The 288358-nt window shown below is 42.5% G+C and overlaps 4 protein-coding genes and 3 long non-coding RNA genes across 13 annotated transcripts in view; 3 read left to right on the forward strand and 4 right to left on the reverse strand.

The window, feature by feature from the left end:
• Nucleotides 1–99826: 99826 nt before the first annotated feature.
• IPO11 (importin 11) lies at nucleotides 99827–172194 on the reverse strand. Its single transcript, XM_081213298.1, has 30 exons — nucleotides 172035–172194; nucleotides 167190–167333; nucleotides 163299–163399; nucleotides 159726–159798; nucleotides 158141–158344; nucleotides 154402–154534; nucleotides 153543–153601; nucleotides 152404–152452; nucleotides 151578–151648; nucleotides 151038–151230; nucleotides 150769–150921; nucleotides 150492–150535; nucleotides 148025–148115; nucleotides 147079–147126; nucleotides 145659–145764; nucleotides 144519–144645; nucleotides 142149–142182; nucleotides 141983–142023; nucleotides 140842–140958; nucleotides 140153–140266; nucleotides 138693–138808; nucleotides 137319–137395; nucleotides 133589–133668; nucleotides 131289–131369; nucleotides 128975–129070; nucleotides 125333–125446; nucleotides 123674–123795; nucleotides 112926–113021; nucleotides 111026–111110; nucleotides 99827–101259 (listed from the first exon to the last, which is right to left on the reverse strand). The coding sequence occupies exons 2-30, from the start codon at nucleotides 167325–167327 to the stop codon at nucleotides 101095–101097; spliced, it is 2928 nt and encodes a 975-aa protein (XP_081069424.1). The 5' UTR covers nucleotides 167328–167333; nucleotides 172035–172194; the 3' UTR covers nucleotides 99827–101094.
• LOC308597435 lies at nucleotides 111118–112449 on the forward strand. The gene is made up of 2 exons (XR_014012981.1): nucleotides 111118–112181; nucleotides 112288–112449. It is a non-coding gene; the product is annotated as an uncharacterized lncRNA (long non-coding RNA).
• Nucleotides 116440–123665, reverse strand: LRRC70 (leucine rich repeat containing 70). Of its 2 annotated transcripts, none has more exons than XM_081212892.1 (2): nucleotides 120837–123665; nucleotides 116440–120351 (listed from the first exon to the last, which is right to left on the reverse strand). In XM_081212892.1, the coding sequence occupies exons 1-2, from the start codon at nucleotides 120874–120876 to the stop codon at nucleotides 118430–118432; spliced, it is 1962 nt and encodes a 653-aa protein (XP_081069018.1). In that variant the 5' UTR covers nucleotides 120877–123665; the 3' UTR covers nucleotides 116440–118429. The 2 variants fall into 2 exon arrangements, with proteins under 2 accessions (XP_081069018.1, XP_081069019.1); XM_081212893.1 differs by having other exon boundaries at nucleotides 120718–123665.
• Nucleotides 172195–172335: 141 nt separating the features above from the next.
• DIMT1 (DIM1 rRNA methyltransferase and ribosome maturation factor) lies at nucleotides 172336–182980 on the forward strand. Its single transcript, XM_081213112.1, has 13 exons — nucleotides 172336–172682; nucleotides 172856–173006; nucleotides 174606–174679; nucleotides 176096–176182; nucleotides 176912–176973; nucleotides 177063–177156; nucleotides 177257–177306; nucleotides 178797–178920; nucleotides 179050–179142; nucleotides 180273–180337; nucleotides 180965–181028; nucleotides 181151–181257; nucleotides 182522–182980. The coding sequence occupies exons 1-13, from the start codon at nucleotides 172548–172550 to the stop codon at nucleotides 182562–182564; spliced, it is 1149 nt and encodes a 382-aa protein (XP_081069238.1). The 5' UTR covers nucleotides 172336–172547; the 3' UTR covers nucleotides 182565–182980.
• Nucleotides 182981–187423: 4443 nt separating this feature from the next.
• Nucleotides 187424–237605, reverse strand: KIF2A (kinesin family member 2A). 6 transcript variants are annotated; one of them, XR_014012862.1, is made up of 22 exons: nucleotides 237409–237605; nucleotides 220567–220661; nucleotides 218980–219096; nucleotides 218296–218350; nucleotides 216571–216693; nucleotides 215167–215267; nucleotides 213780–213875; nucleotides 212579–212633; nucleotides 208713–208875; nucleotides 206612–206702; nucleotides 206100–206163; nucleotides 204764–204855; nucleotides 204413–204555; nucleotides 201341–201545; nucleotides 196949–197059; nucleotides 195309–195376; nucleotides 193879–193992; nucleotides 193145–193295; nucleotides 191633–191734; nucleotides 190910–191045; nucleotides 188839–189141; nucleotides 187424–187965 (listed from the first exon to the last, which is right to left on the reverse strand). XR_014012862.1 is itself a non-coding variant. In XM_081212809.1 (21 exons), exons 1-21 carry the CDS (start codon nucleotides 237470–237472, stop codon nucleotides 189056–189058), a joined length of 2175 nt encoding a protein of 724 aa, XP_081068935.1. In that variant the 5' UTR covers nucleotides 237473–237605; the 3' UTR covers nucleotides 188497–189055. The 6 variants fall into 6 exon arrangements, 5 of the variants coding, with proteins under 5 accessions (XP_081068935.1, XP_081068934.1, XP_081068938.1 ...); XM_081212809.1 differs by lacking the exon at nucleotides 187424–187965 and having other exon boundaries at nucleotides 188497–189141; nucleotides 216628–216693; XM_081212808.1 differs by lacking the exon at nucleotides 187424–187965 and having other exon boundaries at nucleotides 188497–189141.
• Nucleotides 237606–237797: 192 nt separating this feature from the next.
• On the forward strand, nucleotides 237798–242632 carry LOC308597387. Its single transcript, XR_014012915.1, has 3 exons — nucleotides 237798–238217; nucleotides 238785–240266; nucleotides 242489–242632. It is a non-coding gene; the product is annotated as an uncharacterized lncRNA (long non-coding RNA).
• Nucleotides 242633–285614: 42982 nt separating this feature from the next.
• Nucleotides 285615–288358, reverse strand: part of LOC308597450 — a 6271-nt gene continuing 3527 nt past the window's right edge. The window contains exon 3 of the long non-coding RNA XR_014012998.1: nucleotides 285615–286600. This is a non-coding gene — a long non-coding RNA (uncharacterized lncRNA). The remainder of the gene's footprint in view (nucleotides 286601–288358) is intronic.

Below are 288358 nucleotides of genomic sequence, written 5' to 3' on the forward strand. Positions count from 1 at the left end.
TGAAGGTTTTTCATAAAAATCATCCTTTCCATGCTATAATGGGTGAATTTCAAAGTCAAGCAAACAAGGATTGGATCCTAATGTTGGCCACATGATCCACATGATCCTGGTACCAAAACAGAAGCTTTGGAAGAAGAAACACAAGCAAGGGCTGTCCGCCCCCCTTGCTGGGCTCACTAGGCTGTACACACCTGTGCTATATATTTCAATTTTAGTGGATTGAATTAAACACTTTCCAACACAAGGACTGCACTGCTACACAGAGACTTCAGTCAAATTTTTAAACCACAACACAGAAGCTCCCACAATTTCACCATATCCCCATCACACTCTTCACTGTTTTCCTAAATGAAATACAATCTAAAATCTAAATTTGCAGCTCTACCAACTATATGCTAAAAAAAAGGTGTCTGAGGGATTATATTAAAAGAGGAAGATGTAATCAGATGGGTATCAGTATGTATTAACATAAGGCTTCTTAACCAAATCCCCGACTAAATTACATCAAAATGCATATGTTTTATTATTGCAACTGTGGCATCCTTTTAATTCCCAACTTCATTTGTCTTCTCTTTCAAGTTTTTCTGTTATTATTCACTTATTTTCCAAGTGACAATTGGCATATATTCATTACACAAACCATTTCTTGCCTTATTATCACTACTACTTTCAAAAAGGGGAATGGGTTCTTATTTGTAGATATAATGTGCAGTTTGTTTCCAATTTTTCACCCCACACATGAAGAATATTCATATATCTGCCTTGCGCTGACGGTAGTGAGGGAGGGCTTTCACACAGGGATTGGGGTGAGATCTGTGAATGCAAGTGCAGAAAGCAGCAGGAAAAGACAGGCAATGGCGGGGAAAGCAATCTCCAGGCATTGTTCACCCATTTGGTGTAGGCATGGCCGACCTAAGGCACCTTGCTCTTTCCACCTGTGGACGCTGACTCGATTGGCAGCTGAGTCTTATTTCAACAACCACGATGGGGCAGCATCCTCAACAGCACTCAAGGGGACCAGTCTGATTTAGGGAGCAGACAGAAGACTTGATGACACACATAGCTTTCTCCTCCAACAGAGAGATCTAGCTAGGGAATGGGCTGCTGCCTGAGGTAGTTGCCTCACTCTGCCTAATGTTAGAGCTGGTCAGATATGTGGGCTGAAAGTGGGGGAGGCGAATGCACAAGACCCTTGTTTCCCACATCACTACCACTGCTGGCTCCACTTCATACCTTCTTTATGCTGAGAGGGAAGGTCTGAAAAGAGAATCTAAGAACATTCGTAGAATCCTCCCCCGTCTTCTCAGAGTTCTCAGTCGTGAGGAGGCTTCTAAGTGTGTTCACCTGAACAGGGTTGTCGCCTCTATGGCAACAGCTCCTTAGAGCAGTGGCAGTGAAGTCAAATGGGCTAATCCAGATCAAGCCATTTCAAGATTCCATCAGTCTGAAGGTTCTTTTAAGTATACATTGGAAGTGAATAAGTTGGAGCAGCAAATTCATCAAAATAGCCTTTAGCTTCTGAGTCATCAAGCCATCTCTTACCTCCACCCCACTCTGCCCTGACAGATTTTGTTTTACTCCACATTTATTTATCTTCTATTCCTCCTGTAATTTTCCTGGGATTTCTGCCGCTTCTCTGCCACTTATTTTAAATTGATTTTTGACACCTTTTCTCAGCAGGTTCCTTGTGATTACCAGCAATGGCCCTGAGGGTGTCCCATCCAGACCAATGTCAACAGCTTAGAAACATCCCCTCCCTCCCTCTCTCCTGCCCATTCTCTCTGGGTTATCTCACACCATTTCAAAGCTTTCCAGATGTTTCTTCCCCCTCAGCTTCCTGATGAAAATTCTAAAACCAGCAATAACAAAAGAGAGGCAGCAACTCCAACCTTGAAAGCATTCTGTCCCCTTCATTTGCCATATGACATGCCATTTAATTGAATGGGTCTGCTTGCATGATTGATCCACCATGTGATATTGAAGATGGCAATGTGATGAGAATGATGGTGGTGTCAAGTCCAGAGATGACATATGAAGCTTGCTTAGGTGACAGTTCATCTTGAACCATTATCTTCTACTCTGTCTGCTGTTGACACTTCAAGGTCTCAAGTAGAGATCTTACCAAGCTCTCCTAGTTGAATCCATTTTATTTCATTTTTTTCTTACCATGTTCTTAAACAAAAACGCTAAACCAAACAGCACAATCATACGTGTTACTTACACAAGAAATGATGGTGCATATTATAAAAGTAAACATCATTCCTAAATATACCATTCCAGTGTGCTAAACATTCCTGCCCCCCATTCTGCCATATTTAGGTATGACTTTTCTCTTGATTACTCATCATGGCCTAGATTAGGCATCATGGCCAAGATCAGATCCTGGCTTGACATCCTAGTTTGTTCATCATTAAACCACAGTTTCCAAGTTGAGGAGTCACAGGAAACTGTCCATTAAACTTTAATTAGTTTAATGTTAAGTAAACGTCCAGTGCGCTTCCAACGCCATAAATCTTATCTCAGCAGAGAATTTCGTGCAGCGGTTGAAGAAGGCAGGAGAGTCAGTACCTTTCAATGAAGAATCCTGGAGCAAGCACTTTGGAACTCAGGAAAAAAACTTTATTTACAAAAGAAAAACCCTGGCGATAAAGCACACATGCTTTTATCTCCGGCATAAAGAAAACTTTACTCTAAACTTAACTCATATTAGCAAACACACCCATGGCCACAAACTGAGTCTGCGAGTCAGGTCAGGGGGGGGAGAGGAGAGAAAACACACGGGTGAACTGACTATTTATACAAACTAACTCACATTCCTGGATGCTTAATGACTTCCAGCTGCTCAGTGATTAGAGCGACTTGTTACCACTTAACCCTTTAGTACCAACAGAAACTGTGGTATAACAAGGAAGAAAAATTAGCTCAAAACAGGCTCTTTCTTGAAAAAGTAAAGGAGAAAATTGAGAATAATTAATCGTGATTTATCAAACTGAGATCATGACATCTGAATTAGGTCAATAGATGAATCTGCCATGTTTTAAATTTATAACAATTTATTAATAGTGGAGTTATTACAGATTAATGTATGAGGCCATACCTTTTTAAAGTAATGAATAAATTCTTCATTATCACCTACAATATTATTCTTTAAATAATCTAAATATTTTGGGTGGTGGCAGCAGCAGCAGGATCAAACTAGCTTCCCTCAACACACACCCATCCAATTTCAAACAAAAAACTCCCACAGAACTCAGCCTTAATGACTATTTCATGATTTCATCATGACAATTTGTTTATTTATGTATTTTTAAATGCTGCCAGCTACTGATGTCAACATTAGTAGTAGTAGTAGTAGTATATTGCCCTTTATCCAAAGATCACAGGGTGAGTCACAACATAACTACAAAATGATAACACAAAATATATAATAAGAACAAAAATAAACCAACAAACACCCTCCTAGTTGATGAAACTTATCAGGTGGGCTGAAGTGTCAGTATTTATTCAAGATTTTGTCCTACCCTTTAGAGCCAAGTTTGATTAATTTCCACTCCCCACAAATTTTAGTTAAAAAGAATATCAGCTATGGACGGCATTCTGCTAGAGGCATCATGCGTATATGTGCTCCTGTGTCCTTTGCCTTACAGCATTTCGCCTCTGAAAATCTCTCCCCTCGTCTACTGTTGAGTAGAAAATGCTTTCATTTTCTCCATCTTTTTCTTTTATTTTTGCAAGCGCTTACCAAAATTTAATGAGCTGCGACACTCAATTAGGGATCTCCATCATGTCATCTAGTTTGGGCCTTGGATCTTAGATGACAAGAAATCTATTTTGGTGCAGGGCAACAGGCTTATCAGTTTGCTGGTTAACACAGCATGGCAGATCTTCCAAAATCTCGTACAAAGGAAGCATGGGATTTATCATTAATATTACATTGCGCAGTTAGAGGAATGAAAGGGTGCACCCACTAGAACTGCTTTCAGCTGTCAGATGTCATGACAGAAAATGTCTTTAGCGGATATTGAGAAGTACAATGTTTTATACAAAGAAATCTTCCCTGAGCTTTGGTTGGCTTTCCATTTGTGCTCACCACTCTTTGCCTTATGAATTTGTAACAAATGAGCGACCCTTTCCAAATTACGTGGCGATTGGGAATTACCCCCAAGCCACCTTTTCTACCGTTCTGCTACTGGTTCAAGGCAGATTTTAAGGCTTCCTTTTATTGTTTCTGGATCAATGAAGGTTTCTCTCCTAATGCAAATAGCAGTGTGTACCATTAGGACCACAGCAGGGTTGGAAGTTAAATTCTCCCTCTCCACCCACTGCACTTCCCGTACTTCTCATGTTCCTCCATAGCTGCTGTTTAGATTTAAAAACAAACATGCAATTAATGTCACATCTAGTTTGTCCTTTAGTCCCAGTGGAATACTATAATGGCCACATTTCCCTCCCTTTTAAAGGCCTGCAGTATACTGAGGGTATGTTCTAGTGGCATGACTACTACCAAGAAGCCAAATCACATAGGTACCACCATGTGATATACACACAGATCCTCCAAGTGTCCCTATTTTCCAGGGATAGTCACGGATTTACAGAAGGTGTCCCAGTTTCTGATTTGATCCCAGAATGTCCTGCTTTTCCTTAGGATGCCCCTATTTTCATTACCTTGCCAACAAAGGTCCATATAGTTAAAGCTATGGTTTTCCCAGTAGTGATGTATGGAAGTGAGAGCTGGACCATAAAGAAGGCTGATCGCTGAATAATTGATGCTTTTGAATTATGGTGCTGGAGGAGACTCTTGAGAGTCCCATGGACTTCAAGAAGATCAAACCTATCCATTCTTAAGGAAATCAGCCCTGAGTGCTCACTGGAAGGACAGATCATGAAGCTGAGGCTCCAATACTTTGGCCACCTCATGAGAAGAGAAGACTCCCTGGAAAAGACCCTGATGCTGGGAAAGATTGAGGGCAGAAGGAGAAGGGGACAACAAGGAGAAGATGAAATGGGTGGACAGTGTTCTCAAAGCTACCAGCATGAGTCTGACCAAACTGCGAGAGGCAGTGGAAGACAGGAGTGCCTGGTGTGCCCTGGTCCATGGGGTCATGAAGAGTTGGACACGTCTAAACAACAATTTTCATCAGAGAAGTGTTGGAAGGCCAAGGGGATAAGTAACTATACAACCTTTAGAGGACACCTGAAGGTAGCACTGTATAGGGAAGGTTTTTTTTTTAAAAAAAAAATATGTTTAATGTTTTTATATATGTTGGATTTTGTCCAGTATGCCTTGGGCAACCCAGTCAGATGGGTGGGGTATAAATGTTGTTGTTGTTGTTGTTATTATTATTATTATTATTATTATTATTATTATTATTATTATTATTATTTAGAATGACCCTATTTTCATCAGAGAAATGTTGGTGGGATGCGTACGTATGCAACAGAATTTTCTGAACAGGACTTGGATGATCATACCTGAAAAACTCCATCTAAATGTTCTTTGCTACCCAGGACTCTTATAAAGGGAAGGGTGGAATAATTGACATAATTTTTTTAAATAACAGTCTCCAGGGCTTTTTTTCAGCCAGAACTCACTGGAACTCAGTTCCAGCACCTCTCAGGTGTGTGCCATTGCCATTATAAGAGAACAAGGGAGGTGTTCATGGTAAATTCAGATAGCTCTTTTTCCAGAAAAATAGCACTGATATCCATACCAGTTAAGAAATGCAGAGCTAGATGTCTCAATAAATGTTGAGTTATGTTTGAAATTTTGATCAGTGCATCAGAGAGCTCACAGTTGCTCCATGTGGTTAGTAGTTAAGGAAAGAAGCAGATCAGACAGAGCTAAGCATTCTTGCCCTCCTTTGTACTATGACATTCCTATTCTGTGTTAATTAAAATTAAAAGAAAAATAAATGACTCTTTAATCATTTTTCCTACATGCAGGACAGAAGAAAAAATAGCAATAACTTAAAATGCAACTCCCACCCTTTTCTGCTAATTTCCCCCCATGTATTGAGGGGACAACAAACAGCTTGCTGACTGCTTAAAATGTGAGCCAACATTATTGCAGCTTTGGTGAGTCAGCGAGAAAGAGAATGATTTGATTTTCATCTTGACATTGAAGAAAATGGGATTGGGGGCTTCTACTATCTCTAATCAAATCTTCTGCATCAAGCAGGTGCGTAATTAAATGCTTTGTTGAAATATGAACAAATTCCTGTAAAGCATCTGAAAAACCTGGGCTGTGCACCTTACGCTTGAAAATATGCATGGCCAAGAGCAAATGAACTTTCAGGACTCTTGTGATTAGAAAGACTTTGTTACAGCTCAGCAAGGCAATGCATTCCCTTTTTACAAAGTGATAAAGACCACTTGAAGAGTCTCTATCTTCAGAGTTATCCTGGAAATATTTAAACATCAAAGACTGAAACTAGTTATATGCTCAGGGAGCCCAAAATCAAGTGGAGGAATTCATCTAAGAAGGACAAGGGAATCATCTCTATACCTTGACCTTCCATCATGCTTCATACAATTCTTGTTTTTATTCTTAAAACGTATATCCCACATTTCACCAACTGAGTCGCAAAGCAGCTTATGACAATAAAAATATACATTGTATACCCAACAGCCTTCAAAATAAGGCAAACAGGCCTAGACTGTGCAGGAGAAGCGGGAACTTCTTATATCCTTAAGCAAGTGGTTGCTGTGATTCTTGGAAAGGATGCTGAATGAAGTGGATCTTCATCTGATTCAGCAAAGAACTTATCTCCTTAAGCAAGTGTACATACTCAAACTTACTTAACACAGAATTCCAAAGCTATAAATCCCTTGTATAAAAAGAGTGACTCATCTGAACTGACAACATTGCTCTAGATAGGGTAGACAATGTGATGCCCCCCAAATGTTGCTAAACTACAACTCCCAACTTCTCTTGAACATTCGTCATGTTGGCTTGGGCCTGCTGAGAGTTGGAGTCCAATGACATCTGGAGGGCCACAGGTTAGCTATCTCTGCTATAGCTACATGCTGCATTGTAGGTCCTACACTGAGTAGAGGGTTTGGACTGTGGCCCCCAAGATCCCCACCAACATATATGATGTTGTTTGAGGGCAGGAGTGGGTAACCTGTAGCCAACCTGGCAGGCATACACTATTCCAGGGTTACTGCTCCTTCTCAATTTTCCTCTCACCGCTTCTCAAGGAGAGGTCAGGCACACAAGCAGCAAGAGAGAAGAGAGGAGAGGAGGAGGAAGAAAAGGAGAAGCAGGCAGCTTCAGGGATTGGCATCGGGTCCCTCTCTGGGGCAAGGACCTTCTCAGATGCCCAACAGTGTCAACCTCGATGCCAGCCCTGAAGTGATCAGTCCAGTTTTCACAGAATGATTAGCTCTACTCATCTACCAATGGCTAACCACTCACCACCATGACTTAATGCCATATATTTAATGCCACCATCTTGACACATGCCATATATTTAAAGCACATTCCTCCCCACCCCCCCAAAAACACATGGGAATAGTAGTTTGTTAAGGATGCTGGGAATTGCACCTGTCTGAAGGGTAAACTACAGCTCCCAGTAATATTTTAGGGGGTGTGTGCTTTAAATGTACACTGTCTCCTTTGACGATGACTCGTAGCTGAGTAAAATTCTCTTCCATAAACACGGTTTTAACAGTGAGTCCGTAAGTGATTGTGGAGGCCAATTCTGGAGCCACACATCCTTCCACAGTGGAGACATTGGTTTCCAGGCAGGAGTTGATCACGGTGTGGATTTGCCAAGCGTGCCTTCCTCTTAGCACGTTTCTCCCTTGTGTCCTGAGTTCGAGTGTCTTCAAAGCCCACAACACCTTTGGTAAAGGCTGTTCTCCAACTGGAGCACTCGCAGGCCAGTGTTTCCCAGTTGTCGGTGTTTATACTACATTTTTTAAGATTTGCCTTGAGACAGTCTTTAAACCTCTTTTGTTGACCACCAGCATTGCGCTTTCCATTTTTAAGTTTGGAATAGAGTAGTTGCTTTGGAAGACGATCACTGTATAGCAGTGGTAATCACTGAGCTGGTCACAAAATCAAAGCTCTAATGTGAGATATCTTACGATAGCATTTGGGAACATTCTAAAGTATAATTAGGAATGGAACGAACAACTATATCCAAAAGATGTTTTTGGCAAATGCCTGGACAGGTGGGATCTATCACTCTTGGTAGCTTCTCATAAAGATGGCAGGATTAGTTGTCTGCATCACATTTCATCTAATCTGATGCAAGAACATCCCTATAGGGCAGGCAGCACCAGAAAATCAAGGAGAAGGAATTGAGGAGTTTGAGAAGTAATAAGAGCAGATGGCAGAAAGTTCAGTAAATGGCAGATGGAATAGATGAATGTTAACAGATAAGGGGTTTTTCTTCCTCTGGGTCTGTGCTGCAATAACACAGAATCTTCAGAATTGGTATTTATCATTTATTAAGAATTTCCAAATCAAGTTACTCTGACAGAGCATTAAAGTAGCTCACATCATTAAATAAGGTGAAATAATTGAGTATCTTTCTTGTTTGTATAGGCATCATTAGTGTAGGTTATTGTTGAATGAAAAGGTCAAAAGTATGATTACATTTTAACTGCAAAATCAGTCTGGCTGCTAGTAATTACTGCTCCTTACACTGACTCTAGATCTCTGCCTCTGGCAGCCTTGGCCTGTATTTAGAAACAGAGATGATCTCCAGATTAAATGCTGAGCATATTGAGAACAGAACAAGGATAGCAGGCTATGCAGAGGTGATCATTACCACAGACCAGGAGTGGGGAACCTATTTCAGTCTGAGGGCCAGGGCCACCATGGCTAACCTTCATGGGGTCGGGAGCCAGTTATAGGTGGGGCAGGGCCAGATGCAAAAGTGGGTGGGGCAGACATAAATGTGGGTGGGGCAAAGAATGTGACCTCTTACTTTTGTACAGCAGGCTACCCAGCCACATAAAGGTCAAGGCATTGGCTACCATGGCTGTCTGCTGAATCCACCTGTAACCTGGATCCTGATCTGATTTGGTCAACCAGAGGCAGGCTCAAGAAGAAGCACAAAGCCACAGGCTGCCTGCGCATCTCCTTCTCTTTCCCCTCACCACAAGACCATCCACATTTTGGCTGTGCAAAAGTCCCTGAATCAGTTTGAGGACACCTTCCAGTCAGGATAAAGCAGAGTGTGGGTCTAGTAACAGGTGTCTTTTAGGGACACCTAGAAAGAGTCCCCAGGGCCAAACAGAGTGACCTGGAGGGCCACTTTTGTCTTGAGGTATTCTAATTAGTGCTGAATAACTTTTGGGGTTCAGTTATATTTTGATGGCATTCCCCCCCCCCCCCAGAACTGTCTTGTGCTGTGCCTGGACTGCTCCTGTGTTCAAGAAGTAATATGTCCTCTGAAATTCTCGAACCACGTTTGTACTCCATCTGAGGAAAATTAGCGTGGAAAATTATTCTGCCCTCTGCAGATTAGGCTGATGAAGCTTGGCATCTCGGAAATCAAACCTGGCTACAGAGATCATTCAAGATGTGAGGGAAGTCATTATAGATTTTACTTCTTAATAGCTGCAGCCAGAAACAGAAATAGCATACGCTCATTTCACAAATGCCACTATGTTTACAGATTTGAAAGGATGGTGGCAGAGTGAGAGCTGGGGCTGATCCTGCTCACTTCTTGAGGTGCAGCAGCTTTTTTACACTATTTATTTCCACTTCCACTCACAAAAGTAAAGATAATTAGGGTTGACAGATTTTACTGGCACGTTGGAGCTAGAGTGCTAAAACTCCATGGGATTCCCCCAAAGGGAGAATAACTAGCTATCCAGTTATAATAGCCTTTCTAATGAAAGTGCTGGAAGCAGCCAGTAAAATCCTGATAAGTATCTTTATCCAGAAGCTTTGCATTTTAATTTATCTCAGGTGACATGAAGAAGAGCCTTGCGAGATCAGGACAAAAGACCACATGGTTCAGGAGTGGCTAACCTGTGAGCCTCCAGGTGTGGTTGGACTACACAACTTCCATCATCATTGACCAGACAAACTGAGGCTGAATTTTCCCAGGATTTTCCTGGGATTTCAAAGGTGGAAGTGATGTCTGAGGGGAATTTCCGGCAGCCAGCAGTTTGTCCTGAATCTTAGTCAAGTCAATCAAAAAAAGTGGGGGGGGGGTGTTTTTTTTAAAAAAAGCTCTACAACTTCCAGGGTGTCCTGGTTTTTTACTTTTTGAAATACAGCAACCCTGCAAAACATGATAAATAGTGAATACTGAAATTCATAATGCAGTATTTAGTGGGAAATGCACTGCAGTGGAGTGGAAACAGCGTTGATTGTGGCAAATACAGTTCAAAATGGAAATCACTGCCTTCTTAGGGAGTGACCTAGGAGACCTGAGATCTCCTACTCCTTTCCTCATCCCCCCCCCCCTTGCTTCTGGGTGAAGTACAATGCATGGTAGTGGTGAGGCTCTAACCGCCCAACATTTTAGTTTTCCAAGAGGCATCTGTGCACATAAATTATAATTTGTGAAATGTATGCAAATGTGCATCACGGGCCTGTATCCCAAGCCCTTTAAGGACCCTGCAGTCTCCCTTAGCGACATACCATTATTGTTTTCATACCATTCACTTTGGGTATTGCTTCCTTGTGCTTTCTCTATTCATCACTTCTGTTCAACACCAGTCATGACCTTTTTTTAAAAAAAGAAGAAGAATGAATTCCATCACACTTCTTAAACAACCCTGGTTTCCTCTTGAGCTTGACTTATTGCCATCTGCTCCGAGGCACTGTGAATTGTCTACACAACCACAAAGACTAATCAGGAGAGCCAGAACCCAAGAGAGAGAAAGAGAAAGAGAGGGAGAGAGTCTAAGAATCCTCAGATGAACTTTTTCATTATCAGATGGAACATTTATGTCATCGTGTACATAAACACTGAGCATTTCCCACGCTAATTGGCATCCCATCTCTAATGCATTTATCCCGTAGTAGGTAATAATATGCAAGACCCATGGCCCTATCATGATGTGATTCCAGAAGTGCTTATGTGAGACACTTGACAATGGCATGATTTTATTTTATTTGTATCATCAGTGAAGGAATCCTTTGTGGCTTCTAAATGACAAAAGGTCCCTATTAAACATATGCCTCATCTAATGTGGAGCCATGTGCTCATTCATTCTTAATTACAAGTGGGGAGAGAGAGAACATCGCTTTTGTATGCTTGACGTCTGGCAAGACTGCACATTGAACAATGCGCCATTGTGTTTTCTCAGCAGCATGTATGTTTCAATCATTGGGTTACAGAAGAGCTGCCTGGTTGTAGCGCCACAGATTCCCCTTTGCCATATGGCATCCTGCCCATCAAACAGATTCTTAACATAGACACAACTCCGGGACTTTTGTTCCCTTTACAATAATGATATCATCAGGTTTCGCAACAACAAGGGACTCGCAGGCGGGCCAGGAATTCAAATAGGACCGGTGCTTGTCTCAGAAATTACCGCAGGGTAATTGTGTTTTGGTTCTGGTGCTCTGAATTTAAAGGAATGCTGCTTCCTTTACTGCTATTGCTTGTATGTTGGACCATTTCTAGAAACTATCCTTTCGATTACTTTCTGTGACAAGGATGGCCTTTCTCCCAGGAGTAGTTTTTTTTTTTGGGGGGGGGGTTAGTGAGAGGTGGAATGTTGGGGAATTGTATCTGAGGTGATAGCATAAATGCAGCTTACAAATGCATATTATTATTATATCTTTAGTTATACCCTGCCATTTTCTCTGATGGGACTCAAGGAAGCTTACAGATAAAAACAAGAAAACAGAATAGAAAACAAAACAAAACAATAACATACTATGTTGTTGTCTTCTTTAAGCTATCCTTACTGTGTTGATTTCTTTAAGCTACCCACCACGACCCCAATATCTCTTTGCTCATCATTCACAACCACCTTAGACCCATTAAGTGTGTCTAACAATGAAAAGTTGGAAATGTTGACCTCAAATATACATCACCTAACACTTCCTTACGTTGAATCTCCTTTCCCATCTTATTACCTACTTTGGAAAGGTGTTGTTGGAGCTCCTCACAACCTGTTTGCATTTCCCCCACCCTGAATAATTGGGAGCCATCCACAAACTTGGCCACCTTGCTGCTCACCCTAGACTCCAGGATCCTTTAGGAAGGTATCAGCTGCTAGTTCTTGCCCCAATATAGATCCTTGGGACTCATAAATCAATAGGCAAAGCTTCAAAATGGAAATAATAAGTACTGTTTTGTTGCAAAGGTGCTGACAATATGCTGACACATCCTTGCATTATCATTGGAGGACTTAGCAATTGTGCAGTACAACAATAATTCTGCTGTCACTATATGTTATATTTTTATGGAAAGCGTTTGATTTAATGACACCCGTTCTGCTTAATGTTCTGCACACTTCTCAGAAATCAACACTAAATCCTCACACAACTGTAAATAGTGTTACTAAAAGCAAGAGAGGGGAATCCTACGAACGCTCACCTGCCCTTCAATGACAAGGATCTAACGGCTGCGTTAAATCAGTTATAACTGCTGCATTACACAGGGCAAGACATTGTCCATTTGATATATTTTTTAAACTAATCCAACAACAGATCTTCAAATGATTAGATGGCTTGCTGTCCTCTTATGAACTCATTGAGGTGTTGCTTATAACTTGAAGATTAGTTGATGCTCAAAGAGTCAGGGATTTCAAACGATTATGGATATGTGCTTACTGAGCTTGAGTGTTGATAGCTGGGTTAAACTAAGGATTACCGTATCTCTTTGACCTTGGGCATTGACATGACAGTCAGGCAACCTCGTTGGTCAAAATGGCATCTAAAGCAATTGCATACTTTTGGTTCTCTCTGTGAAGGGAAATGTTCATCATGAAAACAACAACCCAATAATAAATAAAACATGTTCCTATTTCCTTATCACTGTCATTAGGAAGCTCATAGGACTAGACTGTTTTACACGTGGTGGTTTTTTCTCTTAAGTATCAGAGAGTAATGTATGGACCATGATTAAGGATTATCATTATCATCTTGGGAACATGAGAATGGCAAAACACATTCCTCATATGTAAGCAGGGAATTAAAGCTACTTGATCATGTGCAAAAAACAAGCCCTGTTTTCAAACTGAGTTTTTCAAACCACGACTCTTGCCTATCAACACGGTATCAAATTAAAGTTGATGTCATTTATTTACCTAATTTTAAAGTTCAGTAAATTTGTCAGTGCTTACCCATAATGTAATAGCAGTTTCCTATATTGGGCTGTAGTGCCTCTGCAGACATAATCACGGTTAAATGCACGGAATTTTAAACTTAAGTAAATAAATGACATTGCCTTTAATTTGACACAGCTAATTGTAAAGCACATTAGTGAGCTAAAAATCAGCAAGTGTGGAGAAGGGGAGGAATGACTAGATCAAACGATTAATTAACATTTGGTTGCAGGAAGAGTCACCTTTTAGCAGACAAACAACATGAGTTTCCAAGGAATACGACATGCCACTGAGATCACACAACTGTACTCATTGCAGAGGATGTGAAATGAAGAGATCATTTCTAATCAAAAGAAGGACTGCTAAATTATCAGAGCTTTCAAGATTTGAAATGTAATTTTTTCTCTCACACCTGATAGCAGCCAGCCTATTTGATCTCGTTGAGCTTGCATATCATTTAATCCCTCGCTTGAAGATCTTGTCTTTCTCTTTTTCACTCTGCGTTCACCCTTCACAAGACCAACCAACCAGGTTGTATGAAATGTTTCAAAAGAAATAAAAAGTTCTCCTTTTGCCTTCCTGAACCAAAGTGTGCCACAAAAGCATCCCACAAGGGCTTTGTGTGGTTTTCAAACACAGAGGAAACAACGAAGGCAAGGGAACGAAGGGGAGAGGGATAAAGAGGGAAAATAGGCTACTGTTTCCATTCCTTGTGCTCAGGCTTCTTTTCAGACTAGAGATAAAAAAATTTGTCAGTTTCTCATTTCCCTACTCTTCAGTTCTCCATATTTCCCTCTCAGTTTGCAATTTTTAAGAGAAGTCCTGATGAGAATTCACCAGCTTTCTCGTGTGAATTTCACTTAATATACAAAATCTTATTTGCAATGTTGCCCAATATACACAGTTTGCACTCATCAGTTTCCCCTACTATAATGCATTTTTGTATGTTGTTTTCATACACCCCAGCATATGCAGTTTTGTGCACATTGTATGGCTGGAGAACTGCATTGCAAAATTCAGACAAGTGCAGTTTTCGGAGGAAGGCTATGTTTTGGTTTGCATATCGTTTTGGAAAGGTCTCCCTGAAATGCAAACTGAATTGAATTTCTGCCCCATCCCCATTTATAGCCTTACTTGGCTAATAATTTCATAGAAAAGGTGGGTTTGGAAGAGGTACAATAGACCAGAGGGCAGGAGGTGGGGACAGACAAACTGAAAGGGGGAGAGGGTGTGAAAGGTCAGGGCCTGAAACAATAGAGATTGAAAGAGAAATTTATTTCTCTGGCAGTCAGACAGAGAAAAGAGCAGGAATGGTAAAGGAAAGACTAAGCAAAGAATATTGTTACTGACAGAATTGGGGCACAGAAGCTATTTATTAAAGCCTCAGGAAACCTGTTCTGAAACTCCTCTCCTCTGCTTTCTATGTTTTCATGCTTACCTTCTTCCAGAAAGACTGGCAAGTGTTTGTTTGTTTATTTGAAAGGACTTAAAGGGCTTCAGAAATTACAGTGTTCGGCCTTGAAGCCCTGGTCAACTGTGTGCTATCTATATCATCTATCATCTCTGTATCATCTATATCTATCTCAGTAGCAAGTATGCATGTGTGTATATATGCCAATTTAGAGTAGAGACAAGCAGATATAGTTACTAGCTTGGAATACCTGTCCCTCTATTTCTTCCACACACCCCAGTCTCTGGGGGGGTTGAGAGACGTTAGGAGTTCAGTTTTCTTGGAATGAAAATCAGTGGAGAGAGACTATGGCGTCTTTAGGATATGTGTTTTTATTTACACATATATGCAACCTTAGTATCAGACTGAAGGGCTCACAGCATTAACACTCCAACAGATCTTGATTCCCCATTAGGTTTCCAAGAAAGTCTCAAGCCACAGTTTTGGGTCGAGCACAGAGCAAGACAAGCTTCTGTATCTCTAATAGCAGTCTTCTATTGTTCTTCCCTCCCCAACAATTCATATCCAGAGCTGGTTTGAGCCATTGTGCTTCACAGCTAACTTCCATGAATTCAATCCTTTCAAAAAATCTGTCTGAGCTGATGGCCATTACTTCTTTTTGCAGCAGAAACCTCCATTTATTAGTTGTGTGTAGTGCATGGATGGGAAATTTCAATTTTTCAGCACATACCTGTTGCACATGAGTACATGACTACAGCCCCTCTGGTGAGCTTCCCTTATAGGATCTCCGTCTGGAGGGCACCAGCAGGGAGCAAAGTTTGCCTGGGCTTTGGGGAACTATTAATAGTAAAGCCAATGCAGATTCCACATTAATCGGCTGCCAGGAATCCTGTAGTAGCCAATATTTTAGTCTCCATACACAGCCAGACCAGCTTTAGCTGAAATAAATGCAGTCAAACATCTTGAATAAGATTTGCTATCAGAGGGATTATCCTTCATTGCATTTGCATGTACACTGGAAAAGCTGTCTGTTCTATTCCCAGACCTGTTAAATCATTTCGCCCAGAACAGTGGCTAGCTTGAGTATTATTAAGCATGTCTAGAATCTTTTACTGCTGTTCTTTGCACTCTGCCTTATACCTTGAATTTTCTATTCAATTCCTTTTCACCTAAAAGTCAGCTCCCTGTTATTCTTAAAAAAGTTTTACAAGGGAATTTTTCTGCTGCTGTCAGTTCCAGTCCAGATGACAACTCCTAGTGAAACTATGTGCCCATGTTGAATAAGGCAGGGTTACCTTAATTTCATGCCCAGAGGGGTAACATTAGCCTGCATACAGTACACACCATAGGATTCTTTGTGTGCGGTGGGGGGGGGGTGCTTTAATTGTATGGCATGTAGGTAGCCTTAATCTGTTGAAGCAAAATCAACAGTCTCATGGCACCTTAAAGAAAACCTCATTTTATTATGGGGTACTTTTGTAGACTAGAGTCCACTTCATCAGGTGAATAAAGTGTTAACCTGAGTTGCAGTGGGGGGACTGTATGTGAGCAGTGGGTCAGTGGGAATTGAAATGCAAAAATTACAGGCAGTGACTGTTCTATCCTATCTAACCAACTACCAATCCATCTATTTCCATCTACCCACCTGTGTTACTTGTAATCTGTCCCTCCCCAAGTTCCCCACCTTCATAGGACTCCATGGCTGTTCTTTTGTGTGAAGCTGAGCTCTAGAAACCTTCGTTGGCCATTGTCTGTGCAGAGGAGTAAATCTGTCCCTTCCCTCGTACATCCAGGTGTGAATTATGTGCCCATTTAGCTGGAGCATGGCCATTTTGGTATGAATGAGCTATACAGCATCGGAAATTGGTTGTGGGGTTGCACCTAATGCATCACGTCATCCCAATGATTTCTTTGCAGACAAATAAATTTAAACCAAAAGGCCACATAAGCCCCTTATTCATATGTGAGGAGTGATGGAGAGGACTCTAAAGCATAGCAAAAGATGCCCTTGTTGTGACTTCTACATTTGTTTTAAATCAGCAGCCAGGACCAGGAGTCCCTTACAAATGTGCTCCTTAAATCCTTGTGCCTGTGTATTCCATTCATGATTGAAATGGCGGCAAGGCGGCAAGAGCACCATTTGGAGAATCAATGCAAGCCTCCTGTGCAAAATTGTTGGCTCTTCTTTTGGTGATTCACTTACAGATCAATGCCTTCAGCCTCATTTTAATGGTAATAAGCCAAATGATGTGTTCTGACTTCTCCTGACCCTGGTTTCAATGAATTCATTCTGAAATGCCGTCGCTTTATATCTCTGTGTTTCACTTGAACTGCTCTTTATTACTCCGCTCCGTTGCTTAGCCTGGATATTCATGAATAAAGGTCCCTGGCAGATACTCCATAAAAGTCCTACATACATAGGAAATTGCTGAAGAAGGAGAACTTGCCAGCATACTGGCTTCTTTTCAAGTCTTTGCATGAAGTTAATAAATAAAGTAATAAAGGAGGAATGTCCCTCAACAGTGCCGTCTGCTTTCTAATTGGCACTGACAAGGAGGTGTGTACTCCTCCACTCAAGAAAAAAACAAACTCTTATCACTCTACAAAGGCTTATATTTACTTGTATAATTTTTTTGCTGTTTCTGTAATTTGTAATTATAAAGATGAAGGAGGATTGGAATGGCATATAGAACAATATGCTGATTTTTCCCTGTGTGGTTTTTATGGTGCTTTAAATATTTTATTGTAAGCTGCCTGGATAATATACCTAAAGGGTGTAATATAAACTTTAATAGTAACTTTGGTTTAGCACAACACAGCATGGGAGTGAAAAAAGACCAGGGGATGGGAGGAAATGTGGCTGTGAGTTTCCCTCTGAGAACCCACAAATTTACATGGTCTCAGTGAGCCATGGTTTGGCTTACTATATTGTGTGAACCAGGCCACTGTACAGCCATACCTTTGTTGTCAAACTGAATCCATTCCAGGAGTCCATTCGACTCCTGGAACCATTCAAAAACCAAGGCACGGTTTCCAATTGGCTGCAAGAACTTCCTGCACTCAATCAGAAGCCATAGAAGGTGCATTGGACATTCAGCTTCTGAAAAATGTTTGCAAACCAGAACACTCACTTCCGGGTTTGCAGCGTTCAGGAGCCAAAAGTCCGAGTACCAAGGCATTCGAGAACCAATGTACAACTGTATATTGGAAGAGACCATAGTTCAGTGGCCCTATATGTGCTCTGCATGCCAAAGTAGGGTGGCCATGTATTCTAATTTCCAGGGGACAGTCCTCTGTTTGAAGGAGCACAACATTTGACAGGCTTCCGAGTCCAAGTCCAATTTAAAGATAAAGAATTATAAGAAGGAAGAGCAGGAGCTCTGATGCCCATCAACCGTCAGCACCCAGATAGCAGATTGAGGAGGCACGTGGGTCACCTGTGGGTCACAGGTGGCTCCACTATGGTGTGATGTATTTCTGTTTAGATTATCTAAATATGCAGATCCATGCTATCTCTTTGGATGTTGCATCAAAGGATATAAAAACCTCCCTACCTGCTGTAGTTCCAAAAGACCTGCCTCCTGTGACATTCAAAAGCAATAGCCATATCACTTCAATATTGGTCCTCCGAGCTGGCATGCAAATAAGCAGCAAGAGGAAGAAGGAGCGAGGCCACGTGGTTCCATGGACTTTATGGCTACCCAATAATGACAACCTCTGACACCAGCAAACACTGGCTCAGAGCACCTGATCTGTTCCCTTCAAAAAGTGAAGGCAGAGTCTTTGCTCCAAAGTCTATGCACATTGGGAGATGCCAGCAAAAGACCCTGTATATCAGTGGTTTTCAACCAGTGTGCCATGGCACTCTGGAGTGTCTTGAATGATGGTCAGGTGTGTCGCAGGCAACACTGGCCTCTGTCCCTCTTTCCTTCCCTCCCTCCTCTGATGCCCTCAGGCCTGCACAGCTGTTTATTGCAGCAGCCCTGGCTATAAGCTCCACATGTGAATGGTGCCTCTGGGAGTCACCTCTATTTGGGGCGGGGTGGGGGTTGTAGCAGCAGCATCTGCCTGGAGGATTCTCAAGGAGAGGGAGAGGAAAGGAGGCTGAGGGAACACTCCAAAGGGAGGGTGTTGGAAAACGGGTGAGGGGCTGCCAGCTTTGCAGGCAAGAGGTGACATAACTGGGCTCCTGAGCCCCACAGGGCTGCTGCAAAAAGATTGTGGTTGGTTAAGAGAGCCATGGAGTCAAAAAGGTTAAAAATCTCTGCTGTAGATAATTACCGTATTTTTCGCCCCATAAGACGCACTTTTTCCCCTCCAAAAATGAAGGGGAAATCGGGGTGCGTCTTATGGGGCGAATGCCTGCAAGCCTCGCGCGCCCGGCAGGAGGTCCCATCGGGTGCGCGAGGCTTGGGGCGGCAGCCTGTCGCCCGAAGCACGGGGAGCCCTCTGGAGGGCTCCCCCTGCTTCCGGCGAGTGTCTGCAAGCCTCGCGCACCCGGCAGGAGGTCCCACCGGGTGCGCGAGGCTTGGGGCGGCAGCGGACTGCTTGCCCGCACCTAGAAGCTTGGGGCGCGCTGAGCTCAGCACGCCCCAAGCTTCTAGGTGCGCGCAAGCAGTCCGCTGCCGCCCCAAGCCTCGCGCACCCAGCGGGACCTCCTGCCGGGTGCGGGAGGCTTGGGGCGGCAGCGGACTGCTTGCCGGGATGCAGAAGCTTGGCGCGCGCTGAGCTCAGCACGCCCCAAGCTTCTAGGGGCGCGCAAGCAGTCCGCTGCCGCCCCAAGCCTTGCGCACCCAGCGGGACCTCCTGCCGGGTGCGGGAGGCTTGGGGCGGCAGCGGACTGCTTGCCGGGATGCAGAAGCTTGGCGCGCGCTGAGCTCAGCACACCCCAAGCTTCTAGGGGCGCGCAAGCAGTCCGCTGCCGCCCCAAGCCTTGCGCACCCGGCGGGACTTCCTGCCGGGTGCGGGAGGCTTGGGGCGGCAGCGGACTGCTTGCCGGGATGCAGAAGCTTGGCGCGCGCTGAGCTCAGCACGCCCCAAGCTTCTAGGTGCGCGCAAGCAGTCCGCTGCCGCCCCAAGCCTCGCACACCCAGCGGGACCTCCTGCCGGGTGCGGGAGGCTTGGGGCGGCAGCGGACTGCTTGCCGGGATGCAGAAGCTTGGCGCGCGCTGAGCTCAGCACGCCCCAAGCTTCTAGGTGCGCGCAAGCAGTCCGCTGCCGCCCCAAGCCTCGCGCACCCAGCGGGACCTCCTGCCGGGTGCGGGAGGCTGGGGGCAGCAGCGGACTGCTTGCCGGCATGCAGAAGCTTGGCGCGCGCTGAGCTCAGCAAGCCCCAAGCTTCTAGGTGCGCGCAAGCAGTCCGCTGCCGCCCCAAGCCTCGCGCACCCAGCGGGACCTCCTGCCGGGTGCGGGAGACTTGGGGCGGCAGCGGACTGCTTGCCGGCACGCAGAAGCTTGGGGCGCGCTGACCTCAGCTTGCCCCAAGCTTCTGGATTAGCGCAGGGGTCCGCTAGCCCTGGGAGAGGCGCCCGGCTCTCCCACGCTAGCGGAGACCTTGCCGGCACGCAGAAGCTTGGGGCGCGCTGAGCTCCGCACGCCCCAAGCTCCTGGTGTAGCGCAGCGCACCTGGGGGGGAAATAAAATTTTTTTCCTTTATTTCCCCCCCTAAAATCTAGGTGCGTCTTATGGGCCGGTGCGTCTTATGGGGCGAAAAATACGGTAACTATAGGCCAGGGTGGAGTCAACAGGCATAGTCTCAATCATAAGGAGGCATAATCTCCCCACACAATCATTTCTACCATGTGTCCAGGGCTTGGCTGATCTACCAGGTGTCTTTTGTGAGTAGTCCTGACTCTACTGTGTACCATCTTAGCACTGTGAAGCTCACTCAGTTTACTGCAGTCACAGAATCACAAAAGAGCACTGCCAAAAGTAGTGGGCGCAGGGGGGAAAGTTTCAGGCACTTCCATTAAGGTTCGAGCTGAAGTCAGAAATTCTCCAGCTTGCTTTGGGAGTTAAAACTAAGACTTAAGCCCTCTTTCCCTGATCGGCACACTTAGTATCTATAATAGACTTTTAACAAACATGTTTTCCCTTAGCCCCAAGTCATTTCAAACAACAAAACATACACTCAGTTCTATTGCTTTTGTGATGTAGATTTCAATCATACTCCCGACTACCAAAGCAATCCTCCTAGGAATGATTTGTCTCATCCCTTTCATCCTTTCAAAGAGCATCTTTTTTTTTACTCCCCTTGTACTCTGACTCTAACTAGATCTAAGCCTTGTTCCTAGGAGTGCCACCCCTCTTCCTCAAAGAACTCCCTTTCCCCCTCCTCATCTTTTTTCCAATGCAAAACTGATATTTTAATACAACATGACATTTCAGCAAATCCTGCTGTACATTTTAGGTGTTCCTGCCAGATTTTTAATGACTCTTTGGCGACAGGTGCAAAGAGGCATTCTTAGATTAGATTGCCTCCACTTTGCTTCCTCTGTGCTTTGGGCTGAATGCTTTCAGAACTATTTGTTTGGAAGGGATCTCTCAGGAGATCATATGCCATTGAAAGCGCCGTTCACCTCCTCTGTACACTCTTAAAGCGGAAATGGGCTCAAAACTGATAGGCAGTCGCCAGTGAAGGACGATGCCAAGAATAACGTGTTTAGCTGTATGCCAATGATTGCAAAGCAGGAAATGCTATAAGGAGAAGGGGCAAGTAAAAAGACATTTACTTAGATTACATAGAAACCAGAGTTTAATATGAGTCTAGGACAGAGGCGAGGAACCTTTGCCCTTCCAGATGTTGCTCCCATCAGCCTCAGAAAGCATGATAATCCACCATGGATGATGGGACTTGCAGTTCAGTAACATCTGGAGAGTTCTCCACACCTGGCCTAGGATCCGTGGGAGGGATCTGCCTTGAAATCTGCCTTTCACATTGTTTTCATGGGGTTTTATTTTGTTATGTTGTGTATATTGTACACCACCAAGATATTTTACGTGAGTTGGCGGTATATAAATGGTTTTACAAATTAAAGACAGAAATAATGAGTCAGGCTACTGGGCCATCTAGCTCACAATTGTCTACACCAGCGGGTTGCCAACAGATAGCGTCTGTGGATGTGCATGTGCCCAGAAAATCTTTCTAGTGCCTGCAGGCTCCCCTCACACACAATCCATGAAATGAGGCCTGAAACAAGCATTTTCTCTGGACATAGGTGGCAGAAGAGGGTGCTTGATAGCAATATGTTTAGGGGGTGGGCACAACAGTTTCTCCAGTTTGCAAATGTGGGGAAGTGGGAGAAGCAACCCCCCCCCCTGCAGTCTGTCCAGGCTAGTCTTCTTCTTGTCATGTTGAACTTTCTGGGAGGCAGGGGGTGTTAAATATAATTGTTTGATTGACACTGAAGTGGAATATGCCTGTATGTATTTGAATGTGTATTGCTGAGGGTTCAACATTGGGAAACTCTACTGAGCTATACTGAAGTTAAAAAGAGCTCTCTGAGTGTATATGGGTTGATAATTAACTGTTGATGTTCTCTGTTAGCTCTCACATGTTGTTTAACTTTAGATCATGTGAGAGAGGTATTTGACTGCAAATCACCATCTTGGAGAGCTGGTCTTTGGGCCTTTCTCTGGAAGCCACAGTGAACTAAGGATGTGCTAATGAGTTCTCCCCTGAAGAGAAAACAACTCCAGGCTAATGGAGGCTGTGGAGAGAGAGAGACCTCTGAGTTATTTTGAATATGAAACCTTTGCTGGGCATGCGCATGATATTATACAACCATTTGGATGTATCATTATTTTTGTTCTGTTATTTTGAATTAAGTTCTGTGAGTAAAGCTTTTGGATCATATTTATGGGTCTGAAGAGCCAGTTTTTATGCATCCTATTGTTTCAAGATGCAAAATATTAATATCTGCAATAGGGTGTGCAAACTTTGCATGGCCCTTCATGAAGAAGAGGGGCATAAATGTTACTAGCCATTTTTGCTATGTTCTATGTCTGCTGTCAGAGGGGTAAGCCTTTGAATACTGGTTACTGGGAATCACTAGTGAGTAGAGTGTGCCTGTGCTCAGATCCTGAATGAGGATTTCCCACAGGCACACAATGCTGGAGTAGGTGGGCCTCTGGCCCGATCAAGCAGGCTGTTCTTATGTTCCCTTGCCAATGAATGGCAGTAAATGTCAATCATTGATTCCCCTCCTACACCCAGACACATATAAAATCAGAAGATATCATTCAAGACTCGCTTGAGCCTTGGGGCCTCGTTTCTTTAATCAAGCATGGAGCTATATAATGTGTAATGATCTTTCTGTTTCTGCTAATGCAATTAAAAGATACAAGCCGCAAAGAGATAGAACACAGCAAATCTCAACACACACAAGCATCCGCACTCCCACACATGTCACAGCTGTTTTGGCAACTGAAAGCAAGCCTAGCTGAAAGATGTTCACACTGGCTGCTGGCATTGTCCTGCACTGGTATTTAAACGCAGTTTATCCTCAAGTAACTTGTGCTTTGGTAATACAGTACATTCCGATGATGACTTAAGTTAAAATAACCCTATAGATAGGCAAAAGGAACTGGAAATCAATGCCTTTACTGGAATTCATGCATAATAGCTTTAAAAAGGAAGGTTTGATGCATTGGTTGGCTGGTTCTTATTTTCTTGGGTGTCAGAGGAATATGGATGGTGTGAATTTTTCCAAGGTAATAGAGGATATGAGCAGAGTTCACCCAAACACTTTTTTGCTTCCAATATGTGGCAATCTGTGCAAAAGAAGAGACTTTGCCTGGATTGGTAGCTGATTTGTCTGTGTTTTCTAAAGACCACATTGATTTGTACCAACAGATTTTGGAGTAGTCATACAAAATAAATAATATGAAATACTGTTTCTTTCATTTTGAATGTAATGACAGGAAAAAAGGAAACAGCTGTTTCCTGGCAGCTGAAAAATTGAGATTTAGGTATTGATTCCCCCAAATAATTTTTATTGATTTTAGACAGTAACAAAAAGCCACAGAAAAGTACAGTTTCCATCAACACGCAATATAAAATAAAAAATACAAATTCCTTGCAATCTAAAGTAAATATAAAATAAAGAACAACATACAGCTCATTATAGAAAAAAGTAAAATAAAAGGATCAGCTTTATGTATACCCTGATACGTCGGGCAGTCGAGACAATGCTTTTTTATCCACTTTGACGGCAGGTAAGTACTAAATTTTGTCAGAAGGGAAACATAACATTGGCTTTGCCATGTCTTGGAACTGAGACAAATCAGTATTGATACACATCTCTCCAAACAGAATCAGTCTCTGTAAAGGGCTAAAGTTGAAAATAAGTGTATCTTGAAGCATTGCTATTTTTTAAAAGGGAACGTACAGAAGAACCTCCAAATTGGGCTTTTTCCAGAAAATGTCTAGTAGGCCCAGGCGTTGTATCAATACATTGTCCAGGACCAGTATGAGAGTCAGACCGTGATGGCTGCTTCTGTGCTGCTGTGAGCTGGTGGCAGAGGGACTCAGTGTCGGCATGCAGAGGGTTGCAAGTCCAGTTGGCTAGCCCCAGCTGGGTCATCTTCTTCCAGCTGTCCCACTCCGAAGACCCATCGGCCTCTACTCCGACGTAAATCAGCGACCCGGGCTTCAAAGCCAGGGCACACTATATCAGCAGACCAAACTGTGCACACAGAATAGGCGTGAGGCTTGTGGAAGCATACTACAACTATGGATTTATTAATCATAAATCAGGACAAAGAAACATGTTGTCTCTCTCTTTGTCTTCTCAGAGAGACAGAGAAAAGCAAAAGCTATACATACAACAGAAGTTCCCGGCATACTGTGCAGGAATGTAAACAGACATGTGACACGCAACAGTTCCATGTCTGCTCCTTAAGGTGGAATGGAAATTATCAACACTCAGGAGCGGCTGCTGTTCCACCTGCAATATACTGCCAAGTGAAGCTGTCATCGCGGTCTGGCCCTCATATCACAGAGGGAGGAACAAGCTACATCGGCCGGGCAGTAGCCAGGACTGTAGTTGAATTTTACTTCAACATCAGTGGTGGCAGTGCATCCTCCACCCACTATACCTGTGGAAACAAACTAGTTTCTATGGCAGAGGGCAAGCCATAGAGTACTCACAGTTTTGTCCTCCAGCACCTCACTGATGCTCCCCTCTCCAGTATCTTTTGCCTGAGGTTGCTGTCTCACTCTGCCTAATGGTAGGGCTGCCCCTGAAAGTGAGGCAGTCGCCTCCGCCAACTGATTTTCTGAGTCATGAAAAATCAGCACATTGTTAGCTATTTCCTGTATTGTTGTTGCATTTTTCTTGTCAGCGAATGAGAGAAGTGCCTGCTATTTTTAAAAACAAGTTATTCTTCTGCTTCAGGAGCCCTGATAACTTGCCTGACCTTGAGTACTCTATACGTTAACTGAAGGGAGGAGGGCATTTGCTGCTGCTCCTCAAGAAGCAAAAGTCTTGGCAGAGTTTTCCTTCCAGTTCCTTCTTTCTGGCTCTGACTAACATGATCTTCTTGTAATCAGGGCCCATTGATTCTCTAGATTCTCTCAGCATTCATTCACTCGTGGCATTTATACTCCCCCCTTTCCATCATGTTAAACATGTGGCAGCCACAGCTTTGAGTCCATTTGTAATGAGCCCCAGCTGTGATATCACAGGCTGAGGTGCATGCTGAAGTCAGCACACAAGAGCTTCTCGCCTATTGCTACCAAGTTCGATATTTAGTATTCATGGCAAACAGTCAACCCATGATAGAATCTGTTCAAAATAAAACCCTGTCATGACCACAACTGCTTCAAAGCATGGCAAAAGCAACTGGTCAGCAGAGATAGATGCATCAGTGTGATGTCTATGCACCAAGAAGGCTGTGGGTGGGGGCATTTTTGTTGAAGAAAAACTGTGCCACTGGTCCTCATTGCTCAATAGCTAACCTTAAACACACAATGGCAGCATAGGAAAAAAGTAACAACCTCCATTCAACATCCACAATTGTGTGTAAACAATGATAGGCATAGTCTTCCCTCCACACCCTTTCCCAATAGTGTAGTATATTTGGGAGAGGATGTGCTTATGACTGTGGAATTGTTAATAATAATAATAGTAATAATTATTATTATTATTATTATTATTATTATTATTATTATTATTATTTGTACCCCGCCCATCTGGGCGGCTTTCAACAAAGATTAAAAATACATTAAAATGTCACACATTAAAAACTTCCCTGAACAGGGCTGCCTTCAGATGTCATCTAAATGTCAGGTAGTTGTTTATCTCTTTGACATCTGGTGGGAGGGCGTTCCACAGGACAGGTGCCACTACCGAGAAGGCCCTCTGCCTGGTTCCCTGTAGCTTTCCTTCTCGCAGTGAGGGAACCTCCAGAAGGCCCTCGGCACTGGACCGTGTGATAGGAATTTTATGGTTTTAGATATATAGTAATGTTCATAACTGCACATACATAGATCAGTACAGGAAGGCCAACATGGAACCATTTTGATTCAGGCCAACGTGGAACCATTTTGATTCCTAAACTGACCAAATCCTGTCTCTGCAAGGTTAAAAATGGAAAAGCCTCCCCATTGTCTCTTCCTTTAATCTGTGTTTGAATAAGGTGTGAGCCTGTGACCTGGCCCAGGAAATAAGTATTTTAGCATTACAAAAGAATGGCCAGGCTCCCCAGAAAATCCAATCAAGTAACCTGCTAGACAGGAGATAAACAAGGAGAAGAGAAAAACAACATTTAAATTTCTGTGATGTAGGTGGGATGTATCTGAGGGGTGGTCTTAGGTTACACCCCTTCTGTGATGTATGCATAATGTTTCTGGGGGTGGTCCTGATCTAGAGAAGGGGAATTTCAAAAGTCTTTATAAGGCCTTGCAGGCCATTGTTCTGGGTCCTCTTCCTCTCCTGCGTGTGAGGGGGGTACCCTGTTGCAACAGATCAATAAAGATCAAGCTTACTAGCTGCTTTGCTTCTCAATATTCTCTGGTTGGCCTCTGTTATTTTCTCCTACCAATAGGGAACCTATGTAAGGACTCTATATGGGCTCTTGGATACCCCATAAGGGAAAAGGGCATATTTTTATTTACAACAGATGGCGACCACGCACGAAGGGACTTTTGGTTACCCGGATTCTGGAGGCGAGGAAGGACTGGTTATCCAGCGCGCACCAGGCAGTTTGCCAGGAGGAATAACCAGTCTTCCATCGGTCCCAGGGTCTGGCAATAACTTGGAGTTCAGCGGGGCTAACCAGAGGAAGCAAATCTTGATCAGGCCGGCCTTAAACAACCAGTCAAGACATCGTGGGATCACCAGGAACAGTGCATGCGGAAGTGAGTATTAAGTAGGAAACACGGGTAGTGGGTTGGGGTCTCTAAACCACAGCAACCAAAATTCTTTAATTCTTCCTTTTCCCTTCAAATCTAAAATTTCTACTTTTTTCCTCATCTAAAAATTGCCTTCTCCTTTCTGTCCCCTCAATCTCAACACCAGCCCTAGCCCTTCGGAGTATGCCCAGGCAAAGGTTGTGTGTGATTTCTTCCACTTAACTCTGTATGCCAACCTATTCCTTCGGAGTTTTGCCCAGAAAGGTTGTGCAATTTCTTCTGCACTGAAAACTATAATTCCCAAAACTATAACTCCCAGGTGTAGCCGCACCTCTGCCATGGCGATCTTTGTTAGAGATGACCTGTGAGCAGAGAAAGCAAGGGCACCTGATTCCTTTCCTTCTTTGTCATTTCTGAGTCCCAATCTGGCACTGCGCTACGCAAGCGTCCAGTAGGGAACTCTCAGGTTAGATTGTAAGAGGCAGGAGGTTGCTGTGGGCTCCCTGGCTGAGTAATGACCAAAGGGGGGGGGGGTTGAGATCGCTGACCGCACTGTTAGCTTAGTAGCCAGGAAAGGCCAACAGCTGTACCAGCCTAGTAAGTCAGGCCAGACGAACGGCGGTGTGTCACAGTACTAATTCTCGGAGTTGTCCAAATTGAGTGTACTGTGGGTTATTTATTGTGTTTCCTGAAAAGTGGGGATAAAACCCCGACTGCAGTATAAAAGTAAAAGCTAGCGCTATTAAAATTGAAAATGGGTGCACCTCAGTCAAAAGAAAAATAGTCCCCAGACCCCTGGCGTGAAAGAAGCCCAGTTGGTGCTTACTTCCCGCCTGGACTCTGACAGTCCCCTTCAATTTGTGTTTAAGAAACGTTTTTCCTGTGTTTAAATTGTACTTAGGTAACATCCAGCAGCTGCTTATCTTAAATGTGCCATCTAAAATAAAAATGCAAGCTTGCTCCAAATTCTAAATCTAAGGAAGCCATGTTGAACCTTATCAGTCTTAAAAACAAGACAAAATGGAGAATGAAGTGTGCAAATGTTTGTTATTTGAGAGAGGCTCTAAAAGAGAGTTTTTCTCCCAAGTGGTAAAATCCTGTATACGTGCTACTTGTGTTCTGAAAGGAGGATTACCCCACCTCCTTCCTCTAGTTTCAGTGGGGAGGGTAACCTAATGTTTCTGCTGCAAAAGCCTAGTTGAGCCAACTGCTCTCTCAAGCTAAAATGCAGTGTATGTATTTCATTAAGCATATGCCTATGAAAGTATGGTGTTCCTTCTAAGAAAAATATCTGAGTCCAGTTTTAACTTTGATCTGGTTGGACAGAAGAGTTATTGTAAGGCTCCTGGTATCAGTCTCTATAAGACGTCCTGGCCTCTTTTCTTAGAAAATGCCCCCCCTTGTTTCATTCTGTCTCTTTCAGGGTTTTTTCCCCTTCTCCTTCTTATTCTGTGCCAGGTAAATTTACTCCTGAGTAAGCTTCCTTTAAAGGAAACTGCAAAGTGGGGGGGGCATAAATTAGGCTTACTATTCCTCTGCAAGTTCAGGAAAAATTGTTCACTCTTGTATTCCTTTTAAATCAAATCTATGGCTGTTTAAACTTTGCTTTATAAAAGATCCTCTCCCTATCTTAGGAAAAATGTTAACTTCAATCTTCTTTTAAAGATAATTTCTATAGGAATTTGCACTCTTTAGTCTAAGGAAGTAAACTCTCACTCAAACTAGCTTCAAGATCTGCTAAAAGGGTTGGGTACTTTTATTTTCTTTTTCCTTAGTACATGATAGGCGCATGGTTTGTGATAGGCGCATGGCTTGTGATCTCTTCCCCAGTTGTGTCTGTGTACATAAGTATGTGTGTGTTTCTGGTAGTACAAATCTTGCTATGAACCCTGTATTTTAGGGTTGGACTAGATGACCCCAGGTCCCTTTCAACTTTCCCAATTTGTGGCTGATGAGTTGAAATCCAGCCCAGATTGCTCTTTGTTTTTAAAGGTGAGAGGTGAATGTGTGTGTTTCTGGTAGTACAAATCTTGCTATGAACCCTGTATTTTAGGGTTGGACTAGATGACCCCAGGGTCCCTTTCAACTCTCCCAATTTGTGGCTGTGTGGAAGACCATGTGTCTGCAAGCATTGGAGGGTAATTCTTAAATTCTGGTGTGGTAATGGAGTTGAAATTCAGCCTAGCTTTGCTTTTTAGTTTTAAAGGTGAGAGGTAAAAGCCATGATGTTTTGAAGCACAACTGGTAATATCAAGCATTTGAGTGATTACAGTATTTATCATTTTGTCTACTATTTTTTTTTAATCAAACTTAAAAGTCAATTCAAAGTTTAAGCACATACAAATGAATAATCAAGTACAATTAGCCTTGGCCATTCCTGTAAATTAAGGCGCAGAAAATAATAATATTAATAATAATAATAATAATTTTTTGTCTGCAAATGGTAAGGCTGAAATGACTGAGAATGTTAAAAAATCCTATGAATTCTAACGCTCTGGCCATTTTTACTCATAAATAAGAGAGCGGTTGATTGTTCCGCGAATGGCCAGAGGGATATTAGCCCTTTCCTGTACATAAAGGAAGCTTGGGCTGAATGGTGAATACTTGAATTGCTGAGTTTCTCTTTTTTGTTTTAAAATCTAACCCTATTTTTAAAATCTACTCCTTACCTTTCCCTTCCTTATTCTATTTGAGCCAAAAGATGCAACATTTTCAATAGTATAAAAGGTTTGCTGAGACATGAACTCTGCACATGCACAGAGGCTAGATCAGCTAAAGAAGAGAGAAAGAGGAAGGGGGGAACTGTATGCCTATGCATTTTAGGAACAGCATTTCCTGACAGACCTCTCACATGAAATAATTTTCCCTTTCAACAGAGTGTCCTTTCTTTTCTCCCACAGCACAAATGATAATGAGGGGATGCAAACAGTGATTTAAATACTCTATAAAAAGTAATTGCATTTGTTTTTCTTTTGTCTTTCTTCCCTTAAAGCCAAACAGTCACTTTCTTTCTGTTCAGCAAAACAAGTCTGAATCCCTGCTATATTAGTTGATTTCCATCCATCTCTTTGTGGCTTTGACACTTTAAGTTACAAATAATCTGTTTTCATTTATTTAATCAGTTTCTCCATGATGTCTATGAAGTTAATCGAAGCACAACCAAACATTGTTTGAGCATTTCTTACTAATTCTGTCATTTTGGCTAGTGCAAGGTACCTGCACAACTTTAAATTGCCATTCATTTTTATTGGTATTAACTCATTTCCCAATATTCCGCTATTAACATTACAGCTGATGTCACATCAAGAAACACTTTTATTTTCATTTGTGATGTTAGAATGCCAAAACAGATTACTTCAGGTTACTTCAGGTTGCTTATTAATTGTGTGTCTTAGCATTTATTTATTTTTGGTTCCTCATAGGTCATTTGTGTGTGTGTGTTTTACTTTGGGGACATGTTCATCACATGTTGAAAGTCAGTTTCATGAAGTTCTTTTATTGGATAGCACATGGTGAATTTTAAGTTTTCCCCATTGTTTTCCCTTTTTCCCCCCAGTCCAGTAGTAATCTGTGTGCTTTTGATAATATCTTTGTACTATTTAATAATAGTTATTTTCTGAATCTGATGTCTTTGTGTCAAGTCCATTTTCATCTAACTGGTAATCTAATTTTTTGCTTTCTTTTTATTTTTTTACCTTTGTATTTTTACAGTTCTCTTTCTATACATGTGGAGTAATTTTTTATTTTATAATATGAAAAGAACAACAACAACAAAAATTAAGTGAAGGAAAGCAAACAAACTTAGCAGATAATAACAGTAATTATGTGGAAATGTGATAATAATATTGAAATAAATAAAATGCTTAATGTGCTAAGATTTTTTATTATTTGCAGCTTCCCATGGAAACTGGAGGACATCCTTCTTGTCTAACTGTGTTTTTAAGTCACCCCAAAACCCTGCCCCTTACAGGATATCACTTCTACAGATGTGCAATGATGAGCAGCAACAACCCCTCAACTCAGTCAACCCATCACAAGACCAGCAACAACAGAGTTTTCAAAGTGCCCACAGCTATCTCTTTCAAAGGATATAGACTGCCAAAGGGGGGAGTGGACCTGACAAAGGGGGGAGGAGTTGAATTGCAAGGACATTTTCCCACTTTTGAACCTTAAGACTGTGCTCCAGGATTCAAAAGATACATACGTAAAAGATCACAATTGTGTCAAGATATGCAACAGATATTTAATTATTTTGTTTTGTATTATGTGTTATTATGTAAGAATGTTGAAATGTGTCTGACAGTGTGATTTCCACAAAGGGGGGCAATTTATTGTGTGTAACTGTTTTTATGTTTAATGTCTTATTGCTTACACACCAATGGAGAATTCTCATGCATTTTATACTTTCTAATAGCTCACACTATTGTGTAGTCCAATGTTTAGATAACCACATTTCATTGTCCCACCTGGCACTATGCCAATCTTTCCCTATCCATTTTAATATGTGTTAAACCTCGTTTTGCCAAGGACAAACTTCTGGATCCATAAAACACCAGGTACATGAAGGTGGATATGCTTTAGTTTAGCAGGAATGATCCCTTATAGAGTTAAATTGACTTATTTGGACAAAGTGCCCTTGTTAAGAATGGTTTTCTTTTAACAGATTGGTTTGAAGACTTGAGAACCATGGTGCAAGATAAATTCAAATTGGACTCAGTTTGAATTGGGCAAGTGTATCCAGGCTGCAATTAGCTTTTGGTCCTTTAAGTGCAAGTGAGCAACTTCTCATGAGCCCAAGACCACAGCCTATAATAAAATCCCATAGCTAAAGGCCAAGGCGAAGACCTCTCCCTCACGAGATGCCCAAAACCTGTGCCAGCTATGGTGAATGCCAGGCGACATGGTTAAATGAAAGCCCTGAGGGGATTCAACAGACAAGATGTGTTGCTGTAGCACTATGTCAGTGTGAGACCACAGAAGAGCTACCTTGACACCTGAGAACACAAAAATGGCGGGGGGGAAGCAAACTGCACTTTTCAGTCATTAGTGGACCTTACCTTCCTGCTAGGTGTAAAGCATAGAACACTATTGAGTAAATGGTCTCTCCCAAAGTGTTAGAATGCCACAAGTAATTTAGTAGCAAAACGCAACATGTGTTATTTTTATATGATATATTCATACAAAGACATCCATTTACAACATACGATGTTATTATTTGTGGGGCAAAAATTTTTAAGAAAAATTCTAGCCCCAAAGGGGGGAAATTGTGATAGGAATTTTATGGTTTTAGATATATAGTAATGTTCATAACTGCACATACATAGATCAGTACAGGAAGGCCAACATGGAACCATTTTGATTCAGGCCAACGTGGAACCATTTTGATTCCTAAACTGACCAAATCCTGTCTCTGCAAGGTTAAAAATGGAAAAGCCTCCCCATTGTCTCTTCCTTTAATCTGTGTTTGAATAAGGTGTGAGCCTGTGACCTGGCCCAGGAAATAAGTATTTTAGCATTACAAAAGAATGGCCAGGCTCCCCAGAAAATCCAATCAAGTAACCTGCTAGACAGGAGATAAACAAGGAGAAGAGAAAAACAACATTTAAATTTCTGTGATGTAGGTGGGATGTATCTGAGGGGTGGTCTTAGGTTACACCCCTTCTGTGATGTATGCATAATGTTTCTGGGGGTGGTCCTGATCTAGAGAAGGGGAATTTCAAAAGTCTTTATAAGGCCTTGCAGGCCATTGTTCTGGGTCCTCTTCCTCTCCTGCGTGTGAGGGGGGTACCCTGTTGCAACAGATCAATAAAGATCAAGCTTACTAGCTGCTTTGCTTCTCAATATTCTCTGGTTGGCCTCTGTTATTTTCTCCTACCAATAGGGAACCTATGTAAGGACTCTATATGGGCTCTTGGATACCCCATAAGGGAAAAGGGCATATTTTTATTTACAACAACCGCAGCATCCGGGCAGAACGATGGTGGTGGAGACACTCTAATTCAATATTTATTGGGTTTGATGGTGTTCACTGCCCATGTTCATTGCGCATCTTGGGCCTTTAAAATCTATAAAGCTATTCCCTACTACAAAATACATCATGTGTTTTCTGACAGTGTAACAGTAAGTAAACATGGACAAGAAGGCAGTGAAATTGAAAAGCTTCACTTCCTAGAAACAGCAGCATCTTACCAGACCAGCAGAAGGGACTACAGCAGAATTTATAGGCTTTTATTACCAATGTATTGTCCTTTCTATAAGAAATTGGAACTGAAAAGCCACATAATTACAATGATGAACTGGGGGTGGGGGGAGAGAAGGAAAACTGAAAGGTCTCTCAAAGGTAGCAGGCCTAGCTATTGAAAATCTATTTTTCATTTTGAAAATTCTTAGAAAATGCTCACATCAAGTGGCGCAATCTTCAGTGAGCATTAAAATTCATGGCTTGCTGGTTTCTCCACGCAGTGCTCTAGATGACAGGGCAGAGAATTCCCAGAGAATCAATAAGTGATATGGGCAGAGAGACGAGAACTGTTAGTGTCAAAAACAAAAAAGACTTGTGAGCCTATCAGGAGCTGAAAGATTCAGCTAGGGGGCTGGAGGAGGGTTACACTTTTACATGGGCATTCAAAGCAACATTGTAAATCCAAATTCTCCTTGGGCCAAGAAGGTGTTGTTTTGCTCCTTGACAATCCCTTATCGGTAACTCAGACCTCACAGCAAATTTACCCATTACCATATATTATCAACAGAGCAATAAATAAGAGATTTTCGTCTCTCAAAGAGTGAACTTATAAGCAGCAAGGCTGTGGCAGGGGCAATTGGGGCTTGTCAGTTAACTTTGAGATTTGAGCTGCTACTTCCAGAGTTAATGTTCAATGCTTCTTTTGGACAGGAAGACAGAGAGACATCTATTGTCTTTCACTTGTGATGGTATCTAGAGTTGAATGCCACAGAGGTTTTACTAGGAAGGAATGTATTAATATATTCATTAAACTTGTAAGCCAGAGATGGAGCAAAAACATCTTATGTAAGGGCTAAACTTAGAGCTACCACTAAACAGTTTTCCCCCAGTTTCCCTTAGTCAGTGAATGGGGGGTGGGAACTCTACTAAATAAAGGGGGGCAGGCTGATAGGAAAGCAGGCCTCTCTCCCAAAGATGGTAAAGGTAAAGGGACCCCTGACCATTAGGTCCAGTTGTGACCAACTCTGGGGTTGCGGCGCTCATCTCGCTTTACTGGCCGAGGGAGCCAGTGTACAGCTTCTGGGTCATGTGGCCAGCATGACTAAGCCACTTCTGGTGAACCAGAGCAGCACACGGAAATGCCATTTACCTTCCCGCCGGAGCAGTACCTATTTATCTACTTGCACTTTGATGTGCTTTCAAACTGCTAGGTGGGCAGGAGCAGGGACCGAGCAACGGGAGCTCACCCCGTCACGGGGATTCGAACCGCTGACTTTCTGATCGGCAAGTCCTAGGCTCTGTGGTTTAACCCACAGCGCCACCCGCGTCCCCTCCCAAAGATGACTCACATGTATAATGCATAGGGATGGGAGAACAAAATATATCAATTTCGGTTTCTCTGGGTTTCTCATTTTTCCAGTCTTCAGTTCTCTTCATTCCCACATCACTTAGTTATTTGTTTTTTTCGAAGTCCTCATAATAATTTCTAATCAACTATTTTTTACAAACTGATTTTCCCTAACAGAATGCATTTTTGTATGTTATTTTCACAAGCATGTGCATTTAATGTACATTTTACCCTAATATATGCATTACCTGCCTGGGGGGCTGCATTTCTAAATCTGGAGACATGTGAATTGTGAGGGGGGCCGTGTTTCAGTTGATGTTTTGCCTCAGAAACAGATGATTTGGAAAGTTAGCCTTTGCATGTGAACTGAATCTAACTTCTCTCCCATGCTTAACAATGTCCTAGGATCCATTTTAAAGCAAGGCTCCACAAAACAATAAATGGCACCACGGTTGTCTCAGCCAACTGAGCATTCAGGCTCAAGGCCTGCATGGCTGCTGTTCTCCTGTTTACTGGTCTGCTCTTCAACACCCCAACTTTCAGACCTGGGAGTCTGCCACCATAGCCACTGGGAGGAAGCTGATGGTTGGAAAAGAGATCAGCAATGACCAGATCAGAGTGACCAAGACACCAGGACACAGTCACTCACTTTTCTTCTATAATGACCATGTCTTCCATCAAGACATATCTCCCCTTGCCCCCATGCTCTGAGTAACCATATGGTCAGACGCTCAGATGCTACTCAAATTCCTCCCACTTTGTCTACCGTCAGCCAAAGACAACATTCAATATAAAAATGCATAGGAAGAAAAAACACAATGAAGACAGCTTAAAGGTCTTAAAGTCTCTGAGCAATTGCTTAATACAATGTAGTGCTCTCCAGAAGTTGTTGGACTTCAGCTCCCTTCATCCTTCACCATATGCCATGCTGGCTGGCTCAGCTGGAGTCCAGCAACACCAGCAGAAGCACAAGTTCCCACTCCTGCCCTATGCCGTGGGTTTAAGTGGTGTGCTCTTGGAAATTTTCTTGTTTCTAATTTTAGTGTTTATACTTTGTAATAAGCCGTTAAAGCACTGCTGTCTTTCTTCATTCTCATCATTAAGAATCCATTATAAAGGAGGAGAAGGAACCGGCCACTGAACCTGCACCATGCTCAGCTCAATGGTTGGCCTCCTCCACCCCCTTGAACATTGAAAAAAATATGGGGGCGGTGAGCTGGGTCCCTAGGAGTTGGTGCCAGTGGTGACTACATACTAGCCATGAGGCCTATGTTCTCCCTCTACCATTGGAGCCTCTTCTTGCACTCAAATCTTGCTTGTGGGCTTCCACAATCTAGGATACCAGACTAGACATGCCATTGGCTTGATACAGCAGGCTCTTCTTATGCTCCTAATACCATCAGTTTGAATTGTGTCCAGAAATGAACTGACACAACATGGCATTACACTCTGATATCTGTCTGTCCACATTAGCAATCTTCCTGCCCTACTTTTGGGCCAGCCACAATTTCTGGACAATCTTCAAAGGCAGCCCCACATATCACATATTGCAGTAATCCAATTGGGAGGTTACCAAAGCATGAATAACTGTCAGAAAGCTATCTCTGTCCAGGTAGGGTTATGGTTAATACATCAGCTAAAGCTTGAGGCCATTTAGATTCCATTTTATTTCCATTAGCTTCAGTTTCCTTTTCAGTAGCACTGGCATTAGAGCCAAGATTAGTTGGTTGCATAGATATGCTTTCCAATTTGTTCTCAAAACCCCAAACAGAGGACTGTCGTTTATCTAGCTTAATGCTTACTGCTTCCCATAGAGATAAAGCGGGATTAGCATGCTCTCTCCCACTCTCTCTTTTTAAGACTTGTCCCGATGTAGAGCTCTCTTTCCTGATGGATGAACAAGATGCCACTAAGCAGGTTTCCCATGGATTACTGACCAGCAGAGCAAAACAATCCCCTTGGCATTTTGCATTGCCATATTGATTCAACTCTCACCATTTGTGACGGGGAAGGAGCAAACTCAGCTGGCGCTGTGCTGAAAATTTCTTCTGTTAAACCCCCACCGCACCCAGCCATTCCCCATCAATTAACAAGAAAATAAATGGCTTTCTAAAATGATCAAAAAGTAGAATGACTTTCAGTGGGATTCTCATGGGTGGGGAGGGTTTTGTTGTTGCGCTTAAGGTGGCTGAAGTCTCACGAAGGTCCTTTCTTTCATTCTGCAAATCATCTCTCCTGTCGTCTAAAATCAGCAGCCTTCTCAGGTACCTGCATGTCCTGAAAACCCTATCAGATGTCTGTAGGGGATTGTGGTGATTTGTAAACATTTTCTTACAAGAGACATTGGGATGGGAGTTTGGAGGTGATCCCAAAAGAATGGTGGCAGGGCATGGGGCAGTTGGTTGACAGGTCTCCAGCAGAAAACTAGTGTTTCTTGTAACTGCTACATAATAAAAACCGTCATATTAACTATTGCCTCAAGACACTGAACCTAAACTTATTACATGGTGTCAGAAGTGGAGGTTACAAGGTTTCTGAAGCTGTGTAGCTTTCTTCTGCCTTGGGGCAGCTGAGTACTGTGGGCCAAAGGAGCCCCACACAAAACCCTGCGGTCTGGTTTCAATCTAGCAGTGGAACCATCAGCTTCTACAGCGCAAATGAGGGTGCAAATGTCTGGGAATGTTGCAGAAAACTGAAGGAAATTCAAGAAGATTTGAACTCTATGTCTTGGCTGGACCTGTATGTGGGAAGCTGCACAGGTTTCCGACTGCTGTTTGTCTTTTAAGCTAAGCCATCTTACTTTTAAAGAAACCTGTGTAGGGCAGGGAATGTAAAGGTAAAAAGAAGGCCTTCGCTTAAACAAAATCAGTGAGCACAGTTATCTCAGGCACATGGGAGACAGCCTCATTGGCTTCCTGAGCTTTAATTTAAGTCCAGCTAAGGACCTCAAAGAATCCAATGGATTCTTCTTAAAGGAATGCATGTTTGGGGGGACGTTGGAACAAGGAGCCTAGATTAAGCCAAGGGAGCCTCTTTGGCTTCACCATTGTAATTTATTTTGATCATCACTATTTTCTCAAAATGATGAATCAGCTTTGACAAGCTTCACAGTTTTTTAAGCCTACAGAATGTATGGCCATCTGCCGTATTTAAGGCTGAGAAAATTAGAATAATTATAGCAGAATGAGGCATTAAATAATCAGAACCCTAGTGCCCATTCTTCCTAAGAAGTAAGCAGTATTTCCATGGTATATAATCCATCTTATTCATGATGCTAAGGCTGCAAAGCCTGGGAAGAAACCCCCTTGAATTTAATAGAGCTTACTTCTATGTAGATACATGGAGGATACCATGGTAAGCCATGCTAAAGAAGGAAGTTATCCGGGAGACAGTGCAGTGTAATAGTAAGAAGCATATAGCAGGCATGTCCAACTCCAAATAGACTGTGAACTACTCCCATTATTAAAAAAGAAAACTGACAGTGATCTACCCATTGGATTGACCAAAGTTGTTGAGCTTTTTTGGGCTCAATCGATCAGGATCATGCAATCAACCACAATCGACCAGGGATGCCCTGTGATCAACCGGTAAATCACTATCAACCTGTTGACATCCTTGGGAATAATTCAGAAATACCCTCCCTCCCAAATGCTGGCCAAAGACGGAGAAGGACAAGATATCACCCCTCATTCCACATACAGCATTCTACTACACTTTTATTTGAACACTGGCAATGGGGGCAACATCCTCCACTGAATCTGAGGATATCTGGTGAGCTTAGGAGGTGCAGAGCAGACTAGTTTATAGGATGAAGGGGGAATGGGGTAGGGGATTACTGCTGCCCTCTGAAGCAGCTGCCTCATGGTAAGGCTGACCCTCCTTTCCCTCCTCTCTCCTCGCCCCCATGTTCTGCTGATGGGAACGTCCATTTGCTCATGGAAGCTTCTTGAACCAATGGAAGTTCCCATCATTGAATACAATGCTGTGCTCTGAAAAATCGAACAGCTTATTTAATACTCTTTCTAACAGGATTTTAAAAATGGGTGCTCATGTATAGCATTTTCAGGAAAGAACTTCAGCAAAAACAAAGAAACCACAGACCCTATGATGTACAATATTTCTTTTCTTGTGGTCATTTCTGAGTGGCTATGAAACAAGCAGGTTTTTAAGTATTAAAGATATTCATCATATATATCACCAGCAGCTTTCAGAGATGAGATACATAAATATTGTATCTATTTATCTTAAAAACATTCCTCGGGCTCCTGGCATCCTTTTACACAAATGGAATATTTTGGCGACATAAACATATTTACGGTGCAATTCCTATATTCAGTGGCATAATCAAAACGCTTTTAATGCACTCAGCCCTGCAGCATTAATATCGATATGAAAAGAAGCAATATTATTTCTGCTTCATGCTTCGTTCCCAACAGATCAATCTAGCATCACCCCTTATCTTGCTATTGTGCCATTTTTTCAAATTACAGTGAATGAAAGCACACCGAGGACTAGCCAAACCAGTCCTGTCTTTTTAAAATATGGATGGATGTGATGGGGAAAGACTATTCTAGGCCTATTCAAATTATTAAATAGCAGCAGGATTGCACCAGTTGGTGAGTGCAGGGTTCAATTCTGCTTAGTTTGGCTGTGTGCATGCGTGCACTACTGGGGACAGATGCATGCAGTCCAAGTGCTGTTTAAAAGCCCTCTTGCAACAACCCTGAGCTGCCCCAAGAGGGGCTACTTGCTTCCCCTTCTTCCCACCCAACATCTGAATGCTCCAGGTGATCTGACCGCTGGTGATCTGGGGCGATCTTGACCTGACTCGGCTGAAGCCCAGAGCCACCCAAGTCAGCCTGATTTGGTTTGGTCACAGCCCTTTTATTTTCATGGTTAAAATCACTGCAGTTTTGAAAGGCTCAGTCTACAGAAAATGGCACCCAACAGTCTCCAAACACAGACCAAAACCCACTCCTCCATCTCAGGAACTGCCATGCCAAATTGGGCAATGTCATCTTTTGAGGTAACCAAATCGGTTCAGTTCGGAACAGTTTAGCCTGCTAACTTGTTTCAAAATGATGTCAAACCATAGACCCAAACCCGCTCTTCGATCTAGCTTCTGAGAATCACAGGATTGGGAGGGTTGAAAATTATGGTGCATGTGCTTCCCAGTTCTTTCTCTCCTGCATCCCGACAGCAATCAGTCCAGTGGAGGTGGCAGCTTTGGGGAGCCAAGTGTTCCCCATCTGCCCATCCTTCTTCCTAATAGTCCCATTGTCTACCACTTGCTGCCTGAAACTACGAATGATGAGCTGAGTTCTCTTGGCTTCCTGGGCTTCCTATGGGGCGGTCTCCTTTGGTGGTGACCCTGTCACTTAGGACAGTGCCACTCTTATAACCCTGCCTCCAAATGAAGGTCCAATGAGCCAGAGATGTTGGGAAATGCTGAGTCATTGCTAGGCCTCCTCTTAGAAGCAGAAGCTTTCTGAGCAGCAAAGTCTTATGCAGCAGGTCTGTTTGAGAGGAAGGTTCCACCAGCAGCACAGAACAGATGTGCAGAAAATAATGTTGCCATAATTAGCTGGCACTTTTTTAAAATTTCTGCCTGTGTTAGATTTCATTCTGTCCAAATGTCACTGTATAAAGAAAGATCAGATGAAGATGGGGAGGCCACCTTTCTATTTTTCCACAGAGGGAGCAGAGGAGGAAATCGTTAATTTGCCTCAACAGGCATGAAGCCATTTCACTCTGATGTGAATGCTCCGTGCATTTGTAATGCTTCATTTCCCCCTCCAGTTTATGGAAATAAGAATAGTATTAATGCAGCCTGATAACAACCCGTAGTGTTAGGAACCCTCCAGGCCAACTCCTATGCACACTATCATTGCAAATATGTACACCAAGCTGTTGGCAAGCAGATGGAAAATGAAAAATAAACTTCTGTGTGAATCACGGTCAATCTGAATTTATTCTGAGCAGATCTAATTGTTTTCATTATGTGGTGGCTTTTGTCGGGGACTGAAGCTGCGGGCATGGAATCCTCTTCTAAGAAAGTAAGTAGAAAATATCTGTTAGAAAACATCATGCGAAGGAGAATCTTGAGGCAATTTTAACTAAGCTCCTGTATCCTGTATTTTTGTTTGTTTGTGAATGACACTCTTAACAGCAAAGGAAAGATCGTGCCCTCATATTTTTATTATCGAGGGAAAGCATATGAAGGAGAAATTCTAATCTAAATCCATTTCTTGGTCTTCCTTTATCTTCCTCAGCTGGGTAGGGATAAAATAAATAGCTAAATTCTCTTCTGTTCTCATTACAGCGTATTTGGTTGAATTCTCTTATATTCACCACTGTAAGAACCCAATAATAGTTGCAGTTTCCTTGAGGTCATTAATTAAAACATATTGAAAGGGTGAGTCAGTGAAGGCATCCCATGTTTCCTCAAGGTCCTTGGGGGGGGGGGTCAGGGCCAGCCTTGAGGTGGAGTAGAAAATGCCCTCAAGATTTACAGAATCCAAAGCCAACCCAATTCTCTTGGTACCTGAGGTAGAAATCCCCAGAAGCATCTCTCCCCATCCCTGCCAGTAAAAATACAAAAATAATGAATTAAAGAACAATTTTTGTTATCTTTTAATATCTATAATAAACTGTACAGCATTATTCATAGAAAAGCAACTATTAAATTTTAAAGAAATTATCTCTCACTACTGATACAATATATACATATCAAACAAAGAGCAATTTTTCAAACATTTCACCTAGACCTAGTCTTCACATTAACTATTTATATTACCTATCCGTTATCATAAGATTGTCTATATATCTCAAAACATTGGAAACCCAACTTTTGTTTGCAGAAGTAGTAAGTTCATAATACAATACTCAGTAAAAAGATTCTAGTTTTCTACAAACCTATCTTACTGTTGACTTTTTTTCTTCAGTTCCCAAGTGTGATAATTTTGCTGTTACAGTTTTGGCCTTTTCCATCCACTCATCTATTGAACTAGTGATCTGCTATTCTTTATGACATTCAGAATTAGCCAGCTCCCTTTGGCCAATGGAAAAGCTGGCTCATTATAGAACTGAAAATTTATTCACATCGTAACATGGAAAGATGTGTGTTTTGAGGGTCCCACCCCAGTAGCCTCTGGACTGCCAGCCTCCAGTTCCATGGATTCCAAACCAGCAGCCTTGGGCTTGGTTGGCTCTGAAAGATCAGAAGCGGGAGCTTACCGGTAGTTCAGTTCCTCAGTTGGTGGTATGGCAGCCTTTAATCCAGCTGGCAACTGTGAATCTGAGTTTGCGGTCATTGAGTGTTCAGTGACAGGTATCTCCAAGAAAGGCAAGCTGCAGGCTGACAGCTCAGAGATAGGAGGCTTGGAAGGAGGTGTAAAAAGGGGGGTGCTTACAAAAACCTGAAAGCAACCTAAACTCTAATAGGTAGGCAGCCCATATAAAGCAGGCATGGAGCTGGCAAACTGAAAGCCAGAGATCAGGAGACGCAGAAAATGGTGCTGTCAACCCAGCCAGAAGGGTGGGGTATAAATAATAAAATTATTATTATTATTATTATCCAGACTGAGAGAATTCTGACAGCCTTTGTATCCCCCTCCCCAGTAGCAGTGAGAAATTTTACTTTCTTGGGCTCCATGATCACTGCAGATGGTGACAGCAGTCACAAAATTAAAAGATGCCTGCTTCTTGGGAGAAAAGCAATGACAAACCTAGACAGCATCTTAAAAAGCAGAGACACCACCTTGCCAACAAAGGTCCGTATAGTTAAAGTTATGGTTATTCCAGTAGTGATGTATGGAAGTGAGAGCTGGACCATAAAGAAGGCTGATCGCCAAAGAATTGATGCTTTTGAATTATGGTGCTGGAGGAGACTCTTGAGAGTCCCATGGACTGCAAGAAGATCAAACCTATCCATTCTGAAGGAAATCAGCCCTGAGTGCTCACTGGAAGGACAGATCGTGAAGCTGAGGCTCCAATACTTTGGCCACCTCATGAGAAGAGAAGACTCCCTGATGTTGGGAAAGGAGAAGGGGATGACAGAGGACGAGATGGTTGGACAGTGTTCTTGAAGCTACCAGCATGAGTTTGGCCAAACTGTGGAAGGCAGTGGAAGACAGGAATGCCTGGTGTGCTCTGGTTCATGGGGTCACAAGGAGTCGGACACGACTAAACGACTAAACAACAACAACAACCCCAGTAACTGGGTCATAATAATCTGAATCTCTAGGTCAGGAGGATCATGGGCTGCTATGGTGAGTTCCTGGCTAAAAGAGAATTCTCTGCTCTTGGGGCAACAAAACATATTGGATTATTAAATGGTTGGCAGTGATGGTTTGCTTCTTGTTGGCTCTCAGAATCTGTGTGACTGCTGTCTTATCCCTTTACATATTGTTTTCTTTCTCCAAGTGGTCTGTGTTCCCTCAGGACTTGCTATGAAGATAAAGGTTGAAAAAGTACCCAGCCTAAGGGAAGGCAGGTAAGGAATTCCTTGCCTTTATTCATTACTGTATTAGCTGACCTTCAGAAACCTTTATCTTGGTGCATAATATCTGACAGTAGGTTCTGGAACACTTGCTGTGATTAATGACAGACAGCGCATCATCTACCACCAGGCCATAAGTCACTTCGTGTCCTTTCCCCCTCTGCAGATGTGTTTGGGAGGGAAATACTTGGCAACACTCTTGCAAACAAGCGACGTGGTTCAGACTGTGCATTCAACAGATTATAGTTACTCGGCTCCCTAGATGCTTCTTAAGGAGCACAAAATACAACTTCTTATTCTTATTCCCAGATAGAGGAAAACGTAGCGTAAACAAGTTATCGGTGTTTGTTGTGTGTCCTCTACAGGCTTTTCTTCTACTTCTTCATTTCAAATAATTTGTTCTGTGCTGCATCTGGCTTGGTTTTTATCTTTGGAGAATTAAACTTTTAATTATTTATAAAACTATTTCTATATCCACACCCTTCACTCCACAGAGCACCAAAGTGGTTTACAGCTAAACAACAATAAAACACGAAACATATCCATAACGCATATCCATAAAAACAATACCAATAAAATAGAACCATAGAATAAAAGGTAAAGGTACCCCTGCCCGTACGGGCCAGTCGTGTCCGACTCTAGGGCTGCGTGCTCATCTCGCTCTAGAGGCTGTGAGCCGGCGCCATCCGAAGACACTTCCGGGTCACGTGGCCAGCGTGATGAAGCTGCAGCTGGCGAACCGGCACCAGAGCAGCACACGGAAATGCCGTTTACCTTCCCGCTGGAGTGGTACCTATTTATCTACTTGCACTTAAGAGTGCTTTCGAACTGCTAGGTGGGCAGGAGCTGGGACCGAACGACAGGAGCTCACCCCAAACCATAGAATAGAAGCGCAGAATTTTAGAGTTGGAAGGGACCCAGAGAATCATCTAGTCCAACCCCCTGCAAGGCAGGAATATGCAGGTGTTGCATACAGGGATCAAACCTGCAACCTTGGCGTTATCACCACCATGCTCGAAGCAACTGAGCTACCCAGGCTGATAATAGCCTAGTAAAAATACAGCTACGGTCCTAATCCAGTTAAGGCCGTCTGTATGCACAGCATGTCAGAATGTTAGCCCCAATTCCAGTAATAAATCTGGCCCTTGCTCTCTTCTCCTTCCACATGGCTGGTGCTATCACTGCCTATCCAAGCAAAAGAACATGGAGAAAGACACATGGAGGCCTTTCTGTTTCCAAAGTGCAATTCTTAAAAACAAAATAAAAAAGAGTACATCTTCTCACTTTGGATTCAATAACAGAGCAGAGATCAGTGTTCACTTTAATTACCTTGTTCCCCATGAGCATCCTTTATGGAAACATCTTACGGCAATATGTTTCAAATTCAAAACTTATATGCAATATTGTCGTAGATTAATACCACTTCTCACTGGGAAATAGCTGGGAAGTTTACAGTCTTGGTCACACTCTATTAACTTTGCTCAAGAAAACAAAGCTAAAAATAACAATGACGAGCCTATGCATCAAAGTGACTTTAATGGCTAAAAGCAGCATCTATTTAACAATTGCATTTGCGTGCTGCTGTGCATCTTTTGAACTGGAAAGATACTTCTCAGCATAAAATCCAAAAGCCCTGGCCCCAGCTGCAAGGGAAGATGTTCTTTGCCTTAGTACTAGCAGCACATAATTGCATTTGGGTCCCTGAAAAGTGACAGCTGTACTTTATTGACTCCATCTGAAGAAACGTGAGATCTAATTGCATGATAGCTGCATGAGAATCCAGTGAGTACATCTCAGGGCTCCTGATGGGTCACGTGCTGCTTGCTTTGGTACTGACACAATAAGCTTAGTTTGTGTTTACAAGATCGTTAATCTAAACACACACCAAGAGGTAGGTGGAAAAAATGCAGCCCCTGGATGAAAATCCATTCGCTCTGTCTTCACTAGATCCCCATGAAGTGCATTCTCAGCCAAAACAGTATATGTGAGTTATTATTTACTAATTGCATTTACATCCTACCCTTTAGTATAAAAAAGGGCTATAAGAGCAGTTTACAAAAAATAAGCACTAAGGCAATACCCTGCCCAGAGGCTTGCAATCTAAAAAGATATGACATGCGAGGAGAAAGCAAGGGGGAGGGAGGAGGGGAAACCAAGCTCCAGCACTAATGCTTAAAGTTACAGCCAATGGCAGTGCAGGTTGTGGCTGCCTCGCCCTTGGAAAAAAGCAATTTCTCCCCTGAAGCACTACATGCACACACTACATCAGAGTCAGAAGCAAGGCAGGTGACAATGTCCTGACCAGGAGGATAGGAGTGCCCTTGACACACTGTTGTTGGCATCCATCTGCTGCAGGAGGCAATGGAGGAGTGCACTTTTTGGGGTGAAGTCAAACTGTCGGAAGTTTGCAGTGTCTGCTGTGGCTGTAGAAGCCAATATGGGAGAGACATGTTTTGTTGCAGCTGGGGCAGATGAAGGTGTCTGATTGTGCTGCTGCAGAAGCACCATAGCATATCTTCTCTCTGTGCTCCTCCCAGTAGTCATTCCTCCTCTGGTCATTGCTATGGATATACATGACCCAACTGTCTGTCTCCACAGTACAAAGCAAGATCTGCTGGAAGCCACTGCCATAGCTGGGAATGGGGGGAGTGTATGTGTGGCAAGGATGATTTGAGGGGTGGCAGCAGATATGTGCATAGAATAACAAAGAATTCATTTGGATTTTGAATGATGCTGGGTAAACTTTCATTTCTAGCATTTATGAGCCTAGAAGAATTTCCCAAAATCTCTCCTTCTTCTGACCATGTCTGTCAAATTCTCTGCACCTACCTTCTCCTTGGGACTCCAACTTTTTAAAAATAGTCTTGCCTAGTGGAGACTCATCCTGACACCAGGTGTCTATGGAATGATGGCTCCAAAGCAGGCAGGGTTGCTCTGGCCTTGTGGCGGCTTCTGGTGGGAAAGACTTTCTGCGGTGGAACTGCAAGTGTTTAAAGAAACTGGACCGAAAGAGATCCGAAGAGTGAGTTAACAGAAAGGAAACATTAGAAGAAGACATTAAATAAGGACAAGGAGTGCAAGAATTCTCTGAGCACCAGGCAAAAGAGAAATAGGGCCATAAACCCTCTGATGCATTATGACCATGAGCGAAAAGCAACGCGCGGCCACATCCAGCACCATTTATTGAACGGGACAATAGACAATAAAGAAGGCAGGCAAGAACAAAGGAACTAGCCTACATTTAAATAGGGAGACAAAGCCCCCACGGGAATCTACTGCTTTGGATTTGGAAGATGGGACTAGGAACAGAGTTCCTCCTGAATGCACTGCATATCACTTGCATGGTTTACTTATACTGCCAATAGAGTTCTTTCTTCTTCTTTGAGAGTCTGACATTTAAGCTGTTATGTATCTGGAGAGAGAGGGAGACTGTTGATGCAACAACACTGACATGAGCATGGAGGGCAGAGAGGCTGCTAACAAGGCCAAACTGACAGCATCAACTATACCTGCAGGGCTGGTGGTAACTGGATTCCATGAACTTCTGAATGGTCACAGGTTCCCCGCCTCTGTTCTAGGATATCACTAACCTCCCAGTCCAGGGCATGCTATTGAAGTACGTATAATAGTTGCAAGTCAAAATTCCCCACCCACCACCATCATTTCAGCCATTTTTCAGGAGAATGGGTGAAATGAGGGCAAGATAATATAGTCTTATGAGGAAAACTGCCATTTCCTCCCTGTTATCTGGGGTGAAAATGGCATTTCTGTTTGATTAATGTTACCCCCAAATAATTATTGGGGATGGGTGGGAAGCCATCAACCACTGGAAAGAGCACTCTTTCCTGCTGCAAAGAGAGAAAGTGAGATGTTTCACACACACCCCTTTGCCCCAATTTCACACTCTGTTTTGAGCCGAACATTACACCAAACTTCAGCTCACCAGTAATGATGCTTCCATGCTTGATAGTATTGGTCCACGGGGCAGTGAGGCACAAGAAAGCTTTCTCTGTCATAACTTCCCCAGCCACAGAATACTTTCCCCCTGGAAAGATCCTGGTTGGAAAATTCCTATTTTCCCAGGTGCATGAGTGAACCAGTGAGGCCACTTTCTGTATTTTCCTTGTTTGTTGTTGTTGTTCTGGTGGTTTTTTTTAATGGTTTATATAGCAGAGCTAACCAGCTTGGAGGCTAGAGCTACGCAGTCCACCATCCATTCAGACATCACTAGTATTGCTTAAGAGAGTAAATAAAAAACACAGAGGTCCCGTTGATGTTCTTTGCTTAACATTTTCTTCATATTTAGAAGGCTGGGAATTTGAGCTCTGCGAAAGAAATGGGATTGCCTAACAATTCTCAGGACCCTTAACAAACTACACTTCCCAGGATTCTTGGGGAGGAGCCATGGCTGTACAAAGTGGTATGGTACTGCTTTAAAAGTGTAGTGCAGATGGTCAGTAGAACATGTGAGAGGCGAAGTAGCAAGTGTGCCATGCTATGCATGTTCACAGCATGACCATCTGCAGTGGGGAGCCTCCGGTCCTTGGGAAGACCCACTACACAATGTAGGACCCTAATTTTCCAGGTCTCTCTACATTGCATGGGGGGGTACAGCAGTAGAACAGACGGTTGCCCTCTAGCTCAATGAGGGTGATGAGGAAGGCATGCACATTCCCACTCTCTACTTGCTCATGGGTTTAAGAAACTCCGCACACACAAGCTATGCATTCAGAGCACTCAAAATCTGTATCAAAACAGGGAAAGTGATTAAAAATTCACAGGTGAAGCTAATTCCATTTCAAACATTTGTGCTCACAGGATGCTCAGCTGGAGAATATCACTAATGGCAACCTGCGATGATTAAAAATTAACATTCTAATTCTTCAGAGAAAATGCAAATTTCTTACCTTAGTTGCCCTGGGGCAGAAAACACCTTAATTGTCATGCTATTTGGGCTTTCTTTGCATCTTCTGAAGAATCTAAAACAAATCAAGAGAAAAATAAATGAAACAAAGTATAAATATGTCAATGCCTGCTACTTAGCAACTAGCACTTACATGTTGTAGATTAAATTAATATATCCCAAGAGATGGGAGGGAGAGAAAGGGGCCTGCATTATCTAAGAGTTACACTGGTCATTTTAAATTGGTTGGTGGATAATACTGAACAATCCTATTATCTCCCTTCTATCAGTCTCTTATTCAGATGAATATCTCTGACCATCACCATTTCCAAAGACAAAAACCAGCAAGGGATCTGATGGAATGCCTGTTCTGCCATGTGGTTACATTTCCAAACCAGGTAGGCTGTAGACTTCAAAGGCACTAGGCTTGACAAGTAAAGGTAAAAGGTAAAGGACCCCTGGATGGTTAAGTCCAGTCAAAGGTGACTATGGGGTGTGGCGCTCATCTCACTTCAGGCCGAGGGAGTCAGCATTTGTCTGCAGACAGCTTTCTGGCACAACAGGACACCGTGGCAAGTGCCAGAGCGCACAGAAATGTCATTTACCTTCCCACCACAGCAGTACCTAATTATCTACTTGCACTGGTGTGCGCTGTGGTATAAACAACTGAGCCTCTTGGGTTTGCTGATCGGAAGGTCGACAGTTCGAATCCGTGAGTTCCTGTTTCTCTGTCCCAGCTTCTGCCAACTTAGCTTGACAAGTATCAGCCTGCCTAGAAGACCTGTCTAGAAGTAGCCTACATAACTCACAAATGCTGCAATCCTAAATACATCGACTTAGAAACAAGTCATGCCAAGTAGACATGTAGATATTACAAGTAGGGGATCGTACTCTGGGGCACCTTGTACACTGAGGCCATGATGTAAATACATACAGATAATGAAAAAAATAATTATAGCTCCAGGAGCATCCTGGTCCAGTACAAGAAGAAGCTATTTTTGTATACATACATGCATACTGAATGGGGTTGATGGGAGTTGCTGTCCAAAACATCTGGAGGGCACCAGGTTGGCGAAGGATGATCATCAAGCTTCTGTTAGTGATCTAACTATGAACACTTGTAATATTTTAAAATGGCATTTTTCTCCCAGTATTTCACCTATATCTTTTTACTTTCACTGCAGTAAGCCCTCAACTCCCTAGGTGTGTTACAATTCCATTTTCCCATTTTCTAGGCACTGCACGAATAAACCAATCAATGACCCCAATTAAATAGCAATATGATAAATCGATCGCATATAGAAAGTAGTTTGTTAGCCTCTTAGAAATCCTCATTTTACCAACAGTTGTGGGTATTCACAGGTGATATATTTTCTACCAACTAAGGCAAAGGCTAATATACAGTTCAGTACCATTCATTTTCCAGAAGGGTAGCTGTGTTTGTCACTTCCAGCAAAGACTTGTTGACTCTCACAAGACAGAGAGAGAGAGAGAGAGAGAGAGAGAGAGAGAGAGAGAGAGAGAGAGAGAGAGAGAGACTTGTTACATGTATAGACAAACAGATTTACTGTGGCATAAATATATATGTGTGTGCCTTTTGGCTTCACTGCATGAATGTGTGTGAGAGATTTCTGTTCAGATCCCAAAATTTATACAAGATACAAATGGTGCAACAATCATAATAAATGGCCACTCACAACAGCAAGTCACTATAAGGATACTCCCTCCTCTTTTATAATTTGGCAACAGTTGTAGGAAAGAAATCTTGAGTTTTAAGTCCAAACTGAATAGAATAGAATTTGCTGATAAATTTTAATTCTGTGTTTCACATTGGAACTTCACTTCGAAGTCTTTTAGTATAGGTGTGTGTGTGAATATTTATGTCAACAGTGGAAGAACACTGCAACCTTCCAGGACATTTAGCTGCTGACTTCAAAATCAACATACTGTATTTAAAAAATGGACAAACAGTTCCTGACTCAAAAGCACCTGTCAGCAGCACAGCAGTGAATGATTATCACCTTGCCTGAACAAACAACATGATGGAAGAAGCGTATTGTGTCCATTTCTCCTTCCTGGGCATCTTCCACATGCAAAAATGGGATACAAATGAATCTACTCTAATGCATAATGTAAAATTAACTAATTCTCTTTGGCTCTAGATTCACTGTGCCTCCCTGTTGAGAACAAGATGTTATTTTCTCAGGGTTTGCTATATACCTGTCTTCTTCCTTGGATGTGGGTATAAGGCACAGGAATACACTGATAGGCCTGCAAAAAGCTCTGTCACCACTGTCGAACCTTCTTTTCCAACAAAGGGGGGAGGATAAATTGGTTGCATCCATGAGGGAGGGCCATTTGTCTTGGGGTGCAAGGAATCAACATACAGTTACAAGGAGGTCTAATGGCTTCTCTCCCCCCCCCCCCCGCTCCGCTTCCCATTTTAAATACCTGTCTCAAAAGATAAGAGCTGCTCTAAGCAGCTGTGAAGCCCTGTGCTCTAAAATAGGACCAGAAATGCTCTGGGAATGATACCCCATGAATGTGTAGCAAGCATCCAATAATAAGAATAAGAATAAGAATAATTTTTATTATACCCCGCCCTCCCCGGCCAAAACCAGGCTCAGAGCAGCTAACATCAAATGTATAACACATTAACAAAAAATCAGGCATAACATGAGAGCATAACATGGACAAACAGATGAGTGCACTCCATGGGGACACCCATTTATTTCCTTTACTGTACTCTTGGAAATGAACATTCCCAGACCCATTTTAAAACTCAGCTGTCATAGAATTCCAACAAAAATAGGAAAAGGACATGCATATGGCTTCAGTTCATGTGTTTCTCTGTGGTCAGGAATGGAAATCGTTCAACTGAATGTATTCATTGTTACATGTAGTTGTTTTTAAAGTCCTCCTGATTAATTCCATTGCTTTACATTGTTTTGATGTTTTCTTTTAATTGAAACATACGTGAGCACTGGCGGAGGAAGAGGAGTGCGGGGGGAGCGCACCGCCCCTCGCAGCGCAATCCCAGTGGGGTGCCATTGTGGCTGCGCCCCTGCCCGCGCTGGGCCCCACACCCCCACAGGCAGTGTGTCACGCCCCCAGGATGCGTGCCACGCCCCCGCCTGCTCTCAGTCCCCCGTGCGGGAGCATGAAGCTCCACCACTGTACGTGAGATATACAAGTTACATAAATATTTATGTAACTTACATTAAATAGTGGACAGCAAGACTACTAAAGTAGTATTGGGCAGAAACCGAACCGCAGGGGAATAGAAACAGTGCTGATTGTGATGAATTTAGGTCAGAACGGAAATGCTTGCCCTCTTATGTTCCTAGCCTGGCCGTTGAGGTACTAAGATGAATCAAGTTTTGGCTCTCAATGCCAGAATGCCATAAACTGAGGTGGACCTTTTTATCCAGCTCAATATGCTACAGTACCAGGTTATCAAAGAACCGGTTTGTAGATTTAAATATAAATATGTAATATATACTTGGTGCCAAAATAACTCTCAAAGCCCCCATACCAAGGACACGATCAATACAGCTCTAATAAATTCTGGGATTTTGAAAGTTTTCTTTTGCCTCCACATACCACATAGGTAATGTCTGTTGATGGATTGTTGTCATTACCATACATGATCTCAAGCAGTAATGTGCTAATCATCCATCGAGCAAGATACATAATCCTGTCAAACGCCTCCTTTCTGGAGAAGAGGAAATGCAGTGACAGGCAGCATTATAAATGCTGCTTTATAAAATGGTGTTTTGAATAGCAGTTTAGGTATTGTTACAAAAGAATTTATCTTGGGCTCTTTTATAACACGAGGAGAGATATTTTGCAGTTTCCTGACTGGCTGTCTTAGCTGTGCCGCTGCTTTCAATGATTCCCATTAAATGCACGCAAGGGTAATAAATCACTCCCAGCAATCGAGTCCCAAAGCAATAAGCAAGTACTTGGGAACATGCAGAGATTATTGATCTCAGTCCTTCACCTAATTTGAAGCATGTGGGGGAAACTTCTAAATATACAGTTGAGCCTTTCTCTCTTTCTCTTTGCTTATCATTAATTTCAGTATTCTGTTTAATAACTTTCCCTTGCAGATAACAAGGTATTTCTGGTCCTCAGCTTATTGTTGATCTTCTCTCTTTCTCCCCAAATAGTGTTTCTATCAAGCCATGTGTCCATTTTACACAGTCTCTTTTGTCTCTTATTTGATTTTTTTTTTAAGTTGATTGAAAAATCTAGGGTTGCTGTTTCTCATAGTCATTTAATTTATTTATTTTAAATATTTATAGGCCACTCATCAGCAATGCTCTCAGAGTAGCATGCAGTAAAATAATAAAAGAACAGTTTAAAAAACAGGGACTCATAAAACTCATAACAAGACAAAGCACAGCGCAGCAATAAAGTAAGAAGAAATGCCAATATAAATTCTCAGATGCTTACCCTACTGCAATCCTATATTCAAGATACTGTGGCTGAAGGGCTATATCTAGTATATGATGGATAGCTTCAATGTAATGCCAGAAATGAGTTACAACACCATCTCCAGGCAGCCAAGGGGCAACAATTTGGGGAGAGTCAGGGGACCTGGGAGCTGCGACAATGAGGATGAAACTAGGAGTCAGGACCAAAAAGCAAGACTAGAAACACATGACAGGCAAAAGCTCAAGAACACCTCAGCCACATCCATATCATTCATTTAAAGTGCACAGTTTTCCCCAAAGAATCACATGAACTGTAGTTTGTTAAGAGTGCTGGGAATTGTAGCTCTACGGGAGAAGCAATCCCAACTAACGTTGTATGAAGAAGCACATAAACTGCTTTTGGAAAAACCACAGCATTTTAATTCTACCTTCTGAAAATGTTTGGTAATGCTTAATAATAATAATAATAATAATAATAATAATAATAATAATAAACTGTATGCACTTGGCAATCATTTTTAATCATTTCTATGTAATTTTTCACACATTTTACTTACCAAAGAAAACAAAATTATATCAGTTTAATCAAAGTATCATTTCAATTCCCAAGTCATATTACAACTTTTTAGCACCCCTCGTTTTTGGAATTTGAAAGTTGAAAAACTCAGCATGCCCTACTGTGGGAAGCCTGAGTGCAACAGCCCACCTGTGATTGCCAGCAAGTAGTATTTAGAGACATGATGTCTCTCACAGTGAAGGTGGAGGAAAACCTCCTGAATCAGACTTTGCCGCCCAAAGTTGGGTTGGTGAGTTTAGTGTGCTTGCCCCATTTAAGAGCAGCACAACCTAAACTGACACATAAGGAACATGCTTTTATGTTTGGATTTGGGAAAGGATTGGCTAAAAAGAAAATTTGCAGGGATTCTTGGGTCACAGTAACCCGCAGAGGAGAAATACATGCAGTGGTTAAATCTCTGTGATTTAGGCTAAAGATTCGGTAGTAAGAGAAAACCATTTTTGTGTGATATAAAGAAAACTTCATCTTCCAGGCAGCAAGCAATTTCAAATTGTGAAATACTAAAAGGATGAGAAAGTTTAATATAGAAAAGAGTCTAGAAGGTTTTTTCAAAAAGTAACTGAATTTATTATTTTAAATTGACAACATAATTAAAAACAAAAGCAGTTCTTCAAAGGAACAAAACATTATTTTTCCCCTGTACTCATGAAAGGGATTGTTCAAGAAGATAACTAATGACCATCTGTTATAGAAGCTGGTCATCTGTTGTCTTCCTTTTCCCACTCTTAAAGCTTTAGAAAATGGTTGCATTAATTTGGCTAACTTTAATTGTTGGCTAAATTAGCACAACTGTTTTCTAAACCTTAATAATTATCAATAATCAGTGATAGACTAAAAAACCCTATTTATGAGCTACCTCTGTCCTTTGTGCTACTATAATTTGACAATCATTTAAATATCATGCCACTGAACAACAGAACAAACTGACAAAGGCTCCAGTGGCATGCAATTATTAAGCCTATCTCAAAAAGCACCCCAAACTGAATTGCAAAGTACCTTTGGTTGTTGAATGATGTCTGACTCATTTCTGCCAAGCTCTGATTGGTCTTTGGTCCTGTCCCATACAGTTAATGCAAGTTTTTGCAAAAATGCATTTCGTTCCCCTCATAGTCAAAGGCAATAGTTTCCCAAACATGTAGAAAATGGACTTTGTTTTGGGTGGAACTGTTTCACTTCCAAAGTAAGGTGCCCCTTAGCTCTCAAGTTTGCTTGTTAGAGAACTGATGAGTCCTCAGACAGTGGTTTCAACCCTCTCAATAAATGCAAAGTCAAATATCAATTAAAATTTTAAAAAGTGAAGGCAAGGAACTTTTTAAAATCCTTCTCAGGTTTCGCACGTTGTCATCTTCAAAATTAAAAGCACCTCTATAAATGGTTTGACACTGTGACTTGTAATACTTTGGCCAACAGAACAAAGTGTGCTGTCCTGCGCACGCATGCGATTAAGATTCATTCAGTATGTTTGTAGATTGGCAGAAGGGGGCTTTGCAAATTAATAAGGATGTTGTGTATTGTAATAACTAGAATTATATTGATGCTGATGTATTTCTGCATCAGTAGGTTACAGCACTAACCTTGGCTGTAGGGAAACATCAGATGCCTCCAATAAACAAACAAAAGTGGTGCTGCTGATTGCCCACAGCAGTTAAGATTAATTACAAAATCCACTTGACCAAGTAATTATTGGCCTAACCTTTTCTGCTATCTGTGAAAGCAGTTTAGTGCTGGGTTTCCATAAGGAGAAACAAGCCTGTGATTTCAGCAAACCACAGCTGAATCAGTAATGTCTGTCCTTGAGATTCACCATTAATGGTGCTGCTTAGTCTTTGGGCATAACTACGCCCACCCCAATGCCCCCATACCTTTCTCATGTTCTTTGTGTGCAATGTGGGCATGTGGCTTGGGGGGATGTGAAACAGAGGAGAGCTGTTTAGGAACAAAATGCTCATCCCCACAGATCTGGGGTTTACATAGCGATTGCAGTGGGGAGGGAGACAAAAATGTCTAGGCTGCCTTTTTACCAAGGCAACTCTGCCTACTACGGAGACAATTCTCTGCATGCAAGCCTACTAAGACACTACAATGCATCTTGCTCCCTGTAGCATTCTCAGCAGTTTCACTGTCCTTGAAACTCCCTGTTTTGCATCACCCTTTTTACCTTGGGAAACTTTCTGAAAAGTGAGCAATCTTGATTCCCGCCCCCAGGAAGTTCCTGAATGGAAATATCAAAAAAATACTCATGATCATATAAAGGCAAGCTGCCCTACAGTTGTGGATCCCTCAGAGACTTCCACTAATCTTCTTCCATTATTTTTAATTAAATGAAGTCCCCTGATCCCTTGCCATACCTCTCTGTTATTACCTTTATAAAACAAACAAACATTGGTTGCACAGTGCGGCATCTTGCCTCTGCAGCTCTACAGAGAGTGTTCATCTTCATACCATAAGTGGAATGCTAAAATGCTGCTCACTTATCCATCTCCTGCCTGAATTCCTTTAACTATCCTTGCAGTTTAAGAACATGAGGCCAAAGACTTGCCTAGTCCAGCATCCTGCTCTGACAGAGGCAAGCCAGACGCTTATGGGAAGCCCACAAGCACAACAGTGCTCTCCCCACTCATGTGACCCAATCCAAAAATGGAGCACTGAAATCCCATTCATTGGCCCACAAAGGTTGCTGCTGCTGCATTCGTCTCTGAGTAGTTCTTTCTCCTCTATGAAACTACATGGTGATTCCAAATTGGTGAGCTGTAGGTGGATTGCTGGGGGGACGCGGGGGGCGCTGTGGGTAAAACCTCAGTGCCTAGGACTTGCTGATCGTAAGGTCGGCGGTTCGAATCCCCGCGGCGGGGTGAGCTCCCGTCGTTCGGTCCCAGCTCCTGCCCACCTAGCAGTTCGAAAGCACGTCATAGTGCAATTAGATAAATAGGTACCGCTTTATAGCGGGAAGGTAAACGGTGTTTCCGTGTGCTGCGCTGGTGCTGGCTCGCCAGTTGCAGCTTCGTCACGCTGGCCACGTGACCCGGAAGTGTCTTCGGACAGCGCTGGCTCCTGGCCTCTTGAGCGAGATGAGCGCGCAACCCTAGAGTCGGTCACGACTGGCCCGTACGGGCAGGGGTACCTTTACCTTTACCTTTAGGTGGATTGCTAAGCTGGTAAGAGGAAGGCATCAAGGACAACATGATCAGCAATGAGCTATTTCCAAGTGGGATGTGGGGGGGGGGGATTCCAACAATAATCCACTTTAGTAAAATGTTTGGGAGCCAAAAGGCTAATAGCTACACAAAATGTACTTATCCACAAGAACCAGCACTGCCTAGTGCAGTGATGACCAAACTTGTCCCTCCAGCTGTTTTGGAACTACAACTCCCATCATCCCTAGCTAACAGGACCAGTAGTCAGGGATGATGGGAAATGTAGTCCCAAAACAGCTGGAGGGCCAAGTTTGGCCATCACTGGCCTAGTAACTTGAAAGTTGGACTTCAATCTAGGGAACTTGGGTTGACTTATTACTTGTAGCAGGAGGGTTACTAAGCCCTGTTACCTCTTCAGCTCCCACCACTTCCTCTTCCCAGGCTTCTCCCTCTAACCATTCAGCATCATCCCACCACCAATCCCCAGGCTCCGAGCCTTCTTATTGGGGGTTCTGCAGCTAGTTCCTCCCACCATTCCTCTGTGTCCAACCAGCCCATGGCAATAACTAACCTTTAGGAGGCCAGTCTGGAACAAGGATGAATACAACATGAAACAGCTTCATTACAGTAATCCAGATATTGAATGCCATCACTTGTGGGTTAAATCAAGACAAAGGATTCTTAGCTAACACACATATATTGGTGCTGTCTATGGATATTTCCTACAAATGGTTCCCTGCCCCTCTACAGGTGTAAATATACAGTAATCCTCTCAACAATGCTGAGTAAATTATCACCAATCTGCTACTGTAAAACATTAAAGGTGTACCTGTTTAACATACCGGTAAATTTAAGCTCTAATTACCACTGGCTATTATTATTGCATCTCATTGCCATTCAACAATTTTCTACTCACTAAGATTTCACAAACCTCCAATAAGGAGGGCTTGAGTCCACAAAAGCTTATGCCATAATATATTTGTTAAGTCTTTTAGGTGCTATAAGAATCTTTGTTGTTTTTGTATAACTGTACCTTCGTGAAATGGAACAGAATAAATGAATGCAGGCTGAAAAATTGAGGCAGATAAGTTTTGGATGATTTGTCCAAATCACTGGATGAAAACAAATCATCATTTCCCCCACCAGTTTAGCATGCTTTGAAGCCTTTGTGCCCTGCCAGAAAATGTGAGAAATTATTTGCAAAAGATTGGTTCCTTTGGATTCTTTTATAATAATACTATTATATTTCTCAGTCTACAAAATTTGAACTCCAGTGCACACACTGGAGAAAATAACACATTCGCTTTCCAGTACTTCTGAGGAAGCCAAATTTCTAGCGAGAGAGACACTCAGACTTTATCCCAACCAACTCGGTTGAGTCTGCAATTTTTTTCACTCCTCTTTTTATTTCCTCTCCTTTTCTTATCCTATAGATGAGACGGCTGCTGCAGAAGATACCAAGCACAGATTTTAATAAAGATTTGGAGATGGGTAGGGGCTTTATTTATTGTAAAATTGGAGAGGCTTCCCTTGTTTAATTTGATTCTCTTTCTAAATCATTTCATCTGCAGGTCTCGTGTACGTTGGATGGGGAAGCAGAATGTCAACAGATATTTGATCATATTGCAGGTTGCCTTGTCATTGTTAACTCTAATGATGATTGAGTGGTTATCCAAGAAGCTCAGTTTCCGAACGCTGGTGGAGTGACCTGAGTAATGGACAAATACCTTAACAGCAGTGTCTAGGTCACCGCTTTGAACTGTAACAGGTTTGACCTACTGCAACTCTTATTTTTGCATCCATAACAATCCAACTCAAGCTCCTCTGGCTTCTGCCAGATTCTGAGATTACATTTAATCATTTGCTTTTGTTGTTTACTTGCTTTTAATCTTGATATTTCCCTGTGAGTGAAATGAGCGCATTCAGCACAGCTTCCGTCTTTTTTGACACATCAACCTGTGACACAGCACCTCAGTTGTTTTTGAAACATCTTGCCATTCCTTCTGAAACTCCTATGTGTTTCAGTTTAAAACATGTCCAGGAAACCTATGGTCTTCCAGATGTTGGACTTTGACAGCATGGCCAGTAACTGAGGATGGTAGGAGTTGTAGTCCAGCAACATCTGGAAAGCCGCAGGTTCCTCATCCTTGTTTTTTTTAAATAGAAATCTGTCAGCCCCCAAACTGAACATTTCATACAGATATAGCTAGGGGCAGGGTCTGGAAGCTAACTTATACCAGATGTGAGTGTTCATACATGTATCCTAGTACTCATGTCCCCTTTTCTTTTCTTCCTCCTGAAACATCCAGATTTAGTGTAGGGAGAACAGTGATAAGTAACACAAGAGCATTAGGAAGTCTGTTTTACATTGCAGGAGAATGATTATACTGGAGCCCATTCGTCACACAATTTCACTGCTGCATCATCAGAACTGGGTCTTGCCATCCTTACAGGGGGATGCTGAGGAATGAACCTGTGGCCTCGTGCATGTCAAGCATATACTTTGTATAATGGGATGGAGGATCAGGATCCAGCAAGTGGGCCAGATCCTGAGCTCCCCCACCTCCAGTGGACCACTTTTAGATGTCAAGGAAATAAACAACTATCTGACTTTTAGAAGACATCTGAAGGCAGCCCTGCTTAGGGAAGTTTTTAATGTTTGATGTTCTATTGTGCTTTTAATTCTGTTGGGAGCCGCCCAGAGTGGCTGGGGAAACCCAGCCAGATGGGCGGGGTAGAAATAATAAATTATTATATTATCATTATTACACGGCACCCTTATGTCAGTCCCCTGGTATCACCATGACATCAGGGGACACAATTTCAGAGGAAAGAATCAATAGCACATTCAAAGTGCCAAAAGCAGGGCTGACAATTGACACTGAAGTTAAATTATAGAGTTATAGAATCATAGAATTATAGAGTTGGAAGGGACCCCAAGGGTCATTAGTCCAACCGCCTGCAATGCAGGAATCTTTTGCCCAACATAAAGTCAATGCACATAAAGACCTCAATCCAGAAAAAGATGCTTGTACATGAAATTAATGCATGGAGGTAGTTTTGTGACTAACTTGCCCCATTTATTTCAATGTATCAGCAAAACAATACTTATAGAACTTTGTGGACAAAAGAAAAAATAACTACACACAAACACATATGCCGTACGTTCCTCTATTTTTATCACAGGCAAAGTCTAACAAAAATATTTTTTTTAATAGAAAAAAATATCTTGCAGCAGAAAATAGGATGGGCCTTCTCAGATGAATGGAGAGCTGAGCAAAGATAACTGTACATTTAATTCTCTGTAAAATTATTCATAGAATGTGTGGACACCATTGAAAATCATCCCATATTGACTTTTCACCCGTTTTCTGGTGTGAGGAGGTAGCACAGTTGGGCTGCATATACAGCAGGATTTGAAAACATTCATCCATTTTCATGAAAGTACAAGGACAGCACAGAAAAGGGAATTATTTAAGAAGTGTCAGATGAGATTTCCCATCTTTCTGATCCCTGAGCATATATCAGTCATAGAGGTGAGAGCCACCAGCAGCCATTGCCTTAAGCACAAACTTGAAACAGTGAAAAGAAATTAGCAAGGCAACCTTTTTAAGAACCCCATGGCTTCCTGTAGGATGTCAGGATTTAACAAAATTCAATATACCAAGGGGAATGACTTGAGAGGTTTGGATTAACTTGGATGTATTCTATACTTCACCCTTCAGGATTTTGCGTCTAGAGAGCTGTTTGCCTAGGTTAGCTGTTTATACACTCAGAAGTATGTCCGAGTGAGTTCAAAGGCATAAGGCTGCAGCACTGTCAGATGATGATGATTAGACCTATATCCTTCACCATAAGATCTCAGGGTGGTTCACAAGATAAAAATTCAAGGTAAAAGCACAAATAAATACCGTATTTTTTGCACCATAACACTCACTTTTTTCCTCCTAGAAAGTAAGGGGAAATGTCTGTGCGTGTTATGGAGGGAATGCATGCGGGTGATGGGGGGATCTGCTGCAGTCGTGAGCAGAGGATCCATGGTTCCCCTTCCTTCCCTCCTCCGTGGCTTGCTTTGAAACGGAGAAGAGCCGCTGAGTGGGGAGGAGAGAGGGACAGAGAGCCTGCTTGCTTTAAAGGAGCAAAGCGGGAGAGGAGAGGAGCCTTCTCCCCTTATACCCCTCTTCTTCATTATTAGCAGCATCCTTCTCCACCCACCCCACGCGTGCTCCTTGTCCCTTGAGTGCTTTTCCTTCCCTCCCCACTTAAAACGTGGTTACAAAGCACGGATCCACATGGATCCTCAGGGTTTTTGCACTGGGTCACCCCAAATTCACCATCAGATCACATAGCATGTCCATGGCTACATCTTGCACCAAAAAAATCACGCACCCACTGTTGCCTGGGGCCGCAGTGGTGCAAAAACGTGGTTACAAAGCATGGATCCACATGGATACTCAGGATTTTTGCATTGAGCTACTCCAAACTCACTGTCAGATCACATATCTGTGGCCACAGCGTGAACCACAAAAATCATATATCCACTATTTCGTTTCGAATATTTTTTTCCTGGTTTTCCTCCTCTAAAAACTATGTGCGTGTTATGGTCTGGTGCGTGTTATAGAGCGAAAAATACGGTAGTTAAAACAAAACAACTAAACAATAACACCCTACTCCCACAAACACATTTACAAGACTGTAAGAATATTAATCAGCCAAAGGCCTGGCTGAAGAGAAACATTTTTGCCTGGCACCTAAAGATATATAATTTACCAAGTTCATAAAGGCCCGCAACAAAAACAAATATAATTCTCGGGCTCTGCAGTTCCCCTCAGCACTTGCAGATTATGAGTACTGTAGGTTTTTCCCATAACTGCAATATGTACAATCTTTTTGAGCCAGTTATGTACCTTTATGGTACTCAGGACTGCAGGTGGTTTGGGTAACTGAATAAGGATATATACAGCTCTCTGTCAGGGCTCTTAACAGAGGTCTGCAGCAGTGTTTTACATAATCCATGGGTGGGGAACAAGTTGTGAAAATGATGTTTCATCCTGATGTTCTCACATTATGCATCTCTCCACTTTCACTCCACATCATTGACCATTGCTGGCTGAGGGAGAGAAATGTATAAGATTTAGACATCAGGAGATGGGGTAAGTTTTATTATATGTTACAGAAGGGGAAAGCATGACAATGGAGCTGCCATTTTTAGCAACAGCAGCGTTTTGAACAGATCTCCCTAGAACATTGACAGCTGCCTTTACATTATTGGCTTCTACACTGTACCAGCTTATTAAAGATATTGCAAAATATTATACCTCTCAGAAGCAAACTCACTGCCTTTATTGAAAGTGTAAAGAACTCTCTGCTAATTATTCCAGAAAGATAAAGTGGGAAACGTAAAGGTGAAGAGGAGGAGGAAGAGGAAGAAGAAGAACTTTTGCGAATCTCCTGTGTTCTCATCTTCTAAGGATTCATTATTTGGGTCATTAAATAGTTAATTCTTTATAGCAAAAGTCATTTATCTCCAAAGTCTCATTAGAGTCTTTCATTATTAAAATGTCAGTATTCAAGGTTAACCATTTACCTCAGTTTCACTTGGACTCTTGCACACAAACTTTAATTTCACCTTCTGTACATCATGGGGGGGAAATCAGTCTACATGAGCTGACATCAATCTCCAAATCAGCTAAAGGAAGTTTGCAATCCCTGGGATGTGATTCAATTTTAAACTTCACACATGACCAAGTAAATTAGCAGGAGATTAATTTTCTTACAACTAGACTAGAACAGATGGTTAAACAATGGGCTCAATTATAGCTCCCTGCACATGTCTTTAATCGCTTTTTCTACAATACTTTTTTTTTAGGCAATAGCAACATTAGAACATAATAACCGTCTTTTAAAAATCAGTCTAAAGTCCATATTGTCCTGTCCTATTGTATCATTACAACAGGCAGGCAAACATCTATGGGAAGTTCCAAAGAAAGAACATAATAGCTCTTGTTTGTCCATTGCATCTGATAATTTGAAGTATTCTGCCAAAGAGCAAGGTGCTGTTCTTATGATATTAGGTCTTAACATCATTGACACTACCTCTATTAATTTTCTTATCATTTTCTTAAAGAAGCCCTAACTTCATATGGATTATCAAACCACCCCAAGCTGACCTCTTTCATGCCTGTCTAGCTTAGTCTTCTACATCATAGTACCACATTGTAAGGGGTGTATGTGTTAGATGATATATCAGGTGCATTTGTGTGGTAACACTTTGGGTAGCCTACATGGTAAAATCTACATGGTAAATGTCTGTCAGCAGCCTATGGCAATGAATTCTGCCAGTTGATTAGGAGCTGTTTTGTTTGTGTGGAATTTAGCATAACTCAGTTTCAATGAACTCAAGAGTACCTCTAGTTACGAACTTAATTCATACTGGAGGTCCGTTCTTAACCTGAAACTGTTCTTAACTAGAGGCGTGCTTTTGCTAAAGGGGCCTCTTGCTGCCGCTGCACCACCGGCACACGATTTCCATTCTCATCCTGAGGCAAAGTTCTCAACTCGAGGTTAACAGAGTTTGTAACCTGAAGCATTTGTAACCTGAGGCGTTTGTAACTCGAGGTACCACTGTACTAGCACTTTTAGAGCAAATAACGTCTCAATATTCAGAAAAGCCCTTACCAAAGACCCATCTAGTCTAGCATTATGATCTAATCATGTCCAACCATGCAAAGCCCAGAAGCAGGACATGAGCTCAACAGCACTCTCCCCAGTTGTGATTCCAAGTAATCACAGTTATTAACCATAGTACACTGGTACCTCAGGTTAAGTACTTAATTCGTTCCGGAGGTCCGTACTTAACCTGAAACTGCTCTTAACCTGAAGCACCACTTTAGCTAATGGGGCCTCCTGCTGCTGCCACACCGCCAGAGCCCGATTTCTGTTCTCATCCTGAAGCAAAGTTCTTAACCTGAAGCACTATTTCTGGGTTAGCGGAGTCTGTAACCTGAAGCGTATGTAACCTGAAGCGTATGTAACCTGAGGTACCACTGTAGCTATATGCAACCTCCATGTTCCCAAAAGTAGTGCATCTCTGAATACCAAAAAATAAATTCTAGACTAGGAGGACCTTAAATCCTGTTCTAGCAGGCCTCAGTTGGGCTTTGTCATCTTGAGGCCCAGCACCTGACACTCTGGGGCAGCTGCCCCAGCAAAGTCTTCCACACACTGAAAAACGTGCATCTGTGAGCCAGCTTATGTTTGCTTCAATGTCGCCGCAACCAAAGCCATTCCCACAATGCCCCAGAGCAATGCTACCTCGAGAGCATTGTGGAGAATTTAACATGAGCATGAATAACTTAAAAGCCCTGCTGGATCAGGCCAAAGGCCCATCTACTTCAGCATTCTGTTCTCACAGCAACCAAATAGATTCCCATGGGAGGTCATAAACAAGACCTGAGTACAGAGCGCTCTCCCTACTTGCAGTTCCCAGCAACTGGCATGAGGGGGCCAGAAAAATACCAGAGGGCACTTTGCTGAGGACCCCCTCCAACCGAGAGCCAGCCAGCCATAGCTGACCATGGAACCGTTCAGTATGACTGTCTTCTCCTCTCCCGCCCTGTGTGGCACACACTTGAACTTCAGCCTGCGAAGGAAACAGATGCAGGATGCCTAGCGCAGAGAAGTCACTATGCAGAACATCTTTGGATATATCAATTAAATATGTTAAATTAAGCTGTGATTTATATCTTACGTGGCAGAAACAAGCCTCTTGCCTTGATTATAGAAAGAGCTAAAGGTCCAAACTGACGTTCTGTCCAATCATGTAAGAGCTCACTGATTCATCTCTATTATTTGACAGGAAGGAGGAAGTGGTATTTGGCATATACATAAAAATCAACATACGAAATTGATCAATAATTATAAAGCATGTACACTTAGGATGCTACAGCCTATAGGCACAGCAAAGTGTCCTACTTTGTTCCAGATAAATGGGCTGCCTGGGTCCAAGCCCAGTTACTCTGTACGTTCAGTAAAACTGAATTGCAAAACGGTGCCCTTGCACTTGGAATCTGCCACTTAAAACCCCAATAGCTACATTTTGGACCATAGTAGGGCCTATGTGTTCTGCTCGATAATACTTTTTTCTTTTATTTAAAAATGTACTGAATAGATTCCAGGTTCAGCTGTAGGGTAAAAGGAGAATCCACTTTTCCAGACAAAAGTCTAGACATTTTTTATTACTTGATAAGCTGGCATTGAACGTTTGGCCATGACAACTGTGCCCATAAACATGGCATACAACAGATGTGGAAAGTAGATGGTGAACTGGTGAATCAAGCACCCTGAAGCATTAGTTGCAGGGTATTCTGAGTTTCTCCTTGCCATAGAACTATTAAGGAAACAGGCTATGACCCTTAGAGAAAGGAAGCAAGATACTTTTAGAGCCTTCCATCCTGTTATAGTCTTCTGTACTCTGGTTGGTTCAGGTCTCTTGTGATCATGTACTTCAAATATAATTCTCCCCCTTTCGTAATTGGAAAATTATCTTCAAGTCTCAAGTTGCACCTCAAAGGAAGGAATGGTCTGCTGATAAAAATTGCAATTAGCAAATGTCTTTTCTGCACTGTCTAAGGGCATACACCTCTAAGGCTTGAAGAAACCTGAAGTACAAGGAGTAAGTTCAGCTTTCCTTTTTATTTTAGGGTAGTCTCCAAATTTACATTGACTGGAGATGTGGACTTTACTCATGAGTAGGCTCAGCATTATACAACATCTCTGAAGCATATACCTATGAGTCGACTCTCATGAGCATATTAGCTATTGAATAACTGTGGCATCAAAAACTGGTGCATGGGTGAGGGAGAACTGTCACAGATCAAGTGCTGCAGACAAAGCTTTCATAATAACTTCAGGCAAAATCCATGGATCTGCAACAGGTTCACACATTCCTCTATGATTAATTCCCTGCCAAGCAATCAAGTGTTAAATATGAATGTGTGAAATGGCATTCCCCCAACTGCAGTCTATTCTACCACTTTATTCTGCTGCAAGTCTAGACCAAGGCTGAGACTTGACAGTTTTTAATGCCTGTTAGCAATAAAACATGAAAAATAGAGTGCAGCTTCTCTTCAGCCTTGCTGAAACTAGTTGTTCAAACAAATATAATTACATTGCATTAAGTTCTTTCTAAAGTTCCGTTTGTCTTCCAGTTTCATCGAATATTAGCCTTAGAACACCTATGATCAGATTAATTCCAGCTTTATCCAGATATCTCTGTATTTGGAATTTGACTGCAGAAGACAAACAAATTCTCTCTAGATTTGGGGAGATTCCTTTTCCCAGAGTTTTTGGGGAACCGATGCACTGAGTCATCTGTATGCAATATAAAGCAACAGAGATTATATAAACCTTTTTATTGGAACATTTGTCAAGTCTGCTTTTTCAGGAAGCAAGAAGCAGCCACACACTTAGCAGAACTGGCTGGCTCACTCTCCCTTTCTAAATAAATGGGTAGCAGCCAGAACATCTGCTGCCGCTCCCCCACTAGCCTTATACCCTCATAGGCTTCAGTTATAAGGAGGATGGGTGAACCCTCACCACTAATTTTGGAGGATATTATAAGCAAATCAGTTGACTCGTCAGCTGCAGAGATTGGTTGCTGCTGCATCTGAATAGCTGCCACATTTGAAGGCTGCTCTCTCTCCCCCCCCCCCAAGCATTTGGAATCATAGAGAGCCACTTTTACAAGGAAACAAACAAAACTACAAAGTTCTAAAAAGCTATCTATTAACAGCTCTTCTGCTAGGGGTGGAAGGGTCTGTCAGTTTCAGTTCCCTCCTGTTCTCATTTTTCCAATCTTAAATTCAGTTCACCACATTGCTGCAGCTATTTGCAATGGGGGGGGGAGTTATCGTGAAAGTTCTGCAGCATTTCCCTTAATGAAACACATTTTTATGTACCGTATTTTTCGCCCCATAAGACGCACTTTTTCCCCTCCAAAAATGAAGGGGAAATGTGCCTGCGTCTTATGGGGCGAATGCAGGCTTTCGCTGAAGCCTGGAGAGCGAGGGGGGTCGGTGCGTACCGACCCCTCTCGCTCTCCAGGCTTCAGGAAGCTCTGCGCAACCCTCGGGAGACCGGCTCCGAGGGTTGCGCAGAGCTGCCTGCAATCCCGGGACCAGCGCAGCTCTGCCCGGCCACCGGGAGCCTGGGGAGAAGCTCCGCCCCGCTCCCGGTGGCCGTGCACAGCTGCCTGCGCTCCTGGGACCAGCGCAGCTCTGCCCGGCCACCGGGAACCGGGGGAGAAGCTCCGCCCCGCTCCCGGTGGCCGTGCAGAGCTGCCTGCGCTCCTGGGACCAGCGCAGCTCTGCCCGGCCACCGGGAGCCGGGGGAGAAGCTCCGCCCCGCTCCCGGTGGCCCTGCAGAGCTGCCTGCGCTCCTGGGACCAGCGCAGCTCTGCCTGGCCACCGGGAGCCGGGGGAGAAGCTCCGCCCCGCTCCCGGTGGCCCTGCAGAGCTGCCTGCGCTCCTGGGACCAGCGCAGCTCTGCCCGGCCACCGGGAGCCGGGGGAGAAGCTCCGCCCCGCTCCCGGTGGCCCTGCAGAGCTGCCTGCGCTCCTGGGACCAGCGCAGCTCTGCCCGGCCACCGGGAGCCGGGGGAGAAGCTCCGCCCCGCTCCCGGTGGCCCTGCAGAGCTGCCTGCGCTCCTGGGACCAGCGCAGCTCTGCCCGGCCACCGGGAGCCGGGGGAGAAGCTCCGCCCCGCTCCCGGTGGCCCTGCAGAGCTGCCTGCGCTCCTGGGACCAGCGCAGCTCTGCGCCGCCATCCCGAGCGGGGCGCTAAGTCCCGCCCCGCTCGGGATGGCGGCACAGAGCTGCCTGCCGTCGCGGGACTGCAGGCAGGTCTACGCCGCCATCCCGAGCGGTGCGCTAAGTCCCGCCCCGCTGGGGATGGCGGCACAGATCTGCCTGCCGTCGCGGGACCGCAGGCAGGTCTACGCCGCCATCCCGAGCGGTGCGCTAAGTCCCGCCCCGCTCGGGATGGCGGCAGAGATCTGCCTGCCGTCGCGGGACCGCAGGCAGGTCTACGCCGCCATCCCGAGCGGTGCGCTAAGTCCCGCCCCGCTCGGGATGGCGGCAGAGATCTGCCTGCCGTCGCGGGACCGCAGGCAGGTCTACGCCGCCATCCCGAGCGGTGCGCTAAGTCCCGCCCCGCTCGGGATGGCGGCACAGATCTGCCTGCCGTCGCGGGACCGCAGGCAGGTCTACGCCGCCATCCCGAGCGGTGCGCTAAGTCCCGCCCCGCTCGGGATGGCGGCACAGATCTGCCTGCCGTCGCGGGACCGCAGGCAGGTCTACGCCGCCATCCCGAGCGGTGCGCTAAGTCCCGCCCCGCTCGGGATGGCGGCAGAGATCTGCCTGCCGTCGCGGGACCGCAGGCAGGTCTACGCCGCCATCCCGAGCGGTGCGCTAAGTCCCGCCCCGCTCGGGATGGCGGCAGAGATCTGCCTGCCGTCGCGGGACCGCAGGCAGGTCTACGCCGCCATCCCGAGCGGTGCGCTAAGTCCCGCCCCGCTCGGGATGGCGGCACAGAGCTGCCTGCCATCGCGGGACTGGTGCACTTCTCCCCATCGCCAGCCCCACAAGCTCGGGGGACAGCGGGGAGGCAGAGCGTGCCTTCCCACTGTTCCCCGACCTGGTTCTTCCAGCCCCGCACCTGGGGGGGAAATAAATTTTTTTTTCTTTATTTCCCCCCCAAAAAACTAGGTGCGTCTTATGGGCCGGAGCGTCTTATGGGGCGCAAAATACGGTACTGTAGGTTTTGACTAATGTGCACCTTTTTGCAAGCAGTTTCCATTATATCATATATTTTCCTATATTGTTTCACTTTATATGTGACTTTCTGTGCACATTTCCTCCTAATACATGGGTAGGCAAACTAAGGCCCGGGGGCCAGATCTGGCCCAATAGCCTTCTAAATCCGACCCATGGGGAATCAGTGTGTTTTTACATGAGTAGAATGTGCCCTTTTATTTAAAATGTATCTCTGGGTTATTTGTGGGACCTGTCTGGTGTTTTTACATGAGTAGAATGTGTGCTTTTATTTAAAATGCATCTCTGGGTTATTTGTGGGGCATAGGAATTCATTCATCCCCTCCCCCCCAAAAAATATAGTCCAGCCCCCCACAAGGCCTGAGGGACAGTGGACTGGCCCCCTGCTGAAAAAGTTTGCTGACCCCTGTCCTAATATATGCATTTTTGTAAACATTGGTTGGAGAAAGACATTTGAAAATTTAGAGAAGTGCGAATTTCAACAGATAGCTGTGTTCCAATTTGCATGTTGATCCGGTATGCCCGGGTTCTGAGATCTTTGGGAGAATCCCTTCTCTCAGTCCCTCCACCCTCACTGGCTTGCTTGGTGGGGACCTGGGAGAGGGGCTTCTCAGTCACTGCTCTCAGAGTTTGGAACTCCCTCCCTAGAGAAGCTAGACAGGCTTTCCTTCTGCCAGCAGGAGAAGACTTTCCTGTTGCTACAGGCTTTTGGGAATTGACTGCTTTTAATCAGGGTTGGTGCCATTCTGCTTTTATTGCAGTTATTGGTATGTTTTCAACAGATTTTAAATATTCATATAGTTTTAATTCTTTCAAGGTTTAATTGTATTATAATGATTGATTTCTCTGTTTTTAGCCGTTCTTGTTTTAATCTGTAAGCCGCCTTGAGTCCTGCTGGAGAAGAAGGTGGGGTATAAATAAATATCAGACAACAACAACAACGTCCTTCATGCACTCGCCCCCATTCCAGCATGCAGTAGCAATGCAGGTGAGCTCTGCTACATAACCCTGCTGTCTGCTTCTGCCCCAGCCAACACCCTTCTCTGGTCCTGCATTGAATTCTGAGTGTTTTTCCCTGGCTGGAATGCATCCTTGAACTCTGACGATACCTTTTGCTCGTCTAGATGGAAGACAGAAAGAGGTGTGTGGATGTGTGTAAAAACTAGGCTACTATATATAAAGGCAAACATTTGCACTCATTGCTCCACCCACTTTGGCATATGATCCCTCCCACCCACTATTGGATTATGGCCCTCGAAAGGCTGTCTAGAAGGAAATGTGGCCCTCAGACCAAAGAAGGTTCCCCACTCCATTTTAGAACTTGGCTCTGGTTGCTAGGATCTAGTGAACCTCAAATCTGCTCTATTTGATGGTCCCTCTGAGGACAGCGCTCTGTATGGAGAAGTCCTCTATTTGAATGACTGCCTGGTCCAAGTCCAATTTTTTTAAAAAAAGAACAATATTTTAAACCAATAGCAACCCGAGTGTGAAGGATTTCAAAAAGTGTCAGAGCCTGAAAAGTCAAGGGAGCCGCAGTAATATGCCTTTATTCAAGAACTCATTTAAGGAACATGAAATATCTTCAAAGCCACCACTAAGTTTAAAGCACGGCGAAGATGAAAAGCCCTGCCACCCACCCTAAAATGCTCTCAGCGATTAGATTCTCTGCACAGCAAAATTCCTTCCGTGGTGAAATGTGTTAAAAGGTCAAAGGAAGACTTGAGAATGAAGCTGCTGAACAGCATGGTGCCTGGAAAATTACTGAACAAATCACTTTTAACTTCCATATATGTCTAACGTTTACACAATTAAACTTTCATGAATGCCCATAAGGGATGTTGGGGCTGACTCCAGAAATCCTCAATTGCTTGCTAAAAATGGTAGTAGAAGTCTATCCTGTTTATTGCTGAAATGACATTTGTAGCGGCATCAGCGATGATAGCAGATTCTTTTATGTATTAATAACTTCGACAGTGAAACAAGTCGAGTGCGGTTTGAAGGAAGCTCTGTTTGGGCTTGTAAAACCCATGCACAGTGAGCAGCGAGAGTGGGGACAAGTGTCCTAAACTCTGCCAACCACAATTGCTATCCCCATTTCCCCTCCAACTTATGGAATCAGGAAGCCTTCTCTACCCATGGAGGCTCCCCACATGTGTTAGAACTCCAGTTTTGCAGAGATCTAAATTGCACAGGAAGCTTCCACAAGTAGAGGTGGCTCCCCACAGGGATGGTGAGGTGGAAGGCATTGGAGCTTAATACACTTGTCCCCACTCTCCCTTTTTGTGGTGGTTTTATGTCAGCCCCGGCCATTGGTCATGCTTGCTGGGGCTGATGGGACTTTGACAACATCTGGAGGGTAGCTAATGCTGCAGAAGACAGAATTGGTATTCAAGATTACCTTAACAGATTGGAGAACTGGGCCAAGACAAACAAAATGAATTTCAATAGGGACAAATGTAAGGTTCTACACTTAGGCAGGAATAACCAGCTGCACAAATATAATATGACTTGCTGGTAATACATGTGAAAAAGATCTATGGGTCTTAGTAGACCACAAGGTTAGCATGAGACAACAGTGTGATGGAACAGCACATATATTTTTTTTTTTTTGCTAAAAATAGCAAATGGTATTCTAGGCTGCATCAACAGACGTGTAGTGTCCAGATCAAGGGAACTATAGTCCTGCTCTACTCTGCCTTTGTCAGACCACACTTGGAATACTGTGTCCAGTTCTGAGCACCACAATTTAAGAAGTATATTGACAAGCTGGAACTTGTGCAGAGGAGACCAAGATGATAAAGCATCTGGAAACCAAGCCTGGTGAGGAACAGTTGAGAGAGTTGGGTATGTTTAGCCTGGAGGAGGAGACTGAGAGGAAATACAATAGCCATCTTCAAATATCTGAAGAGCTGTCACATGGAAGATGATATAGTCAAATACTGGGTGAACTGCCTGCTCTCCAAGTGTTAACAGTTGGTAGGCAATTTCAAGGGTCTCCTGCCTTCTTATGGTTCTTCGTCTTTGAACTGGTCTTGTACATACACACAGCCTTTCAAACAAGAAACTTCTTCAAACAGGGCAGGAGTAGAGTGCCTCTGCCCAGCAGGCCTAATTAGGCCTAAAATTTGTACAGTGAAGCCCTTTTGGCCAAGATTTGTTTGCCTGCCCTACACCTGGCACCAGACATGACATCAGGTATGGGGCAAGTAAAGATGTAGCTGAACCAACTTCAATTTGCAGGCATTGCCAATCAGCTGATTGGTGGTCCCTTTTCAGCCCCATGAAGAGCACTTAAGAACATAAAAAGAGCCTGCTGGATCAACCCAATGGCCCATCTAGTATGTCGCTTATAGGCAGCCAAACAAACTGCAGCATGACAACAGCCTTACATTTTTATGTATATAGGAATATATATATATATATATATATATATATATATATATATATATATATATATGCAGGTTTTGTTGTCTTCGGGTGTCTTCCCGTGTAAGAGTTGGGGTGTCTAGGCGACGTTTCGACGAGGTCTCACTCGTCATCTTCAGGCTGGTGCTTTCGGCTTCTTGTTACTGGAACAGAGCAGGATCTCAGTGTTTGAGTTCCTATAAATACTGTTGAGGGGGTGTGGTGTATATATATGATTTCCACTAATATTCTGTGTTTCTTATTCACCCATGATATTCCTTGTTTGTAACCTTAATTGCAGGGAGGAAAAGACTAAAACAATCATGTGCTGTTGATAGTAGTGGCAGTGATTTTTTTTTTTAATCAACCCTGCACAAATCTTCATGTTCACATACAACAGATGACAATGGCCAAATGAGCTTGGTCATTTGCTACAGATTGCACTATCACAGACAACTAATACATGGTGTCACAAAGAGAAACAGCTCTCAGGGAATAACAAACACCGAAAGACAAAGCTAGCTGCCCACACATCTTTCATGGTACCTCTCTGATTTTCCAATGCTTGATCTCTTCTCTTTGCATTGCTGCCACATTGCTCAGCCTGTGAAATGTTTTGTCTCATGGCAATAAGTGATAAAGAGAAACCACAGCACATCTAGCAACACATCAAGCAAAAAGGGAGGCAGTGCACTATGGGATTCCACTTCACTGGCTCAAAAGATCTTTTTTATTTTCAGTTTTTAAGAGTTTATAGCTGATGTATTTGTTTGCTTCTAGTTTGCATCCCTCAGAACCTCTTTGTCTTTGGGAATGCTATAGTGCAATAAACACATGTAAACAGAAGGTTGTGCCATTTGGGAGAAGAAGAAAAAACGTATTAATTCTGATTTCTTAATGTTGCTTGGGTGTTTTTTTCTCCCTTTATGCACAAACTGAACAACTTCTATAAAACGGCATAATCGAGTGCAGTGGTTTTACTTACAGATCACCAAATATGAAAAATAGATGAGCATTCAAGTGGATGTTGGTAGCCTGAAGCTACACAATAAAGAAGCTGGGCTCTTTTTTGGTAAATATTTGTAGAGAGCAGGCATGAAAACTGATGAGGTGCCTCAACTCATGCACTATTTAATTTATTTTACAATGAAAGACTCCCTCACAATCAACAACTCCTGATGTTGCTGGACTCAAACTCAAATCAGCCTCAGCCAGCATGCTCAGTGATTGGGGTGAGGGGAGTTATGGGCTGCATTCACATGGCAGTTTATCCAGTTTCCCTAACTATTCATTTCTGTATTGTGCTTGCACTTTCACACAATGTAAGACTGCAGCTTTCAGGTGTGCTCCCAAAGCTCCACCCCCAGGTTGCCACAGATTGTCCCGCCATTGGTGCTCTAGCCCTCTCAGCAATTGTTTCATTGCTCTTAGCTCCAGGAAAAAAACCACAGAGCCATCCAGCCTCCATGCAACTGGAGCCAGAGAGTGGCTAGCCCTGGTTAACTCCACATTCAACATGGGATAAGACATCCCTTACAACACTTGGAAATCATTTGGATCCATTAAGTGATGGAGGTGGACCATTCTAATCGGTCCCATCTCCCTGCGGAGGGGAAGGATCGCTGAAAAGTCTAGGTGCACCAGGAAGTGATCTGACCATGGCACATCTTTTGTTTTGCTGGAACTTAGTGTCAGGGACATTAGAAAACGGGAGAGAAGCACTAGCATTATAGTCAAGAAAACTAAGTCAATCTTCCTCATGTCTGAATGCATCAAATGTCCAACATTTGGAGGACCACAGTTTCCCTAGTCCTGGTGTAGAAACTCATATGACAAATGCACAGTCAATTGCAGGGTCAGCGAAGTTGGGTACACAGCAAACACATTTAAAGCACATCGCTTCCCCCCCAAAAGAATGGGAACTGTAGTTTACATCTCACAGAAGTACAATTCCTAGGTACAGTTCTCAGGATTCTTTGGGAGGGGGAATCATGTTCTTTAAAGGTGCCTTAAATGTATTGTGTGTGTGCTTAACTGTTCTTGATTTCACAGACTTCACCTTTGTGGATACACCAAGAGTGGGGGAAAGCACAGAAAAGGAAATACTAAAAAAAAAAAAAATAGTTTGGAGGGTGAGTAATTTGAGGGGAAGGACATGGTAGAGGTTTATATAATGTGGTGCAAGTGGCAACGATACCATCCTACATCTCTCAGAAAACTAGAACTCATTTGATCTGAAGTAGCACCAACACAGGCAAATGAAAGTGGAGATGGCTGCTGGTATAAATGGTTTTAAGAAAAGGATTAGACTGATTAAGAGAAGGTTGGTCTATTCATGACCATGATAGGTAAATGGTATCTCTATGTACAGAAGTAAAGTCTCAACTATGGAGAAGAAACACCAAAGTAGGCCCATCATCTTCCTGCTCTGTTTGTGAACTTCCTAAAGACATCTGACTGAGCACCAGTAGAAACAGTATGCTGGGACAGATGTAAACCAGCCCTTATGTGCAGTGGAATTATGCTGAAAGAAAGTTAACCATAACGTGATTCCATTAATAACCTTTTGCCTCTTGCACAAAGATTTTTCTCACAACATGTCAGACTTGTGGAAGAACAATGATGAAAATCAAAGAAAATCACAATGAACTTAACTTAGGATGCCCTGCATGAGCACCCCTATAATGTTCTGAAGCAGAGGGATTCTTATAATGTATATGATGTCTTGAAATTACCCATAAATAAATGGGTTTATAACAGGCATGCAGAAGCATATTTCCCTGCTGGCCCATTATTAACATTCTTTCGTTCAGAGGAGCTGTCATTCATTACACTTTTATTCCCCTTAATCCTCTCACTTTAAAATCCATAACCACTTTCCCTCTCTCCTCAACTTAATTTATTTTCCTCAAGTGCTCTTTGCGATAACCCTATCAATAATACTTGGAAACGCAGGTACATCGTGTCCATTCTTGCCCTACAGGCATCTCTGCCCTGGTGCACCTTGATTGCTCCTGTCAGAATATAATACAAATGATGTGGACTAATTTGCTTAGGGCACTTTGATAAGGAGGATTCTGCTTTGGTAGAGGAGGATGCACAACATGGCCATGATATCTCCTCAAAGCCTTCAGTTCTGGGAATTAAATAGTTCTGCCCATAACAACCAACAAGGATGATTTCACTTCCAGCTTTTTGCTGGGGTGTAGGCATCATTTTGCATGCGGAGGGACCCCAGCGCATCAGCAGAACACACGCTTGGCATACAGAAGGTCCCAGTTTTGATTCCTGGCATCAGCAGGCAGGACTGGGAAAGGAGACTCTCGTCTGAAACCCTGGAGAGCCATTTCCAATCAGTGTAGACCAAGGATAATTGGTGTTGCTCTCCAGATAGTTTTTGGACTACAACTCCCTTCAGCCAGCATGGTGAATATATAATAATAATAATAATAATAATAATAATAATAATAATAATAATAATAATAATTTATTATTTATACCCCGCCCATCTGGCTGGGTTTCCCCAGCCACTCTGGGCGGCTTCCAAAAGAATATTAAAATACTATGATACATCAAACATTAAAAGCTTCCCTAAACAGGGCTGCCTTCAGATGTCTTCTAAAAGTCTGGTAGTTGTTGTTCTCTTTGACATCTGGTGGGAGGGCGTTCCACAGGGAGGGCGCCACTACCGAGAAGGCCCTCTGCCTGGTTCCCTGTAACTTGGCTTCTCACAGTGAGGGAACCGCCAGAAGGCCCTCGGTGCTGGACCTCAGTGTCCGGGTAGAACGATGGAGGTGGAGACGCTCCTTCAGGTATACTGGACCGAGGCCGTTTAGGGCTTTAAAGGTCAGCACCAACACTTTGAATTGTGCTCGAATGGCCAAGGATAATGGGAACTGTAGTCCAACAACAACTAGAGTGCACGATGTTGGCTACCACTGGTGTAGACAATAGGAAGCTAGATGAATGAAGAGTCTAAACCAGCATCTTAGTTCCTATACGTGAAGGAGCACTCATACCATCAATTCCCCACCCAAGTGGTCAGTCCTGCAGGGTGAAGGTGATGCTCCACTTGTGGAATATTATCCTCTGCAGGATTGATCCCAGCGTGTGGGTGATTGACCCCTCAGCAGGTGTTATGTGGAAGGGTCTATCCTGCTGGGTGTGGGTGATGCGTCACAAGTGGGTTTCCTTTAGGCTCAACTCCTCTGCTCAACAGCTGTTGAGCAACAGACTTGGATCATGAGAGGGGAGGCAACCCCAGTCTCAGTTGACAGTGGGGAAGGAGACTCAAGGTCTTATTCCCCCATCCTTGTCCCGACTATATTCCCTAATTAAACATCATTGTGGTCCAATTGCCTAGTCCAACAGCTAAAGAATCCCTGGCAGATGGTCATCCAACCTCTGTTTAAAAGCTTCCAGTGTGTTTACAAGCCATTCAGTATGGCTAGAACAGCTCTCTGGGTTGTGGCCAATGAGTTCTTAAGGGATGAACACATCCCTGATTTATATGCCACTGGCAAAAGAAGTGTGACTGGCCCAAGGTCACCCAGCAGCTGCATGTGGAGGAGCGGAGACGCGAACCCGGTTCCCCAGATTACGAGACTACCGCTCTTAACCACTACACCACACTGGCTTTCTTCTTCTTCTTTGCAGTGAGCATTATTATTCCATAGCAATCTTAAACTCTTAAGGAGAGTTCATTGCAATTTTGAAATTATTATTAATATTATCACAGCAACACCCATTATTGGTACACAAGCAGGAACAGTTTGCTAGTTTCTATTCAGTGCCTTGTTGCAACAGACCAACTGTCCAAAAATAACTCTGTACAAAGTGATCTAGAGGTGTGTTTTTAAAAATAAAAGAAGGTAATCTCTTACATCATTGTTGACATAGCTAAGTATATGAACCAAAACATAGTCATCTTTGATGGCTTTCGGTATGCATTGGACTTAAATTATTGGGTTTTTTTCTTGATTCTTTTCTTGTTTTATCCTTTCTGTACACAACTTTGCAGTTTTTGTACAAACAAGAGGTTTTTAAATTTTATAAAATAAATAAGTGGTGCCCACCCCATGCTGCTGAGCTCCCATCAGCTCAGACAGCACAGCCAACAATCAGGTATGATGTTGGTTGTAGTCAAACATCTGGAGGGCATCATGTTGGCCCTCCAGGATTGTGACCTAAAGTAGGAATAAGGAGCATGTGGGCCTCCAGAAGTTGCTGGACTACAACTCCCATCATCCTTGACTATTGGCCATGCTGGCTGGGGTTGATGGGGGTTGTGGTCCAGTAGCATCTGAAAGTCCACACATTCCCCATCCCTGCCCTAAAGGTTCTGCCATGCTCTGTTACATATGTATGTAGACTGGTCTAACAAAAGAAAAAAGAAACCCTAGTTTTACTTTTTACCAGTTCAATCCAGCAATTCCTTTGGCCCTAACTCTTCGCCCTTGAATAAATGAGACATTGTTGAACAAATAAAAGAGCTGCCACTTCACATTCTGGAAACAGAACAGAGAGATTAGTGCTATCATAATGAAATACAATAGCTCCAGCTAGTTCCATTTCATTTCCTGATAATGCAGCAGTCTAGAAGTCATTCTATAATTTCCGAGGGCTGAAAACAAAGAGTGTTGCTCCTTTCAGGGCAGGAAAGCCCATCGCTTTCTTACAGACTTCATCCTTTCATCCTAATGTCTGCCTTCCTTGTCAACAATCAAATAAAATGTTCACAAACACGTTTTTCTCCAATGTTTTCTAAACCGAGCTTCTTGGAGACAAGTCCCCTTTCGATTTTCAGCTTTGAAGAAAAGAGGTGTGTTGAAAGCAAGCTCTGCCGCTGTTTAAGAATCTCCCGTAAAACTGGCTATGGTCTGGCCACGATGATGTATTTTATGTCATAAAATAATGGGGTTTTGATTAAATAAGTCAAGGCCTAGTCTACAGAAGCAGCATTATTATTAATATTTCAAGTATCCATCATACTACACACATCGGTCCCCGTTGTATAGCCAAGACTTGATATAAATTACAGCCATTTAAGATAAGCCAAGGACAGCAAAAAAAATGTTAGATGACACTCTTGGCAAGCACTGGGCAATTTAACATTGCTTCCTATTTAATGTGCTGTACAGTTTGGGGAAATTTCCACTCACATTGATCAAAGTACTCTGCTTATAGCTGAGTCTCATAGGGATACATATACCAAATACTATACGTTATAAATACACACCAGAGATTGGACCACACAATCGGTTTCGACTATTTAATTTGTTTATTTACAGCATTTATACCCCATTGAAGCACTATTCCCCCTTACGGTGGCAGTGTGGGCACAGCCACAGGTGAGGGTACAGTTGCAGTGATGGGGTTGGCAGCAGCACAGTGTGACAGCGGGGGCGGGGAGGGGCAGGGGGACCGGATCTGCATGCAGGGTGTCATTGTGGAGGCGGGGTGTCATCGGGGCATTTTGCCTACAGCTGCAGAGCATCTTGGGCCAGTCCTGCCCATCTGCAACCACACATTTAAAACACTCCGATACTCTGATATTTAGAAAGCTTGTTACTATTTCAACTTTTCAAAAGCCTTATATTATTTTTTGTTAATTCTTCTTATTGATACAGTGGTACCTCGGGTTACAGACACTTCAGGTTACAGGTGCTTCAGGTTACAGACTCCACTAACCCAGAAATAGTACCTCAGTTTAAGAACTTTGCTTCAGGATGAGAACAGAAATTGTGTGGCGGCAGCAGCAGGAGGCCTCATTAAGCTATAGTGGTACCTCAGGTTAAGAACAGTTTCAGGTTAAGAACGGACCTCCAGAGCAAATTAAGTTCTTAACCCGAGGTACCACTGTACTTTTATTGTGTTTTTCGTAAACCGTTTTGAGTTGTTGTTTTTCCAGAATCAAGCAGCGTATGAATTTCATGAAATAAATAAGTAAATGCCGTTTTAGCCATCATGGCTTCCTGCAAAGAATCCTGGGGACTGCGCTTTGTTAAGTGCACTGAGATTTGTTAGGAGAACAGCCCCCCCCCCCATTTTCCCTTGCAGAGCTACAATTCCCACAGCAGTTTAATACTCAATCCCTCGTCCAGGGAAACTCAGGGAATTGCTGCTCTGAGCACTATTGACAAAGTACAGGATTCTTTGTGGGAAGCCATGCCTGTTAAAGTGGTATAAGAGCGCTTTAAATGTATGGTGCGGATGTGGCCACTAGTCACCCCTCCTGAGCTGAAAACATGTGAAGAAACTATGTACAGCCATGGCAGTTTCGTAACCAAACTGACTCTGCACCTGACAGCTGAAGGCGCGGCTGTCATCACAGGCTACCGGTTGTACAACAAAGTTCGCAGTAATATATCACCACATGATTGTAAGCATGGGCAGAGCTGCAAAGAGCAGCAGCTGTTTGCCGGGGGTGGGGGTGGATTATGAACCATGCCTGAGTACATTTTCCTAGATGAGAACTGATAACCAAGCAGGGACAAATCCTGTAATTTATAGCACATCATGAAAATGAATCAAAGCGTGCAGTTTGTGAAAAGCACTACTGGAGACAAATGAAGGGTTATCTGAGAGATTCACTACGGCCTCCAACAGCTTTCTGCAAGCCTTGCCTTGTATCCCAAACCCACAGGACTCCAAAGAAGCCCCCATGAACTGAAGTTGCCTGCTTTGCCTGAAAAAGGTATCTCAAGGTAGGGCTGAGAAAAGACTTGTCAGTCAGGGCAGACAATACTGACCCAGCAAGGTGGTTCTTATGTCATATTAAAATGAGGGCTCCAACACATGTTGCTTCTCCATTTCATGAATCACAGCGCCTCATTTTATGTGGCCCCCCAACACCTCTTGGAGCTACTTCATTCTTCCATTTCATCAGAATTTCTTCTTCATTTCACTCTTATCTTTCCTGGCTTTTAAAAAGTGTTCCCCCCCTACATTGTTTCAAGACAATTGGAAAGGACAGTATTTTATTTGATAAAAAATAATTGAATCGGGAACATCAGTTTGTAGGCTGACAGTTCTCTTAACATATATCATATTGCTGGGTACATATATATATATAAAGAGACATGGCTATTTGTCTCCTGAAGCCAATCTAAGATTCCATATTAGAGAGAGAGGGAGAGAGAGAGAGCTCCCAAAGAGGATTAAAGGTTTCTGGTTCTGAAGTAAACAGCCTTAGGCTTCAAAAGTTTAATCCTGCAACTTTGCCAAGGAATTCCTCAAGTCAAACTCAATGCTCAGAACTTCCACTTAACCTAGATTGATTTCTGGGGGCTCAGAAGAAGTTCAGCAGCCTATGATACTGAACATATTTTTTTAAGGAGAAGAAGAATAACATAGTTACCATCACCATTCAATTAAAAGTGGCAAAACAATGCTTGTATTCTCAGATTCATAAATAAATGGCCAGTGACTTTTACCTAACATAAATCTATCTATCTATCTATCTATCTATCTATCTATCTATCATCTATCTATTTATCTATCTATCTATCTATCATCTATCTATCTATCTATCTATCTATCTATCTATCTATCATCTATCTATCTATCATCTATCTATCTATCTATCTATCTATCTATCTATCTATCTATCTATCATCTATCTATCTATCTATCTATCTATCTATCATCTATCTATCTATCTATCTATCTAGCTATCTATCTAGCTATCTATCTAGCTATCTATCTATCATCTATCTATCTATCATCTATCTATCTATCTATCATCTATCTATCTATCTATCTATCTATCTATCTATCTATCTATCATCTATCTATCTATCTATCATCTATCTATATCTATCATCTATCACAAATATTAGTAATGAGGTAATTACTAAAATCCCAGTATTCTTTTTTTTTAAAGTACATTGTGTTTTTTAAACACAATACATTTCCAAGCACAATTCGAAGTGTTGGTGCTGACATTTAAAGCCCTAAACGGCCTTGGCCAAGTACACCTGAAGGAGCGTCTCCACCCCCATCATCCAGCCCAAATACTGAGCTCCAAGGGCCTTCTGGTGGTTCCCTCGCTGCGAGAAGTGAAGTTACAGGGAACCAGGCAGAGGTCCTTCTCGGTAGTGGCACCCGCCCTGTGGAACGCCCTCCCATCAGATGTGAAGGAAATATCTTATCTTTAAAAGGCATCTGAAGGCAGCCCTGTTTAGGGAAGCTTTTAATGTCTGATGTTTTGTCGTGTTTTTAATATTCTGTTGGGAGCTGCCCAGAGTGGCTAGGGAGCCCTGGCCAGATGGGCAGGGTATAAGTAATAAATAATAATTATAATAAATAATATAATATAATATAATATAATATAATATAATATAATATAATATAATATAATATAATATAATATAATATAATATAATATAATATAATATAATATTATTAAAAAGCAGATTCTCCATTCCCCATCAAACACATCACAGTTAAAAAGAGCAAAACAAACATGGAGCAGAGGACCATGAAAGACAACAAGGCGTACCAGTTTATGGAAATCACAGATAACAACCACTCTAGTACAGTGGTACCTCGGGTTACATACGCTTCAGGTTACATATGCTTCAGGTTACAGACTCCGCTAACTCAGAAATATTACCTCGGGTTAAGAACTTTGCTTCAGGATGAGAACAGAAATTGTGCTCCGACTGCGCAGCAGCAGTGGGAGGCCCCATTAGCTAAAGTGGTGCTTCAGGTTAAGAACAGTTTCAGGTTAAGAACGGACCTCCAGAACGAATTAAGTATGTAACCAGGGGTAGCACTGTAGTGTATCATTAGGATTAAAAATAATATGTTATTTTTCACATTGCCAAAAAGGCCACAACACTACCCAATACTTCAATGGTGTTTTAAAAAAACAAAAAACCTGTTTTTTATTGCTTTCCATTATTAAGATCACCTTTATTAACAGTCAGCAGCACTATAGGCCTGACCTCCATTAAGATCAGTAGACCATGAAGACACTTAAAGAGATTTGTATTACCGGTATATGAAGGGCATAGATCAGGAAGCTTAATGATTTGCAGATGGAAATTTTTCAAGACAGCCAACAAAACTAGGAACTATATATTGAATATCCTTTCAATGGAGATTGCTTTCAAGGAGTTAATGCCTTTCTAATCTGTCTTTCTTTTTTTACTGAGACAGCTAATTTTTGTTATGAAGATCCTGCATTTATTAGCTGTCACCTGGTTTGCTTTACTAGCCCCAAATGCTAAGTGCTATACAAAAGAGAGAGAGGCAAAAAGTAACATTTCAAAGCCTTCTTGTAGGCTTACCATTGAAATGCTAAGCTTTATGGACAGAGTTGTTACATATCTCCAGGCCTGCAGGTTATGCAGTCATTTTAAAAATGAATGAGAAGCTTAATGAACGAACCCCCATTCATTTTTATAGTAGAAAATTAATGGGCATTTGAATGAATGAATACAAAATGCAAATTGATTGATTGCTTTTAATTGCTATACATTACAGGCATTGTTTTGCATTGAAGAAATAGGCTAGAACTCTATGTTCAGTTTACAGAGAACAGAGAGAGGACAGTGAAAGGGAAAGAATGGAACAGTCTATTTAGCTTCTATTGCAGTTAAACTGTGTGTGTACACATTGTTATTTCCTTTACAATGGAGACTATTTGAAATTTCATGCTATTTTGTTAGAACACACCGAAGTTATAAGCAGCTGAAGAGTGGTTGATATCCTATTGAAATCAGTGGAGAAACCAATTAACAAGTTAATGACTAGAAAATGAAATGAATGACGATTGAAAAATAAAAATAAAGAATTGGGGGGGGGGAATCTGTCCATTGCAACACTTTGAATTAAAGAAATTCTTATTTTTCTCCTGTAAGATCTGGATGCCCGTTACTCAGGCTTAATAATAATAATAATAATAATAATAATAATAATAATAATAATAATAAACAACTGCCATACACCATAAGCTTTGAAACAAAAAAAATGTTTAGGAGCAAAGTACTGGTCCCTTCCTACAGAAACAGCAGCATGTACATCATATGTCAGTAGCTTTGATACAGAATGTAGCACTCAGTTCTAATCTAACCAAGAAGATTGAAATGGTGCTTAAGTGAATGGCATGAGTAACTGAAGAGAACTGAGCAAGTGGACTTTCCTTGGCATGAATTATGGGCTAGCAGGATAAGGATTTGTATCATACTGAGAGATTAGGTAAGGATGAAAGCATTTGGAATTTGACTGAACACCAGGCATAACTCATTAATCATGAGCTGTCACATACAGCTTTGAGATTTCATGAAGGCTCTGTGGTTGGAATTTTCTACCTCAGTTCTTGAGGACAGTATGGGGGTTGCATTTATTGTCTCCATTCTGTATTCATGCAACAACACACACACATGTTATCTTTCCATTCAAATTGAGCAGCTATCAAGAGAGCACATCTATGTGAGAAAGCGAGGCCTTACTTTTTTCTGGAACGCATCTGAACAAACAGCAATAAATCTTTGTCTTTGTGTGCTTGGGCCCACTCTCATTGGCAGCTCACCTCTGACCGCTTGAGCGTAGGATGCTTCTAGGTTTGTTTGCACTCTTTCTGAAGAGCATCTCTAGGGGAGCTTGGCTACAAGTGACCCGTGGAGTTGGACAGCTGTGAAATGGCAATTCGGTGCCAAGAAAACCAAACCCCCTTCAACTGGTTCCTTAGACATATGGCACGGCCATCTGTAGCAACTGTCGTTGTCTCCACCTCCCACCCCCTGCACACAACATGCACTATGTTGGCTGGGCTGGAGGTGTTGGAGTCTGGCATCAAATGGGCAAACAGAGATGAATTATTGAGTAGCCCCTTTTATAACATATTCATAATTCACGCGGTTGCTGTGATGCTCTCTGCAGAGGATGTGGCGAATGTTCCCATAGAAATAGCTCTGGGGCAACAGTTAATGGAAATCACTCTATCAGATGTCAGGTCTGTTTTCTTTCGCTAGCACACTCTGGCCTATACCTTCTCCAAAAAGATCAATTAAAGGAAAAGAAAAGCAGGGGAATCTGTGTCAAACAAACAGCGTAAGGTGTGTGCTTTAAATGGGTGATTAAATGTGATACGCTCTTCTCCACAGGTCCCTGTTTCACTGATCTTATGTGGAAGCGTTGTGAGGGAAAGAATGCACAATATTGCACTTAGGACATCCCCTCTCTGACCACCCTACACAGGTACCAGAATGAGGTGGACTGGGGGGGGGGGCGCTTATTTTGAATGTTAAACTGACGTAAGGCAACAGCAATAATAATCCTACAAGTAGAAACAGCAAAACGAAGGCAGCACCACAAACTCTCTCTGAGGTACTGCTTTCTGATTTGCAGTGGGCTTCCCCACCACCACTTTTAAAATGGCACCCCTCACTCGCAGCCTCAAATGGTATAATAATCCATAGCCCAAGACATTTTGCTGTCTGAGGTGAAAAACGTATGAGGGGAACGTTACATTGAAAAAGTCACCACTCCAAACGATAGAGATAGGTCACTTCATGGTGAATTTACCACATCCATGATTAAGTCTAAGTTGTCCAGGGAAGCCACAGGTTGCATCCAACAAAACGATTACACAAACACAACAACTTATGATAATGCAATGCAAATTCTTCCCTCTCCCCGCAAACACACCGTACTGCCTCCAAATCTGCCCCAGAGGACTGGAGGGAATCCAGAGCAGATGGCGGGTGAGGTTCCAGGGGGCACAGAGGTGGAAGAGAGGAAGTTCTGCTGTGCTAGAGTTCTGCTCTAGAAACTCACAACTCATGAAAGAACCTCCTCGCCTAGAAGTGTTAAAGAGGAGAACAGATGACGACCTGCAAAAGCTAATAGCCTGGTGCTATGCATGTTTATTGAGAAAAGAGGCTCAGTAAGGCTTACTTCCAAGTATGTCTGCCTAGGTTTGCAGCTTTAAAAAAATCGAGATTTATGCCATTTCTAAGCAGCTCAGAATATGCTAAAACTCCTTCTGGTTCTAAAATTATATGTTTCTAAAGCATTTTGTTATAAATATGAAAATTCATCACTTAGTATCCAGTGGCTCAGATCCTCGGTAAGAATCCAGTCTCTCTTGGCAAAATTTACCAAGGTTAATGGCATTTCCTTTGATGAAGTATCCTTTTATAGCCACAGATACAGAATCTCTTTGCAAAACATTGACAGAGGAAAATAAAAGAGAGCAAAGGACTCTGGGGTTCATTATTCGAAGCCTGTCTTGCTTGAGGTACTTTTGGGTTTCAGGTGGTAGGGTACTGTGGGCCTGACTCGTCTTTCCTCCCTCTGCCCCTGCCCTTGAAAGGTATGCAAAGAGCAGACAGAGAAGAATGAGGGGGTTCATTCCCATTCTCTGCCCCACTATTTCTGATGAATCATTGGCTCCTGTTTGCAAGAACACATTTAGCACATATTTTTGTATGGAGTCTAAAATGGCAGCTGCATTTGTTTTAGAATCTACGCCCCACTGCTTCCACTTCAGCCTGATCCAGACATCATACTTCACAACCAAGGAAGCTAACACAGTAGTTTAAACACCTTCAAATTAAAATATTACAATTTAAAATAAACAAATACACCACAAAGGTAGCAGAAATTACAAAACAATTTCCAGAGAAAGCAACAAGCACACAAAATATAGGTCAAAGCCCTGACGAAGCAAAAATCTTATTCAGAAGGTGGCAGAAAGTAATCCTGGGGGCAGCATTTTCCAGGGACAGTCCCAAAATTACAAAAGCTGGTGGAGGAACGGGGGGCGGGGGGAGCGCACTACCCCCAGCACCATCGGGGAGGGCAGCACCATCATGGCTGCCCCCTGAGACACGTGCCACACACCCCTCCACCACGCCGAATGCCATACCCCTGCGGGCAGCATACCATGCCCCCGGGATGCACGTCACACCCCTTGGGTGACATGCCATGCCCCCGGGATGTGCGCCAGCCACGCCCCCACCTTCTCTCTGTCCCTGGGCCAGAGCATGCAGCTTCAACACTGCTTCTGATTTGATCCTGGAATGTCCCTATTTCCCCCGCCAGTGCCACTGCTGCAACTGGCGGCTTGTCCTGAGCAGCAGCAGTGGTGAGGAAGCATCTTGTTGCCTCGCCGTGGCCTCTCTATGGCTGCTGCTGCCAGCCTCCTCCCTTGGGCAGCTTGTAGTGGCTGCTGGAGAGCAGGAGAGGAGGAGGAGGAGGAGGAGAAGGAGAGACTCCCACAGTTCCCAAGAATCTTTGGGGGATGCCATGTGATGTGGACGTGTCCCTCATTAGACAAGCCACCAATAGGAATAACATGTCCCTTCCTTAACAAGTTTGAAGCAGGTTTGAAATGAAGACACCATTGTTGCAAGATGATTAATGCCATTTTATTTAAATACACAGAGAGTATCTGCCCCTTGGCCCCCGTAAAAGAGGAATAACACAATTATCTAAACTAATGTCGGCAATCTTGCACTGGATGCCACAGGTGGCAGCTGTTCGATCATTTTCATTTCAGCAATAGATTTTAAGAAACGTACTCAAATTAATTAGTCAATTAACTTGATCCAGAGATGAAGAGAGATGGAAAATCACAGGGAGCCATTTATATCCTCCCAGCCATCAGGCTGAAGGGCACAGCAACTGAAATCACAGCAGTGGAACTAAGAAGGCCACAGCTTAAGCCAAATGTCCACTCTGAGGTGCCCAATATTATGGAAACCCATAAGTAATGCGTGCCAGAACATCTTTCTGGACTGTTTACACCACTTTTGCCGTGTTCTGCGCCATGGTTGCAGTTTTTAGGTATTTCCGCTGTTTGCTTTATTGTTTTTGTCTTATTGGTGGTTATGTTACTTTTTGTCTTGATAATAAGGGCTTAATAGCTCAAGCATACCATCGGGGGAATCATGTCGTGCTGCGCTTGGTGGGCTAAGCCATTTCAGAGAGCAGTTGCTAGATCAGATGTTTTGAATGATATCCCAGATCGGGGGAAAAGCTCAATGCAATTTTAAAAACTCTTGTATCTTGGAAAGAAAAAGCATCACTACAGTCTGTTTTCCATGGTCATGGGAACTTCTGGAGGAAGACTTGCCTCCACCATGAGGGGATCAATTTCCAGCTGCTTGGACCCACCCATTCACATGCTCCGATTGTTTTCAGTGAGCTCTGTGGCTTAGAAGATTGTGAATGAAGGATGACACCAGGGAAGACCAGGGATGAGAGCACGAAAGACTCCCTAGACCAGAGATCAGCAAACTTTTTCAGCAGGGGGCCAGTCCACTGTCCCTCAGACCTTGTCGGGGGCTGGACTATACTTTGGGGGGGGGGGAGAAGAACGAATTCCTATGCCACACAAATAACCCAGAGATGCATTTTAAATAAAAGCACACATTCTCCTCATGTAAAAACACGCTGATTCCCAGACCATCCACGTGCCAGATTTAGAAGGCAATTGGGCCGGATCCGGCCCCCGGGCCTTGGTTTACCTACCTATGGCCTAGACCATCTTGTCAGCATATGCTTTATCCAGCTGTATATATGAGCTTTCATACAGGTATGAATTAGTATGTAAGCAGCCTAGAAATGACGAACCTCCTCAAATTGTTGTTTTATTGTGGATTTATTCAGCAATAGACTTCTTGGCACACTTGTGGTACATTAGTGGTAGATTTATCCTGCTTTATTAGTTGTTCTACAATGCTTCCCCAACACTAGCACATTATGGCTGTCCAGAGCGGCTACAGTATGAAACGTTATGAGATTTCAGCAGGAAGTTAGAGGGTATGAACTGATCCTCTTGAATGTGCAATAAGGAAGACGTCTGGAGGGGCTTGGAGTTTATTAGACAGCAAATGAATAAACATAAATACATACATGCAATCACTCATTGATGTCTGAATGTTATCATCCAAGGAGAGTTGTATTATGTGATTCTTTTGGCTGCATGTTTCAGCTATGAGGGCAGATCTGCAGCTGGTGTGGCCCCCCCCCCCCCGCCCTTGGGTATGTAGTTTATGGAAAATGTGTAAGTGGAAATGAACTTTGGCCTTGCATTTGTATGCATTTGTAAGATCAAAATAACAGAGGAAACAATCCACCAAATTACCCCAGACTAAAATCCTTAATCACTCTTTTTCAACCTTTTTTTTTTTTTTTTTTGGCCACTTGGCTATTTTCCAGGTTATCCATTTTAATTGCCTATTAAGCCAGTGCCTTCCAATCTACAATGAAAAATGTATTTAATGATAGCGCACCCTTTTCTTAATACTATAGAGTGAAGTAATTACAAACCTAATTAATCAGATTGAAACACATACAGACCATTTCTTTATCAATTGAGATAACTCTGGAATGCCTGCAATGAAGATGCTGCAGATATTGACTGCATGCAAGATGCTCTAGGAATAACTGCTGGATTTTGAGTGAAAAAGTCCAATAGCCTTATCCTAAACCCCGCATCCAGGCCTGATGGTTTTAGGTAGCATTATTAATTGCTTTCAAAACTCTATTATGCCTCATTCTTAAGTTTTCTGTCTAGGGATGGAAGAGAAATTCACTTCACAATTTAATGCAAACCTACCCCAAATCATAAGAATAGCCTGCAGGATCAGGCCCATCTAGTTCAGTGCCCTGTTCTCACAGTGGCCAATCAGATGCTGGTGGGAAACCAGGAAGCAGAACAAAAGCTTCCTGAAACAATGTGTGAACCAAAATGCAGCTATCCTTAGAAATTTGCACTTCTCTGAATTTCATGACACAGTTCTCCAGCCAAATAACATGTGACACTGAGGGTGGGGCTACTGGGTGACACACCAGACCTGGCTGTCAGTAGTGGAACATAGGATCTGGCAGATAAATGTAACACCGACCATATTCCTAAATGTAGTTAGGGAATATGTAGAGGCAGTGATATTTCAGGCTGTGAGTACATAGTGTTATGAGTCTGGGATGCTAAACTGGGTGCCTGACCCCTTTAATCCCTGGATCCAGTAGGTGTTAGAATTTAAACAGAGCTTCTGATTCTTGGAATAGCCAAGCTTGCCTCCTAGTGAGGGTGATAGCCTGAGTGAGGAGCCATTAAGGGGGATTAAGGGGTTCAGTGCAAGATGGCAAATGGGTTGGGCCTGCTCCCTCAACAGTTAAAGCCAGAGTTTAGGGCTGAAAGAGACTCTTTTGGGATGTCAATGCTGTTAGCCCTTCCATCATAGGCACAGGTTGTAGATATATATGTGAAAATAAACCATATATCATAAAGACACTGCAGTCTCTGCTGTGCCTCTTTCCAAAAGGACACAGGAACACTGGGTAAGTGTCTGGAACTTCTGGAATCTCACGCTGCTTGGGTGTTATGCAACAATACTCATTACAATTCAAAGCTTAGGCTGTTCATCAGAACTGTACTATCAAATTCGCAATCACCATACATTTTACCTCCACTTAATTTCCTAACTCTTCAGAAGTAGTTTTTGCTTTAACACACACACACACACACACACACACACACACACACACACACACACAATAAGCTCAGAGAGCAAACTTGTATTTTGTTTTCCTACTATTGCCTGAAGGATTTGGAATCTTCAGCATGACAGATCTAAAAAGTGTCAACTCTCAAAGGAATGTTAAACAGAAAAGGAGAAGCTTTTTTTTTGACACTTTCTTTCATATCTGAACAAAGTATTAAGTCCTATCTTGTGAACTTCAGAAAGTTCAGAGGTTGGACTCAGTTAAATATCCAGAAGTCAGACAGCTGATCTAAAACTGATCTAAACTGCTTAAGGCTGTCAAATGAGTCTTATCAGAAGTAGGTCTCTTGAGAGATTTCCTGTTGAAAGCTCTGTTTTGAATAACCATGTGTGAAAAGACAGCCTTCTCTGTATGTATTTCAGCTCCATTTAAAAATGTATTAATTTCAAAATATATTTGGTGCCATAATCTGCTGCAGAACTAGACTCTGGCTTGAGGGAAACTGTGTTCAGATCACAACATTCATTCATTCATTCATTCATTCATTCATTCATTTATTTATTTATTTATTTGTCAATTGCAGTCCTTTCCTGCAGGCGCCTGAAGCAATTAAAATACAACATTTAATAGTTCTGTATTAACTGCCGGCACATCCTGACTTTCCTCCAATGAGTTAACGGTGAGATGTACAGTCCTCCTTCCCATTTTAATGCTCGCTATAATCTTGTGAGGTAGGTCAGGCCCAAGAGGCAGTGATGACTGGCCCAAGGTCACCCAGCGCAATTCATGCCTGAGTGGAAATTCCAATCTCAGTGACCTAGTCATGGGCCAACACTCTAGCAATCATACACCACCAGCTCTCAACTCTTGAAACACAGTCCAATAAAAGAACCATCAAGCAAGATTTTTTTTAAAAAAAAAAACACCTTTCCAGCAATAGTCGAATGATTCAATGAAGTTGACAACTTAATGTATTTCCAGGACTACTTTTATATAATCAGATGTGGGAGTCAACCGAGAGTAAGGAGTGGAGTCTCTCAGTAGAGGTTGGTCCATTAGGGTCAGTGGGGTGCTGCTCCACCAAGCGCAGCCAATCCCCACCTGCCAGCCTTCTTACATACAACCAGGCCAGGAGGTAGCTCTGCCTATCTGGTCTCCTTACCTTCTACCCTGCCTTTCCCAATGGTCACCAGCCATCATTGGATCCTATGATTAATCTTGGCACACATCCTTCTTGTCTCAGAATAAGTAAGGGGAGATACCTGAGAAGATGCAGCCTTCCAAATAGCCATCCTGTAGGCTCAGGGATCTTCCAGAGCAGTTTTCCATTAAAAGTGAGCTCCTTTCCCTAGAAAGAGCAATCAGGAATCCTCTTTGCTCATGAGTGTGCTGCAGAAGTGCCAAAAGTCTTCTCTAGATCCTGTCCACGGTTACTGCCACAAAATCAGATGTGGCAGATGTGGCTTTGAAAGCACACAAGGACCAGCTTCTGTTAGCAGTTACCCATCCGCTTTAAACAAGACCAGATGATCTGAAAACAACCCTATGTCACCCTTGTGTGAAACAACCTTGGGCATTTTTTAAGAATAGATATAAATCCTATTAAACTAAAGGAGAAGTACTGTACATTTCCCGGCAGTAAGAGACAATTGTTCAGGACAATGGTGGGCCATCAATAGCGGCTGAAGATGAGCAAAGACAATTTGGGGCAAAAACGTGGCTGGCATTACAGAGGAGTACAATTGATCTGCAGCAGTTACACCCTTCTTCTTTTCTCTTGCAAGATAATAAAGCTTTAGTTCCATGCCACTGGCCTCTTTCCAGTAATCCAAACCCAGCTGTGCTGCTATTTTGCTTTGCTCTGTATAGCCTTGGGTTCCTACTGTAAATTATTTGGGCTCATTCCCCAGCTTCACAAAATAATGCGATGTTCTTCTTTCACATTGGGAGAAGAAAAAAAGATACCTTGTGGCATTTGTATGCAGTTTGGGAAAATATTTTGTTGTTGCTTGTGGCTTTTCTTTCTGCAAACAAATCTGTCTTTCTCTAATCTGTGAGAATCTTCTAGACAGCTATCTAAGTCTAACAGATCTCCCTTCCTCCAAAGCACACAGACTCTCTACATTTGGCCCTGGTTGCTTTTCAGCAAATATCTTGAAAGCACGAGCAATGTGATGAAGGATGCCTGCTTCTAATTGATTGTGATAAATTACCTTTCAGGAAGCCCTTTCCTGGAATGGCATCAGACAAGCTCAGTGCTCTTCATGAGGTCCCATATATTTAGATGAAAACTTTTTATTAGGATTATCAGAGGCTTTGTCGCCTCTCCCACAACAAGTGGTTTAATCAACAACTAACTGGCACACGTTAGCAAATGGCACCTTGACAGCTTATATCATCACCAAGAAGCTCAAAACACCAATATTTCACACAGATATATACACACACGAGAAATCCAGAAGCTATGGCAAGGGACTAGTGTGCTTTGTTTAAATAGCAGGCCCAAAGTCGTATCACAAATTAGTGTTGGAAGTCCCCTAGGTTTCAAAAGTGAGCTGTCGCTGCCTGAGGAAACACAGCTACAAAGCCCCCTTTTCATTTCACTTGTAATTTGTATACTGCCTTTCTATATAACTATAACAAGGCTGTTTACAGCAACAAAGTCTACAACAAAGAACACACACCTTACAATAATCAGATTGAATACAAAAAGGCACAATAAAACATATTTTAAAATGGAACGACTTATCAAATAAAGTAATATTCAATAGGCTATTAGAATATAATAGAACACAATAGAATTGACTCTCGGAACATCAGCAAATAATAATTAAAGAGAAATTCACTCTTAATGATTACAATAAATAAATAATTACTAAACTATGACCACTGGAAATAACTAAGTCACAATGCTTAAAATACCACCATACCTACAAAACCATGTAAAAGAATCAAATTGAGAAACGAAGGCACACAACTTATTAAAGTATTTTTTTAAAAAATCCCTAAAGTCTTCTCCCTTCCCAGCTGCTTCTGCTATTCTTAAAGTCAAGGCCTGGGAGAGGCTGTTGCTCAGCTGGACTTGGTTGAGAGTGGGGAGACCAGACTCTTTCCCTCCTCTTTGCACTTCCTCATTGAGGATCCGACTTCTGCTGCATTATTTTAGAGGCCAGTTCTTTGAATCCCAGCCGATGTTGAAAAACAACATCGCTTCACCTACCCGCTTAAAAAGTGGCAAACAGAAATAATGGCCGACGAAGAGCAATGCAGCAAGGACTTCGCCAGTCACCCATGGAATCCTATGGTGGAAACTGTCAAGTTAAAACAGAAATGAGGTAGGGAAGCATTATTACAAAATAAGCATCAACAACATGAAATTTATTAGGACTTAACTTTGACTACTGAAAAGCACACATTGAATTTAGTGGGCACGGGGGAGAGTTCTGCGCATCACTGCTATTCTATTGTAGAATATTCTATTGTATCTGCTGAAAATCTAAAAATAAATAAATCTCAAAAATAAAGACTGTAGAAAATGAGGGGAAAGGGAGAGAGCCCAATGGATTACTAAACATGGTTAGAAGCTTGAATAGGAAAGCCTTGCATTGTTTTCTGAAAATATGTGACTGATATTTGAAGCAGGTCGCTCAGGGAAAATAAAAACCTAAGAAAAGCCCTGTGAAATCAGATTAAAGTCCAGTTATTCCAGCATCTTGTGCCCCAAGGTGGTCAACTAGATGCCTCCAGGAAGTCCACAAAAGGATACAGTGGTACCTCGGGTTACATACGCTTCAGGTTACATATGCTTCAGGTTACAGACTCCGCTAACCCAGAAATAGTACCTCGGGTTAAGAACTTTGCTTCAGGATGAGAACAGAAATCGTGCTCTGGCAGCGTGGCAGCAGTGGCAGGCCCCATTAGCTAAAGTGCTGCTTCAGGTTAAGAACGGACCTCCGGAACGAATTAAGTACTTAACCCGAGGTACCACTGTATAGGCCTCTTGTATTGTTGCCTCCCAGCAACTGGGGCTGCTCCCACACCATACATTTAAAACACATTTAAAGCACTTCTGTAAAATGAAATAATCAAGTGCGGTGGATTTACTTACAGATCCCCAAATATGAAAAATGGATGAGCGCTCAAATGGGTATTGGTAGCTGCTAGCTACGCAGTAAAGCTAGGCTCATTTTTTGGTAAATATTTGTAGAGAGTGGGCCTGAAAGCTGATGAGGTTGCTTCAGCTCCTGTACTGCTGTTTTATTTATTTTACAATGAAAGACTCCCTCACAATCAGCAGCTCTAAATGTTTCTAGACTTCCATGGTCTGAAGGAATAGATCCTTGCACTGAAGGGTGACAAACGTGGCTCTTTCCCTTGCCAGAAGTCACCAGGTTACAATCTGGAGGGAAGACGGTTGCGCTCTCCTGTAATCCAAGGTTTCTGAGCCAAGCTCATTATTCAGCATAAGACTCCCTTACAAAGTGATGGGCTCTCCTTCATGGGAGATATTTTTGAAGCAGAGGTTGCTTGGAGGGTCATCTGCCATGGATGCTTTAGCTGAGATTCCTGGAACGGAGGGGCTTGGATTAAATGACGCTTGAGGTCCCTTCCAACTCTACGATTCTGTGTTGGAATGCAGCCTCTGAGGGAACTGCAGGGATCTAGGTCTGTGCATGCCCCTCCATGCCAATCTGATCTGGGGCCCAATCCAGTGCTTCAGAGTGGTCCCAATCCAATCTGGGGTCACCCAATTCAGGGGCCTTGCACTGTCATGCAAGCCTGGCAGGCTGCCTGCTTCCTTCTCCCATCACAGCCAGATCACCTCCCAACAATCTTGACAGCTCCAGGATCTGACCCAGGGCTATTTCAACCCAATCCAGTGACATCCTGGGTTGACCATACTCAGACTGATTCAGTTCAGAAGCCAGAATTTGGCTGGATCCAATGCACAGCACTCGTTGCAGACTTTCAAGTTCTGACCAGCCTTCCACGCTGATTAACATTTCTCTTCCCTTGAGAGGGCCAGGACCAAGATGAGGGGGACCTCTGCTGGACTCATCTTTGCTGCTGCTCTTTATTCATGCTACCTTTCACAGTATTATAAAATTTCATACTGTTCCAGAGGGTTAGTGTTTGGATATATTCCTGCATCTGTGCACAAAATGGAGGAAGAAGAAACTTATTGAGATAGCTATCCACACAAGGCTGACATGTGTTCAAATGTAGCCAGGACAGTAAGGTCCTCAAGCCATTGTTTAATAGATGTGGGTCTCACAGATCTCATAGAATCATAGAGTTGGAAGAGACCCTGAGGATCATCTAGTCCAACCCCCTGCAAGGCAGGAATATGCAGCTCTCCCTTATGGGGATCGAACCTGCAACCCTGGCATTGTCAGCACCACGCTCTACTCCTGTGGTTCCCAGAGTGAGGCACCCTCCCCCAGGGGGCAATTTTATTTTTAAGGGGCGCAATTCAAGAATGAATTATTAACAGTGAATGGCCTTTTAGGCTTCCTCCACATGAATAGTTCACTTTTTGAATAAGCAGAATTATATGTCATGGGGGCATCAGGATTTTAGAGATGCTTAGGTGGGGCATGGCCAAAAAAAAAGAAGAAAAAAAGCTTGAGAACCACTGCTCTAACCATTTGAGCTGTCCACCTCCTCAGGGTTCAAAGTTTTAAGTCTCTTGACAACCATAAGGACTCACCCCCAAAGCTGTTTTGAACATCTGGATGGCATATATTCATTTACATTTTTCAATTAAGTCAGGTGTATAGATGCTTGTAGTTTTAATATGAGCAGATGTTTTCATTCTCCCCTTTTCTCTCACTTTTCCTTTTTCTCTCTCTTTTCTCTGCCATATTAAAAAAAGAAAGAATAAACTTCTCCAGGTGCGCCACACAGAAATTTGAAGAAGAGAAGTCTGTCCATCATTAATCACCCGCTAGGCTGAAATGAGAACATTCTGAAACAGGTATACATTGGTGCATTGGGTTTTAAACTTTGATGATGGTTGTTAAAGTTCTCTATGACTGATGATTTTGTAGTCAGGATGCAGATATATTTTGCCAGTGACATTTTTACATCAGTGGGTGCATGAAATAAACCAGATTCCCCTTCACAGTATGCTAACATTATTTTTATGGACTTCTGGTACCAGTGTTAACAATTATAACCTTCAGCTTTATTGGAAAAGGCCAGGATGAATTAGCACTTCAGTTTAACAAAGAAAAGTTAAAAGAACAAAGAGCCATGCATAAGCTCCTGAACTTTTTGAGCTATTAGAGGGCTGTAACTTTTTATTACTGAGATTTCTATTGACATTTTGCAATGCAAACATCACTAATGGCAATGGAAAATAGTTTGGAAGAATATGTTTCTAAGAGATAAAGACCATGTATATAAAGACCTTTAAAAGTAATAGTAACATTCTTCTGTTTACACTAGGGGGTAGGACTTGCCCCTTCTGTATTTAAAGACAAAGAGAGAGAATGGTACATGATGCTTTCTCCCTGTAATTAAAGTTTCAAAATGTGCACATTTATGGGAAGGTTTATAAAGGCACATTTAGAATCTGTTCAAAAACTTCCAGGTAACATTTGAATTTTTTGAGGTGGGGTTCAGTGCAGAAAAAAACACAGGAAAAAACCAGTGACAATTATGCAGTTAAGAGTGGTCGTTTATGAAATACCTGTTGATAATACAGACATCCTGGCATTGGTAAGGCAATTAACACACATAGTGTGATTAAAAAACCTTTGTCCTGATTGAGTCCACAAGTGATAGCACCAAACCTGTAATGGCATTGTAATTCAGGGATTTCACATTGAAGTTTCCCTTTGTGGCTCCTTTGTTCAACGATGGCCACTAATGTAAGTTAGAGTTTCCTAGGACATTGAAACATCTGTTTTTTGAATATTGCTACATCTGAAGTCAGATAGGCATATGCCCATTTATGCTATGGCACAAAGGCTGGCTCACCAGAATGCAGAAAGGCACTGCTGGCAATTATCACGCAGAAAAACTAAACAGGGTGAATAGTGATGAGCTATTGGAAATTTGTGGTGCTAGAAAGAACTGAAACAGAAAGCAGGATCCTATGATCTTGACCTGGCCACAGTAGCTTGCCCATAACTACAATTGCCCCTACTTTGAAAGGCTTATGTTTTATTTATTAAATTTATATTCCACTTTTTTTGGTCCAAGCAGCTCAGGGTGGCACACATGGTCCCATCCACCCACGTTTAATCCCCTCAACAACCCTGTGAGGTGAGTTAGCCTAAGAGGCAGTGACTGGCCTAAGGCCATCCAGTGAGCTTCATGGCCGAATGGTTATGAACCCCGGTCTCCTAGGTTTTAGGATATGACAGCACACTTATGCCATATAAAGCCCTGGAAACAGCCCCATACTGCTGCAACTGAGCAGTCTGAGAAACAAAACCTGCAATTGTTCTCCTTCCTCCTTCTCCTCAGGAATAGTTGGTGGGAAATGAATCATAGTAGCCCCACCTCCCATATCCAGAAGACACACCACTGTTGTGGTGCAAACCACTCTTGGGGTAATTCAGTTGCACTGCTGAAAGTTCTTGCAACCAGTTGCTGAAGATCTCTTGAAACCAAATTATAATGGACTTCATGTCTGTGACCTCTCTAGGGGTTAAACTATAGCTATACAATTATCTTTTGAGGATAGTGAAAATGGAATCTGGTGCTATTCAGCAGCAATGGAACTGGAATGAGAAACCTAAAATGTTTGGTTCTTAATATGGGCTATACTTAAAAAAATAAATCAAAAATTAAGTCCAGTTCAGATGTTCCAATTCTAGAATTCTAAAGATTCACCTTGCAAGCAAGCAACCTATTTCTTCTTAGCTCTTAAAGGGACGAAAGGAACAAAAAAGAGACTCCCCCAGTCAAGCTTGCAAAAATATACCATCTGCCCGATAACAAATGTTGGAAATGTAAAGAGATTGAAGGTACATTCTTTCACCTTTGGTGGACGTGCCCAAGGATCAAGGCTTTCTGGGAAATGATATATAATGAACTGAAAAAGGTATTTAAATATACTTTCCCGAAGAAACCAGAGGCCTTCCTCCTGGGCATAGTGGACCAATCGGTGTTAAAGAAGGATAGAACTTTCTTTATGTATGCTACCGCAGCGGCAAGAATTCTCATCGCAAAGCATTGGAAGACACAAGATCTACCCACTCTGGAAGACTGGCAGATGCAACTAATAGACTACATGGAGATGGTGGAAATGACTGGCAGAATCCGAGACCAGGGAGAAGAGCTGGTGGAGGAAGATTGGACGAAATTTAAAATTTATTTGCAGAAACATTGTAAAATTTCTGAATGTTGAGGACATTGAAATGAACCGCAGGGGTTCTAGCAACAAGCTAAAACGTATGATTTGGATAAATAACAGATAAACTAATAAGACATGAATTTGCTGAACTAATTTTTAAAAGGGATACAAGAACGGGAGATGTGAGGAAGTCAGGAAAATAAGTTAACTAAAGATGAGAAACTAAGAAAAAAGGGTATTTTTGTTTTTTCTGTATATGTGTGTTCTTTTTTCTTTCTTTTTTGTGTCCAATGTTTGTATTACTGTATTTTGTAATTTTGTATTCTTTTCTGTTTTTGTATTCTTTTTGAATTTTCTTATTGTTAAAGCCTAATAAAATATTTATAAAAAAAACAAAAACAAAAAAGAGACTCCCACAAGTTTTTATGTTCTTATGCTTTGTCCCAGCTATGCCAATAGTTTGCAAGTGACCAAATCTAAATTGAGATATCAGAAGAGCACCAATCAGCAGAGTCCAGGGAAATAATTTTGGGTTCCAGATAGTCAGATCCATCCAGACAGCAAGAAGTTCTACAGGGCAAGATACTGCTTGATAGGTTGTTCGGGGTAAAACTAAACAGCTTGGTCCCTATTATCACGGTCCGGTTCAGGGGCGATCAAAGTCCTGGCAGAGGACATCAGCACTGGGGGCAAGATGGCGGGGTGGGAGCAGGAACGGGGGCCCAGAAGCCAGGAGTCTGAGGGTCAGAGAGACGGGAGTCAAGAAACCAAGGGTCCGAGGGTCAGGAAGCAAGGAGGCACGAAGTCAGAGGTCCAAGGATCAAGAAGCAAGGAGTCAAGAAGCCGAGGTTCAAGGATCAGGAAGCAAGAAGCCAAACACAGCAAAGCAGGAAGCGTGTTGCCGTGGCAAAGAGCTGAAGGGAAATGCTGACCTTATAACCCTTCCCAGCTCTTGCCACCAGGTGCTGTGAGTTACCAATCGGCCTCACCTGTGAGGCCACGCCTTGCCTCTTCAGAACAAACTTAGGAAGGCTCCAGTCCTGCAAAGTCCAGTTGGTCACAGGGCCTGGTTCCTGCATGCAGACCTGACACCTATCTCAGGCAATGCCTCTTCCCCTGTGAGCACTGACCAGCCCACACCCATCTTTCGATGAGACCAATAACCGCTCCATCTTATTGGGAAGCTAAACTGGCTTTCTCCTGGACCAGGATCTTTTCTGTAGAACTCCCAACGCTGTGAAACTGTTTTCTGAGTGATGTTGATACAGCCTCCTCCTCCCAACTTGCTGTTCAAACTCAGGCGATAGATCACAGGATTGCAAAAGAGCAGATTTCCTTCAAGGGAAGGTAGAGCACAGTTCCGACAGTTTTTGAAGCTCGGGCTCCAAGGAGACCAGTTCTTTATAGAGTATTGAAATAAAAATGCATGAGAGGCAATGCATCACACAGTTGTAGCCCCAACTCCCCAAGCGTCCCCCTCAGTAGCAGCTGAGTTGGCTGTTGCTCAAACAGGCACTCTCTCTACTTTATTCCATGGACTGTAGGACCATTTACAGATGCCAGATCACATAAAAAATATGAAATACAGAGAACTTTTAAGTCGTCTAATTGTTATGCAGAAAAGCTGCTTATTAATATGAAGGGGTTACATGCAAGGAACTCTGCAGGAGAATCTAGAAGATCACTGCAGCATTCACTCAGAATAATAGGGAGAAATTACCATTCTTATTTTGCAGCAATATGGCTTCTTAATTAAGGTGGGATTTATTAGGGATGTCTATGAAAAGGAGAGATTTCCAGTGATCAGCCACTAATCCCTACAAATCAAAAAGTCATACTTGATGGCAGCCCAACAAAGTTCTGAGCTCCTCAAAAGCAGGCTATAGGCCTATTGATTGAATAAACACATGAATATTGACAATTTTAAACTCCGTAGGCCAAGAATATTCAGCAGATGTAAGTGGAAGGAGGCTGTTGTTGGTTATGAAACCATCATTTTAAATTCTGACTTTCTGAGATTCAGGATGCACCACATCACTTGACTCTGTGGTTTATTATTTAAAGGTTCTTTCTCTTTCACAGAAGGAATTATCATTTATAAGACCTTTAAAGATGTTGATAGGCTACAACTCCCATCATCCTTTACCATTGATCATGCTGACTGGGACTGATGGGAGCTGTGAGTCTAGGGATGATATTTCTCATCATGAGCACACACACAGAGAGAGAAGGGGGGATAAATGTTCCAAAATTTAGTTGCAGCTATTTTAGTACCCAAACTCAGTCAGGTTTAAAGCTGTACATTTTGTGAAATTTCCTAGTCCTAATGGTTGCATTACCATTGAAACATTTTATAACACATTTAATTGTATCTTAATGTTAATGTTATTTTGGATTTAGCAACTTTTTTTGGCCTTAGGCTACAATCTTATTATACATGCTTACCTGTGAGTAGGTCCCACTGAGCTCAATGAGAATAACTCCTGAGAAGGGATTGCAATATAAATCTCTGACTAAACCTAAGGTCATGGGAGATGCACAATGGAATGCAATATGGCAATATTGCTACTTAAAATTCACTGCACTTCTGTTCTTTATAGCTACAAGAAGTGTGTTAAAGGAGGTACTGCCTCTGAATTACTGATAAGAGTTCTATGCAGTCTTAAGAGAGAAAGAAAGAAGTGGGGTATCGTTGGAAAATGTAATTGAAATTCTACTCTTTTGAATTCTGGAAACATCAGGTTTTATTTTCTAGTACACTTTGTAACCTACAGTGTACATGGCAAACTTGGCTCCCCACAGTTGCATAGAGTTGCCAGCTTCCTGCAGCAAGTATCATACTAACGGTTTTGCTCACATTTTTCTGATTTGTTTCCTTAAAAATTGATTACTTACAATAGAGAACAGGTGGACTTAAGAAGCCTTGCCTAAAAAAAACACACACAAAAAACAAGCCTCTTCTTAAAATAGGAGATTAGGAAGTGAGATAGGAGGAAATGGAATGAAGGTTCTGGGAACCTACACGTTTCTCAACTCCCTTTCCTTGATGTGTAGCCTTCTTCATTTTCCCAGATAGACTTGAGGTCTGTCATTCCCATTCTCCCAGAATCAGCCAGAAGATATTAAGTGCTATCTCACAACACTTAACCACTTTAAAGGAGGCACAGGATACATATACCCAAGCACCATGTTCATTTAGGGTGTATAATATATTCACCTTCCATCATCCTGAGACCAGGTTATCAATTTTGAACTCACACATAGAGAAATCCACCACTGGGTCCACGTGCTACATTTTAAATCAAAATCATTTTTGAGGAGCTAAGACAAAAGCAAATTTATTAAACCTTTACATTCTACAGGTAATCAACATAGTAAATTCAAAACATTTGGATGACCTTATTGGTTTTCTTTTTTTGCAAAAGACGTCCAACTCCCCATCGAGGAAACCCTTAGAATACTTGCCACTATTTATACTATTTAAATTGAAGACTCAGTTGAGAACTTGCTCACCTCACATTCCTTCCATCCACTCTTCAAACCTTACATTTTATTACAAGTTGAATAGTAAACAAAAGTGTAAGGCAGTCTAAGAGAGCTGATATCCTTGCAGAAGATCTGTAGCCACTATTTCTTAAGTGTTAGGAGCACATGATTGAAAGATCAAAGCCACGGCCATTCTAGAAACAGTAAATTAAACACCCGCTTTTATAGCCTCTCGCGTGCGGAAACCTTTACTCCATATGCAAATTGCATTTTCGTGAAACAAGCATGTAAAACTAATTAGAAGAGAGTTTATATTTATTATTTCAATCTTGTCTTAATTGGAAAAAACAATAATCCAGCGCCATAGCCTCTTTTTCCGTAGCTGCCAAAAGAAATTCTCTCTTAAAAGCTGGGTTTCGCAGTTAGATGTAAGGCTGCTTAGTTTGCCCTTATACTGTTGAAGTGAAGAAAAGAGAAGTAGAAATTTTTGTCTCTGCTTTTTCAGAAGCCTTGTAAGAAGTCTTGGAGTTGTGTGACTATTTCTGTATCCACAGTTTCCATCAGCGCCTGAAAGGCTTGTTCTCCCAGTAATTCCTGTTGTGCTTTTAGCTTCTCATATACAAATTGCTGCAGCGACACAGAGTGTACTGGATCCTTCAGTGCAAGCTGTGGGATACAGATAAGAACAATATATAATAATGAAAACAGCAGGCAAACCCAGGGCAACGATGACTCATTCATCTATTTTATAATCTAAGTTGGAGTAAAAAAAAAAAAAAAGGCTTTTGTTTTCTGCAATTCTTACATCTGCCCGTTCCAAATTCTTCCAAAGAGGAACTCTGCTATTTCATCCATTGAAATTAATCTTTAGCTGCAGTGCTCATTAATTTAACATTGCTCACATCCCCAAACGACAGATATCTTCATTTTTGCAGTTTTACCTCTCTCAGGAAATTCTAAAAGCTTAAGTACCACTGTTAAATTTCTCATTAGCCAACTCAGACAGATGCTACACCAAGAAATAGCTCAGAATACCCAGGCTAAAAAAGTGTGAGGCAAAGCAAATAGGTGTTAAGATCTTCACATCAACAGAGCTGCAGCGTCAGCCCAAACGTCAAGCAGTTTTACTTTCAGATTGGTCTGACTGATCTTTGTCCCTCTGATTATAAACATATATATTTATATGTCAATTCTCCAGTGCTCAGTGAGATACACACAGTGCCTTCTGGCAACGTTTCAAAAGTGAAGGTTTAGAAAATACCAAGTTTCAAGACCTCAACTACGAAACAGAATTGCTATGGAAAATGAGGCTAAAGAAAGCCCTTTTTCTATCTCCTTCCCAAGTAATTGCTGAAGAATCTCCTTCAGCCATAAAAACAACCATGTCCTCTAACTGTGCAAGATATTGTTTGGAGAAATCTATGGGGAAATCTACAGGGAAACTGAGAACATAAATTGCAAAGTTCTGTTTGAGAAAAGCACCTTATGTCATGTAACATTAGCTATTTTTTAAAACTGCATTTACAACAGATTGACTGATTTTAAAAATACCCTCTCCCAAATCATTCAATGAAGGGAAGAGAAACTTGAAGAAAACTCTAAAATGGCAAACTATACCTTCAAACAGAAGCTTACATGGTGATTTACAATGGTGATTTACAATGAATTAATAGTAGCGTCTGTGTCCAAGGTTTGGGATTGGGTTTAAAATTAAAAGTGAGTTTACCACAAACATCAGTAAGATATAACTGAAGGGTTAATAGGAATTATAGTATGGAAAGTTGAAATATTAGGAACAAAAACAAATATGGATGCTCTTTGCTTGGAAAGCCTAGAACCTGTCCGTTACCGGTCAAGAAACTCTTCTACTCTTTTGAAATAAAGAACAGCTCTGTTGGAAGAAGGTTTCCAAATCGTTCCCATCCTTAAATTCTTTACTTTTCTGAGATTGCACACTCTTTAATCCTTTCTCATGTTTGTTCCTGTGGTTGTGTGGTTAGAGTGTCACTTTGCAGAACTAGAAGTTTCGATTCTAGACCTGCTTGTGCCTCCCCCCCCCCCGTCCAACGTTACTCTTGTCTTCTGTGATGCCAAAAAGTGAATTTCCCCTGTGAAGTGTACCTTATGGTGCCACTGGCCCTAGAGTAGTGGGACCAGAGAATGGGATGTAAGAAAAAGAGCTGTCTTGATATATATTTCTTTTTAATCGTGTAAGAGCAACTGAAAAAAATAATTTGCTAAATTCTGCAATTTTGTTCTGCAAATTGTTATGTACTACATTGCCAAATTAACGATTATTTGCCTGTCACAGTATTGTTGTCTGAACAAAGATCTAAATAGGGATAGCACTGTAGCCCTGCTTCATCCTGTGAAGTTTAACTGTCAACTTATTAATAGTATCTCATCTCCCTAGGCAACAATAAGAAATCACTTATTCTGTCAGACTAGTTTAACCAACCTTAGCAGTTTTCTAATTATGAGAGCCTCTCCAAAATATTTTTAGCCGGCAGCAGCTTCCTTGAAAGAACAGCTTAGTTAGCTGTGCCGCATCCCAACAAAATGTTAAAATGGAAGTTTACTAAAGCTATCGTATTTCCAGAATCCAGCAGAATAAAAGTAATCAACATGGAAATGTACAAAGCTAATGGTGCCATTACAAAGGTAGATGTTATAAAAGGTAAAGGGATCCCTGACCATTAGGTCCAGTCGTGGCCGACTCTGGGGTTGCGGCGCTCATCTCGCTTTATTGGCCGAGGGAGCCAGCCTACAGCTTCCGGGTCATGTGGCCAGCATGACTAAGCCGCTTCTGGTGAACCAGAGCAGTGCACGGAAACGCCGTTTACCTTCCCGCCGGAGTGGTACCTATTTATCTACTTGCACTTTGACATGCTTTCGAACTGCTAGGATGGCAGGAGCTGGGACTGAGCAACGGGAGCTCACCCCGTCGCGGGGATTCGAACCACCGACCTTCTGATCGGCAAGCCCAAGAGGCTCAGTGGTTTAGACAAAAGCACCACCAGAGTCCCATGTAGATGTTATAGCCATGTACAGTTTCCCAGATTAAGGGCTGTGTCCAAAAAACTCACTGTGTGTTTGGAACAATTTCCACAAGCTCCACAGAACTTTCCCGATACATTGGTTGGTGGGAGAGCAAGGCGAGGGAAGTCCCACTGCGTTCATGGAAGTCAAGTCCGCATGCCCAGTTATTCACAGTTGGATACAACCCAGTGTATCTAGCAGTTAGTTAAAAGCACTGACTGCTTGGTGTGGTGGGTTGATGTGAGGTGGCCGTTTTGGCATACAAATAGGATAGAAATAAGTAAGTAATAACTACACCCATCGCCACCCCCCACTCTGCATGTGCTTTTAGGAGGGGCCCACCTCCAATATGTGATGCCTGACAATGTTATTTGATGCATTTTTTTGGAAATTAAAAACTAGCTTTGTGGCAATGGCTGCCGCTGCTGTTTCATTTCCGTAAGAACACAACAAGCTGCACCGCGGAATGAACATCAGTGGCAAGAGACTAATATTTAACTGGGTTTTAGAAATTTAGGCAAATCTGCAAATGTCTCTGAGGCAATGAGACTAAATAGTCCCAAGGGCTTAAGTATCCTAGAGAAAAGCAATTTGAAAATCACATCAATAATTAATATTCTGTACAATTAGTCGGTGTATTGTTGCATTTTTATTTTTTACTCCATTATAAAGTTTGTCTGGCTACACAGCCACTTAATGCCTATTTTTGCTCGTAATGTTTATAGTAAAACATTAGCACTAAAAGGACTGTCTTTAGTGAAACAACACAACACAGATATCACAAACTTGGGTTTGTGCCCAGGCTTTACCGTCAGCAAGTCTTACTTGGCTGTGAGGTGAAAGGAGGGCTTTTTCTGTGGTGGCCCCTGAACTACAGTATTTCCACGCCATGCATTTAAAGCACACGGTTTCCCCCAAAGAATTCTGGGAACTGTCCATTGATAAGGATGCTGGGAATTTTTCTGTCCCGGGATTTTTTAAAGCCTTGTGCTTTAAATGTGTGGTATGGATGTGACCTCAATTTCTCTTGCATCTTATTGAAAACTGGCAAACTTTGGTTATTGGTATATTGAGCTTTTTTGGGGAGGGGGAACTGATAATTTGGCTTTTGTTCAGAAATCTGTATTGCTGTTCCTAGCCTTGATTCTAATTTATTGTATATTATATTATACTTTAGTTTTCAACATATTTACATGAACCTTTTTGGGAATATTCCTGCTGAAAGATGGCATACAAATATAGCATGCTAATAAAAACAACACCTGTAATTCTACACTGCTGACTTAAATGCTCCGTAGTTTTGTAGTTTGGCAGCTTTATTGCTGCTAAGCAGTAAAGCTGTTAGGTAATGGGGGAAACCCATAAACTACCAATTTCGCTGGAGAACTGAATTAATAAATTTATGTTCTAGCATAATTTACATACACTATCAGGTGGAAACACAGTCAATATTTTATAGTGTACATTCTATGAAAAAATCTATATTTGTTTACACATACAGCAACCTCCTTTTAGAACCTGCTTTGGGGAGTGCGCCTTCAAAAAGGCAATATATATTTCTAAAGCTCCTTAATTCTAGAGCATCTTGACTAAAATGTAAGAAATAAAATTAGTATATTTGTTTGGATGATTAAATCCTGGCATGTACAAGCTTTATGGACCCCACACACAACTGCTTTGTTCCTCATTTCACAACTTTAAAGTTGGCTCTGTGTATGTCTGGCTTATTAAGCCATGATTTGATCATCTAATCCATGTAAGAGTTATAAAATGCCTCCTCGCCCCAGGTGAGATCAACAATACCCTTATCCCAAACTCTCCGTCCTTTCATTAATATGCAGTGGTACCTCGGGTTAAGTACTTAATTTGTTCCGGAGGTCTGTTCTTAACCTGAAGCTGTTCTTCACCTGAAGCACCACTTTAGCTAATGGGGCCTCCTGCTGCCGCCGGAGCACGATTTCTGTTCTCATCCTGAGGCAAAGTTCTTAACCCGAGGTACTATTTCTGGGTTAGCAGAGTCTGTAACCTGAAGCGTATGTAACCTGAAGCGTATGTAACCTGAAGCATATGTAACCTGAGGTACCACTGTATATGGTTCATACTGGCCCCCATTAAAAAGTGCTAGAACAATAATTTTATATCATTTACGCTCAATGAAGAATGTATCGAAAACGTCCAAATTCAAATGAAGTACGATGCTAATGAGATTTGATTTCATGCTTAATGAATCCAAAACTTATTCTAGGTGATCTCATGTCAATAACTGAGAGGTAACCTAATTATACTCTTTGAAATCAATCACTACAAAGAGACAAATTATTTCAGTCATTAATGTATTTTTCAATTAGAGTGTATTACAGTGTAGAATGGGGGGGGGGACTAAACAAACCGCAATTCATAATGTAATGCTATTAAATCCTGCAAATAAAAATTGCTCATGATTAATCAGCATATTCTTAAAGATTGTCAAAGCATATTACGCTAAACAAAGATTAAGTCACAAAATAGGGTTTTTAATATATATTGCTGGTTCTAAAAAGCAAGATTATATTTTTTCTACTACAATATAAGGAATTGTAAGACTGGAACTAGAGTTTACAAAAAGCAGCAGCCCTGAGTCTCCTCGTCTTTCCTATGCCATTGCCTACCATGACAGAATCTGTGAAGTACAGTGGTACCTCGGGTTAAGTACTTAATTCGTTCCGGAGGTCTGTTCTTAACCTGAAACTGTTCTTAACCTGAGGCACCACTTTAGCTAATGGGGCCTCCTGCTGCCGCTGTGCCGCCAGAGCACGATTTCTGTTCTCATCCTGAAGCAAAGTTCTTAACCTGAAGCACTATTTCTGGGTTAGCAGAGTCTGTAACCTGAAGCGTATGTAACCTGAGGTACCACTGTACCATGGTTTATCATGAACAAGCAGTGAGTACATTGGTGAATCGCTCCCATTTCTCTCCTCCCTTCACTGAACTGGAAGGAACAAACCTTGGCCTTTGTTTATAAGGGCATGTGGACCAATGCTCATGGTTTGTTTCTCCAAAAGAAACCATGTAAGCCAATAACTAATCTTGGCCTGGCACTCTGGTTTGTTTGCAGAGAAACAAACCATGAACACAGGTTCACACACCATGGCAAGCCAAGATTTGTGCTTCAAGCCATGGCTCCCAGGCCAAGAAAGGGAGGAACAAAACAGGAATGATTCAGCAGCATGCACTACTAAGCCATGTGCATTCACAGCAAGCCATGGCAATGTGCAATTGCACCCAGTGTTTAGTTTTCGCCTCGGAATCTCAGCATATAAATCCATGTACTCTGAACCAGCTGAAAAATTCTAACTACAAATCAACTGCAAACACATAATAAAGAGTGTATTCAGGCAACTGGGAGTTAGGCAATAGCCCCTTAAGTGCTTACCATAAGGAGAGGTTCTAATAGTATCGCACAACATGGCTGGATTAAGTGTTAAAACACATTTTTTTTGCATGTGTTTTGGAACAGCTATGATAGGGTTTTGCTGTATGAGTCAGAGGTTGTGAATGACTGCTTACTCATATGGTTGTACCTGCCACAGAGTAAAATTCCAAAGAGGCTACTGTGTGGTTTTGGGCATCTAAATCCATCCACTTGGAAATCACGTTAGTAGCTGATGGCCTTTTTTGTGTGTGCACATGGACTGCAAGATATATGTATTTTAAAATTTAAAATTATGATATATTCATTTGGAATGAAAGCGGGTGGAATAGAAATCAAATAGCTAGCTCAATGCTCAATAAACATTCACAGCACACAAGTGTCTTTTGTCTTTATGAATACAATCTGTGATGATTTAGGATTTCAGTGCTAAAATGGCTCCCAGAAATTTTGCTGAGGACCACCAATCAGATCAAATCTTAATTCTAATCACAAACAAGGCCATTCAGACTAATCAGATTAAAACGAGAAAGAAGAAGGTCTCAAAAACCAAAGAAGCGTTGTGACTTTAAGTGGCTCAGCAGTCACTAAATCTGCTGAAGTAGAAAGAAAAATTATTTTAACTTTATGACCAAAAAAATTGGAATTATTTTCATTCTAATTCCTAGGGTTTGTGATAGTTCTTCACTTAGCCAACAGGAGGCATTCTTCACCAAAGTTTAAAGTACTACAGTCTAACTTCACAAGCTGAGACATTTCACAACTCAATTTCTGTTTCTCTGTTTCCTTCAGTGTTGGTGTCAGCAGTTGAAGTGTAATATACCTAGTATTAGCGGCCAGGAAAGGCCTAGGTAAACCAGCCAAGTTTTCAGCAAACCCCACAAACCTCATTAGAACCTTTGATAAGTAGAAAAAAGAATTCCATTAATGAGCCTGGATAGTAATTTTTTGTTTCTTGTCATTCGTATAGGGGAATATTCTCCCTTTGCCTTACTTCTGTCTTATACAAAATATGTCTTTTATTCTTGCATGTTGGACTATGTCTTCCTTCCGTTTCTATTCCTCATTAATGATGATTAGTGCTTCATACTGCTGTAACATTTTCAAGCTATAGGCTTATAAGTAAAACATATCTAATTCTGAAGCTGCAATCTTATGCACACCCACTTGGAGGTAAGTTCCATTTAACTTAGCAGGACATACTTATGTGCTAACATGTCTAGGATTCAGATGTATCCCTCTGAACAACCCAGCAAAGACAGTATTTATTTCTCTCATGTGAGTCATCTTTTCCCATAGAAACAAAACCATAAACCTCCCTGTATTTAATTTATAGTTTTAATCACTCTATCTTGCTTAATTATAATATGGACATCTGTGACTCATTGGGTGGTTACAGAATCTAGAGCAACTACATGCAGTTCACGGAAGCATGGCTATGTCTCAATATGGAATCCTAAAATAGTTCCATCGTATTTCTGATCATTGTCTATGTGCAGTAACATTTTGTAGTGTGAAGCCATTAGAAATATAGGAATGAGTGCCCTGAAACTCAATTTAGATTATCAAGTAGAACTTTTAAAATTCAGGGTCTCCAACGAAGCATTTTCAGGAATGTTATTCCTGTCATGTGCAGGGCCAATTAGAACAGCAGAGTTTCAATTTGTGGATGATAGAGTTGTGTTGAGAGAACACAACTGGATTTTTCAGCAGTGAGGAACACCATTGGTATTTGAGATAATATTAAATAACAAACAAACACTCCCCACCCCTTCTTTTGCAGAACACATTATTTAAAGGAACTGGATATATTGTGAAGTATTATTGACCAGTGAAGCAAGAGTGCATGGATACCCATGGTTTGGGGGCCAGTGGTCAAATCTCAGTGACACTGGTGCCCACATGCATGACAATCACTGACTCCTTCCTCATTCTGTTAGCCTGTCAATATAGCTGGTGGTTCCCACAAACTTCATAATCAGGTAAGGCAAATGATTTGAAATAAACCTAATTTAAAAACTGGGCATGAAAGCAAACTAGCATCAGGATGAACTTCCTAATCTGTTTCAAACGGGAGTATGAACATTCCTATTCCTTGCCCTATGAGCTGGGACTAGCACTCAGTTGCTAGGATAGCAAGCTCCCTTGCCGAGTCACACACAAGAACTTCTTCATGTGATCTTCCTACCCCCTTTAGACAGAGACCAGAATCATGTTTTCTGGGTCTCTGCTAGCATGGAGCACCAAATTCACACCAGCTGCTCACTCAGAGGAGGGAGAATGAACCAAATGCCAGTCCCTACTATGTGGAACCATTGGTCAATAAAATTATCACCAGTTGTCTAGTATTTCCTCCCCAATTATAATCTTGTTCTTGCAAGTTTTGCAGACCATATACATATAAGTATGCATATTGTGTGTGTGTGCATATGTGTAGTTTTTTTAATCAACTGCATACTAAATTATCCATGTGCCCTATATTTTGAATGTTATATAAAAGGGGATCAATTATCTTGCTTTTCTTTGTTATTTATTGATGTAGGTTTACACTATTCTAAACACACACATGAATTAAAGAAGATCCTCTGTGCATAAAATGTTTCCTTACTTTTGATCATTTCCAAGCCATTGTTTCACATTTTTTCAACACTCTTTTTTTTTTAAAGCAGTTATTCTAAGCAGGAGTAAGTTATTCTCAGTTTGTGAGGAATAACTCCTCAGTCTGTCATAAACTGCCCTGAGCTATGTTTTTAAAAAGCAAAAAGTTAGATTATTAAGTTCCCCGCTCCAGGTTACAGGCACTGGAGGTGCTAAATTAAGACGTGAACAAGATGGGGAAAGCCAAGTCTTTAGTAACTTTTAAGAATGGCAGTGTTAATGTTTAGAGCAAAATATACTGGCAATCTGGTATGTAGAAAGCAAAGGAGGAAGGGCCCCCACAGTTTTACATGAAAACTGAAGTCTGCAACAGAATATCTGAGGTAACTTTAATCTGTTTTAGTATTTTAACTTTCGTAAGTTTTAAAGTAAGGTTGTAAATTGTTGCTGATTTTATTGTCTTATCTTTTTGTAAACTGCTTTGAGATTAGTATTTTTTACAACCAAGCAATGTATAAATTTCATGAAATAAACAAGCGAATGAATGGTGGGCCAAATGGCAGCATTCTAGGATCCAACAACATGCGCAACCAGTTCAGCATACCCAAAGGGGCACTGGGCTTATGTTGTTCAAATAAAAAAATTCCTTCCAGTAGCACCTTAAAGACCAACTAAGTACGTTCTTGGTATGAGCTTTCGTGTGCATGCACACTTCTTCAGATACACTGAAACAGAAGTTGCTAGATCCTTCTATATAGTGAGAAGGTGGGGAGGGGTGTTACTCAGAAGGGTGGTGGGAATGGGAGATAGGCATTGTTCAAATAGGTTGTTCAAATAGTGGCTCTCCATGTCAGACAGAGAACTGCTTTTGAAACTGAGGGGATTTTCAAAAGCAGCATGTGGTGTGGTATACATTGGTCTGCTCTTCAAAAGTCAAGCAACCCAAGGAATTCTAGAGAATCCTCTGGGTAATTTTTGAGTTTCCTCAGACTTAATCTTCTAACTTCTTCTTTAAGTCTCTGTCTGTCTGTCTGTCTGTCTGTCTGTCTGTCTGTCTCTCTCTCTCTCTCTCTCTCTCTGTGTGTGTGTGTGTGTGTGTGTGTGTGTGTCTGTCTGTGTGTGTGTGTGTGTGAATATGGTTCTAGTTTTCTTTAGAATCCAAAGATGCTGTTCCCAAGTCCAGCTACCAGAATCCTGTCTATGCTGCATTGTTTCTACAAACATGAACAGTAGAAGCATGAACATCACAGCCTAACAGCACAGTGAGGGATGGGGTTGAATGTTTCAGGAACTACGGACATGATAGCAATTAAACCGAGGAACACAAAAGTTGGTCTATGCATGGCTAAATTACATCTTTCGACACTCGGAGTGCTGGGCACGTACCATCTTTTTCCTTTTGTCCTGCTCTGTGGGAGGCTCTTCTTCTTCCGTCACTTTGGGCTCTTCAGAAAGAGACATCAGCATGCAACTAAAAAACAGGATGCAAATAAATTAGGGCTTTCAACTTAGGCATGCCAAGAGAAGTTAAAAGTCTAATATACTTTTTTTTTGGTCTTCTCATTCAAATTGTTTGTTGCATCCTCGTATAGGTTCACTGTACAAAGGAAATTGTGCTTGCAACGCAAGGTCACAAATGCAATGTTATGTTTATCTTTGGGTCTGCGATTGGATCCTTAAAGATCTGTTTTGTAACTTTTAAAGCTCCATGGAGTGTGAGGGCTTCAAAGCAAGGGTATAAAACAAAGAACAACATTTACCTGTTGTTCACAGATAGATAAACACAAGAGGGAACCTGCACTGCTTCTTGAACTCTGTTTATAGCATCACTCCAAATTCTTTTGGATACAGGCAACAGAAGGCAATGAATGTAAAAGCCCCATTGATCAGTGCTCTACTTCCCTGTCTCTGGAATTGTAATCTCATGATAAATTGACTGTGTAAAAAGAGTTCATGAGCCAGGCACCCAGAGCAATCATCACAGATTGCTATGCCAGCAGCACCAGAAATCTCTTGATGAGGATGAGAGAAAACATGGATCGAAACACAACAGAACAATACTTTCAGGTGGAAGTGAAGAGTGGTCTCAAGTATGCTTGTAACATGCCAGTGTCTTCTGTAATTGCTGCTTTCCTCTGCAGGCATTTTTATTTATTTATTGCATTTATACCCTACCATTTTCTCCAAGGCATACATAGCTCTCCCCCTCCCCTGCGAGGTAGGTTAGACTGAGAGGCAGTGACTGGCCCAAGGCCACCCAGTGAGCTTCAGGGCGGAGTGGGGATTTGAACCCTGGTCTCCCAGGTTCCAGTCTGATACTCGAACCACTACGCCACACTGGTTATACGCTATCATACATAAGAGAACATTTTTTTTTTGGTCGTTTCTGAACCCATATGCAGATATCATGCAACCAAACAAGCCAACAACCTCAGCTTGGAGCCTGGAGCGCCACAGCCAATCAGTGGAGACAGTACTGAGCTAGATTGGCCAATGGCCTGACTCGGTCTAAGGCATTTTTTTCTGGCCTGTATTCAGTGTAGTAACTGTCTCATCTGCAAAGGAATTTAAGCTTGTGCAGCTGGCCCCCCAACTCTCCTTTCCCGACAACTGCTCTGGATTTCTCCCAAAGCTCTCTGAAGTGTCAGGGGGGCGGGTCCGGTTGCACAAGCATAAATCTTTGACGGAATGGTTTGTTAGCACTACATTAGCTAAAAATCTATGCTCCTAATTGGCTACTTTAAAATCCTTCAATAATTGCACACAGTTCCGTAAATCCAAATGAGAGGCTTATTTAAGCAGGCTTTATACCAATGCAAGTTGATCTAAACTAAACAAGTCTTGCTCATCTGTACAAAAAAGTAGGCACACATAAATATGGACATTTGTCAATGGATGTATATAAAACTTGAATGCAAAATGATTACCGTATTTTTCTGTGTATAAGATTAGGTTTCCCCCCCTAAAAAAAAATGTCAAAATTTTGGGGGCGTCTTATACACAGATACATCTCTCCCCATTTTCTTAAACCGGAGTCCTCCAAAATAGACTGCCCCAAGCAGTCTTATACATGGAGGCGTCTTATAGACAGGAAAATACAGTACTTACATTTGTGAGCCAAACTCTATTAAGGCATTAGCAATCTAGAACTGCCACACTAGTTCACACTTTTAAGTATCAAAGCATACAAATTTCATCTTAACATTCGTAAACAAGGTTGAGCCAAGATGATCTTGGCAGCTTATCAAATGCAGCAGGCGCAAACAAATTAAGCATTTCACTTAACTCTTTGAAAGTTCTTGTTTCCGTGTCTTCAGTCATGACATCGTGAAGCCCTTCTACGGAAATGTTTATGATGCCGCAAAATTTATCTTGGATAATACTGGAAAAGAACAGGAAAACGGTTTAGCTCAACTAACTAAACAGGAAATTTCCTCAGCACTTTTTAAAGGGAACACCTCTGGAGAGCGACTTCCTTTAATTTAGAGCTTAGCCAAGTACACTCGCAAGCAGCAACTCCAAACTACAGAAACTTCTGTAGTTTGTGTCTCGTAGGCAACTGCAAAACTGGCCATAGGGAAAATGAGAGAACACACACCAGGAAAACAACACTTGCACAGTCCCCTCCCCAATAACTGGCTCCAAGCATTTACCTGCCAAACAGGTTTGGCGTGGTTTGCTCTGACAGTGCCAATCACATATTGGAGGAAAGGGGGTGGGCTGGAATCAATCCTCTTGCCCCAAGCAGTTACTGTTAAAACTGACAGCACCGAACATCTGTCACGCCTGCGTGTGAACCCAATTAAAAGCAGAAGAAATGAAATGTGTACACCGCCCCAAGTGCTATATGGAGGGGGTCCATCGACGGAAACAATAACTGAGGATCTGATCTTGAATATCAATTTACAGGGAATCCTCATCTGAAGTGCTGATTTCCCCGTGGATCGGAGGAAAATCTTTAAATGCATGGCTTGCTCTGTGGCAACTTGAATTAGTAATAGCACTGGTATGTCTTGCGTACAATTAAATTCAAGATGCAGACACTCATCTCTGAAATTGTTGCTCAGTGTCCACAACTTGTGGTTAAAGCTCAGAATTAATGTATGTGAAGGACCTAATCTGTCAGCCTGATCCCATCTTGGGATGCCTGCAGGGTGCGTCTCTCTATCTATTATGGCTGCTGCAAAGGTGACCTTTTTTATTTCTTGCACTTCCTTCATGTCCAGGGGTTTCACCAATGAAGGGGAATATAAAAAAAATGCAATGAAAGATGGTGACTTTTAGAAGCAGAAGCATTTTATTGAATCTCAAGAACATATTTTCCCCTCCAGAAACTTTCATTTTAAAGCAACAGCACAGGTTATGGGTGCAATTCTAACCCCAGTTACTTAAGAGTAGGCACCACTGAGTTCAGTAGGATTTCTGAGCCAGTGTGGTGTAGTGGTTAAGAGCAGTGGACTGGTGAACTGGGTTCGATTCCCTGCTCCTCCACATGCAGCTGCTGGGTGACCTTGGGCTAGTCACACTTCTCTGAAGTCTTTGTGGGGGAGGAAGGGAAAGGAGATTGTTAGCCACTTTGAGACTCCTTAAAGGTAAAGGTAAAGGGTCCCCTGACCATTAGGTCCAGCCGTGACCGACTCTGGGGTTGTGGCGCTCATCTCGCTTTACTGGCTAAGGGACAGCCAGCGTACAGTCATGTGGCCAGCGTACAGTCATGTGGTACAGTCATGTGGTCATGTGGCCAGCATGACTAAGCTGCTTCTGGCGAACCAGAGCAGCGCATGGAAACACCGTTTACCTTCCTGCCGGAGCGGTACCTATTTATCTACTTGGACTTTGACGTGCTTTCAAACTGCTAGGTTGGCAGGAGCAGGGACCGAGCAACGGGAGCTCACTCCGTCGTGGGGATTCGAACTGCCGATCTTCTGATCAGCAAGTCCTAGGCTCTGTGGTTTAACCCACAGTGCCACCTGAGTCCCTTGAGACTCCTTAGGGTAGTGATAAAGTGGGATATCAAATCCAAACTCTTCTAGCCATAGTTAGGATTACAGCGTAAGGGTCCACCATCACTATAAATTTAAAGCAGTATCATATCACTTTAAACGCTCATGGCTTCTCACAAACGAACCCTGGGAACTATAGCTTGTTAATGGTGCTCAGTTGTTAAAAGACCCTTGTTTTCCTCACAGGGCTGAAGTTCCAAGTAGTTTAAGAATCAATCCCTCTCTCCAGGGAAATCTAGCTCTGTGAGAGAACAGAACCCCTGTGTGAAATGGTCATTGCCTGTATATCACAGAAACATTTATTTAGTGGAGATTAGGGAGATGAACTTTACTGACATCCTCTCTGTGAATTGTTTTCATTCCAGATGGCCATTATAAGAACTAGTGTTTAACTTTGAGAATTGGTGGTCGAGATCTGCTTGTTTTCTTTCACATCCCTTTTCCCTTTGGGGTCGTGCCTTTTAGATCACGAGACTGCAGGCAGAGACGGCCCTACTTTTATTTATTGTGAGAGAGCTAGTTCAGCTGAAGATGGAGTAAAAATGTTTTAAAATAAACAAATAAGGAGAGGACAACTGTAGCCCTATTTGGGTATTTGAGCAAACACGTGAGCGCTTGAATAGGGAGCAGTGGCATGCACAAGAAACCTCTGAGTTCCCACATGATGGCTGAACTTCAGGCCTTCGTATGTTCAGTAGGAAGGTTTGAAGAGAGTTTCTAAGTACATTCACTTCAATGCACCTAGAAGCTTCCTTTAGAAGGGTTCCTGATCACGAGGAGGTTTGTGTTCAGCCAAACAATGTTTAAAAGTATCAATCGGATCCTAGTGCTAAACAACTGAATATTTCGGTTCTGAATACACCTTGATCAAGGCCCACTGTAGCATTATATAAGTTGATCAGAAGGCTAGGGCCAGTGATGTGTAGACGATTCTGAGTGGAGTAGCAGTAGAATCATAGAATTGCTGAGTTGGAAGGGACCCTGAGGATCATCTAGTCCAACCCCTGCAAAGCAGAAATATGCAGCTGGCCCATATGGGGATAGAACCTGCAACCCTGGGGTTATCAGCACCACACTCTAACCAATTAAGCTTGATCCTCTTCTCCTATACAGTGGTACTTTGGGTTACAGACGCTTCAGGTTACAGACTCCGCTAACCCAGAAATAGTACCTCGGGTTAAGAACTTTGCTTCAGGATGAGAACAGAAATTGTGTGGCAGTGGCATGGTGGCAGTGGGAGGCCCCATTAGCTAAAGTGGTGCTTCAGGTTAAGAACAGTTTCAGGTTAAGAACGGACCTCCAGAACGAATTAAGTTCTTAACCCGAGTTAAGTCTTTGAATTCGGGTTTCTATGATTTAGGGAATGCTGCTGGCAACCTCGAAAAATCATCTTTGAAATACTTCCAAGACAAAACTGGTTTTATGTAGTTAGGTTTGCACACTCAGGTATGATTGAGATACCCTCAGTACAGTAGTACGGATAGGTCTCTTTCATTTTCGGAAAGGAACTGTCAGATCTGCTTGAAAATATGTGCTGGCTTGCCTCAAATGTAGTAATGCATTTTGTGTTAACAGACATAGGCCCACCACTGCTCTTCTGGTGTTATGTGTATATTGATATCTTGAATGTATTTCATCTTTGTGATTCTTACAACTCAAAGGGAGTTGGAAAGATCACAGAAAACAGGTGCGCACACTTAACTGTCCAGCAGGCACAGATAATGTTCACAGAATTGTAGAGTTGGGAGGCAGCCCCAAGGGTCATCTAGCTCAACTCATACAGCTCAAATGCAGGAATCACAAGACTCAATTTATGCAATGACAGACATGTACATGGGCCCTTCTGAAAACAGAGTGGGTAGCCACACAAGTTTTTCATGTTGTCAAGGCAATCTGAGTATAATTTTTGGATGCTATAATTACCCAATCCACTTTACCCATCTGATTAACAAACAACAGTTACAGAGTCAATGGTAATTAAATTCCTCTACTAAAGAATAATTCATTGCAAAGATTCATGTCATCTATTTAGAATGGAATCCCATTATCACAAACAACCATGTCAGCACCGGTTCTTTCAGCTCTCAACACAGATAAGTGCTAGGATGTTGCTCTCCCATTCCATTTTTCCAGCTACCACAGTTTAACGTTAAGACGTTCCACTGATAAAATGAATCTCTCAAAAAACATCTTCAGTTTGTGATGCGAGAAACTGCAAAACGTAGTATTTCTTACAATATCAACAGATTTTCTTATAAATTTCTAACTTTAGTTAGTTCTGTCTATGTATCCAGGACAAAGATCTGTCATGGGGAAAATGCAGGCAGTTGATACATTGGCAACAGACTTTAAATACACATAAAACAGTTCATTAGAACAAACATACCTGTCCTGTTAGAATGCTGCGCTCTGTTGAGTAGCATGGTGCATTACAATGTTGCTGTTATCTCACAGTCTCTCCCCAATAAAAGCTATTTAGTTCTACAAGTAACTGAGTTTCATGATGCTGCCAGCTACAGTTCAGTTTTACTTACTCATTTGTAAGTTGCCTTACAGTGCTCCTAGAATCATTTAATACAAATAAATATTTGAAAACTCTTAAAATCCTGATAGATAAGGACTTAACATCTGATATAGGTGGCTAAACACATAGGGGTGCAAAGTTAGTTCTTGAGGAATGATTTTCCACAGGCAGACAGAACAAAATGGAAATGTGTATCTCCCATGATATTTTTGCCTAAGGCTGTTGTCATGCAGCAGTTAGCTTGGTGGCAGACAGATGGCGCTGCAAGCTACAGTGTGACAACAGCCTTCTGAGAGCTGCCAGGCCTTCACAGCAGCAGTGGCCAGCCCAGGCATGCAGTAGAGGTTACAGTCATGACAGGCTAGGGCAGCCACCACTGTTGCCCACCTCATGGGAGCTGTTTCAATGGGCAGCAGGAAAGCAGGATGGAGTTGCCCCAGCCTGTCAAAACTATTCCTCTATAACTCGTTTGGGTCACTTGCCACTGTCCCCTCCTCCTCATGGAAAAAGATCTAACTGTGGGGAGGGGCAAGGAAGGCTTCGGGAGGTCTCACATGGGAGGATTCGCAAGAGCAGTAGGTGGGGCTGACACTCCTTTGCACCTCCAAAGGGAGCAAAAAGAAAAGCTGGAGAGGATCACAAAAGCTTGGAAGGATCAGCATGAGTCATGCTTACAACCACTGGCTTCAGGATTTGGACAGGTAAGTGGGGCAACCTGCTTATCCATCATGCACCAAGTATGCTATGTCAGGCATAGGCAAACTCGGCCCTCAAGATGTTTGGGACCACAACTCCCATCTTCCCTAGCTAACAGGACCAGTGGTTGGGGATGATGGGAACTGTAGTCCCAAAACATCTGGAGGGCCAAGTTTGCCTATGCCTGTGCTATGTGATTGACAGATGACTTGCCCTGACTGTTAAAGGTGGCCCATTCTGCTGGAGCCTTGGTCTAATGGATTAGTACTGGGTGAAGAAGGGCTGGGGAAGTCTAGTGGGTGGGTGGGTTTGACAAGGGGTGGGGAGCGAGGTTGGTGATGCAAGCGGTGGCCCTCATGTCTGTATGTGTACACACACCAATTCACAAAAAGTTAAGTTTCATACAAAAAAAAGCTATTAAAATGACAGCAAATATGGCAATAGTTGAAAAAGACAGGCTAGATTCCCCCCCCCCATATCAGTTGTTGAACTTTCATCTACAAAATATCTCACGCTGTTGCTTTATAGACTTCATACATGCAGCCACAAAAATCCCTGCTGAGTATATTACAATGCAGAATGTTCAAATAAGATGACCTGCGCTTGGCTTTGAAGTGCTGCTGGTTTAGGAGGCTGACGGTGGTCCAGTTCTGAACTTCCCAGTGAGTGCTGGGGTACAGGCTGAGTTGGATCCGTTATGCTGTAGCTTCCAGCTTGATAAAAGCCATAGTATTCTATTCCATTGTCAGAGTCATTTTGCTCTTTGAGCTTCTGCCTGAACTGAATGATTTTGTAGATCAAAAAGAAGATCACAGCACAGGCCAAAATAAAAAAGGTTAATAAAATGTCAAATGCCTGATGTAGTTTCTCGACCTGCTGTGTGCAGATTAGAGATGTTTTCAAGGAGACAGAAGTAGATTCTGGAGGAGATGCTCTGCTTTCTTCCATGGTCAAATTAACAGGTATATTCTGCGCTGGTATTTGCACCGTTAGCACTGAGAACACTATAGCTGCCTGTCTCAGCTTCCTGCTGGAATAGGTTCCATCCAGATTTTGAGCAGCTGATGAGGTCGGCACTTCTGCCCATAATGTAACTGTATTTGCTTCCACATCCTTTGAATGTTCATAAAGTGCATTGCTTGAGGGGGGGTTATCCGATCTCATCAATAAAGTAGTGGTACTTTGATGGATACCTGCTGGCTTTACGTTCCTGAATATTCCAGGTCTTGTGGTAGTGTTGAAACAGTTTGCAACCAAACCCCAGTTGGCATAATTCAAGTGCCTTCCATGCAAAAAGGAAGGATTTTGGCAATGAATTTTAATAGAGATGGATGAAGATGCCAGCCAGTTAATTAGCCCAAGTAATCTGCAGCTACAATTCCAAGGGTTGTGATTTGCCTGTAAGTGAGTTAAAGAGACCAAAGGCTTAAGCACTTTAGAATGCAAGTCTGTAAGATTATTAAATGCTAGATTCAGTATCTTCAAAGAGGATCCCATTTTTTCAAATGTATTATCTGCAATATTGATTATTTTGTTTCTATCGAGTTGCAGAAACATTAACTCCTCCAACAGTGCAAAGGTACTGGAATTGATGTTTTGCAAATCATTATTGCTCAGAAGTAGCTTTTTAAGATTATTTAGACCTGTAAAGCCATTCACATGGATAGCTTTTATTTTGGCACTTTTTAGAGATAGATGTTGAAGCTTGTCAAGTCCTCTGAATGCAAAGGGAGGTATTGATCCAATCGGGTTATGTGACAATGAAAGTCTTTCAAGATTGCTCAATGCAGCAAATGCATTTGACGGCACACGTGTTAAATTGTTACCGTCAAGGTACAAACATGTGAGGTTGTCAAGGTGACGAAATGCCGAGTGTGATATCCACGAAATCTTATTGTTCGCTAGGTTAAGAATCCGAAGACTAATCATGCCGACAAAAATGCCACTGCCAACAATCCTGAGACGATTACTTTGCAGCATCAGATATTGAACTGAAGCAAGATCACTAAATAATCCCTTGCGAACAAAAGCTATTTCATTATTCTGCAGGTATAAAGATCGAAGCTTTGAAAGTCCTTCAAATGTTCCAGGATCCAAGTGTTTTATTTGATTATTATTCAGATGTAGGTACCACAATTTCTTAAGTTCAGAAAATGCCTTTGGGTACACATATAAAATGCTAGAATTATCCAGGTGTAGCACAGCGAGTTGCCGGAGGCCTTTCAGTTCATTTGGATTTAGGTGTGATATGTTATTCCCACTTAAATATACAAAGACGGTATGTTGTGGGAAATTCTTTGGAACAATGGAAAGACCTGAATCACGGCAGTCAGCTTGTCTGCCTCTACACTGCTGGCAAACAGATGGACAGCAAAGTATATCCTGGATCAGCAACAGAAATAAACAAGGAAGAGAATTCCAAAACAACTCAAAGGGGTGAAGTTGACACATATCCCAGACTTTGAGTTTTCCCGTCATCTTTGATTGTGCTATCAGGGGGGAGAAAAGTTTTAAAATGCTTATTCAAAACTCTCCGATTTCATTATGATAAAAGCATGCAATATTATAATGTTATTTCCACTATTTTGTGAATGTTGTCTCTTATACTATTGTTCTCTGGCTTGTAACTATGTCTACAATTTATTAGTTTATAAGATGGTTATAAACAAGATGGTTTAACAATCTCACCAGTTAAAATTTAAAAGTAATGTATAACTAACAGCTTTCAGAGACAGAAGCTCCTTAACGACTTTTTAATGAGCGATCCCACTTAAATTCATCCCACTGGTAACTTCTTAAACTTTTAATGTCACTTTAACTGTTCCAAGTTTAAAGTATATTAAAATGGTTCTCACCTAGAATGTGATGCACATTTTATCAGCTAAAATTTCTTCTTCTGTACCACAGTAAAAGTATTAGTACATGTATATGCTGGAGTTTTAAAAACTTTCTAGACAACAGGCTAGTTTCTTACGTTTTGTTGCAGGTTCTGCAACTGTTCCTACAGGAAACATCTACTCTTCCCCACTGGCTTCTCCACAATGACTGGTTAAAATAAAGTTACCATGGATACAGGAAACTGAGAGACAGGAAGTTATTTTATCTGCAGTTCTGAAGGACTGTTGGGGGAGGGGGGGAAATCTCTGCAATTCATTCCTCTAAAAATCAGTTGGATTTATTTATCTGTCTTCCCACGGTGCTGATAATAGTCCGTATTTGCTTTATATGACTATGTATAGTGAAGACTGCATGTGCTTAAGCTAATTTAAGTATAAAAACAATGTAATGTGTGATGTGTTTATAACTAGTTTATAACCAGTAAAAGCAACTGTTCACAGGAAAGAAAAAGACAATGCTCTTAAGTTGTCTCCAACACTTAGAAAGTATTATTCCACCAAATCAAATACTGTAGTTCAAACAGTACTTGTTTTATACTGAGTAAAACATTTTTTCATCTGTATTTTATTGGAGCACAAACATTTTTGACACAGGGAAGAGCCTCAGGTGACCAATGTGGAAATGTGCAGCAGAAGAGACTTAATAAATTGCCTTATGGGGCACACTGTTGTAAAAGAAACAATTTCTAATTTATAGAAAAGGTAAGATATCAAAGTGCTACTAGCTAAAATGTACCATAAGCTCTTGGTGCTATTACATAAAATTTACTGTAAGTGGTCCTTGGGGAGTGAGCAGAGGTTTTTGAGCTATAATAGCAAATAAATATGTGTGAATCCCTCTTTCCAATAGGAATTAGGGCTTAGAAAAGAACCTGGCAAATCAGCAGAAGATCTAACGCAGTATCTGTAGGTTTTATAAGATGAAATGACTGCAAAACAAAACAAATCGCCACCAATATCCTAAATCTGTAGGCATATAGGAAGGTGGGGTTATAATAAAGTTGTAACATCACTCCAGTTAATACATTTAGCTGAGAGAAGCACTGCAAGCAGTATGATGAAGAAGCAGACAAATAGACTTCAGGGCATGGGTTGGCAAACTAAGGCCCGTGGGCCTGATCAGACCCAACTGCCTTCTGGATCCGGCCCACAGACGGTCTGGGAATCGCAGGGTGGATCGCCAGTGCACACGTTCTTTGCCTCTTCCTCCTCCTGGTTTCTCCCCACCCTGCCTAGAGGAGGAAGGGGGCTGGGCTTTACTGGCACCAACAGCAGCAGCAGCGCTCGAGCAGCCGCCATTTTAAGCAGCCCCGCTCCAGAGCCCTTTCACGTGCCACTCATCATCCCGCCACCGCCGGCCCCTGCCGCTCACACGACACAGGTAAGCAGCCACCGGGGCTCGTGGTGCTCTTGCATCATCATTTTTTTTCAAAATATAGTCCGGCCCATCACAAGGTCTGAGGGACAGTGGACTGGCCGCCAGCTGAAAAAGTATGCTGACCCCTGCTTCGGGGGTCTGCTCCACAAATGTTTCAAGAGGTATGTGAACAAGCTTGCTGCACAGTCCGATGTTAGTGCAGCATTCACCCCACAGACTGGCTGCATGGTGAGGAGGCAGCCTTGCAATGCCCACTCATACCCGGGATTGATGAGTGAACCGAGGCAAAGCCTAGAACCTGAACCTGAGCATCACCAGAAGGAAGGGCCATGGCTGAACTTTACAGCCTTTGCTTTGCATGCAAAAGGTCCCGGGTTCAGTCCTGAGTGTCTCGAAGGAGGGCTGGCAAAGACTGCTGCCTGAAACTCCGACGAACCCCTGTCAGTCACCACTGACAACAATGGTCTGGCTCAGTGCAAGGCAGCTTCCTGTTCTCCTAACAGATACTACTCAGTAAGGCTAAGACAAATGATATGCATCTCATAGTTTCATTTGGAAACATACTTGTTATGACCTATCATGGATAGAGCGTTGGACTAGGACCCGGGAGAGCAAGATTCGAATCCCCACTCTGCCAAGAAGCTCACTGAGTGATATTGGGCCATTCACCACCTCTTAGCCTGATCTACCTTGAGCTCCTTGGAAGATAAAGGTGCTATATAAATGTGATGAATGAATGATGTTTTACACAGTACATTGAAACATGCTTTACATTTATTTCTTGGCTTCACTGCACAGAAAACCACATGATAGGTGCAACCATATAACACAAATGTCTCTGATAAGGACAATGACCAATGTAACGTGCAACAGGGAGTTTAGATAGATATAACTCAACTTGTGTAAGTGAGTAATAGGTAAGAACACTTTATAATGTTCTATTTTCAATTATTTTTTATCAAATAACCAATCAACCATATACATTCTTTATTATTGGTATAATCCAGAGGAAAACAGGCATGATTTCATCTTTCTATATCAAAAGAGCTTGCATAGCTACTTAAATCTAAACTGATTTCAGCAGAATTTATAATGCAGCCTGGATTCTTTCCTATTTTATTGCACTGACAGAACCTTTTATTTCTTTGAGAAATTAAAGGACGGCCTGTGTCAAAAGTTTAGAGAAAGAGAAGACATTCATACAGGTCCATTTAGATAAATAAGAAGCCAAGATGCTAAGCACCATGCAACTAGCTGGTAGGACAGTTCAGTTGGTAGAGCATGAGACTCTTAATTTTAGGGTCATGGATTTGAGTCCCACATTGGGCAAAAAGATCCCTGCATTGCAGGGGTTGGAATAGATGACCCTCGTGGTCCCTTCCAATTCTACAATTCTATGATTCCACACCAAGAGGCCTTTTATGTATTTCTGGTATAGTAACCTCCTACGCATTTGAACCTGATTCCAAAAGTAGTATACGATATGACACGGAGCATTGCTGTTTGGAACTCCAGGCAATATAAAATTTTGCTTACCTATTATCCGATGGCAGAAGGGAAAGTAATGCCAAAGCTGAAAGTTTTCTCCTCTCTGGCTGAGTTATATTGTCCATGCGGTCAACCCACATTTCAATCATGTGACCAAGGAGCTGGTGAGGCTAGAAAAAACAATAGATTGCTGAAAATCTTATTTATAAGCAATACGGTAATCAAACTACTTAGCCATTTTACAACTGGCGGGTAGAAATGAAAAAGTATGATTTCTTATTCAGAAGTTCTTGTTACTATGACAAGCCTAAGTGATTAACTTGGATCTAAAGTTTTTTGCATAACATTCTAACTCTATAACTGGGATGATCATATACACACATGTATATAAATATATAATGATAACTGGTATTTGTGTGTGCATGTATACACACACACACAATTGTGTTAAATATTAGTGTTCCATTTCACAAGGATAAATTCAAACAAAACTCCATTGAATCAGCTCTATAGCAAAAGGGGATGCCACACGCACTTTGTAAAATCCTTTATTTTCGGTAGATTGATATGATTGTATATTTGTCCATTATGAAATCAATTTAAAAAACCAATTCAAATTTGTCATTTATTTGACTATAATGGGATTGCTAAGCAGCGGAAAACATTTATCTTTAAGGGTATCCCTTGCTGCATGAAACTTCATTTCCTTGGATAGAAATAGTATAAAATTAACAAGCCAGCTATTTCTCAGCATCACACAGAAAACACTTGCTTTAACAGAATTTTGTTTGCTATTAAAATTAATTTAACTTAGCTGGGAACCATATGATTTTTTATTTTTTTAAAAAAAGTCATGGTGATCTTTTAAAAAGGGAAAGTGAACACAGAGGTCTCCTTATCTGCAGCTGAATGATACTTCCAATTACCTTATTAAAGACTCCAGGTGCTATTACTGACATTTTTGTTGAATAAATAGCTACCTATATTGAGCTATAGCTGGAATCAAAATAATTGTGGGTGGTATTCTGCATAGATGTGGCTTTTCAGTGGCAGCTCCCCACATCTCTGAAACCCCCTCCCTTTGAACACTGAAAACCCTCTGGAACAGCCTCTAATGAGGCACAAGGGTCTACCATCAGAAGGAAAGAGCTTTGCTAATATAAATGGACTGGGATCGCACATCCAAGACAAGGATGAATAATCAGAAGTGGTCTGATTATTTGCTCCTTAAGCACTAAAACTGTAGACTTGGGTGTCTTGAAGCAATGTGATGTTTTGCTTTTAGCTTCAAAGTCTTAAAAAGCCCATGGGATGCACTCAGGATATTTCTTTATCCTCCTCAATCCAGAAGACTCAGAAAGCTATGGTTCATAGCTATGAACAAATGCAATACAAAATCCAGAGAGGTTATGTGGTGGAAGGAAATATGATTTGTACAACCAACTTATGTCCTGCATATAAAACTAATTCAACATTAATCCTTCCAGTAGCACCTTAAAGACCAACTAAGTTAGTTCTTGGTATGAGCTTTCGTGCATGCACACTTCTTCAGTACCTGAAGAAGTGTGCATGCACACGAAAGCTCATACCAAGAACTAACTTAGTTGGTCTTTAAGGTGCTACTGGAAGGATTTTTTTTATTTTGACTATGGCAGACCAACAGGGCTACCTATCTGTAATTCAACATTGTAAAATGTAAGGGCTTACCTCCTGGCCAGACTCACATGCCATCTGGTTCAGAAGCAATGAGAAAAAACTTTTATTTTGCAACAAGACTCTACCAATGACTCCCAAGTAAGTAGACATTACAACTGGGTACCTCTGAAATGAAAACAGTTAATCTTAGCTTTCCTATCAGGCAGAAAAATATAAACATGATAAAAGCGTACTGCAGAAAATGAATAAACATGATAAAAGCGTACTGCAGAAAAAATGAATAAGAGAACAATCAAACAAGTTAGAAATCTAACAGCACATCACCAATAAACATGCATGGCCATCAATTATAATCAAATCACTTCCTATTTGAAGCAAATACTGACCCGCCCAGTTTAGGTGTGTAAACACTAACTTGAAATACTGTCACTGATGTTCAAACAATACCCTGTGAGATAAAGTAGGCAGCCACATCCTCCCTATTTGGCAGACAATCCCAACTATTGGCTATGAAAGGCACATACAATGCTGAAAATTGGAGATGAAAAATACTACTGCACAACCAAAGCACTGAACTATCTTTGTACGGCATTCCATCCAGTTTGTCCTTTGCCACGCTGCTTTGGATTGCAGTGCCTAGGGCTCATGGGAAGAGGGTCCTTCTCCTCCTCCTCCTCCTCCATCATACCTAAGTACAGGAGACTGCCTTCCTAGTCCTGCTAGCTTTAGTCCATCACAGAAATTCACTGGTAACTACAGATTTCTGTATCTCTTTTCTAGTCATCCTCTGAGGCCCTTCTTTGTGCATGTCTGTGAGAGAGGTCCGGAGGGTGGCAACATAAGAACAGGCCTTTTCTGTGGTTGCTTCCCATTTGTGGAATGCTCTCCCCAGGGAGACTTCATTACATATATTCAGGCGCCAGGCAAAAACGCTTCTCTTTAACCAGGCCTCTGGATGATTAACCTTCTATGGCTTTTAAAATGTGTTTGTGGGAGAGAAGGTTATGGGTTTGGTTTTGGTTTTGTTCACATTAGATATTCTGTATTTTTATGTTGTGAACCGCCCTGTTGTTTTTGGATTAAGGGCAGTATACAAATTTAATGAATAAATAATAATAATAATTCTCTTCCCATAACACTATTGCTAATGGCACTGTGCACACTCTGGATTGCAATATACTACTTGACAGCAACGATAACTGAAAGTATAGGTTACATATAAACTTCCAAGGAAATGTTATTGCATTTAAAGGCCAAGCAGAATCGTTACAAAGTTTGCTTCTGACATTGTACACATCATTAGGAAAAGTTTGTTCCAAAACTTCAGATATGAGCTAGAAGTACTGAATTTCATCAGTGAATATGAGATTTATACAACAGCACCCCTGGCTGGAGGAAGATAGAATTATAAGCAAAAGAAACTTAGGCTGTTTTTGCATAATCGAAATTTTTCATCACCAGTGAGTGTACGTTATAGCTTGAATTTATATTATTCTGCCTCCTTCTCCATTTTGGAGATGAAGAAGATGGATAACAGGTTTTCACCATCTAATAAACCAGGGCTTCCCCCCTCTACTTTGAAAAAGTGCTATTAATCCAACAAGTAGCTCATTGTTGCTATTCTCAGTGGTAACACTTCTCATTGCCAAGATTGTATGGAACAGTGTAGCGAAGTGACACAAATGGCTGAAAAAACAATCACTAGATGTGTTAAATTATGTTATTTTAACGCGTCCTATTATCAACTACGGGCTATTTGAGGACGTTGCATTTGGAGTGTGAAAAATGGGCTATGAAACAGCTTAGCAGAGAAGTGATTGAAAACCCTTTAAACAAGAAAGAGTAGTTCTGCTGCATTTGAAAGACTAATCCCAACCAAAAAATGAACCAAAATTACAAGTATATGGTTTCAATTATGGGATGTGAAATTTCAAATAAGAAATCAAAATAATCTTGTGTAAAGGCATCCTTTTGGCTCAGTTTCTTTTTCTTTAAAACAATAGGAATTGCTGCAATTTCCTGTTTTTCATCACAGGAAAGGATAATGTCTATCCTTCAGAAAGTATTTCATTATAGAATTTTAGGAAAAGCCAAATGCTCTGCTAAGTCCAAGGCAACAGCAGGGTATGTGCTTCCTGGAGAAGCAGGAATACCTTCCAAACAGCATGAGAGTGTATAATTTTTAGTACAGCATGTATATTTTTTTTAAAAAGCCCACCCTCTTTCATGAAGAACTCAAATGCAGACAAAAAATTATCTCTTCAACACTTTATCTGGAGCTACATTTTAACACACAATATATGGTAAATTGTAATTTCTCTTATTATGCCAATGAATGTTAAGTGGGGTTTCTGTAAAAATTATATTAAAAATAAAACCATAATTAGTTTTAAAGTGTAGGAAATAATCCACAGTAGCGGTGCAATCCTATCCATGCCTACTTGGGACCAGTTCAAGGGAACATATGCCCAGAAAAATGATAGGACTGCAAGAAGCATTTTATTTATATATAATAATAGTACCACAACGGGTCAGTGCATTTGGCTGTTAACCAGAAGGTTGGTGGTTCAAGCTGACCCAGGGGTGGCTGTGAGCAGGATTCCTTGATTGCAGAGGGTTGGACTAGATGACCCTCGGGGTCCCTTCTATGATACTACCTGCTAATATTGTTTTGGGTTTAAGGAAGTAGCCATATCCTCAGATGCAATTTAGCAACAGTCAGAGTATCTTTGCATTGCTGTTTTCTGCTGAGCCCTGGAAGCCCCATACTGCCAGAAATAAGCAACACTACCAAGAGGGCAGTGGCAGTTTGCCTTGGCCTTAAAGGGCTAAGAGAGGGCTAACAGCAGCATGGTGAACTTTCCAGCAGGAGTGTGCACAAAAGAAAATATTCAGATAGGATCCTGTTTTGGAGTTTTGAAAAATCAGAAGAGCGGTAGTCTCGTAATCTGGGGAACCGGGTTCACTTCCCCGCTCCTCCACCTGCAGCTGCCGGGTGACCTTGGGCTAGTCACACTTCTCTGAAGTCTGTCAGCCCCACTCACCTCACAGAGTGTTTGTTGTGGGGGAGGAGGGGAAAGGAGATTGTTAGCTGCTTTGAGACACCTTAGGGTAGTGATAAAGTGGGATATCAAATCCAAACTCTAATTCATGGGTAGGCAAACTAAGGCCCAGGGGCCAGATCCGGCCCAATCGTCTTCTAAATCCGGCCCGCGGGCGGTCCGGGAATCAGTGTGTTTTTACATGAGTAGAATGTGTGCTTTTATTTAAAATGCATCTCTGGGTTATTTGTGGGGCATAGGAATTCATTCATTTTTTCCCCTTCAAAATATAGTCCGGCCCCCCACAAGGTCTGAGGGACAGTGGACCAGCCCCCTGCTGAAAAAGTTTGCTGACCCTTGGCCTAATTGGATGAAATTAGCAAAAATGGTAGCCCCTTTATGAATTTTGCTGAATTTCAGAAAGATAAGTGTGGGGCATTTTGCACCAGGCACCTTCAGACTTGAACATAGGGTAAAAAGAGGATCACCTCAGCCCCTGTTGTTTTGTTGGCAATTTGTTGGTGGATGTTTCAAGGAAACATTCCACTTACGATTACACATATACGTTTTTCTTTCTTAAAGCTATTATAGATATATGTTACTTTCAAAAAAGATAGATAGATACCATTTGCCACAAATAAGAAATTCTTACCTCCCCATTTATAATTCCCTGAAACACAGATGGCAAAAGAGGTTGAAACATTTCAGGGCCCAACAGTGGATTGACTTTGAGGACATTTTCTACCACCTGAAAGACATGATGCAGATTTTGGTTATAAAGCAGTTCAAGTAAATGATCATACAGTGGTACCTCAGGTTACATACGCTTCAGGTTACATACGCTTCAGGTTATAGACTCCGCTAACCCAGAAATAGTGCTTCAGGTTAAGAACTTTGCTTCAGGATGAGAACAGAAATCGGGCTCCGGCGGTAGCAGGAGGCCCCATTAACTAAAGTGGTACTTCAGGTTAAGAACAGTTTCAGGTTAAGTACGGACCTCCGGAACAAATTAAGTACTTAACCTGAGGTACCACTGTATATAATTCCTGGTTCAATCAACAGGAAGAAAAGGTGGAATGACTAATAGGATATATTTTCTTATCCATACCCACAGTTCTCTATGTCTGTGTTGACAAGGGGATTTGTGCTCTCTCCTTCTTCCTCCTCCTCTCACATGCACGGTTGAATTAATTACTTTTGATTTTAATGAAACCAAAGCTTGCTGCTATGTTACTAGCAGAAAGGTCTAGTTTGATTAAAACAGGAAATATTGAATTAAGTTGAGTGCGAGGAGAGAACACACACATACACAAGCACATTCACAATGCCCAAGAGCCATCGCTCTAAGTGGCCGTGGTTTACACTTAGTGATCAAAGATGATTAGGCTATTTTAAAACTTGCATGCTACTCAGAATGAGCTGTTTCAGTTTAAGCAACAGAAATGGTCTTTACCCTGAAATGAGAATGTGAGAAAACGGATGTTATCAGAGTGGTGTGAAAGACAGCAGACCATCATCTATAGAAGTCACATATTTTTATTTAGTAATATATGTGTGACTATATATTTACACATGCACACACAAAACACATATCATTTCTATACCTCATAATATTAAAAAACCCTCTAAGTGCTGTATTCATATATATTGTAGCAACATAAATATAACAAAACCATTAATATAAAGCACTAAAACCAGCAAAAAATACAAAAATATATAAAAGTATAATAGGGGTGATAATTTATGCCTTTATTCAAGTTTCATGCGAAATGATTCAAAAACTTTTGTTTTCACAGACAATAAATTTCACAAAGATCATGACTGCTGTCACTGCTTTGTGAAAAATTAATTGCTTGCCGACTTTTACTTGAGTGATTATGTAAATTCCATTATTAGTAGTCACAACAAAGATTGAATAAGTATTGCAGTAAGATATCCTAATAAAAGTATCCAATTTGCAAAGCTATAATAGCACTATTTCAACATCTCAATTAACATCCTCCAATTGTCTCCCTCTGGTTTCCTAGAAAATACACACATGCTCAACATATTACCATTTACATCCAATAACAACAACAAAAGCTTTTAGCAATAGCTGCTGTGTCCTCAACAGATTGAAGCTTGAATTGTTTCTAAGTTGCCATTAAAATATTTACAGGTTTCATAAAAAGAGAATTTTTAATATTATTCTTAATATTATAGTTAACATTACACAGGCATCCTTGTGGGGGGAAAACATATTTGTTTTGGCAAGCCTATCTGGAGACATAATCAAATGGTGTGTACCTATTCTATATACTCCACTTAGGGAGTCTTTGATTCAGCAGCTTATAAATTGTTGTAAATAATTTTAGAAGCAAGAGGGTTTTTTCCTCCCTTGCTTTTGCCTTTGGAGCTAAATTCTTTGAACACTCCCTTCCCAAATAGATGCTTTCTGTGATTTGGAAAGATGAGTACACATAGTATATGACTGTAACTGTAAGTGCCTACCTATGCCTTGGAACAGATGTGAGGGACCTCTGGCACTCCAGCTGCCGCTGAACCACAACTCCCATCATTCCTGGCCACTGGCCACGCTTGCTCAGGCTGCTGGGAGTTGTAGAGCAGAACATTTGGAGGGTCAAACGTTCCCCACCCCTCCCCTAAAACAATAAACTTCACCAAGTAAAGAGTAAATTCTTCACCAAGGATGTTCATTAATATTCAATGAAGTTACTAGAGGAAAATTTAATGTTTTTAAACTTTGTTACATCCCAACAGCAGCAAAGTTTAAACTCCAAATCTCGTAAGCAAATTCAATTGTGCAGTATAATTACTGCACTATAAGCAATTCATTCTTGTACGATTTAAAAATTCTACAAAATCAGACATGAAAATAGGACAAAACAAATGTGCGCACACTGTAATTTTGGCTGTTCTTGAACATAAACATATTTTAAGAATAAACTGGAAAATTAATCCTTTACCTTCAGAACTTGAACTTGACCATCCATGTTGATATCTTTTAAGACCTCACAAAACGATTTGCAAAGTTCCACTGCATAGACCTAAAGTGCAAATAGCACAAATCAATACACACACCAAGCACAATTCTGTAATCAATCTTATACTTCAAAAAGACTGACGTTCACATGAACAAATGACCTTGGGGCAGCTGTTATCCCTCAGCCTAACTGACCTCATGGGGTTGTTGTGAGGAGGAAAATGAGGAGGAGAACCATGTATGCCATCTTGAACTGGTTGGAGAAAAGGTAATCATAATAACTACCCGTCACCAATTGTAGGTGTTCCTTCTCCATTTGATTTGAATATAATCTCAGGCTTAGAAATTGTTCAAGAACTAAGCGCTTTGACCTACTACAGCTCAGACTCAAAGAGACCCATACCTGAACAGAGAATACTCTTGCATGATGAACACACAAGTTATAAGGGTCATTCCTTCATATTGCATTGCACACTGCTCCAGAGTGAGCAATGGGAGAAGGGGCTGCAGAAGGAAGTCCCACTACCTGCCTGGGAAATTTGTGCATCTCCAGTATGTGGTCAGCCAGGAAGATATTTTGGGGGGGGGGCAGGGCTGGTAGTAAGTACCTGAAAATCATCATCTTCTGAAAATACTTTAACATTTGAGAAACACTAGCACCTATGATCATCATTAGCCCACGCTCATAGCAAGCTGAGCTCTAAGCTTCAATTGCCACCTCTAAGTTTCCCATGTGCAGTGGGATTTTGAAACTGGAGGAGTCTGCGGTCAGAAATCCTGATGATATCATGATAAAGTACGGTACTTGAAAGGACGGCATTATATGCTTCCCCCAATTTAAAATGAAAGGATTCTGGGCAGCCTATTGTTGATCAAGTTAGCGCCATAACTATAAATATGAGGAATTATTAGCAGCAGTAATCAACAGAAGGAACAGAGGCACTCAGGAACAAAGATTCTGTTTTCAAGCAAATCATCCACTGTAATCAACAAAATAATAAAATACTTAATTGGCTGTGCAAATAGTACACAGATGCTTTTATCATACAGGTGGGTATCCTACTAAGCTGTATTCTTTTCAGCGCCTGCTTAAAACATTTCTGTTTAGGCAGGTCTATCTAGAGACGCCTAGGGACGCGGGTGGCGCTGTGGGTAAAACCTCAGTGCCTAGGACTTGCCGATCGTATGGTCAGCGGTTCGAATCCCCGCGGCGGGGTGCGCTCCCGCCGTTCGGTCCCTGCCAACCTAGCAGTTCGAAAGCACCTCCGGGTGCAAGTAGATAAATAGGGACCGCTTACCAGCGGGAAGGTAAACGGCGTTCCGTGTGCTGCGCTGGCTCGCCAGATGCAGCTTGTCATGCTGGCCACGTGACCCGGAGGTGTCTGCGGACAGCGCTGGCTCCCGGCCTATAGAGTGAGATGAGCGCACAACCCTAGAGTCTGGCAAGACTGGCCTGTACGGGCAGGGGTACCTTTACCTTTACCTTTATCTAGAGACGCATAAATGTTGATGTGTCTTAATCTTTTTAGTTACTGCTGATTTTAATTGTTTTTAACTGTTTACCTGGTTTAGTGATAATTTTAATATTTCTCAGATGTTCTGTTACATTCTGGCAGTATATAAATTTTGTGAAACAGCAGAAATTTAAAAATACTAAATCATACTCAGAGTATATGGACTTAAGTTATCCATGACTAACTCACCTATGCTCCATCTGTATGTTAATTTTATTTTTATATTTCAGTTACTGCTGCACCCACACATTTTCATCATTTGTCTGGTGTGATTTAATTCAACTATTCCAAAATATTTTTCTTTTGGTCTGACTCCAATCACTACCAATTCACTGGAAACAATTTGGCAGAGCTAAAAATAAAGCAATTGCAGTGGGCAATGTATTAAAACTGATGCTGATCTTCCAGGTGTAGAGCAGGCAAACCATGGTTTAGTGCTACTTGTATGATTTTCCATTGCTGAGCACTTCATAAATTCACTCATTCAAAAACAACAAACCATACAAAGCACACCAGCTTCAAACCATGTTTTGATATCCTGCTTTGGAAGCTTCCTGCAAACCACGGTTTGTAAGTCAGTATAGGCTTAGATATAATTCCAAACTATGGTTTGACTTTGTTATTTCTGAATATAGTCCTAGACAGTATTGAGGTGCTCACTCTGCCTAAAAGCAAAGTTGGCCAGCACAGTGAGCTACCATAAATAAAGCAAAACTGTACTTAGAGAGTTTCAGAGAATATGTAACAATGAATCCGACTTTATACATACCTGAAGAAATTCAGATGGAGATAGAAAGAGATAGCCATTGATGATCTTAAAGCAGGTTCTGAGGTTTTCCGAACTTAGTTCTACAAAAAATAAACATCACATCCTGTTAGGATCTTTGCTACAGTCTAAACCACCTTAACAAATGTTATCACACACTGTATTTATCTGTATTTTTTCTTATAATGTATTCTACCATCACCCATGCATATTTATGTTCACATGAAAAATTATAGACCTAAGGTTCTCCACTCATACTCCGAGCATCCAAGTGACAAGCTCTGAAGTCAATTAAGCAGAAACCTAAACATATATATATTGTTAAAAATGAGGTATTGGTGCCCTAGAAATAAGTGCACAAATCTCACTTACAATTTAATTGGTACCTTGGATTAATGTAACAGAAAGGCTGTTACATTACGATTACAGCCACAGTTCAGCAGGATGAATAAAAAAACTTTCTTGTTAATGTTCATGTGAAAAGTATCTCATGATAACTGCTACTTTCTCAAGTCTAGTTTGTAACTGCAATGTGCAAAGAGCATTCTCCTCCTTTCATCAGCTACCGCTGGAAAGCACACATAAAACTGTACAACTGCTCATGAGGGAGAGTTTGCTGGTGAGCAGCAGCAGCAAACTATTAATTCTAGTGAAAGAACCACATTGTGCCAGACTCAACTGCTGAACTCAGCTTCTCGCTGGTGGTTTTCCAAACTACTGATCCAAGTGACCCAATTAACTTGCTTATAGAAAGCAGGCCAAGTAGGTTTGGATAACTGAGTTAATTCACAGACCTAATTGTGAACATCTCATTTGGATCTCTGGAAAACAGAACACTTGCTGAAATCAGAGCTCTTTTCCTAGACCAACCCAACCGGATGGCACTAAAAGCTTTCTAAAAAGTTATGCTGCAGAAGGACTTTGCAATGCAGCCAAAGAGAATTCTAGAAGTAATTAAGAGGACTAGCAAATTGTTTTATGCAAGATCGGACATTTTGCCCATCTATCCCAGGACCATCTCCTCTGGTCAGCAGCAGCTCTCTAGGGTCTTTGAGCAGAGGCCTTTCCTATCACCTGCCGCCTGACCTGGAGATGCCAAGGACTGAACTTGGGATTTTATCCATGTATATTGCTCTACTACTGAACTATGCTTCCTGTCTATTTTCAGGCTGGAGGCCACATTACCTACATGGACCTATTTAAGGTTGTACTGTCAACTCAAACTGTCACTATGATAAATTATGGTGACTACATTTCCACGAGTTATTGTCATGACTGTGTGTGCCCATCTAGAGGGCCTTCTCGGTAGTGGCGCCCACCCTGTGGAACGTCCTCCCATCAGATGTCAAAGAGATAAACAACTATCTGATGTTTAGAAGACATTTGAAGGCCGGCCTGTTTAGGGAAGTTTTAAATGACTGCTGTTTTAATGCATTTTTAATCTTTGTTGGAAGCCACCCAGAGTGGCTGGGGAAACCCAGCCAGATGGGCGGGGTATAAATAATAAGAAGTTATTGTAGTTGTTGTTATTTTCCGAAGTGGGGACCTGGTGTGAAACACTGCAGTGTGGAGCAATCCTATTCCCTTTTCTATTCAGCCAGCCACGTCCTCCTCCACGACACTCCGTTCCATTCTGGCCATCTGTTTTCCCCCTTCCCAACACCAGGAAGCACTGCAGGATAACTGAGCATGCTCAATCCTTTCCTCCCTAAGGTACTTCTCTAAAACCTGGGGTTTTCTGGAGCCTGCTGGTGCCTCCCTCTTGTACGAGAATGTTGTTGCTTTAGCTACAGAAGCATCAGCACATATTATCTCTGTGCATCAGAGATAAAGGGGAACAGTGGAGGTTTAATGGGCACTTTTCAACTCTTCCCCTAGTTTAAATAAAAAAAAATGTTTCAAGCACTTGTATATGAAAAGACTGGCTTCAAAGTATGGGGGAAATGTCTGATAAAATCTCACAACTCCTGTCCTCCCTTGACCCACATTACATTGCATCACATGCTGCTGTGAAATGTGCTGCCCTGGAGGAAACGCAGCAGATGAAGCTGTAAATCAATCACCTCTAAAGGTAATTTGCACCTGCTTTTGCCCTCTTGCCCAGAGGAAGAACCCCCTAGATCAGTGGCTGTCCAAGTGCAAAAAACAGCAAGAAAAGGGAGAAATCCTCACATCAGAACAGAAGTTGGTCTAAATGCAGCCATAGTTACTCTATGAAAACAAGTGCTAACAATGTAAGAGATAATTTTTTTTTAACATGTCAACAATATTCTGGCAATTTGTTAATACAGTGGTACCTCGGGTTACATACGCTTCAGGTTACACACGCTTCAGGTTACATACGCTTCAGGTTGCACACTCCGCTAACCCAGAAATAGTGCTTCAGGTTAAGAACTTTGCTTCAAGATAAGAACAGAAATCAGGCTCCGGCAGCATGGCAGCAGGAGGAGGCCCCATTAGCTAAAGTGGTGCTTCAGGTTAAGAACAGTTTCAGGTTAAGAACGGACCTCCGGAACAAATTAAGTACTTAACCTGAGGTACCACTGTAGTGGAAATCTGAGAGCCAAATTCAAAACCGATCAAAAAATAAAATGCATCCAGGGTTGGACTAAGACAGGCATAGGCAAACTCCGGCCCTCCAGATGTTTGGGACTACAATTCCCATCATCCCTGACCACTGGTCCTGTTAGCTAGGGATAATGGGAATTGTAGTCCCAAACATCTGGAGGGCCAGAGTTTGCCTATGCCTGGACTAAGACCTTTAGAGAACTGAAAAGATTATAGTGTCCCCCATAAAGAATACTTAAGTCTGAGCTTCGGCAGACTTCTGGAAAAAAGAGTTTCCAAGCTGAGGCAAAGCCTCTAAGTATGCCCTCCAGACTGATATGCAGGGGCCTCTAGAAAAAAACCACTTTCAGTTACAGTGGTACCTCAGGTTACAGACGCTTCAGGTTACATGCTTCAGGTTACAGACTTCGGTAACCCAGAAATAGTACCTCAGATTAAGAACTTTGCTTCAGGATGAGAACAGAAATCACGCAGCAGCGGCATGGGGGCAGTGGGTGGCCCCTTTAGCTACAGTGGTACCTCAGGTTAAGAACAGTTTCAGGTTAAGAATGGACCTCCAGAACGAATTAAGTTCTTAACCCGAGGTACCACTGTATATGTGCAGAGACAGGGACAGGAAACAGCAAAGAACAAAGGCTTGCAGTGTCACAGAACAGTGTAATGGTATACATTTTCAAAAGAGCTAAGAAATACCTACTTTTATTAAAAGGTTCTCCAAAACATGAACCATAAAGGTTATACTTGGTTAACGAAAATACTACAAAATAGTGAGTGTTAAAAAAAAAATAGAATGCAGTCGACACATTGCTATAAATATAGTAGATACAAATAAGGACTCTATAATGATATGCACACTTAAACTGGGCAAATCCCAGTGGAATTTCAGCTTCTTAACTGTCTCTGGATTGCGGCTTTTATGGATGCAGAAGAATATGCATCAAATATACAGAAGGCAAATTGTGTACAAGACATGATTCAGGGTTTATTTTTTTAAATTGTTAGATCTTATCACTAGGCTCTTCCTTGGAAGAGATGTACTTGTTCATCTGCTTACATGAACAAGTACAAATAGTAAATAACATGGCACATGAAATACTGCTAGATAAGTTATGAATGTAAATGGTATCCATGCAGTTCATATTAGATTTAAATATTGATAACTCACCAAGAAGAGCAGACATGTTCTGAAAAATTCGCAGCAACTCTGGGGTAAGGCAAGGGCTATTCTCTAATGTTACTAGCCTGGGGAAGGGAGGGAAAAAAACAACTCATTTATCATTGTTTCCATTAATATGTTTCTTTAGATCTTATTTTATGGTTTGTATTCTGAAATAAGAAAGACCTGCAACAGGTATTGTAGCTTTTCTATGTCTGTATACCCTAGAACTCAATGAACATTATTATGTTTTTAAACTCCTTTATCAGTCAAACTACAAATGAAGGTCGTCGTCCTGTGATTATACTGTAGCTCCTAGAGTCAATGGTAACTATTAAAAGTGAAGCTTTCCACTCTGGTCAACTCTCAAAGTCAGCTGTTTCCAAATCTGTCACTTACACATATTATTTAAAATTAATATTTAAAAGCATGCTTGGATATCTAGACTACAAATAAATTTATTTATTTAAAACCATGTATAAAATGCTCAACAGTCAAAAGTATAATGGTCGTGTACAAAACATGGTAATAAAACAATACTAATACATTAAATTCAGCAATAAAACTGGAAAGGAACTGTTGGATCAGAATGCAGGAAAGGAGGTTAAAAGATGCTGGAGTTTTTTTCCCCTTTAAAAAAAATGTACCGTATTTTTCACTCTATAAGACGCACCAGACCACAAGACACACCAAGTTTTGGGAGGAGGAAAATGAGAAAAAAAATATTCTGAATCTCAGAAGCCAGAACAGCAAGAGGGATCGCTGTGCAGTGAAAGCAGCAATCCCTCTTGCTGTTCTGGCTTCTGGGATAGCTGTGCAGCCTGCATTCGCTCCATAAGATGCACACATATTTCCCCTTACTTTTTTAGGAGGGAAAAAGTGAGTCTTATAGAGCAAAAATACCATAGCTCCCCCAGTGACTTACTAATATAATACCCTACATCAAGAGTGGGGAATCTTTTCTAGCCTGAGGGCCACATTTCTGTCTGGGGGCGTCTGTCCATGGTGGGCCTGGCCAAAACAATTATTTTCTTATTTTCATAGGGCAGGCTACATCATTACTGTTGTTGTTGTTGTTGTTGTTGTTAGAATTTATATACCCACAGGCCTCAAGGTAGTGCACAGGATAAAATCAGAATATAAAACCAGACAAAAGCCACACACACACCTCACAAAGATTACAGTATTCCAGCTAGGCTGAAGCACTGAATGACACAGGGCAGAGCGAATCCTGAGGGCCAGATAAGGAGGCCCCTGGGCCAGAGGCTCACCACCCCTTCCCCACGCATTCTGATCCTTCAACATACCCCAGTCACATTCCTTACCCAAATTCAAGTATAAAATTGCTCTGCTTTTCTGAAGGGAGTGGCACAAAATGCTTACCACAATTCTAGTCCATCTTCTAGAAGATACACATGAGGGGGCTGGGAAACATCAGTGCTTAGCTGAATAACCGGGAGCAGGAATGGATAAAGATTCTTGCTATCTGCTCCTAAGCCCTGAAGAAATAATAATAACACATTGATCAGAACACCTGAGGACTTGCTGCTACAAACAGGAGCGATAGCAGATTATTGAAATTTTTGAAAGGCTTTCAGGAAAAGAACGATATAAGTAACTAGCCGCTATAAAAAGCCGGCAAGTGACTCTACTTTGAAGTAATTAGAACAGTCAGTTTTTTGGATAAGGCTTGGCTGAGTGGGATACGAACCTCAGAGAAACAGGATTAGATACAATACTGTATTCTCTGGTTCACAGACTAGATATGAAAAGGGGCAGCTTTCTCAGCTTGAACAACTTTCTTTTGTTGAAATGCCACTCTCCTGACTCCACACTATGGTTCTACATCAAACTTTCAAGAAGCAACAGGAGCAAAACATGTACCAGTAAACGCTCCAATGCCCTCTTCTTCCAGTTCAGAAGACTGGAGAGAAAGATTGGACAGGAGGGCTTATTGCAAGGAATATGGACTCTTAAAGAACAAAAAATTATCACAATGTGGCTGGCATGGTTTTTCCCCCCTCCGAGAACACTTCCTCATAATACTCACCAATGAAGATTAGAAAGAATTAAGCTAAAACTGGGTTTCACTTAGAAGTCACTAAGAGCTTGATTTATATGACAAGAGCTGCCAATCTACACCAAACAGCCCTAAATTTTAAACCTGCATTTGTGGACAGGCTACTGCTACTCAGGTAAAAATTCTACACACACACTTCTCCTTATGATGCGTTACACATCCCAGGGACTCATAACCGGTGCAGAAAACAGATTCCAAGGCTAAGTCCTGAGCAATGACCCACATCAAATCCCGGTAATAACCTTAATGGTTTAAGTATATTATTGACTCTATGCAAGCTCTGTCCAAACTAAACTCCAGATACATTAATTGACAGTAAAAGGACACGACCTTGTGCAAGTGTTGCCACTGTGTTTAAAGAATGGGTCTTTCAACACATTCTGTGTTGATTTTGTGCTGACTGCCAATACTAACCCAAGAAAATAATTAGTACGGAGAAGAGTAGCAGCTATTCCAGAGTATTATCTTGTATAAACTTATGGATGAAGGCAGTTGAGCTGTGAAACGTTAGGCAACTGAAAGCAGGGGCAGTGGGGGAGAGACATAGAGAGAGACAAAGCTGGCTTGCTCAAGGCCCTAAAAGCTTATAATAAATATTTTGGAAGGAGGATTAGCATTGGAGGAATGCACACTTCTTAGGGGTTCAAGGTACGCTGCAATGTTTTGATGTGGGTTCCCACTTGTTCTATCTAAAGTTTTAACAAGCTACAACACAAGCTAATGATCAGAGAGTGGAAAGAAGAAAAAACATCGGATATTTTACCTGGACAAGATGTATTAGGGTAGTAAGGATAGCACACCTCAGCATATTGTGCTCTTCACTTTGTTTCCAAAGGAGAGGTAAATACTGAACCAAGCATCCTACGTAAGGTCTTATCTGTGGTTAAAATAAAGCAGTACAATTTTAACAGTTAGCTCTTAAATTCTCATAGATTACAACCCTCTTCGTAAGATTTTGTAGGAACAGCCTCAGGGGGGAAGAAAAGGTTTCATAGGGACGAATGAATTAGAATTTTACTGTCTTTTCCCCAGTTACTGTTAGCTGCTTTGGGTCGTCGTCACCACCCCCACCCCCCAATAAGGAGTGCTACAACTGTATGGAAATCAACATCAATGCGTTCACAACCCATGTAAAGTAAGTGATAAATTACTAAAGATAACAACTTCAACTTGCTTGTTCAGGATCGGGACACACATAGAATGCCTGAGGAAAACATTCCAATGTCTGGCGGGTTTGTTACAGAACTTTGAGTGGCTGGACACTATCAAGGTTCCCCACTCCCTCAACATGTCTAAAGGGATTCGTTCAAACAGTTCAAATGCTTAAAGCGGGGTGGGGATAGTGTTGGAACTGCAAACGCAGAAATAGTCCAATATTTAATGGTTTCAAAGTCTTGTGTTCCTATGAATTTAGATGTGCAACAGTTTTTCCACTCTGAGGTGTCAACTTACTTGCATGTTGACTCTTTCAATTACACAAGACAGAACATGAAGAACTTGCATCTTTGTGTCACATTCTCTAACTTCTTGAAGAAGCTGAAAGAGCAGCGTAAACACAGATTCCAGATACTGCAAAAGAAAGACAACATGGGTCTGAGTTAGTAAGGACACTGATACAGTTCTTAATCGTTAATTCAATTCCTCTAGGGACCAGCCACAAAATATCTGGGTAGTGTCAGTTTAACATGGGAAACAGTGGCCTGTGCCACATTAAATCCCTCTTCTCTGTTCCCATAGACCAAACTCCCAGAACATCCAAAGCTACAAATCCTGACTTATCACCACTACTTACACCATATTGCCCCCAGGCCTCACCTTTCTTCTCAGTCTTTCCTTTCCTCAACATCTTACTTTCTCTCTGCCATTTCTTCCCTCACATTGTACATTCTCTGTTCATCCCACTCCATAGGCCCCTTCTTCTCAGTCTATTCAATTTGCCCAATGAATTACTCTATACTTCACTAATGGCGCAACACCAGCAGCTATGCCACACTACAAAATGGCTTCCTGTTGTAAAGCAGCAAAATGTAGGTCCAGCACTTCAGCAAAAGGCTTAAGAAGGTGAGGCAGAGACTTATAAACAGCCCAAATAACTACCTTGCTAAGAATACACTATAGTAATCCCACCATGCAATGTCAGTGTGGTCTGCAAGATGCTAATCATATACAGAACAGGAGTGTATTTTAGAGATCCTACAAATGACTTCTATTATCCAGGGATGTGTCCAATGGTGCCATTCTACTTGCACAAGAGACAACTTTGCTCCTCCTTTCCCCAGCACCCCTTCTAAATCTGCTCCAGAGGATTGGAAGACTCTCTGAAGCAGATTGTGGAGGGGTGTTCAGAAAGAGATGAAGGGAAGGTAGTGCTGTGCAAGTAAAATTTTGCACATACAACATTTGATACAACTCCCAATTTCTTCCCCTACTTCTTCATGCAACGTTCTAATGGAATTTTAATTTTCACTTCTTAAGAAACACTACTGAATTCTAACCACACCAAAGTAAGTGATTGCATTTCAGTTAAGTGGTTTTACTTGCTTTTGAATTTAGTACATGACTGGGGCACAGGGAAGGGGTCACATCAACTTACTGGTAGAAACTGATCAGTCCTAAACTCGAAGTCATCCACAGGTACAATGCAGTTAAGGAAAACCAAAATATTTGTGCAGTTAATATTTTGAAATGAGCAACATTAAACCAAAGCATTTTCAGTGATTCAGTTAACAATGGAATACTTTAAATAAGGAAAAGGATATTTAGTTTCAGAGTTGTAGCTGTCTCAATACGGACCTGAAAGAAAATAATTAAACAAGAACAAATCATGTTGGTCAGTTAGATTTGTTTATAAAACATTTTCACAAGATATTCACAAAGTTGATACACAGTCCAACAAACTATATCTTTCATTTCTATTGGTTGATCCCTGCCCCACGACATAGAAACAGAATAACAAATTCAACTATTTGAGAGTCTTATATATTTAAGAACTTGAGAGACCATTTTCTCCTTAAACATTTCACCAAGTGTTTTTCACCTCCTTATTTTCACTCTATTCCCAAATTCCTTATTTTTAATGTATCCAAAATGAGTGTATTGATGTGATGATCAAACAACCTTTGTTTCAGATTTGACAATTCAAAATAGTACTCAGTTGTCAAACTTGAGGACACAGGGGGAAGTGTATTTGAAGGTTGTTGGTTATTTTGTTTGGTACTGAAGATATTCTGGTTGAGAAGAAAGAGAAAATTAATATTGTGTAACAAGTCTGGGGTGGAAATTTTTCAGTGCGATATGGCTTTGCTTCAGACTGATATGCCTTACTGTTTGCCTTATCTTTCTTATTAAAATTTTATCCTTCTACAAGGCTATTCTTCCTGCTATTTGAACAAGCTGCCAGTCAGAACTACCAATTCAGCTGCTGTAAACGGCATTATAGCCAAACTTTATATCTTTAATTTCATAATGGAACACAATCTGAATTGATTTTGAGATGGATATACTTTGTTCAAGTTAAAGATATACAGAGAAAATATATATTCAGTGACAGAAGGGTGGGTCAAATATTACACAATCAAAATATAAAGAAACTGAAGTTTATGATCACAGCAAAACTATGTAGATGTAGTCAAGTATCAAAGGCTCATTAATCAGCTTTGCTTGCATGAATGTGAACAGTGTAGTTATTCCTGTAAAACTTATCAGCTCAGTCCAGTAATTTGAGGGCCCAATCCATATATCAAATGTGATGTATTTGTGTTTCCAAGTACTGGAAATTTATTATATTGTATTTTTTATTTTTAGTTTGATATTTAAGTGCTTATTGTATGAGAGATGGACATTGGGTACTGGCAGGTCTATTGATGGTGCACTATTTCTCACCCTATGCAATTCAACCATGAGAAGAACAAAAATATTTTCTTTACCGAGCTGCAGAATCGGAAGGCAACTCTTTGTCCCACATTTATTTCTGTTTCATATATTGATACACCATTTAATACCAATACAATCTTTAAGCAGTTTACAAAAATAACATACACAATAGATATAGATATAACAAATGACTAAACTAGAAAACTGCAGTAACAAATAAAACAATAAAAATCCCCCCAAAGCAAAACGTAGCAGTACTTCTTGAAAATATCTAGAGTCAGGTATCCCTTCCCACTTCACCTGGCACATACTGACTCACAATATGCAGCACCACTTACTAACAGCCAGATCTGGTATAAATAGACTCTGAACCAATCTGACTACTACAGAAACACAAATCATTCAGTACCACTACTCATCCTATTTTTCTCCCACACCTCATAGACATCCACCATTACACAATATCCCACCATCCATCCAATCACTCCAATATCTCCCTCTCAATCACCTAAAGACGATCAGCAATCACTCCATCAATTCTACTAAATGTGCACTGCAAAAACACCAGAAGACAAATGAAATCAACTGACAGAACTGTACAAGATATCAAACTCAATGGCCACCCATCAAACAAGCAGATATATTGCACTAGACAGCAATCTGACTTTCATCCAGGTTGTTCTTGCCCATCCAAGACTCTCACTTGATGGGCATTGAAAATGACTGATCATTGCAACTCAAGGCCTGCCTACTGGATCTGGTCTGGACATTTAAAGCAGCTCTACAAATGTATCTCAATGGACTGATCCCTCAGATGGTAGATATTGGCCTACTGGCAAAGTAGGAAAATTTCTCCAATATACAGCATGACCCATGATCTATTGCATACATGTTCTGCAAATATATACAACGGCGGATCATTCTCACAAATTCAACTAGTCCTCTGTAAGGACTGGGGTGGTCTAGAAAAGTTTCCATACAAAACTATAGTTCACTTTTCCACAGCTTTCAGGGGCATAGAGATTATCAAAGATAATAAAACTTCACAAACAGCTCGGGCTATGCATGTACTCAGAAGTGAGATTAATGGGACTTACTGTCAGGTAAGCCTATACAGAACTAAAGCTTGAGAGACCTTCCTAACACGAGAGCATGAACAAAAGCACATACTATTTGCAAGGTAGAAGAGAAAGGCCAGTTACATGAAAAATAAATACAGTACGGAGTATTTGTCAAAGAGATTGATCTATACGTACCACTAAGTCTTGGTCTTGAAGCAAATTACAAATTGCTTCATACAGCATTGGTCTCAAGTCAGACTTGAATTTCACAGAAATCCATTGTCCAATTAGCCAGATCACTCGCCGACGGATTGGTTTATACCTTTAAACATAACAAAAATTATTACGTGAAGAAAGGGCTTTTAAGATTGTATTGCATTAAATTGTTTAAGGGTCAATATCAAACATGCTTTTCAGTACTGTAATTTCTGCCAACAAAGTGTGAACACGTGTTTGTTTTTATAATCAACATCAGACTGCTTAGGTCTCCACCTCAGCCCCTGCAGAACACTGCAGAATAAACATTCCAAAGGTCTATTTCTATGGGAGAAAATACACATTCATTTCAAACAGGTAAATTTGCTTATTTAAATCATAGAATATTAATATTGAAAACATTCCATGAGTGAAATCTGTTGGAGGAACAGATTCTGCTGTCTCTAGGAAGATATTTTGGCACTACAATCCTCACAATTCTTAATATTAATTAGTGTCAAGGACAGAACTTTTATATTTTAAAAAGGTAAATGCCCTTGAACTAACACTTTAGTTTCATAAAGATCGGTCATCAAGTTTTTAGATTTTAATTTTATATTATGATGCACAGTTAGCTAATTGAAAGAATATTCAACACTACGCCTTGACAATAAGGGGATTATGATACAGTAAAGCTTAAGATACTTTGCATTATTGCAACCCAAGTGAAGTTGTTACTTATAGAGTGCTGCCAAGGTGCATGGTGCTGCAGGGCGATTTACTTGATTTCAAGCCCCATAAGACCTGCACGTAGCAAACCACACAACATGGACAAAGAACTGAGAGAAGTCAAAGTAGTCAAGGCAGCTGGCTGGGCCAACAGCTGTGTCAGGACCCAGAGCTAGAACATGAAGGCAAACCATTGGAGAATTCTATGCAATTCAAAACAGGCATGCTGCCAGATCAAAAGCTGATGCAGCAATAAAAGATACTGCATATTTATTGCTTTTTTGAAAGCAGAGAAATCTACTGCAAATAGCAATGTGAAAGTGAAGAACTGCAAAGTGTAACAGGAGAGTTAAGACTTCATACCAAAGCTCGCTGAATTTATATTGACAGCCAACAGAAAGGGACTTGTACCTGTTATGAGTGATTTGCAATTCCGCTAGCAGCTGGTTTCTGAACCACTGATCGAAATCCACACTGTCAAATAGCTCATATGCTGCCAGTCCAACTGCATTGTATACTGAAGGGGGGAAATGAAACAAAATACTGTAGCCTCTTTTGCAAAATGAATCTACTTACCGTATTTTTCGCCCTATAGGACGCACTTTTCCCCCTCCAAAAATGAAGGGGAAATCTGGGTGCGTCCTATGGGGCGAATGCAGGCTTTTGCTGAAGCTTGGAGAGCGAGAGGGGTCGGTGCGCACCGACCCCTCTCGCTCTCCAGGCTTCAGGAACACATCCGCAGCCTAGGCAGCCCTACGGGAGGTCCGGCAGGGATGTCTAGGCTGCGGATAGCAGCTTGCCGCCCAGCGTGAGGGGCACCCTGAAGCAGAGCGCCCCCCAGGCCAGGCAGACATCCGCAGCGTGGGGAGCCTTGCAGGAGTTCCCGGCAAGGCTCCCCACGCTGCGGATAGCAGCCTGCCGCCCAGCGGGCGGGGAGCCCTGAAGCAGAGCGCCCCCCGCGCCAGGCAGACATCCGCAGCGTGGGGAGCCTTGCAGGAGTTCCCGGCAAGGCTCCCCACGCTGCGGATAGCAGCCTGCCGCCCGGCGCGAAGGGCGCCCTGAAGCAGAGAGGCCCCCACGCGGGGCAGACGTCGGCCAGCCCCACAAGCTCGGGGGACAGCAGGGAGGCGCAGCGCCGCCATCCTGCTGTTCCTCGACCTGGTTCTGTTTCCCCGACCTGCTTTTGGGGGGGAAATAAAGGGAATTTTTTTTTCTTTTATTTCCCCCCCCCCAAAAAAAAAACCTAGGTGCGTCCTATGGGACGGAGCGTCCTATGGAGCGAAAAATACGGTAATTGAATGATGTCTTTTAAATACATCAATTCAACAAGAAATGTAACTCAGGTGCAAGGGTGTGGGGAGAGGGAGAGGGAGAGGGAGAGGGAGGGAGGGAGGGAGGGAGGGAGGGAGGGAGAGGGAGAGAGGGAGAGAGGGAGAGAGGGAGAGAGGGAGAGGGAGAGAGAGAGAGAGAGAGAGAGAGATATGTATGCAACAATATCTGTGCGCAATCAGAACGGACTTCTGCAATGGGTCTTCACCTTTCTCTCCTTCCTGCCGTGGCCCACTTCCCATATGAAAAGAAGCTTCCCCAGTTAAGATGATATAGGAGTGCAGCTTTAATAAAAGCAACTTAAAAGAACAGTAGTTCCACAAAAACTACACCTCAAAAGCTGTATTCCAAAGCTGTTGCAGCCCTCCCAACTTCAGTTGATTATTCCAATACTGTCTTTCAAAATCTTGGAACATTTTAATGCTGTCAGTTATTAAAACAGATTAAAAAAACAAGCAACTGCCAGTCTCTCCATTTAAAATGCGAAAAACACGGAATTTACCAGCATCTTTAATCAGCAGAGTTTGGGTATCATCCATGTTAGTAGGACCTGAAAATAAATAATTAAAAAGCAAGTAAATCCATAATGCAGCAAAATGTATTTAAATAAATAATATGTCGTGTTCATTGCAAAAGCAGGGTTTCTGATGCGTTAAGATTTTTATTCTTCCCCTTAAAGTGGGAAGAGAGAATCTATGAGGGGCAAGTATTTTGGAGATTCGCCTAACAATATAATTTATTACATTGTATTGATGTTGAATACTTTAACACACAGTGTAAAAATGTTAGAACGCAAATAGGATTTGAGTAAGAACAACATTGGGGGGGGGAGTTCTTTTATTGTGAGATAAGGCGAAGGTATAAAGCAACTATAATATGCAGCATGCAGTGAAATTAAAGCCCTGCTTCCATGTATTGAAAGACTGCGAAGAGAAGGTCGCAGGACCACATTACCAAAGTCTCCTCTTCTACACTCCCCAATGTCTGCGTGCTCAACTACATCCAACAGAGAATTCTATTTGCACACCAGTGTACATGTGTGGAGCTCCTCCACATGAAGGACGTTTGAATGTACAGACAAGCATGGAGCGTAGCCAGGGTTGCCTGGGTAGTCTCAAGAGAAACTGAGTTCACTAAGCTGATTTGGAAAGTCTTCTAGAGCAGGCATAGGCAAACTCGGCCCTCCAGATGTTTCGGGACTACAACTCCCATCATCCCTGACCACTGGTCCTGTTAGCTAGGGATGATGGGAGTTGTAGTCCCAAAACATCTGGAGGGCCGAGTTTGCCTATGCCTGTTTTAGAGTTTCATCCTTGTGCACGCATGCTTGACTACAAACAATACAAAAAGAATTAAAAGGACTACTATTTTACAATGAAAATGTTAAGTGCTGCTCAACGTTCCACACAATATATAATTTTAAACAAAACTTTTTTTAAAAAAGGTACCTTGTAGAGTATGAACCATTTCTAGCAGAACTGGAGTGAGAGTCTGATTGTATTCGTGAAAAATATCAATGAAGAGCACTTCTGTGCATGGCTGGGGAGTGAAAAGAACTGTTCATTATTTAGGGCAAAAATATGTTAAGCAAATTCATTTTAAAAAAGCACTATTGAGGAAATTGCTAAATATGACAAGACAGCAAAAGTGAAACACATCCTGTAATTATAAACATTGGGAAATTGTTCTTAAAGGTATGAACTGAGCATTTACAAAGTACATTAATACAACTGAGCCCCAAACAGACACAACTGACCAAAAATAATGAGTACAGAATTCGCTTGAAACGAAACCATGATCATAGCTGACTAGGGCTTAAGCTTTCAATCATTATGTGGCAATATTTCACCCATCACTAGCACTAGGTGCAGCAGTTACTTAAGAGGTATAGACTACTTCAGAGGTACCCAAACTTTTTTCAGAGAGGGCCAGATTTGATTAAGTGAACTTGCGTGAGGGACTGACCAAAGTTTTTGAGTTTTTTTTAAGGATTGAAGTTGCTGATCTTTTTTTAGGATTTTACCCCAGGACATATACCGCCACAGGGGCCAGATTAAATCAACCGGCTGGCCGGATCAGGCCACCAAAACGGACTTTGGACATGCCTGGACTATTTGCTAAGCACAAGCTAAGACGTTGATCCAACAAGCAACACGCTCCCTGCACCTTCTTTTTTGACGAGCAGGGCAGACACAGCTCTTAAAATAGCAAGTAGCCATTATCCTACGACTTGAAAAAAATGAACCTATCCTGCCAATACTTGTAGTAGACCAATATGAAGTAAGCAGCACATAAGCACCCCCCAAAACACTACCAAACCATTCTACGTTCTAAATCTTTTATTAATAATCCAAAAATTGAGAGAACACAATTTTAGCCACAAACAGAAAACTCATTCAAATTGTGTCCAAAAGAAAGATTCAGTCTTTAAAGTTCCTTTAGCCAGGCTCCTGTAGATAAGTTTGATCAAAGGAAGTGTTGTGATGTTACGCACAAGAGTTAGACAGGGTGATTAGAACGTAGAACGGTTTGGTAGTGTTTTGTGTGCCGCTTATGTGCTGCTTACTTCATACTGGTCTACTATCCTAGGACTTGGGAAGTAAGTGGACAATCCCTTTAAGGGTTTGGGTCTGTGAGGTTTGTTTGCACCAGGGCTGGTATCTTCATGCCATTGCAAATGGAGGCAATGCGGGCGCCAGCTCAGCATCCAATTTATTCAGTGGCCTCCCCCAGAAGAAGACTCCTCTCTGACAGGGGGCAGCTCTACAGCAGGAGGTATTGAACTGGGGTGTCGAATGTCACACTCTTCTGCCAACCTGCCCGGTCCCTCCCCTGGATCCAAATCTCCACTCCCTAGACTACTGGTCTCCTCCCTGGGCTCAGATACTTCTTGGGATCCTGATATCACTTCCCGCATCCTGCTAGGACCCTTCCAGCTCCAACTCCACAAGCTCCTCCCATTTCTCCTCTGGATCTAACCATCCCCTCCATGACGTATCTATAGGACTCATAACAAGTGTGAAAATAAATGCTTGAAAACATACAGAATCTCTGCTGTTAGGAGAGGAACTTAGGGAAGCCTCTGTGAGTGTGTACGCACACACATGCCAAAGCCCCTGACCAAGGCCACCATGTGGATCTGCACCTAGCGACAAAATACCGTATTTTTTGCTCTATAAGACTCACTTTTTCCCTTCTAAAAAGTAAGGGGAAATGTGTATGTGTCTTATGGAGTGAATGCAGGCTGCGCGGCTATCCCAGAAGCCAGAACAGCAAGAGGGATTGCTGCTTTCACTGCGCAGCGATCCCTCTTGCTGTTTTGGCTTCTGAGATTCAGAATATTTTTTTTCTCATTTTCCTCCTCCAAAAACTAGGTGCGTCTTGTGGTCTGGTGAGTCTTATAGAGCGAAAAATACGGTATCTGCTTTGCTTTATGCCATGGGCAAGTCTGATGAAAGATTTCAGCAAGGGTTTCTATCCAGTAATAAACAAGGGTGTTATTACTTGCATCTATATCAGCATGACATACCAATTTCACAGAGAGCATGAACCCACAGAAGAGCTCCGCTGTGCTGATCACAACGCTTTCTATCCTTTCCTCCAGGAATACTTGGGACTTGAAAACTGCAGAGTTCAAAGACTGCACAATTATCACCACTCCGCTCTCTTCCTGGGTGGGAGGTTTAGCACCGGAGCAAATGGTCAGAGCAAGTGTGAAACCTTCCAGCCGTGAAGAAAACAATGTAGGAAACAGTAGCATAGCCTAAAGTCTGCCTGGATTTAGAGGTCCTTGGTAGCGTGCCAGAGGGTCCTGTCAGGACTATGTACATACAGTAACGTCTAAAATATGGATTGCATCCCAAAATGTCAAGTTTAATGTAAGATCTCTGCGTGAATTTTAAGCCGTATGCTTACCCTGATACTATATTTCCAAGAATCTCCACCTGTCTCTTCCACAGCTGCAACATAAAAGTAAATAATTTTTACACAATCAAGTACATATTGTTTTTAAATTACATATGTTGGTTAAATAAAAAAGTGCAACTTTGTACATAAAAGGGCTTCTGGAACTAGTTAACAATCATACAACATTATACATGCTGCTAACATCAACATTATTCCTAGATAATAATGGAAAGTACGCATTGTACCTTAAACTAAAATTTGGCTGAAATAAATAACAGCTTCTTACTAAAGCCTTCTGGGTCCTCTTCCCACATTGTTAGCTCTTCCTCAGTTAGCAGGAAATACTGAGTGACCAACCGCCTGCATATCTCTGTTAATGTTGGGTATGTGAAGAACGACACCTTTATCTTATGAGCTTCAAGAGTTCCAGGGCTGCTATCTGCAGTAAAATAGTTCACGTGAAATAAAACCATAATTCATTCATCTATGTCCAAAAAGGAATAAATCACTATCAAGACTTATATAACATTTCAAAAATGAAAAGAGCCAAATTACCTTCCACATTTTTGGATGGCTTGTAAGCATAATTTTTGACTATCATCTTAATCAGATTCATGCACTGGACAATAAATCGCTCAAACACAACTCCTTTGCCAGCCTCTGTGAAAACATAGCTGACAGCAAATTCCAATGATCTCTGAATTAGAGGGGTGAATGAAAAAGGATGCTGGTCCAAGAAGTCTAAAAGCTAAAAAGCAAGGGGGACAGTAACAGGATTATCGTAAGAGAAATACAAACCAAAAACACAATTGGTTAATAATAAGAGATAAATAAATAAGAAAGTGTATTACAAAAACCAAAAAAGCAATTGAAAGCAGCTTGTTGATATAGTCAGTTTTTTAGAATGATGAGTTGGATGTTCTGTGTCTACCTCCATCCCAGGCCCTTCCCCTTCATTGTGACTTCTTTATTCTGCTGAACTGATCCATTTTTTAAAAAAGACAATATTAAAACTGACTAGTCCATGAAGCTAATTCGCTAAGATTATTTGGCTGAAAATAATCTTGTGAAAGTTACCACTTTAGTGAAACTTACCACTTTAGTAAAAAGAATTATAGTCTTTTCTAGGCGATCTCTGCAGACGTGATCTGCTTCTATACTTTTACCTGGTAAACAACAGCAAAAAAATTCAATTATTACTGACAGCCAAAGGAGAAGACATGCTTGTCTGTTGTAGTAAACACGCAAAAAGAAAAAGAAAAAAAGCCTTGTGGCACCTTAAAGACTAACAGATTTATTGCAGCATAAGCTTCCTTTTAAGTGTAACTGAAAACTGCCATATTTTGTAAAGTTGGTGCCTCAGAATTAACAATATTCCAATTGAGCGAAATGCACATTTTAGGTACATAGATAGAAGCTGTGATATGATGAACAACACACTCAAGAGAAACATATCATAAATAACGGATAGGAATTTGTATATTCCACATAGTTGCTGTAGTTGTGGTGAGGAGACTGAGCCAGGAAGTTTCCAGTTTGAATTTCAAAACCCATACATGCATTCTTGTGAACATCTTGGTTAAATGGCTTCTTTTTTTGCTATTAATTGTTGCTAATATTAATTCCTTTGGTTAAGAAGCATTTGTCGTTTGGCAACAGAAACTAAACAGATCTTCTCAGAAGCAAGATCCTCTGAGTTCAATGGGATTTACTCCCAAGTAAGCATGCACAGAACTGCAGCCTAAAACTGCAACCTTAAACTGACTAGGGACAAGTCTCTTTGGATACAGCAGAATCCACTTCCAACAAGCAAAGTATTGCACTGCATGACACATTTTTTCCCCTGCTACCTCAGATGGCACTATTTACCTTGAGGTGTAAAATATAATCCATAAGGCGGGACAATACTTCAGATACTTACTACACTCCAAAAATTGTTTCAACCGCTCAAATACTGCATGGAGAAATCCCTAGAAGATGTAAAAGCAACATTTTAAAGTACAAAAGGGTACAGAATTCCACATGTCAACCTATAAGCAATCATGCTTCTTTGCACAACATTATTATCTGCTCTAAAAGTATTTAATCAACATAATAGGTACTGGGGAACCTCTCACCAACATATATACATTTTTAACAAGCCTACTATACGGCAGCATACTTCACATTCCTTTTGTACCTGTTGTCACTACCGTAAAAGCTTTCAGGAAAATCAAATCGAATCAAGTCAAATTCAATAAGTAAGTAAGTAAGTAAAATATATACCCCACCCATCTGGCTGGGTTTCCCCGGTCACTTTATTAAAAACACAACAAAACATCAAACATTAAAAGCTTCCCTAAACAGGGCTGCCTTCAGATGTCTTCTAAAAGTCAAATAGTTGTTTATTTCCTTGATATCTGATGGGAGGGCGTTCCACAGGGCAGGTGCCACTACCAAGAAGGCCCTCTGCCTGGTTCCCTGTGGCCTCACTTCTTGCAGGGAGGGAACCACCAGAAGGCCCTTGGAGCTCAGTGTCCAGGCTGAACGACAGGGGTGGAGATGCCACAATATGCTACAATATGCTAGGTAAAGGTAAAGGACCCCTGACCATTAGGTCCAGTTGTGACCGACTCTGGGGTTGCAGCACTCATCTCGCTTTATTGGCTGAGGGAGCCGGCGTACAGCTTCCAGGTCATGTGGCCAGCATGACTAAGCCGCTTCTGGAGAACCAGAGCAGCGCACGGAAACACCGTTTACCTACCCGCCGGAGCAGTACCTATTTATCTACTTGCACTTTGACGTGCTAGGTTGGCAAGCCCAAGAGGCTCAGTGGTTTAGACCACAGCGCCACCCGAGTCCCTGTCACAATATGCTACGCTGATTCTAAATCTGCATGGCCAGGCGTCCAAAGGGCACCCGTACAAGCATCAACTCCTAACTTCTTGCCAGACAAATCTTTTCTAGACATCCATTGTAGTATTAACACTGTCGCAGTTTGAAGATGAAATTTAAATCATAATGGGAAAGAAGGGGCGAGGCCCAATATACTTATACAAATAAAGGATCCGCCTTGCTTACCATCACCTCTACGTTCCGATGAGGTTCCACAAACCCATGAACAGTCAATTTACGAAGCACTGAAAAATGAAGTAATGTTACTGCCCCATGAAATATTACTACTCCCATGAAAGCCACTCATGGTCTAATAGCCAACACAGTGAACAACCGCTGCGGCAAAATGTTTCCATTTCTTAAAATATCAAACATTTCTTTTAAAAATAATAATCAAATAAACTGGAAGTTTTAAACATTTGGCTTCTCACTCTATCATGACATTGTTAGTATTCCACTAATGAGCAAAACCAGCAACAGATAAAGAAAGAAAATCTAACAAAACCAGTTCCAAAGGGTCACAGAATATTTTGGTTGTCGTTTCAAGAGCGAATGCGATCTTTCCACCCAGACTTCCATGTCTTAAAGCAGGAATCAAATATGCTCTTTCAATATTTTTATGATAAGCTGCAGCTCAAGACAAAACATGTATGCAAGTTGAAACACAGAGTGCCAAGAACATAATGAATGTGCAGTTTGGAACAAAGAGTTTTTGGATGGAACATCCTACCAGTATAAAATATGAATGGCTCAATTTTACCTGGCCCTGTAGGAGAGACATACAAAATGCTCTTAGGAATCATGGGCTTTCAAAATTAACATAAATCTGTATTCCAAGACCAGTTTAGAAAAGCACCAAGTGCTGGAAAGAATTTTGCATACCCCTCAGCAACCAGTGAATGACACCAATAAAATAAAATCTCTTATGATCCCTATGCAAATGCAACTCTCTGAAGAGACAGAATGTCTTACTCCATTAGTAGAAAATTTGAAAGCCCACCTTACTGTGCACATTCATACTGATCTGACACATTTTGTTAATTACCTTTCAGTGATAAAAGAGTTCTTTCTAGCGAGTTGCTCATAGCAGTTTCATCTTTAGTACAAATCTGTTGAAGGAATGTATCTGTATGGTGATTCCACAGGGAACAGGTAAAGCTGTAAATTCCAGAAGCTAACTGCAATGTAAAAAATAAATAAATTACTAGTCAAAATAGTTCTTGTTAATGGAACACAGTGAACCAATCCAACTATATTAATCATGCCTAAATCCCATGGAAAGTAATGGTGTTTAAGGTAGTCATGACTAACTTGTTCCAATGGATTAATTAGGACACAGCAGCACAATGCAAAGTACAATAAGTCTCAGTGAGCTCAAAGGGGTTTACTTTTTGATAAGTGTATTTTGGAATACAGCTTCACTCATGACTGTTTTAACTGAAACTGTTCTTAACAGTGTATATTTTACAGTGATGGAAAATCATCTATGGTGAAAAGCAGTTTATACATATCAGAAATAAATAAATATTTTTTAAAATAAAACAGTTCTGGTCTCAAAATATAATTAAGGATCCATAGGTCATGTGCTCCTTTCTTCTCACTAAAGTCTCCTCTATGCCTTTAAGGGAACTACCTATCTTAACCACTGTTGAAACTAACCAGATCCCAAAAGTGGAATGCGAAACATGGTTGTGACGAGAATCAATTCCAATCACTTAACAATGGTTGAACATTTGGAGCTTTTACATAAATATGGAACACTCAGTTTGTTCTTAATCTGAAACAAGCCGAAGAAAATTATCCATATTCCTATGCACAAAGCAAATAAAATCTAGCCACATCCAGTCTCACATTGAGAGAGAAAATGTTTCCTTTTCAACAGAATTGAGACAAACATCAGTGTATGTGAATACTTCTACTGAGTTTGACATTTTACTAAACTCACTGGCAGACTTTGTCCCAGTTCAGATCATCATAAACCATGTGGTTTTGATGATCAGCAACGTACCATGGTGAGCCTTGGCCTTTCACACTCCCCCTTCCCCACTCCTCTGCAGGTAAGAGGAGAGTGAAAGGTTCCAATTGCAGTTTTAAAGCAAACCACAATTTTGCATCACATATGAATTCAGGGAGTTGAGGTTTGTTCTAAACATAATCAGTTAAAACAGTATCAGGATCAAACTTGATATCCTGTTTTGTTTTAACTGTACTTGATCAAAACAATCCACAGTTCCTTGAGTTCACATGTGGCACAAAACCGTGGCTTGTTCTAAAAGTGAAAGCTCAGCTGTCTAACCTGCGAAGGGGTGGCGATGAGGAGAATGGAAGTGCAAGGCTAACCATGGTTTGTGACATGAAGTTGTGGCTTGCTCTCTCCTGCCACATATGAAGGAGGAAAGGTGAACACATGGTTCTCAATCATCTAAGCTATGGTTTAGAAAATGATTATCTGAATTGGGCCTTTGTCATTAAGTTTTCAGTAATGTACACAATGACACACGCAGAACTCAGATGTTAACATATACATTTCTGAAGGTGAGGCTATATGCTGTACTATGAAAGCAGCTGTAGTGATTAGCAAAATGTACATGACAAAATACAAGCTTGTCCTTAAACAAGCTGAAAAAATATTCCGGGTATAAGCATTGTGTTAAAACTATGCTAATGACACAAGCACAGCTAAGCAAAATTCAAATTAATTAAACTTCCCCCACCCAAAGTTATTTAAATTATCTCAGAACACTGCAAGATGGAGACAGATGGCTGTAAATTAAAAAATGTTGTGTAAGTACTTTTGCTTCAGACATAACCCAATTTGTCTTAAAATGAAATCGCTTTTCCAGAAAATAGCTTGGTTTTCTTTTTATTCTGCAGGAATATAAGCATGCTTTCAAAGATTCTACACACACCCTCTCATGGGAGGAAATCCCATCTGCTGTCCTGTACATCATGTTCCAGTCTGTTCAATATCACTGCCCTTAAAAAATGTTTATGTATCCCACTGTAAACCTTTGTGTTGGGCTCATCAAAATTAAGCTTCTTACATGGGGTTTATCATTTCGAAAAAGTACAGTTAAAGAAATATAAAGCCAGAGAAAAGGCTTGTTTTAGTCCCCAAATAACAGAACAGGATCATAAGCTCACATACAATATCATAACTATTAATGCTTAATTCAGATCCACGTCACAGTTTCTATTAAATAGAATAGATCACCTTTACTAGTATAATGTGTGTAAGCATGATACCTAAACCTGTCTTGTTTCCTTAGTTATGCTGCATCTGAATCTAAACCATGACTGAGGACTGCCTGCAAAGTAAGATGTGTACTTTGGTTGAATGCACACCACACATTTAAAATGCACACACCCTGTCAGAAATCCTGTAAACTGTAGTTTACCCCTTACAGAGCTACAAATTTCCAACACCCTTAACAAACTGGTTCCAAGGACTCTTGAGGCGAGAGAATGTTCTCGAAATGTATGGTGTGTATGAAGTTCAAGATTTGAAGATGATTTACTTAGCTATTCATTTAAAATGTTTTAGGCTGTTTTTCTAGTTAAGAAACACCAGGTGTATTAGGGGAAAAAAGGGTGCGTCCTTACATACATAACAAATAAATTCCAAATACATTCACCCTGACCCTGAAAATAATGCATGCTTTCCCATTTCTCTTAGCAGCAATAGTAAAGTGCACTGAGGGTTTTGTGTGCCATCTTCTCCCAACTCCATTTCAACAGCAACCGTGGCATTACGTCTGCAGTGAGGGGGAAAACTTACAGTGGAACAGAAAACGATAGTTTGAAGCTGGTTTCAAATGATGGTTTATAGCTAGCTGCTGGTTTATGTTAACCAAGGTGCAGACACAATTTTATTTCTTTGTTCATTTGTTACATTTACCGTATTTTTTGCACTTTTCCCCCTCCAAAAATTAAGGGGAAATGTGTGTGCGTCCTATGGAGCGAATGCAGGCTCCTTGGCTTCAACGATAGCAACGCAAAGCCTCCAAAGCACAGAGGGAGAGCTCCCCCCCGCAATCCCTCTTGCTCTCCAGGCTTCGCTTCGCTGGAGAGGTACTGCACAGTTTTCCCTCTCTGCGCAGCGCCCTTTCAGCGAAGCGGGAGGAGAAATGGAAGGGGCTCCGTTTCTCCTGCCGCTTCACTGAAGGGGCGCTGAGCAGAGAGGGGGAGAATTATTTTTTTCCTGTTCTCCCCCTCCTATGTTCCGGTGTGTCCTATGGTCCGGTGCGTCCTATAGAGTGAAAAATACGGTAAATCTCCTTCAACCCATTTTATCCTCACAATCCTGTGTGGTAGGTAAAGTTGAGAGACAATGACTGGCCCAAGATCACCCAGAGAGCTTCATGGCTGAGTGGAGATTTGAACCCTGGTCTACGAGGGTCTAGGCCGGTGCTTTAACCACTAGATCATGACAGTGGAAGTAGGGGGATTCAACAGTAGAGGAGGAGGTTGGATCTTTTCATCGTGGTCAGGAGACTGGGAAACATTACATTAAATTGACTGAGTTGTCTGATATTGGGCTGTAAAGAAGCGCTTGATCAAAATGACACATTTTGCCAGCAGGCTGTCATCAACTACAACAAAGGTTAAAAAGAAATACTTTCAAACTGGAGTTCCCTTGGGCAGCAGCTTCCTGTGTTCCCAGTTGCATGCTGCTGTCATATTACTCTCTTCTAAAAATGAGGGGATCAGAAGAAATGAAAAAGCATGCCTGATAGGAGAAACTAATCTGACTCAAAGACTGCATTATTGGAAGGGATACTTACATCATAGAAAAGTTTTCTATCTGCAGCAAGCCGTTTAGATGCCAAAGTCTTTGTGACGTGGTAGAAGGTAAGTAGAGCTCTGTGCTGTCGAAGATCATCTTGAATTTTAACAGATTCGACAAGAGTGGGAATAAGTTCCGGCCATTGCCTAGGGCAATCCAGCCTCGCGACTTTGGCAATCAACACAGAAATCTGAGTGGCAATCTGCAAAGGCAACCAAAGGAAACACAGTTAAGACAGCAGGCGCATATGGCCACAATCCAAAAGGGAGTCAGTCCTGGTTAAAGTGACTGGTTTCCATTTTAAATAGCCTCACACATCTGATGACATTTCAGCCAACATTTTGCAAAGCTGATAAATTAACTCAATTCAAGATTTAAGATTTCAGAACAAGGAATGTTCCCGTTCACTTTTCCAATCAGTCATTCCTTTCCCGCTCTGATCCAGTTTCCTATTTCCACTGCGCCAGAAGTCACTCAGTATTCTATGGCCACTGAGCATGCTCAGTCCTCATGGGGTCTTTTGGGTCTTCCCAGCTCATAGGATTTTTTCCTTCCTCATCTGGAAAGTCTATTGAGTCCAGCATCCTGCTTTCACAGTCCGTGGTCAACCTATGGGAAGCCTATGGGAAGCCTGCCAGAAGCACAACAGCACTCTCCTGACCTGTGATTTCCCCCAAAAAATGATATTCAGAGGCATATTGCCTCTGACTGTGGAGGTAATCTTATCCTCCATGAATTTGTCTAATCTTTGAAAGCCATCTAAGCTGCTGGCAATCACTATTCTTGTGGTGATTTCCACGGTTTATCTACACAGAAAAAGCTCAAACACTCAGCTTCAGGGGATGTCCATGAGTTGTAGCATTCTAAGAACTTCTCTCTACCCACTTTCTGTACACCATGAATAATTGTATACACTTTTGTTATGTTGCCTCTTACATGACTTTTCTCAAAACTGAAAAGCTCCAAACTTTGTAACCTTTCCTCATGAGGGAACTGCCCCACCCCCTTAATAATTTGGGTTGCCTTTTCTGTAAGAGTCTTTAAAAGTCCACAAGACTCTTGCCTATCTTTGCTCCAACAAACTTCACACTCAACTATCTCCAGCTTGAACACTTTATCATCCTGCCCATCTCAACCCACAGATAAGGCTGTGTTGTCCCACATTCAGTTGTCCAGAAATGCACATAACACCTGACAGCTGCCACTTTCTCAGATCAGGTGATAAATCTAATAAAAGTAGGCCATCATCATGCAAAATAAGCCACTTAGATGCTAAGGTTTTGTTCTGCCAACAATTCTACTGAAAATTAGGAACAGAAACTGAAGAGTAAAAATTATTAACCTTACAAATCTCTGACTTGTCTTCTACATGCACAATGGATACACTTGCCGGCTATGCTAATTTACCACCATTAATAATATCATCTCTATGAGATTTAGCAGGAATTATTTCTTCATTTAATAGGCCTCTTTCATAAAATAATAATAATCCCAAAACCACTTAATTCTAATGTTAAACTTTAAAATTACAAGATACAGCCTTAGAGTGTTAATATGATTCTTTTTTTATAATAATCACTAACCTGATTTATTGGCTCATTGAAATTGGCAATAAGCCCTGCACGTAATGTAGATTTCTCCTCTTCTGAAAGAGCACTGTTTTTAAAGAAATAAATACACATAATAGATGCAACTTCTCATTTCTTACTATCTAAACGTTTTGAGAGTTTCTTCTACTTAGCAAGAATACTGGAAGAATGACACATATTTTCCAGTAATGTTTGAGACAAGCCTAAAATCTACAGATTGGAGCCAAAGAACCATGTGCTGAAAGAAAATAGCTATTAGCGCTATTCTGCAGACTTGTACAAGAGCTTGCATAAGTGTTGATGCAAGAGGTTCCACTGCAGTTCTTACATGTTTCCTGCTCAAGCTGAAGAATAGAAGTTAGGTGTAGTTCCACTTTTCTTCTGGAATAGCAGCAAGAGTAAAACAGTCCTTCCGGAAGTGGAAGATACCTTCGGATCCAACTGTATGATACCCAAGGAGGAATGCACAGGTTTCGCTTGCTTTGCTCATATAGGTCAGCAAGTGAGAATAAAAGCTGAATCTTTATTTTGGATCTTATTATTGATGTAGAAATTGTTCACTGAGGTCCAGCACCGAGGGCCTTCTGGCGGTTCCCTCGCTGCGAGAAGCCAAGTTACAGGGAACCAGGCAGAGGGCCTTCTCAGTAGTGGAACCCGCCCCGTGGAACGCCCTCCCACCAGATGTCAAAAAAAAACCCACCAACTACCAAACTTTTAGAAGACATCTAAAGGCAGTCTTGTTTAGGGAAGCTTTTAATGTTTAATAGGTTATTGTATTTTAGTGTTTTGTTGGATTATTATTATTATTACTTTGGTTGTGTATTTTTGAAGTTTTGGTTATGACTATGTTATGTTTGTAGTTATGTACAGTGGTACCTCGGTTTTTGAATGTCTCCATTGACAAACGTTTCAGAACTCTCAATGCTGTAAACCCGGAAGTAAATGCTTCGGTTTTCGAACACGTCTCAGAAGTCGAACAGGAAACGCAGCTTCCACTGAGTGCGAGATCCTGAAGCCTAGCTGTCGGCTATGGAGTTTCGGTTTTCGAACGTTTTGGAACTCGAACAGTCTTCCGGAATGGATTACATTCGAAAACCGAGGTACCACTGTTATTGTTTATATGTTGTAAGCCACCTTGAGCCTGCTTTTAACTTTGGAAAGGCCGCATACAAATAATATGATTGTTTGATTAACTGAAGAGACAGTTGAAAAGTTTTACATTTTATCAGTAAACTGTAACATAATGAAGTTGATAAAAAGCTTACCGTATTTTTTGCACCATAACACTCACTTTTTTCTTCCTAGAAAGTAAGGGGAAATGTCTGTGCGTGTTATGGAGCGAATGCCTGCGGGTGGCAGGGGGGCAGGGATCTGCTGCAGTCGTGAGCAGAGGATCCATGGTTCCCCTTCCTTCCCTCCTCCGTGGTTACAAAGCATGGATCCACAGGATTTTTGCATTGGGCTACTCCAAACTCACTGTCAGATCACATGTCTGTGGCCACAGCATGAACCACAAAAATCATATATCCACTATTTCATTTAGAATATTTTTTTTTCTTGTTTTCCTCCTCTAAAAACTACGTGCGTGTTATGGTCTGGTGCGTGTTATAGAGCGAAAAATACGGTAATTATTCAAGAGGCCAGTCTCTCTTTCTTTCCTGGGCTATGTCCGCAAACTTTCGCACAAAAGACTCAGATGAATTTTAAAATCAGATGGCAATAAGTGGAATAAGGCAATAAGTGGAATAAGGCATAGCTGCTATTGAGAAAGATACTTCCACTCTATGCGGCTCTCCCCTTATTTTTCTCAGGATCGTAGCTAAGAAACCAAGCTTTCAAAAACCATCAAAGTATTTTAGGAATTTAACTAGCATTAGGGGTCATATTTAAATGTTAGCATTAAGAAATGTTTCTGTGCCATGTATAAATACATTTGTGGAAGTCCATGGGGAATGAAGAGATTTGTCACTTTTTAGGCAAGCGGAACGTTTTTCCAACTGTGAAAATGCATAACACAACCGAAAATGGAAAAGGATAAATTCACCCTACAGGTATACCCAGGTGCAATATTTCCTAAAGCACTTTAAGCATAAGGGTTTGTGTGGATGTTGAAAATGAAAAAACAAAACAGCCTTTTGGAAGCTGCTCATGTGATGCAATACTGACATCTGCAGGAATGTAGAAGTGATCTTTATTCCCCACACAGGAGTGTCACACAACCAGGTTTATAATTTAGCCATTTTCCTCCACCACTAAAAAAAAAAATCTGATTACTTAGATAACATTTGTGAAGCTAGCTAAACCCATGAAATAAGATAAATAAATTATATTGTAGTAATAAAATATATTTGCACCAAGTTCTAGAACTACCTTCAGAAAATCTCAGAATTATTCTACCAACATATTTCCCCCATATACATGTCACAAATTAAGTTAAACGTGCATAAAGTTGCATTAAATATTTAGTCCTATGAAAGATACCAACCTAAAGTTATAGGAACTGATGAAAACAAGGATGTAAAAAAACAAACAGGAGAAGCTAATTTTCATTAATTAATAAAATGTAAAAACTACTTCATCAAAGAATTCTCCAAACAGCATACAAATACAATTGCAGGGGGGAAATGGTTAAAATCCACAAAGCAATTTAAAGCAAAGATACATAATCATTAAAAACACAGATAAAAATCAATGAAACTTAAAAAAAATATCATCAATTAAATCATAGGATTGCCAAAACAGAAAAGTTTTCAATGAATGTCTAAAAGAATATAGTGTTGGCATTTGCCTAATGTCTCTGCAGCAATTTCCCTCTGCCTCAAACATGGCACAGGCTTGCATCAATACAGTCTTAACCAGAGCTTATTGTTAACTTGGGTTTGAAGTTGGTGTCCAAACCCTTTGTAAAAGCAAGCCCTAATTATTGTTAGCCATTGATTAAGGTTGATCTCCACACAAGTCTTAACACCAGTTCAGCACAGAAAGAGCTAGAGAATTCTGAAATAAATAGAGGAATCTCTCCCTTGGTAAACTGCATAAAGGGATATACAGGATAGGATATAAAGCAGGGGTTGGCAAGCTTACCAAACGATGGGCTGGTCCATGCTCCGTCCGTTGGAGGATGGGCCGGAGCGTGTGCACACGCGCACTCTTCTGGGTCGGAGGAGCGCCCGTGCGCGCACACTATTTCTGGCGCTCCTCTGACCCAGATGTGCACCAGAAATAGCATGCGCACATGCGCACGGGCGCTTCTCCGTCCCGCACGCGTGCACACATGCTATTTCTGGCTCACATCCAGGTCAGAGGAGCGCCCGTGCACATGCGCACAGGCGCCATCAACCCAGAAGTCAGTCCCTGCACCACACCGCGCCAGTAAGAGCGGGGGGCTGCAGGGGTCACCATGGGCCGGAGAGACAAGCCCCGTGGGCCGCTACCGACCTATGGGACTTAGATTGCCGACCCCTGATATAAAGTCTTCAATCTGGTCTGAACCACAAACATTTCTCATAACTGCAACTTTTAAAAGAATATATAGCAAAATAAGAGCACAGAGAATGTGTTCCTTACTGTGGTGCCACACGTCTCCAATAGCGGTCAATTCCATTTTTGAAGTAAAGCACAGCTAACCACCTCACATTTACATCCAAGGTGTGATTTGTGAAGATATTCTGGAAGAAAAGTATAGAGTTAAACATAGCTCTCTCTCTATAGTACACATCATTTTAGCACTGGAGAATGGCATAATGGTTGGAAGCCTCCATATTATACTAAACTGTGTGGATAGAAAATAAGGTTTTAACAAAAGCAATATTGGATGTAATGTGAATTTAGTCATAATCTTTGACCAGGAAATACATAATCTGCTTTTACTTTTTAGCTTGACCACCAGCAGAAGAATATGCAGAGTTTCAGCATTGTATTTTATTTTTTTTAATTTAAGTTGCTATAAGCCACTCAATACCACTGGGAAGAGAATGTCTGAGAACATGGCATAGGCTGGGGAAAACAATGGAGAGCCCCAGTCTCTGCCTCATTCCTCACTCATATTACAGATGCCTACTGTAATTAATATCCAATCTACTGCAGTGGCGTTTAAAAGGGCTGGGGGGACTCTATAATGGAAACCAATTCATATTGGATGTTGCCAAAGCAATAAGGCCAACACTTTCATTCCCTTCCTCATTCAACATCATCAACAAGCTGGTTTATGTTCTCTCCCGGCCATGATGTTTTAATGGACACAACACTGGACTATTTCCAAAAACTAGATCAACTACAAGCATCTCAGTGTGAAGTGGAATTTTCCCAGGCTGTAAGCTCTGCAGTGAAGCACTAGCTGCTTGTTGGCTTTTGAAGACACAGCAGTATAGATGCAGCCTATGCATCCATCCACTATATAATCACACATGAGAAGGATGGAAACATCCCCCAGTTCTCATACAAGCAACCGCAAATAAATTCCTATCAAATGTGGCAAAAATAGGCCCAATATCCAGCACTTTCAAAATCAGAAGGCAGAATTATCAAAAGATCATTAGTCTGCACATCAAAAGGAGAGAACATAGACATTATTCAGCAAAATGAGCAAGCTTTGTCAAACAAATTCAGAGTCCTGCTTCAGGCTACAGTACCTTGGCATATTAAGCTCTCTTTCTCACACAGCCCCTTCAGCACAGTTGTCATTAAACTGGGAAGTCTCTTATTAACCACAGTTTCATGTTTCATTCAAACCGGGAAACTATGGTTACTTGCTCCTGAACAAGCCAGGATCTTAAACCATGGTTTGAAGTTAAGATCCTGGCTTGTAAGAAAGCTCACAGCACTCAGTAATTAGTAACTGAGTAGGGCTGAGATCGCCACCATCCATTTCATCAACTGGCCTGACGAAATTTTAACAGAATTAAGGAGAGCATTGCTAACATTAGGATTCTTGCACACAGAGACAAAGTTAACACTTAAAATATGCTAGGGCTTCTGACTTTTCATGGTTAACTATAACCAAGCAACACACTGGTATATGCTGCCCAATTGCTCTCACTTCACTCTTCCCTTGGTATGAGTGGGAATAACAAACCATGAACACTTGGCTACCTATTGCACCTAAATAAAGATCATAGTATACTAACAAGTCAGAGTCCATTAAAGCAACATGGCTTAAGGATGACTAGTAAATGGGGGATTGTTAGGCAGAAATAAGCCACAATCCCTGGTTTGGATGCAATGTAAAGTCAAGACTTCCTTGTTTATTTATATCCAATTTTCAAGGAGCAAGAAAGCAGCATGCACCAGCAGTTTATCATTATGTCTGCACGCAGTGAGGTGTATGATTCTAAATTCTGTCTTTTATATAACATTGCTAAAAATTAATATTCCACGCCATCAGCTATCACATCAATAAATCATCTGTCCAAACTCTGTTTCCATCTTATGAAATGTGAGCCACGTTAAATTCTTATTCAATTAAATGAATTAACATAAGTAGCCTTGGGGCTGCTCTTAATTAGAAGAGGTAGAAAGACATTCAAATTTTAAGGTTTGAGGGCAAATTCAGCTTTGTTAATTGGAAACAAATAAATTCCCTTATTTGCTGGAAAGGACTTAGGTCAGATGTAAACTAGAAAAGCAAGTGTGCTTCCTTCCTCGCCTTCGGTTTTTGCAACTGTATGTTTCTGTTTCACACAAGGAGTATCTAAATATACAGGAAAGACTGGTCATGTTTGCACATAATGCTAAGACAGGATCGGCCAACCTAGTGCCCTCCAGCAGTTTTGGACTACAACTCCCATCAGCCCCAGCCAGGACACCCGTGTTAGCTGAGGCTGATGGAAGTTGTAGTCCAAAACAGCTGGAGGGCACCAGGTAGGCGAAGGCTGTGCAAGCAGCCAAATACTTCTCCTTCCCTCCTCCTTTCCAAAAGAGCTGAACTCAGCATTATGTCTGAACCTGAGACCACAGTTTGCTTTGGCAAACAAGCTCCAACCGCAAGCCAACTTGAAGCCATGGCCTTGACACTAGCTTAGCAATAACGATGTGTCAGGGCAAAACAAGCCAGGAGCCTATGTTTTGATGCAGTGCTAAGATACCCTCTGCATGGTCTGTGGACCCACTTGCAGAACAGAGGAGTGAAGCTGGAAAGCTCAGACTTTGTGCACTAGCCCACACAGCGTTGTCTAATAAACCATGAGTTATGGTTTAGTTTTACATGCAAGCGGAGCCACTGCGCCACTTGCTATTAATGCTGATTTCAATCAACACCGCATCTGCTGACGAATGAACTTCTGAAGCCCACCGTTCTATTTCAGGTCTGGCTGGACATGCTCACTGCTGATCCCTAGATGAGGCAGGCGTATTCTGAATTTCAAGGGGCGTAAAAGAAAGATACTGTTTTCAGACTTAATATTATCCCCCCTTTGATATCTCTGTCAGTGAATGAGTGAGGTCCAAGCATCGTATATAGATATAATAGACATATGTAGAAATAATGCCGATATGTACTGAGCCACAATTCTATGCACACTTGCCCGGCAGTAAGCCCCACTGAAGACACTGGAACTTGCTTATGTGTAAACATGTGCAGAATTGCACTGCTACCCACTCTCTTGTTCCTTAGCTTCAAGGCCCATGTAAGTCTTATCAAGGAATCATAGCATCGTAACAGCTGGAAGGGACCCAAGGATCATCCAGTCCAACCCTCTGAATTGCAGGAATCTCAGCTAAAGCACCAATGACAGATAGCCATCCAGCCTCTGCTTAAAAACCTCCAAGAAAGAAGAGTCCACAACCTCTCAAGGTAGTCTGTTTCACTGCCCAACAGCTCTAACTGTCAGAAAGTTTTTCCATATGTTTAGTTGGAATCTCCTTTCTTGTAACTTGAAGCCATTGGTTCGGGTCCTACCCTCCAGAGCAGGCGAAAATAAGCTTGTTCCCTATTCCATGTGACAGCCCTTAAGATATCTGGAGATGGCTATCATATCTCCTCTCGGTCTCCTCTTTTCCAGGCTAAACATACCCAGCCTTGAAGACGAGGAAGAAGGGATGGTGCCATATTGAGTGGAGAGGTAAAGGAAAGAGAAGTACCGAGCCCCCTTGCCTGTGACTGTGTCAGCCTCAAACCTTACAATAGGTTAGGGAGTTTCCCATCACCCACTTCCTATCCAGTCCACAAATGGCAGGCAGGAGTGGACTGCAGGTATCCTATAAATCTACAAAAACAAATAATTAAATTCTGCATCTCAGTTGGTGGACCTTGAGGTTCTAGTAAAAAGACAAAATAGCTTCCATAACCCCTAATGTCTACCTTCCTCAATGCTAAAACTGCTGAAAATTTATTAACTGCTACAAGAAACAGCCCCTTTGCCTTTAAAAAAAATACATTGGGATGAGCAATATATATCTTGACCAAGAAAGAAGTCAGAGGAGTGAAGGGGGAAAAGGAAGCAATAATGACTTAAGACTTACCAACAATACTGAATAGAACCCTGGTTGTGTCTCCCACTGTTTCAGTTGTTCTTCGGCTGGTTTCAGCACAACTGTATCTTGACTGGTGGCTTGGGTCAAGACCTGAAGAACAATGCTACTGGCACTATTGAGATCCATGAAAATCTGTCAAAGATATTTCAAGAGAAACCCACTGGCATAAGTATATACACTATTTAACTATTCTATATTGCAGCATTCAAAATTCGCCAGGCACAATTTGCACCTGACTATTGACTACTTGCAACCAAGTGAAGCTGCCTTGGCACCAGGATAGTGCCTGACGTCTCCACCCTCTGGAGGTGAATGCCTGGGGATCCCTGGATCTTGACTGTTTTCACACACTAGCAACACATCCTGTAGAATTCTATCCGTGATATCTTATCAACACAATTAGAATAAATTTCAGGAACCAAAAAGTCATACTGAAAAATACAATTTTCAAGTTGTCTTGCCCAAAAATGGCAACTAGATATTCCTGTTTGGTGACTAACCCTAGTTTAAGGAGCTATTTGCTGCCTAGCTTATATATCTGAGTTTCTATATGGCAACTTCACCTGTTACTGTATTTGGAAATTTAAGTATTCACTGAACCCAAGATTTTAAATCAATATTTAATTGAACCACTATATATCATATGAAGACTGAGAATATAGAGTGAAAGCCAACATTAGACATGCTTACTGTAGACTTGTTGAAATCCATGGATACATGTATGATACTGCTTTAAATGTAAGGTACAGATGGGGCATTGGTTTAATTCCACAAAGACAAATAATATGTGCAATTTTTTAGAACTGGAGTCACACATATTAAAGAGAAAATAAGCAAACGATTCAAGTTTCCCTCGCAGCAAGAAGCCTCTGAAACACTGAAACATCCTGCACCACTTACGGTAACACTTCTCTGCCATTCCATGAAATGTTCAAGGTGGCTAACAAATATGAAAAGCATTTACAAATACCAATAATTTTTTTAAAAAATGCTCTTCTCCAAAGCACAATACACAGAGCAAAAACTGAATCAGAAGCAGCTGTCTCAACTCCAAAAACAACAAACAGAAATCTTACCCATTTATACAATTACAATATCAAATGATTTCCCTGTTCCATTTTCTTAAGGAAACTACAAAGGTACCTCTAGTTACGTACTTAACTCATTCCAGAGGTCCGTTCTTAACCTGAAACTGTTCTTAACCTGAAGCACCACTTTAGCTAATGGGGCCTCCCACTGCCACTGCGCGATTTTTGTTCTCATCCTGAAGCAAAGTTCTTAACCCGAGGTACTATTTCTGGGTTAGCGGAGTCTGTAACCTGAAGTGTCTGTAACCTGAAGTGTCTGTAACCTGAAGCGTATGTAACCCGAGGTACAACTGTAGTTCCATTTATAATTTCTCAGCTCCCAATCTGCTCTCAAAATGTTCTACGTTTCAATGAAAGCCTGAACTGTAGAACTTCAGCATTAAACACACAGAAGGAGGCATTTTCCAGGCATATTTGCATTCTTTTAGGCATCTGTTTCAGCGTGCACAAAAAAGCAATTCTGCTGAACAGATAATTGTAATTAATTATTTTTCACAGAACATAAATTTGTTCTCAAAAGCCTTCCCCTTTTTAAATGTGAATTACAGTGACCCAACTATCTGATTAAAAATAAACAGAAATAACAGAACCTCAATGTTTCATTAGCAAGATTGCAAAAAATACAACTTTGTCAAATTTAGAAGGGGAAACAATTTTAGCATAATTAAAAGTAAACTGGGAAGCAAACAAAACTGTTCTACTAGGCTCACAATGTATACAAAAGGTAAACATTTACAGAGAACTATTCAAAAAAGTTATGCAAGTTTTCTTATTTATACCTCTATACTGCTGAAGCAAGTACTACCTGAGTTCAATGAGGTATATTCTCAGGTGACTATGAACACATTTGCAGTTGTGTGTCCTGATCTGCAGGCCCAAAGTAGCTTGGTGCAGGGATACAAAAGGATGTAAAAAAATGCCAGAATGGCCAGTTCTAGTGCTTTATTAAAGAAAGGTGTAAACTTACACAACACAGCCTGCAGAGCCCTGCTGTCCTTACAGACTCAGGGCTGAGGCAGAAGCAGCAAGCTTTGTCCTTGAGGTGTTAATATGTTAAGCTTATACACAAAGCAATGGAGTGGGGGCAGGGAATGAAGTATAATATTTGCATTAGCAGCACCAAAGTAACCTCCCCGGGGTGCAAGCCTGGGCAGTGTAGATGGAGGTCCTGGGCTGCCCAGATGACGAGATCCCCCTCTTGGTCTCACCCCTGCTCAAGCTGCACATAAAAAGCATTTGGGTTCCTGAAATTCATTCTGATTGTGCCGATAAAATATAATAGATAGAATTCTACAGGATACGGTAAAAGTGTGTGAAAGCAGTCATGATCCAATGCATTCATCCCCAGATGGTGGAGATGTCGGGCATCATCCTGGCATGCAGGCATCTTCACTTGATTGCAAGTGGTCGATAGCCAGGTGCCAAATGCGCCTAGCACCTGGCTAATTTCAAACACAACTCTTTTCCACATACATATCTGAGTTCTCAATCATGCTATTATATTGCAATTCTGCACACCATGTCTCTAGTGTTAGAGTCATCATGTCTTCTGAAAAGTACAGTTCCAGAGAGTTCAATGAGACTCACTCCCAGTTAAGTGGGGATAGGATTGCAGCTTAAGTGATCTGGGGTATAGTCTTAACACCTAGTTACATGGAAGAAAGCTCCACTAATTTCAATAGGACCTACTTCTGAGTAGACATAATTAGGATTGCACTGTGAATAAGGACTTGCTCATAGAGAAATAAAAATGCAGCACTGACAAAATTTACCACCATAGTGTGTCCTCAATATAAAGTTGAAATATAACTATAACAGAAAACAATAACAATTCAGTGCTCAGGCAAAGCAAATCTTCAGAAATGAGCAGCTGAATGGGAAAACAGAGAACTTACAGGAGAAGGAGCCCTTGGAGTATACTTGGTTGTCAAAAAAACTAGCCAGTTTTTAAATTGCAAAAAAAGAAAAATGTTTTTAAAAAGACCAAATTCCCAGTTCTGTAAATAATTCTGAATTGCATCTATAATCCTATTAATGCTTTACACTCAGGTAGAAGCATAACTGGCCCTATAAAATGTTTGAAAACATTTGTTTGCTTGTTGGTTAATGTTTAATGAACAATTCACTGAGATGCGTATTTTAGGATTTAAGGAAAGAGCACATGAATAAAAGGCAAATGCTAGTAATAAAAATACTACCCAAAAGCATCATTTATATAAGGTCAAGAGAAAAATGTTTAACAATTCTACCCACTGAAAATGCAATAGGCTCTGCTTCCCCAGTGATAGTTATTCTTCTGCAGCCCAGTCTATTCCAGAAACAATCCCATGCACATAAGCCTGTGTGACCCAGTGAACAGTATTGTCACTGGACATGTCCCCTTAATTTGGAAAGGTCATGATTTCAAAGAGAAGGTGCTACTACAAAAAAAAATCAGTCCCTCCCCTTCATTGCCCAGAAACTGAACTCTGCAGGTTCTTGGGAGAAGGACCATAGCTCAGTGGTAGGGCATAAGTCTTGCACGCAGAAGGTACCAGGTTCAATCTCTGCTGACTCCAGGTACATAAAAAGCTGGTTTATACACAGTCAGGCTACTGGTCCATCTGGCTCAGCAATGAATGGCAACAGCTCTCCAGGGCGAGAGATACTGGGGACTGAATCTGGGACCTTCTGCATGCAAAGCAGATGCTCTGCTACTGAACTATGGCTTCCCTGTTGCCTCCCAAAGGTCCTGCATGAAACACTGGAGAACCTCTGCCAGTCAAAGTAGACAATGCTGAGCTAGGAGGAACTCCCCTATGAGGAAAAGCTACAATGCTTTAGAGAAAAGATGAGAAGTGACACCACAGAAGTTTATAAAATTATGCATGGCATGGAGGAAGTGGATAGAGAAAAGATTTTCTCTCTCTCTCTCATAACATGGGAACTTGTGGACATCCATTGAAGCTGAACGTTGGATAGATTACAGAAAGCACTTCTTCAAGCAGTGTATAGTTACACGGCAGAACTCTCTCCCACAGGAGGCCGTGGGATGGCTTAAAAAAATAAATAGACAAATGCATGGAGTATAAGGCTAGCAGTGCCTCCACCATCAATTCCAGAATAGCGGTTGCTGGAAATCGCAGGAGGGGGGTGGAAGCTGCTCTTGTGAGCTCTGGTTCTATTTGCGGGTTTCCCACAGGCATCTGGTCGGCCACTGTGAGAACAGGATGCCGGACTGGATGGACAGATGGCCAGATCCAACAGGCTCTTCGAACCTTTTTGCGGACCAACAGTGCAAGGGAGCTCTCAGCATTCACCAGACGACTTTAGGGCAGCAGGTCGACACGGAAGAAGCTCCTACCTGAGGACAGGTGCGACGGCCGTGTCCTCTTCTGCCACACTTGGCAGCCCTGCCTCACGGTCGTGACTCCCACCCTGATTTCTCCCCGCAGGTTGAGCGGCACAGGCAGCCCAATGTGTCCAGCCCAGACACAAGCCCCGCTTCCCCACTCTAGATCCTGAATGCGACCAAGTGCTCTGGACTCCCGAGCAGGGTGGGAAAGAGGACTCGCATCTGGTAGGCTCCGGGCTCCTCGCCTGCTCGAGGGATGGCATTGCAGGCAAGCTGCCGGCCGTCGCCATCGCCGCCCCCTCATGCGAGTGGACCTGCCCGGAGTGGTGGGCCGGGGGAGGCTCGCTCTCTGTGGGGATGTGGCCCGCACGCGCGGCCCCGCTTCCTCATGCCCAGGGCTGAGCTCCTTACCCGCGATCTCGGTCTCGCGCACGCGGATCCCACTTATTCCGAAGCTCGCGCCACTAGCCGGGGCTCTCACACCGTGCCAGGGCGAGGCGGCGCGGCCCACTGACGTCATCGTGGCTCGCCGCCGCCCTCGACTTCCCTGTTCCCTCCCCTCCCTCGGGTCGCCGTGGTTACCGAGGACTGCAAGCTGCTCGGGCGAGCGTGGGGCATTAAGTAGGAGAAGGAAAATTAAAATTAAAACTCGCCTGAAGGTCTATTCGAAACGGTAATTTAAGACAAGTGAATGCGTCCCTCTTTACCTTTTATATCTTTGGGAGAGAACTATACGGCGCTCGCATTTTATGGGGCGTTCTTCAGGCTGTGTGTCATCATCATCCCTAGTAGCTTTGGCCAGCACCCCGACTTTCAGACGGGCAACCTGTTCGCCTGCTGCAGCAAAACCAGCCCGAAGTCTTGCGGCACCTTAAAGATCAACAACTTTCCATTTACTGTCGTCCACTTCCTGCACCAAGTGTGATGATCCTAACGTGCGCGTCACAGTCCCCTCCCCAGCCACGTGTAGTGAAGAGGTGGGCCGAGCTTTCAGCCACAATAAACGTGCTGCGTTTTTCGAGGTGCCACAAAGCTCTGCCACTGATTCTCCAGCACCAGGTGCCGTCTCAAGAAGGCGCCTAGGACCAATTTCTCGACCCACTTCCCACGGTCTATCATTTGCCTTATCTCTATGGGAGAGTCTTGATCGCGGGGCTTTTCGGGAAATGTAGTCGCCAGAAAGGCTTGGCTGCGTTCAGCCACTGAGTAGATAAAACTACTTGTCCCAGCAGGCAGTGCGCGTGACGGCTTCCTCCCCGGAACTCTCCGCGACAGCGAGGAAAGCAACGTGGGCTGGTGCGGGTCTGGCCGTGATACTGATCATGCCGAAGGTAAAGAAGCAGCCGCGCTCGAGGCAGCAGCGCCCAGAAGGAAAAGCGCCAGGTGAGAGGAGGAAAGACTCCAGCGGACGGAGACGGGAACTGACTTTTCCCAGGTTCCTTTCCTGACTCCTGATCTTGCCACAGGGAGCAGGCGGTGTGGTGTAGTGGTTAGAGTGCCGCCGGACCGGGGTTCGGTTCCCTGCTGAGCCATCAAAGTCACCGGGGTGACGCTGGCCCAGGGTCCGCCGTCTCCCAGTCTAGCCCGGCCTCGCGAATTTGTTGCATCATTTCAAAAGGTGGCATAAAACGTGTACTAGATAAAAACAGAGTTGTGAGGTAGTGGTTAGAAAGTTGGACATGGGATACGAAGGGAGCCTGTTTTGAATCCTTGCTCAGCTACAAAGTGCGCCGAGTGTCACTGGGTCAGTCGTGATCGCTCAGCCTCACCTACCTCGCAGGATTGTTGTGAAGGTAAAGGGTAGAAGGAGAACTTTGTATGACGTCCTGGAGGCATATAAATGCATGTAAATTGGATAGCCACCTGTACCACCTGTACCAAGCAGGGTAGCTGTGTTGTTGGCTGCTTGTTGTTGTCTTTGTCCATGTTGTCTTTCTTGGCAGGGATACTGGAGTGGCTTGTCGGTTCCTGCTCCAGGTGGATCACGTTTGGTCAAAACTCTCCACTATGACCTGTCCATCTTGGGTGCCCTGCTCGGCATAGTTCATAGCTTCTCTGAGTTATTCAGAGAAGGTGGGGCTACCTTTGAAGGTGACTACAACTAATCCAGAACACAGCAGCCAGACTGGTGACTGGGAGCGGCCGCCAAGACCATATAACACCGGTCTTGAAAGACCTACATTGGCTCCCAGTACGTTTCCGAGCACAATTCAAAGTGTTGGTGCTGACCTTTAAAGCCCTAAACGGCCTCGGTCCAGTATACCTGAAGGAGCGTCTCCACCCCCATCATTCTACCCATACACTGAGGTCTAGCACCGAGGGCCTTCTGGCAGTTCCCTCACTGCGAAAAGCCAAGTTACAGGGAACCAGGCAGAGGGCCTTCTCGGTAGTGGCGCCCTCCCTGTGGAACGCCCTCCCACCAGATGTCAAAGAGAACAACTACCAGACTTTTAGAAGACATCTGAAGGTAGCCCTGTTTAGGGAAGCTTTTAATGTTTGATGTATCACAATATTTTAATATTCTTTTGGAAGCCGCCCAGAGTGTCTGGGGAAGCCCAGCCAGATGGGCTGGGTATAAATAATAAATTATTATTACTATTCAAGCCCCTTCACCACGGCCAGGAAGTGATCCATGTTGGCTGCTTAGGCAGGAGCAAAACACCAGTTAGCTTAGTTGTTTAGAGCTTGGTGTTTATAACGCCAAGGTCCCAGGCTTTATTAGCCACCTGTATATTCCTGCATTGCAGCGGTTCATACTAGATGACCCTTGCGGCTCCCTTGCAACTCTGATTCCAGTTCTAAGATTCAACAGCTGGTCCTTCATGCACTCTTAAATTACAGATGGGAAGAGGTAGTGGATGTTTGACTTATGCTTTATAATAAAGTTGAAGACTATTAAATGCTGCAGTTCATTAACAAATGTAAACAGCACTGTGATTAACTTTTCTTTTTGTTTGTCTACTATTTTGTCTTTACTAATAGGTATCAGGTTCAACACTGGACTCGGTCAACATATTTTGAAAAATCCCCTCATTGTTAACAGCATTATAGAAAAGGTAGGTAATAAGCATTTTTGATATAAGGAGAAGTGTTTAAAGGTGAATGGCTAAGGCTGCAGTCCTATGCCCACTTACCTTTGAGTAAACCTCAATAGCTTACTCCTAAGTAGACATGTATATGACTACACTGTGAAACACTATCGCTTGATTTCTAGAAATGAAGAACAATATTGAGAAGAACAATTAGACAGCATCCGTATGAAAATAATGAAGTATACCTTTAAGTTTAACAACATTGGCGGTATTCAGCTAAGTTTTACTTGGAGCTTAGCCTCTGAAATTAATGAATATGACTAAGTTAAGTTCATTAATTTCAATACTTCTTCGCTGAATAAAACTCAGTTGAATGCCACTCATTTAGTGTAAAATGGTTTAAAATGATTTGTGTGTCTGTGCCCCAAATAATAAGTGAAACAGCTTGCAGCCTTACTATTCAGAGGCTCAGGGGAAGGCTTGGTCAGATCCTGAGAGCTCTGTGTAGGTCTCGAGTTCGGTATTTATGAACAGGTGGTGTCCTCAAAAGCACCATCTGATTCAAAAAGGCAGCCCTGTTCAGGGAAGTTTTTAATGTGTGATATTTTAGTGTATTTTTGGTTTCTATGGAAGCCGCCCAGAGTGGCTGGGGAAGCCCAGCCAGATGGGCGGGGTACAAATAATTAATAATAATAATAATAATAATAATAATAATAATAATAATAAAAAAGCACCTTGCTAAATGATGAGAACCTAATAAGGGTGGGAGAGTGGCTTAGATGGGATTGCTCTAAGGGTGGCTGCTTGTCTTCTCAACATGTTTGGTTGAAGACCTCGCTCTAGGCCTTCCTACAAAAAGGCCAAGACAACTGACACCTTCAACTTCTTTCCTCCATGCCTATCATACAAAAGACTGTGGATGGGAAGCCAGAATGGTCGAGGTTGTCATTGAACCTCAATATTCTTCAGGTGTCGCCTCTCACGAGCCAGGCATGTAGTTGTGGCCATTCCAGATCAGCATGAAGGTCTGTGGCTGACGTGACAACTAGGTCTGCGCACCAGGCTCTTCAACACCAGGTGGAAGCCAAGATGATGACTTCCCTTCTCATCGTCCTGATCCTCCTACAGACTACTGGATAAGAGCTACTTTAATGTTCCATCTGATATTGGCCTAGCTACCGTATCCTTCTGGTTACGTAAACCTCAGGTTGCGAACACAGCAAATCCGGAAGTGTATACTTCCGGGTTTTGCCGTGTGCACATTCGCAGAAGCGCTCAATCGCGCTGCGTGTGTGCGCAGAAGTGTGCCTCCAGTTACCAAGTTTACGGGATGTGGCCGGGCCTCCGGAACGGATCCTGTTCATAACTGGAGGTACTACTGTACTTGCTGCTTTTCTAAAACCAGTTTTTCATGTAATTTCCAATGTTACTTACTTTCAGGCTTCCTTGTACCCTACTGATGTTGTTCTAGAAGTTGGTCCTGGCACTGGAAACATGACAGTAAAAATGTTAGAAAAAGTGAAAAAGGTAAAGAACTTCCAAGTAATAAAGATGTTCTTCTCTTTTTATTCACATTTGGCTACTGGGGGAGTTGGGAAGAGAACTGCACTATAGAGAGAACTCTTAGATCCTATGCTTGAGTTTGCTTTCCCCTTTTTCCTCATCTGTCAGGTATTTTTGTGAGCCTGATGGTGACGATGGTTTTAGAATTTATTTTTGTAAGCCACTTAGAGAAGCTTTTGGCTAAAGCACAGAGTATAAATGTTGTAACTGTGCAATGTGTGAAGAACTTCCTCTTGTCTGTTCTGAATCTTCTACCATTCTCCTTCATTCTACTAAACTAATGGTCTAGGTGCTGGATTGGTGATAAAAATGTGTATCTTTTTGGCCAAACTGTGTCTTGTATTTCTTTATCCCCCTCTTTACAGATATGTTGCTGAATTTTGTTTGAATTGTTCACTGAAATTGTCTTGGTTATAAATTTTCTTTATAGTCTTATTATAACATTTTCATCGGCAGATTTATAGAGTTTTGTTATCTGCTGAAATCAGTAGATTTGTTTTTTTCTATGATGCTGTTAGCCACTTTGGGCTTCATTTCAGAGGGGAAATCAGGTAAAATAAATGAAATGAAAATGCTTCTATAAAACACTTGGTTCTTATGTGGCTCACGTTCCATCATGATTCTACATAGGTACAAAATCCTACAATGTGTATGGATCATATACGCAGTGATTTGTATATGATTCTTTTTCAGGTTATTGCTTGTGAATTGGACGTAAAGCTTGCTGGTGAACTTCAGAAGAGAGTCCAGGGCACGTAAGTGCAAAAAGCGGTGGAATGACACTGTTTTTTGCCTAGAACCTGTCTTGGAAATGTATTAATGGAATAATTTTGTTTTGTCCCAGGCCTCTGGCTAACAAACTTGAAATAAAGATTGGAGATGTGTTGAAAAGTGACCTGCCCTTCTTTGATGCTTGTGTAGCTAACTTGCCTTATCAAGTAAGGGCAAAACCAACCGATTTGGGGAAAGGGCCAATATAATTTATGGCTTGCAGTAATAAACCTACCATGAAATTAACACTTTTCCCCTTGTTTTCAGATTTCCTCCCCCTTTGTTTTTAAGCTACTGCTGCACCGGCCTTTCTTCAGGTACAACTATATTGTATCTAATAGATTTTAGGTGCTTTTACATGTAATTACTGTATTGGCTTGAATATAAGCCACACCTGTAAATAAGCTGCACCTTTAAAATTCGGGGCGGGGGGGAGGGGAGAGACAATACCCGAATATAAGCTACTCCCTTAAAACTGGGTTACAGGCTGAAAATCACTGCGGTTGGTAGAATTGTAACTCGGAGCCAATTTAAGCCTTTGATCTTGCAAGCCCGCAAAAGTTACTGTACAATTGCTAAAATCGCAAATCACTATTCAATTGCTGAAATTCCGCATGCACTCACACCCATAAATGACAAATGAACAGTCTCAAGCTTGCAAATCGGCAATAAAAAATTTTTTGTTCTGTTTTACCGTATGTCTGTTTCAGCAGCAATATCATAAAAGCCCATTTCTGTAAGGTCGCAAATTTAAGCCACACTTTAACTTTTCACGGTCAGAATTTGGGGGGAAAAGTGATGCTTATATTCAGGCCAATATGGTAACTATGGAGAATGACTTGTATCCTGTGGTGTGTCTGCACTAGGCAGAGCAAATTTTGACTAACACAACAGGACTTCACCTTCCTCTCTGCAGACCCCACCTCAAAAGTTGTTGGTTGGGGGGGTCGGGGAGTGCAGGAAATGAAGAGGAAGGGAAAGTCCTGTTAAGCAAGAAGGAGTCTACTCATGCATTGTTGGTTTCAACCCAGTGCATTGGTATTAGCAACCAACTGATCTAGAAAACAAATGATGAGCAATTTGTCAAGCTAGAATGCTAAAAACACTTTCATCTTTTACATTCGGAGTTATGATTAGTATGTCTAAGATGCAAGGAAGGTGTCTATGTGGATCGTGCACAAATAGCTGTTTGTTCTTGAAATCGAAACAGCTAAGCATTGTCACTTGACATCTCCCCAAGGAGTCTGACATTTGGAGACTGAAGGTGGTTGTCCTATTTTTGCCCTTCCATCCCATTTCCCAAGTTGAGTTTTCATTAGATTTCACCTGCAAATCTTTATATGCATTGCAGTTCTCTCAAACAGTACTATTTGGGGGTGGGGACTAAAAACAATGATTGACAGAAAAAGATACATGTTTCTCCAATACAGGGTGGGGGGGGTATAGATATTGACACAAAGTTTCTAGTTTTATCAGTAATTAACAGATATAAATCTGATGGAAGCAATTAATAAATACCTGGTGTGCCAGTCAAATGAATCTCCATTGTCATTGAGATGTCAGGTATTTGTTTGTTGCTATTATATTGTCATCAGCTTCCTTAAACATAGCAAGGAGGCAGTAAATGAATAAAGGAAATGGTTTTAAATCAGGGTTTAATCAGAGCTTCTGTTACATTCGCTGTTGTCTGTATCCTCTTAATAGTCATAATTGTACGTAGGCTATTGATGAACAAGTGTTGGCTAAGTTGTTGGCCTTCCTTAAAGGCTGTATGGCTCAATGCTTGCAACTCATTTTTAACTTCCAGGTGCGCAGTCCTCATGTTTCAAAGAGAATTTGCTCTTCGCTTGGTCGCAAAGCCAGGCTCTCCCTTATATTGCAGACTCTCTGTTAATACTCAGCTATTAGCTCGCGTCGATCATCTGATGAAGGTAAGGAAAATAAGCAATGGCAAAACTGGGTTTGTGGATCAAAGGCTAGGGTGGGCAAGCAAGCTTTTAAGAGGCTGAAAATTATTATTATTATTTTCCCTGAGAGCTAACTTTTATAATGATTAACAGGTAGGGAAAAATAATTTTAAACCGCCACCCAAAGTTGAATCCAGTGTTGTGAGAATAGAGCCAAGGAACCCTCCACCGCCAATCAATTTTCAGGTGAGACGCATCAATATTAATATAATATGCATGAAAACATCTTTCGTAGTTAATGTGTAAAGGTCCTCAATGTATTGTTTTGAATATTCTCCTCAAGATAGTATCTAAACAACAGTTGAGCAACCATTGTTGTGAAGGTTGCCTAGCGTTTTACACCAGGGATGGGGCATCTGCGACCCTCCAGATGTTTTTGGATTCCAGCTCCCTGCAGCCCTGCCCTACTTGGCCAGTGGTCAAGGATCATGGAAGTTAGAGTTCAATAGCAACCAGAGGGTCATAGGCTCCCCATCCCTGCTTCGCACCTTGTTAACATCAGTTACTAATAAGAAAGCAAGATGATGAGGTGGAAACTTCAGAGTGCACCTGAGCCTTCTTCGGAGCATTATTTTGTGATTTGGAATGGTGTTGGCAAAACAAAGCTTAGCCTTTAGAGAGGAAAGAGGAGGGCTAATCTCTTCCTTGTGGTAAAATGGCAGCTTTCATTAGCTTGAATGAAAAGCCCTAACGGTGCTAAGCTTTGATGCCAAGGCTTCATAGTTTCCACTGAGGCTAAAGCAGAGTGGTACCTTGAAAACCAGAGTCCTCGTCAGCCTCTGTTCTACCTGTTGCGATATGTAAGTCTTTAAATATTGAGTATCCACGTAGAGACCTGTCAAAGTGTGCCTTGATTATACTGCATTTGAAAGCACATTCCTTGTGACTTGGGAGAAATTTGTAAAACCTGAATGGGGCTTTTCATAGTGGCTTCTCTCACGGGGTTAAACACATTTTGAATACCGCCATATCCTACTAGCAGGTAAATGGATGGGCAGCCTGTTGCTTGGACTACACCGCTCCTCATCCCTGACGGTTGGCCATGTTGGCTGGTGCTGAGGGGATTTGAAGCCCAACAACTTCTGATAGGCCACAGGTTCTCTGTCCTTGATGCAGAATTTTGAAAACAGGCAGACACACAGCTAATCTGCAGATTGAAGAAGGAAAATGAAGAGGCGAGATTGGGGTACTTGAGAGATGTATGGGAACCCAAACATAATGAAATGGGCAATGGGGAGGCGTGGTGGGTAGCAGGAGCTCTGTAAACTCCTCTGAAAAGGCTGCTTAAACAAAGTGTATTTTTAATTTTTATTTAGGAGTGGGATGGTCTACTAAGGATAGTCTTTGTCAGGAAAAACAAGACACTCGCTGCAGTTTTTAAGTAAGTTACCTCATATTGGAGGAAATGTTTGGTGTGCTGCAAGGCAGTCTCTTTCTTCCTGCAAGAGTCAACCGTTTCTCCTTGGCTGACTTGTTAATCATGCTCACCATTGTGGACTGAGACTGGGTGGGGTGTTATTCTTCTGGACCTTGGAAGAAGTGTGTGTGTTTCATGGACAATAGGAAGCACTAGGCCCGGTGACTCGATTGCTAAGAATTGTCCTGTCACTCCATCTTTCATTAACTAAGAGCAGAGAATGGAGGGAGAAGGTGGTGGACCTAGCTTCTCAGCATTTTCTTCCATCTCAATCATTGTGGAAGAAGGGAGCTTGAGAGCCAAAAGTCACCAAGACAAATTAGAATGCACTCATGGATATATAGACTAGAGCAGAGTTTCCCAAATTTGAGTCTCCAGCTGTTTTTGGACTACAACACCCATCATCTCTAGCTAGCAGGACCAGTGGTCAGAGATGATGGGAATTGTAGTCCAAAACAGCTGGAGACAATCTGGTGCTCTCCAGATGTTTTGGGCTCCAGCTGGAGGAAAATGGATTTGAAAAGGGAATTTTGTATTTGCCCACCCTCATCCCGAAAGATCTATATGTCGTAACTTTCTTCTTCTTCTCAGTTCCAATGCTGTGAAAAAGCTGCTGGAAAAGAATTATCGGATTCACTGTTCACAAAATAACTTGGTAAGCATTTCAAGCATTCTCCACCTCCCCCAAACAAGTTTCATGTAAGCATCAGTGTCTTGCTACTTGTTTGATACGTGCTGTATAAGCAAAATTCTCTGCTTTCTGTTTTGAATTGACAGGAAATTCCAGAAGATTTCAGTATTGGAAGTTTCGTTCAGGGAATCCTAAAAGACTCTGGTTATGCAGAAAAACGTGCGCGAGTCATGGATATTGATGACTTCATCAGGTGAAGCCAAGGGCAATTCTTTCAAGCTTTGGTGCATTGCATGCTCTCCTTTAAACAGAGGCCTCCTATTTCCAAGATGAAAAGAAAAATAAGTGTGGAGGGCAGGGGTGGGAGATTCCCCTTGATACCTTAGATGCTTCTGCACTTTGCCTTCCTTGCAGTGTGTTACCAGTTGGGCAGGCCACTCTTCCTACCACACATGCAATGTCAGAGGAAGTGCGCTTGAGACCGGTCCACACACATGAATGACCCCAATGTGTAAATTGTACATCCTGGGGGTCGGGAAGGGAGCTTTTACGATTGTGCCTACTACTCTGCCACACTAGCTGCAAACGAGGGAGGCTGTTATTTTCCAAGCCCAGATGAGGGTAGCCAGCGGGTCTCCAACCCTTGGGGAGTTAGGACAGGCTCTGGCAGATTGAGTGGGCGAGACCAATAGTGCGTATAACAGTCAGAAAGGTGGTTTCTGCATGTGCTGTAGAGAGTAGTGAGGGGCAGATGGGGTACCTTCGGAGGTTGACAGGTGCCATCTGGGAGAAGGAAAACTCGTAACCATTAACCTCTGCTGCCTTATGGGACATCTTTGAGAGACTAAAAGGCTAAGTACACCCTACACAGATCGTGGGTGGTGACCCTAAGATGGTTGAATGTTGCCTTGTACACCTCCTTCCTGCAGCCAAGCTGGTGCCAAATGTATATTTCTGCTTTCCTTTGGACACATCAGCAAGGCTGAGAGGAGGGGTCTTGTCATCTGGTCCTTTGGACTGATGATTGTAGGAACGGCTGCCATCTTGGCCCAACCATAGAACTGGGCTGCAGTGATTTCAGCGGAGGAAAGGAGGACTAGGTGTTTTCTCCCAGGCTCCAAGCAGAAGCCAGAAATACTGGATGGTTCTTTACTGCTTCTGAAATCTTATACAAGCCCATATCCTAAATCTTGCCAACTGCTCTTAAATGATATCCCTACCTGCTTTTCCAATGCCAACTGGACTCCTTCGGGGGGGGGGGGAGAGCAGGAACTGAATGACTAAACAAACAAAATTGCCACAGATCTTGTTCCGAGGGTAGCAGGAAGTAGGTGCGGTAGTGAAATTGGGAGTTTTAGAGTTATTGGTTCCAAGACTTCAGAAGCAGGAGCACAAAAAGAGGAGAGAACTTTCTCTTGCTTTGGAAATTGGACACACAGGGACCCAGGATCACCTACAAGTGGCACTCTTAATGTCATATAAAATGTCAGTGAGAGATGAATTTTTTTATTTTCCAGTGTTCTGCATGGCTTCAACGCAAAAGGCATCCACTTTTCCTAAAGGGAAGATGGAAGAGACGCTGAGCAGCAATGCTTTTGTAAGGATGAACTGAACTATCTAAAGGTGGTATCAGAATTTCACCTGAGATGATGTGTGCCATGCTCCACATGCACATCCAGCTGTTTAATTACCCCATTGGTGCAAAATGGGTTCTCAAGGACAACGCCAATCGTCACCATGCCTTTGTTCTGCTCTGCTCCTTTTGGAGGTTTTTTTAAGAGAAGTATGTGATGCAGAGTGTAAACTCTCCAGCCATGTTCAGGGTCTCCTGAAATAAACCTTTTATTTTTCTTATTGCATTGCCTAAGCCACAGTGACCACCTGCTCCCAACAAAAAGCACCCCAACCAAGAACAACTGTTATGTTTGATATTACAACCCAGATACTATTCCTTTATTAAAGAATTCATGATCCAAGATGTAAACTAGGTTCTCTTAATTGTCAAACCCACTCCTTAGATTTTGTGTGTGTGTCAAGTTCTGTAGTCATTCTTAGACGGTGCATTGCAATAAACAATGCTTTTTGTATCAGTGTTTTCTACAAACATTCAACATTTACAAGCACCTCAACTCTAAGCCACTGATCTGTGATGTGGTGGGTTGTGCACATTGGCTTCAAGACTCATCTCCATTTTGCTAGTTTCTTACCTGAAGTAGCATAAACTTACAAGTTTAGTAGATGTGTGTATGAGTTACATCAAGAGGTATCCATGCTCTTTCAGATTCCTAATGTGACCCCTGAATATGCAGTTTAGTAAAAGAAGATACAACTCCTTGAGGTTTTGTATATCTGGACCAAGTCAAATGCAGGCAGCTTGTGGAAACCAACAACACAGTGCAACTTGATATTCCATCCATGGTTAAGAAAGAATTATAAATGAACAACCAGTCGGCTTGGTTCTTCCTTGTGGTAAGGAATTTGTGTAGAAACTGCATACAGTGGTACCTCTGGTTACGTACTTAATTCGTTCCGGAGGTCCGTTCTTAACCTGAAACTGTTCTTAACCTGAAGCACCACTTTGGCTAATGGGGCTGCCGGAAGCAAAGTTCTTAACCTGAGGTACTATTTCTGGGTTAGCGGAGTCTGTAACCTGAAGCATATGTAACCCGAGGTACCACTGTATAAGATTATCATGGCACCACCAGCATCTGATAGTCCTCATAGCTGGTCTTACATTTGACTAGTAAAATACCTCATTCCATTCCAATAAGTGATTTCAAGGCAGAATATTCACATGACAAGAGATAACTCCTCCTTTGGAAAGCACATTTACTTCATTAGTTTTCTTTTCAGAGGAACTAATAAGTGTCCTCCTTTCAGATCAAGGAAGACTTCCTTCTTATACAGTGGTACCCCGCAAGACGAATGCCTCGCAAGACGGAAAACCCGCAAGACGAAAGGGTTTTCTGTTTTGGAGGCGCTTCGCAAGACGAATTTCCCTATGGGCTTGCATCGCAAGACGAAAGCCCATAGGGAAATGCTGGCGGTCAGGAGCAAAGACTTTCGCCCACAGCCGGCCTTCAGAAGAGGACCTCTTCTGAAGGCCGGCGGGGGGCAAAAGTCTTTGCTTCCCCCCCCCGCCTGCCTCCCCCCCCCCCGCCTGCCCTGGGCGATCTTAAAATGCTGGCGGGCGGGAGCGAAGCGTTCGCTGCTGACCCCCAGCATTTTAAAATCTCCCCGTGTCCTGGGAAGATTTTAAAATGCTGGGGGTCGGGAGCGAAGCGCTGCAGACCCCCAGCATTTTAAAATCTCCCCGTGTCCTGGGAAGATTTTAAAATGCTGGGGGTCGGGAGCGAAGCGCTGCAGACCCCCAGCATTTTAAAATCTCCCCGTGTCCTGGGAAGATTTTAAAATGCTGGGGGTCGGGAGCGAAGCGCTGCAGACCCCCAGCATTTTAAAATCTCCCCGTGTCCTGGGAAGATTTTAAAATGCTGGGGGTCGGGAGCGAAGCGCTGCAGACCCCCAGCATTTTAAAATCTCCCCGTGTCCTGGGAAGATTTTAAAATGCTGGGGGTCGGGAGCGAAGTGGTGCCGACCCCCAGCATTTTAAAACCTCCCCGGGACACGGGGAGATTTTAAAATGCTGGGGGTCGGCAGCGCTTCGCTCCCGACCCCCAGCATTTTAAAACGCTGTTCCGAAGTGGGGAGTGGGGGCAGGGACACCTGCCCCCGCCGCCCCACTTCGGAAAGCTGTTCCGAAGTGGGGCGGGGGGGCGGGGACACCTGGCCCCGCCGCCCCACTTCGGAAAGCTCTTCCGAAGTGGGGAGGGGGGGCGGGAACACCTGGCCCCACCGCCCCACTTCGGAAAGCTCTTCCGAAGTGGGGAGGGGGGGCGGGAACACCTGGCCCCGCCGCCCCACTTCGGAAAGCTCTTTCGAAGTGGGGAGGGGGGCGGGAACACCTGGCCCCGCCGCCCCACTTCGGAAAGCTGTTCCGAAGTGGGGCGGGGGGGCGGGGACACCTGGCCCCACCGCCCCACTTCGGAAAGCTCTTCCGAAGTGGGGAGGGGGGGCGGGGACACCTGGCCCCGCCGCCCCACTTCGGAAAGCTGTTCCGAAGTGGGGCGGGGGGCGGGGACACCTGGCCCCGCCGCCCCACTTCGGAAAGCTGTTCCGAAGTGGGGAGGGGGGCGGGAACACCTGGCCCCGCCGCCCCACTTCGGAAAGCTCTTCCGAAGTGGGGAGGGGGGGGCGGGAACACCTGGCCCCGCCGGCCCACTTCGGAAAGCTGTTCCGAAGTGGGGCGGGGGGGCGGGGACACCTGGCCCCGCCGGCCCACTTCGGAAAGCTGTTCCGAAGTGGGGCGGGGGGGCGGGGACACCTGGCCCCGCCGGCCCACTTCGGAAAGCTCTTCCGAAGTGGGGAGGGGGGGCGGGGACACCTGGCCCCGCCGCCCCACTTCGGAAAGCTCTTCTGAAGTGGGGAGGGGGGGCGGGGACACCTGGCCCCGCCGCCCCACTTCGGAAAGCTGTTCCGAAGTGGGGCGGGGGGGCGGGGACACCTGGCCCCGCCGCCCCACTTCGGAAAGCTCTTCCGAAGTGGGGAGGGGGGCGGGAACACCTGGCCCCGCCGCCCCACTTCGGAAAGCTGTTCCGAAGTGGGGCGGGGGGGCGGGGACACCTGGCCCCGCCGCCCCACTTCGGAAAGCTCTTCCGAAGTGGGGAGGGGGGGCGGGAACACCTGCCCCCGCCGCCCCACTTCGGAAAGCTGTTCCGAAGTGGGGCGGGGGGGCGGGGACACCTGGCCCCGCCGGCCCACTTCGGAAAGCTGTTCCAAAGTGGGGCGGGGGGGCGGGGACACCTGGCCCCGCCGGCCCACTTCGGAAAGCTGTTCCGAAGTGGGGCGGGGGGGCGGGGACACCTGGCCCCGCCGCCCCACTTCGGAAAGCTCTTCCGAAGTGGGGAGGGGGGGCGGGGACACCTGGCCCCGCCGCCCCACTTCGGAAAGCTCTTCCGAAGTGGGGAGGGGGGGCGGGGACACCTGCCCCCGCCGCCCCACTTCGGAAAGCTGTTCCGAAGTGGGGCGGGGGGGCGGGGACACCTGGCCCCGCCGCCCCACTTCGGAAAGCTCTTCCGAAGTGGGGAGGGGGGGCGGGAACACCTGGCCCCGCCGCCCCACTTCGGAAAGCTCTTCCGAAGTGGGGCGGGGGGGCGGGAACACCTGGCCCCGCCGCCCCACTTCGGAAAGCTCTTCCGAAGTGGGGAGGGGGGGCGGGAACACCTGGCCCCGCCGCCCCACTTCGGAAAGCTCTTCCGAAGTGGGGAGGGGGGGCGGGAACACCTGGCCCCGCCGCCCCACTTCGGAAAGCTCTTCCGAAGTGGGGGGGCGGGAACACCTGGCCCCGCCGCCCCACTTCGGAAAGCTCTTCCGAAGTGGGGAGGGGGGCGGGAACACCTGGCCCCGCCGCCCCACTTCGGAAAGCTCTTCCGAAGTGGGGAGGGGGGGGCGGGAACACCTGGCCCCGCTGCCCCACTTCGGAAAGCTGTTCCGAAGTGGGGCGGGGGGGCGGGGACACCTGCCCCATCCGCCCCACTTCGGAAAGCTGTTCCGAAGTGGGGCGGGGGGCGGGAACACCTTCTGAAGGCGGGCAGGGGGCGAAAGTCTTTGTCCCCCCTGCCTGCCTTCCCAGGGGCTTTTAAATCGCCCCGGACAGCGGAGAAGTCCTCCGCTGTCCGGAGCGATTTTAAAATGCCGCCCGCCAGCATTTTAAGATAGCCCCGCACAGCGGAGAAGTCCTCCGCTGTCCCAGGGTTTTTTAAAATGCTGGGGGTGGGAAGAAAAGCCCTTGTCCCCCCCCCCAGCCTTCAGAAGAGGTCCGGGGACAGGCTGTCCCCGGACCTGGTCTGAAGTCGGTTTCCCTAGGAACGCATTAATTGATTTTCAATGCATTCCTATGGGAAACCGTGCATCGCAAGACGAAAAAACCGCAAGACGAAGAGAATTGCGGAACGAATTAATTTCGTCTTGCGAGGCACCACTGTATATCGCAGATAGGGTCAAGTCAATTGCTCCAGGCAGATCTGCTTTTTTAAGGAGAGATGGGTTAGAGGTAAGAGAAAAGCTTGTGTCTCTTCTAATTATGGTGCCATCTGAAGGCAGCTGAGGAATTGCATCTCTTTTGGGGACACATACTTCCCCACATAGACATGTATTTCCTAGCTTGCATCTTTACAATATGCTGTAAGAGGTAGCGTGTCACCAGTGATATAGCTTGATGTAAGGCAAAGCTGAACAGAATCACAATTTCCTGAAGCAAGGATTTTCCATGAATCTTTTCTAAAATATCCTAACAGTAGGATGCAGCTACAAAAGAAGACATTTTACAAAAAGTTGTATAGAAGTAAAATTCTCATCTCTAATTTATATTTCAGTTAAATTTATTAAACACATTGTGTAAAATCTACATTGCTGTTTCAGTTTTCATGTTTACAGACAGGCGCTTTGTCACCATGATATGACAAGGGGCTACCTTTCTATGGGGATTATGTTGAATACTGAGAAACTCTGGCTCATTTAAGCTCTCTTCTCATTGCTTTCCCTTTATTTCCCTCAGCCACAGCACAGATGGGCTTATGTTCCAGAAACAAACTATGAAACAGTTCCAAGGAATGTCTGTTGTTGATATGGGCACCTGGAATCTATCTTGGGAATAGGGAGAACTCCTAGAGAGGTCTACAATTCATCTGACAAAAAAAAAAATACATATAAAGGGTAATTTTTTTATATCAATTTGCAAAAATAATTGAAGTGCCACCATCTTAAAAAGTGCTGGACACACAGTGCCATTTGTGAAGTTTTCAGGCATCATTGTGGAATTTCTTCAGCATCAGTAAAGTTTTGTGGAGTTTATTGTGCAAATCCTCAAATGGTACAAATTCACCTCACTTTTCAGCTGATGGCACTGTACAAATGGAAAATATGCATTAGCTACTTTCTTTTAAAGCAACAGTACTAACTACCTGCGGACTACAGTTAATGCACATGTAAACTCCCATGCATCAGAAGCCAATTTTAGTAGTACGTGACAGGGTTACTTTGGTATCCTAGTCATTGGATACCTTTCCTACCCATATGCAGAGATTCGATTGCACCTTATTCTGACATCACACTAGCACACATACCGTATATCTGTATTATCCTAAGATACAACTCTCCTTCATAATCAATTACCTTTTATTATACATCCACTAATTTATAGATTTGTTCTTTACAAAGAAAATGATAGAGACTCTTCATGGTAACTGAAATAAATCATGATTCCAGATTTTTACAGGGGGAAATGGAATGGCTTGCCGTCAATCCACACCAACATGTTTTTAATTCCAGGTCAATGATATGGCACATACCGTGAAATGAAGAACTAGTCACGAAAAATGAAAACCCAAACACACATTAAAATGTACACACAATAAAAGTAATTTACATTGACAAATAAGGAATGTCATTTATTAAGGCTGTGCTTTAGAGAGGACGTATAGGGTCAAGTCGCCTTGGTCAAGGCACAAATGGGAAGAGGTGAGCACAGCTGTCTAGAAGAGGAGGTATATACAATCACGGATGAGGTGGGCATGCATGCAAATACAAAACTGCACAGCTGTTCTTTGCAACAAAACTTGACATAAGTGAAACAAAATACTGTGAATTTTCTTTTTACAAGTCCACCATTTTACTTCATTATTTAAAAAAATTGGCAAATATTTCCAAAACAAAATTCACAATTTTGAGTAAGTTAAAACATTTGAAACAAAAAGTGCTTCCCATCTCCAAAACCTGCCTGGTTGTGCTATCTGGTCTAGAAGCATTTTGCAGACATCTTAGGAGTGTTCCACACAACTGAAATGTCAGCCAGGGGAAGAAGAAACGGGGCATTTCCACAGACACTTCAAAAGTTTTCGCTCTTTCAAGTAGTTGACTTCTTAGAGCTTCATTTCCAACCAACAGGGTGGTACAGCAATGAAGGCTCAGGCATCCTTTAGCAGCAGAAGATTGCCTCAAAGGGCACGTGGTCTCTTCGGATTGATCTGTTTACTGGCGTGCTCCTCCTCCTGTAGCGCTGTGCGGAAGGATTTCACTTTATCTTAAAACAAGAAAGGAAAGTCAGTTATCAGCTGAATAATTTTAGCACGATTCCTGTACCCAGACCTTGAGGCATAGTCTCTTTTATTATTGGAAATTGCCTTGAATGTGTCAACGTAGAAAGGCAACATATAAAATTATGTGTAAATAAATAGAACACACAGAGGTGTAATCATGCAACACACAGTACCAATTCCACTTTGGATCAAGTGGAAACTGAGCTTTCCATTCTGACAACTTTGTTTTAAGACAGATACAATCAAAGCAGGACAACTGCACCAAAGAGCTTGGTATGCTCTTTCAGCAGTTCTTCCAATGTCTGGATCAAGATTTAAAGTCTGAAGAACATGTGTTCATCAGGATGTTGTATGGAGTAGAACTCTGGGGATGGAATCAGAAGCTGTTAGAACGGCTTGAAATCTTCCAAAATTTTTACCTCAGAAGAATTCTAGGCCTCCCTCAGAGTACTCCGGCAGCTCTCCTAAGAGTGGAAGTAGGATTACCTTCTGTGTCTGCCAGGGCCCACTTAAGATTCCTGCGTTTCTTCACCAACCTCGCAGATGCCCCGAACACCTTATTGGCTAAACAAGCCTTTGTATCATTACAAAATAATACTACTTGGCGTAAAAACCTACTAGATATCCTATCCAGATACAATCTACCTGAGTTTAATACCCTCAAATTGTGGAGCCCAGATAAAGTTCGGGAATGGATCTTTGAAAAAGACGCCTTCTTGGACTCCACAAAGATAAAGAACTCTGGGTTTTCCTACTGGTTTCCCCGAGTAAAAGCAGTTAAAATCTGTGCCAACTACTTGGCGGAGATCACTGATCCCACCCTTCGGAGAGCTTTCACTATGGCACGGTTTCAAACATTGCCAACTGCATATCTGACCGGTAGATTCACAAAAACCCCAGTAGAACATCGTTTATGCCCTTGCCTTATGAAAATTAAAGAGGATCTTACACATTACCTCCTCTATTGCCCCATCTATTCGGGCTTTAGAGACGCATTGCTGCAAATTATACCCGACTCTATAACCAATCCTGAAGATAGAGTAAAATTTTTGTTAGTTGATGCAAACCCACGTATTACCCATGTGGTAGCGGTTTTTGTGATGAAGGCCATGAAAGCCAGGGAAAGATTTATGGATGACAATGTAAAGACCCCTTCATCGTCTGTTTAACTCGTTGCTTGTTTTTCCTCTCTTTCTATTTTGTGGGATGAAGGTTTTGTTGGCATAGTATCTAATGAATTTTAATATTTTTAACTATTGTTGTGTTGATGTTTGTGTACAGGCATGGTCCTCACAATAAACGGATTTGTTGTTGTTGTTGTTGTGTTCATCAGGACCAGTAATGAAATTAGAAGCAGCAATAGATGCAAATTGAAATTTGCTCACTAGAGATTTAAGAAACCAGGCGTTTCTTTATAAAGCAAGTCTAAAGAAAGGCTGCAATGGACCACAGCAGATAGAAATAGATGATGCATTGCTATCCTTTAATTCTGCAGCAGTAATCAAAATGAGATCACATCCTACACTACTATACTTTACATATCAAAATGCTTAGAAATTTTAGCTCCTCAGATTTGCTTTATAAACCACTATATGGCTGTCAATATCAATTGATTTTCTCCCCCTACTAAAACTGGCCTGTGAAAAATATATAAATCTTGAAACCCATTAAATGCTAACCACAAGCCACTTGTCACTTTCAACAAATTCTTCAATATCTAAGAAGTATATCTAAGCAGGTATAAACACCTACCCCGAAGCTCAGTCAAAATGTAAATTTTTTGTTCTAGGATTGCTTCAAGTTGTGTAGCATATGAATCCACATCATAGTCTACTTCTTCTGTCATTTCCAAGAGAGCTTTTTCATCTTCTAGCCACCTAATAGATTCCTAATAAAAACCAAAGATAGAACATACAACAATCAATTTGCAGGCAACAAATTGTGGAGTGCAATGCCAAACTTGCCAAAATTAACAAAACAATTTTGATAAGTTCAACAAACATTCCTATGATGGAACCTTTTTATAAATATCAAATACAAACAGTTTTCTGTTTCAATGATTTCCAAGAAGCTTCAGTGTGTTTCAGATAAAGACTAGGAATCAGGGATGAAGCAGTTTATACAACTATCAAGCTGCAAAGACACTCTGGAAAAAATAAGCATTAGGAAAACTGCACAAAAACCGCAAGTTGTTTGTAGTTCTTTTCAAAACATTTTTATTGCCCCAACTGGGAAGTTTGACCAACATAAAAAATACTACTTAAACACTTCTAAGGGCTTGAACATGCCCAGTGCCAATTCCAATGCCCAATCATTAACTGTTTCTGAAAATCTCTTCAGTGTCAATGGAACCTTGCCCTATGGGATGAGAGAAGTTGTAGCTTCAGAAAAACAAGCCCAAAGGCCCCATGGTTGCACAGTGCTCAACAGTTCTTCGGATCCCAGCCTCTGTATTAATCAGCGCTCCACGTTTACCTGGAAGACAGCTCTGTGGTCTTCTACAACTTGCTCTTCCATTTCCACCATCTGTGATACAGCTTCATGGAAAGTAAACAACTGTGGCGATACTTCTTCCTCCTTTTAAAAACAATGAAGCTCAATATAATTCTACTTTTCAAAAAAGATTTTGATAACAGAAGCTAACAGAAAGCAGCATGTTGAAGAACACTGATCCATGACTCTGCAAGACAAGTGCTTATGTTCTCTTGAACAAGGCTAATTCATAAATTTATTACAATGTATGGAGTGCAGTCCAGTTTTGGGATACACTTCAGTTGAGAAAAAGAAAAAAAAATGAGCAATTACAAGAATACACAAGGAAACAAAACGTGAAAAAAGAAGGTAACAAAACATGGTAACCTGAATCAATTCAGAGAAAGAGATTGGTTTGTATAGGCAAGGCATCTCCAGGAGAGCCTAACAAAAATAAAATCTCTAGTGAATCCCACACAACAGCAAAAACTGATGGTTGCCCCAAATGCCCTTTGTTTACTGACTAAAATGCCAAGTTCAGTAATAGTATATTGTTACTCCAAAGGGCCACTAAAATATTCTTCCATACAGAAGCAATAGCATTTATCTGCCCATGAAATATAAATGGTGAGAAAGAAGCTCCAAAGAGCTTAGTCTAGCAAATTATTTGAATGGTCTGGAGGACACCACCTTGTTGAAGCTAGGCAGGTTTGGACAGTGTCTGGATGAGTGACCGCCACATGTGGGCCACCTTGAGTTCCATGAATTCAGGTGGGATCTACAGTGTTCAGTGTCCATGAATTCAGGTGGCATGTACAGAATTAAGGTGGGATCTACAGTGAGGGGGGGAAGTATTTGATCCGCTGCTAAATTTGCCCGTTTGCCCTCTGATGAAGAAATGACCAGTCCATAATTTTAATGGTAGGTTTATTGTAGCTGTGAGAGACACAATAACAACAGGAAAACCCCCAGAAAGCAGCCCAAGACAGGGAGCCCCATCTCACTAAGGATATATTGGTTTCTCATTTCAAATACAGAAACATGGAAGTATATAGTCAGAAGGTTGTGATCACCTTGCTTAGGAGGGCAAAGCATGAGAAGTTGGGGTTTTTTAAGTTCAGAAGGTAATGTCTGAGGATAACATGATAGTGGTTTATTAAAGTTGAGAGTATGAACAAAATTGAGAGTATAAGTGGATGTTTCATACTTGTTTATATTCATTTTATTGCTATGGATATAAGCTATCCTGAATGCTCTTTAGAGTCATGTCTGGCTGGTCATATCTGCCCCTTCCAAAACCTGAAACAAAATCTAGAAAGACATTTCTGTCAACACACTATAATGCAGGAGAATAATGTATGCAACATGATTAGTTTCAGTTTTTATTTAATAGAGAAAGAGTCTAGACTATCCTTACAACACACCAAGCAACTTTATATACATATACTAATCAGCTAAATGTTTGCATTGCATTTCTACTGCAATAAGAGCCACTGAGGTTTGCCAGATACTCACATTTTGTTCACAAAGTAGTTTGAGATCATCTCTCTGAGGTGAACTACCGACACCCCACTGTGCCTCCAAGTCATCAATCTGATTTGGAGCATGATGAATGATTGGACGGATATCACCAGCACCAGTGGGATCAACTGTCAGTTCCTTTACTCTACAGTTGCAAAGAAGGTGTTCATTTTAAAACGAGTACCATTCATTTAGTACAGAAAAAAAAAACCCTTCATCAATTCACAGGCAATTCACATAAATAATGGTGATGTCAACATCATGAATGAATGTATCCTTAATAGGAGTGTACCCTTAATATGAGGAGTCAAACACAATATACATGATTACAATATTAAACACTGTGCTCTTGCAAGAGTTTGAATCATTTATTATTTTATACTATAATTATTTCACATGCATTTAAAAGTGAATCAGTGTTGCACTTCAATTATTCAGATGTAGAATTGCTAGTACTACAAAAGTTGACATCACCACTATCTTACACATGAGGGGAAATAACAAGCTTGGGCATGAAATGTTTGAAAAGAAAAAAAGATGAATAATAATTGGGAAAATGAGTTGCAGGCCATGCAGTGTCACCACCTGTCAAACAAAATGGAAACAAAAAGGCGGTGATGACTCAAGACAGGGAAAGTAGGTGAAGGTTTGTCTGTAAAATTACACAGCTGAAGAGGGGGGAAAACACTAAAAGAAAATAGAGAGTCCATGTAAAGAATGAAGTAGACCTGGTGATCGAAGGAGAAAAGTCGTCATACTCATAGGAAGGAGAGAGATCAGAGCGACTGCCACTACCCTGTGAGAAGGGAATGTCCGAAGGACTAATTCCAAATTCCTTTACTCTGCAGCAGCAAGATACAGCAGCAAATTAAAAGAAAGTGTTCTTGTAAGGACAATGAAATCACAACCTCTAATATTTAATCAGTCAGTTATGCAACACGCTTGCTAGGGCATAAATAAACCTTGGCAAATCCTCCAAGAGAAAATAGTCATTACTACAAGATGGGAAACTGAAGTCAAAGGATGTTGGCTTAAGCAAGGGCATCCTTCAACAGCTGAGTGGAATGGAGCTGGGTGGAATGCAAGGAGATTGTTCCAGGTTCAACATTCCCACTAATGCACCATACGGGTTGCTTACTTTGTACAACTTCAGGAACAAAAACAAATCACTGCAGCTTTAGCAGACTACTATGACCCAGGTCTTAGTATTATTCTAATCACACCCTTTACAAACTATGTGGTCATGCAGCTCATTCATAGAAGTCTCCCACTATTATATTAATATAAATGCTTGGAATGTGGTATATTAAAAACAAAGACTTGTATACTACTTACTAGCTAAATTGTGTAATACATAAGCAAATTCCATGAACATTTATAAGACATGTCAAAGAAGCCAGTATTTCTATATAAGCCCAGTGTCTTGGTGAACATCACAATATGTCTACCCTGCTACAAAACAACTGACATTTGCAGTTATTTCATCCAAGGACTGATCCAGAGGTAAACTGCTCTTCTTTTGAAAGAAGTGATATTTTTTTTAAAAAACAACCCAGCATTTAAGGGTCAAATATTCACTGCTGCCTTAGAGAAAGACATGCTAAACATATATCAATGGCATTATTTATAAATAATTATTACTGCCTTTTAAATTGTTATTTATTTGAACAATTTATATAATGCTTAGTTATAAATGTCTGTAAGTGGCGTACAAGAAATGCAACACAATGAAAATAATAATTGGTTTAAACTAACATCAGAATTCAGTTAAAATGCCGGCCTAACTAAAAAATAGGTTTTTATTTTAGTCTGCTTGTTGCTATATTTATAGGACACCGACAGATATTTACTCACTAATGCACTCTACACTATTATTGTCATAACCTCAAGACCTATACTCCTGTTTCCAGACTGAACGGATAGATTAATCAAACTGAGATGATGCTCAGCTGTAATCTGGAAATTTCAGGTGAGAGAACCTGTTTTCAGATCTTCTGCATAAGTTTAGGCCAGCCATCTTCAACTGTGAACCGTACTGGTATAAATGTAGTTCCTCATAGCAGTTCAGAAAGTATGAGGAAGTTGAAGCCTGAAAAAAAGACTTCTAGGTTTCGAATGCTGCTAGGGAATGCAAAGATATAAATATAAATTCTCATACCTGTTCGCATATCTTAGTGTGTTTAGAGTATTTTCACAAGATGCCATCCCTGGAGAAATAGTAGCAATCTGCGAGGAAAGGATATCAAAAGTTATTTTTCAAGGACATTCACAGGACAGAGCATATGCACAAATCTGCATTATTACTTAAAAGAAGGGAATATTTATTAAATTTATGCACACTGAAAATATTAAGTATTGTGTTCAAGTAAGCACTTGATATCCAAGTGATGCATATTATGTGTTTAACCTATATTCAGTTTTAAATGAATCCACATTTTAGAGCACCTATCCGTACAACATGGTATCTTTTTAATACATTATATTTCCAATCTCTCCCACCCAATCCAATCAGGGAAGAGTACTGCTTTCCAGCAGGTATTGATATATGCAATAAACATAAATACTTGTCTCCACTTTAATTATTATTTCTTGACTTATTTCTTCACCTCTTATCATTATTAATATTTGGTGACCCTTGAGAAAGAAGACAGTATTAATTCTAAATCAGAATAATTAAAATGTTGACAGTAAGATAGCATGGGCAGCTATCTTTATTTTGTTTTAAACAAACAGGGCCTAGTTATTCAAGTTGCCATAACAATACTATCAAAAACAGGAACAAAATAAATACAATCACAAACTTTTACAATTTAAATAAAATGTATAGTTGAGTTTCAACACGGCAGTCAGTACCATACACAAAATCGTAAACTAAATTTGGATATAGAATATTGAAAAATTAAAGTTCAGCTGTCCAAGTTAGCATCTTCCATATGAATTTCACATGACACTTGGTAGTCTCACTGCAGTAAAACATAAGGGGCAACCATAGTCTCTCTAACCCCAGTGTCTCAGTCACAAATACATATGCAATTTTGGGCTGGATTGAACTGTATTACTCTATGTACAAGTAACCAGGACAGTAATTTGCACAAGGCATATTTGGAAATGGGATACTAGCATATGCAGAGCAGAATAACCTCCACAAGTACCTTTTCCACAAATAAAATGACATTGACTAATAGGTTATTCCAACAGAACCTGCCAAATACAACATATGGAATCTGCTGGAATCTTAAGGACTATAAACACTTCCCATACAATAAACTTAATTCTGATAAGTAGCTTTTGGAACCATATTGTGACACTTGAGCATATCAAGGAGCCATCTTCAAACTGCCCCAAGGGGAAAGATCACACTGGTTATAAACATCTCTTATGGTATTTTAAAATCCAAGTCTTAAGACCAGTGCTTTTTTTCTGGGGGTATGCAGGGGTACGCATACCCCTAAACAGTTTGTGAATCATTGTACTTTTGTCCATTTACTGTATTTATTTTTCCTGATTTGAACTATAAAATGGTGATTTTTTTTTGAGTCAAAATGGGAGTACACCTAAACATTTTTTAAAGAAAAAAAGCACTGCTTAAGACCAAGGAAATAATCAAGAGAGAACCAATGGGTCTGGTTGTGAAGCAGTGCTGACTTCCAGCTAAGGATCACTATCTAAAGATTAGCGTGCCACCTGAGAATACAGGCTTTTCCATCCCTTTTGTATGTGGCCTATGGTGTATTTAAGTTGATCTACTGCTAATAGATTGTTGTTGTTTTCTACAGCAATGCAACACACTAAACTTACCATACAGGTGCGAGAGTTTTCTCCTATGAATGAATCTCTTAGGACCTGAGTAAGTTTACTCGCTCTGAATGGAGTATGAGGCTTATTTCGGCCTAAGGCTCTGATGCACTCCTGTAAGAGTAAACATGTTTATGTTTTCTTGCTCCACAGGACACATGCAAAAATATTAATATAAGCGCAACCAACAAAACCAGATAAACACTGGATGACATGTTGCTCTCGTTTAAGCCAGTCTTAAAATATTACATCAGTTTTCAGTATTTCTAATTAAGAAAAATGCAAATAAACCTTAAGTCTACTGAAACACTGTAATTAGGCACTGCTAGAGTTTGTGTTTTAAGTCTGAGCACAATATTAACTATAGACTCTCATGGACATGTTGAGCTATGGGCAGGTGCTTTTAATTGCTACTGTTCTTCACTACTTCTGGAGCCTTGCAGCACCAGACAAGTTATTTGTATCAGAGATTAAGGAAGAAAGCACTTAATACGACATTGTTTGTTACTGTAGGTGCTGTTCAGCATTCTGTAAAAAAAAACATCTTTAGGTCAGTACTCAGCTTAGAAAGAAAGATTTAAAAAATCCTCCAGGCTAATAGTTTCTTTGTGTATAAAATGTAAACCAAGGGAAATGGGTGTCCACTGTGCCTCACAAGGGTTTTCTATGCTAGTTAGGTTCTTACCAACACTGCTCTAATTCTGCAGGGTTTAATACCAAAGGCTAGAAACCACAGGAGGGGAGAAGGCTCCTGTTTGTGGGAAACCATAAGAATCTGGTTGGCTGCTGTGAGAACAGAATGCTGGACTAAAAGCACCGCTAACCTGATCCAGCAGATAGTGCTTATGTTAATAGAGCAACAAACCAGGAAAGGAAAAACTAATCAATTTTATCCTCACCTAATAATTTTTATTTTTGGCTATTTCTCTCTAAAGTAAAATACTTTTAAAGGAAAATGTATGAACATTTTTAAAAGTTAAATAAAATTGCTTGAACACCAGACTAGTTTTGCGCCATGGTTCTCAAAACGTTTTACAAAGGGCTATTTCAGGCATAGGCAAATGTGGCCCTCCAGATGTTTTGGGACCACAATTCCCATCATCCCTGACCACTGGTCCTGTTAGCTAGGGATGATGGGAGTTGTAGTCCCAAAACATCTGAAGGGCCGGGTTTGCCTATGCCTGGGCTATTTCAACGGAATAATTGCCTTGGTCAGAATAGGCCTTCAATCCTGCTCCATGACCTGGAAATAATGGCCCTTTAATCCCAAAAAACCCTACTCAAAAGGCAGCCCTGGACGACTTCATACCCACCCAAGCCTATCTAACCAACTTAAAAGGTTCTGCCTCCCCCGTCTCATATCTTTCTGCTCCAGCTAGTGACTGAGGGCTCCCCAGTTCCACAGCTGTGTTTCACAAGGAACCTCACATAAAATAGGCATGCACTTATACGGCCAATCATGGAGGCTATAATGAGATGGAGGGTAGCAGCCAGGGGACCCAGACACTATCAGCACCTCAATGGACTCACTCTCCTCAATGCTTGGTCAATAAGGCAGGCAGGCTGCAGTAAGAGACTAAAGATCATTTAGGACACAATAAACTTAGCACCAGTCCAACAGGATAACAATGCATCTGGTACGATATAAACTGACAAGCAGTGATTCTCCCAGATTTCAGGCAGGAAGTATTTCCCAACCTGGATATGCCAGGGACTGAACCTGAAACCTTCTGGTCACAAAGGAGATAATCTACCATGGAGCTACAGCCATTTACAGTACAGTGGTACCTCTACTTATGGACGTGATCTGTTCCGGGGTGCTGTTCGCACCCCAAAAAATCCATAAGTAGAGCACCGCTTCTGTGCATGACGCAATAGTGCTCCTGCGCATGCGCAAAGTGCACAGAACACTTCTGCATGTGCGAAACCCGGAAGTATACACTTCCGGGTTTGCCGCATTCGCAACCCGAAAATCCGCAACATGAACCTAACGCAACTAGAGGTATGACTGTATATTCCATTTAGGATTAAAGATGAAATCCTAGAAGAGGACATGGCTTATGAAACAGCAATACAATATGACTTTTAAATAATAATTCTTTCTTCACTAGTAATACTTAAGTATTTGACTATGCAACCCTTATTTGGTTACAGTAAACAGATTTTGAAATATTTCAACAATGGGAAACTCATCGCAGACAACTTCTAATGGGGCAAAGCCCACATTTCAAAAGCACTGAAATGTTTTGACAAATGAACTGGAGGATTTTCAACTCCTTTAGTTTTCTCATGATACAAAGACTGTCAGAAAATGAAGATTAAGTAGTTCAGTTAGAAATATTCCATTTATTCCTGACAACAGTAATTTGGAACATCTGTAGCTGCTTGCTTATTCTTGCTCCCCTATATAATTAATGACATTTAGAAGATGACAAACAAAGCAGAGCAACAGCAAAACAGTTCACTGCAGTTAAGTAAAAATAAACACGAAATCTGGATACTTTCCATGCACTGCATTTGCAATGCACATAAATACAAATATGTACATTACAGGTATTTAATGTGGAATTAAATCTTTCAGCATGCTGCACAAACTGCAGAAGCGCATACTGGCAAAATAGCTACATTACAGATAAGGAGGAAATGTGTGAGACTAAATTTCAAGAGCTTTAAAATTTGGCCTTTCTTGGAGGAAGCTGTTGTTTATGTTCAGATCCAATTTATTCACTGAATCTAGCTGCAAAATGTTAAAAGAAGAAAGGGCAAAAACAAGGGATAGGATTATAAAGCAGGATAAGACATTTTGGTGTGTCTCCATTAGGTATATATTTTGTGCTGATTGCAAGTTGCTCTGTCTAAAAAACAACCTGTTATCACAGTGAAGCCATGTATTTTGTTAGCACAAATCAGTGTAAGCTCTGTTTTATTATTTGGTTAGTTAAATTAGGCATGTCTGAGGGCAGCTGTATTATCAAGTAACTATTTCTAGAGGACTAACTGTGTTAGCTTGTTGCAGTAAAAACAAATACCTGTGATGACTGACAAATGTGGCATAATATTTCCTGGACCAGAGTATTCCCTGCAAAGGCTGTCTGGTCTACAAAAGCTTACACTGCAACAAATTTGTTAGTCTTTAAAGTGTCAGAAGGGTCCTCACTGTATTGTTAAATATTAGTTATGCAGTGTGTATCGGTGTGTTTTGTAATCATACCAAATATGCACAATAAACCAAAACAGAGGTGAAGTCCACACTGTTTGTGTCTCTCTCCCATGCACACTTGTGTTAATTACACAACCATAAACTTAAAACCACATTTTTATGCATATATTACTCCCTGGGAAACTTACAGCAGAGCTGCACCTATTTGCTCTACCTGCCTCTTTCCATGCTATAGTGATGGCTCATCCTACATTTTGACATTTCCCTAGGGGAATACAGGGTTTTCTTTGAGAGAGAAAGCAACAGCTGGTTTACGCACACAGAAAATCTACATACATTGGAAAAAAGGTAAGTTTGTATAACACTGAAATGGCGGGATATTTTTTTTCCAGAAATAAATATTATCAACAAATACTTGCAGACTAAAGGGAAAGAGATGTAGTATGTATGGGAGCATTCCCATACCACTTCCATACACAAACACATGGACACATGTATACACACGTAGAGTCAACTACCCAAAGAGACCATAGTCTTTTACCAGAAACAATGGGCAGATGGCATCAAAAGCCCCAAGCTAAAATCCTACAGCTAGCACCCAAGCGCAGCCCTTCCAAAACCTGATACCCTCCAAATGTTGTGAACTACAACCTCCATCATTCCTGACCAGAGCCCATGCTGGCTGGAGCTAATGGAAAGTGTAGTCCAACAACTTTTGAGTGGTGCCAAGCTTTATGTTCAGACCCTGGCCTATATCAGCTTAACAGCATTGTGGTCCGACTCCACAGTTTCAGTCTGTGCCTGACCACCAGCTGCTAGAGGACTTGACTCCTACCTATTGGAATTCTTGAACAGTCCAAGATTCTTATCATAAATCACAAACCATGTATGGGTATAGGCAGAGGTCTACAAAGCTACCTAACCTTATGAAAAATTTCAGCATCTGTTTATTTCAGTAGCTTGAATGTGGGAGGGCCAGGAGTAAATCACTGCTAAGCTAGAAAGCAAACTGGGTGTTTGGCTTTGGGTAAATCAGTCTCCTGCAGCTTAACCTAGCTCACAAATCAACCACAAATCTAAAGTATTGCTCAGAGCTCTTTGAATGTACAAATGTAACAACACACATATTAAACATGGAAGGCAAATGTCACCTTTAGAAATTTCTGCATTTGCTGCAATATGGAAAACTGGAGGGTCTTTGGTAGAAATACAACGAGAGGCTTTTTTTTTTTTACCTTAAGTGCTAAAAGGCTCTTGTTAATTTCAGCACCTTCCAGTCGTGTTTGCCTATCGGCACTGGAAGTGTCAGCTCCTCTTTCGTTTCCAGCCAAGTCAATCAATGAAAATTTACCATGCAGCTTCCCTTTTCTCCTGAGAATGATCTGAAACACTGCATGGCTTCGAGATGAGTGTGCATTTGCAGATGTCTGACCAGATGTTCTGTAGCAAAGGGAGGAGAGAAACGCAACTGAATTACACATCACCACAAGGCTTGTCAGGCTTACAATATCTGTTGATAGTTTAAAGCGCACTTTAGGTTCTATTCTAATACAAAACAAACAAGGGGCTCATTTGTAGTACACATATGCCAATTACCCTCTATCTTCAACTATGGATGAACTGCGGTAGAAGAGCACCTGTATTTTCCTCTTATACCACTCACTGAACCATGTTTGTTTCAATTCACTTAATAATATTTTTACATTTTAGAAGCAAGTACTAGTTATTTTTATTTTACAGTAAACAAAAATGAAGCATCAAGCTAAAAGAAAGAATAAAAACAGTCATAAAAATAAATTTGCAAGATAATAAAATAATAATCATAATAATCACAGAAAGTCTGAAAAAGAATGAGTGGCATAAAATAAATCCCATAGTGGAATACAGGTTCATACTAATACCAAGCATATTAAATCATCATGATTATTGCCAAATACTTATATTTAGTGGGAATGTGCCAACCATGGGATTGTTTGGTCATGTTAAGTCACAAACAGCCCCCAAGCTGAAGCAAAGTCGGAGAAGTCCAAATCACTCATGGTGGCACATATTTTATGAGTCACATTTTTCAAAAAAAGGCAATGAACACTACTTTTTAAAACCATAAATCCGTAGAATAACAAGATGTGCCCTTCCATCCTTGAGTGATCACTAGACAATCAGTAACCAACAGATGTAGAAAAAAGTGTTGATGAGTAAGGTTAATATTGGTGTCATCAAAAATAGGTAAGAGACATAACTTAGCGTCCAGGGACCCCTGTTTGGTAACAATACCAATCTCTGTTACAACCTCCTTCAAGAACACGTGTACTTAGTTACATTCCCAATACATGTTTCAATACGTTCCTTGAACCTTACAACCACACCAGCGCAAGGGGAAATTGGCTCTTACAATATGAGCTAGTCAGACAAGGGTTAAAAATCAGAGTTGGACCACCTTCAAAGAATTTACTCTAATGTTAAACACAGACTGAAGGGGCGAGTGTAGTTATAACTATGCAAGTGCTAGTTATAACTTCATTTACGCCTGAACTTGAATGTTACAGTCTTAGTTGGAAACCCAGATGTAATAATGTAACAATATGTCAATAAATTAGCAAAACATTAAGACAGTAATAATAAATAATAATAATAAATTTTATTTATATCCCGCCCTCCCCAGCCGAAGCCGGGCTCAGGGCGGCTAACAACAATCAAATAATCAGTCAAATAATCACACAATCTAAAAATATTTCATTATAAAAATTAATTAAATCAAATTGATGGCAACCAATTAAGCAAAATTCTGAGCAGGTTGCCAGAGGAGGGAGTCAGGCTGCGCCCTGACCAAAAGCCTGGCGGAACAACTCTGTCTTGCAGGCCCTGCGGAAAGATGTCAGGTCCCGCAGGGCCCTAGTCTCTTGTGACAGAGCATTCCACCAGTTTGGAGCCGCAGCCGAGAAGGCCCTGGCTCTAGTTGAGGCCAGCCTAACCTCTCTGAGGCCTGGGACCTTGAGGATGTTATTATTTGCAGACCGTAGGTTTCTCTGTGGGGCATACCAGGAGAGGCGGTCCCGTAGGTATGAGGGTCCTAGGCCGTATAGGGCTTTAAAGGTTAAAACCAGCACCTTAAACCTGATCCTGTACTCCACCGGGAGCCAGTGCAGCTGGTATAATACCGGATGAATGTGCTCTCGCAGCGAAGACCCCATAAGGAGTCTCGCCGCGGCATTCTGCACCCGCTGGAGTTTCTGGGTCAGTCTCAAGGGCAGCCCCACGTAGAGCGAGTTACAATAATCCAGTCTGGAGGTGACCGTCGCATGGATCACAGTGGCTAGGTCAGGACGAGAGAGATAAGGGGCCAACTGCTTAGCTTGGCGGAGATGAAAAAATGCCGCCTTTGTTATAGCTGTAATCTGCGCCTCCATAGAGAGGGAGGTATCGAAGATTACACCCAAACTCTTAACGGCCGGTGCTGGCACTAATTGCACCCCCGCAAGAGATGGGAGTTGCCCCCTCGATCCCATATCGTCCCGCCCCAGCCAGAGGACCTCTGTCTTCGAAGGATTTAACTTCAACCGGCTCCCACGTAACCATCCAGCCACAGCTTCCAGACATCTGGTCAGTGTGTCTGGGGCCGAGTCAGGATGGCCATCCATCAACAGATAGAGTTGGGTGTCATCAGCATACTGATGGCAACCCAGCCCAAAACTCCGGACAAGCTGGGCGAGGGGGCGCATAAAGATGTTAAAAAGCATCGGGGAGAGAATTGCACCCTGAGGCACTCCACACACCAAGGAGTGGCGTGATGACAATTCCCCCCCAAGCACCACCCTCTGTCCCCGACCAGAGAGAAACGAGCGCAGCCATTGAAGGACTGTGCCCTGGATCCCCACGTCGGCAAGGCGGTGGTCCAGGAGTTCGTGATCGACCATGTCAAAGGCTGCTGACAGATCTAGAAGAATCAGCAGCCCCGACCCGCCTCGATCCAGCTGCCTGTGGAGATCATCTGTTAGGGCGACCAGAGCCGTCTCGGTCCCATGACCAGCGCGGAAGCCGGACTGGAATGGATCCAGAGCAGATGTTTCATCCAGAAACCTACCAAGCTGTTCAGCAACCGCTCTCTCAATCACCTTACCCAGGAATGGAAGATTCGAGACCGGGCGGTAAGCTGGTAACACAAATCAACACTGCTCCTAAAACACACACACACACACACACACAAAAATGTTCTATTTCTCTCAGTAGCTATTACAGAACAGGAGTTTTCTTCTGGCAAGTAAACTCCCAGGTTGTTGTTTTTTAAAAATAAAAAATAAAAATCCTACCTGCAACTGTTGCCTATTTCAATAAGCTTGAGTACATCTTCAACACATTTAACCTCTCGTTCCTGTAATCCCACCACCTGGACTTGCTGTTTACCATCTTCTAAAACTCTCAATTTTGTCTTCCTGTTCAATAAGTCAAAAACCTTATGAAGGGAGCAGGGGAAAGAGAGAGAGAAGAGATGTTGTTTTATTTAAGGGTCTTTAGAAATTACTTTAGTCCTGTCTGAGAAAACAGCCATGCAAAACAAAGAGATCTAAATACAGAGATGAAAACTCAGAACTCCCGACAAAACAAGCTTTGCTAGATAAGACTTTTATTCTAAAATAGATATATGTGTATGTATCACATACCTTTCCACTATAAATTTCAAAAAATGTTGCATATACTTGAAGTTCTAGTTTCTTATAGTTTGGTTTCTTCAACATTAAAAAGACATCTCTAGCTGTGAATAGATTAAAAAGAGATCGACTGAGTGACAGAAAAAATGTTAAATGTACAGCTGTTTGAATCACAGAACTGTAGAGTTGGAAGGGGCCTTGAGGGTCATCTATTCAACCCCCTATAATGCAAGAATTTCACTAAAGCATCCATGACAAATGTTCACATAGTAGCATGGATTGTTCCATGTGGTTAGTCATAAAAAGGAGCATTTGTATGGTGTTTTCATGTGTTTAACATGCATCACATACATTAGCTTTCTGTAACGCAAGCAAGAACCCTGTACAATAGGCCATAAATTTACAGGTAAAATTCACAGCATTTGTTTTGGAGAGAAGCTGATAAAATGCAAAGAGATTCACAGGATGGAAGCTAGAATGTTAGACTATAAGCTTTCCAAGAAAGGACATGAAAGGATGCTTCCCCACCAACCCTCTCCCATAGTAACCTTCTGTTACTAGTTACTATAAAGATAAAGGGACCCCTGACCATTAGGTCCAGTCGTGACCGACTCTGGGGTTGTGGCACTCATCTCACTTTACTTGGCCGAGGGAACCGGCGTACAGCTTCCGGGTCATGTGGCCAGCATGACTAAGCCGCTTCTGGTGAACCAGAGCAGCGCACGGAAACGCTGTTTACCTTCCCGCCGGAGCGGTACCTATTTATCTACTTGCACTTTGACGTGCTTTCGAACTGCTAGGTTGGCAGGAGCAGGGACCGAGAAATGGGAGCTCACCCCTTCTGATCGGCAAGTCCTAGGCTCTGTGGTTTAACCCACAGCGCCACCCACATCCCCTCTGTTACTATAGTAACTCCAGAAAAGCTACTTCTGATGGTTAGAGGAGTCTCCAGAACAAAGTGGGATGGGGTGCAAGAGGAACTGTCAAAATAGAACAGAAGCACCTTGCGTGAGGGATACTACTCTTGCAAGATGTTTTCACCCCATTTTCAGTGACTACCTTTTACCCAACATCCCTTCACACCCCAATCCACAGGCTGCCCTGGCCCCCAGAAACAACTTTTTGGGAATGCAGGAAGCTGCAATGGGGTGAAGAAGCAGGCAAGTCCCATGCTGTCAGTTTCCTTCTGCCTGCAGTTTCGCACAGGTCCAACTTAACCATGCATTTAGTGAATAGTATTACATCTCTCAATCTCAGATGTTAAGTGGTACCCATATACCATAAAGTGTATAGCTATACGTACAGGATACAGACACTTTTGTATCAAGCCCAAAGACAAAGGACATACCTGCTAGTGCATAAATTCCTTTTGAACAGTCTTGGTTCTTTCCCGAAAAATCACCACCCATTGTCTAAAGACAAATATAATATAATACAATAAAATAAACAGCATGAAAACGGCAACTATCAAACATCACATACTCATTATCAAGGGTCATGCATGAATAACTATTTTCATTGAGAAGACCTACTGCTTTGTGTAAAAACAACAACTGGATTTGCTCCCTTAAGACACAGATTACTTTAGCATTTTGTAGTGACGGGAACAGTGGACACTCTAAGAATGTATGCATGTGTTTCTAACTCTAATGAAGTTTGTCAACAAGCAGCCTTTAAAGTTCCATAAAGTAGGTTCACAGGTGGGACCTGGGACAAAATTTTACAGTGTATCACCAGTCCCCAAGAGGCGTTTGCCCTTAAGAGAGTCAATTATGTTGTTAACACATTCAAAGCTTTTCTAGTTATCAGGTTATAATAAAAGCACTTCAATAGCATGTATCGCTCACCAGAAATACTTACATGGGTCTTTCCACTGCCTGTTTGTCCATAAGCAAAACATGTAGCCATTCCTCTTTCAAATATTGTTTCTACTAGTGGTCTTGCAGTAAACCTTTAGCACAGAAATAAAAGAAAGAAAAACATAGCTATTATATTATTTTTTAAATATCATCCTTAGATCTCAGGGTGATTCAGAGCATAAAATACATGATAAAAACACAAAATGCATAATAAAAACAATAACAAAAGCTAACTAGCCAAAGCAGTTTCTGTGCCAAAACCAGGCCTAAACCCTTGACTGAAATGGAGCTAGAAAATCAGTTTCTTCCAAGAGTGCCTAGTATAATAGCTTTTTAAAACTTTACATAAGAAATAAAGCTTGTATAACCCCATACAAGCAAAAACATCAAAAGCAATCTTTGAAAATGTCTGTTGCAGTTTAGACAAAAAAAAAAAAAAGAGTAGTAGAGTACTTTGACACAAATTACATTCAACTTTGGATTCAGCAGCAGTCAGATCTTATTTTCTGCCTTCTAAATAATGCTTTCAGAAGTCCAGAGGAAGTCTTTAGGTCCTCCTCCATTCCCATAAGTTCTTTTCTGCAGGCTTCTTTCTCACACTTCCTACAGCAGAGATGGATGGGCCAAAGCAAAAAAGACTCGCCTTTCCCCCCTTTGCTGCCCGCCCCAGTCACCACTGGTACAGAAACTGCAAAGAAGCTGCTTGCATTTCACAGGTTTTCTTTGGCAGAATTAAACCCCCCACTTATCAGACAGATAAATCTTGTTGTGTTGACTGCAGACACCTGTTCCCTCCTGGCAACAGACACTCACAGCTAATGATGTATTGAATCCTGCCTTCAATCAGCTGACGTCCCAAGTGAAGATAACTGATATGGCCTTGTGGGCCAAATCAGGCCTCCCCTGTTGGGGGACAAAGACCAGCTTATAGGCTAAAGCATGGGTAGGCAAACTAAGGCCCAAGGGCCAGATCCAGCCCAATCGCCTTCTAAATCCGGCCCGTGGACAGTCTGAGAATCAGCGTATTTTTACATGAGTAGAATGTGTCCATTTATTTAAAATGTATCTCTGGGTTACTTGTGAGGCCTGCCTGGTGTTTTTACATGAGTCGAATGTGTCCTTTTATTTAAAATGCATCTCTGGGTTATTTGTGGGGCATAGGAATTCATTCATTCCCCCCCAAAAAAAATATAGTCCGGCCCCCCACAAGGTCTGAGGGACAGTGGACCGGCCCCCTGCTGAAAAAGTTTGCTGACCCTGGGCTAAAGGTTCCCCACCCCCATTCTAGAGAAACAAGCAGTCCCTATTGACCTAAAATGATGCACACAGAGCCCTTTTGCTCTGCAGTGCTGACCTGGAGCTTCTGAACATTTCTGTATTCTCTGTACTAATTGCAGGAGTGGAACTGTGGATCCTCCTGGTCCTAGAAGGAGACTGAGATTCAAACTGTACCACGAAGAGCAGAGATGGGCAACCGTTTCTGCCAAGAGCTGCATTGACTTGTGGGTAATCTGTCAGGGGCTGCAGACCAAGTAGCAGGCAGGATGGCAGTCATAAGTAGGCGGGACTAACCTTTTCTTCTTTCTTTCTGCCACCTACTCCCTCCCATTCACACATTTTTTAGGCCTTTCCTTCCTTTCAAACTAGCTTAAGAGAAGTAGCATTAAAGGAGCATATTTCCAGACTTCTTCTTGCCTCTCTGGCTTTGGAAAAATACTAGCAGCTTCTCAAGAAACCCCTAGCAGAGTCTGTCTTTCTTCTGCCCAGATCTTTCAAGTCTGACCTGCCTCTCAGGTTCCAAATGAGGTCTTAACCCCTTTGTGTAATTATCTTCTGCCTCCAAAAGTGGGGGGGACCTAAACACAATAGAGGCGGGAAGCCCAGTACGGTGACACAAAAACACTCACACTGGATAAAGCTATTACAGTTTAAATATAACTGTGGCTAGGAAAATATGTTCTTTTGGGAGGGCGAAGTAAAAAAAGAGACAAACACATAGGAATTGCAGTAACAACACACAGGAATCCAAGTTAAACAGAACATCAGCTTACTGACAAGAGAAAACAGCAACAAACTTCAAAATGGGGATAAGGAACACATACCTGTACACCATTTCATTAGGAGCGCTGTCATCAAAGGCATAGTCAAAGCGGAAAGTTTGGTTTTCTAAGTACCGTGTTAAATCTACCTTTTGTTTGGGTTCATGTACCATCACAACATCTTTGCTAGGGATTGTTATTACATCAAGATCTTTCATTACAGTTTCTAAAAAAGCAATTAAATGTGAATTAATTTTTTTCAATATACAAACTTCACAATTAATTGAGACATTAGTCAAACATGCAAAATAGTTAAATCTTTCCAAAGCTATTTAAGTGAATCTGGTATTACTATAATGTGCATCTCTGGAAGAAAAAAATACATATGTACATGTATTTTCAGGCTGTTCAGTTTAAACTAGAATCATCTTCAGTCTATTTTTTTTTAATCTGCAAGCATAAATAGCTTGTTGCAAGAACAGTACATAAAGAAATCATTACCCATCTTCAAGGGAACAGGAGATAGCCAACTTGATTTCATCGGTTTGTGCATTCATTAATATTAGCTATTGTTAATTGTATGAAATGCCTGAGTCAGCAACAACATACACAAAGCCCAATGTTCCAAGAGACATGCAAACAAAAGGTGCTTTGTATGTACAGTCAAATGCATTAATGTGTCCTATTTCTGTGAGGGGGAAAAACCCCTCAGGACAGAAATCAGAATATATTGAGGTTTCTCATACAAAGAGCTCTACATGGAAGTGTTTTGATTCTGACCTTTCACCTAACCACCCAGTTACTGGGAAGCAACCAAATTTTAGCTTTGAGAGAAGTGTTGTAACCATATGGCAGGAAAATAAAATGGAAATTTCTGCCCTATATTTGCAAGTGAAACACAGAAAAATATTACTGGAAAGAAAAAGTTCAACAGATGGTTCTTAGGGCACACTATATTACAGACCTGACTATACTTCAAGGCCCATTAGATCACAATTTTGTTTTTTTAAAAAAATATTATCTGAATACACAAATTCACAACTTTTAAGTAGCATGCCAAAACTCAACAGAGACACACATCTCCCTATAGTTTAATTTAGCTAATATTGGTTATACAAGCAGGATAAACAGATTGTGATCTGTCTCCTAGGAAGATTACAATGAATCTCATTACATTATAAATGAAAACATTAAGGGTATTCTTAGTCACTCAGACCTTCAGAATAAAGTTGGAACTTCAGGTTTTAGTTCACCCAATCAAATCTGGTGAGGACAGAGAAAATGAATTCCTATCAAATCTTATATGGGGACCAGCTGCAAATCTGAAGGCCCTAGCTTTTGACACCTGAGGTGTATGTTTTTTGGACCCACCTTGTTTTTATACTTGTGGGTTGTTTTAATTTTTTTGTAATGCTGTATCCTGCACTGGGACCTTACAGTGAAGGGCAGTAAGTGTGTGTGTGTGTGTGTGTGTGTGTGTGTGTGTAAATGGCTACAACAATCAGATTTCAGTTGATTAATACATCAACTGGTTGAATACAGCCTACATTCCTAATAAAATCTACATTACAATCCGGTGACTGAAAGATAGTAGGCTCCAACAGTTCTGTGATACAGTCAATGTGTAACATCCTATATAACCACAGGATGGTTACACTCATTCTAAACTGAAGGGAAGAGAAGTAGGGCAACTTCCACATCAATGGACTGCCCAGCACATCAAAGGGAAGCTGTCACAGACCCTCTGTCTTCAGATATGAGTCAGAGAGCTGAGGAGAAAAGCAGGCTACTTCCCTTCCCCCATCTGAGGAATACAAAGGAGAAAAGGGTAGAGAAAGAGCCAAAGTAGGAATGGAAACTACCAAGATGGCCTGGACAACTGCCGTATAGATATGGAGGAATCCCCATCACCACCCTCTGAAAGCATCAGCAGCACTTTATTACTTCCACCCAGCTTTTTCCCAGGTAAGGAGCAGACACGGTTCGTTGTGAACTCAACTGAGGCCATACAGAAATCTATGGGAGGTGTGAGATCATCCTGATTACACATAGTGAGACCAGGATAATTCCAAAGTTATCTTAGTACTAGAAGGGGAAATTGGCCCATTGTCATCCATCTACCACCTGGATTTGGTTCCCGACAGAATAAGCTGAGCTCCAGAATGTTTCCTGTTCAGCCCTGCCTTCCTAGCCTTGGAAGCGTTCAGTAACCTGTGCAAGTGCTCTCCCCCATCTCATATCTCTTATGAGCTTATCCACACTTGCCTTTTGCTCTGTTTTCCCTACTCTTTCAGACACAGGTCCATGTTTTAAAGCTCCATGTCAGAGTGCTCCCCCTTTTGCTTTCTGTGCTCCAGAGCTCTCCCTACGAAAACCCACCCTTTAAAGCCAAATTTGAGAAAGCAGCAATTTGGGTTTTCAGCAGATTGCCATTTGCTCCAATTGAACTATAAAGAGCAAGTTTCTTCCAGGTAAAGCTCCAGAGCAAAAAGAAAAAAAGGGTACTCAGAAAGCGCAGAGGAAAGGCAACTATAGATAAGCCCCTTAGATAGATAGATAGATAGATAGATAGATAGATAGAGCCCCATTACAGTTGGGGAAAGATACATCAACTCTTCTCCTACTCTTGCCAGCTCCTGTGAGAAATCAGAAAGATGCATTCTTCTCCCTCACTATTTGGTTGGCTTTGGCATTGGCACTGCCTTGATTAACAGGTTATCAAATTATGTGGGACAGTCTCCCTATTTTCTTGATACTCCAGACGTGTCTGAGCCCTAGAACTGCATGTTGGCAATGACTGCAGGTTAGGACCTGGACAGACTGGTGGGAGAGGAGGGAGTGTCTGATTAATCATGGACTAATATTAACTAGCCCCCAAATTTTAAATTCCAAACCATAATACCATGATATTCAAAGTGATGCTCAAGGACCTGCATGAAGAAAGCCAAATATGCCTAGAACTTGTTATAGCTAAATACGCTCTACAGAGCTGCTAGCATCATAATATTTAATGCATCATTGCTCTTCACAAGACACTCAAATGGAACATTATGTAACCATCTCATTACATAATTCCCAAGCACTCCCCTCCCCAGAGAAATTCCATCACAATTTCAGCATTTACACTAATACCTAATTTAGTTATGGGAACATTAGAAGCTTCTAAATAAACTAGGTGTTTCTTTGAACAGAAGTGTTACTTACATAGAACCAGGCATTTGAGGTTTGGATGAATAAAATAACCTTCACTTTGGTAAAATACTGCCACAACATTTCATCTTTTGAGGGGGGGGGGTACTATATTTAACTTAGAGAATTCAAATAGTCTAGGCCTGCCTTCCTCTTGGCATTTCAGAGGGAATGTGAAGACTTTTTTGAAATCCTTCTAGTTACCGAAGCCTGGATTGCTACTCAGTCTTACAGAGAGGAAGGAAGGAGGGAAGGGAAGGGAGAGTTCCTTTTTTCATTGATTATTGTACTTTTCGTATAAGTTGCCTTGATCTTTGAAAAGACAAGCCCTCTTTACAAATTGTGATGTCCATATGTACAGAGCAATGCTAAAAGGAGACATCACTTCTAGATATGACCAAATAAAAAGGTTCCTGGATTCAATCTAGCCTATACAAGCACATCCAGAAAACCAAAATTAGAGAGAGAGAGAGAGAGAGAGAGAGAGAGAGAGAGAGAGAGAGAGAACCAGAAATGGTCCATTATTTTTATCGGTAGTTTGGCTCCAAATGTGCTCTAGGGGGAATCCAAATGCTTGGCTATCCTAGTACCCACTTGATAAAACTTATTCACCCTCCCTTATGGAAACTTTTCGGGGCAGCCTGAAAAAAATCAACTCAGCATCAAGACAAATATAGAATAAAGTTATTACCCACCTCCCAGAAACTAGATAAAAGACTGCATATTAAAAAGAGGCCTACCTTTTTTATTTAGTGGTCGTTTTCTTACACACACACATATCCTGTGCTCATCAATCTTAAAAAAAACAGAGTCAATGAAGTTAGTAATTCTGAACCAATTCTGAAACAGAAACTTAAAGACAGTTTATTTCAATAATTATAGTGATGTACGTGATCAAAAAGAAAAGGATTCAGCAGCAGGTTATACCCAACCTTAGTTCTACTGAAATTAATAGATGGCTAACAGGTTCATTAATTTCAATGACCTTGAAATAAAATACTCCAGAGAGCAAAAAGCTCAAACTGCAGGACATATTCCTTACAGCTTTTCAGGACTATGCTCAATATCATTGTAGTCTAGGCAGATTCTCCTGGCCATTTGGAAAACACCTGAAAAGTGTTGGAAAAATTTGCATGTTGCTATTTGAATTACTTGTTATGCAAGCCACAACTGCATAATTATTCATGTTAAGGTTTGATCAGATATTATGCTGGGCCACTTTTATCACAAACAGGAACAGGTTTAGAAAAAGAGCTAAGATCTTACAGTCTCCAGCCATAGCTACTGTAATCTCAAAGGTGCATTTAGGAGCCTCTGAGATTACAGGTTGCCATGACTCAGATCTGCCAGTTCCCTGCTCACCAAAATATATGACACCCACACATATCTTTGTCAATTCAGAGCATATTAAAACCAGAAAGCTTGTGGAAGTACAACAGTTGCAATATAAGCCTCACCACATACTGTATTTACTCGAGTCTAATGTGCTGTCGAATGTAATGCGCACCTCAATTTTCAGAACCTTGAAAGCAAAGAAGAACTTGCTGGCGAATGTAATGTGCATAGGCAAAAAGTGTACTCTTTACAACAGACAGGCTGAAAGTTTTGAGGTGGCTGCAGGTCTGGCAGGGAGAGGAGCTGGGCAAGGCAGGCCCACTAGCCAGCAGTGGGTGCAGGCTCCGTCCCACCTCTCCACTGAGGAGTGCACAGCCGCACATGCACTTTGCCAGCAGTGAGCTGCGTATTTTACTCAAGTCTAATGCACCATAGAATCTAATGCACACCCAATTTTTTGCAGCTTAATTTGGCAAAAAAAGAGAGAAAAAGATGTGCAGTAGACTCGAATAAATACGGTGTTTATTATTTGGCCACACCACACTGTCATTTACTATTTTAAACTTTCCCAAATTCTCAGACTGTGAGAGTTGTAGCAAAACTTACTGCGTCTGCAGTTGTCAGTGGTCTATAATCCAGACTCCCCCTGAAATCTCTGATCATACACATAATTTCATAATTTGGATTTGTAGCATCAACTTCCTAAAAGGGGAAAAATAGCTGTCAACTTTGTAAGATAGAATAGTTCTCTCTCATACATTATCTTCTGATACGATACCTTTTTGTTTGCAATTTAACAACATTTTTGCCAGTTTCGCGACATTTTCCCAAACTTTTTTTTAAAGAATTGCAAAAATTATGCTTGCTAATATTTCATCTTGCAACAAAGCATAAGCTTCCTTCTTTTTTCCAGACCCTCCTATGTAAAATACATTTGATTCCGTGTATACTTGAATCATTTGGACAAAGATACTGAAAACCGCTCCTCATTAATATGGATTTGTAGTTGGCTAATTAAGTTGAGCACTCAAAAGTGCTTCTGTTGCTCAACAACACCCAAAATATATTAACTACATTTTTTTCTCCTTCAGAAAAATATAAGGGAGGGATTCAACATTACACCTTTCTGATTATTCCATCAGCACAAGAATTTCTTGTCCAGAAAGGGAACAATCCCTCCTTTCACCACACCAACTGGTGTGTTCTCCAGTGGGGGTTCTCCAGACCCTTTCATGTTCTGCTTGATTTACTTAGATGCAAAATATTCAAAGACACCTTAAAGGACTCAAACTGGATGTCACATTTTAACATAAGCTGGCTTTTTCTGTTTTCCTGAATAAGTAAAGGCAGTCCAACTGACTTCAAAGGTAAGGTGTTTCCAGGTGCTCAGCTGCTCCCAACATGAAAACCCACTCCCACCCTTCTTCAGCATCAGAGCACACATCCAGGCTTTAAAATTACAATCTCCGTATTAAGTTCTTTTTCATGAAAAGGAACAAAAAAGTTTGTTCCTTGCTAATTTCTGACAACTAGGGACAGAAAAATCTTCAGCAGCTTAGGACCATCAGTACAACATCAAGTTGCTTGAGTACCAATATTTCTTATTACGTCAATAAGAGACTGAAAATACATGGGGACATAACATGCAAGCTGCCAACAGGATTATGCAAGTGGTTCTTCTAAAGCTCCTGCTTTGTGACAAGACTCATTAATGTTAACGGATTTGCTTAAGATTAGCAACTTTTTGAAATAAAGATTGTAGCATCGTGTTCACTTTCTACTCACTGAGATGCTTACAGAGCTATTTAAGTAACACTTCTTAAACCTCACTTTCTCAAATATGGCATCCTCGTAACAAGTATGCAGTAATGATTTGCCTACACCATCTTGGGAAGCAGTAGCTAATGAGCCAGGAAATTCAACATTAGTTGAAGTAACTTGCTAGAATACAGATTATAAATACTAGCAAGTGAACAAAAATATAAAAACAAACCTGAGCGCGTTTCTCTCTAAGTTCCTGCTGTTGTAATCTTCGTTTCTCACGTTTTTCCTGCAACTTTTCAACTTCTTTCACACAATTTGATTTTCTACGTGCTTAAAGGGGAAGAAAAGCAAGTTTCTTTTATATGCATACTACTTCAATTTTTTTATCATTTTACCACTGAAACAGAGAAGTGCTTACATTAATGAACTTCCTAAGCTGTTCAGCATAAACAGGGCTTAATTTCGGCAATTTGATTTCTTTCAGAACAGTCCTGGGTCCTCACTCATTTTGTGCTGATACAAGGTGAGGTGGGGGCAGCTGAAGATATTGCTGATGTCTTGCTGGCATTGCTAAGTGGAACACAGTATGGTTACTTTTCAGCCATGCTGTGGTTCCAGTTCCACCTGGCTGGTCCCCCAATGCCTAGCTGTGCTGGCAGATTGCTTGGGGCAGTACTTTGCTGTGAACCAGAGACAGAAGTTCATCCTTCTTGTCCAATCCCAGGTTACAAGTTAAGAGGTCCAGTTTAATCTCAACGACTTCATCATCCCATCCATTCTCTCTCATTTACAGTACTCATCGATTACCTTGCTATGGACATACATTAGCCATTCGATTGACAAGACTGGGAAGGAATTTTACCCTCAATAATGATTGGCCTAGCAAAGCAGGAGGGCTGCCTTCACCATAGCAATATTTTAGCTGCTTATTATGTTTCTATGTTTTCTGTTTTTGCCACAGCTTTATGGCTAGCATTGGAGGCATATGATAGGATCCTTGGATGAGGGTTAACAGGGCTGGAATCGGGGGGTGGGGGGCAAGGGGAGGGTCATTTTAAGGTCCAGCCCTGCTTAGGGGCTGTCCTGCCTGCCTCATCCAAGGAATGGTCACCGCAGTTGTACCATAGCTGGTTTGAGCCTGTTTTCTATCCCCTCATGTTTTCTCCAGGATGTGGGCTGAGTAATAAAGCTGACAGCAGCAGAGCTGCAGGAAAGTCACATTCTTGCCCTATACCAAGTCAAACTCTGTGTAAGCCAATGAAGTTGTAGTCAATGTTAACCTCCCTACTACCTCAGTGTAGTTCTCTCACCTCTGCAGGCACAGCTTAAGGGATATGGACAGGGAAATGTAACAACACACAGCAGGCACCAACTTACATACATGTTATTCTCTTGGTTTGACCTAATAAAAGGTCTGGACAATTTTCAATAATGGGCCATTATTTTAGAAAAACTAACATTCTGCGGATACTCTGTTACCAACAGGATGATAGAAGAACAACCACATTGTGATTTCTCTAAGTAAGCATAACATTGTGCAGACAACTCACTTCTTATGAATTTATATAATTTCCCAAGAGAATGTACATGTAATGCCTAAAATGAATGAATCCTTGATACATGATTTACATACAAGGGGGTCCAAATTCCTTTTTTGCAGCTTGAACTGGAGATATATCTGAAACACTACCATTCTGTTGTGTAGAGGAAGACTGTTCAGGAAGCTGAGTAGGCCGCGCACGTGCAGAACCAACCACTGCAAAAAACAAACAAACAAAAATATTACTAAGAGTGAGCATAAACAGAAAAGAAGGAACTGCACCAATTTCTAAACAGAACGATTAGTTAATCAACAGAATAATGTGTAAAACCAAAACAATTTATAATTAAGAAAAACTTTATAAAACTCCTTTTGGGGCATGAACTGGTACTTTAGGTGACTATTTTATGAGACAAACCAATATGAGAATCAAATATACATGAACTATTATCAACTGCTGGTGCGGGGGGGGGGGGGGGATGAAATTAATCCCTCAATATGACACATCGGTAGATGTTGTTTCCAGGCCAGCAGAACTACTGAAGCAATTCTCCCTTTATATTTCAAAACAAGTTGCATCAGGGAGGAAAAATAGAGGGCTTGGTGGTAAGTTAATCACATGTTCCATGAACCTTTGTGAGGAACTAGTTGGGTCTTATTATCTGTATATCAGCCCAGATATTACACATGCATGCAGATTGTAGGAGGAGTCCCACACCCTATTTAGGTATAAATATTCATACTGCTACTGGAACTGATAAATCAAGGAAGTGGAGCAGAGAAGGATTTACCAAATCCTCTGGTTGGTGTGGGAGTGAAGTGAAAGAACAGGACAGGAATGAACTACAAAGACATTTTCATCCCAGGCAGTTTTCTCCCTTTCTCCCTCAAGCCCCCTCTGCTGTCATGCTCAAATGGCTTGAATATAACAAATGCTTAAGTTCTCTTCTGCAGTTCCCTCTATCAGCCAACTAGAAAGCAAGTCTGCAAATAAGAAGCAAAAACAACTCAGATATGAAAGGACAGGTTGCTTATCAGTAGCTGATGTGTTCTGAGTGGTCCGGGAATTGTCTATACAACTGCAAGATTACTCAGAGACAAAGAGGAAAGGTCCTTACTCTCACAGCGGGCCAACTATAGCATAAACTCAAGAACAAAAGAAGTACCTTATTTTTCGCCCTATAGGACGCACTTTTTCCCCTCCAAAAATGAAGGGGAAATGTGTGTGCATCCTATGGGGCGAATGCAGGCTTTCGCTGAAGCCTGGAGAGCGAGGGGGGTCAGTGCGAACCAACCCCTCTCGTTCTCCAGGCTTCAGGAAGCTCTCCGCTAGCCGTGGGAGAGCTGCACGAAGTCGCACAGCTCTCCCACGGCTAGCGGAGAGCTTGCCTGCACCCAGAAGCTTGGGGCGCGCTGAGCTCAGCACGCCCCAGGCTTCGGGCTTCGCACAGCTCTCCGCTAGCGGATAGCAGCCTGTTCTGGGGGCTGGGGTCGGGGGAAGCTCGGGCTTCCCCCGCCCCAGCCCCGCACCTGGGGGGGAAATAAAATTTTTTCTTTATTTCCCCCCAAAAAAACTAGGTACGCCCTATGGGCCGGTGCGCCCTATGGGGCGAAAAATACGGTAACTCCTTTTGTACTTCTGGACATCCTAGCTGGTAGAGTGCAGGTAAAATGTAAAACAAAATTACCAGGCAGTGAGCTTACAGGGAAGTAAGGCACAGACAAAACGTTTTGCTATTAGATCTGGACAATTAAAGTGGAATTTATCACCTTAGGTTTTGCATTTTCAAATGGGATATAAATCATTTGCTAACTTACCTCTGTTGTCTCTAGTAGGAGCTTCAACTTTAGCAGGTACCACTGTCCTTCGATTCTAGAGAAAGACAGACACTATTAATTTGTTAGCCAATCTGAAGGCTTTTTTCTTTTTTTAAACTAAGTGCTCAGCTGATTCATAGCCCTTCAGCAATTAGGGAGCATCAGCAAGTCAACAAAATTCTCAGAAATCCTTTACACCCTTCCGCAAGAAAAACAGCAAACTTACTCTACATTTCCAATTGATATATAGCTTGCCTGCAAATGAATCTTTTCAAACTGGGTAAATGAGCTGTAAAATAGCAAATTATGTTAAGCTATTGGTGATCAGGTGTGAGACAGGTAAAGATATGGTTGGGTCTAAAAGGGGTCAGCTGATTGTCAGGGCTTACAGAGCGCTGTGCCTTTGCCTGCACAATTTGATTCAAACTGCATGGGTAAAATAGGTCACTTGATGTCATGTGAATAGCCCCACTCACTGGTAAAGCTTGGGCCATGGAGGAGACCAGTGCTATATAAAATGTGTTGTTGGCATGGAGAAAGGCAAAGGTCAATAAAGAATTCATCTCTGTGCACTGCCTATAAAAACCACTGAACAGCTAAACCTAGAATTCTGAAATAAAGAACATCATGTAGCAACAGGCAAGCTGAACAAGAGTAAATGACATTGCATTATGTATTACCAACCTTCACAATTTTGTTCACTTTAGCGGAAGGTGTTGGAGGTGGTGGGGTCTCTGGGCTGGGATCATCTTCTTCAGGAGCAAGGTCTGGGTTAAGCGAAAAAATACTCTCCAAGTCAATCTGCATATGAGAAAGATAGATTGTTCAAAGCAAACAAACAAATACTGCATTTTAATTAAAACAAAAAAACCAAAAAAATTAAAAAACCCAAGACAGGCTACATAGTTTCATTGCCACAGAGTAGCAGCTCACTTCCATTTGAAGCCTCCACATTGGGTAAAAAGTCCTTATTTTGCCTGGAAAGATTAGTGGCAATGTCTAATTACTTAGCACAAAGTGAATCTGCAGTTCCTACTAGAACCCTTTGAAATGGAAAAGGGAGTATCCCACCCTTCTATACTCTGGCCTGGGAACATTTTTATTCAATCAAGACAGCCATATATCATTTAACAACTGACTGATAACAGTCCTGAATTTCTCAGTACTGCAACACACTCTAGAATTCAGCACACAAACTCCTTTGCCAAAAAGAAAAGTTAATTCATCTCTTATTTATGTACCTTCCAGGTACCACTCCACTCTTATTAGCTTTTTTTAAAAAAAAAAACCACACACACACACGATGTGACAGAGACTTCTAAAAGCAGTGCAATTTCCAGAGAGGCCCTTGCTAGGGTAAGCTCAGCCTTATACCTAGAACTTTCAGTTTTGGGTAGCCATCTTTGCATCCCCACCTCACTCAGCAATCCTTGCCTCCTCCTTCCTGTATTTTAAAGAGGAATGGGTTTAATTTTCTCTCCCCCTGCCCCACTCCAGCCTTCTCCTTCTGCCAGTTTTCCCAGAAATGTGCTAATTTCTGAGCTAGCTGTCTTAGACAGACAGGCAGCCTGTTCTCCAGAAAAACACAGTCAGGGCCACAGAGGGATGAGATCAGCCCCAAACATTAGTTTTTCATGTTCCAGAGGGGTCAGTCCCTGAACATAGGTTTCAGATTTGTGTAAACACATATCTCAAGCAACCATAGCAACAACTGGTTTAGTTTTATATACCAAGATACTACTTCTGTTTTATGCTGATGGCAGCATTTTAACTCTATTTCTCCTTTGTGTTGCATGCAAAAAGCACAGCTGAATGGGGGAGAAGCTACTATATAACAGGCACTTTTTTCCTCCCCCACTCCTGCTGCCTCCACCCTGCTGGAGAACAAGCTATAGTCTTGCTTGTCATTACATCTGAACCCAGACTCATAGTTTGTTTGATGCCAGGATGAGGAAGGGAAGAACAAAGTGCTTGTAATTTCAGCAGCATGCATTAGCACACTGCACGTTCACATTTCTTTTAACTATGGTTTAATGTGACGTGTGAACCAGATCTATATGAATCAAGCATTTAATAGTTATTTTCAGATGTCATCATACAGCCTATTCTGTTGGCCTTCACTTCACCAGTACATCTTCAAAACAGTCACAGAGATTTATATTTCATTCTGAATGCCTATGGTCCATTATATTATACACTCGGCCAATTTTGAACCAAGATCAACTGAGAACAAATGTAACTTTTTTAATAGTCAATATGATTATATTGTACCTCTTTTCCTTTAGTATCACCATTTTCAATCCACTCAACAGTAACACTTTCGTTATCTTCATTTAAAGATGTCACCATAGCTTCATGTATTCGGCCTGGAATGGAAATATAAGTACTCCTTCAACAATTTATAGAATTTCCATCAAAACGGCTTTATTCCATCTCTATTATTTCATTTGCAAAGGAATTCATTATTTTTAAAAAATGCATCACACTTATTTCTATATCACTGACATGCAATCACATATCTACTCCATAATTCCATTGTTTTCAGTGACACTTACTACCTGGTCAATGCATGCAGGCCTTCAGCCTGAATTGCATTTCTAATAAAATACTTATTAAAAAAATTTTCAGTATGGCTTATATTCCCCTTTATTTTTCCTCAAACACTGCTATCAATCAATCTCAGAATGTCAAATGACACTCAGAACTTACATCAGAAGCTGCAGAAGGAGTATGCAACATGGTGCCCTTGATATGTTGCTCGCTTCATCATCCTGGACCACTGACCATGTTGGTTAGGGCTGATGGGAACTGAAGTCAATAACATACTGGGGGTACCACATTCGCTACTCTGGAGCAACACCCATATACTCCAATATATGCACAGAAATGTGCAATAAATGAGTTTTCATAGCAATGCCAGAGACAATTATGTGAAGATTAATTTTTAAAAGTTATATCCCAACTTATTCTCTGAAGAGACTCAAGGCAGCTACCGTAATCTCCCCACACACAGTTAAAATAGTGCCATAACAATACCCAACAGATTTAACGATTCCAGCAGGACAAAATAAACATAAAACTAAGCCAGTGCTAAATAACTCAATTAATTGAAGGTCTTGTTAAAAAGCCAGGTCTTCATCAACTGGCAGACCAGTGATGGGACCTGGAAGGTTCCATTTATCAGGGCATTATCAGGGAAGGTGCACAATTGCATGTTGTTGTACAGTGGTACCTTGGTTCTCGAACTTAATCTGTTCCAGGAGTCTGTTCAACTCCCAAAACCATTCAAAAACCAAGGCGCAGCTTCCGATTGGCTGCACTCAAGCGGAAGCCGTATCGGATGTTCAGCTTCCGAAAAACGTTCGCAAAATGGAATACTTGCTTCCGGATTTGCGGCGTTCTGGAGCCGATTTGTTCGACAACTAAGCCGTTTGAAAATCAAGGTACCACTGTAACTTCCACAGGTGATGAGGTGAGCTGCTGACCAGTTTTTAAAGTATCGAGCTATAGAAATTGCAGCTGTGAAACTACAAAGAACACTCTGGCTGAAGACACATTTCCCTCCCTTTGGATCACTGCCCATAAGGGCAGCCTTACAAATAAGCCCATGGAACTCCTTCATATACCTATGCTAATCATTTGCAACGTGATACGAATGACCTAAAAGAGAGAAGGAAAAACTTTTCCAGTTTACAAAAGCTTTGTTGCCTGTTTGTTTGAAGGAGGATCTTACTCACCAATGGCAACTATGCAGGTGACAATTTGCAAACCTATCCAAGCACACCTGAGCACTTGGTCCTGCTTTCAGCGTTTGAAGTTTGAAAAAGATAGGAGAAAATCTAGAGAGGAATGTCATAAAATTTCTCTTTTGATACTAAATGATACATAAATAAATTCTGAACCACCTAATCACTCAGAAAAAATGGGTGTCAGGGTATTTAACCACATGCAGCAATTAAAAAAAAATCTTATAATTATTTTGCCTATGTACAACAGATTGCACATGGTAGTGTGCACCTTTCTAAATGTATCGCTCTACCTTACTAAATGAATAAACTCTGCCATTCAGTTTCTATTACAGAATAATTGTTATAGTTTGCATACAAAAAACAATGTTGGCAATTTATTTCCCTTTCCTATGTCAGGTACTGACTGATCACACCCAGCCTTTAGATGACACAGCACCTGAAGGCAACACCCTATTAATCGCCTATTCACAACGTACACAGGTCTCTCATTCCTTCAGTGCTTCCCCACACATCTTGGGACCTACTTTTCTCTTCCCAGTTTCAATTCCATTTTCTGCCTCTCTCTCTCTCTCTCAACAGCATCCATTTGAGTATATATTTGAACAAAATGGCTTGTGCTCTTCTGTACTAAAGTGGAACTAATTAATGCAGCTTCTTCAACTGCTCAAATCAATTCTAGCCAGAGATGAAGTTATCTTCTGCCAATTAACAGAATGATAGAATTTAGCACACCATGCTTAAACAGTGGGGAGCATCTCTTTCCTGACAGTGACCTGGTTTGGGATACAAAAAAGCATGGAAGGGACAGAAAAAGGATTTAAGACACATGCTTTAAGATTAAAATGACAACTTTCTTATATTATAATTATTTCTGCCATGAGAGAAGCAACGCATCCAAAAAGATGTGATGTGTTCCTGAATACCATAGCTATAAAGCTAAATTTGCCTACCTGGAAGCAAAGGTAAGAATATGTGCAAAAGAAATGGATCCAAGAAAATACCCAGTTATTGCTTCTGGCCAAACCTGATAGCCTAGAGGAGAGGAGAGGTGGAGGCATACACAATCCAATAGGACATTGAGATAACCTGTGTATGCTAAACTCTCACACAAACTTTTCTTCCTCTTTTGTAAAATTTCATTTGATGCCCAAGATACCATTCAAAATACTTGTAAAACTCTGTTGAGCTCAAAATGCAGTTTGAGAATCTGAGAATGAACAGCTGGTTAAAGACATCCAGAGAAAAATACCATGCATGTGGCAGCAACTTTCCAAATACCAGAACTGTTTTTGGAACTCAATAAACTTTTAAGAATGGTGTGGGGATTTGATGGGAACCACTTCTGGTTAAGAATTAGGGCAGCAGAGGCGGAGGGGGGTAAGGGTATGGACAGAACCCTAAGAACAAACTTACACCTGTAGGGACAGAAAAATTAAGAATGAACCAGAACCTTAAAAACTAACCAAGAATGGTGTTGTCTAACATTCTGACTATACATACTTCTTGACCTAATGGAATTTCACAGAACTATGGTTGCAATCTAGCTCTTGTCGCATACAAGTCTTGCCCAACAGGCAGTTGTTCTGGATTGTGATGCACATTCCCACAATCATAAAAATATACAAGTAGCCAGTTCAACTGGAACAAGAGTACTGCCTATATGAATACAAATGGATACCTGCATCCATGTTGGTTGTTCACATGTAAGCTTGCTTCTGCACACAACTTTCCTTGGCTGGATTACAGGAATTATGTCTGACCTTTCCCCTCTCCACTTCATCTTGTGAAAATTTAAAAACCTATGATGTATTGGTCAAACTAGCAGGTAACCATAATGCTTTTCTGTTCCTGTTCAAATATGATGTGTCACAACCACGAAGACGGTAGATTCCCCAAAGTATGTTTCTTCATAAAATGAACAAACTGCCCACCTCCCAAGGTTAAGCCTTCTGCAGTTCTATGGCTACTATACAATACTCACAGAACTGAACTCACAGAATTCAGGAACTGACAAACGTTTGAAAATAAATGAATATGTTAACTAATGACAATCTATGAGAGGATATATCTCTGTTACCTGCTGATATAGACTGCCCTAGCTCTAAAGGGCTTTTTGTTCTAAATTCACACATATATATTCTTTTTATAAGAATGTAATAAACAATCAGTTAGGGCCACATTAAGCTTGCCAAACATATGAATTATTCCATTTCAAATACTAGTGAGCAGGAGTCAAATTAATCTCCTGAGAAAAGCTTCAACATCAGCTACATCTTAGGATGTTTGTTATTTGAAATATTATTTATATAATTAAAGGCAATTAGGAAAATGATTATGAATCCACTTGATACAGTAGCTATGTAACAGATTCTTCAGAAGAACAAAATAAATTCAGGTCCCCATGTTACAGTATATGAAGCATATTACTACAGTGGTACCTCGGGTTACAAACGCTTCAGGTTAGAAATGCTTCAGGTTACAAACTCCGCTAACCCAGAAGTAGTTGCTCCGGGTTGCGAACTTTGCCCCAATATGAGAATGGAAAATGTGCGGCAACAGGAGGCCCCATTAGTGAAAGCGCGCCCCAGGTTAAGAACGGTTTCAGGTTAAGAACAGACCTCCAGAATGAATTAGGTTTGTAACCCGAGGTACCACGGTTTCCCAATAAGCAAAAATAAATCTTCTGTAGCTAGACTGGACAAAACCAGAAAGTATTCTACCTAGACTAACGCAACAAAAAATAAAGCAGTGTGTGTCCTCAGCATGTTGATGGTATCTCACTTTCAACCTTCAAACAATATCCCTCAACGGTTCCAACAGCAGAGGGGATTAAGATGTACCTTATGACACAGAGAGATTAATACCTTGGGATCTGATAAACCATCCCCCAACCTGATAATTCAGAAATGTTGTGTCAAAAAAGAGCAATCTAGGAGATCACTCGCATCAACTTCCATGGGCAGCCCTACAAAATAGAAAGATACCATGCCAAAGGCCACCTTTGGGACATTTCCTACGTCAATCCCTACATTGTCTATTTCAAAAGCAGTCTTGGTCACTTAACTGTCCTGGCTATCTTAACTGTCCTGGCTATCTGGCACCTTGTACTAGGTGGAATCCATATGCAATTTGATACAAAATTAAGTTTCTATTAATAAACTTGACCAATGCATCAGCATCCTAGTCAACTAGCCCTACCAACCATCACATTGGCAATGCAGTTATGAAATCACAAGTAGAGAAGAGTCAATGGCAAAAGACTTGCAGAATTGTTACTCTCAGTAATATGCTACCCTCAGTAGTAGCAATGCATGCAACAAATAGGACAGGGTAGACTAACACCATTCCCAATACTTCTTTCCAGAAACACAGTTGCAACTGCATGAAGGAGTGACAACCGTTGAAGAAAAATCATGCTTTCCACCTTGAGATGGTTAGAGTATACACTGACCAGGTTTGTGTGAGAGCCAGTTTGGTGTAGTGGTTAAGAGTGGTAGTCTCGTAATCTGGGGAACCGGGTTCGCGTCTCCGCTCCTCCACATGCAGCTGCTGGGTGACCTTGGGCCAGTCACACTTCTCTGAAGTCTCTCAGCCCCACTCACCTCACAGAGTGTTTGTTGTGGGGGAGGAAGGGAAAGGAGAATGTTAGCCGCTTTGAGACTCCTTAAAGGGAGTGAAAGGCGGGATATCAAATCCAAACTCTTCTTCTCTTCTTTGTATGTAACATGAAGACAAAGACTCTCCTCCCTGGAAGAGAGGGGAGTGGTTGTGGGCGGGAGCCCGAGCACTGTCCCTAGCAGGGGGTGTAGCCCCCTGCCTCCACCTCACCTGGCTGGCGCCCACGCCCCTCTGGAAGCTTCCAACCAGGTGCCTCAGAGGGGGCGTGTTCAGCAGCCTTTTGCTGCGGCGCCAGCCTCTCCCCGGCCTCATTCTTCACCGTCGCGAGTCGCAAGTCACCCACCCTTCACTCCCTTAGAGTTAGGGCTTAGGTCATTGGCCTTGCTATGGACCTTAGGTTGGTCGCCCTGGTTGTCTAGGGGGCCTGGTAGGAATTTTTTCCATTTGGCATTAGGCTTTTTGGTTTTTTTCGCCTACCTCGTAGCAATCGTCACAACTTTTGTGGTATTGGTGGGTAGGTTAGGCATTGGAATAATGTGTTGTGGTGTCTCAAAGGGCTAGGTGTGGCCATCGCCTATGCCTTCAATTTTTGGGTATTCCGTTAAAGGAATCTGGCGGTCGTGTGTTCTGTCCGATGCCTGCTTGGCGGGAGGCCATAGCACGACCCTCGGTGACATCAGGGGGGGAGCCTATAGTTGGATTAGCATCAACAGGCTCCACCTACTGGTGAATAAACCCACTTGTTTGTGAGATCCAATGCCTAAGCCAATACCTTTTCACTGCTGTAACCAATAAAGTTGTGGCCTTTTCATGCCCATTAACCTTATATCATGTGTCCTTGTGTATTCATTTCGCATCGCGGGGGTCGGGTCCTCGAACCACAAACTATAGTCTGGCACAAACAAGTGGGTTCCTAGAGCAGCGCCAAATTATGGTTTAACCCTTGGTGGCATGACAGCAACAGGACTGGGGGAGGAGCACAGAGGTCATGAGCTTCACAACAAGAATTCACACATTTCCTTATTTGCACTAAGCCATGGTTTGATTTAGTGGCATGTACAAACAGAGAGTTCAGATTCCCACTCACCCAAGAACCTCGCTGTGTCATCTTGGCCTACTTGGTTTTTTTCCAACCAAACCTACACCATAAGGTTGCAAAAATGTAAAGTTGACCCTTAGAGGAAAGGCAAGACAAAAATGTGATTTTTAAAAAGTAAACAAGAGCCTCAAATAAGCTCTCACCCAGATAGCTCAACTGGAATCACAGCTATTCTAGTTCCATAAAGATGCATAAATTGGACAGTTCCTTGTAAAAAAGTGAATACAGGTGACAACCATTTTAAGCATGTGTCCAATTGATGTGCAATCACTTACGCACAGGTCCTTTTGGACGCAGAAGAGGGCAAAATGGGGGCATAACAGGGAAGGGCAAACTTATGCACACTCCGTGACACACGCAGGGGCTGGGAATGAAACCCTTGTGCGAAATGGTCACTGCCTGTATTCATTTAAGTGAGATTACATATATGATTTAGTGTCTTATAGTAAGGGCATTCAGTTCATGGCTATCAACAAAGTTGACAAGGGTTTTTTCAAGTCAAGATATCAAAATACTACACAAAGATGCACGAGAAAAGGAGCAATGCAGTCTGCTCAGTGTTACATTATTGATACAGATAGATTATATCACCTTTAAATTGTTCTCATTTTAAAGAGCTTCAACTATTTTTAAAAAATTATATGCCGCAATTTTATATTTAAAAAAAACAACGATTTACCAACAATTGCATTGCAATAAAAACCACATAAAAATTAAAACAGATCCCCAGTCAACTACCGTATTTTTCGCCCCATAAGACGCACTTTTCCCCCTCCAAAAACGAAGGGGAAATCGGGGTGCGTCTTATGGGGCGAATGCCTGCAAGCCTTGCGCGCCCGGCAGGAGGTCCCACCGGGTGCGCGAGGCTTGGGGCGGCAGCCTGTCGCCCGAAGCACGGGGAGCCCTCAGGAGGGCTCCCCCTGCTTCGGGCGAGTGTCTGCAAGCCTCGCGCACCCGGCAGGAGGTCCCACCGGGTGCGCGAGGCTTGGGGCGGCAGCGAACTGCTTGCGCGCACCTAGAAGCTTGGGGCGCGCTGAGCTCAGCACGCCCCAAGCTCCTGGTGTAGCGCAGCGATCCGCTAGCCCTGGGAGAGCCCCGCGGCTCTCCCAAGGCTAGCGGACTGCTTGCGCGCACCTAGAAGCTTGGGGCGCACTGAGCTCAGCACGCCCCAAGCTTCTAGGTGCGCGCAAGCAGTCCGCTGCCGCCCCAAGCCTCGCGCACCCGGTGGGACCTCCTGCCGGGTGCGCGAGGCTTGGGGCGGCAGCGGACTGCTTGCGCGCACCTAGAAGATCTTTAAAGCCCAGGATAATAGGAATGTCTTCACCTGTGTCTATAACAGTAATCTGTAGCAGTGTTGCTGGTTGTCCACCAAGTTGGGGAGCTTCATTTGACAGCAGCACAAAACCAAACCCACCCCTGTAGAATTTCTTCCAGAAGATTTTCAAGAGGCACCTTCTATATTAACCACCAAATGTTTGCTGAAAACTTCTCTTTGTCACCAAGCTTATGCAGACCTCAGCTCGCCCCAAGCTTCTGGATTAGCGCAGGGGTCCGCTAGCCCTGGGAGAGGCGCCCGGCTCTCCCACGCTAGCGGAGACCTTGCCGGCACGCAGAAGCTTGGGGTGCGCTGAGCTCCGCACGCCCCAAGCTCCTGGTGTAGCGCAGCGCACCTGGGGGGGGGAAATAAATTTTTTTCCCTTTATTTCCCCCCCCCCAAAAATCTAGGTGCGTCTTATGGGCCGGTGCGTCTTATGGGGCGAAAAATACGGTATTACAGAAAATGTTTTTCTTAATTGTCTGCATAAGCTTGGTGACAAAGAGAAGTTTTCAGCAAACATTTGGTGGTTAATATAGAAGGTGCCTCTTGAAAATCTTCTGGAAGAAATTCTACAGGGGTGGGTTTGGTTTTGTGCTGCTGTCAAATGAAGCTCCCCAACTTGGTGGACAACCAGCAACACTGCTACAGATTACTGTTATAGACACAGGTGAAGACATTCCTATTATCCTGGGCTTTAAAGATCTGATGAAGTTTTAATACCTGATTCTGGTACTACAGATTTCAAACCATTTCCAAATGGATTTTTCACCAAAGTTAAATAAGAGACTATATAATAACACAAACTGCATTGCAAAGCCTTCAAGCAAACCAATTAGTGAAAGGTTGGCATGCTACCCATTATATTCAAAAATGATTCAGTGTGAATCCTAAATATTTAACCAGTCTATTTTTGTCTATACTCCAGTAAAAAGGTTGCAAAAGTCTGCCTTCATACACTTGGATGCTTTTTTTAAAAAAACCAGAATATCTCCTTATAATCTGGTCTATTCTTCCTGCAATTCCCTACCTTCACATTTTGTTATCCTTATCTCTCCTACATGAGCAGTTCTTTTCCATTCTTCCTGTTGACACTCCACATATTTGTAGGAATGCATGTTTCCCACTGAGCTTTTTTAATGTGAGGAGACCTCCAAGGTCCCCCAAATAGCTTCTAACCCCGTCACCCCCCCCCAGCCAAATGCTTACTTCATTGTGCTGGTTCACCAACATTCACAGCCTCATGAACTGCAGCACTGGCAAGATTTTGTGTATGAAAATAGTTCCTCTTTCTAGCAACAGTGATGCCTCACAGCCAATGAGATTTGGCTATAAGCCAACTTCACCAAAAGTGAACAAAACTAGTTTAGAGTGAAGGCAATCTTCTGAAGAATCACAAAGACACCCAAACTGCAGGTTATCAAGGCTGCAAACAAGCTCACAAAAATTGTTCCTATGACTTCTTCAATGCCCAATTCAGGGGTTGCAACGTGACTTAAAGTGTCAGAGAGATGTGTCTTCTTTCTACAGCATCTCCCATAAAAGGAAAATATGGAAAATGTACATGACTGAAAGATTACCAGAAATGGAGGCACACTTCTCACTACGCAAGACACTGACAATGTCTGTGAAATATCCTTATCCCCACCCTGCTAAGATGTAAATCTTTTGACTTGTTTCTCTTACACTTTTGCTCCTCACCTCAAGCTACACAATCCATGATTATTTATTATAACCACAAAGCCTGCTCTAGTTTTACTTTATAATATTACACATTGTATGATTCAGACACCAAAGACATGAAGTAAAAAAAACTAGTCTAAAGCTTGAGTCATAATATTGCACTTCAATCTAATTGCATTAATTACATATCTGCATGGTGATCTATTCCTTCCATTGCTCATTAAATGTAAAATCTATGCCCCAAACACTAAGCTGTAGAACAGCAGCAAACAGAAAGTCTAAGTGCAGCATTACAAATAAAACTTTAGTGGTTAGTTAGCACTTAAGTTTGCTATTTGCGGGTGGCGCTGTGGTATAAACCATTGAGCCTAGGACTTGCCGATCAGAAAGTTGGTGGTTCGAATCCCCGTGACGGGGTGAGCTCCCGTTGCTCGGTCCCTACTCCTGCCAACCTAGCAGTTCAAAAGCATGTCAAAGTGCAAGTAGATAAATAAGTACCGCTCTGGTGGGAAGATAAACAGCGTTTCCGTGCGCTGCTCTGGTTCACCAGAAGCGGCTTAGTCATGCTGACCACATGATCTGGAAGTTGTACGCCGGCTCCCTCAGCCAATAAAGCGAGATGAGCGCCACAACCCCAGAGTCGTTCACGACTGGACCTAACGGTCAGGGGTCCCTTTACCTTTAAGTTTGCTATTATTCATAACTTAACTTCCCAATTTCCTTTTCTGTGCCCCCGCTCCGTCCAGCCTCAATTTCTAGAGAACATTTGTTGTTGTTTAGTCATGTCCGACTCTTCGTGACCCCATGGACCAGAGCACGCCAGGCACTCCTGTCTTCCACTGCCTCCTGCAGTTTGATCAAACTCATATTAGTAGCTTCGAGAACACTGTCCAACCATCTCGTTCTCTGTCGTCCCCTTCTCCTTGTGCCCTCAGTCTAGAGAACATAGCACTAATATTGCCCTACACTTGGCTGTATCAGACTGCAGGTTGGATTCCCCCTTCTAGAATGAAAGCTCATGAACTAAAGCTGGAAAAGTGAACAGTACCATTCAAGCCTTAGAACTTGTTTCTTCCTTTGAGCTTAAGAGTATTGTGGAAACAAGGTGTAGGGTTCTTACTTTCTCCCTTTCAAGAATGGAAAGTTAAACAGCATGGGAGGCAATATTCTATCCTTAAAAAGCTAATAGCCACATGCCAACTCATCTAATTGCTCTGGGACAATGCTTACTCATCATATAAATGTATGAAATGGCCTAATGCTAAACCGAGTCAGAGCACAGGTCAATCTTGCCAGTATTATGTACAAGGATTAGCAGAGGCTCTTCAGAGTCTCAGGTAGGGAAGCCCTGCTACTAGAGGCCCATGTAGCTGAAGATGAGGCAGCTGAACCTTGAATTAGCTTTTTCAGGTGGCTAGGTCTCAGAAGTGCATTACTGTAATTCATGTCCACATCTTTTCATGACTTGCTAAAATTGCAGAATTACAATACAGTCCTTTACAGGACTACTACAAAGCAAACTCCACTGAGTTCAATAGGACTTACTCCCAGGTAAATGGCACAGGATTGCAGTCTAAGTTTAACAAGTTTTCAATACCTCAGTTCTCTTCTACCCGCTGCAGCTGCCAGTCTATACACACCTCCCAAGAAGTAAGCACTACTGAACTAAATGGGCTAAACGTCCATTCCACCCCCCACGCACCCAAAGATAATGTTGATGCAGTTCTAGCAGCTTTTATATAATCAGGCATTTCTACAAAGTATAAAAGTTTTTTTTCTTAAGTAAAAGGCTAAACTTTCAAAATGGGAGTGGACATAAAAAATGGAAGTAATGGGGTCTAATGTCAACAAATAAACCACAGTGTGCATACTACAATTCTTGATGTAAAAGGCATTTCTGACCTTAGATATGTATTACACAATAAGTGCAAAAACTAAATGGCACTTTGACGGGATCCGTTTTCAGCATATATCAACAGAGCATCTATACAGATGTCCGGTTTTCATTGAAGTTAATAGAACTCACCATAGTCATAGCTACCTTGTCCCATTAAATTAAATATTCCTCGTCATGTATGAAGTATTCTTGCTTGTCTATAAATCCAGACCCTGGCATGTTTGCTGGTGATTTTTCTTGCTGCTAATTACCTAGCACTGCACAGCAGCAGGAAACAATGGGGTGTTACACATAAGGCACTAACAAACACAGCTGCTCTGGATGACTAAGGTAGTAGCTGGCTAACCAGGAAGTAGAAGACAAGAATACTGAAGTTCATGGCACAGTGGAAGTTAGGTCATATTACACCACACAGTTGCAAATAGAAAAGAATTATTTTGTCACTGACTTCCCTCTGCCCCTCAGACAGCCTTGCCTTCCAAGGAGTACAGGAGCAGATAAAGCTGACAGATCAACCCAGAATTGAAGCTAAGTATTGTAACTGGGTGCACAGAAAGGCCTGTCATGCACTTGAGAATCATGGACACCAGCATGCCAATGTGGGCAGCGCCTCTTTCAATACTGGTGGGAATAGACGGCATGGCCAATTATCTGAGGCAGACTAACTTTATTCCTTCAGTTCTGAAATTGCATATTTAACCACAATCTAAAATACTGGTCTTGCCACTTGTCTTCCAGGAACTTAAAAGATTGAGATAAATTACTGATGATCTTTTTTCATGAAAGTAATGTGAGTTGCTGTCCTGGCAGCCTGATCAGCAAATTATTTTGCTAATTAATGCCCACGTGTCCAGGTATCCAACTGAAGTTGAGGAATCCCCAAGTCAAGAGATGGAGGAGGACAGGAAACAAACCCTATGTCATTTTTGCTCCTGGCTTTCTCCCTCCCTCAGGACAAACTAGATATTACACCCAGATATATGCCGCATTACCATGACCTCTTTCGAAACAGAGAGTAATCAAAACTGTGGCTTTGTTGGTGCGTAACCCTTTCCCTGTTCATCATTTATTTATTCCAAATTCTCTTTTATTTTTCCCTTCAGAGTTTCAAATATAGGCAAACATTCAAGTGGAACACTGGAAGAAACAGAAAACCAGTTGTAGGGGCAATTTGGAATCAGGAAATAGGGGGTTGTGTATCCCTGTGCTCGCGATTCCAAGCAACGCTCTGTAAGTAGCTTTGCCTGTGAAAAAGAACCATGAGATAACATAACACATTTTAAGCTGTAGAGAAGGTAACACCAAGCGGAAGCAGAAAGTGCAGAGAAAACATAAGTGTTCAACCCAGCATGCCACATTCATTTGTATGTTGGCCAGAGCTGCCTAGATCACTTGTGCAGGTGCTAGTTCACCCAACAGAAAATGGCCTCTAGAGAGTAGCGGTCACAGACCTGGTGAGAAAGATACATTTCTCTTTATGAAGAGGAGAAAATTGGTCTCCCATACAGTATAATGTTTCAATTAGGGATCGCTGAGCTTTGCTTGCTATAATACTACTGTCTGAAATCACTGTTTCAGAAATCCACCTAAGAGAAGCAATTCCTATCAGCATGGAGTTGCAAAGGCACAGAAACCATCCTCTGGTGCCACCAGTTGAGAGTTGCTGCTTGCACTGCACCCTAAACTAACTGGAAGGGCGTAAGACTTCCTTTGGAAGAAAGTAGGACATTTTAGACTAAAATCGATTTGTGTACTGCTTACCACATTGTTAACCTCTTGTTGATCCACTGTTGTTAGTTACAGGACACCATTTCTTGCACATACCTTAGGAGTGGGTGTGCCTTGTGGGAGGGCTGCTACTCAGCCATTCAATTGGGAGTCCCAGGTTTCTTGGCTTGGGGCTTCAGCAAAAATTTTATACAAATAGAATATCCCCTAGACTCTTCCCCCAGCCAAGTGCTGAGCCAAGGATTACACACACATCTGCATGTAACATATTGTTTGACCAAACTTTCCTTCTGTCTTGTCCGTACACCAGACGATGGGAAACAACAAGTGATTGCTCTGTATTCCCTAAGGTACAAAATGCTCTTTCAGCGGCTTCCAGGAGGTGGTGGGAAACACTTGCCTACCCACCCACTTCAGTTGAAAATGAATGGCAAACTGCATATTTATAATGAAACAAGTAGTGTTTAGAAACATACATGATCACATGGAGGCATCAAGAGAAACTGGCCAGTGGTAGAGAACATCTCTTCCCACATGCAAGTGCCTGAATATTATACAGAAATTCTTTCAGAACCACTCCTCATAGTCTTATCACCTTCATATTAGATGGGTGCTAACTGGAGAGAAGAGCTTTACAGTTGTGGTGTTGTGTCCACAAGTAGAATTGTCCTCCTCAAGAAGGTTCACTTAGCACCAAACATGATGCTCTTTTGACACCTGGTAAAATACATTCCAATATGCCTAGGCCTTCAGGTATGTCACTTAAGATGGGGTTAACAGACTGATTTTATACTGTTATGTTTTTCATTTTTGTACTAACTTAATTTTATGTGTTGTTTTTCTTTAACAGTATTTTACTTGGAATTGCTAGCCACCCTGACAATTTCATGAACTGAAGGGCAGCATACAAATCATTTAAAGAAATAAATGCTTGTGTTGCTTCTGTCTTGCCCACAGTGGAAAGTTACACCAACTGCAAGGGACAGAATATATATATATATATATATATATATATATATATATATATATATATATATATATATATATTCCAATGTGTCTCCGGTAAGTACCCCATCCATTCATCTATATATGACATGGATAGCTCAGTTGGTTACAGCATGGTACCCAGGTCCCTGTATTCGATCCCTGTATAGAACAGCTGCGTGTTCCTACATTGCAGGGGGTTGAACTAGGTGGTCCTCAGTATCCCTTCCATCCCTACAAAACTGGAGTAACAATTGCTGGGATAATTTTAAATAGTCAACTTTCATATCACCTACACCCTATGCAGCTTTGTATGTTGGTCAGTCTTCCTTTTTTAAAAAACAAAAGATATACAAGAACTACAACAAAAACTGTTTTAAATTTGTAAATATTTTATATACTGCAAGTACTGTGATTCTACAAACTGCAGACTATAACCAAGTCTTAAATTTTATAATTGTATTAATAAAAATGCCGGAAAATTTTCAAGTCACAGTTCTGACAGCAACATACCTTTGTTTCCCTCTCTAAAGCAATTAAGCTACCCAACATTCCTGCAATTTTATACTAAACTTACTTGGACCCATGGAACCTCACTTGTACTTGGAGAAATCCACAAAAAAACCATCCTGCCAGGAATCTCTCCTTAAAATTAAAAGGACTAGATCCAAGGCTATTTGCAGGTGGTCTTATTTGAGTATGGCAGTTTTAAAAACCAGGGAGAAAAGAGCTCCCTGTTTATTTTTTAAAAAGTGAAAGATACAGTGGAAACATCAAAACAAATTTATGTGGTTACCAATTTTCACACAAACAGAATCCCAATGCTTTTTCATTTAACTGACAGAAATATCACCCCTTGGGATTTTAGATATTAAGTATCTCATTGTTTTGGAAACACTCAATTCGTCTAAAGAACCACTGAATTGTTTTCAAGGCCTTTTAGTTATTTTCTTCCAACAGCAATCATTCTGTCAAACCACTTTTGAAACAGACTTTTAGAAACACTTCGTGATGACAGGTGACTAACCAAACCAAATTAATTGCTAAATGTAAACTAGAAAACTACATTTTAAGCCTTCCACAACATAGCACATTCCTGGCATTTTAGACTACAACTCCCATCAGTCCAGGTCAGCAGACTGAGGTTAATGGGAGCTGTAGTCCAAATATCTGAAAGGCACATACATTGAGGAAGGCTGGAATATCAAAGCATCTCTCCAAGTAGGAAAATGGCATCCAGGGCCTCCCACCTTCCTCCACCACTGGCTGGAGCAAGCAATGCCAGAGTTTTACTTCTTAGAATCATGAGAATGGATTTGTAGATCAGAAGTACAGAATGCCTCCATTCCAATGCAGAAAATATTTCTACTCAGTTAGACTACTATTCTACCCTGTCTGCTTCATTCACCCACCTGTCTCAACTGTGGCAAGGAGGAAAACCCAAACCCACACACCCCCATTGGGTCACTCTGAAGCTGGAATAAGAATTTTTATCCTTTCTTAAATTACACAGCTGAATAATGAGTAGCCTCATCTCTCACACACCCTCTCACACTTAATTCCATTATATGAGTATGTGTAGCTGTAACGCTGCAATAAAAACACAGTCCTCAGAGTGCAATTAGAAGAGTTGAAAGGAAAAGCAGTTAAAAATACTATGTGCTCCTTCTCCCTTTTAGTACATCAGCATTAAATACCTCTGCTACGACATAAACACCTGATGTCCTCCCTCCTCTCCCCAATTATTTAGCATTGTTGGAAGAATCCCAAGCTGACCCCACCCCAGCATCAACGAGGCCAGCTAGCAACAGACGACATCACCCCCATCCATTGAGCAACAGAGATGGGCCCATCGATTCACTCTGCTTGCAGCCTTCCAATACGCTGTAGTCATACTATCCAAGGGTAATCGCTCCCAAGCTTCACCCGCCCACGAACTTCATCTGCATCTATAGAAAGCATCGCACATGCTGCTGCCAGGAAATACAGGGCAAAAAAGGGAAACACTGAATCAACACAGGAACCTTATTCTTTGTGAGGGAGGGGGGAGGGGGGCAATACAAACATCCGGGTGTCAAAAGGCTGTGTGTGATTCTATTTCATTTAACACACCATGGTAAGATTTTTGTCGAATAATTGGCGATGGGGGGGTGAGAGGTAAAGCTCCCTTGGCGTCACTGCATCCGGCCGTTTGATGTAAAGCTCATACCGATCTGTGTGCTTCTAAAGCACGCTCCAGTTGGGGAGATGACAGGTTTGCTCAGTGCATTTGTGGAGGGGAAGGTGGGGGACCCACTCTCCTCCTCTTCCAAGCGATCGAGCAAACCACTCCAAAGCCTCACCTTTCCTATGCTACTACACATACCAAGCAGCTGTCCCACCTCACCATCGCGGGCGCCGATCCCCCCCCCCCCGCTACACACACCCCGACCCCCTTCCTGCACCACCACACGCGCATTGTGGGGCGGGGGTTACGCCCTTCCCTACCAGCTCCCCATCCGCTCCCCTGTCACTCCCTCAACCTCTCGAGACTGACCCCTCCGCCCCATGGCTCCCCCCCCCCCGTGCCTCCTGTCACACACACCCACACACACCATATGTGTGCATTTATAAACATACACATTTATATATATTTACACACACCCTTTTCATTCCTCCTCCTCCTCCTCGCCCGCCCTTCCCCACAGCACTGCAGCAGCCTCACGCCCCGAGTCCCTCACAAGCCCACTCCCTCCCCACCGCTGCCACCATCACAGGAGGCGACACAAAAAGCGCCTTAGCGACAGCGGGCGACGCCACAGGCCCACGGCCGCCGCCGCCGCCCCACACGCGCAACCCTCCGCACGCCCCGGCGGAGGGGCGGCTCGTGTCCTCCGCGCGCCCCGCGCGCATAAAGGGCCCCGGCCCCTCCCCCCTCCCGAAGGAGAAGGGCGGCAGCCAGGCAGCAGGAGGAAGCAGGCTGCCGGCGCTCCCTCCCTCCTTTCCCATTGCATCCATCCCTCCATCCATCCATCCCTTTCCTTCCCTCCTCCCGGCTCACCATCGCTGCGCTTGATCTCCACATAGATCCCTATCTGGATCTTGCCGAAGTTGGCCGTTGCCATCGCGTCATAGAGTGACGGTAGCGGGGGGGGAGGGGAAGGGAGAGAGAAGAAGAGACTGTTCGGGGCCCCGCCGGGCGAGAGAGAAGGAGAAGGGGCGCCCGCGACGGCAGCGGCAGTTTCTACGGGGAAGGGGGAGGGGGGAAAGGGAGGTGGAGGAGGAGGAGAAAAAGGCGCCGGCCGGATACAACAGTCGCCGGGAGCCGCTGCGGCTGCGCACACAATGGAGGCGTCACGGCAGGACCGGCTTGAAGGGGCGGGAGGAGGCGGGGCGGACGCTGGAGTAGCCGCGGAGGCGGCGAGTTGCCCGAGTTTGGCGTGAGGAGACGTCGGGGGCCGCCGCCGCTCGGCGCTCGTTTCGTTCTCGTCTGGGGCGCCCGCGGCCGAGAGGCTCCCCGGCTCTGCCGCCCGCTCCTCTTTCGCTCCCTCACAGGAGCCACACTGGGCGACCTAACATTTCAGACGTGCACAGCTGCTGCCTTCGCCCTTTCCAAGCCCGCCCTACTCCGCCCAACTTCCGTGTGGTGTTAGTACCGACTACTACTAGCACGACTGGACCTAATGACCCCTTTACCTTTTACTACTAGCCCCATTTGGCGAGGAGGGGGTGCGCAGTTTGCCCGAGGCGGGCGAGTGAATCTCTTGAACCGCGAGGTGAAATTTGAACTCCGGTTCAACGCTCAGCTCCTTGCGCAGGATACTGTCTTGAGTCTAAAAAGGGGCACAAAAGTGCCCTTTGAGTTATAAGGTGAGTAGGAAAGAAAGCATGCAGGGTCTGACATTGCAAGCCTGAAAGTTATGGTAGTTTATACAGTGGCATAGCGTGGGGGGTGCAGGGGGGGCCGGCCGCACCGGGCACAACATCTGGGGGTTAGGGTTAGGGGGCGCAAATCCACGGGTTAGGGGGCGCAAATTACTTGCCTTGCCCCGGGTGCTGACAACCAACGCTACGCCACTGAGTTTATAAAACTGACACTTGCCAAGCCATATATATACTTGGCATATCAGCTGCCTGCCCCTGAGGCAAGCGTATCGGCAAGGCAGCTACGGCAATGGCTTGCCTCTCCAAAAGGGTAAGGGAGAATGCAATGCAAAGGTCCAATACCAAGATGAAGGTCTACCAGGCTTGTGAGTTGAGCATGCTCTTTTTGGAAGTGAGTCATGGGCAACTTAAGATCATCAGGAACATGACCTCAACACCTTCCACATGTGCCACATCAGGAAGGTTTTGGGCATCACATGGCAGGACAGAGTTTCAAGCAGAAATACGCTCTCCCAAGCCCACATTCACAACATGTTCGTACTCCTTTCTCAGCTATGTCTACACTGGCTTGGTCATGTCCACAGAATGGAAGATGGCAAGATCCCCAGAGAGCTGGCTTCAAGCACTAGGCCAAATGGCAGACCAACTCTGGTTAAGAGCTCTGCAAATGTAACATGAAGATTGGCAATGTGGAAATCCCTTGTATATAAACGCAGCACTTGGAGACAGTCAGGTCATGTAATCACAGCAGTGACCAGAGCAGAAATGCCTGCTGGGAGCAGCACAGAAAGAAGAAACACCATGGTACACCTCCATCAGCGCAACTGGACGCCTTCATCTGCCCCAACTGCAATAAAACATGACTCTCTTGTATCTTTCTGTAGCCACAGCAGGTGCTGTAACTCTCCAGCAGTTTGACTTTACCCTTCCATTGTCTCCCAACACAGACGGATGACAACCAAAATAAGGTTTATGGATGTGCCAGATTCAAAATTGATCCGATAATAATTTATGCAGGTACAGAAAGTTAAATAGTGCTTAAAATGGACACCTTGACCCCTTTTACTCCCAGTTTTGATACAGGCATCTCATACATCTCTTTCCCATTTTGATAAACTGCTGGTGTACAGTATTTTATTCAGGCTTGCCGAAGAAGGCATGCTTTCATTAGTTTGTGGAAGTTCTGGGCAGTGGTTCAAAAATTTAAGATTTTCCTGCCCTATGCTGGCAACTCCCAGCAAAAACTATGGTGTACGTGTAGTTTAAATTTTGAATTGAGAATTTTGCCACTTCTACGACATTTGCAGAAAGAACAACATAAGGATTCTAAGTGCAGTGCCTGTTTCTTTTGTTATAGAGCATGGCATTATGGTGTAAAGATGAGAACAGGGATTGCCAATGTTTTTGGGCCCTGATGCACATTTAGAAACCCAGAAAACACATGGGCACTACCTGCAATCACATACACACAGTTCAACTATTTTTCAACTTTCAGAACTGAAATGCCATGCATAAAAAAATTATTGTTAGGCCCAACTTTGTGCAGGTTCATGCTATAGCACTGTGAAATGCACTTGAATCTGCTGCATTTAACCACAAGTTGCAGTTCACTGCAGGGTTTGTTAATGGAAGTGCATTTATAACAGAACTAAAATACATTTTAAAAAATAGTAATTATCAAGCAACTACTTTCATATTTTACAGAACTTGAATATTTTAATGTAATTTCCTTTGAAACCCCAAGAAATCACAATGATGTTGTTTTAAAAAACCTAGCAGTTTAAGACATCTCATGTTGAATCAAGTTCTTAAAGCTAGGATGTTGGAAGCTAAGTGTGATATCTTAACAGTCCTGCCCCATAATCGCTAATGATGTGCAGTATTACAAATTGTGCTTACAACTTACAGTTAATGCGCCCACACTTTCCCTTGCTCTTTCAGGCCCAAATTCAAATAAGGAAGATGAAGCACCTATGTTGCCCTCATCCTGCTTTGCCTTATGAAGCACCTGAGCCTCATTAGATAAATCAATCTGTGAGCTGATTTGTGACTATTTGTTGCCTAGACAGTAGCTGGCAGGGTGGATTAAACAGTGGGAAGGGGTCTTCTAGCATTGTTCACTATCCTTATGATGATTCACCATACAGGAGGTTGTGTTTGGCACTGAATGACATGAGTTCAAAATTTATTCTGAATTTGGAATTGCAACATGATGCATGAGAGAAAAATAATTGCAGCAGACATCGGGTTGCTTTGGAACCTGAGATGATCGGGGGCAGTGATATGGATGGGTAAAGCATTACTTTGCTTCAAACTGCCCCCTACTAATGTCATTTCACAACAGGAAATATGTATGGGTCAAGATTTGTGAACTTAATAAGGTAACCTGATATTCTATGTAAGTCCTCTGAGAACCTTTTAGAAGGGGAGATCTGTTGACCTATACATGCACTGAAATATAAATAATCAATCCACCCATTCCTCCTCAAAATCAGCACACTTATCACCTCTATACTGCCATGGTGCAGCTTTCTTGGTCCCTGTGGTCGATCAGCTGGATTGCTTACCAAACATGCTTTCACGTTTCATTACTGGTATTGTCATCCAGTATAGCTACACATATCACACCCCAAGCAGCAATGGTACTACTCACATGTAATGCATCAGACAAGACCCTACCCCACTGTTTAACCCAAGTGTGGGAAAACTTTGGCCTTCCAGATGTTGTTGAACTCCCATCATCCCTTGGCCATTGGCCATGTTTTCTGGAGCTTTGAAGTTGTAGTCCAGCAACATCTGGTGATCTAAAGATTCTTCACAACTGGCTTAGCCCATCCTGCCAGTTACTGACATAAGCAACAAGTGTTTATACTCCACCTTTTTTGGTGTAGTTCGAGGTATTTACCCCTTTTATCCTTAAAACAACTGAGAGGAGGAAATCATCCAGTGTCTCACCCAGTTATCCGGTGTGCTTTGTGCCCAAGCAGGAATTTTAATACAGCTCCAAATCCAACACAAACCAGTTTATCATAGTGGCTGTAAGCATGCTTTAACTACCCGACACATTCACAATTTGCTTCCTTTGTTGTGTTGGTGGAGTATAAACACCTGCTTGTGTTGGTGGAGTGTAAACACCTGTTTGACTAGGCTTGCAAAGTTTTATCTCCACAACTGCACAAAACAACGCAGTAAGACCTTAATCCTGTGCCCTTTGTACAAAATCACTACATGTAATTCACAGTAACTGCCTTGGATTAACAACTTGCCTGATTCTGTACACATAAATAACATGGATTGGAGTTCCTACATAATGCATACTAACTGAAAGCATGGGGAGTAACCTCTGCTCACTCCTTTTTGACCTCCCTATTTTTTAGTGTGATATGGTTTTTAGAGAGTAACTAATCCCATCTAAATGATCCTGAATATGAACCTTTGTATTTCTTCACCCAATTCCTTCTGAAGATCAGAAGGATCTTCTGTCCCTGTACTGAATCTGGCCCCCCACTTTCCATCCCTAGAGGCAAGAAAAGGGTGTGAATGTGAAGCATCTTCAGCAGTGGGCCTTGACATCCATCAGGAGTCTGATCTGCCATACAGTGGTACCTCATGTTACGTACTGTCTCCTTTGCAAACACTTTGGGTTACGTGCTCCGCTAAACCGGAAGTACGTTTCCTTGTTGCGAACTTTGCCCCGGGATGCAAGCGGAAGTTGCACTCCGGCGGCGCACGCTCAGCGGGAAGCACCATTAGCCTCATGTTACGAGCTGTTTCCGGTTACAAATTGACCTCTGGAACCAATTAAGTTTATAACCAGAGGTACCACTGTACTCCCTTGTCAAAACGAGCTGGTGACAAGAGCAGTAAACATTCCTCTACCTACCTAATAGTTTGCCTGTCTTTCCTCATGGATTCTTCAGTGTTTAGTTTTGATTTGGGTATTCCAGAGAACAAAGGCAATAAAAATGAATTTAGTGATCTATAATATGAAAAGTAAGGGAAGCACATGAAAGAGTACATCCCCTTAAGTCTGTTCCCATGAAATTTCTCCTGGGAATACTGGAGGAAGGTTTGAGAACACTGATTAATGTAGATTTAGGCCTGATACTCAGCCCTGGTGTGGCAGTTAGGCTGGTAGCTTTGCTTTATATAAGCATCTTCCTCCCACTTTTTAATTGGCTATTTAAAAGGTAACTCATACTTTTAAAAACAACTTGTATTTATTGAACACCCTACATCTTTTTTTTCCTCCCCAGGTGAGTATGGATGGTGTATAAGATCAGAATTCAAGAGATTCTGCTTAAGGGTCAATACCCAGCTCTCTCCCCCTGAGCTTTCTATATAAAAAGCAGCCTCTGGAGGAGTGTCAAGGTTGCATCACTGCAGAAGAAGGACTTAACCTTATCCAGTGGCGTAGCGTGGGGGGTGCAGGGGGGGCCGGCCGCACCGGGCGCAACATCTGGGGGTTAGGGTTAGGGGGCGCAAATCCACGGGTTAGGGGGCGCAAATTACTTGCCTTGCCCCGGGTGCTGACAACCCACGCTACGCCACTGACCTTATCCCATGCTGTTTTCCTGATCTAAAGGTAGCCAGTGGGGCAAATAGCAGCTTTGGATAGGGTTGTTTACATCAATCCAAATCAGTTACTTTTAAGAAAAAATAGAAACATCCTCTCATCAAGTATGGCCTCTTAAAGTACTCTGTCTGAGAAGTACGGGCTTTGTGTGCTGCTTTTTTTACAGGAAACTTTTAAAGACATTGGCATTATCTAAGTACGTTAATGAATTAATTTACTTTTTCATACACACTTAGTTAACATTATGGGACCTAAAATGTGGGCAGGTCCACCAGGCTATATTGGTCCACTTCACTTTTTTCCTTTTGGCCCAAAGGACTTCAATAGTGTTAATTTCTTTGTGCACATGAGCAAAACTAATTTCCCCAGAACTGTGCTTAAGCTTCCCCTTTTCAGCAATTGTAGTAAAATCATCTCAATAAAACTAACAGCTTGTATTAATTCCTGCTCCCACCTGAACAATTTAACCTTATTAAGAACAGCAATTCCTCTTAATTGACCAAAATAAAATTGGTGCATATTCACCAGTCCACTTCTGTCTCCTAATTTTTCTAATTCAGACACTTGTTCACATAAAACAGTAAGGCTGCATATAATTTATGCACCTGAAAAAGTCCAAATCCTCTTGTATTGGACAATCTTTCACTAAACAATAATAGGTGATCACTCTGGACTGAGTTTCTGTCATTCCTATCACATTATTATTCATGTGTACGATATCTTTAAAAACTAATAAGCTATAGATATGATTTTGGAAAATGACAAATACTGAATAGAAAAGATGATTTGATGGTAGCTGAAAAGCTGAAAGTGGACATTTTTGTTTCCTAGTATTGTGACTTCACTGAAGCAGCAATAGCAGCTCAACTCTCTTCCAGTTCCCTCCTTCCTACTCAATCCCCCTTTAAGCATCTCATTCACCGTATGGTGTAGCTTTTTAACACTACCCCCAGCTGAGTATAACACTTCATGAATAATAGCATTAGGAAGCAAGACTACAAAGTACTGCAAATACAAGAACAGTTACATCTACAGTGATACAAAGCTTTAAAATATTCTTTTTGCTCTGAAATAAAAAAGTAGACTTTTGTGTAGGGAAAGACAAACGACACCACCGAAAAATCCCCACACAGCATTTTATTCAATTTCCTATAGTTCTGTCAAGAAATAATATTCGGTTTTGCTATATAGCCATCACCATGATAATGTTTATTGAGGTTAGAGGATGGATTTCAAAAATTAATCATATCTGAGCTTGCACATATTTTGAGTAGAAATATAATTTAAAGTGATGTCTCTTAAAGATTTTTACAACAACAGCATTTATATCCAATATCTAAGCATATATAGCTTAGATTTCTATTTAGTGAAAATTAGTATGCAGGTAGTGTTCTGAAACCATAAGTACACATTTGTCTCAAATGTCCATTTTATTGTGCATTCATGACGATTTGTGCTCATGATGATATCAGGGTGGTCACACGTGATCCTGCTTTTGATACTGTTTGTGCTTGCAAATGTTTTGGGGTAGTCACACGGCTTCATCTCTAAACAGTGCATATCCCATCACTTCCTGCTGAAATCCTGCAACTTGTTATCCCACAAATGTTCTGGTTTATTTTTTACCTGTTTTTGGTGCAGTAATGTGGAAGCATTGGGGAAGCATTGCAGAACAAGTAATTAAGCAGAATAAACCCACTACTGGTGCACTATGACCATGTCAAGAATAGGCGTGCAACACTGGTGTCAGAAGTGGGGTTTCCTGGAGGAAGGGCCTGTGAGTAAGGTGCACCTGTGCTGAAATAGGAGGAGAAATAGCTACAGACCTTGAGCAGCTTGAGAAAATAGAACAACATCAGAACAAGCAGTTTGAGCAGATGCTCTAGCAGCAGCAGTGGTGACAGATGGAGCAGCAGAACCAGTTGTTTGATATAATAGAGCCACGACTAGCAGAGTGGTAGGGAAGTCTCCATGGAATGGAAAGTGTGACTCCATGCAACGTGCGAGCGTGCCTGATGTGATGCTACAGGGGGTTAAAAGTGACCCAGGAGCACAGCTGCATGGCATCCAGAGGGAAGGGGTGGCCAAAGAGATCCAGAGCATGGATGGGCAGCTATGAGGCTTGGACTCCAAAGGGCTGCAGTCAGTAGCTGAAGGCAAGGGAGAAGACAATGCTTCCGAGAAGGGTGCACTGTCTGAAGCCAAGGAAATGCTGATTAATTTCTCTACTCCTTGGGAGCCTGCTGTGGAAAAGGAGCAGGAGGGATTGGGGGTGCCTGTAAGTGTGCAGTGGCTGTTGTTAATTGATTTCTTCACCCCCTGTGTGCTTTCTGTGGAAGAGAGGAAGCAGGAAGAATCAGTGCCTGTGGAGATGCCAGAAGATGAGGTGTGTGAGAGAGAGAGGAAGAGGAAAGTAAATTAAGCAAGGCCATTAGGAAGACTACAGAGGATCAAAGGGACGCTTTGCAAAAAAGCAAATGGGTGAAGCCCCTCAAGAGCTTAGAGTTGAGAGGAGTTACGTGACGGGAAAGCAAAAAGGCAGAAGGCAGGACATGATGGCTAATATCTATTTGAAAGAGGCAAGACCCTCTTGGAGTGTAATGTAAGGAACCCCTCTATCATATGCTCTGGTTGTTAATATGTATAAATAAACCATATATCTAAAGACACCACTGTCTTCTGTGCCTCATTTTCCAAAAGAAACAGACCCTGGGTAAGCATGTCTAGAACTCCCTGGAATATTGCTCCACTCAGAGATTGAGGGTGGTATACAACAATATTCTCCTGTAAATGTTTGTGTTCATTACAGCTTATGGCTGAAACCAATTAAGTGAACTTGGCTGTATCTTGGTGTTAGGTATTGGTGGGGGCAAGGGAGACAGGTGATTGTTTAATAATAAAAAGAACAGTTATTAATAACTGAAGTTTACTTAATTCTAGCTGAAATATGCAGAGCTTTTACAGTTCAAAATATGGCAGATATTAATATATTTTATTGTACTATTTAATATTCATATTTTCCCTTTCTTCTGTAAACTGTGTCCAGAGGACAGAATAATTGTGTCCTAAATCTTCTCTTGCTTTTAGAAACATTTCCCTCCCTTAACTGGATTTCACTTTTACATAACTGAAAACATTCACTGAAGGGCACAGTTCAAGTTTGATTTCTTTTCAGAAAATTGCAGAAGTTGACCCTTCTGGTCCCAAGACCTTTCCTAATGGTAGATGTCTTTCCTTCATTACCACTTTCCTTAATGAAGCATTAGAAAGGATCAGTTAAGTCAGAAAACTGTATGGACTCTACTGTCAGGCTGTAGAAGAGAAATGGATGCTTAATTGAAGAAGAAGTACATTTCAAATTGACCTGCAATCCAATCCTATCCTCTGGATGAAGATAAGATTACCACTACTCAGTCCCTTACACTAGTGTAATTTAGAGTTATGCTGGTTTAAGGGTATTTTTATGCCCTTGTAACCATAAACCAGAGTAGGTGCTACATTCCCTCGCCTCACAAGGTTGTTGTAAGGATAAAATGAGGAGGGAAGAACCTTGTACACCATCTTGAGCTCCTTGGAGGAAAGATGAAATATAAATGTAAGAAATAAATAAAAATATTTTTAACCTGCCAAGGAAAAGAAACTGGCAGTGCTAGGGAGGACTGGAAGAGTAGCCAGCTTAGCAGGGTCTTTTCCTCCACCAAGTTTTAAACCCACCTCTCTGTGCTGGCATAAAGTTACGACAGTACAACAACTGTCATAACTAAATATGCACCCACTGGAGTTAATGGGCTAATTTCATTTCCATGCTTTTCCTTTTTCCCTCCCCAAGTCACAGCAGGATCCATGCAGACTAGATTTTCTCATTCCTGTCATATTGTAAATCTGTGTTCACAGGCCTCTCTTCGTGGAGAGGAAAATGAGATACCTTCCCCAGTTAAATATTCATTGAAAATCCAGTTTGAACATGCTACTATTGGAAATTTTTTTAAGAATCAGCAGTGTGCACTGTTCCTGTTAAGACAGAAGATAGTGTATCCCTGCAGCTACATTCACTTCAAGTTGCTGGGGGAAAGAAATACTTGGTAGCTCTCCAGAAGTATTTTTGCACCTTGCCAAATGGAGCTGTTGAAGAATTCAAGCTAGCAATCTCTTAAACTGAATGAAATTAGACTTTAATGTTGGGCATTGCTTTTCAGTCAAATACATTTGAAAGGGATTCGTTAGTGAGGGATAATAAAAAAAGTGTTATTAGCTTGCAGCTGAACATTTGTTCTGAATATTATTGAGCCCTAGATTCTCTGTAAGCATCTTGGGATGCGTGAAATTCATTTTTTATTCCCCCCCTTTTTTTAAGCGCAACAGATTTATCTGTGTCATTAAATGCTCTTAGAACAATGTCTTGCTAATGACAGAAAAGCAACCTTATAACAACTTTTTTCTTTCTCCTTCCCAATCCTTTGTCTTGAAGGACTTTGGCAGGAACTGTCCTATTATGCATCTTTATAAGCCACTTTGGGAGCCCTTTTAACTGAAGAGCAGGTTAAAATCCTTCAAATAAATAAATAGAACTGATTTTTGGGTCTTGCCAAATAACAAAACATAAAATACAAGATGAGGTTAACTTACATTGTAGAGAAGACTTGTATTATAAGACTAATGAGGGCTCTATTCTTACATTGCTATCTCAAAATGTATAATGTTGACACAAAACTGCTGTCATCTCACTACTGACCCATCTAGTCCGTTATGGTGTATTCTAGCTCTCCACAGTAGAAGAGCTTCCCAAAAAGAAGGTACAAGTATTTGACCCCAGCACCTTCTACATGTGAAGATACATATGTTCTACCATTCAGCTGTTTCCCATGCCAGTCTATAAGCCAGTACTTTGAAAGCAGAAAAAAAGCTTCTGCAGATTTTAGTACAGTGGTGCCCCGCAAGACGAATGCCTCGCAAGACAAAAAACTTGCTAGACGAAAGGGTTTTGCGTTTTTTGAGCTGCTTCGCAAGACAAATTTCCCTATGGGCTTGCTTCGCAAGACGAAAACGTCTTGCAAGTTTGTTTCCTTTTTCTTAACACCGTTAATACAGTTGCGACTTGACTTCGAGGAGCAACTCATAGAACGCGGTGTGGTAGCCTTTTTTGAGGTTTTTGAAGACTTTGGTGATTTTTGAAGCTTTTCCAAAACTTTCCCGACACCGTGCTTCGCAAGACGAAAAATTCGCTAGACGAAAAAACTCGCAGAACAAATTAATTTCATCTTGCGAGGCACTACTGTATGCAAAGCAGTGCCCATTTGTACAAACATATCAAGTCAGTAGTGATCACCTTTCAAATATGTATGCCCACTGGATCCTGGGAACCTCATAAAAATGGCACATTTCTGTCCTTCATGATTGGTGAGGTATATTTTTGAAAGCTTCAGTGAAGATGCCTAAATCCACCGAGTAATCAGAAGCAGGCTTCTATGTGGCGCCTGTTGACTTTGTCCATGGAGTTTTCTTGGCAGGGATACTGGAGTGGCTTGCCGGTTCCTGCTTATTTAACTTATATGCAGAATTCATCATGTGAAAGGCTGGGCTGGATGAATCCCAAGCCGGAATTAAGATTGCTGGAAGAAATATCAACAACCTCAGATATGCAGATGACACAACCTTGATGGCAGAAAGTGAGGAGGAATTAAAGAACCTTTTTAATGAGGGTGAAAGAGGAGAGTGCAAAATATGGTCTGAAGCTCAACATCAAAAAAACTAAGATCACGGCCACTGGTCCCATTACCTCCTGGCAAATAAAAGGGGAAGAAATGGAGGCAGTGAGAGATTTTACTTTCTTGGGCTCCATGATCACTGCAGAGGGTGACAGCAGTCACAAAATTAAAAGACACCTGCTTCCTGGGAGAAAAGCGATGACAAATGTAGACAGCATCTTAAAAAGCAGAGACATCACCTTGCCAACAAAGGCCCGCATAGTTAAAGCTTTGGTTTTCCCAGTAGTGATGTATAGAAGTGAGAGCTGGACCGTAAAGAAGGCTGATTGCCAAAGAATTGATGCTTTTGAATTATGGTGCTGAAGGAGACTCTTGAGAGTCCCATGGACTGCAAGAAGATCAAACCTATCCATTATGAAGGAAATCAGCCCTGAGTGCTTACTGGAAGGACAGATCCTGAAGCTGAGGCTCCAATACTTTGACCACCTCATAAGAAGAGAAGACTCCCTTGAAAAGACCCTGATGTTGGGAAAGATGGAGGGCACAAGGAGAAGGGGATGACAGAGGACGAGATGGTTGGACAGTGTTTTCAAAGCTACAAACATGAGTTTGACTGAGCTGTGGGAGGCAGTGGAAGACAGGAGTGCCTGGCTTGCTCTGGTCCATGGGGTCACGAAGAGTCGGACACAACTAAACGACTAAACAACAACAAAATGCGTGGTGTGTCCTTCAGACTGGGTCTCGTGCTCATGAGTGTGCTGTGCACAATTAAATGCATCCAAATCCTTAACTATACTTCACTATACAGAGAAGGTTGTGTGCAATGCCACTAGCTTTGCAAAGCTGCTATCTGTTTGGAGATCAGCAGTGATGAGCCTTGTCAAAGCAGCAGCAGTCTTATCTGTGTGCCTCAATATCCAGGACCCAGAGTTTCTGTGTTCCATATGGATCAAGGGCTACTTTTTAGACTTGGTCACTTGTATCCCAGTCATTTGTTCCTACTGCCCAGCACATACTCATACCACTTTGCACAAAAACAAAAAGCATGCTACTATTTCAAATGACTGCAGAAGTCTTAGTCTTATAATACAAGTCTTCTCTACAATGTAAGTTAACCGCATCTTGTATTTTATGTTTTGTTATTTGGGACAAATCATGGAACTAGAGAATGCACACCAAAATTAATCAAAATGTGCACATTAAATTGCATTAATTATGTGAGTGCAGTGTTTGTTTCTGTGCTCTATCTTGAGCTCACTTGGAAAAGAGTTTTTTCAACATGATTAAGCAAATTCAACTGCCAGTATACCACATCTCTTATAAAATCTATCCTGTGTGACATTGTCTTTGTAATCATAATTGCTAACAGTCCTTATATCTTTATAATTCTTAAATGTTGCAAGTCCTACCATACATACACACCTTCACTTGAAGAGAGAAAGAATCCCCAATAATCATATAGAAATAGGCATAGCAATTTTACCACAAAAGCCACACCGATAGTCAAGAAATAGAAGGGGGAGAGAAGAATACACCTGTCCTTAGGGCAAAGTGGATGTTGGATTCCTTGAGGGCACTCAGTAGAATTCTCGTTGGAGCTTTGAGAGCTAGCTAAACTTTTAAAATCTAGGGCTTTTAAACCCAATTTCAGCCAGCACATTCTAATGGAGAAGGGAGGGGCCTTTGGGGTGAGCAATTCCTATAATTTCCATAATTTTATTGTCCTATTGAATTTTATCCCAGAGGTTTGTGCTTGCTTCCCACTTTGCCCATCTTGCTTAATTAACAGGTGGAAGAAGGGTAGCAAAACTGGTCATCCTTGTCTGCTTCCTGTCTCAAAGTTACCCCAACATTATTTTGATGGCAATCCAGTCAGGTGTTAAATAGATTTTAATGGTAGCTAGACTTACATGTGCTGATCCTTATACAAGGTGTGAGGAGATCAGGACATTTCCTGAATGCCTCTCAGGACATTTGTTTTTAAAGATCAGACAGGTACCAGGGCTCAAGAAAGTTCATAATGGAAGGTGTCTTGTCATATACTAGTTATGTCAGTCTTTTTATTTATGGCATTATTTACAAAAATAAACCATAGAGATCAGATTGACACATTCTTATTCACACCAGTGTGATAGGATTGTTGGTTCTCTTATTGGTGCTTCATTTCCTTTAAGAGCAGCCAGCTACACCGAAAATTAGAAGAAGCTTTCTCTGGCATGCAGATAAGTGAAGGGGGAAGCTTCACTTGCAAAACTTCTGTATGTCTATCTGCTTTTGAAAGAACAGCAATGGGGTCATAAATAAAAAAGGATGGGAACCCAAATCTGAAGACTGCTTCCATCTTACATTTAAAATAACTGTGTTGACAATATGACATTTTACATCTCACCAGTGTAAATCTAGAACATTATAATGTATTTGTAATCTGATTTTGCAAAGTGCAGGATTGGCGGACTGTACAGACCAAAGGTGGCCAAGAATCTAGTTCTTTCTTAATTAGGATGGAGCTTGTTGGCACGAGGCTTAATGCTTTTAAATCTTTGAAATAAGGTATTACACTGTTTCAAGCTGTCACAGCTTTTCTGATGGAAATTTCCCTACAAAGAAGGCTAAAGAACACTGTGGCAGGAATATAAAATGGACAGAGACTGTTGGCTTTAGTGGAACAAAATATTTATCATACCAACAAAGTATTATTTAGGGCTTCTCTTCTCAGTTCTGAAATCTGAAGCATTTTTGTGAAATAGAATAAGAACCTGGGTTTTGACACTCATTTGTAAGACAAGCCACAAAAGGCTGCTTTGATGTTTGAGTGGAAAGCAAGATCATAGCTGATGATCAGACAGCTGTGCCAGTCTTCAGTATAAAGCACAATAAGCTTGCTTTATTTCAGGAATCTGTTTCTGTGGAAATAAAGCTCACTTATTTTTAATATTTTAGAAGATAAATCTTCAAAGGCAAGTATGCAAAATATTTAGGTCACATTTTGTTTTCTTGAAACCTTATTTAGTCTGTTCATCATTAAATTTGAGCAAAATAATTTACTCAACAGCAAACATGATTATGTATGTTTCAAAAACAACAAAGCCCTTTTCTAGATATTTGGCCTATAGTAAAAGTATCAAATTATGGTTGCCAACTGACCAGGAAAAACTTCCTTGTCTACACTTGTGTCTAAAAACAGGCTTTACCAGCAGGTAAAACTTATCATAGTATGGATATAAGCATTTTCACCAGCAAATGTTTGAGATCAAATGGCTGTTAGTGGCAAGGAACAGAAGCAGAATAACAGCCAGCCTATGGTAAGCACTGAAAATAGAACATGCCTTTTTGTAAAGGGCACATGAGCTCCTTAATTAATATTAGTTACTTTGATTTATCCTCTTTTTCACAAGTGTAGGTGGTTTAACACAAGCTAAAGAGTGTGATTTGATCCTCAGACTGTAATATAAGATTCTGATCCTGCAAATACTTCACTAGTGCCAATCCTATGATGTAAATGCAACTGAAATATTAATAGATGAGAAAACACAAGTGTTGTGGGGGTGGCTGTGTGTGATTTCTGAATCAGATGGTTTGTTTGCCGTAGACAAAAAAAATCTAAAGCTGGAAAGTAAATAACTTGAAGAGTAACGTCTTTGAAGCTGCTACTTTTGCTGCCGCTTCTCATATTCATTTATTGTAAAATAAATATAGAAGTAAAATTGCTTTGTTGTTGTTTTTTATGGCCAGTTGTCTAGTAAATACAGAAGCCTTATAGGGCATGGCTTTCCAGGCTTAAGAATGCAACAGAACTGGAGAAGGGGTTCAACCACAGAAACCACTTACTATGAGCAAGAGTAACTTTAGAACAAATTCCCACTCAGCCACTCAGGACGGAGATGATCAATGAAAATTTAAATTGGGGAGGCACAGAATTGAGCATTGTTTCATAAACCTATTAGATATTTGAAAATGTCAAGAAGCATATAGATAGAGGCGATCCAGTCACTGGTGGAGGAAGAGGGGGGGAGTGCACTGCCCCTGGCACCACTATCCCAGCGGGGTGCCATCATGGCTGCCCCCCCCCGTGCTGGGCACCACACCCCCGCAGGCAGTGTGCCATGCCCCCAGGACACATGCCACACCCCGGGGCGTATGCCATGCCCCTTGCAGGTGGTGCGTCACGCCCCTGTGGGTGGTGTGCCACTCACCCGGGACGTGCGCCAGCCATGCCCCTATCTTCTATCCACCCCCGGTGCCAGAGCATGAAGCTCCGCCACTGGATCCAGTTGACATAGTATACTTGGAGTTTCGAAAAGCTTTTGATAAGGGACCTCACCAAAGAGTAAGCTTAGCAGTGATGGAATGAGAGGAGAGGTCATCCTGTGGATCAGGAATTCATTAAATATCAGGAAACAGAATAGGAATAAATGGACAGTTCTTTGAATTGAGTAATGTAGAAAGTGGAGTCCCCCAAGGATCAGTATTGAGACATAAGATTTTTTATTTGTTCATAAAAAAAATCTAGAGTTAACGTTGAGCAGTGTGGTGGCCACGTTTTCTGATACTAAACTGTTCAAGGTTATTAAGGCAAAAACGGATTGCAAAGAGCTCCAAAAAAAACCCCTCCAAATGGAATAAATGTGGGAATGTTAAGGATAGTAGGAAAGGATATATTGAATAAGTATTATCCTTCCTTGACTCACGCTAATGAGTGATGTAGCAGAACAGATTCCCCTCAATATAGCAGGAAGCTAGTTTGCAGATTCATTTGAATCTCTTTAGTTAAGTAATCCAGTCTGGCTTGCCCAAATGGATTATTCCTGGTGTCCCCTTTTTATCTCTCTTAAAAGAATAAAGACGCAAGAGTCTTTCCTTCAAAGTAACAAGAAGTTTACTCACATTTCATTTCACGATTTGATCCCTGAAAGGCAGGCTTTAGCTAGCAGTTACATAACTGAGTTTATCTCATATGAAGATTGAGATTATGTGTTGCTGGCTGAGAGCCAGCAGACAGCAAAATTACATTAAGAGGGAAAAATGGCTGCAGGATAGCAGCATGACAGCAAGAGGGCAGCAAACAAGAGATGAGAGCAAGAGAGAAGATGGCTGCATGACTTGGCTCTTTTATGGAGTAAGTCAGAGCCATGCCCATCTCCCAGATAGCATGCAGGGGGAGGATGCTCCAGACCAGTGGAACAGGACGTTACACCGACTGGAGTAACATCCCCCTGCCTATGCCTAGGGAAATAAGGAATGTTGCATTTGACTGTTCCAATGGATTACATCCCACAATAAATGGGTGGTAAAATGGCAAATGCAGTTCAGTGTAAACAAGTGTAAAATGATACATCAGGCAATGGCTTTTTCCATCTGCTTTGCCCCACCCTCCATCTCTAGGAGTCTTCATAAGGGAGCTGTTTCCAAACAAAGAATTGTGAGGGGAAGAGGGACTTTGCACTGGCTGTAAGGCAATGGCCTTTTCCACCTGCCTTGCCCCACCCTCCAGTCCCGGGAGCCTTTCCTGGACCACATCTTTAAGAAAAGCAGAAGACAAAAGACAGTCTGTTGACTAAAAATCTTTATGGGTGGGAGAGCCAGGCATAGAATTCCTGGCAGCTCTTGATACCTTTTAAAAAACAAAACAAAAAACATTGGTGAGGTTCTGCACATTAAGATCCACAAATTCCTTTGAACACTGATGGGGTGAGATTTTTCAGCTGCCTCTTATAAAATTTATTTATAGCACGCCCTTTACCATGCAGTTTGTAACCCAGAGTTACTAACAGTCCAGCGCAATTAAACCATGGAGCATCTTTCACCTTAAAGACCTGAACAAAACATATTTCTGGACATAACTTCTAAAGGTATACAGTGATGACATCAGATGGTACCTTATAGGGGAGGGCATTCCACAACTTGGGGGTCACCACAGAGAAGGCCTTTTCCCAAGCTTCACCTGGTGGTAGAGCTACCAGCAGGGTGGTAGCTTTAAATATTTCTGGGTCCAGGCAGGGCCTCTTAAGGCAGGTTGTTGAACTACAACTCCTATCAGCTCTCACAAGCAAATTCATGGCTAGGGATGATGGGAGTTGTAGTTCAATAACATCTGAAGGAAAAATGTGCTAATGAGGGAGCTGCAGGTGATTTGGGTGATTTCTCTCATCTTAGCAGCTGGCACAAATAACATTCAGGGTTCTTAGGAGAAGGGAATGTGGCAGAACCCCTTAAACAGGGAACTCTAGGCTGAAAGTCTGGTATTTCATTCCCTAGTACTGAGAAAACTGAGTCAAGGTTGAAAACTGCCTCAAGGTTAGTAAGACTGCTAGGAAGGATCATGCTGGCCTTTCCCATTTCTCTCCTTACCAGCCATCACAAACAATTTTCATGGTTCTCAGGTGGATCCCTTTGAGTGGGTCCCAGGCTAAAACGTGAGCAGAACAAGCTTGGCAGTTTGGGACAATGGAGTTACTTTATGGGAACACAGTTGGCTAACAACACTATGTTGAAACAATAATTAAAAACTTCAGAAGCAATATGTGATAATATACCGTATTTTTTGCTCTATAAGATGCACTTTCCCCCTCTTAAAAAGTAAAGGGAAATGTGTGTGCGTCTTATGGAGCGAATGCAGGCTGCGCAGCTATCCCAGAAGCCAGAACAGCAAGAGGGATCACCACGCAGCGAAAGCAGCGATCCCTCTTGCTGTTCTGGCTTTTGGGATTCAGAATATTTTTTTCTTATTTTCCTCCTCTAAAAACTAGGTGCGTCTTATGGTCTGGGTGTGTCTTATAGAGCGAAAAGTATGGTACTAAGTAGCATCAAAACAGCAGAGAAAAGGGATAAAAAGCTATCAAAAATTGTAATAGGAAAGCTTCTAAGCATTAAAACCATTTCACTACAGGGGCATGGTCCCAAAACTTTCCACAATGTTAGGCTATAAACCTCCAGGGTAAGGATAATAATTACACCATTTGGTAGAGCTGCCATACATCCTGATTTTCCAGGACATGTCCTGGAATTTGCCTCTGAAAATGGTGTCCTGGATTATTTTTCGGAAATTGGGCAAATGTCCTGGAAAGCCAGCAAAAGGTATTAAATTGTGACAAGATGCCTAAAAAAGCTCCAAAACTCAAAAATTCTTGCAGCTTTTACTAAAAAAAACTTCAACAACTGTTTAAAAAAATATGACAACCCTACTATTTGGACTCTTTGTAGCTATATCACAAGCCACATGAGACAGAGCAGAGTCTTGCTTACAGCTCTCCCTGTGCTGGAGTGTGAAATGTCAGAAGCATTTGTGGGAGCTCCCCACACAATTTGGAGCCTTCATGAGCCACAATTTGCATTGTGTGTGAATGCCCAAATAGGCTTATGTCTGTCTGCAGCTTAACCCCATCATCTAAGACCTATCCAACACAAATTGGTGCAAGCATTGTAATCGTTTTAACACTTCTTCCCTGAGCGTTCCTTGTTCAGGTTTTTGCCCCTGCAGTTCCTCATTATTTGTCCTCTGCCTTTGACCTTTTGCCTTGAGCCTGGGCAGTGGTGAGTTTTTTATGATGAGATGCTATCCGCTGACTGCTCTCAACATTACTCAAAAGATCTGCCCATATACAGGAGGAAATCTGATGTCTGTAGGCTAGGGTGTGATTGTGACACCACAGCTTAATCCCTTGACAACTCTTTGTTATAGAAACTGGCGTCCTTTGCAGGAGCCTGACCTTTGGCAAGCAGGAACATTTAGCATTGAGATGCAACTGAGAATTACACTCTTACACAGCAGAGGCACTGGAGGGGAAAGGGACTAGCAAACTAAGTGTTCATCAAGAAATATGCAAGAGCCTTTTGGCTTCATTTTGTTCCAAGTGGTTTAGCATTATGACGACCAGTTGCAAATCACCAGCTTGCATATGCTAATTTATATGTACAGATGCAAATTTAGAAATAATAATTTAAATAAATAGAAATGCAGTCCATCTCACCATATTGGGGAATACTGACCAAGTGACCTGTGTTTCTATTAAGTCTTGATGATACAAACAACCTGCTCACCTAGAGAAGGGAGCTGAATTAATCAATGACTGCAGAGAAAGTATATTTTTCGTTCTTTGTTTCTTTGTTACAGCAACTGTAATTGGTGCTTGAATATTCCATCACTACGGATTCCTGGACCCTTCTTAACAACGCCAGTCCATGTCAAAAAGCTTTCACTGTTCACGCTTGCTGCAGAATCTTTTATTGGAAGCTGGGATCTTTTCTTTTCTTTAAAAAAGATGCTTCATTTTCATATCTTAGCCATATGCACCTTTGAGAAAATCCCTCTAACTCATCCTAGGCTAAAGCCCAGTGACACAAATGAGACTCTGCTTATCTGCAGCAGAGGTTTACTGTGTGTCACTGCCAATTAGGGTGCCAATAAGCAAAAAGAGGACAAGGCTCTGCAAGTTGGGGGTGGGTGGGATTTCAGCAGGTGCAGCTTCATGACAATTCCCTCTTCTAGACAGTGATCCGCTGCGCAGAAGCCCTGACCTCTTTTGTATGGGGACAGTCTACTGATAATTTGGCCATTGTGGGGAGAAACTTGGAACAATTTAAAGACTATGCTTTTCATCCCCTGCCCCAAGTTTGCAGGATGAATAATAATAATAATAATAATAATAATAATAATAATAATAATAATAATAATAATAATTATTATTATTATTATTATTATTATTGATATATTACTTGTACCCCACCCCATCTGACTGGATTGCCCCAGCCACTCTAGGAGGCTTCCAACAGAATGCAAAAGATCACATGATACACCAAACATTAAAAGTTTCTCAATACAAGGCTGCCTTCAACTGTCTATGGAAGGTCATATAACTTCACTTCTTGCAATGAGGGAACTGCCAGAAGGCCCTCGGAGCTGGATCTCAGTGTTTGGGCTGAACAATTGGGGTGGAGATGCTCTTTCATTTTTAGCTTAAATTATTTGTGGCTATGTAGTACTCCCAGAGTTGTCAAAAAACATTTTCATTTTTAAAAAGTCAAAAAACTATTTTCTGGTGAAATTCAGATCACCCCAACCAGTTTCCTTAGTTCAGTTTTTTACTTGCTTCCAATGAAACTTGCTTCCAATGAAAGGAGATTTAACAATATTGGATTGTGATTGAAAACTAATAAAAATTATTATCAAAAAGAGAGATTTAACTATAAAACATATACCATAACATCCTTCTGGACCGTCTAGAGGGGTTGGGAGCTGGGGGCACTGTTATACAGTGGTTTCGCTCCTTCCTCCTGGGCCGTGTTCAGAAAGTGGTGGTGGGGGATGAGTGTTCAGACCCTTGGGCCCTCACTTGTGGGGTGCCTCAGGGTTCCGTCCTCTCCCCCATGCTTTTTAACATCTATATGAAGCCACTGGGAGAGATCATCAGGGGGTTTGGACTGGGTGTCCATCAATATGCAGATGATACCCAGCTCTACTTCTTTTTCAAATCAGAACCAGTGAAGGCGGTGAAGGTCCTGTGTGAGTGCCTGGAGGCGGTTGGAGGATGGATGGCGGCTAATGGATTGAAGTTGAATCCTGACAAGACAGAAGTACTGTTTTTGGGGGACAGGGGGCGGGCTGGTGTGGAGGACTCCCTGGTCCTGAATAGGGTAACTGTGCCCCTGAAGGACCAGGTGCGTAGCCTGGGAGTCATTTTGGACTCACAGCTGTCCATGGAGGCGCAGGTCAATTCTGTATCCAGGGCAGCTGTCTACCAACTCCACCTGGTACGCAGGCTGAGACCCTACCTGCCCGCGGACTGTCTGGCCAGAGTGGTGCATGCTCTAGTTATCTCCCGCTTGGACTACTGCAATGCGCTCTACGTGGGGCTACCTTTGAAGGTGACTCGGAAACTACAGCTAATCCAGAATGCGGCAGCTAGACTGGTGACTGGGGGCGGCCGCCGAGACCACATAACACCGGTCTTGAAAGACCTACATTGGCTCCCAGTACGTTTCCGAGCACAATTCAAAGTGCTGGTGTTGACCTTTAAAGCCCTAAACGGCTTCGGCCCAGTATACCTGAAGGAGCGTCTCCACCCCCATCGTTCTGCCCGGACACTGAGGTCCAGCGCCGAGGGCCTTCTGGCGGTTCCCTCATTGCGAGAAGCGAAGCTACAGGGAACCAGGCAGAGGGCCTTTTCGGTGGTGGCGCCCGCCCTGTGGAATGCCCTCCCATCGGATGTCAAGGTGATGGACAACTACCTGACATTCAGAAGACATCTTAAGGCGGCCCTATTCAGGGAAGCTTTTAATGTATGATATTTTAGTGTTTTTTGGTTTCTGTGGAAGCCGCCCAGAGTGGCTGGGGAAACCCAGCCAGATTGGTGGGGTACAAATAATAAATTATTATTATTATTATTATTATTATTATTATTATTATTATTATTACAGATGCAGATTTAAGTGGATAAAAAATATCCACTTAAAAGGCTTATTGAAACCAAAAAGACAGTAAAGATGGTGCCTGTCTGATAAGCAATGGGAGGGGGTCCCAAAGGGTAGGTGCCACCACACTAGAGGCCCAATTCTGACTTTGTACAGAATGGACCTCCTGATACGATGCTATCTACAGGAGATTCTCCAGCAGAGTGCGGTGATCAGTTGGGTAGATGTACAGCAATACCAATACCTTGAACTTAGCCCACTAGCTAACTGGTGGCTGAGTGATAACTATTACTAGATCTAGTAAAGGTAAAGGGACCCCTGACCATTAGGTCCAGTCGTGACCGACTCTGGGGTTGCGCTCATCTCGCTTTATTGGCCGACGGAGCCGGCGTACAGCTTCCGGATCATGTAGCCAGCATGACTAAACCGCTTCTGGCGAACCAGAGCAACGCACGGAAATGCCGTTTACCTTCCCGCCAGAGCGGTACCTATTTATCTACTTGCACTTTGATGTGCTTTCGAACTGCTAGGTTGGCAGGAGCAGGGACCGAGAAACAGGAGCTCACCCTGTCGCGGGGATTCGAACCGCAACCTTCTGATTGGCAAGTCCTAGGCTCTGTGGTTTAACCCACAGTGCCACCCACTAGCCTCCATCAATTCCCTGGGGGATCAATCTATCAGTGGCTATTAAACGTGATAACTAAGTAGAACGTCCACTGTGCAGTAAGCCAGTAAATAACAGTAGGTGTGGGACAAAAGCATGGAAGTGAGTTTGGCTTCATGCTCATGGGCTTACTGAAGAAATCTGACTGACCACTATGGGGAGCACTTCACACACGTGTGTGTTTGTGTGTGGTAAGGCAGGAAGAGGAGGATATCAAGTGTTTTTCATACACACTGCTAGATTTATTTTATTTCATTTAACAGATGTACGCAATGGCAATTATAGCACTAGGTGGCAGTATTTGTCATCTCTAGTCCTGTTTCTGCCTCTCATCCCTAATCTCTGTTTTGCTCATGGCCACAAACTAGTGGCTGTGTGTGTATACACCGGTATATATCTCCTAAACTGACACCCCAGATCCCTACAGAAAATATTTCTCATATATTAGCCAGATGACTAACTGGCAAAAGTTGGGGAAGATGTGTAGGGCATGGTTGTCTTAATTCACCCAGAAAGCCAAGCCAATCTAGACATAAAGTTAAATACATTATTGGTTTAATGTGCACCTAAACCTAAAAGCTTCAGGGGAAACAGAGAAGGATCCAGACCATGGCAGGCAGGGAGGATGAATTTTACCCTTTGGGAAATTGCAAATAGCAACATCATGAAGGGGACAGTTTTGAATGTTAGTACAGCTGGGGGTAAAGGGTTAAACTCTTTCTCCTCACCCACTACAGTCCTAGCTCTGCTGGGTTCCTCCAACAGCAGCCATTTCCATTTTTTAGGGAATTTTAAATGCAGTAATACATCCACTGTCCTGTCTAGTTTGGCTCTGAGGTCTGCTTTGCTGGACACTTTTTGAAATCTCCTCTGTGCAGGGTCCCATGTGTTCAGCATCACATTGAAATGGGTTTGCTGAGACCTGTTTACATTATACAAATGTGCACGCACAGGCACACACACATATATTTAGGGCAAAAAGAAGTTTTTTGGGGGGAGGATTTTCACCTGGAAAATGATGTGAGGAAAAAAGTTAACTCCCCTCTCCTTCATGCTTACAGTCCCAATCTAGATCTGCTGTCTCTCTCTCTACCCCACTCGCCCACCCCACAGTGGTGATTTACAAAAACTTGAAAGGCAGAGATACATTTACTTTGGGCCATCCCAAAGCATTTTGCTGCCAGATATGAAAGATTGGACAATACAGAGAAGCTACCCAGGACTCAGCTATACAGCTGCAAATAAAAACGTTTGGAATGCAATATACAATTGTGACACTAGATGGCTATAGCAAATTCAATGCATTTTTCAAAACGATTAAAAAAAAAAATTCACTATGTTTTTAATGTACGTAGATCGCCCGCCCCGCCCCCCCAACTGGCAACTGAATCTTGCTTCAGAATGGTCTTCACCACCACAACTGAGGGCAGAAAGTTAGCTTGTGGGTCACAATGGTCAGACAATGCAGCACACACAGCTCTCTGCTAATTCACCTTACAGCCATTCCATACTCCTGCCCACTCCCTGCCAGCATCTGCCAGCTGCCATGCCTGCTTCACTCTGCCAATGGTAGGGCCAGGCCTGCCTGGAAGTCTGCATGGGGGCTTTAGAGCTGAAGACCTCTTATATATAAGCCTGAAAACATTTCTTCCAGCTGATGATTTGATTGACCCCTTTGATCATTCTTTTTCAGGTGGCAAGTCATTAGCCAGATATAAATCAGGTAAAGCCAGGGAATGTCAAAAGAGATAATGATGATGTCTGTCACTGTTGATCAAATATATCACTGAACCATTATTTTTAAAAACCAAAATTATTCCTTCCCCCTGCCCCCCAGTTGAACACACACACACACACCTTTTCAGAGTGTTTTGTGTAAACTAATGCAATATTTACCATCTAAAAACATGTTTTCAATAATATTCCACTTTGACAAATGGTGCAGTGTAAATTGTTTTAAGTAGTCATGGTCAGAATTAGTACAAGGTTGTATAAATAGTATAATTATATGAAAGATTTGAATGCTCTGGAATAAATTGGCTTGTTTACTCCTTTCTGCCTTGTTCCGGATCAGTTTTTAGGTCACAGGGAGAAGTAATGTATTTTTGAAGAGCTTTTTGTACCTACATGTCAACTCAAGCTTCTGTAAGGTCACCTGAAAATAAATCATAATGAAAACATCAAAAGCCCTTTAACTGAAGAGCCCTGCAAGGCCAACTATGAGAGGCTTTTTAGCTTGATCTTGAAAAATAGTAATGGTGTTTATAAACAATGGTATTATCAGATAACAGAAATGCTGATTTCAATGTTGCAGTGACAGTTTCTTTGAAAGTAAAAGGTTTATTTAGCTACAGATATGTTTCCAGCTGTCTGTTTTGATACGATGCAGGCATTCAAGATTCAGCATGAATAGAAGAACAGAGAGAGAGAGAGAGAGAGAGAGAGAGAGAGAGAGAGAGCACAAATCGTGCAAAGAAACTAAATGTAAAGTTACATCTTTTGGAAGGTATTTACCCTCACTTTCCCTTACTGGGGTGGGGATAGGGAAGTTGTGGACCCTCAGATACCATTGGACTACAACTCCCATCATCCCTGACTACTGGCTTTGCTGGGTATGGCTGATGGGAGCTGGATCCCACAACATCCAGAGAGCCGCAAATGTCTCTGTGAGTACCATTCTTCTGACAGTGTCATATGGAAATTAGAATCAACGATATTGTATTCTGAGAGGGCTCTGTGCTTATGAGAATGGCAGGTAACAGACAGAGTAACAGATAAGAGGAGTGACAAAGACAACTGTATCTCCATGTTCATTTTAGTTGCTCCTGTTTCACTTCTCTGTGCCACCCACTTTTCAAAGACACAGGAGCCTTCGGAAGAAAAAGTTGACAAGCCCACAAAGGAGCAGTGGGCTTTCTAGAGGCCACTACCATTGCTATAGGCCTTACTTGTGGTTTAGTGGCACAGAATGGGCAACATCCTTCCTGCTTACAATAAGAAGGAAATATAATGCAAACAACGCAATAATAAAACAACACACCATTTTAAAAAAATCAACAATAAAGACAGCAAGAGGCAGCAATACTCCAGCTTCATTGAGGACAGCATAAAACAGCAGGTTTTCTTTGAAAACGTTTTTGTCATCCACCGAAAAAATGGCAAGAGAGGGAACCTCATGAATCCACACGAGAAGGGAGTTCCACAGCCATGTCTCTTGTCCCTGACCACCTGATCTCATATTTAGACAGAACAGAGAACAAGGACTCTGAGGCTGACCTCAAAGGTCATGCAAGTCCGTATAGGAATAGGCAGTTTCTGAAATAGCCTTCAATGCCCCCAAATGGTTCAGTTCTAGGTTAGTAGCAGCACTTTGAATCAAGCCTGGAAACAAATCGGAAGCCAACGAAGATAAAATAAGATGTGCGTTATATACCCTGATCTTGGAGTGCCAGACAATAGCCTGACAGCAGCATTTTGCACTACTTGAAGTTTCCAGACAGATGTTAGAAACACTCCCATGCAGGCGACACTGTAAGGCAGGTCCTCCAGGAAGTTCTACAGCTGGCAAGCCAATTGTTTCCATGTATCTTTCTTTATTATGATTATTTATTAGGTTTACATACCGCACTTCATCAAAAGACCTCAGGGCGGTTCACAAGATATTCCTTCTATTTCCAATGCTCAGGTGCCAGTGCCATTGCTTATGTAGCCAAAATGGTACCACTGATGCACAAGAGAGTGGTATCAGCAGTCTTGGGGGGAATGCAAAGGTTCACAAAAGTACAAGAAGAATTGTAAGGAAAAAACCTTTAAGACTCCAGGCCGATAACAACTGTGCAAGGAAGTTGTATGTCTCAGGTCATCTAGTAAAACTCATTGGCAGAGGTAAGAGTCAAACTGGAGATTTCCCAATTCATAATTCTTACAGCCTGATCCATGTCACAAAGAGGAAACACTTCCTGCACCTTTAATAGTTCTGTGGAAGATGACATTTCAGCCAGGGTAGCCTATCATGCAAGCTGCAATTCCTTATTAAAGGCTCAGGAACCCTATCCTCTTTTTACACGCAGTGACCCTAGGACACACCCTTCATTTATAAGCTGCCTTCTCAATCATCCTGGGACAGGGATCCTCTGACATTCAAGTCAGTGCTGCTACTGCAGCCTCTGATAACAAGGAAACACATCTTGGTCATACTGTGTGATGGCTACACAGCCTGAAAGAAACACAGGCCCCTTTTCATTTCAAGCTGCTTGGCTCAACTTGCTCAAGTGTAGTTGACAGAGAAGGTCAGCTGGGCCAAAGGGTCAGAGCAATTCTGTTCTCTCCTTTTGCAGTTGGAGTTTTCATGTGTCTTGTTTATTACATTTATAACCCACCTTTCCTCCAAGGAGCTCAGGGCTGCATAGGTGGTTATCCTCCTCTCCATTTTCACAACAAGCCTGTGAGGTGGGTTGGGCTGAGAGACACTGACAATCCCAAGGTCACCCAGTGAGCTTCATAGCTGAGTGGGGATTTGCAGGGAAACCCAAATGCTTCTTTACAAATCTATTGTACTACCAACCTTACTATATGCTTGTGAAACATGGACCACTTATAAACGCCATCTCCAGCTCCTCGAAAGATTCCATCAACGGTGTCTCCGAAAAATTTTACACGTCACTTGGGAAGACAGGTGAACTAATATCAGTGTACTGGAAGAAGCAGAGATCACCAGTGTTGAAGCAATGATTCTTCAACATCAACTTTGTTGGACTGGTCATGTTGTGCGGATGCCTGATTATCGTCTTCCAAAGCAACGACTCTATTCCAAACTTAAAAATGGAAAGCGTAATGCTGGTGGTCAACAAAAGAGGTTTAAAGACTGTCTCAAGGCAAATCTAAAAAAAAATGTAGCATAAACACTGACAACTGGGAAACACTGGCCTGCGAGCACTCCAGTTGGAGAACAGCCTTTACCAAAGGTGTCATGGGCTTTGAAGACACTCGAACTCAGGACACAAGGGAGAAACATGCTAGGAGGAAGGCACGCTTGGCAAATCTACACCTTGATCAGCTCCCACCCGGAAACCAATGTCCCCACTGGGGAAGGACGTGTGGATCCAGAATTGGCTTCCACAGTCACCTACAGACTCATTGTTAAAACTGTGTTTACAGAAGACAATCTTACTCAGCTACGAGTGATCGCTGAAGAAGAAGAAGAAGAAGAAGAAGAAGAAGAAGAAGAAGAAGAAGAAGAAGAAGAAGAAGAAGGAGTCCAGCACCACTACGCCACCCTGGTTCTGCTGCCATATAGCCTGAATATATTTACAATGGGGAGGTTTCAATGTAGCACTATATCAATAATTCTGTCAGTGTAAGTTTGCCAGGTGGAATGACTCCCCTTCTCCCTCTACTGTTCTGGGGGTTCTGATGACCCCCCCCCGGGGCAATCTTGGGGTTCATGGGGGGAGGAGAAAGGAGAGATGGTCCATTGTGCTAGCTGAAGTTGTTGCATGGGCTTCCACTAGCAGGATTCATTACTTGAACCCCACCCAATGCTATTAACTTTCTAACCAAATATATTTCTGGATTCAAAAGTACAGTAAATGAAAGTTCCCCCAAAGTAGAATTTAAGATAAATTGGCTGGCTTTAGTTTCTCTTCTGTCCAGATGGTGGCACTGTAACTCTTTTCTTTACAAGTAAACGCTGTTACAACCCTGGAATTTAAAGTGTTTTGGTGTGTTTTATTTTTATTTTTAGATATCAATAAGTAAATATTTAAAGGTTTAGCTTTACACTGAAAAGAGAATCATTAGTTCTTATCTGTGATGCTCATATACTTGTCTAGCTAGGTTTTTTTTATAATAATAGCAGTCCCTTTGATCAGAAATTATTTCACAAGCTACTATTTAATGTACCGTTTGCTCCAGTGAGAAACCATGTGGCCAAAAAAAGGAGACAAGAATGCTGGATAATATATTAGTCTCTACTGTGGGATGGAGTTTGGTTCCGCCAGGAGAGACACTTGACATTTTTACAAGTGTCTCCAGGGAAAGAAGGTGCTAACTTCAGAACTTAGTTTTAATTATCGGAAAGAATGAGGCTGCATTATTCAGAGGCATCCCACTGGTAATACTACCGCAACACTTCCTGACACAGTTTTGTGAAAAATAAAAGGCCTCCTTAATCAATCTAATAGTTCATTCAGTTGGATTGGATGAACTGCACTAAATGATTTCCTGAAGAAAAATTGGTTTAAAATATGATTTAATGATTTATTTATTCTTTTAAACCAACCCTTGCCAATTTAAGATCAGAGTTGAAGCTCTCTCATTTTGACTTAAGTTCCACAAAGCCAGAAATTGGAAGCTAAGACTGATGCCTTAACAGACATGCCCAGGGATCAGAAGTTATATTTTGCAGTATCGTGAATTGTGCTTGCTTAAAACTGAGTCTTCAGGCAACCCCACTTTCCCTTGGTCACATCCAGATGAGGAGGATAGAATCATAGAATCATAGAATCATAGAACGATAGAGTTGGAAGAGACCACAAGGGCCATCGAGTCCAACCCCCTGCCAAGCAGGAAACACCATCAGAGCACTCCTGACATATGATTGTCAAGCCTCTGCTTAAAGACCTCCAAAGTAGGAGACTCCACCACACTCCTTGGCAGCAAATTCCACTGTCAAACAGCTCTTACTGTCAGGAAGTTCTTCCTAATGTTTAGGTGGAATATTCTTTCTTGTAGTTTGGATCCATTGCTCCGTGTCCGCTTCTCTGGAGCAGCAGAAAACAACCTTTCTCCCTCCTCTATGTGACATCCTTTTATATATTTGAACATGGCTATCATATCACCCCTTAACCTCCTCTTCTCCAGGCTAAACATGCCCAGCTCCCTTAGCCGTTCCTCATAAGGCATCGTTTCCAGGCCTTTGACCATTTTGGTTGCCCTCCCCTGGACACGTTCCAGTTTGTCAGTGTCCTTCTTGAATTGTGGTGCCCAGAACTGGACACAGTACTCCAGGTGAGGTCTGACCAGAGCAGAATACAGTGGCACTATTACTTCCCTTGATCTAGATGCTATACTCCTGTTGATAGGAGTGCCTGGGAGCAGCAAAGATGCCCTACATTGTCTTGCTCCTGTATTGTCTTGTGAAGCATCTGAGCATTAACGTGTTGCTGGATTCTATGAATCCTCTTGCAAGTTGACCCATCTCCATTCTGACGCTTCACCCCATTCCCGTCTCCCTCTCTTCTCCTCTTTGCACTGTTGCTCAGTGCGCAACTTGCCTTCCCTCAGCTTTTGTCTCTCCCCTGCCTGCTGGCCTCCATGTCCTTCTCTTCAAATCAAGCTCTCCAACTTGCTCCTACCTCTTTCTTCCTCATCCTTGTCTTCTTGAGCCAGAAACTTGCCAGCATTGCTCTACATACAGAGAGCTCATGTTGTGAGTCGGTGGCTTGGCTGCCTGCCTCCCACACTTCTGAATTCAGGCCCGGATCCTTCCCTCTCCCCTGCAAAAGTGCATGGGAGCATGTTTTCCTGTTTGTTTGGGGGGCAGAGAGTGGCCTCCTGTAGATATAAAGTTTTTTAAAAACAACAGCAACAAATACTTCTGCAAACCTCAGGGTTCACCCAAGCATGCAGATACAGTGGTACCTTAGGTTACATACGCTTCAGGTTACACACTCCGCTAACCCAGAAATAGTGCTTCAGGTTAAGAACTTTGCTTCAGGATAAGAACAGAAATCGGGCTCTGGCGGCGCGGCAGCAGCAAGAGGCCCCATTAGCTAAAGTGGTGCTTCAGGTTAAGAACAGTTTTAGGTTAAAAACGGACCTTCGGAACGAATTAAGTACTTAACCTGAAGTACCACTGTATTCCTTTTCTACTTGGTGGGGCAATTATTATTATTATTATTATTATTATTATTATTATTATTATTATTATTATTATTATTATTATTTCTATACCACCCTTCATCCAAGGATCACAGGGTGGTTTAAAATATAAATTGTGCCTACAAACCATTGGCACGGCCCACCTGAATTCAGCATTAAAGGGTGTGATGCTAAAGGGAATGAGGAGAGGGTGGATGGAGAGTGGGGAGGGATTTGCGTGCATGTAAGTTCTATTTTTGGCCTTCTTGAACAGGGAGAACTTTTAGTAGCTCATGCTCTAGAAGCTGGCTTGGCAGCAGCTATTTCACACACTTTATTATTATTTTTACTTAGATACATCTGCAAAATGTTTCCCACGCACTCTAAGGAATGTCAGGTGTAAATGTGTCAAGCCAACTTGTGAGCCACCACGCTGAGTCAGGTCACAGCTCAATGGCAGAGATAGTTCCAAGGTCAATTGCTGGGCTTTTCTGTCCAAAGGTTCTCAGCTGGAGGGTTGGGACCTTGGAATGCTGCCACTAGCAGGCGTGATACAGGGCTGGTGGACCAATGTGCTGACCCACATAAGACAAAATAGCTTAATTTATACATTAGTGCTTGGGTGCAGTAATCCTGAGGCATGCCCCCCAAGCCAGCATTAAATTCAGAAGGTGGGGAGGTGTTGTTTGACTGCAGATTAGTGCCAGTGTGGCTTTGTGGTTAGAAGTGTTGGACTGGGACTCAGGAGAGACCAAGTTTCAAATCCCGCATTCAGCCATGAAGCTCACTGGGTGGTTGACCTTGCATGAATCTTTTTACATTGGTGACTTCAAGACTGGAGACTGTGCTAGTTCTATGTACCGCAGTCAGTGCAGAATGCTGCAGCAGAGTTGCTGACAGGAGTGAGAGCCTGTCAACATATAACACCAATCAGAGATCTGCACTGGCTGCTGGTTTGCTACCAGGCCAAGTTCAAGGTGTTACTTTGTTGGTCCACCTTGAGAGACAATGGAAGAGTGCTCCACTGGGGATAAAGACAAACCACTGGGGAGTTACAGCGCCAGCTGTGGCTGCCAAAATCAATACAGGAAAGACATGTTTTATTGCATCTGGGGCAAATGAAGGTGTCTGGTTTCGCTGTTGCAGATACACCATGACATTTCTGTTAGTATATCAGTCCTCCGTTGCTGGGTGTGTGATTGTTACATCACATGTCCATGTTTACTTTCTAGGCTTGGAAAAGCCTGAGAACGGAAGTTAGCCTTATCTCTTCCGCTTTTCTGTTTCTGTACTTTTTACTTTCAGTTCTCTCTCGGAGCTGAAGTGAGAGGACGCCATGATCATTTGTCCTGTAAATATTGCTGAATAAAAGCTTAGTGTTATGTACTGAAGTTCTCACCCTGGGCCAGCAGGGGGATACTGTAGATAGTTATGCAAATACGGGATTGAAAGTAATGTTCAGTGATTGGATAGTTTTAGAAAATTGTTACAGTTACGTTGTACTGGAGCTCTATATAAGCAGGCTGACTGAACCCTTCAGTTCAGTTCTGTTCTGGCCTGTGAATAAACAAGAGCTGTTTGAAGAATCGCTGTGCCGTCTGATATGTTCACCCACAACTTAACACTTAGGATGAGCACAGAATTCTCCACTTCGTTTCTGCTGAACTCTGCTGAGTGAGTGTGCACGTAAGCATCTGCTGTGTGTCGCTGGAGCATGCCGGGACTGATGATTTATAGACGTCCGGAGCTACGCAACACCGGGAAGATGCCCGGAGAGGTTTCGTTTCATCTCGGGGGCTGCATGGGGCCACCGGTGTATCCTGACAATTTCTTCTATCTACGCTCCTTGCAATATATACGGCTATTGGTGTATAAAACCCTTAACAGCTTGGGACCAGTTTTATTTGCACAATTGCCTTACCTCCCATACATGCCCACTTGACTCCTTTGATCTGTGGAACTGGCACATAATACTTATTCTACACTGGTAAGAAAACTATATTTTAGTGTGGCAGCACTTACACTGTGGAACTCACTGCCAATTGACACCAGGCCTATTCACTGTACTCTTTTTAGCACCTGCATAAAACATTCTTATTTAGGCAAGCCTATGCTGGCACAAATATATTCTTACAGTGCAATTCTCTGCACATTTACTCAGATATAAGTCCCAATGATTTCAATGAGGCTTACTCCTAAGTAAGTATGTATAGGACTGCAGTCTTAATTTTTGAGGATGGGGTGCGCTATAAGTCTAAGCAAGCAAGCTAACAAACAAACAGTTGGAACATTAGGTAACTCGTTCTGAGCCTTTGGATTAGCCAAACTGCAAACAAAGAAATGCTTCCCTCTCTAAGATTCTTTGTTCCTTTCTTATTATTTATCTGCCTATTTGCTAAATTAAAATAAATAAATAAATCTGTAACTCCCAACAGGCGTACAATCATTAGTGTAAATGAATGGGCTTAACAGTAAATAATGATCTAGCTAAACTAAGACCCTTCTCATTTGATGTTGATTTAGTTTATTAAGAAAAATATTGTCACAGTGATTACCATTGGGGATTTCTTCTTCTTCTCCAACTGCTCTTTTTAAAAGTGTTGCCAGAAATAGCAATTCTAACACATTTATAATTAACTAGAAATATAATACTTCAGGCAGCATAACTATTAAAGAGAATGACGCATCTAGGAATATGGCGACTTACGGAATCCAGTGACTCGAATGCTCACTGTTCTAGGCCTACTGGGGACTGAAGAATATTGCTTTGTATTCCCAGCTCCCCTGAGAGATGGGTAGTTTGGGGGGCAGCTGTTACATTCCAGGGTGCTTTCTGTCACAAGTCTAGAATCAGGTTCCTTTTCTTCAGGGGCTGAGGAGGGAAAACTCTGAAGCAAAAGGGGAAGAGCACACAGTGGGCCCAGTTCCAGAAGCACTTCCACCAAATTAGCCTGAGGTGCCAATACTGTTGGTTACATTGAAGAAAGCAGAGCAGACTTATTTGGATATAGTAGAACTCTTGCTATCAGCATGATGTGATGCAGTCTTAAGCATGCTTTGCCAGGGAAGTAAATCGCACTGAGCTTGCACAATCCCATGCATGTTTACACAGAAGTAAGGCTGACTCTGTCCAGTGTGGCTTACCCTGAAGTAAGTATGCATAGGACTGCAACCTTAGTCATCCAAAATTAATCATTAGCTTAAATCACCGCACATCCCTTATATATCGTATTTTTTGCTCTATAACACGCACCCGACCATAACACGCACGTAGTTTTTAGAGGAGGAAAATCTGTAGGCATGCCACCCGTAGGCATTCCCTCCATAACACGCACAGACATTTCCCCTTACTTTTTAGGGGGAGGAAAGTGAGTGTCATGGTGCAAAAAATACGGTAACTCTTTGCTGATCTAACCTTGTGCTCAGAGCACTCCCATTTATCAAATCCCTGATTATCTAAATGTTCTGGATGTTCCCCAGGCTATCTGTGTAAATGAGGCTGCACTATATAAAGAATCAAGCCCGCAATTCGTTGCCCTTTGTCTGTGTTTATTTTGAAGAAAGCTAACAGCTTCCGTCAAGCACAAGCAAATTGCTGATCTTGTTCCCAACATGTGAAAATCAGCCCACTTACTTTCTTCCTCATTAATAAAAATCCACGGCTTCCCAAATTATATTCCTCAATGTGGGGGTGGAGGAAGAAATTTGATTGTATTTTCATTTTAATGAAAAGCTGCCTAATTTGGACTTCTTGAACCAATATGTGCATCAAAACACAAGTATCCTTTGATTTCATGCTTTTTTTTTTAATTGCACAATGCATATCTCCCATCAAATGATGTGTAGCAAAAATGCATATATTAGTGATGGGTGTTCAATATGGGGGGTGAAAATGACATACTAAATGCATCATGTTAGAGAAAAATTGGCAGGGGAATGTATAAATTAGTCCAAACTGCATACAAAAATGTGCTTATTGGGAGAAATTCACACCAAAATGCTGCAAAAAAATTCCTGAGGGTTTTAAAAAGCAAATAAATCACACATTCCTGAGGAGGTGTGGAGAATTGAATTGAAGATTACAAAAATGATAATTTTTGCCCGTTCCATAATTGTGTTTTCCACTCCTCACTTTCCCTTTTCACTGCCAGAAAAAACCCAACAGAACCTCTTCCTTCCCTGCCTGCCTGTTAAATCCATTCTGGCAACAGGGAAACTTATCAGTGTCTCCACCCCCATCGTTCTGCCCGGACACTGAGGTCCAGCACCAAGGGCCTTTTGGCGGTTCCCTCACTGCGAGAAGCCAAGTTACAGGGAATCAGGCAGAGGGCTTTCTCAGTAGTGGCACCCACCCTGTGGAACGCCCTCCCACCAGATGTCAAAGAAAGAAACAACTACCTCACATTTAGAAGACATCTGAAGGCAGCCGTGTTTAGGGAAGTTTTTGATGACTGAGTCTTAATGTATTTTTAATCTTTTGTTGGAAGCCGCCCAGAGTGGCTGAGGAAACCCAGCCAGATGGGTGGGGTATAAATAATATATCATTATCATCATCATCATCACCATGACTATATTTGTGTGTGTGTGTGTGTGTGTGTGTGTGTGTGTGAATGAAAATAGGGTTTTAGGTTATTTGTGTATGATTGGCAACACCTAGCCCGGGGGTGGAGAATCAGTGGCTTTCCAGTTGTTTTCATGAGTCATAGGTCATTCCTAAATCTCTGATTTAGAGATATCGAATTATGTTACTTAAAATGTGAAATGATGATAATGATGATTAGTAGTAGTACAGTTTGGTTCTGAGTGTGGACTTTATATTGTATTTCTTATATTGATTCCTCTCTGTTGGTATTTGTTAGCTCCTTAGAGATTTCTGTTGAAATATGAAACAGTGTAAGAAATATGAAACACTTCCTCCCCCCCTTTTATTTTGCTCCATCTCATGGTCCTGAGGTCCTCCTAAGTCCACATACTGCTCTTTGCCCTGAGCTGTGTGAATACTAGCTGCGGAAGAAAACCAAGAGGAGAAGAAGGCAGCCTCCAAGGTTGCTCTTCCTCTCCATAAGCCTTTGCAACACACACACACACACACACACACACACACACACACACACACGTAAATGCAATTGTGGCTGCATAAACATATATTTCAATAACTTGACTTCCCTCAAAGAATCATGGGAACTGCAGTTTATTAAGGGTGCTGGGAATTGTAGCTTTATGGAGGGTAAACTACTGTTTCCAGCTTTCTTTAGGGGATGTTCTGTGCTTTAAATGTATGGGGTTTTGTATGCAGCCTGGCTCCTAGATTCTGTTTTCAAAATATGTCTCTTGAAATTATATATATATATGCCTTTTCTTCTGTTTGAAAACTTCAGCTTTTGTTTCTTTTGTATTTCAAAGCCTTTGAATGGGCATTGTGGTTTTAAAGTCTTTAGGGCATTAAAATCTATATTTCACAGTAACAAGCAAGAACAAATCTCAGGATTTCTAACTGGAATTCTTCACATCTTCCCTCCCCTCTTCGCTATTGATGTTTGCAGTTTCATTTCGCTCTAATTATTCCCAGCGGTGGAAAGAGGCAGGTACTCCGTCACCACCGATGGGTGTCTAGCTGCCACCACAGCTTTCTCTTGATTATGAAATTTAATGGCTCACCTGGGAAAAAATTAGTCTTACTTTCTAAAAAAATAAAAAAAATAAAAGTGTGTTGACAGTTTGGGGATTAGCAGGAGAGCTACTTTGTAACTACCAATTCTTTCAGTTGTCATTTCAAATAGTTCTCAGCGCTGCTCCTGGCTTACCTTTGAGTAGATTCCCTGGCTTTAAGTGGGCTTAGGCCGCTGTAAAAGGGAAAGGGAAAAAAAGGAACAGATTTTCACTCCCCATCTTCTCAAAGAAGCTCAAATAGAGAAAGTATAATCAGCTGCCTCAGCACCGACCTTCCACTAGTCAGGAATGATTCCCCCACAACACACCGTTTGAGATCCTGAGTTGGGGTTCCATCCCATTTTTCTGAGGCATCAGCACTTGCCACAACTGGAGATGCTATGTGGGGCAAAATGGTCTGGTGGTGAAGGGGCCTTGCCTTAGCTCAGTGGATGAAGCTTTTCTTTTGCTTCCAGAAAGGGGAGAACTGATCACCATTAACTGAGACCAGGGTAGAATTGCCTTCTGTTCTCCATCTCAAAGTCTGTATGTGCATGTTTTGTGGTTTTTTGTTGATAGACAGCTGCTGGCTAGGATAGCTTGGTGCAGAGGGAGACGGCATCAGGCCGGGTGCCAAATGTGCCTTTCCAGGCCTCTCTGTCTTACATTCAGGACTCTTTCTCCTCTCATCAAACACTCCAAGTGTTTTCTCTCGCTGCAATATTTCCTTGAGTTCTGATAATGCTTCTTGGTTGTCTGGATGGATGATAGAGGTGTGCAGGGGTGCAATATGGGACCAGGTAAGCCCCGCCCTACATAATCACATGATGCGGCACAAACACATCATTTGAATGGCAATGCCCATCAACTTTGAGGGGCCCGGTCTCCTCAAATATGTTATGGGGGGGGCAAAGAGATCTCGACCCCCAGGAGTTGGCTCTTATCGAGATGTGTGTGGAAACTAGTCTACTGTACAAAGGTAAAATGCACATCTATTGCACCACCCACAGTTGCCTGAACACCACTGGCAAGTTCCCCTCAGTTGCCCAGAAAGGGATGCAGTCACATACCCCTCAACTGTCCTGATTTTCCCAGGACACCCCAGAATTTCAGAAGCCACCTCAGCTTCTGATTGGATCCTGGAATGCCCCGTTGTTGCCGCCGCCCAGCGCTGATGCTTGCAGCTGGTGATGGAGCTTGCAGTAGTACCGCTCTCTCGAAACAAGTCAGCTGGCTCCTGCGAGAGCCCGGCACCGAAAGATGCTGTCAGGGGTACAGGGGCAGAGGCACAGGGAAGGCAGGAGATGGAGAGCGATGGGGAGGAATCCCAGGACAGCGAGGAAGAGGATGACGCAAGGGATTCCATGAGTCTCTCCAGCGAATCAGAGGATTCCCAGAAGGGGGCGCCAGTGGTCAGGGCAAGGGGAGCCCCAGGGGGAGAGTGTCAGGAGCGGGGGGCCAGCAGGGGACCCCAAAGCGGCAGCTGGGAATCAGGGCCGGCTTCCCCACCAGAGCGCAGCGAAGGGGGGGGAGGTTCCAGTGTGTCAGGGGAAACAGCTCCGGCAGCAGCGAAGGAGGAGGGCTCAGAGGAAGCCATTCTCCCGGAAGGGGAGGAGGGCAGTGAGGGGAGTAGCATAACTGTCAAAAGGAAGGTTAGAGGTTGGGCGCGCGCGCCAAGTTCAAATGTAGAGGCGCGCGGAAGTACAGGAAGCCCGGGGGAGGAGCCAGGGCCCAAAGCACGCAGGAGGGGGGGAGAGCAGTCTGAGGATTCGGCGTTAGGAGAATCCCGAAGAAGCAGAACCCCAGCGGGCAGAAGGACCCTGCGGAAAAGGAAAGAGAGAAAGAGGTGGAGCAGCGTAAGCCTCTTGAACTGGTGTAGGGGAGGGACGGATTCAGAGGGGACTTCTACCGTCTAAGGTTAACAGACGTGGGGGCTGCGCGCCTCGGTTGCGGAACTTACTATGAACTGCAATAAACGTCCTTGTATATAAGAAGAACTCGGCGTTGGTCTTTCGTGAGCTGAGACCTGAGGCAGCCCTGACAGTAAGTCCCCTCCAAAAATAACGCAATTTTTTTTTTTGCGAAGCTCACGAAGTTTGGCGGCCATGAATGTGGAGGAGCAAATAACAGCCCTGCGCAGCGCAGTCTCCGAGCTTTCCACTGCGGTTGTGGTCTCCCAGCAGAAGGGGGAAGAAGCAGAAAAGCGATGCCAAGATCTGCAAGCCAGGTGGGATCATGCATGCAAAGTGGGGTTCCCGGGGTCCAAATCTGCAGGAATAGGTCTGGGCCGAAGGGGGGGGCAGTTTAGTAGCCCACTTCGATGGGAACCTGAAGCAGTACCCCAGTTTTTGAGCAGACGTCGTGTATGCGCTGCATTTGCTTCACGAGGACTTTAAAGATGAGGAGGAAAAAGTGGGTTTCATTGTGTCCCACTTGCATGGGGAAACAAGAGCTTGGCTGCGCAATTTATGGCGCGAAGATGGTCCTGCTCGAAGGGACTCTGATGAATTTATCAAAGCCATGGACGCTTGCTTCCAATCTACCGTGGATGTGGATGTCGCACGCAGAGAGATGCATGGATTACGACAAGGCAAGGCTACCGTACGTCAGTACCATTCTCGCTTTTTCGCATTGCTGAATGTGCTGGGGTGGGAGAAAGACTCCCTGGCAATCAGAGACTTGTTCTGGGAGGGGCTCTCTGGCTCTGTAAAAGATGAATTGGCTAGGGGGGACAGACCTCAAACCCTAGCAGAAGTTGTGCAGCGGGCGCTCGCAATAGGAGTGCGCCACGAAGAACGCCCTTGGCGCAATGAGGAGGGTCGCCTGGACCGCGCACCAGCTAGAATGCCTCCTTTTATTCCCCGGGACCTGGGACGTGCGCATCCCTCACCTCAGCTGAAAGAGGGGGAGGAACCGATGGAGCTGGGTGGTGCAAAGGCTCAGGCAGCTGACGGAGCCCCAGCGTCCGGAGCAGTCAAGACGAAGCCTCCTAGAGGGAGCAGGAAGTGTTACATCTGTGACAGTGCAAAGCACATGGCCAGAGAGTGTCCCCAGAGGCTCCAAAAGCACACTGCAGCCTTAGCAACAGTAACAGCAACAACGCTCCACGAAGAGCAGTTTCAGGGAAACGACAATGCCTGGCTGGAAGCAGAGATGCTGGGGTTCCACCAGGCGAATCAGTAGAGCAATCCCCAGCACTTTTGAAGCCTACAGATCCTCTACCACCCAAACCAGTGGTGCAGCTTACTGCAACTTTTCGGCTACCCAATGGACGCACCCTGGAAGTCCCCATTACAATTGACAGTGGGAGCAACGCAGACTTCGTGGGGGTGCAGTTTGTCAAGCAGCATCGCATACAGCTTCTACCAGCCACGCTGCCCCTAAACGTCGTCACGGTAGATGGCAGGAAGTTGCTAGGTGGGCAAGTGGTACAGCAGACGCCGCCCATGATGATGCAGATTGGGAATCATCGCGAGGTCATCAGTTTTAACGTCACCCGCCTGTCAGACACGCCTATAGTGTTAGGCATGAGTTGGCTGGATAGGCACAGCCCGGCCATGGCGTGGTACCAGCGGCAGCTCACCTTTTGCTCGTCCTACTGCGCGCAGCATTGCATCCAGACAGGTCAGGAGGAGGAAGGCCAAGAGGAGGGGCAGCAGTTACATCTCAGCATGGCGCAAGCAGTACCTCTCAAGTACAAGGGGTTCTTGGAGGTCTTTTGCGAAAAGGAAGCTGACCAGTTGCCACCTCACTGACCCTACGACTGCGCAATTGACCTTTTGCCTGGGACAACGCTGCCGCCCGTGAAGCTGTATTCCATGTCCGAGTATGAGCTGCAGGAGCTCAGGGAGTTCATAGATCACAACCTGCAGCAGGGATTCATCCGGGAATCCAAGGCAGTAGGGGGCAGTCCTGTGTTTTTTGTGAAGAAGAAAGACACGCCCCAAAAAAGGCTGATCGTAGACTATAGGTTCATAAATTCGAGGACAAAGCCCACGGCCTTTCCCATGCCCAAAATTGACGACCTGCTTGCGACGGTGAGGAAGGGGAGGATCTTCACCAAGTTGGATCTGCGAGGAGCATACAATCTCATACGCATGCGAGAGGGTGATGAGTGGAAGACGGCCATGTTCACGCCGTTGGGCACCTATGAATACAGAGTTATGCCGTTCGGTCTCCAAAATGGCTCCCACTGTTTCCAAGCATTCATGCACCACGTGCTAGCGGGACTACTCTACAAGAAGTGCGTCTGCTTCCTTGACGACATCCTGATCTTCTCAGAATCTCAGGAGGCTCATGAAAGTGACGTCAAGGAGGTCCTGCAGAGGCTACGGGAGCACAGGCTCTACGCCAAGCTGGAGAAGTGTCAATTCGACGTGACGGAGGTGGATTTCCTCGGCTATAGGCTGTCCGACAAGGGACTAGCCATGGACAGCGCCAAGGTCCGCGCGGTGTTGGACTGGAAGAGCCCGCGAAATCGAAAGGAGGTACAGAGGTTCGTCGGTTTCGCCAACTTTTACCGCAAGTTCATCAGGGGCTTCGCCAAGGAGACGGCAGCTATCACGGACACCCTCAGTTCCAAGAAGAAGAAGTTCACCTGGACAGATCAGGCGGAGCAGTCCTTCAGGAAGCTTAAGAGCCTTTCGCGTCCGAAGAACAGCTGCTTCATGTGAATCCCGGCAGGCCCATGAGGGTTGAGACTGACGCATCTGACAGAGTGGTGGGGGCCGTCCTCTTACAGGAAGACCCACAGGGGAACTGGAGGCCTTGCGCTTTCTACTCCCGGAAGCTCAGCAAATCAGAACAGAACTACACCATCTGGGACAGGGAGTTGTTGGCCATCCACGCAGCCTTCAAGGCGTGGAGGCACTTCCTCATCGGAGCCAAGCACACCGTGCAGGTCCGCACAGACCACAAGAACCTGGAGTATTGGCGCACGGCGAAGCTCCAGAGCCAGAGGCACATACGCTGGGCGGAATTTTTTGCGGATTTCGATTTCAGAATAGAGTACATCCCAGGCGACAACAATGTCATAGCAGATGCGCTCTCCAGGAAACCGCAATACCTCGAGGAAGCGGCACCGGTGGCAGCCAAGCACATTTTTGCACCGCAGGCATGGGCGTGCGCTTCAGCCGCCGTGGACCTGGAGGCGGTGCATCGCGCGTTGCAGACGGATCCGTTTGCACAGTCCAAGATGGAGGAGGTGCGAAGAGGCGCGGCGAAGGACGGCGAGTTCCAGATACGCGACGGCCTGCTAACCCGTAAAGGGGCTCTCTACGTTCCGGGGGACGATCTCCGTGCGAAGGTCCTGCAGCAGTTGCACGACGCACCCAGCACGGGTCACTTCGGCAAGGAGAAGACGGCGGAATTAGTAGCCAGAGACTTTTGGTGGCCCCAGATGCGAGGGGAGGTCGCGGATTACGTTGCCAGGTGTGACACTTGCCAGAGGTCCAAGCCAGTGCACAAGAAGCCAGCGGGACTGTTGGAACCGTTGGAGACGCCACTACAACCGTGGGAGAGGGTGGCGCTGGACTTTGTTACTGATCTGCCCAGTTCGCGAGGCAAGACGGCGGTGCTTGTGGTTGTAGACCTGTTCACCAAGATGGCGCATTTCATTCCTTGCACGAAGGTGGCGACAGCGGAGCAGACCGCCAAGCTGTTCATAGACCACGTGTTCAGAGTGCACGGCTTGCCACGGTCCATCCTGTCCGACCGCGGTCGCCAGTTCGTTTCCAGTTTCTGGCAGAAGCTCCTGGGCATCCTGAACGTAAAGATCAACTTAGCGTCGGCGAGACACCCGCAGACCAACGGCCAAGCGGAGAGGGTCAACGCCATCATGCAGCAGTACCTGCGCTGTTACGCCAATCAGCAGCCTGCAACTTGGGTGGACTATTTACCGATGGCCGAGTTTGCCTACAACAACACGAAGCACGCGTCCATGGGGGTGACACCGTTCTTCGCCAACAATGGGCGGCATCCCAGAACCTTTCCAGGATTGGAGACGACGGCGCAGGGAGAGAAGCAGGGAGCTGAGCATTTGGCGGCAGAATTGCAGGAGATCCACGAGGAACTCTGACGGCACTTAGAGCTAGCTAAACATGCATACAAAGTGCAGGCAGACAGGAACAGGAGGCCAGGAGAAGACATACAGGTGGGGGACTGGGTATGGTTAGCAGCCCAGGCGGTGCCGGCTAAGTCATTAGCTAAGAAGAAGCTAGGACACAAGCAGCTGGGGCCATACCTGGTTGAGGCCAGAATCAATCCCGTAGCTTTTCGGTTGACCCTCCCAGAAGGTTCCAGAATGCACCCGGTCTTTCATAGGTCGGTGCTTACGCCCTACAAAGCCCCACACAGGTTTCAGGAGCCAGGGAAGGCGCCAGACCCACGCAGGGAGTCACCAAGGGGGGGGGGGAGTCACCGAGGGCCGCAACACTCAACGAGGTCACGGAAATTCTGGACTCGAGATGGGGGGAGGAGGGAGTGGAATACCTCCTCGCCAGAGAAGGTACCCCGGCCAGTGACAATAGTTGGGTGCCGGACTATGCTCTGGAGGAACCTCTTCTTAAGGACGAGTTCCATGCACTCTTCCCACACAGGCCCATGCCAGCGGAGTATTTCGACGACTGGCTTTTTACGCCCACACTTTCAGGCAGCACTTTTTGGGGGTTCTCCTCTGCAGAGGAGACCACGCCAGAATCGAGCCCTCCAAGGGGATCGTGCTCGGGGGTGGACACAGATCGCTCTTACTGGTGGGACGACCAACCGGAAGAGGAGTGGCGCAGGAGATGGCTGAGAGGGCCCTGGCAAACAGCACCGTCCGAAGTAACAGGGGGAGGGGAGGACATGGATGTGTTGGGAGAGGACCTTGGTTTCGAGCACACGTACACTGAACTGGAAGCAGAGGAGATTGACGTCGACGAACTGTATCCACCATCTACCCCGGCAACTGCGGAGCTCCCGGAACCTGCACCCAAGCAGCGGGAGGGGGGAAGGGGGGGCTTCGAGGGGGGGATGGATGTCAGGGGTACAGGGACAGAGGCACAGGGAAGGCAGGAGATGGAGAGCGATGGGGAGGAATCCCAGGACAGCGAGGAAGAGGATGACGATGACGCAAGGGATTCCATGAGTCTCTCCAGCGAATCAGAGGATTCCCAGAAGGGGGCGCCAGTGGTCAGGGCAAGGGGAGCCCCAGGGGGAGAGTGTCAGGAGCGGGGGGCCAGCAGGGGACCCCAAAGCGGCAGCTGGGAATCAGGGCCGGCTTCCCCACCAGAGCGCAGCGAAGGGGGGGGAGGTTCCAGTGTGTCAGGGGAAACAGCTCCGGCAGCAGCGAAGGAGGAGGGCTCAGAGGAAGCCATTCTCCCGGAAGGGGAGGAGGGCAGTGAGGGGAGTAGCATAACTGTCAAAAGGAAGGTTAGAGGTTGGGCGCGCGCGCCAAGTTCAAATGTAGAGGCGCGCGGAAGTACAGGAAGCCCGGGGGAGGAGCCAGGGCCCAAAGCACGCAGGAGGGGGGGAGAGCAGTCTGAGGATTCGGCGTTAGGAGAATCCCGAAGAAGCAGAACCCCAGCGGGCAGAAGGACCCTGCGGAAAAGGAAAGAGAGAAAGAGGTGGAGCAGCGTAAGCCTCTTGAACTGGTGTAGGGGAGGGACGGATTCAGAGGGGACTTCTACCGTCTAAGGTTAACAGACGTGGGGGCTGCGCGCCTCGGTTGCGGAACTTACTATGAACTGCAATAAACGTCCTTGTATATAAGAAGAACTCGGCGTTGGTCTTTCGTGAGCTGAGACCTGAGGCAGCCCTGACAGATGCACACTCCGATTTTCATTGGCAAATTGGAGGGTATGCAGCCATGGACTGACAAAGGTTCCCCACCCTTGGCTGAGTGTGGGGTAGTGGTTAGAGTGGGTGGGGCCTAGAAGCTCCTTGAGTGACCTTGCGCCCGCCACACTCTCTCAACCGAACCTCCTTCACAAGGTTGCTGTGAGGATAATATGGGAAAGGGGGAGAACTGTGTACACCACTTTGAGCTCCTTGGAGGAAGGCCAGGAGACAGACGTAATTATAAGAGAAATAATATCTTTATTTAGAGGCTGAGTACATTAGTGACTACCAAATGCTGAGGAGAAACTGCTGTCTGAGCTCTTCAAGTTGGTGAGCTTCCCCAAGGTATCTGACTGACCGGCAGAGTGCTGGGCCAGACAGACCGTAGGCCTGATCCAACAAAATTCTATTGTTGAGCCATTTTGCTTTGTTTCTCTCAAATAAGAGAGTATTCTCACGCATCTTTTTGTAAAAAAATACTGCAGTCAGCAAAGTGGTAATTTCAATAGATTTCTGCATATTGAACTGACCTCAGGAATGACTGAACATATGCCTAGGTTGTGGCTTAGCTTGTCCTTTTCAATGATTTTCCAGGTCATGTAGGGAAGTCAAGATTCAGACACATGTTGAACGACATAACAAATCTGTCATTGCCTGCTCCATATCACCCCTCCTGGTGAAAGCAATCACCTGCGGTACAGACACAGAAATATACTACCTTGGAGTCCTTTCAAACACAGTGGGATTTGTTCGTGAGTCCATAGACATAGGATTGCACTGAAGTCTTATACCAATGTACACTAAAATACTGTTTTGTGTGCATTTCCCATTTTACACACCACATTGCATGACTGGTGCAGGGCAGTCATTATGGTCCATCATCAATGGGCTGTATTTTGAGGGGAGGTTGCCCCCTCAAATATTCTGATTCATCTGAGCATGTTGATATGTCTTTTTGTACCTGTTGTTCTCAGCGACCCTGTTTTGGCTTCAGTCCTGTTGGCACGAGAACACTGTGTTTGCTATTAGAGGGAGTAATGAAGAAAAGGGGCCATATCACAAAGAAGAAGCCCTGAAAGAAAATATTATTAGTATATATATCAGGAACAGAAAGCAACAAAATAAACATAAGCCTGCTTATTTAAATATGGTTATAAATATTCTGGGGTGGGGAAAGCGATTTAGAGCAGGGACAAAGGGCAGAAAATTCTGCTGCTGAGATTTTTTTAATGCTTTGTTTTAATGTTACCAGTTTGTATTTTATGAAGCAAATGCTTACATAAGCATTACTGGTGTTGTCAGTAATACTGTAACATTTGTCTTGCATCCCTTTGCTGCTCGGGGAATGTGTTGAATTTTCAGCACGTTGACTCTTGCCATTTATATCTCAAACCGCAGCTGTAGTGCTACAACAGAGCCAATATGGGCTAGCAATGAAATGCTAACGGAACGAAGTGCTTCCAAGGAGCATTGCTAAATATTTTACGGTTTGATTCTCATATTTGCATGTGGGGAATCCAGGTGCAAGACTCTGCTTTGTTACAAAGTGTATTGGGTTGTGTTAGGTGATTCCTAGCCTACATCACAGGACTGTTAGAGCTGGAAGGGACCCCAAGGGTCATCTAGTCCAACCCCCTGCAATGCAGGAATCTCAATTAAGCATCCAGGACAGATGGCCACCCAACCACTGCTTAAAAACTTCCAAGAAAGGAGAGTCCACAACTTCCCGAGGGAGTCCATTCCATTGTCGAACAGCTCTTCCTGTCAGAAAGTTCTTCCTGATGTTTAGTTGGAATCTCCTTTCTTGTAACTTGAAGCCACTGGTTCGAGTCCTACCCTCCAGAGCAGGAGAAAACAAGCTTGCTCCATCTTCCATGTGACAGCCCTTCAGAAGTCGTATTGTGAACTTCCTCAGAGGAAATGAAACATATACAATAGAATAAATATTCTATCCTAGTTTTTAAATTTTTAAATTAAAAAAAATATATATTTACAAATTGACAATGCATTACTGGAAAGGGGAAAGAACAACAAGTCAAATAAAATTGCCCCATACTTCTTCTAGCAAGATTGTCCTGTGAACAGAGTTCTGCTCACGGGAACTGTGTCCTGGCTCCCATTCGATGAGGAACTCAGACTCAGGGTGGAGTTTCTACCAAAATCTTTGGTGCTTAGATCAGTGTGATACGTAGGCAAAGCACTGTTCAAAGGCACAGCAGGTGCTACACAAGGAAATATGTTATTGGGCTACAACTCCCATCATCCTTGACCATTGGCCATGCTGACAGGAGTTGCAGTACAACGTTCCTCATCCCTTTCTTACGAGGTAAGTGCTGCTTAAATTGTATTTACTTTAATTTCGCCCCCCTAACCACCCCCATCCAATGCTACCTAGCCCCTGAGGCACATCCTAGTCATCCAGACCTATTTCGCCTTGTTTGCAACTCATTTTAACATGTGAGGGAACAAAATGGAAGGCCACCTGCAGAATTCTGTCTGATACCAACTCTGGGCCTCATTTGGGCTCTGTTGGTCCAATTTCTGTTTCTAGCAACCTCGCAATCTAGCTCTCAAACATGTGTAGGCTTCAACCCAAGAGTTCAGAAATTAAATACCTAGACAAATATCAATTGGTTCCAAGTAGCAAACTAGATAATATTTCTCTCTCCCTCTTTCTACAGTATTACGGTAGACAACTATTTGACTTTTTAACATTTCCCTTCATGTTTTATGTTGCTTTTGTGCTTATGGAATCAAACATTTCCTTGTAGTTTGCCCTTATCAAACAAGCCTTTTTATGGAAGTCTGTTTAATGGCAGTCAGATGTAATTTCCATCCTTTAAGGTCATGCTGATCTCTTCAAAGGTTAGGCGATACAGTAGTGTAAGGCTGGGTTTTTTGAATAGTTATGCTACGGATTTGAAAACTAATCCTTGTAGGGAGTAAGAGATGCCAAAGAAGTATTGTGCAGTGCTCTCTAAACACACCAGCCACAAAAAAGCTTTCAAATGCATGTATCAAACAAGGCATACACTTATTTATTTACCTTGGTTTAAAAAAAGAAGTCTGCCATCTGGCATATTCAAACATGCCACCAGGCTTATTACAATGATCAAAACACAACACTAATGTTAACAATAGGGACAAATGTAAGGTTCTACACTTAGACAGAAAGAACCAGCTGCACAAATATAAGATGGGGGACTCCTGGCTTACTAGTAGTACATGTAAAAAGGATCTAGCGGTCTTGGTAGACCACAAGCTTAAGATGAGTCAACAGTGTGATGCAGCAGCAAAAATAGCTAACGCTGTTCTAGGCTGCATCAACAGAAATATAGTGTCCAGATCAAGGGAAATAATAGTACCACTCTATTCTGCTTCGGTTGGACTACATCTGGAATACTGTGTCCAGTTCTGGGCACCACAATTTAAGAAGGATATAGACAAGCTGGAACGTGTGCAGAGGAGGGCAGTCAAGATTAGGGAGATGGGTATGTTTAGCCTGGATAAGAGTAGACTGATCTTCAAATATCTTCCTGACTATCATAGAAGATGGAACAAGCTTGTTTTCTCCTGCTCTGGAGGGTAGGACTCAAAAAGGAGATTCCGACTAAACTTCAGGAAGAATTTTCTGACAGCAAGAGCTGTTCAACAGTGGAATGAACTCCATTGGAAGGTGGTAGACTCTTTCCTTGGAGGTTTTTAAGCAGAGGCTGGGTGGCCGTCTGTCATGGATGCTTTCATTGAGATTTCGTTGAGATTACAGGCTTATTACAGGTGGGGGAAACAGCCTCTCTGTCACTGCACGAGAGAAAGCAGCCAGCTCAGCTCAGACAACAGAGAACAAAAATAGCATCTTCCCAACAGGACACAATTTCACTGTTGAACGAGTTACAATGCTCACAAGTGACGCTGTTCCAGGTTTAGTGGAGCAATGGAGAGCAAGAGAGACCTGGATAAATTACCCTTGGCCTTGACAAGTTATAGTGCTACGAGGTACACATGCTGCCATGGGGCTATTTTCACACCTCAGTATAACAACAGTTGCTGCTGTTGTCGTTGTCTTTGACAAGATTTCTTACCTACCTTTCTCTAAGAAGTTCCCGGGGAAGTCAAAATAATATTAAAATGCAATATTAAAATCAGTTAAAAGCAACTGCATCAAGAGAATTGGTTCTCTCTCTCTCTCTCAGCTGTCAAAGGAAGGATAAAGACGTGCACCTTCAATGAAGGAAAATTCTACAGCTTAGATGCCATCACAGAGAGTGCCTTCTTGTGGGTCGCCACACCTGCAAACTTCTGAGGATGATGGAACTACCCAAAGGGTTATCTGCTGATCTCTGCACATGGAAGGACCCATAGGGAAGGAGGCAGTCTTTCACAGATTGCTTCATCATGTATTTATACCTTCACTGGACATTTTCCAATACAGTTCTGAGACTTCCTTTGCCACTTTCATGTCAGTAGATTCCTCTATTTTCTTCTTCATCCTGGACCTTCTATCTTCACACCGACAAGCACCTGACCTTACAAAGCTGGGGGAGTTAGCTTTCCTTCTTCTCTGTGAATGCAAATGAGTGGCTTTTCTCTCCCAACGTGTTCAAGGTCAGAAATCTGAAAATTCAGCTCACTCTCAGGCAGGGGAGGGAAAAAGCAGTGATTTGGCCCCATGAATCTGGGATATATGTGTTGCAAAAAATAGTAGAAGCAAAAAACAAGAATAAATATCAGAATATAAGAAAACTGCTGGAAGTTGTGCAGCAAAATTGGACAGAAATCTAACTGCATGTTATGACTCAAAAATGCTAGAAGTATCAGTTATGATTTGTTGTTGATTAATCTGTGGGTTGTATGAGTGATATGGTATACTTAAAATTTGTTTAACACATTGGATTTGGATAGAAGTCCCCCCCGAAATTTACCATCTATCTATATAGTATAATATTATATGTAAAGAATACAGGGAGGCTGACTTTGACTACATTTTCAGAAATGTTAACCGAGACCATCCTCAATCACAAGAAAAGTAAGAATAAATAAAGTACATACCATTGATAAGTTCCCAGCCTTGCAATGATTTACAATCATTCTGACATAATGTCTCTCAAAGGCTTTTTCAGTGTTGTTTCCCATCCTTTGGTCACAACCTACCCTTAATTTCGTTCCTTGCAGAAGCCATGTGATCTATTATTACTGGCACTGCGATCCTCACAGCTGGGCTGGTTGTGGTCTCGAAGACTGTGGTTAAATCCCAGAGCCACTTGCCGGGTCAAGAATTGTAGCCGCATCTGCTTTAAACTTCTAGATCTCAACATCTTTGGATTGATTGTCTGTAGCATGGCAGAAAACCCCAAGGAAGATTTCAGATTTCATGGACAGCTGAGATGAGTTAGTTGCTGTAACAATGATTGGCACTGGCAGGCCTCCACTTGAGGGAAGCCGGCAGTGATGTAGCTTTTCATCACCACCAGCAGACATATCACTCTTCATATCAGCACAGAAAAGCAACAGAGAAAAGAGAAAAAGAGGGGTGCTGATGGAGTCGTCTGTTAAAGGGATTCCAAAAATGATAGAATCCCTGCAGTTGTTAATAGCAGTCTGGGAATCCCAGCACACTTCTTAATGCAGCTCCAGTCAGGAACGAGGAACAAGAGAAGCTCTTCTTTTCTTGTCGTGGATAGCAAGCAGCCTAAAATATACAGAAAGAACATCTTATTCACATTCCACCTCCATGCACTTCTGCTCTGCAGATTGAAACAACTTTTCTGTATTTTTACTTGTGCTGTATTGTGCCCATTACAAACCAACCATCTAGAGTGGCAGGTGTCTGAAATACTACACACACACACAAACCTTTTTGTGGGGTGAAAGCACTCACCGGCACAGAGTAACATCACTTCTTTTTTGCTGCCCATGGCAGCCATTTTGTGGTGGCACCCAAGGCAATATATTTGTAGTAGGTCCAGAATAGCATGCAGAAAAGGAGAGGAGAGATTATTGTATCTGGCAAACATAAATTCTTGCACAGATGGGAAGACTGTATTAGTGCAGTGTTAAATTCCACCCTATGTCTATCTATATATTTACAGTGGTACCTTGGTTTAAGAACAGCCCTATTTACAAACAATTCGGTTTACGAACTCTGCAAAACCGGTAGTGTCCTGGTTTGCAAACTTTACTTCGGTCTAAGAACAGAATCTGAAAGGTGGAAGGGTACCGGTGGCAAGAGGCTTCATTAGAGAAAGTGTGCCTTGGTATAAGAACAGTTTTGGTTTAAGAAAGGACTTCCGGAACAGATTAAGTTCGTAAACCGAGGTACCACTGTATATCTATCTTACAGCCACTATCCTAAGCATCCTTACTTCAGAGTAATTACCCTTGAAATCAGCGAGACTTCCTTCTAGGTAAATGGAGGCCACTCAGTCAAGCTAAGACCACTATCCACCTCTATATTGACCATGCAGTGAAAAGGCGAAAGATTTATACGATCTGAGGAGAAGCCAGAGTAAAATTTGGAAGGGATGGGAGTGGACAGGGGTTCGAAAATGGTATAGAAGCAATCTATTCAGAACAAAAAGCTAAACTGATAGTGAACAATGTGGTGACAGATGAGTTTAAAATTGAAAAAGGAACACGACAGGGGTGTCCCTTATCCCCTCTTTTATTTATTTCAGTCCTGGAGGTGCTTTTGAGCATGATAAGGGAGGACCGGTCGATACAAGGAATACAGGTCGGAGCAAAACAATATAAACTGAAAGCTTTTGCAGATGATTTGGTTTTAACATTACAGGAGCCAGAATCTAGTACAAAAAGAGTTTTAGAACTGATTAATGAGTTTGGTTGGGTGGCGGGATTCAAGTTGAATAAGCAAAAAACCAAGGTTCTGGGTAAAAACTTGACACCTTTAGAAACAGATGAGTTCCAGAAGGAAACAGAATTAACTGTGGTTAAAAAAGTGAAATACCTGGGGGTCAATTTGTCTTCCAAAAATTTGAATCTATTTAAGGACAATTATGAAAAATGTTGGTTAGAAGTTAAAAAGGATTTAGAAATTTGGTCAAGATTGAAACTTTCCTTGTTGGGTAGAATTGCAGCAGTAAAAATGAATGTATTGCCAAAGATGTTGTTCTTGTTTCAAACCCTTCAGATTGTGGACAGAGTGGAATGTTTTGGTAAATGGCAGAAGGATATTTCGAAGTTTGTTTGGCAGGGCAAAAAGCCCCGAATAAAATTTAAAATACTAACTGATGCAAAAGAAAGAGGGGGGTTTGCCCTGCCAGACTTAAGGTTATATTATGAAGCTGCAGCCTTCTGCTGGATGAAAGATTGGTTACTTTTAGAGAACACTGATGTCCTAGATCTGGAAGGGTTCAATAACTCTCTAGGATGGCATGCATATCTGTGGTACAACAAGGTAAAGACTCACAAAATGTTCAAAAACCATATT

The sequence above is a fragment of the Podarcis bocagei genome, assembly GCF_964188305.1.
Source record: "Podarcis bocagei genome assembly, chromosome: 11".
NCBI classification, from domain to species: domain Eukaryota; kingdom Metazoa; phylum Chordata; class Lepidosauria; order Squamata; family Lacertidae; genus Podarcis; species Podarcis bocagei.

Excerpts from the sequence above, each read along its gene's own strand:
- LRRC70 (XM_081212892.1), bottom strand. The coding sequence starts at position 120,876 with ATGTTTCCTGTAGGAACAGTTGCAGAACCTGCAACAAAAC. Across the intron at positions 120,352-120,836 it reads TGCAGAACCTGCAACAAAAC|CACAATCAAAGATGACGGGA; the intron begins GTAAGAAACTAG and ends CCCCCCTGATAG.
- IPO11 (XM_081213298.1), bottom strand. The coding sequence starts at position 167,327 with ATGGATCTCAATAGTGCCAGTAGCATTGTTCTTCAGGTCTTGACCCAA. Across the intron at positions 159,799-163,298 it reads TGGAGACGTGTGGCACCACA|TGCTCTTTCAGAAGAGGAGA; the intron begins GTAAGGAACACA and ends CTTTAAAAACAG. Across the intron at positions 137,396-138,692 it reads GAAGATGGACTAGAATTGTG|GCTAGTAACATTAGAGAATA; the intron begins GTAAGCATTTTG and ends TCCCTTCCCCAG.
- DIMT1 (XM_081213112.1), top strand. The coding sequence starts at position 172,548 with ATGATCCTAACGTGCGCGTCACAGTCCCCTCCCCAGCCACGTGTAGTG. Across the intron at positions 172,683-172,855 it reads CACTGATTCTCCAGCACCAG|GCAGTGCGCGTGACGGCTTC; the intron begins GTGCCGTCTCAA and ends TTGTCCCAGCAG. Across the intron at positions 176,183-176,911 it reads TGTTAGAAAAAGTGAAAAAG|GTTATTGCTTGTGAATTGGA; the intron begins GTAAAGAACTTC and ends ATTCTTTTTCAG.
- KIF2A (XM_081212808.1), bottom strand. The coding sequence starts at position 237,472 with ATGGCAACGGCCAACTTCGGCAAGATCCAGATAGGGATCTATGTGGAG. Across the intron at positions 201,546-204,412 it reads GAAATAGGCAACAGTTGCAG|AACATCTGGTCAGACATCTG; the intron begins GTAGGATTTTTA and ends CCTTTGCTACAG. Across the intron at positions 193,296-193,878 it reads TTTTCTCCTTCGATCACCAG|AGTAAAGGAACTGACAGTTG; the intron begins GTCTACTTCATT and ends TTGCAACTGTAG.